The 288358-nt window shown below is 38.6% G+C and overlaps 10 protein-coding genes across 10 annotated transcripts; 3 read left to right on the top strand and 7 right to left on the bottom strand.

The window, feature by feature from the left end:
• Positions 1-233: 233 nt before the first annotated feature.
• On the bottom strand, positions 234-13845 carry malt1 (MALT paracaspase 1). Its single transcript, XM_053325898.1, is given in 17 exon segments — positions 234-855; positions 1145-1270; positions 1377-1534; positions 2963-3106; positions 3939-4066; positions 4162-4233; positions 4889-5066; positions 5160-5363; positions 7299-7343; positions 7450-7470; positions 8321-8430; positions 8474-8574; positions 8741-8922; positions 9190-9337; positions 11767-11888; positions 13031-13197; positions 13628-13845. Coding segments are annotated over 17 exon segments (2550 nt in total). The 5' UTR covers positions 13777-13845; the 3' UTR covers positions 234-360.
• Positions 13846-19354: 5509 nt separating this feature from the next.
• Positions 19355-28887, top strand: prlrb (prolactin receptor b). Its single transcript, XM_053325893.1, has 8 exons — positions 19355-19415; positions 22054-22186; positions 23977-24146; positions 24980-25146; positions 27016-27157; positions 27252-27348; positions 27437-27506; positions 28150-28887. Exons 1-8 carry the CDS (start codon positions 19355-19357, stop codon positions 28885-28887), a joined length of 1578 nt encoding a protein of 525 aa, XP_053181868.1.
• A 2591-nt stretch (positions 28888-31478) lies between these two features.
• LOC128365227 (selenocysteine insertion sequence-binding protein 2-like) lies at positions 31479-41650 on the bottom strand. Its single transcript, XM_053325888.1, has 18 exons — positions 41503-41650; positions 40043-40158; positions 39754-39928; positions 39585-39660; positions 38895-39109; positions 38699-38783; positions 38509-38603; positions 37145-37291; positions 36946-37008; positions 36652-36750; positions 36017-36146; positions 35707-35873; positions 35464-35614; positions 35168-35339; positions 34835-35055; positions 33879-34033; positions 33605-33788; positions 31479-33487 (listed from the first exon to the last, which is right to left on the bottom strand). Exons 1-18 carry the CDS (start codon positions 41509-41511, stop codon positions 33360-33362), a joined length of 2388 nt encoding a protein of 795 aa, XP_053181863.1. The 5' UTR covers positions 41512-41650; the 3' UTR covers positions 31479-33359.
• Positions 41651-42615: 965 nt separating this feature from the next.
• Positions 42616-50457, bottom strand: mfsd10 (major facilitator superfamily domain containing 10). Its single transcript, XM_053326074.1, has 13 exons — positions 50324-50457; positions 48895-49073; positions 47940-48036; positions 47691-47794; positions 47299-47457; positions 46956-47147; positions 46315-46417; positions 46107-46218; positions 45897-46005; positions 45562-45652; positions 44829-44876; positions 44621-44710; positions 42616-43252 (listed from the first exon to the last, which is right to left on the bottom strand). The coding sequence occupies exons 2-13, from the start codon at positions 49045-49047 to the stop codon at positions 43149-43151; spliced, it is 1362 nt and encodes a 453-aa protein (XP_053182049.1). The 5' UTR covers positions 49048-49073; positions 50324-50457; the 3' UTR covers positions 42616-43148.
• A 1081-nt stretch (positions 50458-51538) lies between these two features.
• On the bottom strand, positions 51539-64770 carry LOC128364872 (zinc finger protein 462-like). Its single transcript, XM_053325495.1, has 11 exons — positions 64656-64770; positions 62461-62531; positions 57565-62372; positions 56838-57469; positions 55966-56084; positions 55441-55575; positions 55078-55321; positions 54210-54352; positions 53902-54125; positions 52428-53682; positions 51539-52192 (listed from the first exon to the last, which is right to left on the bottom strand). The coding sequence occupies exons 2-11, from the start codon at positions 62468-62470 to the stop codon at positions 52050-52052; spliced, it is 7713 nt and encodes a 2570-aa protein (XP_053181470.1). The 5' UTR covers positions 62471-62531; positions 64656-64770; the 3' UTR covers positions 51539-52049.
• Positions 64771-67058: 2288 nt separating this feature from the next.
• Positions 67059-71491, top strand: coq2 (coenzyme Q2 4-hydroxybenzoate polyprenyltransferase). Its single transcript, XM_053326075.1, has 8 exons — positions 67059-67143; positions 67637-68020; positions 68820-68986; positions 69460-69581; positions 69963-70048; positions 70154-70287; positions 70838-71026; positions 71206-71491. The coding sequence occupies exons 2-8, from the start codon at positions 67696-67698 to the stop codon at positions 71359-71361; spliced, it is 1179 nt and encodes a 392-aa protein (XP_053182050.1). The 5' UTR covers positions 67059-67143; positions 67637-67695; the 3' UTR covers positions 71362-71491.
• Positions 71492-73034: 1543 nt separating this feature from the next.
• On the bottom strand, positions 73035-75118 carry mboat4 (membrane bound O-acyltransferase domain containing 4). Its single transcript, XM_053325496.1, has 3 exons — positions 75015-75118; positions 74475-74699; positions 73035-73989 (listed from the first exon to the last, which is right to left on the bottom strand). The coding sequence occupies exons 1-3, from the start codon at positions 75116-75118 to the stop codon at positions 73035-73037; spliced, it is 1284 nt and encodes a 427-aa protein (XP_053181471.1).
• Positions 75119-80205: 5087 nt separating this feature from the next.
• On the top strand, positions 80206-97280 carry gldc (glycine dehydrogenase (decarboxylating)). Its single transcript, XM_053326073.1, has 25 exons — positions 80206-80685; positions 80884-80962; positions 83750-83885; positions 84296-84460; positions 84867-84944; positions 85127-85274; positions 85765-85961; positions 86074-86170; positions 86346-86451; positions 86612-86751; positions 87397-87477; positions 87696-87793; positions 88232-88316; positions 88418-88459; positions 88581-88723; positions 89504-89579; positions 91403-91528; positions 92212-92361; positions 93663-93775; positions 93953-94091; positions 94785-94896; positions 95051-95146; positions 95272-95444; positions 95555-95635; positions 96278-97280. Exons 1-25 carry the CDS (start codon positions 80368-80370, stop codon positions 96413-96415), a joined length of 3117 nt encoding a protein of 1038 aa, XP_053182048.1. The 5' UTR covers positions 80206-80367; the 3' UTR covers positions 96416-97280.
• Positions 97281-99580: 2300 nt separating this feature from the next.
• Positions 99581-103652, bottom strand: zgc:114041 (uncharacterized protein LOC574425 homolog). Its single transcript, XM_053325497.1, has 4 exons — positions 103451-103652; positions 103223-103366; positions 101545-102327; positions 99581-99765 (listed from the first exon to the last, which is right to left on the bottom strand). The coding sequence occupies exons 1-4, from the start codon at positions 103650-103652 to the stop codon at positions 99581-99583; spliced, it is 1314 nt and encodes a 437-aa protein (XP_053181472.1).
• Positions 103653-107875: 4223 nt separating this feature from the next.
• jak2b (Janus kinase 2b) lies at positions 107876-132428 on the bottom strand. The gene is made up of 24 exons (XM_053326072.1): positions 131902-132428; positions 128943-129179; positions 128087-128210; positions 127862-127979; positions 124409-124554; positions 123242-123533; positions 122804-122923; positions 122400-122557; positions 121658-121769; positions 118827-119013; positions 117666-117790; positions 117394-117528; positions 116799-116886; positions 115512-115639; positions 115225-115363; positions 114111-114262; positions 113468-113618; positions 112837-112973; positions 111953-112142; positions 111445-111569; positions 111176-111348; positions 110778-110895; positions 109353-109466; positions 107876-108414 (listed from the first exon to the last, which is right to left on the bottom strand). Exons 2-24 carry the CDS (start codon positions 129172-129174, stop codon positions 108307-108309), a joined length of 3372 nt encoding a protein of 1123 aa, XP_053182047.1. The 5' UTR covers positions 129175-129179; positions 131902-132428; the 3' UTR covers positions 107876-108306.
• Positions 132429-288358: the final 155930 nt, after the last annotated feature.

The raw sequence follows: 288358 nt of genomic DNA on the forward strand, positions 1-288358 counted from the left end.
ATCTCCCAACAAGTTCACGAAGACTATAAAAGTTGCTTGAAGACACTCTGCTAACTTTTCTGTTTGGTAAGAATCTGAGAATCGTTGGTAAATTTTAAGAAATAAACAACAAATATGACAAATGTTGCAAATATGTCACTTTACTAAAAATCCACTTTTAAGTTTTTCTAAAAAATCTATATACAAAACTCTTTAAAATTTAAGTAAAAAGTCAGTTTACAGCTTATTAAGACATAATAATGCTTGTAACTTGAGGAAATAAGGTTTTAAAAGAATCATATGGTGTAACATAAAGAGCAGCAGGATTTAAGATACGACATGAGGGGACGTTTTAATGCTCAGTGACTCCCAGTAACCCATTCACTGGTGCTGAAACTGCAGACTGTTGATGAACACCGTCTGCAGCTCGTTGATGTCGTCACTGGCCTCGATGGGGATGCTGTGCCTGCTTGGCGAGGTCGAAAGCCCCGCGGGCGAGTCGTACATCGGCCCGTAACCGGACTGGCTGACGTTGTCGTAGTAGGACTCCCCGCAGCCTCCCACCGCACCCTGCAAACGCTCGTAGACCTCCAGGCAGTGGTGCTGCGGGGACAGGCGGTTGTAGTCCTGGTTCTGGTGTTGCCCGTAATGAATGTGGAGGTGGTGTTCGGGCCCCGGGCTGTGACAGGGGCTGTGGGACGGACTGTGGGGCATCATGCACGTCTGCAGGCAGCTGTTTCGCCTCATGGCTCGGTGCAGGTCGAGCCGGGCGATCAGAGGCTTGCCGATGCTGACGCTCTTGGTCCAGTGGACGGTGTCCTGGTCCTCCATGGCCGTGAAGGTTCCCTGAAGGCACACAGTGAAGACCAGCTCCTCCTGTGGCGGGCAGGAAGGAAGAAAAGGTTTAACGTAGGACAAGAGGAGGGATATATTAAAATAACTTTTGCCTCTAAAATATTGCTTTTTTTTCTCTTTAAAACTGAATTTTTACCAAATATATTCTATAAAAGACAAAAGATCACAGAAAATATGTCAAATATACACAAATAATAGGAGGAGAAGTTGCTGCTAACTTTGTTAATTTTCACATTATTACAAAATGTTCCTGAATAGGCTGAAAAGAAACTACAAGCCTCTGTTGTTTTATGTCAGTGTGAGTTTTTACCTTGAGCTTCTGCAGGGAGCTCAGCCTGGTGTAGAGGCAGTGCTGCGGCAGGCTGCTGGACAGAAGGTAGATCCCCGTCTCTTCTGGAGTCTCTCTGTTCATCTCTTTAGGATCTACATCCAGGTCCTGCAGGAGGAAGAGGAGGAGTAGAAGACATTAACACACACACACTCACTATCAAAATAACTCATGCTCTCTGATGACCCATTAATGTAGCGTTAATGACACTGACCAGTGAGAAGTCGGTAACGTGAGCCTGGCAGATCAACATGTCCGCAGGCTTCTTAACGATGTGCGTGTAAATGACGAGCACGTTGGAGAACTCTGCAGCGAAGCCCAACTTGATCTGAGCGCCGCAGTCAAAGTCGAGACACATACTCTCAGGAAGCTCTGAAATAACAAACAAATACAACTGATTTTTCGTCTAATCAGCATAAAACCAGATCACAGGATGAGGATAGATTGAATAACATTTATATAACATATGTAAAGTGTTTATTAATGTACGGTATCTGTCAGCTATGAAGACATTTTATATTACTACAACTGTGTTTTCCTATATTGTTATTCATTATTGTTGTTATTAAACAGCAGTGCCCACAGGAGGAGTTATAGTTGCTGATAAATACATTAATAATTGCATTATAGTGTTTTATAAATGATTTATTAAAGGGTAAAATGCTTATAAATGCTGGAAGTTCTATTAGCTGATTTTTTCTTAATAATGTTTATTATTGTTTTAATTAGTGTGACCATTAGTGTGAATGTAATCTGCTCTCAGGTCTGTCTTACAAAAACAGATTTTGAATCTCCTGAAAACATAAAGCTTTTTTACTTTTTCATATTTTTACATATAAATAAATGTCCATTATATTCTGGTTCTTGTAAAACAAGCTCACACAATGCTGATTAAACCACATACACACATTGATCACCACCAGATAAACCTCTCTGTATTTCACTGTATAACAGAGATGTTGACCAGACTAAAGCAGGCTTTCACAACACTGACTGGACAAATTTTATGGAGGTGTCAAGTGAATGATTATGTAATGTTCCTGCTCCTTTAATTTAATTTTATATAGATATGTATGTTGAACCCCTTTTCTAACCTCTCCTAGACTTACTGTACCTGTCGCTCCTTTTATTGCTCTTATGAACACACTTAATTTCTCCCTAACTGTATAAAGTTCATAAATCTTGTATGGATGGCAGAAGAAGATGATATTATTTGTTACATAAATGTAGGTATTGCAATTTGCTGTCCAAAAATGAAAAATGTAGAAGGAAAAAAAAACAACCCAAGAAGAATCTAGCAAAATTGAAACATGTCAGTCAAAAAAGAAATAGTAATATTAACACAAATATACTCTAATAGCTGGGTCAATATTTACCAAAGGTTTTAGGAGATTTATGGTCCTGTTAGAGGAATCATAACAAATCTACCAGAAGCGATGTTATCTTCCTGCCCTCCAGCAACATGTGGCTTTTTATTTCTGCTTCGTGAGCAAATATTTATGAGCTGACGGGAAAGGAAAAGGTGATAATGTCATCGGGTCTTTCGTGCTGCATAGTCAGTAACAACAGAGACCAACAACAGTGTGTTAATGCGTGTGTGTGTGTGTGTGTGTGTGTGTGTGACAGAGTGTGAAATGTCAGGGTGCTCCATGTGCTTACTCAACATTAACGACAGTCAACATTTGACTAAGCGTGCCTTCCTGAGCCGCAGTAAGCAAATGGGTTTTTTTTATAGTGTCGTGATAACGCACGCTAAACAAATTTCTAAAAATTATAATAAGCCTCATGATCAAAACTCACCGTGAGCTTTTGCCCACTGGCGGCTGTGAGCGTGATCTGCGTTGTCCCCGGGCATGATGGGGTCGGTCAGAGCTCTCTTCTCTGACAGACTGCTGCGGATCTCCAGAGCCTGCTTCCCCTTTGTAGCATCGAACTGACCCATGTCTGGAAGTAAAAGTTAAAATTCACATGTGAGCATTTCAACATCAGCCTGTCTTCACTCCAACAGCAAAATATCCACACGTCTACATGAAGTCAAACCAAAAACATCTGCAACACTGCAAACATTTTGGAGCCTCACACTGTATAAGAACAATTCATTTTATCAACCCTGAGCGAATGTTAAAGACAAATGTTAATTAAAGCTAATTTTCCTTCATTCATCCTACATTTAAAAAGAAACTCCACCAGCCCCACAAGTATGCAGATAAAATTTTGTTGACAGTAACCAGGTTACATTGAGGAACGTTAACATGCACTAAGAGGCAGACAGGATGGAGCTCGCAGTGCAAAAATCTCTCACTTTATTTAACAGTTAATAAATAAGAATAATGATCTCTTTGCATCCAGATGCGTCTCTGTTCTTCCCCTGTCTGCAGTTATTATTCTGCATGTGTGTACTGGTAAAAAGCCGATTAGAAACCTTTTTATGTGTATACGCGGCAGAGAAATCTACCCGGGGGAAATCAGGTTTCTTTAATCTTTTACCACAATCACACAAACCAGGTTTCTCATTTACTGAAAACATAACCTGAAACACTTACAGAGACTCTAAAACAATTTAAAATCTTTATTATTAATTATCTCCTCACTTGATTTATTACTTCAGTCAAAAGTTTCCTAATGAGTTTACGGTCTCACACTAAATGCTTTACTCTCTGATGTATTTCATTTTAAATTGAACTGAACTGAATTATCTCCTCTTAGCAAATTTGACATATATGATGCTTCTATATTTTCTATTTCTTTACATACTGTGTTCCCGTTCCTCTCTTACCTTCAGCGACTCGGTCCAGCACCACAGTGATCTTCTCTTCATCGAGAAGTCTCTTCTTCAAAAACGTGACAAACACACCGTTGGTGAAGCCGCTGGAGCTCAGCTCAAAAGCCTCAGCGTCTTGGCACCTTAAGTGTGACACAAAAAATTAAAACTTTTTATATTCTTGAGGGAAAAAAAAGATAAATTGAGTTTTAAATGACAGTTGATATTTCAAACTCACGTAGCGTATCCAAAGACGATGTTGGCTGTGACCCTCAAGACGATGTTTGAAGCACTGTCATCATGAATATTCCTGAAAAATGAATAAATCCATAAAACTCTTTAGATGCAAATTAAGGCAATAAGCAGCTAACGACTCTATGATGGAGAGAAAGTAAATTGTTGGCAACTCCTGCATTCTTAAGTACAAAGTTTTAGAGCATTGGGAGTTAAATTGTGTTAAAGTTCCTGTTGCAAAATGATTCCAGCTGCACTCACTCTAAAAACATCTTACATAGAAGGAGAACGTCACTATCCTTCCTCTTGTGCTTTTCTGTTAGATGATTATTGTTTTTTTGGTAGCCTTACACGTCCTACTCATGGTGATGATTAACAAATTTTGGCTTGTGACCCCTCGTTGCAGGTGTCAGAAGTCTATGAGTTAAGAGTTGTCATGTCTAAACGTCACAGATGATCATTTGAATAAATGTTTAGAACCTGGAAAGATAAAAATATCCACAAAAAAGGAAAGAAAGCAAATAAAAATGTATATTGCAAAGCTTAGTTTCTCTTCTTTGCTCTCCTGTTACTCATGTTGCGACCCTTCAGATCTATGTTGTGACCCCCGGATTGGGAGTCACTGATCTACAGTATTAAGAAAAGCCTTCTTTCACCGACATGTATTTTAAACCTTTCTAAATCAGTTATCAAATTTGACAAATGTTATTTTATTTGAATCTTATGTTCACCTCTTCCTGCACATGTCCAGCAGAAACACATTGAGGCCCGTCTCCTTCTCCTGCATCAGTTTAAGGATGCTCTGCACACACAAACAGTTGGCTGACCGGTACGGGTTTGGTGCATCCACCGGCACCATGAAACTGTTGCCGTAGTTCTCATATCCGTGACCAGCGTAGTACAGCAGACCTAAAAGAGGGAAGTTAGCGTTTCAATGAGCTTAATGTCAGTTTCAGTCACTATTACATAAAACACACATCATGTTTTAGAATCCAAACGCACCGTAGACGCCTTTGTGAAGCAGCAACAGGAACTCGTCCACCGCGTTCCTCATCTCGGACTCCGTGAGGTCCAGCAGAGAAACCACCTTGAAGTTGAGCTGCCGCAGGAGGTTGGTGAGGTCGTACACGTCGACCATGGGGGCTTTGAGCTGCGGGTGGTTCTTGTAGGACAGGTTGCCCATCAGCAGAGCCACTTTGTCAGTCGCTAGGACGGGATAGGAAATAAGGAGAAAGCCACAATATTAAATTCAACCCACACACGTAAATATTCATCAAGGCTTCATCTCTTGGGACTAAAAAGTGACCCAGGCATGAAAAAAAGCAATTAAGATGAACGACTGCAGCAAAATCTACCAATTCAAGTGAGGAATGACTTTAAAATAGTTTGACTTTATTAAATTAAAGTGATTCTAAGTATGTGTGCTGCTTACTTTTATGTTTCCAGAAATGTAGAGAACATATCAGAATGAAATAGAAAGGTCCACTAAAAAGCCACCCAGACACCACATTTATATATTTATTCATTTGTCTGTCTAATGTAGTGCTGCAACTAACAATCATTTTCATTATTGATTAATCTGTCGGTTATTTTCTCGATTCATTGATCAATTGTTTGGTGAAAATGTCGATCACTGTTTCCCAAAGGCCAAGATAATGTGTTCAGATGTCTTGTTTTGTCTTGACCAGCAGTCCACAATCCAAAGATTTTTAGTCATAGAGGATTAAAGTAGCCAGAAAATATTCAAATAAGAGAAACTGGAATCTGTGACTTTGGACATTTTCTTTTCAGAAATGACTCAAAATGATGAATCAACTATCAAAATCTTAATATTAATTTAATATTCAGCAACTAATCAATGAATCGTTCAGTTCAGTTCACAAGAAAAACTTGCTACCATTGAAAGAACAAGAGGTGGAAAAAAAGAACAGAGACATTACAAAACAAGACAGTTGCCCTCGACTCGGTCATATTAAAAGGGAAACTCCGCTGATATTACACATCGAGGTCTTTCTGAGTGTCGACTCTTTTGTGGCTACGCTATTAAATAAATAAATAAAGATTACAAGTTTGAAACTGAACAAAATTTGGCGGCGATGTGAAGCTGGATAGGAGTGAGGTTACCAGATCTCTGTGACCTTATCTCTGCTTCATTAGCTGCTACTAGGACGACATGCAAATCTGTGCAGTCGAGAGAACACGGCGGCGTTGCATTGTGGGTAACGTAGGCCGCAGGGTTTTGACCAGGAAGGAGGAATGTGTGGAATGAAAACAGACCTTTTTGTCTGTATAAACTCACTGTGAGTCCGACTGTGTTATAACAGTGCAGTGAAAGGGCAGAGTTCATTATTATACACACACACACACACAGACACACAGACACACACACACACACACACACACACACACACACACACACACACACACACACACACACACTACACTTTATATATTACAACAAAATCCCCCTCAAAGAACAACACTTTGAATTACTCATTTGCAAACTGTGATGCAGACATGAGTAATTCAGGTTGCAAGTCATTTTATGTATGTCATTAACCGCTGCTTGATATCATATCATACATCAGCCCATGAACCCACATCTGCAATGTTCTATCTTTGGTGACACTGTGTGAGAAAGATGTTGATTCAAAATCTATCTGTAAACACTGACTCTACAATGGAAGTGATGTGTAGCTTGGTATTCTGTGTATGTGTCCTGTGTGGCTTTTGCTTTGTACTGTTTGTTATTGTGCTGTTAAATGTTTAAATACTGACCCACTGAGAGGGACTGCAGATGAAACTAACTCTGGTACAGTACATCAAATGGTAACATGTATATTTAACACTGTACATAATGCAAATAAACATTAATAAACACATTGCTATAATCTAACTTGAACTATTTCTGGGGGGGTTTCTGTCTGACTGCATTATCCTGTAACGTGTAGCTACTGATATCATGTGTTTCACAGAAGCTACAAGTTTCACATCTCACATTTTGGTGTCAATGTTGAGGTAGGAACTGATCAGATCAGTGCAAAGATATTTGTAACATGAGACACGACGTAAGACAGGTTGAATCATTTGCTCACATAAAGACATGTGTTGTAAAAAAAAAAAAAAAAAAAAAAAACTCACCATAAAGTTGGTCTGGGATACTATTTAGGAAGAAATCACCAGAACCTAAAATTGAAATATCATAGCAAAAATGTCACAAAAGGGTCATAAAACAAATAAAATACATATTCAAAAATATCTATAAACACCTGCTAAGTAGAATTAAACTCACCTCCAATAGCGTAAACATCATCTAGGAATAAAAAATACAAACACGTCAGTATCACATCACCGGTTTACATACGTCAATGTTAGAAATATCTTCCAACTGATTAGTAGAAAGGGTGAAAGTCAGCCCTATGTTATTTTATTGTAGAATTTCATGCATTTAAAAGGATGAGGCTAGATTTATTCTAGATTTGTCTTATTGCAAATAATCTCCATTAAAACCCCCGAAACCAACAATGTGTTTGTCTCTTTTGCTTAGAACTTTCCAACTTCCCCAACCTGTCTGCGGCGCTTGATCATGAGACTATTTGTTCCTATTGAAAATGTCAATCTTTTAACACGTGTCAGGGAGGCACAGTTTAGTTACTTAGTTTAGACGCTGTAGTTTTAAGTAAATGTTACTCAAGCAGTGGGAAACAGAGTATTTACTGGGGAATATTTCAGCTGTGGATTAATACTGATATGATGCATCAGTGAGTTTTTAACAGCAGCAGGACAGTAAACTACAGTAGTTGTTGTTAATGGAAGTGAGGGAACATGTTCCCAGTGCAATGACCCAACTAGTGGGTGTGTTTTTAGTAGATCTATGGCACAGAGTAAATAGTTTGGGCTTATCAGGAGCAGTTCATTGTTGAGTTTGGTCTTTTAATGAGATTTATTGACAATGAGACAAATATAGAATCATTAAAAAAAAAAAGAAATCATGCACATGAGACCTGAAGATTAAACCCTGTTAGCCTTGTGCTGGTTAGTGTTCACATGATAATCTGATTTATGACCCATATGCAATGACAGGAGCAATTTTAAGGTTTGCATGCAGTTAATTGCTGTGAATTGCCTTTTAGTAAACCATGCACCCGTCCTTCCAACTCTACCTTCAGAGCACTCCATTGCCCCTGAAATCTGGACAGATATCTGTGGTGCTTTTAGTCAAGAACAGAGGCAAACAGTCACTTTGACATAATGGCAAGTTGAACTGATTTTACTGGACTGTAATGAGAGACCTTATCATTGTGATGAAGTGTGACATACCGATCAAAATGTTAACTTCGTTGGTCCACATCCTTTCAGTGCTGCTGCTGATCTCACAGCGATACCTGCCGTGATGATCCTGCATCACGTGAGGAATCTGAAATACACAAATTCTAGTAAGATGGCTTAATGATTACTTACTTAACGATTTAGTGCACTGCAAAGTTAAACTCTAATGTCTTGTAACCTATTAGCCGCCAGTTAAGCCCGCCTTGTAATGTTTGACAACTACAAACTTAAATCATCAAACAACCGCTCCGCACCGTGAATTTTCTCTTTGTGGCGTTGGGGATCGAGACTCCATTTTTGTGCCACTGGTAGCGAGGAATCGGTCGCCCCATGGCTCCGCACTCCAGCTGCAGGGTTTCCCCGACATGCAGCCGCTGGGACTGAGGCTGGATCACCACCTTCAGCCGACCCTCTAAGGAATGATGATAACTCTGGCCTGATGGTTTTTTAGAGAGGAGACATCATTCAAAGATTATCAACTTCATCTAGTTAAACATAAACAAGTTCAGGTTATCCTTGATGGAAAGAGAAGAAGAAGAAGAAATTCCCACAGGAGTCACTTATTCTAAAACATACACACGTCCTCTCCCCCAGTTTATGCAAGCACCTCTAAAATAAGTAAAATAACAAAAGTGATTCAAATGATAAGAGAAAAAAAATAACAAATGCACACAGATGACATATATGTGCTGGAGCAGCTCACCGTACGACGTGGCGACATTCAGGACGTCCACCTGAGCCCACTGACTGAATTCAAAGGTGTCTCCGCTGTTGACCCTGCAGATGTAAAAGCCAGCGTCCTTCGGATGGACTGGACTTATCACCAGGTCAGGGGAAAAGCTGTTCGGCACCTGGAGTTGGACACATTTGAAATAGATACTGAAAAGAAACAAAGCAAATCTGCACCTGCAAATCTATTTTTTATTTTCAGTAATGTATCACAAAAAAGGTTGACAGGGTTTCCAAGCATGATTGTCTCAAGGCTTTTCAGAGCTACCAAAAACATAATTCAGGGGAAAGTAATTAAAATAAATAATGTATCTATGTTAAAAGGTCAAATTTAAAGATACAGAATGCTAGTAAATAATGCACCATTCTGCAAAAATCCATAAAAGTCAAAGTCTGGTTTTAGGTAAATAAAAAGGAAAAGCATGTACAGTATATACACTCACCGAGCACTTTATTAGGAACACCTGTACAATATAATTCAATCCAATACAACGGCTCTGCCATAAATTACTAATTTTAAAACTCATATTTCTGCTGATATTCAGATATAAATTAAGTCATATATATTCACAAAGTACTGAAGGTTAAGTTTATTTTATATTTTGGCTCCTAAAACCGTTAAAAACGTAAAAGTTGATGCTGCAGGGTTGCTTCTGATTGGACACAGATATTATCTAGCAACCAATTTACATTTTACTAAAATGTTTAATAGTTAAGACATTCATTACATTTTAACAGTACAATCTAAAACCTCATTTAGTAATTCAACAGTTTGAAACCAGCAAGTAGACGCAATCTTGGTGATGGATTTACGAACAGCTGGTGTAAACCAGTCATTTCACACTGCAGTTAAATGCAGGAACACATAAAAGGAAACCTAAAAAATGTCATATTGATTTTTCTCTTACGTTTAGTTTATTTTAGGTCTCGCTCTTCAGTGCAGCAGCTGAATGTTTAAACCTGACTGACTTGTTTGCATACAGTGATTAGCTGTGAAACCAATATCCCTAATGTCAACAAAAATCTTGGGAAAAAGATCTGCCAGAGGAAGGCAGGTGAGGTTTATTATAGAGATGTAGGGTGATATCCACATGTTTTGGTATCACCCAATAAAGGCTTTAAAATTAAATATTGGCGTCGGCCCAAAATGAACATTACTGCTGATATGACAGGCCGATAAGATGATGCTGGTGGATGTTATCATGAAGTCAGGTATTTAAAAAGCAGTGAAATGAAGGCACTCAGAGGATTTTTACCCCTATATTGTTTACATGTGTAAACAGCTGGATGCATGTTTGGGGATGTAGGTGCAGGGAGAACACAAAAAGCTAATGTTTCTCCCTGCTGGTCCTGCATAATGTAGCTTTGAATTTGGTCCCTCTGACTGATATATTAATATATTTGACATTATTAGAGTAAACTACGTCTATTTCTGTTTTTCAGTTGGCTTTAAGTGAACATTTTTAAATCCAGGATAAAAGCGTTTCTCTTTTCATGTGCTTATGATTGAGCTCTTTTAAAGCACTTTAAATTTGAATCTTTCATTTGGACTATGTATGTATGTATTTTATCCTCTATTTTAGTCTAGCTTTTTATTTTCTCTTTCTTTTTCTGTACTTTTTAAAATTATAACTGGGTTCTTTTTTTAAATGTTATGTTTTAATGTTTACAATTTCTACTATAATTTTTTTATGCCTCCAATTTTTACTGTTAAATGTTTTTTTTTAATATAAAGCACATCTAGTTGCCCCTGGATATGACATGCGCTATATAAATAAAGTTAAATGTCTTTAACTTCTGTACAGTTGTGCAACACTTACTTTCACGTGTTCTCTTTATTGCTGTGTTTTGCAACTTGTAAAGTAGGTCAAATGTGCCCGTATTTTCTCACAGACAGGGATCGTCCAACTCTGTTAAGGAAGAGCTGTGAAACTGACAGTTTTGTTTGAAGATTTTACATAAAAATAAATACCATATCTTTTACCTGTAACCTAAATTTAAGTATTTTTATTTATTTATTTAGCCCAATGAATGTGTAAGCTACATTTTGAAAAGCACTGTATTCTATGTCTGCATGTATGAGTGGGACATCACAATAAGAGCAGGCATAATAATATATTATGATAATATGTTCCAATACAGATCAGTCTTGATTTTTTCTGCAATTAGGTGGAAAAAAATATGTTCCATCGGCATGAGCATCTGAAATCAGCCAAAATTACTTAGATAATATCAGCATTTTGGATGTCAGTAAAAATCCAATATCATGCATGTTTTTGATCTTGAACCAAGCTACTTTTAATAGACAAATATGTAGAACAGAGCCAGGAAAACATAAAACGAGAACTCAAAAAGCTACACTATTATAGTTCTTAGAAGGGGTCATCATGAGGCATCTGGGCCAAGGATATTGAGTAGGGCTGATAAATACAATTTCAGCCCAAACTGGTAATTTAACTGCAGTTTGTTTGACCTGTTTTACTTGTAAAAAAAATCCCTTCTCCTGTGCCAAGTGACACTGTCTGAGTTTCATACAAAGATCGTAGCTCACCTCATCCTTTGTCTTGAACCACTGGTACTGTATTGGAGATTTTCCCACGGCATGGCAGCTGAGGCGCAGATTGTGGCCAGATATAAGAGCCACTGACTGGGGCTGGATGAGGATCTGCAAGGCTGAACATTCAGGAGACTTTCAGCTTGAATTCACACTTAGTCCAACATTGTTCCTCAGAATTTATGCTGTTTATATCCGGGCTGCAGCTAATGTATATGTATGCATATAGAAATATGACGCCACTACAAGAACTCCTTCTATGTGTAAGGACATTGCAGCAACGGACAATTATGATTTATATATATATATATATATATATATATATATATATATATACACACATACATATATGCATATATACATACACACATACATATATGCATATATACATATACTAGGGCTGTGCAATTAATCGAAAAATAATCGAAACCAACATTTAGAAACTCTAATCAATTAAACTAGACATTAACCACAGTGTCACACATTAAAACATCATTATTTTCACTCCCTAAAGATACTCATGTGTGAGGGCAGCAGTGTAAAATACAAAACAAAAGAAACTGTGAAAATACATCATTGCTCATCAAGGGTGGAGATAATCGTTCATCGTAATCGAGGTTAAAAGTTTAATTAATTGTGATTTTGATTTTTGCCATAATCATCCAACCCTAATATATACATATGTATATATATTTAATTCACCGGGATCTGAGAACTGTATTTCGTCCTTTCATGTACCTACATGGCTGGATGACAAATACATCCTTCAATCCTTGAATTTGGAAGCTGAAACCAGCAAATGTTTCACATTTTCCATTGTAACGTAAAACAAATGTCCTAATATGTTATATTCATTAATCAAAATAGCTGCCAATTCATTTTCTATTGATCATCTTGACTAATTGTTGCAGCTGTAGATTATATTCATGTGTCAAAGACAAATATTTTCTACGTAAAGCTGACATTTAATGCTACAAATAACACCCATTCAAGTAGGTTTAAAAGGGATTTTAGTACCTAAAAAGTGTTAAAATGCAGTTTCAGTAGTATACCATCACACAGAGAACACAATTCTGGAGCAAACACACACTAATTATATATTTCCTCTTGAAGCCTACAGGAAATGACAAGCTTATATAGTATGACAATGAGTGTAGACTGTCCTGATAATGTCACGCAAAGTGTTGAAGTGAGTCATAAACTCCCTTATATTATTATGTTTGACAACATGATAACAGGCTTGGGGGCACTTTCACTGTACCTGATTGTTTGAGGCACTGCAGGGCCTCTGAGTTACCCAGAGTTTGGAGGTAGTCATACAGGTGGCCTGTGGTGCAGCCTCGATCTCCCATCAGCCTCAGCAGCATGCGGCTCGGGCTGCCCTCCAGCTCCAGCACCCTGAGAGAGCACATCTCCATGTCGTCTGAGCTGCAGGACACATTGACAGCAAGACATATTTCAAATATGAGAATGTTTTATTCTTTTAGTGTGTTGAATGAATTTGACATACAGTACAATGCTGTAATACACTTATATAGGCCTACAACACATAAAGAAAAAGACAGATAAGCACAAGTTTGGACACACCTTCTCATTCAAATAAAGGGAAGGTGTGTCCTAAATTTCCACTGCTATTGTAGTTATTATATTTTTTTTCTTACCTACTTGATTTAAGTGATACTAAGATTATCTAGATCAAATCACAGCTGAATACTGCATACTGTCACATGAATATCACATTCATATTGCAGTGAATACAACACAACATAAAACTATAGAGACGCTATAAGTTTGTTTGAAGCACAACATTTTTGTGATTTGTGTACAGCTTATATTAAATCACTTCAGCCTACTGTACCTGACTTTGAACCGCCTGTCATTGGAGACTATCTCTCCAAATTTTCGCCATCCTTTACTTTCGGATTTGTCCAACACCTCACAGAGTTTCTTTACGACCGGCTCCTTCAACAAGCTGATCTTCAAGGACCGGTCCAGACAGTCCGACATTGCAGCCAAAGAGAGAGGTAGAAAACGTTTATCATCAAACGTGTTTCTTTCCCCGTTTAGTTCAAGACAAAAAAGATTCTACTTCCTGGAAGAAATGTTAAGCGCGATACCACACACCTACTGTGCTGTCTTGGTTTTGGTTTCCCCCCCCGCGCAGTTGAGTTGGAGGCTGTTTCTACCAAAGATCGTCTATGCATCAAGATGACTCACTGCAGGTTTACATTTTCTGAGTAGTGTTATGTTTGTGAACTGGCTATAGGATTCCACGCATTGCCACATTGATCTGAGAATAAATAATCATACATTTTATTTGAAGGCGCCTCTCTTGGGCACTCGAGGACACCGTACAATTAATAAACAAAACAGTAAATAAGAAACAAAACAGATAAAAGATAGTGTAGTACAGACGAAACGGAGTAAGGTGAGGTTGTGCAGTTCATGTTAAGGTGCGTATGCAAGTCTGAATTAGTGACTTTTAGACATGATTTGAAGAGAAGGAGCGAGTCCATGTTCCCATGGTGACGAGACGGGCGGCAGGGACAGAGAGGCGGATGGAGGAGGCAGATCTGCGTCCTCTCTTCCGTTGCAATGGAGATCACAAACAGCAGGTAGAGAGTCATCCAGGGTCCGCGGAATCCCCACAAAAACAATAAAATAAAATGTCAAAAACAAAACAACGTTAAAACACGGATGGAGAAGTTGTGGGGGAAAACGGCACTCTCAAAATTCCTTGACATCGATAACAAATGTACCTTTTGTAAAACTGAACCTGAAAGTGTAACTCACTTTCATGGTTGCTCATATAGCAGTACATTTTTGAAAGAACTTGAGAGCTATATATTGTGCAAAACAACACATAAAATAAACATTGAAGGGAAGAGAACATTATTATTTATTTCGAATTCAAAGAATGAAAATGATGTACTATTGTCAATCTATTTTATTAGGAAAACTTCACATCCATAAATGTAATTTTATTAGTTGATTATTATTTTAAGTCTCTTCAGTTAATTACAAATAATAAATGTATATCAATGATGGATATCCATTCAGAGGTTTTCAACCAATAACTGTCACAAATACAATTTTCATTTTATATGGAAGATTATGAAGTCTGTCACACCAGGGTTTTGTTTTTGTTTTTTCTGCTTTTTCTTTCCTTTGTCTCTCATGTATTACTGTTAATGACCCTTGTGTTATATGCTTTCACATGACTGTAGACCATGTTGTTGCTATTGCACAAACTGTGAACTGGAATGACAGATCTTTTGTTTGTACATTGCAAACTTGCAATAAAGTTTTAGATATAATAATAATAATAATATTAATAATAATATATATATATATATATATATATATATATATATATATATATATATATATTTTTTAAAGGGAAAAAAAGCACCAGCGTCCTCTCCCCTCTTCCATTGCCACAGAGATCTCAAAACACTGCAGGTAATTAAACTGTCAGAGTCCACACAAAAACAATATAATTGCCAAAAAAAAAGGCTGTTGGCAAGCGACAATAGTAAAGTTGACATTTTATACTATTGTAAACTGTAAAAAAACAAAAAACAAAAAAAAAACAATCCCTAGCTCGAAAAGATAATCTATTGTTTCAGTGGTATGCCGCTGCTGACCTACTGTCATGTGTCAACTTTTGACAGCTTGCCCATCCTGTTGCACTGACAGCTACCTGTTTTTACTTTCCCTTATAATGTTACTGGAGGCAATAGTTTTCCCAGGATGGCGAAGTCATGACCCGCCCAACTCTGTCTCTCTGGTTTACCGTGATACTTTTACCCTAATCCTGACCAATCTCACTCCTCATTGCCTAAACCTAACCAGAGCGTTAGACAGAACCATAGACTGTATAAAAGAAACAGAACATCTATCTATCTAGCTGCTCTTTTACAGAGTGCCACTTTACTCTGTTCTATCGCTCTGAACCTAACCAATGAAGGCAACCTGTACCAGCCAATCAAAGCAGAGTAGGGCGCCATCCTGGGGAAAAAAATGGGCTTACCTGAAAAAAGAGTTGTCTAATCTTTTGTGGTAATTGCATCGGCTAGCTTGGTACAGTTAGCACGGCGAGCGTTAACGATTATCTACCAGACCCGATTAAACAACTCTGACAAAATCTACACAGCCAAACCTTGAAAAAAACCTAGTTAAACAGTTTTACGTATATTTTATTACTTTGCTGTAACTACCGACTGTGTCAATTTAAATTATGCAATAAACAACTGCTTGACCGTTAGCCGTTATTGCTAGCTAGCTGTCAGTAAATAGCATCGTAAAATATCTTGTTTTGCGTCCAAAATCTTTCAAACAATTATCAATATAGTTTTGTCAATCGATAAATGCTTGCAGCTCTAATTTGTTTGTTTGTATAAAAAATAGTTTAAGTGTATTTTATTGCTCTTTGGTAACTAACTTAGCTGCTATGTTAATTTAAATAAGCAAACTAAATTACCTGACCGTTAGCAGTCAATGCTAGCTAACTGTCAGAAAAAAAGTCATAAATCATGAAAAATGTCAATGGCGATGTCTTCAAATGTCTTGTTTTGTCTGATAAACAGTACGGAATCTTTAAACATTTTTTTTAAAGCATAACCAAGTAACCAGTATCCAACTTCGCTACTGTGTTAATTTAAATATGTAATAAACAACTGGCTGACGTGAAAGCTAGTTAGCTAACGTTAAATACACTGATGGTCGTCTCCATCTTTTCTTCTTTTGTTTTGCTTATAGCAGATGGGGAGCGATATTTTGTTGGTAGTATGCCAAACGTGGTAGTGGTAGTCTGAAAATACTTAGGAGTCACTCAGTCCACGCTGTAAGGAAGATGGACTCATGCCTCAGGGAACCATCTTGCGCCGCCTGTGATCTCTGGCTCGAAGCTCAGGTGTGTGCAGGTCCTGACGTCATCACTCCCCTCCCCTTTCATTCCACAAATACACACCATACCTGAGTTGTCAGACACATCGCTTGCAGGGTGGGAGAAGGTCGGATGTGAACTGGATAAGTTTGAGGAAGAGGACAACTTTCTCCCTCTCTCAGTGTTTGTTTCAACATCAGTTTAAATGTAGATCACGTACAAAGTCGCGAAGGTCCACACCTGTCCTTAATTGATGAGCTAGGTAAGTAAACACCATATATACATATATATATATATATATACTTTTCTGTGTCATATAAAATTATTTCACTGTCATTACAGCTGTTGGTATAAATATATCTAAACTCATATATGTTTAGGTTTTTGTATTGTAGCTTTTTTTTTTTTAACTTTATTAACTGGTTATGTGCACTGGCAGGTATGTGAACAGGGAGCAGCCACAACTTGAAAACCTAGTTGTACAATGAAATGCAGTCCAGTGGAATAATATGCATTGAGCAGATTTCCTATCCTTGTTTTACTTACTTACGAAGAAGAAGAATCAGTTTTATTCGCCAAGTAGCAATTATATTATAATTTAATTAAATTCTGGTCCAGATATCATAAAACAAGCATATCAGTGTAAGAAAGAGAGACCTATTCTGTGTAGTAGGGTAAATTATGTATTTGAATATTGACATGATAAAAACAGCAAAAAACTCAATATAATAACTTACCATTTAATGTTCAGTTTCTATTAAAAAGATGTGTTTATCTGGGGTTTTGGCTAATTTAGCTTGGCTCTATGATTGGATTAGGTTTAAGTTAAAGATTTTTCCATTATTTTGTCCAGCGTTACAGAAACTCCGTATCGAATCACAGTAACTTTTTAAAATCATATAAATTATTCAAACTGAATCATGTACACAGGAAATGGCAGTTTAAAGCCTTTTATAGGATGAGGATCTTTCCTTATACACGTATAGAGTATAGACTGTGCTAGCCCAAGCTATATCGTAGTATATTAAAAGGTATGACATGAAGTAATACCAAAATAATGATGTACAGCAGTTTTCAGCATGAATTTTACTCATAATTATTGTACATTTTTTTCTATTTTCGAACAAATCATTTTTTTGATATAGGCAGGATTTTTGATTTAGGTTGTTTTTCACAAGTTTTGTGCCTACTGTAGATTTTCCTGCACACCTGGAAGTGGAGGGCAAATGTTATTCAGTTAGTTGCAATCTGAAACCTCACTGCTAGATATCACTAAATCTTGCACACTGGTCCTTTAAATATTTTAAATAAAAGTTTATTCATCTTCAGCCATTTAAATATGTTAATTAGTGGATTAGTCACAGTGGCTGTAACCTTTAAGTTTGCACTCTCGATAACTGTTGCTTTTGTTGGACGATATATCATCTCAGAAATAATCACGATAAACAATATTATTGTCATTTGAAGATCATTTTATACCACTGATATAATGATAATATATTAGTATACTAATGTAAAGGGGGCTGTGGGTGGGATTGGAGAGTGAGACTGCCATTATGGGCTGGGACAGTTATTTACCTTTAATTCTTCTGCAGTCTCTACTCAGGATGTGCACAGTGAAGAATGGAGGCAAATACTTGCTTAGCCAACATGACATAAATAGCCTCTTAGCTGCTGAGGTAAAAAAAAAAGATCAAGGTCATGTCCATGTATCATCCGATAAGTCGATATATAGACATGATTAGATTATTGTACGATAATTATTGTGACAGGCCCACTGCAGAGAAATAATATTATAGTACATATATGATACTGTTCCCTCAGCTAATGAGCTAATTAGTCTCACCATAAAGCTTTAGGTATTTTTGGCACCTAGTTCTGCTTGTCTTATGTTCAGAATTATATAATAAGCCTCGTTCAGATCTTGCTTGGTTTAGACGATCCTGTTAAAACTTGTAGGAGCTTTGGTTACTGCACCAAAAAAAAAACAAGGAGAGAAAAAAAAAATAGTTGAGAGGTGCAACCTGTTGTATTGTGTAAATAAGTCTGGCTGTCAGTGAAGGAAGTTTTCTCACAGCTCCTCTGATGAGTAATTGCATTTTAAAGAACAAGGAAAGGAAGAAAAGCTGTTTCGGAGCCTGCCCCAGCAAGTAGAAATATACTCCGAGCCAATCAGGAAGCAGTCTGGAAATTTCCAAAGAAGCAGAAAAGTAAAAAGAATAGGAGTTGTTTTAGAGATTTAATATAATATCACCAGGATATAGCCTTCATCTTTTCACAGGTGTCTGGTTAATTCTTGTAAATCCAGTTTCGTGTTGAAATCCAGTGTAACCCTTCACCTTTTAATCTGTCTGTATTAATTTATAGAGCTTCCCATTTTGGCATTGCGGTTACTTTTCTCTAATAAGAACAAATAAAAAAGGCTCATGTGATGCTTTGGTTTAAATCCTAACATCCACATTAAGTCTCACACATATATTTCATCAGCACATGAGGACTGCTCATGTTCTGTACTGCGTGTGTCGGCTACAGCGTGTACAATTATCGGCCGTGTTCGTGTTTTCCCTTCGTAGCGCCTTGTTTTAGGTAAAGACAAGGTGCACAGCTATGGGTGTATGTCGCGTCATTAACCACAAACTTGTGATGTCACTTCCTTTTATTTTTTTCAGGGCAACTAGGGTGACAGTTTGGGCCAGGATGACGAAGTATGTTGGTCTGGCGCTGCTCTCGTTGCTGTTTGCAGCTGCAGAGTGCAACAGTAAGTTAAAAGGCTTGAATGATGTTATCTGTGGGTAACAATAACATCCTGTTTAAAGGTTTACTCAGAATGCAAAAATATATAATCATACTAATAATAATAACTTCAACATCAGCATCTCTTCTCACAAATAATGAATGAATGAATCAATTAATCAGTTAAATCTTTATTATTGTGTCATACAAAACAAGTGTACACCCCGGCCTGCAGGGGCTCACAAGACACCACAAATTCAAACAAGCCAGGACCAGAGTACAGCGTTTACACTGTCAAACAGCAGAGAGAGAAAATAAAGAAATAATTAGGCATCTCTTACCTTCAGGTCTTCAGACCGTAACTGACTGGTACCGAAGTTTTAATTTACTGACAAACGTTTACTGTCAAAATAAATACTAATTAAATAAACAATCTGGCCTAAGTCTGAAGTTATCAGACTTAAACACATCAAAATTAAACAGCCATCTCACTTTTTGCTAATCTGAACATATGCACTATAGTTCAGGGTTTTTGTTGAGTGATTTCATTAAATCAATAACTCTCTTAAGTCATCATAATTTATACAGTCCAAAGAAAATGGGCCTTAATGTCTTAGTTATGATGCAGATCTCACTGTCAGTAATTATTATTGGAGCTACTCTCTACTGAGGAAATATAGAGCTCATCTTTATGTGATGACATTGTCTTGTAACTTGTATCCATACCAAAAAAAACCTGAAGCGTAAAAATGACTATTTGCCTTTTTTTTGGGTGGACTATTTTTAGTTTAGAGCTGCAACTTCCTGAAACCTCCGCTGGTTGCTGGGCAACTGGTCATGATAGTCCTTTTAAGTGGTGACCAGTGACGCTTCACAGCACTAAAAGCAGGTGAGATGTGATACTGGTGGCGTCCCATAGCTGACAGACAGGAATTATATGAGAAGTTGATACTCTGGTTGTCTAAAGTCTTTGACAAAGAGCGAATAAGCACATTTCTCAATATTCAAAGAAAACAAGATAAAAATAATTAATAGTGCAGACGAAGAAATTTTAGGGGCATTTGGACACACCTAATCATTCAAACGTTTGTCTTTATTTTCTTTTTAACATTTTCTGCATTGTAGAAAAATACTGAGGATGTCAAAACTATAAAATAACACACCAGGAATTATGTATTGAGCAAAAAAAAAGTCAAAATATCTTTTATATTTTAGATTCTTTGAAATAAGTCACTTTCTGCTTTGATGACAGCTTTTCACACTCTTGATATTTTTTACTCAGTCGGCTACTTCAGATCTTCCAACACTCTTTTCCCAGACATGCTGAGAACTCACCGGCTGCTTTTTTTCTTAAGATTTTGAACAATCACATCTCTTTACGTCATGTGATTGTTGAGAAAGGTCATCTGATGCAGCACCTTCATCACTCTCCTTCTTGGTCACATAGTCCTCGAACTGCCTGGAGGTGTCTGTCACTGTCCTGTTGAGAAACTAATGATAGTCCAACTAAGAGCAAACCAGATGGGATGGCGTGTCGCTGCAGGCTGACATGCTGATTAAGTCTGAGTAAAACACCAACGGTGTCACCAGCAAAGCGTCACACCTCCTCCTCCTCCTTCACGCTCCATGGTGGGAAACACATATGCAGATACCATCAGTTCACCGTCTCTGACTCAGCGGCTGGAACCAAAAGTCTCAACTTTTCACTGATTCCCGTCAGTCTACTGTCATGGTTTCTTTGCAGCAATTCAACCGTGTGGAGATCTGATTCAGGCAGTCTCCCCTGAACACTTGATGTTGAAGAGGTTGATGATGACCTCTGCAGCAGAAGCGGTCTCGGGTCTTCCTCTCCCGAGAGCCAGTTTCATCATTTCATCATGGCGTTTGATGGTTTTTGCAACGGCACTTGAAGAAACTTTGAGAGTTTCCCTTAAAATTTCCCTTAAAATTTCCCTTTATATCTTAGTTCAGTTCAGTTCAGAGCATTATTGATTTATTTAATTTTATTTGCAGTGACAGTATAAAAAACAACCAACACAACAATAATAAATAAACAGTGACATAGAACATCATTGCAGCATACAGCACAACCAAACCTGATAAGAAACAATCAGGATCAGAGTTAAAAGTAGTAAAAGTATAAAAGAGTTAATTTCATTGATTGTACGTGGAACAAAGGAAAATTTATACCTACTTGTTCGTGCTCTAGGTAGCTTAAAGTAATGATGGCTCGTTGCTGTATACCAACATTACCTCGGCACAAGGCAGCAGATGGTCCACCAATTAACTTCTGAAAGCCATGACGATGAAGCTGGTTGAGAGAATGCGAAGAGTCTGCGAACCTGTTATCAAACTGTGACAACTTTGAAGAATTAAATATATTTTGGTTTGTTCAGCACTTTTTTCTGCTTACTACATGATTTCATATGTGCTATTATATAGTTTTAATGTCTGGTACTGTGTATCTCAAAACCTGGACAAATAAACTGTCTGCATGATGAAGTAGGTGAGGAAATGATTTGAATGGAATTTGGATTAAGCAGCGATTTAACGTCATTTAAATCATAATCTAATTGTGCCACAGTTTTTTATTGTATAAGTGTGTAGTTAGCGTATCAGTGCTAAATTTGGAGCTGATGTTTGTTTGTCACATGTGTTGCCAGGCAAGTCTCCACCAGGGAAACCAGTCCTGCTCGACTGCACGTCCCCTGAGAAGGAGACGTTCACCTGCTGGTGGGAGCCGGGCTCCGACGGAGGACTGCCAACCACACATCGCCTCTACTACGAGAGAGAAAAGTCAGTCCTATCATGAATTATTGTTTACTTTTATCTGCAGTAGTATTTATTGTTTTATATTGCCTTTATTTTAGAGATCACAGTAGACATACACACATGGATTGGGGGGGGGGGGGGGCGATGAAGTGATTTGTGATGTGTTTTATCATCCAGTCTGAGAGCATGTAAAGCTGTTGCTAAGCTGTCAGTGTGAAGTCTTCGACAGGAGAGTGGAAAACTACCAGCTCCCTTGTTCACGCACTTGTGCTCAGTCAGCTGAGCACAAATCTTTGTTGCTGTGCAGTTAACCTGCGGACTTGAAATGCTTCACCTGCATGACCCTCACCTGCCCTGACCTAAAGGCAGAATGCCAGTACTGCTACTGCTGCTAGTGTAGGAGCTTAGCCTGAGAGCTCATATTCAGTAACTTTCATGTTAATAAATTTAACGTGTTGTGGTTGAAAACTATGCTTGCGGCATTACTTTTGTCATGTCAAGTCTATTTGAGTTACACATCGCAAATCAAATTTGACAAAGGGAGATTTTAAAGCTCTACAATTTACGACACCCTCAGACCTTCAGTTCAGATGAGTAAAGACACCACCCCCTAAAAAAAAAGAATAACACTGAAGACCATTTTCACAAAATTTCAGCACAAATCAAAGATTAGAGAAAAAGTCCAAAAATTGAAAACAGATTTTTTTTTTTATCAGAATTTTTTTTTTTTCTTCTTTCCCCTCCCATTAATCATCTCATGACCCCTCAGATTTACCTGCTGACCTTTTGGAGTGACCCAACCCCTAGGTTGGGAACCACTGGACTAAACTAGCTAACTGTATATAAAGTAGTGTAAACTAGCTCCACCTCCAGCAGCTTCAACAGTAACATGCTGCTCTAACACTGATGCTTCACTGTTAATAATCTAATGATGTCATATATTAATATTAGGACTGTGGATTAAAATATTTATTTGCGATTAATCGCACATTTTTAATTAATTTTTTAAGTGTTTTAAAAGGATATTTTTCACGTTTTTAATTGACATGGGAGTGGACACATATTCTTGTTTTATTCAAATATATGTTTATTATTATTGAAACAATCCAGAACAATGAAATACTGCATGCTCCAAACATCTGCTGTTAGTTGTGATATCAGTCAGGAACCAGTTATATTCACTCATCCGTTCACACACACAGTCTCTCTCTCTCTCTCTTCCTCGTTCACACACACACACACACACGCTCGCTCATGTGTGTGTGCTCTCTCTCTCACACACACACACACACACACACGCTCATACACACACCTTTGGCGAGTGGAAGGACATTTCTCTGTATCACTTCATCACTTTCTTATTTCCAAACTACAGGCCGGGACAAGGGTCAAACAGAACATGCACGCATTAATCACACATTTAAAAAATTAACCCTGTTAAAATTAATTTGGGTTAATGCCCTAATAATAGTATATCAGTCAGAGGGACCAAACAACTACTTTTACTGTAATACTTTGACTACATCAAGCTCATAATATTTATGTACTTTTACTAGGAAAGATTTTTCATGCAGGATTTTTTACTGTTTTATTGGTACTTTTACTTAAGATCTGAGATCTTTCCCCTTAAGTTCATAAAATCTGTCAGAAAATATGATTTGTTTTCTTCTTTCTTTCCTCTGTCAGTGGAGCATAGTACTTGTTTATGTAGTGCTTACATGTATTTACTGCCCACAGCACAGTTACACAAGGCTGGCTTTGTTGTATATTTAGCATATCCTCGTCAGTAAAGGTCTTGTTTTGTCTGAGTTTAGATTGGAGGGAACACACGAGTGTCCAGACTACCGCTCAGCAGGGAGGAACTCCTGTTACTTCAACAAGAACCACACCTCCATCTGGGTCTACTACTACCTGAGCGTGGTAGCTTCCAACGCCCTCGGCAACACCACTTCAGACATCTTACAGATAGATGTGGTGGAAATAGGTAAGCTGTTATTCCCAAAGAAAGAAGATTTATTGACATAGATATGCCCCTGCCAACCTGTAAAAGTTGTACAAAAAAACCCCCAAAATTTAAACATTAACATGAATCCGTCCGTATTTAAAAAAGACAAGGAAGGAAATTATGAAAACCAAAATGCAGACGACAAACAGGGTTGGGAAGGTTACTCTGGAAATGTAATAGGTTATACACCAAACAAAAAGTAACCTTCTGCATATTAAAAATGTCTAAACTGTTTTGAAGAATATGTAGAATATAAATGCAGGAGGTTTGGCTCTGCACAGTCATACTCTTTTTAATTAAATGACAACAAATCTCTCTTTGATTAATGGTCATTTTAATTATTTTATTATATTATTAAGAACAGTTTAATCTACTTAGGTCAACAGTGCTTTTGTGTCAGACCGGGAACGACACACTTTGAACTATTGACTGCTACTGGATCTGTGTATTCATCAGACGTTTGCACAGCACAGCCTTCAGTGAGCTCAGTAAGGAAGGGAAAAGTAAGAAAAGTAAGAGAAAAAAAAAGTGAGAGACAGACGCGAGACACGAGACGCGAGACGCAGACACAAACCCGAACAGAATGAGGGGGAACTGGTTTGTGGCTGGTGTGAAAACTTGTGCACGGTCTTGGATCACATTTCACATCTTATTTTTGGTAACACAGGCAATGGCACGTGTGACACCTCTGCTTATAGTGCATCTGAAGCAGAGCTACATTAGATTTGTGCCTAGAGATCTAAACACTTAAATATTAGAACATTTATTGGTCAAATTTGAAGTATTTTCTATGTTTTTGTGGACTCTTTCAGTGAAGCCCAACCCTCCTCGTAATATTACACTGCTGGTAGAAGAGAGAGAGGAAAGTCTGAATCTCCATGTGAGATGGGAGCGTCCCCACAAAACAGACACCCGGTCCGGCTGGGTCACCCCCGAATATCAACTAAGAGTCGAACAAGAAAACACAGACAAGTGGAAGGTGAGTGTTAAATTGTATAAAAAAAAACAACAACTGAGATGCACATGGGGTGAAATACATTTTACAGCTTCCTGGGTTCCTGCTATCATCGTGTCATCGTCATTGTTGTACTACAGGACAAAACAGTGTCTTTAAAGGTACAATCTGTAATTTGCATTTAAACAAAATTTGTAGTAAAAATAGAAAAGTTTGAGCTCTTCAAACCTGAATATTTTCTGACTTGCTCTATAAACTCTATAAAGAAAACATGTAATATCTCCTGGACAAACTGACTATTAAGAGTGTGTTATGTTTCAAATTATTTGAGAAAAATACTATTAAGATAACCCATTTACATTATTACAGCAGAAAAGTGGATAGTGAATATAGAAGAGCATCAATAAAAAAAGAATAAAGAACAATAAGTAATGATTAAAAAGCAATAAAAACTGTGGTAGTAAAATATATAATTAAATAATCAGAACATTACGTACAAGAGTAATATTGGTGTTGAGTGATAATAATATTGTTATTGCAGAGATTTAAAGTGAAAAAAGAAAGAAAAAAAAGTATATTACACAGTTGAATACCTGAACTACTGATATTGCACAGTAATGAACATTAAAAAGTGCAGTTAGTTCAATTGCATTCATCCTTAGTATGTTTACATTAGTCGTGTGTATATAAGCGACACTATCATAAGACTGTATCGCGAGTCATAAACAGCGGAAAAAATCCTGTAAGTGTTCCTTTCATGGTTTGCATTGTGAAGGGTGAAGCAGACCAAACGTACCGGAAAAACCAGATTACTGTAAATTACCCTCATCATACAGCAACACCTCATGTTACTTAACAAGGCGCTTTCATAACTCTTAAGGTTAAATTAATAATGCATAATGCATCTTTGTATTAGAAGTCATTAAAGAAACACATCATGAATCGAGGACTGCATGTGTTCAATTTAATTAAACGCAATATCTAGATAAAAATATAACCTGTATATTCATTAAGGGATTTAAGAAGTTACATTTCTGTGTTCCTGTAGCAAGCTGGACATTTCTACTAGAGGATCACAGGGTGCTATCTGATCTATAATGAGAAGGGATGGCCCCCCCCCCCCCTCAAAACCTGGTTCTTATTTGAAATAGTTTTTTTCTGTTTTGATGTAACTCAGGGCCTCTCCTCTACTCTCCTACACACACACACACACACACACACACACACACACACACACACACAGGAGACAGAGAGCAGAGGGGCCGCAATGGAAACAATGAATCAGGTGAAATATAATGTTTTACTTGGGTTGACGACAACTACTAACGACTAACAATTAGTTACTGAAAGTGCAACAAAACGTCCAGGAGTAAAAAGCCAATAAAGTCCTAAAATATAGAAAATATACTACGCAAAAGCCAACGAGAGCTCCTCTGTCCTGCTTTTTATTCGGTTTGGGGACATTGACACTTTTTTTTTTTTAACTCAACAGTTATTTCTCTCCTCGAGACCTTTACTCATCTTTTAAAATCTAATCTAAAATATATAATCATCATAATATAACATAAATCTAGATATTGTGCTATTCTGATTTTTTAAATTTTCTCCAAGCATCTCAAGGTTGAAAGATTCAAGATTAGAAACAATTTAATCATATTTTTATTTATTATTATAACTAGAATTAACAAGCTTTACCCTGCAATGTATGACCCATGACCCATAAACCAGAGTTTATAGACACTAATAGAGACTGATACAACACAGTGAATCAACGCTCTGTAATTTATTCACACACATCTGACACATCAGTTCATATAAGACCAATGCATTTTCAACTTGATGTTTAACCAAAGTTCAATCTTCACTTAAATAAAAGGCTGTTTTTTTTCCTAGGAGTACGAGGCAGGTAGACAAACCCACTTCACACTGTACAGCGTGAATCCCGGGGTGGTGTACGTGGTCCAGGTGCGCTGTAGACTAGACCACGGCTCCTGGAGCGAGTGGAGCAACACCACCTTGGTGAAAATCCCCAACAGTAAGTCTCATAAGTTCTTTGTTCCTTCTTTGGCTTTTCAGCAACGTGTTACATCTACTAATAAATATATATATATATGTATATTTTAATTTAGATCTTCAGAAAGAGAGACCATTTTGGATTTTGGTCTCTGCTGTGTCTTCAGTTCCATTTCTAGCAGCAATATCTATCTTGGTCATGAAGAGGAAACAGTATGTCTTCTACAAAAAAAAGATAACCACTCCTATAATGTTAAGATGATAAAGATAATGAGATTTATGACTTTCTTTTGTTCCTCAGTGTGAAGCAGTGTCTTCTGCCCCCTGTTCCTGGTCCAAAGATAAGAGGAGTTGATGTTCAACTTCTAAAGGTACAACTGAGTCATGTTGTGTTTTCAGCTCATCCAAAAACCTGTTTTAGCTCTGATAACAATAGTGATGTTATAATACCAGCCTGGCACGATCACCTGAGAATAAACCTTAAGATAATAGTCTTGGACAGTAAAATAGTTGGTTCACCTCAAACCTCTTTGAACCAGCTGTTCACTGAGAGGACGAGGAAGAAAGTGAGGAGCATTGTAAAATAAAAAGAACACAATTATAATAAAAATGAAACAAAGTACAGAAAAATAGAATGAGAGAAAGAAAATAAAAAGCTAGACTAAATTAGAGCATAAAATATGAGAGTGCAGCATAAAGTAATGATTTGCATTAAAATTATTAAAAGGAAATACATTGCAAAAGGAAAGATTAAAAAGTGCTTTTTAAACTGGATTTAGAAATCTTTGACCTTTGGCAACCGATTAATATTTTAAACACCTCCAAATGATCAATATGCACACCGGAAGTGATATATATATTTATGTATTTTAAGAATGATTTTATGGATTCTATGGTTGGTCTATGGTCATTACTGTATACTGTATGTCTGTTATTGGTGAGCCAAAGACAATTTTCCACCATGATGGACAATAGTAAAGTTTTATTCTATTCTATTCTAATTCATCCTTCCAGAGCGGACGATCTGAAGACATCGTCAACGCCCTGATCACCAACCAGAGCTTTCCTCCTCTGGTGGCCTGGAAGGACCAGATGGAGGACTACCTGATCGTGTCTGAAAAGGATGACAGTCTCCAGTCTCAAAAAAGGAAGAGAAGCTTTATAATTCCTGCTGGATTCCACCTCGACTGTAAGGAGTCAACGCCCGGCCTGAATGAGTGGGAGAAAGCGAGCGAAAGGAAGGATGAAATGGATAACTTCATAAACAGTAACAAGTCTCTGCGTGGGGAGAGATTATCTAACGTGGAGCCTGCTCAGAAACATCAGAGTATAAACACAGAGGGAACAGATCAGAGTCCGTCCGTCGCAAACAGCAGCTACGTGGACATTCAGAGATCTGCAGACTACGTACAGGAGGTGGACTACAGCCGAGTGAAACAGGTGAAAGATAAGATCATTCTCATCTTTGACAAAGACAACGTCCCGCTCGACAGCTGTGGCGTTCAGGGACAAGAGGAGGAGGTGCTGGACGACTACAGCAGAGTGAAGGAGGTGATGGGTGACAGCGTGGTTCTCCTCCAGAAACAGAGCGACTCACTTCTTGACTCGTCCTGTAGAGAAAAGGGTAACCACTACACACTCTGCACCAATCAGAAGCCAGGAAATACTCATGTGACTGGACTGGAAAGAGTGGGAGTTTGCACGGAGATCATCGACAGCGGATATGTGGATACAATCCCGCGCCTCCTTTAATGTCAAATTTTAGTGTTAGATGCTTTGTTCAACACAGGAAAGACTTGTGATTTAATGATGCATGAGTCCATCTCTCACTATAGGTTGTGGCTCTCTGGGACATTAATCTTTAAAAAACATCACTACTAAATGATTTCCTTATTAACGCTCCTGTTTATTCTGGGCTACTGTACAAACATGGCAGGCTCTGTGGAAGAGGAAAATAGAAGTGTAAAACCTGTGGTAATAGGCTGGAGTTGGCTTGAAAAAGGTCTAACACAGAATTGGGGGATATTTTTTTTGCATGGTCGATGTGAAGACAGCAGTAGGGTTAAAAGAGACTCCTAGAACAGCTGAGTGTTGTAGTTTAATATTTAAATATGACTTCAAACAGCAGTACATGGTGTGATTGTCGGGCAGTATTTACAGCGGCAGGACTGTGTGCGTGTGGATTTAACTTTTAATAAATATATTTTCTTATATTCTGTAAAAACACTGAAAGACGAACTTAGGTATCGTTGGTTTTGTTCTCTTCGTGGGATTTTCACTGCAAATAGCAACATGGAATATCACTTTAGTTTTTTTTACTGTCGGCTGAGGTAAGTTCAGGCCTTTCTGGTTTATGTGGGATGTACACACAAGTAACAAAAACTCACACTACAACAGAAGATCTGTGACACTACACAATGTGGTGACAAAGTTTGATGTATGCAAACAAATAAATCTGTCCACAAAATGATTCTTTAAATTTGATTTACTTAAATTAAGGATGGAATTAAAAGAAATGGATGACACACAAACATGTTTGTTGTCTAAACAAAAAAAACAGTGTATTTGTTGGTTTTTGTGTGTGAGATCAATTTAAAATGCAACATATTTTATTCAACATGAGTTTCATCACTAAATGTTACACAGGATGGAAAATGTTACACCTTCTTGAACAAATATCAGTAATTATCTCATATCTAATGATCTCATCATTTTTATAGAAACAAAGATGATAGACGAAGTATTCAAATGTGTTTGTTCTATTTTGTCCTTATTTTTGTCTTTGTTGACTCAGGTTATGGATGTCTGTGTCATTGAGTTAAAAACATGCATCTTTTGGACTTTGTGAACTTTGGTGTAAAATGACCGTTTGTGATATAATGAAAATATTTCCCAAAGATACTTAAATCAGATCAAAGTTTGATCATTTACTGTTGTGTTGATCATTTTAAAGGATAGTTATATTATCAGAAATTACAACTCTTAAAAAAAAAATTCTTGACATTTGTTCCAACAGATCTGAGGGTTTATATTTTATATTCGGTTGTGTGGCTGTTCCTCTTCAGCCTGTGATACTGGTAGGTCTGGATATCGGTACTTGGTACTTTTAAACTTTTAAAAGGTATCAACCAACATAAATACCAAGTAGTATCAAATCGTCTCCTGTCAAATGATACCTGCAATCGGCCCTTTTTGCACCCAGAGCTAGAAAATATGACTGTTTGTACAGACATGCTTACAGCCAATCAATGCAACCATCATAATGCAATATGTGATTGCCCCACTGCCACCACAGCTACAACCCGTCTGTGGTGGTGAAGTCAAGGTGAATTTGAATAGGCATGTTAGCAGTTCAGTAGCCAAGATGCCACCTAAACGCTCTAAAGCAGTGGTCTCCAACCCTGCTCCTGGAGAGCTACTGCCCTGCATGTTTATCTCCTCACTCTAGGGATACTTCTCATTATGAATGAAAGCGATAATAAGCACTGAGCTCGTTATCAAGCAGCTGAAGCTCGTCAAGGGGTTTGATAATGAGTTAATTATTAGAATCAGGTGTGTTAGAGAGGGGAGATACCTAAAACATGCATGGCAGTAGCAGAATTAGAGACCACTGCTCTAAAGTATGGTTACACTACTATACGCACATTACACCAGATCAAAGCAAGTGCACACAATGTGTAATGGGTATCAAATGAAGTACTCAATTGGTATCGGTGTCTCTTTAAAAGTAGGGGAGAACAGGGTTGGTTGTCACATTCATCAGATCTTGGTCCCTAGAGGGCGCTGTTAAAAGTTTTGGCACTGAAAGTTTCAGAATTTAGGTGAGATGTTACTTCAGAGGTCATTCAGGTATGACCACTAAAAAGTATGGAGAGTGATAGTTGGGTAGGTTTTTTTTTTCCTAGCTAAAACATGTGGTTGTTAGCTTTGCTAGTAGCAAAAATTCCCAGTTGATATTTGTCATATCAGTGGATATCAAAGTTTTTAATCACATTGCATTTGTGTTTCGTGAATGGAACAACGATACGGGACATCAACAACGTGAAGCAACAGATCACTGATGCCATTGCCACCATTGAAGAGGCTATGCTACAGCTAACATGGCAAGAAATCGAGTACCGTCTTGATGTGCTTCATGCAACTAATGGTACCCATATAGAGGTGTATTAAATGATTACATTTCCACAGATTTGTCTATTAATTTGCTTTTGTAATAAATTTGTTAAATTGTAAGGAGACTTTATGGACACCCTGTACACTAATTCGCTTTGTCACCGCTGCCCACTTTATCGTAGTTTTAAGTCTTTGTGCTCACCAGCTGTAGCTTTATATTTCACTGACAGAAAAGTACATTTTAAAAAAGAGCTGATTTTTACTTTATTTTGCTTTAAGATTCATATAAACCACAGGACCTTTTTTATCACAGGTTAATTGAGTCATCAAAGCAGGAAACACACAAGTGAAACTATTAACAACGATGATGACTCAGTTCCATTTAAATGCCACAACATCCGCATCCTGGAATGACACAACCACAGCCGCAATTAACATTACCAAGTAGTTCCACTTTTATAATCTTCTTCTCTGTAAAATTGTACCAAGACATGATTTGACTTCTGATGACTTCAGATTAACAAAGAAATGTTTATCAGCATGTATACCTTTAAGATTTGTAACATTTCCTTTGTACGTCAGAAATATTACACCTCCACCTCTCCATCACCTCCACCCCCAAACACATATTACGACGTAATATTCATATTAGCAGCTCTACTTGGAAAAGATCACTTTCATTCATAACGAGAAGTATCCTCATTTATTGCTTTATTTTTTTTAAAGTGTGATTGTCAACTTTGCTTGTAATATTACTGTAATCTGTTTCTGCTTGTTTCTTATCTTTGTGTCAGAAAACAGAGAAAACCAGGTCAGGTTAGCAGCCGGTAACATTAAACATTAATTTGCTTTTTTCTTCTCTAGACCTACACACTGTGTTTGTAGGACTTTGGTGGTGAAGCACACATGGAAAAATTAGCTTCTATAAGTTAGTGCAATCAGGATTTTTTTTTTGTCATGAATTGTCATATTTTGTGCTGATAAAGAGCATAGATTCACATTTCTAAACTCTAAACTGGACCTCTGGGGTTTGATCCCGGCGGTGATTTAACAGTCAAATTAAAGTCAGAGACATTTTGAGCTCGTACTCAGAAGGTTGATTATCATCTTCTGTAAAACTTTTAGAAAAAAAAAGAGAACATACAGATAAAATACATTCACAATTTAAATCAATGTTAAGGCTACTAGATAAGGGAGAAAAGAACAAGTGCTTTTGTTAATATCAGAATAGATTCAAAGCAGAAAACTGAAATTCAGCACTGAGAGAGACTTAAGTAAAACATGATCTAGTACAAATTTCCGCCCTGCTTTCACAACCAGAAGCAGGTGTTAATGTGCATTATTTAACTTTTCATTTCAGTTTTCTCATATTTATTTCTAAAAATCACAAACTTGAATAGATTTCCTTTTAATTTATAAAGGGTGAAACATAACCATCATTTCACAAGCTCAAAATCATAGTGGCCCTTATTTTTTGCCCAACATCCATCAGTTCAAGTTTCATTGTTGAACGTCATCCCTCGTCTTTCTCAGTATTTCCTATAATTTCTCAAATACCTGAAAAAAAGAGAAGAAAACACAAAACAGGCTGGAGAAATCTATAGTGGTTTACAGCGTGTCAAATCCTCACAGATCCTCTCTAACTCCTGCATATCCAGTTGATACTCTGTGAACATTCAGTACCGCCCAGACGTCCTACAGGCAGGTTCACAGACATCCTGATTGAAAATTCATATTGCGGGATCTCTTCAAGTGGCTGGTTTGGTCCTTTTAAGTCAATGGTAAAACGTTCCAGTTTATTAACTATCATCACACTCTCCGCTCAATCATCTGAAACACAAAAATATAGCTTTCCAAAGAAAATCTGCAGAGCAAAAATTAAGGAAATCGTGATTCATTGAACAACTTAGCAACAATATTCATATTTTTTTTAACATTCAACAAATTATCCGACCAAATCCTGGCCACCCTTTGATTTGAAAACCATCTCAGCAGAGAGACCTCGTAAACGCTCTGGTCCTGCATGTGGGATCTGGTCCGTCGTAGTTTCTTCTAAGCTGGTGATTAGCGTGAGTGGATTCATTGAGGCACAAAAAAAGAAGTCGCCACTGTCAACTCTTCTCGTCTTCATCAGTGTTTTCGTAACATTCACTGTCCAAGTGCATGGCGCTCAGCTGCTTCTCAAAGTTCAAAAACGTGTGGTTGCAGTCCTTCTCCAACATCTTCTTCCATATTTTTACTGGAAGAGGAAATAAAGAAAAAAATACAGATGTTTGATTCAAATTTCACTTTCAAATTGTTCACTCAGTTTCACCTCGTCAGTCCAGTTCACAGGGTGATGAGGACTTTAACTTACTGTATTCTGGTTCCTCCGGCTGTGCGGTGTCGGGATCGGGCTGCTCAGCGAGACTCGGGTCGTTTATCTCAGCCTTTTCTGCCTGCTCGTCTTCTGATTGGTTGGTCTGCTCCAGGCTCAACACCATCACCTCGTAGGCTTTCCTGGCCTCAGACGACAACTCGATCATCTTATGATAAAAGTCCTGCGAGGAGGAAGGATAAAAAAATGTCAGCCTTTGTGAAATACTAAAGTTATGTTCTACTGATACGAACAAAGTAGACATAAATCTGACCTGTGCTCCGTCATAGTTGAAGATGCCCACCAGGCTGACGGGCACCGCCTTATTGACGCAGCGACCCAAAGCTTTCCGTGAGAGGGCGAAGACGAACGGCACCCCCTGTTCACGGCAAGTGTCTATGATGTTGTGAAGAGCCTCGTCCAGGCCTCCTGCGAAACACGAAACACTTTTAAGGACTTCAGCATCATGTTTTTTAATGCATTGTGTGTTCCAGCTAGTACATAAAGCTACCAAGTATGTTCAGACTGGGTCCACATTAGGTCGGCTAATCTAAAACCTTTTATCCACACTAAGACTATCACACCCACAGTGAAGAAATGTTGCCTCATGTTTTAATTTTGGTAACGGAAATGGAGCTTTTCAAAAATGATTATATCAGAGGAAGCATCAGAAGGTTCATGTGAAGGACTGTTTCAGTGTGAACGGGGATCTTTACGAGAACAGCGTACTGAAAATGCCTCGTGTGAAAACGAGGTGTGACCACATTTGCTTTTCCAGCACAACTGAAACTGAAATATTCACTTGACAAAACTTGTATTGGCATCAATTTGATGAATCATTTCAGTCGTTTTTTTAAGTAAACACAGATAACAGACTAAATGACGAAGAATTTAACCAGATTTAATCAGATTTAACCAGTCTAGCGTAGATAAAATCTCTTTAATGTACTTAGTAATAAATACATAAACAAATAAGAATAAGAATAAAAGCTGTTGTTGCTTGATTTGAAACTTTGAAAAAACAAAACAAAAAAAAAAACACAAAAACATTTGAACCAAAGTTTGCTCACATGCAGATTTGGCCAATTAACCACCTAATAAGTAAAATATGAGAAGAGATTTTCACTCTCCAAATAAAAAAAAAATGGTGGACATATCCAAGTCTCCATAAAATGTATCCCTGAAACAGACTCAAAGGTGAAACTATAACCTTTCACAGGGACTCCGTACCTTTGGACTGGATGCGTTCACAGTTGGGTGAGATGATGACGCACTTGACCTTCCTGAGTTTGAGGTGCTTCAGGACCTCTCGCAGGCCCATCACAAGCCGCCTCTTCATACGAGCCTTCATAGGGTCCTTCTGGTAGAGGCGGTCCTGGAAACGAACCAGCTCCTTAAGCAGAGTCGTCACACACTCATCCACGTCTTTGCTCAGCATCTGACTGCAATACCTGAATGTACAATGATGGATATTTAAATTTTTTTTTAAAAAGGTGAAAAAACCTGTGACATTACATGTTTTTCTATTTCTCATCCGAACACAAAGCCACAAAAGAATCTTACTCTCTGAACTTTCTGCTGTGGATTTTGGGTCGGTCTGTGGAGCACGGCACAACTGCGGTGGTTTGTTCCTCCACGGTCTCGTCTGTGTTGGACTCTCCGTCACCTTCTCTCTCAGTCTGGTCTGTGTCATTTAATTCTGGCTGATTATCATCGACAGGACTGACATCCTCATCTAAGGTCACAGAAGCACAAAATACAGATCAAATATTAGTCAATATTAAAATGTTTTCTTCAGTATTTATAGTTGCTGATTACTTTAAATAACATTTTCTATCATTTTACACACTTGCTCTGACCTGTGAGATTGGCGTCACACTGCTCTTCTTCTATGGCATCATTGGTGAGTTTGGACTCTTCTTCAGGCAGCAGGCCTCTTTCCTCAGGCAGCAGGCCTCTTTCCTCGAGCAATCGTCTCTGTTTCCTCTCTTCCCTTTCTTTCAAAATGACCTGAAGATCAGGCAGAAATCAACTAATGACAAACCTGTACTGCTGAAATAAAATATATCTATATTTGTTCCAGAGTGAGTAAGTGGACTTACCTTCTTGAGAGCAGTAGGTTTTTTGGCTTTGGGCACTTCTCTCTGCTTGCCTTTCTTCACCAAAGGGCTGGTGGAGTCCAGGGGATTGTGTGCAATTTTATCCTGCTGTCGAAGTGGTTTCTTCTGGACTGATGGTTGCTTATGGATGACGGGCAGTCCTCCACCAACTATAAACGAAACAGCTAAGGATTTATTCTGGACCTGGCTTTGATACTCTGCACTAACAGCAGATGTGGATCAGTAAAAATATTACTTATTAATACAAAGTAGGCTAATGTTCAGTATGTTCGAGATGCTGAATGTCACCGACCTGAGATGACTTGCTTGACGTCCTGCTTGGCTTTCTGAGATTGTTGCTTCTTTTCAAGGACGGCCAACATGTTTCCGATGTCCAGCTGAACGGGAACTTTGCTCTTCTTCCCAGAGACCTTCTCACCTTTCTAGAAAGCAGGTGACCAAGAAAAAGGGTACATAACTGAGGCAATATCACTACAATGTTAAATGATTCAACATCATATCATCTTACATGACTGAAGTATTTTTAACTTGGAGTTGAGGTTGATCTTATTTGAGTACACCTGTGTACACCTTCCAATTAAATCTAATGGTGTAAACAAGTTTATAAAAGAACCTGTGAGCACCATAACTTCCTCAGTTTAGGCCTGAGCCGTGTCTAATGCAACATGGCTCCACATGATGAGGAAGTGTGTGAACAAGTAAGAAACCAGACTGTGAGACTTCATAAAGATGGGAAAGGGTAGATAAGGGTAAGATCATCAGTAGGCGACAGAACAGAAGACAAAACACAGTTGCAGCAGTGGTTAGGAGGTACAGGAGGACCCACACCAACAATAAAAGAAGGTGCAGTGGGCCTCCTCGAAAAATGACGGCACATACATCTCCAGGATAATATCAGGAGTCTGAATTTAAGAGAAAAATACAAACCTGTCCTTTCTTAGCCGTGTCTGTGGAAGGTTTTGCTGCTGGTGTCTTTTCCTTGTTCTGATCAGCAAATTGATGCTGAACACTTTCTCTTTGGTTTTCCTGAAAAAAACAAAACATAATAGATTTTGCAGATAACTCACTAAATTATTTTAGTGACATCTTATGGACACCAAAGGCTGAAATTTGTATTTTTCTACACCTGTAAGATCCATGTTAGCAAAAATTCAAAACAATAAAAAGGATAATTTACATGTTAAAACATCTGGAAGAATACAATGAGTCGTTTTTGTGTACCTCATTGCATAGTTTTGTGGTCCCAGTAAAAGCAAGAGTCAAGCCTGGAAACTCCTCTTCATCCTAGACAAGATGATAATAAAAGACATGTTCCACCTAGCAGCTTTTTTTGATAAATATAAACTTCATTAAAAAAAAAACATGTATAAAACTGGATTTAGCCTTTAGCTTGAATGATAATACAGTAAGTCTTATTTACCTCAAACTTTGGAGGCTCCTGATAAACTGCTGGCTCCTCTGACTCAACTTCCACATCTTCACCAGCACCTTTAGCTTTCTTTTTCTTTTTCTTACGTTTCTTCTTTCCTGAGGCTCCCTCTTCCTGTTGTGCAGTCACATCCTCAGTCTGACAGAACATAAAACAGACAGAATAATTCAAGTTTTGACTGACAGCTGCGTTTTATTGCCCAGTTTTAACAGACTGAACCGCCACACATTGAAATAATCAGCAATTGATGTTCACTTTGATGTTCATTTACCAAATACAATAAAGAACATAGTACATGATTTAAAGCCTGTTCATTACCCTGGTTTTGCCCTGATGACTGTCTGCCTTCACTGTGCACAGTTTTTACAAAAAAGGCAGCTCACCATTAGCAGATGTCATAGTTCTCTTGATGTGTGCTCATGTTTAAGTCTACATTTGGGTATTAGACCAGTGCAGGTGTCACAATTAATAAAGAAACAACAAGGATGACTGAATGTAATAAAGTTGTTTTCCACACTCCTTACTTGACAAGTCTGGTTGTACCTGTGCTTTACTAATTAATGTATGTTCAATCTGCAAAGTCACAGTAAATGTTTCATACAGACACTGATGTTAATAAGAGCTCTTCATTCAACCCACACAGCTCTAGGTCAAAGAAAAAATGCTGTGTTAGGTAGTTTTAGGTACTGCTCTTGCCTGTAACCTTTTTGGCAGACTTGCTTAAGGCAGCAGGAAGAGAGTGTGTTAGGTAACTTCTCAATTTGCAGGGTGGATTTTCTTCTTAAGAATGCAGTCTGTTTGGAGAATGTTTACACCTGGCTGAGATCTGATTTCACCTCCACCTCTGGTCTGGTTGATCCAGTCGCATTCCAGTGAAAGTACAAGCTGAGTGCATCTGAACCTTGAAATAACACGTGCCTGTCTATCAAGATGCAGTTTGTATGTTATTTTAGGGTGGATATTTGCTCAGTGTTTATATTTTCAGCAATATAAAATCAACAAATTGATAGCAAATTAGCATTTCAGTGCATTGGATGGCAGATATTTGGTAGGTTTTGTTTACATTTTTGTTTGGCTGATTCAAATAAACTCCCATCTTGCTTTAGTTAGAACATTTTTTCTGGTATCTCTTACTGCTGGGAAAGATGACAGCTTGCATAAAAAAGTATAGATTTCACCTTTGAGATTGTTAATGAAGGAAAGCAAAGTGTGTCTGTATCCAACACTGAAAATAATATGCAGTTGTTAAATCTGTAATGTTGAGTCTTTCCAGATACAATTTTTTAATTCTAAAAAAGTTTCTAGTTTAACTAAAAGCTGAGCTGTTATCTACAAAATCACACTTATCTGCTAACCTGCATGTGGTTGCTGCCGTTTGTCCTCTCCGTAGCGACAGGTTTCTTCGGAGGCTGAGAGGCGACATTGGCCCAAGAAGTCACCACAGGCTGACCTTTTCACATAAAAATTCACGTTGTCAATGTATAAAATAGTATTTGCGTTGTCTTACAGTCAGTGAAAAACTGATATTAGTCATTTTCACTCTACCTGGTGGGACAGCAGAGGAGTCTGGCTTAGCATCAGTGGCACTTTGTTGGGGGTCAGGCTTTGTTGGAGATGCTTTCCTATCAGTCTATTCGACAAAAAATTACAGTAACACCAAATTCATGAGTTAAAATCTTTGTTAGTGAGCATTCACCTCAAACAAAATAAAATATCTCATGTGATTATTCTGTAAGCTCACCTTCCAGGGAGATGCCGGTTTTTGAGTTTGAGGGCTCACAGATGGAGGATTTGGCCCCCAGCACTCTTTCTGAACAAGTGGAGGGCCTGCTCTACCCAGTGGGACACCAGCTAACTCTGGGAAATCTGCCATCTTTACCTCAAATGGGGCCAAGTCAGTCTGTGCTGGTTTTGACCTCCCTGCAGAGTTCGGGGCAGATCTGGCACCTCTAAAACCTGCTAATCAATGACATGTTAACGTCAGTGCACAAGTATTTACTAAGGGAAGTCAAATTAAAGGACGGGTTCACAATTTTTCCAGTCTATCTTAAAACAACAGTAAGGCACCCATATGAACAGTGAAAGAAGTTTTCCACACTGTAATCATTCCTGTTCATACCGACCATTAGAAGATCATTAGAAGGTATTTTCAGTATAAATGATCCACAGTGTGCACTTCAAAGTTGAGTTAAAGCATATATGAGGCTTCAGCAGTCTGAGTTAGTCGTATCAAGTGGATGTCTGCCACATGTACAGTCTTTCTAGCATCAAATTCCCTCTTTGTGTTTCCCTGTTGAGCTGTGGTGGAAGTATAGTAACATAAAGAGGGACTTTGACACTAAAAGTTTATTCATTTCAAAGTCAGACTCAGGTGCCAGGGATCATTCAAGAAAAATAACTCTCCATTTAGTTGCCATGTATTTTTTAATACCTCTTTTCTGTGCATCCATTGAGCTCTTGCCCATTATTCTGCCTTGAGCTGGAGAGTCGTTGTTGTTTTTTGATGTCTGTGGAGATGGATGGAAATCAGTCGCATTAGTTTCAGGTAGACAGTTTGTTTTGTCTAGTTGCCTTTCTTTAAAAAAAAACATGAAACCAACTTTTGTTTGTGGATCCCGTATGGACCTGTCTCTCTGTTGGAAATCATCAGTGGCGTCTCTGGCAGCACGACGGCTGCTGCTGTAGCCGTGACTCCTTGGCACATCGCCACCTTTTCCTGCTGCCACTCCATTGATATTTGATGGATTCTGCTTTGAGCTCAGACCTGACCGATTCCTTGTGTAAAGTTGAGAAATCGACGCAAATAAGAGGCTGTATAATTGAAACTTGTGAAGTGATTTGAGTGCTTTGATGAAGATAAAATAGATTAATTGTGAATATCTTCCTTACCCTCTTGAACTCCGGTCTGTCCCATATGGATTTGGTAATATCAGAGGCGATGATGAGGCCGTGCGAGGCTCAGCAGGCTCATCCCTCTGTCTCCTCTGGTGTTTCTGGTCAAAAGACTGAACAACAAGGCAGCAAGTTTACTTATTAATTATATTATTTCAACCACAGGGCAATTCAAAGTGTTTTACAATAAACAGGGTTCCCACACATCTGTACCATTGAAATTGAAAACTTTTCCATAACCATTTCCATGACTTAATTGAAGTAGTTTAACAAAGGTGAACCCATTAGTGACTATAGGGCACAGTAACGGGTTTTTACCTGCCCTCATCCCAAATCTGGACATCATGGCCAGAGCAGCCAACTCTTCAGAAAACACGGGAGTGAGATTTGAAGGGGGTTTTCAAGAAAGTTTGGCTTACATGGTCATGACCATATGTCAAAGACATTTTTATTCAATTTGTACTTTAAATAAAGAAACATGGCTATGTACAGCATTGAGACATTTGGAAGGTGGGTGGGACAGTCAAATGAGAGGGGGCTCTGGTGGTCCTTTAACAGAGTAGATGTCATTTCATGTATTCTGTTACACTTTGACTTTTCACTAAATATTGAGTGCATTTTGCAATTACATCCCAGAGCAAGTGTTTGGCTCCAGATCACAAATCATAAAGATATTAAAAAGCTAAATATAGAAGTTGATGATTACAGTATATTCATATTAAATGCATGTACTGCTTTTTGACATGTTTAAAGTGTGTGGGAATGGTCAAGTTCATGCAACCTGTCTTATAGTCCTTATATTCCAGGCCTGAAAACAGATTTCTAATTTCATAACTTTTCCAGGAATTTCATGACCGTGGGAACCCTGAATAAAGAAAACTGCATAAAAAGCAAAAGAAAGACAAGGCAATATTTTTTTAAAGACACTTAAATAGAATCAAAGAGTGACAATGAAGATTAGAAAATAAACTAAAACCAGAATAAGACAGCAGACTATTGACCGTCTGCTGTCAAATGACCTTTGACTCTTATTGATCCTCATCTCAGACATGTGTCACCCATAGACTGTATGGTGTCACCACAACAACCTGTTTAATATTATATCTGATCACTTTTATTCATAATTAACACAAAAAACACACCAAATTTAATCAGCTCGACGCCTGATTCAAGTAAAAACTGACGATCCGATTATTAAAGTTGAAATTAAAACTATTAAACTACATAATATTTAACTTTTTGGGGTAAATTAAACTCGTCGAAACTCAACGGTGACGTCCAACACACTGTCACGTTTAACGTTCAAAGCGGTTTTTAACGGTAAACACGGGTTTTAACGTTTATAACCCTTAAAAGCCGTTATAAGTGAGCTATGTCAGAGCTAGCATTAGCACTGCTAGCTAGTTAGCTTAAAAAATAAAGCCCCGATACGTTGTGTGGTTTTTTGTTTGAACTACCTTCTCCATGTTGAGGTTGTTCCTATTTGCAGTCACATCCCCGCAGGTTGACTCGGGTCTGCTGTGTGGTTGTTGTCATATCGCCTGTTACAGTAGAGCAACGTTTATGGATGCTAACAACAACAACGTGTCAGGCTATAAGAGAGACCTGTTTGATAGCAGCTCGGCTACTTGATTGGAACAGCTGATGTTTACATTGTGGAGCAGAGAGGAGAGGTTACAGCGACATCTGCTGGGTTTACAGTGAAAGTGTATGACATTTACAAACAGTGGAAGAAGTACTCATCCTTTATTCAAGTAAAAGTACCAATATAGTCATGTAGAAATACTACCCCATTACTAGTAAAAGTCCTGCATGAAACTCCTACTTAAATAAGAGTGTTAGCTGCAAAATGTAGCTAAAGTATAACAATAAAAGCACATTAGTATTATGAACTTGATGTAGTTAAAGTATTACAGTAAAAGTAGTGGTTTGGTCCCTCTGACTGATATTATTATATATGACATCAATAGATTATTAATAGTGAAGCATCAGTGTTAGAGCAGCATGTTACTGTTGGAGGCTGGAGGTGGAGCACACTACGCTACTTCATATACAGTTAGCTAGTTTAGTCCAGTCGTTTTCAAAGGCTGATCATATAAATCGGAGGGGTCATAAGATGATTAATGGGTGAAGAAAGAAGAAAAAACATAGCCTTTTCTCTAATCTTTGATTTTTGCTGAGCTATTGGATCATTTGAACATTTATTGAAATAAAACCATGTGAGAAGTTAACAAAGAAAATTATTTGTAAAGCTTTGCAATCCAAGTAAAAGTAAAAAATGGATTACCAGCTAAACATAGGTATCAATAGTAAAAGTCAGTCATTATGCATAACAGTCGATTCAAGGTGTAATAATACAATTTTATCTATAAATATGCATTATATTTTAAAAATGTATCATATATTTGTATGTAAATTATTTACCTGCAAATAAAGTGATAACATTCAGATAAATGTAGATGAGTAAAAAGTACAATATTCTGCCTCTGAGATGCAGTGAGGTCAAAGTATACAGCAGCATAAAAAGGAAATACCCAAATAAAGTACAAATACCTCAAAGCTTATTGAAAAGGTTATTGACTTTTTTATTTATTCATTTGAATGACAAGAAAATAGAATAACATTTTTGAAAAAAGAGCTAAATAAAACTACTTTGCTAAAATATAAAATCAGTGATAAAATACTGCGGTACAAAGTAATTATTATATTTCACAAGCTGAATGCTGTATATTTCAAAGGAATGTCATTCGTAATTCACCCTAACCCATGCGTACCATAGTGTTCATGCGTCTAAATGTGCACATGAAAGACATTATGCCTCCTACAAATCTCCATTTTTTTGGCACGTGGATCTTTTCCTTCCTTATCTTGTTTCATGAGATGATCCTCAGCACACAGCGTAAAAAAAACACACACATCTTTTCATTATTTCTGTTTGTGATAAAGTCATAATTCAGTGCTTGTTCTCCCAGCAGCTGTAAACATCATAACATTCAACGAAGCAGTAAAAAAAACATCAGATCGTCTCTGCAATCAGAGTCTCTCTTGTGGAGTAAAAAAACATTAACAGAGCTGTCTGAAGCCTCTCTTGTCTTCGTGTCGCTCACTCCTCCTTCAGTCTTCTAGCTGTGCTCAGTAAAACCAGAGGTACGATGAAGGAGGCTGACGTGAGGAGGAAACAGGTCTGTGCTCCAGCTATCCAGTAAACTGTAAAGCAAACAACAAGGGTTAAAATGACCTCACTGCCAAGAAGTTCAAAAGCAAACATATTATTCTATGAAATATATCACCACACTTAATCTCCAGGGGCGTAACTACTATATTAATATACCACATCTCAAGCATTGATTCTGTCTTCAGTATACATGAGGCAGCTAAAATTAAACATTTTGTTAATACTCACTCTGCAATATCCATATGAATCATGCAATACCTGCAGAATGTGAATGTGGTATGTGTGGTATGTGTTTTTATTTATTTATTTATTTTTTTTGTTTTTCCTTTTAGAATCAATTATTTATTATTATGGTTTTTCTTGCACTTTTAAGGACTGCATTTCAATTTCATTGTACTTTTACAATGACAATACAGACATTCTATTCTATTCCACTATTAAGATGACTCAATGAGACAAATCATTTGCTCCATGGTGTCACATGACATCTCACTTGATGTCATTGTTGCCTTCTCTCCACTGGCTCCCTGTTCATTTTGGAATTGATTTTAAGCTTTTACTCATCACTTTTAAAGCATGTCTGGGTCTAGTTCCAAGCTACATAGCAGAAATGTTGACCCCGTCTAAACAAGCCCGGGGTCGTAGATTCCAAAGTTGAGGCTGAAATCTAAAGGTAACTGCGCTATCACCATCAGGTTCCCTCAGCTTGGAACAACCTGCCTGAGGAAATAAGGTTTGCAGGATGGGTAACTTCTTTTAAATCACTTCTTAATTTCTGCAGGCTAGCTTTTATGTGATTATGTTTATTGTTAGTGTCTTTATATTTCCTTTTTATTTTCCTTTTTTCCTTACTGTATTTCATTGTCTTCTACTTTCATCTTGTTAATGTCGGCTTTGTTACTGCTCCCTGTGTTGTATGTCTTTGTAAACCGTTTTAAAATGTGCCATATATATAAAGTTGTTGTCATTATCATTATTATAATAAAGTTATTATCCATCCATAAGCCTATAATTTATTGAGTCATGCCTCTATGTTACATTTCTAAATTAAGCATATTTAAATATAAATAAATGGACAATATGAAGTTCAAAGATCTGCAGATGTGCCCATGTGGAATTTTGGTTTATCATAAATATGAGTATAGCTGCATAGCAAAATCCACACAGAAGAAAGACAGCAAGTTACAAAGAAGCTATGGCGTACAAACAAAAAAAGCAGGTTTCAGAAGAGAAAACTGAAAGAAGCAGTTGGTGCCAGACCACATCTTGCATTGGGGCTCATTACGCCATTGATGATTCATCTACTAATTCATGTAATTGTTTGTAACTCATGTCTGTCTGCTACTGATTCATAACCTGTCAAGAACATGTGTCCTTTCACTACCATCTGTCTTTCTTACCAGAGGACGACACAACTGGACCCAGTGCTCTGGCCAGGGCGCCTAAACTACGCAGGATCCCCATCACTGTGCCTTTCTGATTGGCTGAGCCTGTAGGAATATATATTTATATACACAGTGAATAAACAGTAGCAGAGTGTTAGACAGTTATAGCAGAGTCAAAATGGTTTGTGAGTTTCTGTGAATGAGAAACAACAAAGAGGCTCACCGTGGTCAGAGACGAGCGTCGACAGGCATGGGACGACTAATGCAGCAGCTGTGAAGAGAGCAGAAATATAAAATATAAACACAGAACGCATTTCATTCAACACAAATAAATACATAAATCCATTACATATAGATATATTTGATGTAGTCAGTATATTTTTTTATTCATGCATCAACTACATACAAGCTGTGAGTCACATTTGATGTCATGTGTTGTGTTTTTATTTATTCTTAAATTATTCCATTCATATTTCAAGATGTTCTGCTGCAGTGATGAATTATCTCTCATTATTATACCTTATCACATAGTCACATTGTCATATACCTACTGTATATTGAATATTAAAATATGACCGATATGCAGTTTGTGAATGTTCGAGTTTTGCCTCTTGTGTATTTTTGTAGTCAGTAGTCCAGGGCCTACCAGTTTTTAGTAATCCATATTCTTTATATATGTTTGTAATCTATCTAACATTGTGATTCTGTTCTTTCTGCCTACTCTGTCTGTACTGGAAGTGAGATTCCTCCTCTGTTGCTCTTCCTGAGATTTCCTGTCTGAACCGAGGGTCTAATAGAGGATGTTGCATGCTGTATAGATTGTAAAGTCTTTAAAGATATATTTGTGATTTGGGGCTACATAAATAACATTGACCTAGTTTAAGCACTTACTCTTTGAATGTGCACGGCTCAGCAGTGTTTATCAGTCAGACAGAGTGAACCTAAACATGACTCACCAAAAGAGTAAAGCGCTAGGCCAGTGTAGAGCATTGTTATATTCCACGATAGCCCGATGAGAATAAAAGCTGGGATCAGAGTTATGATCGCCTAAAAATGAGAAACACATTTCAATAACAGGGTTTCTTCAAAGTGCAGCTAATTAAATAATTTCCATAGTTCAATTTAAAACATTTCTTTTGAGGAAACTTAATTCAGTGCTTTTTAGAAATTTTCTGTACCTGCAGATTTCATGAATAAAGAAAACATTTGTGCAGTGGTGCATCACATCTCCTAAGCAAAGACTATTCTCTATATAGAGTCTGTTTGTCATATAAACAGAGGGCAATCCTACCATACGAACAGCTTTGATGTGCTGCCCAGGTTTGATTCTGCGAGCGTATCCTCCCTGAATCAAAGCCATGATGACACCAATGAAGAAGAACATCTTTCCCTGCTGCATACTGTTCAGAGAGAAAAGGATGCTTGTAAAACTAAGAATGCTGCTGTTCAAGTGCTTCATATCTAACCGTCACAGTACACACCTTTATCTCTGAGTTCATACCTTGTAAAGTGGAACCGCTGATGAGTCAGAAAACTCAGTGTGAACTCCAGACCGGAGAACAGGAAGAGGTAGCAGAAATACACCAGACCCAACACCTGAAGCTTTTGCATTCCTGTAAAGACATTCCCACTTTCCTGTTAGTGTGCCAAAGTGCATTCTTGCATCACAAATGGGTCAAGTGGGTGTAAACCTCTGACGGTAAACTCACTTTCTTTGGAAGGTGGATCTTCTGTTCTGGTGACAGCTGAAAAATGGAACAAAGCTAACGGGTTCAGGAGGTCCCTGGAGTCCCCGAACCCTGAAGACGAGGCCTAAAATTAAACACACACACACAAAAAAAAAACCTGTACTTGTCTGACAGAAAAATGCTGCTGCCAATTAAATGATTTAAGCAACCAACTTGTCTTTAGTGGTGCTTGGTTATTATCTAACCATTCATTACTGGCTTAGCCGATAATGGCCCACAGAGGTGTGAAGGAACCACTTATGTTGCCTAATTAGATCCTTTTTAAAGACTCTGTGTGCATGTACGGAGTGTGTTTGACTGACAGCTTCCTCTTTCCTATGTTAGTGCAGCTATATTCGTTAGAGCAGGAAAAGTTACGCAAATAGCAGCATGGGTGCCAAATTCAGCCCTCATGCAAAAATGTTTGGTGGAAAGCCAAATATATAAACAGCACAAGTATGATATTATTTCCTGTTAGTCTAAAATATTAAAGTATGTTGATGTCTTGTATACCAACTGAAATACAATAAATATTAGTTTGCACATGAGTATGTACAGTATGTAACCAGTCTGTGGCGTGATTCAGTGTGACATTTGGCTGTGCAGATGATTCCATATCTGACCTTGATGCCCTTTGAGAGTGTTTCTGGCAGCATGAGCCAAATAAAGAGCAGATCAGCGACACTGAAGGCCAAGGCAAGCAGAGCTGGAGTTTGGTAGAAGACGTTTCCTGTCGTTTTGGAGCTGATGGCAAAGTAGGCGCCCATCAGAGGTCCGATAGTGAAGCCCACAGAGAAGGCGATGCCGATCATGGCCTGGTCACAATGAAATGATCACATTTCAAACATTTAGCTTTAGCTCGTATCAAGTGGCATTAGTTGGCTAATCAGCAAAACTGTGACAGAGTAATCGTCGATTATGACATTTTATCTTGATGATACACTTTTCCTCATGGTCCGTTCTTACCATTCCTCGGTTCCGTGCTTTTGGGCAAGGCAGGTCGGCCATGATGGCAGTGCAGAGGCTGACGTTGCCCTTACAAATGCCCCCAATTACTCGAAACAATAGGAACATGCTGAAACTCCGGGAAACGGCCCAGACAGCATAGGAGGACATCAGCCCTAACTGGAACACAAGGCACCCAATTAGACCCAAATGAATGAGCGATAATGGCGATGCTGCACAGGTTTCTTACAAGAATGGAAGACGAACCGTGCCAAGCGAATGACTCGATGATTCATAATAATAATGATATCAATACACTGCTGCTTTTCTCTGTGAGGCTTTAAAAATGAAATAAAACAGCAGTTATATAATAAAGTTAGTCACTAAACAGACAGAGTTGGTGTGGTACTCACAGTGGTAAGAAGGAGTAGGGGTCGTCTGCCGTAGTGGTCTGACAGGGCCCCAGTTACAGGGGACGACAGGAACTGCAGCAGAGAAAACAGGGACCCGATCAGACCTGAAAGTCAAATTAAGAAGCACGAAAATGAAAACTGATGACCTGAAATGAACTTCTGCATCAATGAAATTCTATTAATTGATCATAACGTAATGTAAAAAGAGCTTCATATCAGCTGTATCGAGTATGAAATGAATCCAGGCACCTCCGAACAGGACGCTGTTGTACTTCTTCTCCATGGGGATGCCGACAACCTCCCTGAACCAGTCCACGACGCTCTGCAGAGACTGATACACGACATCCTGCCGGGCATGAACACATAGAAAATACAACGTCACCATATGAACAGCAGTGAAGAGGTCACTTCAGGGTGAGTCAGCGAGTAGACTCTCACAGCAGCAAAGACTCTCTAATCACTCATGAGTCAGTGATGGTTTTCATGGGTTCGCACAAAGCCGCCTTTGTTCAGAGGAGCATCACATCAAATGCTGCAAAACGTCAGTACGGTATGTCCCATTCAAATTCCTCTTTTCACCCTTTTTGTTTTGTAATATCAGTTTCTACTGTTGGTGGCTATAAACACTGGATCAACTATGATAACTTTTATTAGAAGATTATTTTAAGTGTCCGCTGGATGATATGATTGGCATTGAGTGCTCTGCTTTGGTTGTTTTATTTTATTTGACCTTTTCTACTATGAATATATTGTTTTTATTGTTGCTATATCCTTCTTGGCAGACTTGTTTGTTATTTATATGCTGTTATTTGACTTTTTTTGACTTTTTTTAATAATTTCTATCACTTTATTTCACTCTTGCCAGATGTATCTGCTAGTTATTTGCTTTGTTTGACATTTTACTGGTTTTTTTTATCATATGTTGTACATCCTTTTTAATTTCTATGAAAGTGAACTCAGGGCATTGCTGTAAAGGAGATTAATGCTCAGTCAGTTTTCCCTGAATAAAAAAAATGTCATATATCTAAATAACAAACTGGCCCTTCATATTTAATACCCATATATCTTCCAAACCAGTCTGATCATTTGAATTTGACAATCAAATGTGTGTCCATATCTGCTGACAGTGAATTATTAGGCAACATGGTACAGTTTTAATGGTGAAATAGAAAGTTATGAGAAGCAGTTATTCAGTTGAACTAACCCCTGTTTGTGCATAGTGGTCCAAAATTGAAGGCAGGAGAGGCAGAATCAGTGTAAATCCCAGCAGGTCCAGCAGCAGGATGATAAACACAATATTGATGACCTTTGAAGAGAACACGCCTCCATCTTCTGCAGATTTGTTTACGGCTGCCATTCCTACGACTGGATGCGATGTCTCTTCTGTTCATGGGTAAAAAACACGGGTAGTAATTATTAGGAAAAGCAGACGTGACTATAAAAGAAATGTAGTTTGTTAAAATTACAATCCATTATGTGTTGAAACCAAGCAGCATTTTTTTTCTTTTTGTTTTTACAGGTTTATTATTTCCTCATTTCCTCGTAAGTTTCCTGGAAAGAGCTGTGTCACTGGTGTTACAGTTTGAATTGATTTTTTTTTTTAGTTCCTTGAAAGAGCTGCTCCATTGAAACCATTTACAACTGCAAATGTTATTCTCCGTGTATACTGAATTGGATGCTTAATACGCATCTATCTGACCTCGAAGGACTCTCGAGGTTAAATCTGAATTAAATGGAAGTGCATCAATTTAACACTGGCTTAATCTTCCCTATAATTAATATCACATTAATTGATTACAGTTACAGGAAATTTCGGGGCATTTAACATAAACTGTCAACAATAGCAATAAATAAGTGATCTGTGGATTCATGAATAGATCTTAGTCTGGGCTGCAACTATCAATTATCATTATTATTATTATTATTATTGACTAATCAGCTGTTTATGTTCTCAATTAATTAGATCTAAAAAACATCACAACTTCTTAAAAATCAATGTGTTAACTTATTTTCCCTGCATCAAAGCTACAAAATTTAAAACTTTCTCAGCTTTTAAAGACAAACATCAAATACCAACAATTGCATGAAAATGGGCTTAAATCAGTTATTTCTATATGTTATCAGTCAGTCAACTAATTGTTTCAGCTCTTATCTCAGTATACAAACATGAACAGTGTGTGTAGTTGCTCAGTATGTGATGTGTGATGCCACCCTGTGAAAGTTATGGATGACTTTTATTAATGAAAGCATTCACCATTATCTCACATATGCACAAAAATAATAGTTTACAATAGCACGTGCATTGCCAGTATAGTTGCAATTAATCATAGTGTCGATTTTCTACATCTTACAGTAAGAAACCAGAAAAGAAAGGAGGAAATAAAGGAGGGAGGAGGAATGAGGAAACAATTCCTGTAAATACTCAGGTCAAAGTTTTTACACAGTGTCAGTAAACTCCTCACTGAATGCATTTAGGTGCAAACGTTTTGTAAATGAGACTAATTACAAATCTTTTACTCTTAATAAAACCCACACTTCCTACAGTACTATCCTCCTTAGATCTGACCAGCAGTTCAATCAGCATCACTGCCTCCTCTTGGATATTTCTAACCATGAACACAGATTTTACTTACATGATATCCGTACAATCATGAATCACAAGTTGATATCAAAGCGACAGCAGCAGCGGCTCTGACTCCTCTGTCTTATCGGTCCATTATTATGAGTCCACACCAGGAAGCGGAGTCCTTTTACATTTGGATGACTAAAATGTGTCGTAACTCACAGACGAGTGCTGCGTTCAGGTGATCTTAATAAGCTCGTATTTCTGTGCTTCTGCCGCTCCTCTCAGTGACCTGTATGTGCAGAGTGGTACATTTACTCAAGTACAAATTTGAGCTTTTGAACTTTACTTGAGTATTTACATTTGATGCTACTTTCTATTTTCTACTCAACTGTATTTATCTGACAGCTTTAGTTACTTTTCGTCGACGTCTTTACAAAAAGCTGTGTGTCGTCAGGCTCACATTTCAGATGTCTATGAGTTGTTAACAGCTCCACCAAATACAGATTTTCCCCGCTAAACTTCTCTGATGGTTTCATTTCAATAAATGTTCAAATGATCCAATATTTCACCAAAAATCAAAGATTAGAGAAATCAAAAATGTCCTCTCCCGTTAATCATCTCATGACCCCTCAGATTTACCTGCTGACACTTTGGAGGGGCCCGACCCTTAGGTTGGGAACTACTAGCCTAAAGAAAGTAGCGTAAACTAGCTCCACCTCCAGCAGCTACAATAGTAACATGCTGCTCTAACACTGATGCTTCACTAATGATGTCATATATAATAATATATTAGTCAGAGGGACCAAACCAACCTACTTTTACTGTAATACTTTAACTACATCAAGCTCATAATACTAATGTTCTTTCACTGTAATACTTTTACTACATCAAGCTCATAATACTTACTTCAGTAGGATTTTAATGCAGGATCTTTAGTTATGATGGAGTATTTTTACATTACTGTTTTGGTACTCTGAATACTTCTTCCACCACTGTCTAATTCATATGTTTCAGTAACATAGCTTTACATACACAACGATTTTATCACTCCAGAAAGGCAGACATGAGAGCTCAAAATCAACTTTAAAGAAAAAAAAACTTTTTCAGCGCTGATGCCTGCACATATAGCTGTTTTATTCATAAGCAACTATTAATAATAATGTAATTATTACAATATAATAGTAATGCTACCGTTTGTTGGGTATATGGTTGCCTGCAATTTCAAAGACAGTATACTACATATCCAAACAGTAAAATGAGGACAAAATTCAGCAAATGAAACACAATTTCAGTTTATTCAAAATAAAAATGGAATGATGTATTTAAAAAGAAAAAAAAAGTTAATAAATGGATCCTGTCTTTTAAATAGAATATCAAACTAAAAACCGCTATTATAGCTTTCTGCTCAACAGCAATGCACACACAACTCGTATTCAAAAGCACACCCAGCAGCACTTGAAGGCAACACAAGTATTTCTACAGTCACTGCTGCTAATGAGGTCGGTCCAGTTCTTGGTATGAACAGGATGATTAAAAAAAAAAGTTTATATGCAACAATATTTCACAGTGTTAAGACATTCGAATCAACAGAACCGTAAAATATGAAAAACATTCAATTGGAAAATTCTTAAAATCTACAAAAACATGAAAATTTCATTTATCAATAGTTGGTTGAAAAATACATAGTACAGTTAAGAAAATCGAGGACAGCCTTTGAAAACAAAATCTGGCTTTCCACGCAGATATAGACGATGGAAGCGGCTTCTAATAACCGTCACGTAAAAGGAAAACCGCTACAGTCCGTGTCGCAGGATGTGACGCTCCAGTTCACAGCTGTTCGTGAGGTTTCGTCCACAAAACTCACAAGTAAACAGTTTTTTCTCAGTAACGGCTGAGTGTCGGACTTCAGCTGCTCCGTCCACAGCTGTGACTGCACCTGAAGGACAAGAACAATGAAAGTTATGTCATGAGCTATTTTCTTAAGCCTAACTAGGGCTTCAAATCACAATTACGATCATCAAGTGCTGTCTACTAAGTATTTGTAATGTCCAAACTGAGCAAATATTCATAGCATAAAATGTGAAGTGACCATCGTTGTACATAGAAACTATATTGCGTGTTGCTCTTTCACTAGTTATTTAAAATTCACTGTGATCAGTTCAGTTTTTCACCTTCGGATACACATGGGTCGTCAGCTTCCTTCATCCGGCTTCCCTCCGCATGTCCCCAATCCTTCAATCGACTCTTGTTGGTTTCAGTGATCACCTTGTCTCCTCTGTCCTGCCTCTTCTCCAAACGACCACCTTCTTCTTCCTCTTTGCAGCGTGTGAGAGGTTCCTCGTTTAGAGGTTCTTTCTCAAGTACAGGCATTGCTCCATAATCGAGCTTCTCACAGTTTGTCTGATTGTGCACGTGTTCTTCTTTACAGTGTGAAACCTTATCTACTCGTTTCTTACGGCTCATCTTAACTTGTGCACTGTTGGGTGTCAGACTTAGCAAATGTCTCTCAGCTGTGAAACACTCTTGATTCTTCTTGGGAGTTACCGCAGTTGTGTCTTCAGGTTGTTTTTTTGGGTGTTGGGCCAAAGTGATGTTGTCCTCTTCATTGAGTAAAATGATCTTACTAAAAACATTTTCTACAACTTCATTTTCAATGTCCTGCTCGATCTTAACCAGTCTATCATAACCGGCCTTCCTGGGTGTTCGGTGGATGCTGCCATCGTCGTCGAGCAGTAGAATATGACGCAGTATGTCGTCCTCGACCTTCGCCTCAATGTTCGACGTTCTATCCTGAAACGCCTTCATTTGGAGCTTGCGTGCCTGTGCTTTTCCAGCTATTCTCCCCTCTGCTGCCTCTTCCCTTTTTTGCATTGCCATTTTTCTGCTGTCTACACTTCCTCCGAGCTGTTTTTCACTCATCTGCCTCTCTTTCTCTGGATAACTGCAATCCACAAAATGCACATCTGCACCGTTATCTTCTGCCACTTTTGGTTCTGCTCTTTTTTCGACCCCTTGTCTTTTTGCAGCGTCAGGCGAGCTCATCTCATTCTGTGTTCGTTCCTGTGGGTCCTGCCCGTGCTTCTCTGGGACAGCAGCATTTGGGTTTGCAATGTTTTTACACTGAAGGATAAATGCAGAGTGCCTGGTGAGACTTCCTGCATTTGCTTTTCTGCTGCCCTGCCTTTGTGGTATCTGTAGTTTCATGCTCTCCCTTAGGAAATTTACTGCAGGGTTCTTGGCACGTGTGTCATCTGAAACTTCATTACAGTCCATAACTAACTCCTCTGTTTCTACATATTCAACCTCATTGTTTTTCTCCAAGTTAGACACAGGTTCTTCCTCCTCCTCTTCTTCTGGCGCCCTACCACCTCTTGCCTCTAGTTGATCAAGGCTGACCTGACCCACAAGCGCATGATTCCTCACAACCTGCACAAAAGAAAAAGAAATCTATATATATAAAATTGCAATAACTTACAGGGCATTCCATGTGCACCACATCATACTCTCTAAACGTCTTAAGCATCAATGGAGAACTATTTTTATATGAGAAATAGTCACATCAGCTACTGACGATGTGCTTGTATCATTCCTTCTGACACAAAGGAATTCCAGCAGTGCACAGAGGGGTTGATTAGAAATACTCACCTGGTGCTTATCACACAGGTGCGCTTCCAAGTTGCATAGCTGAGAGCAGTCAAAGTAGCACAGCCGGCACTTGTAAGGTTTGATGTCATCGTGCCTCTTCATGTGCAAATGCAGGTTTTCAGCACTGGCGCTTGTAAAAGTGCACTTGTGACATCGGAAGACAATGCCTTGAAGGTAGCGTGACAGCTTCGGGCGACGCACCTCAATTGGCACAACGCGCTCCTCTGAAAGCATAAGAGAAAAAAAGACTGAATATAACGTGACAAATAACAGGTGGGGCACTGAATCCTGTCCAGAGCCCAACTCACCACGATGCAAGATGATGTGGTCGATCATGTTGTTCTTGTTCTTGGTCTGGTAGAGGCAGAAAGGGCAGCGAAGGTCTTTCTGATGAGTGGGCCCAGACTCGAAGGTAGAATGACCCGTCTCAATGTGCATCTCCAGATTTTTCCTAATGAAGAGAAGAAGAACAAGTGAGGGAGAAGTATGACGCTTGCAAAATGTGACTTACTAATGTGAGAAACAAAGAATTCAGTTTGGTATCTGAAAAATGTGTACACATGAGCTCCATATGTATTCAACCCATGGCTGCATTCCAATAAGGATCAATTACTGAACAAAATTGGTATGAAGAAACTGCAACAATTTAAAAAAATCAATTAATCATTTCAGTAATTTTTTTGAACAAATGTGTAATTTTCAATTTTCAGTTACATTTAAGCACAAGTTAGCATTTAGGACATACAAAGACTCAATTTCTGCTACAAATAAACTTCCCAAGTTGCCCACAACACTGTAAAATATTCTTTAGAAATATTCTTTATTACATCAAAAAGGGTACAATGTTTCAAGATTGGCCTGAAAAGGTTAGCTCGAATTGTTGTACTCTTTTTGGTATGAACTAAAGAAAACATTTTCTACAGTGTAGCGAGTCTTTGAGAAACAGTAATTACAATAATTTTTTAGGCTGTCCCGAGAACAATGTGCATGTATTTTACCGATTTACACTGGTGACTTTTCAGTGTGCCATTTTTGGGCATGCCCTGTCCCCTGAATATAATTTAAGGTATAGTACTTATGACAGCACATTTATGTTGTTGGTTTTTGGCAACACACTCAATACATACTAATAAATACCAGTGAAAGTACCAAATTACCTCAGTGGTTGTGACTTACCTCAAACCAGTGAAGAAGTTGCAGTCTTTACACCTGAGCATCTTCTTTCCATGTCGATTTAGGAGGTGTCGTCGTATACTGGACGAATGTTCAGTGGTAAAATTGCAGAACTCGCAGTGAAGTAGACCGTTCACAGGCAACTTGGGGTCTTGTACTTTCGCTTTAGATGAGGGCCCAGCCTCTGCCATCAAGCTGAAGTGGTTCAACTGCCGCTGCACCTCTGGGGGCTCCAAGTACATTGATCCTGTCAAAGTACAACAATACATCTTCTCTCAATATGGCTGTTAATGCAAAAAAGTGCATATTACAGGTTTTGGCATTTCTATATAATATGAGTTATAAAACATGAGAGGGATGACTTGCTTTGACCAATTTCCAGTTCTTCATCAGGTTCAGGCAAATTGTTCAGTTCCTCTGATGAATTAGGGGGCTCTTTCTCAGCCATCTGAGTGTTCTCCGTATCTTGGTTGTCAGTCTCAGCAGGATTCATGATGATATCTGTGCATGTGGAAACAGTACATACATGGAACGAGACAGAGATAAACTTCACATGAAATATCTAGATGCAAGTGCTGAGGAACCTGTGCAGGTTTCCGTTCAGATTTCTCAGGATTCTTCCAGTCTAGTTGCTATAATGGTCATAACTGGCCTTTTAAGTGCTATTAAATGTGTCTGCAATAGCCCATTTTGAAATCAACACTGTGTTAGACGCTGGTAAGAAACCATCACGATCAGAACCAGCTTGGAGAGACAACACCAGAGAACAGCTTTCATGCATACTGCTAACCTGTAACAGCTTGTTTTAAAAACATTGTGTATCTCAAGATTACCAAGAAACCACTTCCAACAGCCGTGTTGTGTAGTTTTACATAAGATGCAGATGCTCACCTTGATGGCTTTTGATAAAATGATTCTTCCACAGGGCCATGACAGTCGTCTTATAGGGACAGATGCTACACCGGAAAGGCCTCCGCGTCCCAGACTTGAACACGACGTATTTGTCAATACTGCTGAAATTTAAAAAAACAGTCACATGTGATGTCAGATAGCTTAACAACCAAATTCATAGTTGGGGTTCTGGATATAAAGGACATCAGATATGCGTGATGTATTTTTCACTTAATACATTAAAAATATAGTATTCAGCAAAGTATGAATAGTTCTTTATTAATTACACTGTGATAGTATTAAAAGATAGTTTCATATTTCTTATATCTGTCCTAAAACAATACTCATGTACATTACTTGCTGTTATGATTCTAACTGACCTTCATGTCCTAATGGTGCTTCTAGCATAAGTTGTACAGTTGGGCTTTAGCAGTCTGCTTTACTCAAATCATACGTGTTTGATTTTTAATTCCCTTTAGTTAGTATCTCTCCACTGCAGCTCAACAAGGAGACAGAACAATGACATTTTTTGCTAAAAAGAAAGTACTGTCTTGACTTTTCTAACTGGTCGAATTAACTGCAGATAAACTTTGGAATATGTCTTTTTACAGAAGGACTGTGGATTTTTCTCCTCTCATCACTTACATTAGAGGTGAATTAGGAAGGGATCTTGTAATGTTCAGTATGAACAGGAGAACTGATCACAAATAATAAAACCGGTTTCAATGTCCATATGGGCACCTGACTGTTGTTTTAAGACCAACTCTGGTGTTGAAATGCTACTACATGCTGACCGGTCTTGTATAAAACCTTCTTCCCCATAGGCCCTAATTCCACAATGCTTATCACCAAAGTTTCAAAGTTCCTCTTACGTGTGCTTTAAGGCTGAGGTAGGCAGGTTGTCCAGTTTCTTGATGGCCGCCACAGCTGCATGGCTGCGTTCATGGCAACGCAAACCTTTCAGTGACATGAATGTCAGAGCACACTGTTTGCAAGTATGTTTGTCTTCTCTTGATTCTGGCTCTGGCTCCTGCACATCAGCTGGTTTTGAAGGTGATGACAATGGACTTGTTGGCAAAGTGACATTGCTTTGGTCCGGCTCCTCCACATCAGCTGGTTTTGAAGGTGATGACAATGGACTTGTCGGCAAAGTCACATTGCTTTGGTCCGGCTCCTCCACATCAGCTGGTTTTGAAGGTGATGACAATGGACTTGTCGGCAAAGTCACATTGCTTTGGTCTGGCTCCTCCACATCAGCTGGTTTTGAAGGTGATGACAATGGACTTGTCTGCAAAGTCACATTGCTTTGGTCTGGCTCCTCCACATCAGCTGGTTTTGAAGGTGATGACAATGGACTTGTCGGCAAAGTCACATTGCTTTGGTCTGGCTCCTCCACATCAGCTGGTTTTGAAGGTGATGACAATGGACTTGTCGGCAAAGTCACATTGCTTTGGTCTGGCTTCTCCACAGTTTCTAACGCGGGCAGTTCATCTTGCTCACAGAGCTGAAAACGAAACACAGCAATGTTAAATACATTTTAAATGGAAAATGTAGACCAAGGATGTAGTGCAAATGAACATATTTGCAGAGTAAACTTACCTCAGTGGACTTGGCCTCTGGTGTCATCGTATCAACAAGTGATGCCTCTGTCCTTGCAGCCATTTCCTCTGCAGCATTTTCCATTGTTTTCTTCCTCTTGTGGTAATCCATGTGCAAACACAGATTTTTAATTCCATTCAACCGTTTCTTGCAGTGGCAACATTTGTAAACCCATTTATATTTTTTTGATAGTGGGTATAACACAATGAAGTCCAATTTGCAATCTGAGCTGTGAGAGGTACTATAGTGGGTACTAAGCATCTCTAATGAGTAAAATACTAAGTTGGGACACTTTTTACATTTAATTTGTCCACTTTCCTCAGAATCTGGTTCAGCTTCAGGCAGGTAATTGATCTTTGTTCCTAGTTTATTATACTTCACAAGCCGCCTGCTTGTGGCAAGTGCATCAAGCTTGTGAATCACTTTGTAGTGTCTCCACAGGTACCTTCGCCTTGCTCCTGAATAGGCACACATGTCACACTTAAATTTTTCTTGCACTGATGGTGGTGGTTGTGGCATGTTGCCTTTGGCGTTGTGTTTGTGGGAGCCCTCCTTTCCATGGTCCCTTTCTAAATGGATTTTCAGCTTCTTCAATGATGCATGAATTTGTGGACATATTTTACACATATACCCTCTTTCATTACTGCTTTTTCCCAGCTTACAACCAACCATGTTGGTTACAAGTATTTCAATTGTTTTCAGATCATCTGCCCTGGCTACGAGGGCTGGGTGGCCCATTTGGCAGTGAGTGAGAATGCCATGGTGGCTAGCATTCACATAGGGACACTTTGGACACTTGAAGACATTTTTTTTGTTTTTTTCTGTCGCTGTGCTGGATTGAGATGCATCTGAAGTATTTTCTGCCATGTGGTTTGAAGGATGATCTGCAGATGTAGTTGCTGACTTCTTGAGGACATTGTGGTATACTGGTGCATAGTATTTGTGGAAGGCATCTTTTCCATGTATCCTAGTATAATGATATCCAAGACACCTAGTCTGTGAAAAGGATTTGGAACAGATTACGCATTTGTATGCACAATCCTGAGCCGATGAAGCAGGTGTATTGTTGTGGTAAGTGTGCATATGCCGACGGAGCGCAACTTTTGTGGTGCATTTATAAAAGCAGACCTGACAACTGATCACTGCATGCGTTTTCTTCTTAAAAGAGAAACCTTGCTTTACTGATCCCTGAGTCCTGTGGGTCTTAGATTGCTGTGCTGGTTTGAGAGCTGTTTCGGGTGTGTTTGGCACACTTTGATTATGGTCTTCCTCACAGTGCTTGCTCAGCTCCTCTAGCGTTGAATGGATTTGTGGGCAGGTTTTACACATGTACCCAATATATCTCAACATGCCATCAGGATCTGTTCCTTTCGAACAGCCCTTCTGAAGGTTCAAATGTTCTTCCTCGACATGAAGACTGTCTGCTCTGGATTCAAGGGTAGGATGCTCCTTCAGACAGTGACAGAAAACTTCTTCACAATTGGTATTCACGTAGCTACAATGTGGACATTTAAAGATATGCACATTTGTCTGGACTTGTAGTTGCTCTTCTTGCAGTTCTTCTTCAGTTACATTTTGTCTGTGCTCTACTCCAAGGTGAGTTTTGAGACTATGATCGGCATGAAACTGCGCTGGGCAGTGAGGGCATTTCAGCTCTGTGGAAGATTCTGTTGCTTCTTGAGGTGAATCAAGTGAGTTGTCAAATTCAAGAGGCACTTGGTAGGATTCAAATGACCCAGATATTTCACTGTGGTCTTCCATCTTCTTTTTTGCACTTGGCTTCTTTCTGTTGATGACATCCAAGACTGAGCCATCTTCTTTCACAGACCAAGGATGAACAGAACGGTAGTGGTCTGTGATACCTGACACTGAGCGTCCTTTAAATGAACATGCTCTGCATGGATATATTTCTGTTTCATTTTCTCCAGATCTTAGAGGAGTGGATGTTCCAGGACCGACATTTGACCTAGCAGTTATGAGGTCAACACATGGTCTACGACCTGGGTGTTTGTCCTGGTAGTGCTTATCCAATATTGTTGCTTTTTTGTGGGAAAAAACACAGTATTCACAGTGATACCCTGACTGTAAATTTCCTTGTTTAAAATGTGACCCGTGCATCTTCCGCGTATGTCGCCTCAAAAGATACACATGTTGAGTGATGTATGCGCATCTAGGACACTGAAGGGTCTTCTGTGCTTGTGAGGCTTTCTTTGAGGACGACACTGACACTGAAGAGGATTTGCCAGGCCCCTTTGTTTTTTTCTTTTTATTTCTCTTTTCCTTAACGGGTGTTTGATCGACTTCTTGGTTTGCAGTTGCTTTCAGAGGCAATTTCTTTGTCTGTTCAAGAACCATAGAAGTATGCAGACGGATTTCTTTAGCATTTGACACAAATCCACAATGCGTTTTGGAGTAATGATGCACTATACGGCTCATAGAACTTTGCCGATAGTTGCAAAAGTGGCAGAAAAACATATGTTCATCGCCTTCATTCAAAAGGGGAAGAGGTAGACCAGTAGAAATAGAGGACTCCTTTGCTTGAGATTTGGATTTTTTAATTTCATCACGAATCAAAGCTGTATACTCAATAACAGATTCAGTGCTAAACTTACAGCTTGTGTGCAATTTGGATTGATGGGTTGTTACTCCTTTTAATGATGGATTTCCATAGTTGCACTTTTGGCAGTAAAACAAGTCCTCTGCACGTGCAAAAGCATGACACTTTGTCACTGAAGTAGATAGTGATGCACTTGCTGTGGCTTTAGCTTCACTTTGAAGTTTTTTCTTCCGAACCTCAGCGCTATGCTTTACGATCTCTTGAATACCTACTTGTGTGTGTAAAGAATGTTTTGCATTGTGATGACAAACAACACTTTTTATTTTGGTACTTGAATAACTGCAAAACTGGCAGTAAAACACTGCATTTGGTGAAGTGGGGGATACATGCTCCATTTCAGTAGACATTTTACTGTCTCGTTTCGCAGGCGTTCTGTCCCCTGCAGATTCCACTTTCTTGGTTTTGGGAGACTCTGAATGAGTCTTTGAAGTTTCTGGCAAGTGCTTAAGATTTATCTGAGCAACTGAAATCTTCTGTTGTGGCATCTTAGCTTTTTCTTTTGTTTCCTGAATCTGAGAATCTGAGATTTTCTTTTGTGGTGTAGATTTGTCTGTTATTATCACAGACTTTTGAGGCTCTGACATCTTTTCAGGGATCGTCTGTGATGTGACAAGAGAAGATTGTTTGATTTTGTCAATTGTGATCGCTTCTTCTGGATGGCTTTTTTGGTAGTGGACATGCATAACAACAACTGACTTATGACTGAACTTGCATTTGTTGCATTGAAACAAGACTACATCTGCTCCTTTGGACGTAGCATGTTGCGATGAGGGTGCATTTTTGACTTCCTCGCATGGTACTGGGGCGCTCTCAGTAGAAATCCTTTCTGAACTGGAAGTCTTTTCACATGCATTCAACTGAGATGACCCCTCCTGGCTTGTGGTTGCCAAATATTTGGAGTACATCAATGCATTATTCACTTCATGTGTTGGGTGCTTTTCCTTGTAATGTCTTCTCAAGGACTTCAATGCATTAATGGTAAAGGAACACAGAAAACATTTGAAAACCAAATGGAGTTCACGTAGTTGCATCTTGAATACATTTGGGGCCTCGGGATGATTTTTTGTGTAGTGTTTCTTAAGGCTAGCTACACTTACAAACTCAATTGGACAGTGCAGGCAACGGAAGGTAGCACTCTGATTAATCGGATCCTGAATGTAGTCAGATGTATATCTTACGTAAGGGTGGTCACTCTGATAATGGGTAGACACACCTTGGATGCCCACATCACTGTAGTCACAGTGCTTGCAAGAGTAAACTTTTGGGCTTTCCATGTCTCCATTAACAAGATTAATACTGGTTTCTTCCTCATCCTCACTAACTTCAAATGAAAACTCTGCACTGCTTAATAAGTCTTGCTTGCCTTCCCTTGCCACCTTTACTTTTTTGGCTGGGGAACTTATTAAGCTTTCATTACATGTCCTTTTGCCGGCATTGTTAAAAACTGCTTCTTTGATGTGTCCCTTAGGCGTTGGTGGTGTAAGGTCAGCATTTAGAAGGTAGTCATTTAGCAAGAACTGCTGAGACACTGCGGAGAGATCAATCATGGGCTTTGCAGAGACTTTAAAAACCCCACTGCTCTTTTGGCCGGAGCTTAAAGGGGATTCTTGCAAAATTAGCATATCTCTGGTGCCATCTAGAAGTGTTGGGTTATCAGTTGACCCCACTGCGGATAGTCCATTTGATCCAGATGCCTTAAAGTACTTTGTGATGGTCTGAATTGGCTTCTTATATGTTTTCAGGTCCTTTGATGAGTTGGGTGTGCATTTAGTTTTTGAGGTAGACATAGCTGATGATGAAATCTCTTTTGCCCCTGGAACTTTCTGGTTTGCAGAAATGATAGATGTCGTCTTTTCTTTCACATTCTGATTGTCTGATTCTTTGTGACACGTTTCATGTGTTTTAAAATCGTCCCAAGAACAAGCTTTAAAATCACAGTGCTGGCATTCAAAAGTACTTCTTGTTCTGTCACTGTTTTTGTCATTGCTGGCTTTGTTACTCCCAGTTAAACCAGCGTCTCTGAGAGAAGCATCCACAGAGTAGTCATGCACATTGTTGAGATGTTCAAAAAGGAAGACCTTGGATTTGAAGCTGAGTGGACAGCGACTACAATGAAAAGACTTCACTGTGGAATCTTGAGGGACAGGTTCATTGTGCATCATATGACCAGGAGTGGTGGAGTGCACTGAATCTGAGGAGGGCAAGTAACAGAATTTAGTTAACTTAATGTGCATAGAAACAACACATAAAATTGTCAGAAAACTCATTGTAGTAAGTACCTTCTTGCATCTTGCATTCCTCTCTTTCCCCAGAGCATTACATACTGTATATAATCATAGCAGTGACACACCTGTAGAAGATAGAAAATACATACATTACTGAACTGTTAAAGTTACAAAAGCAGAGCCACAGATTTGCTTACTTTGTTATAACTCTTCACGTTAAATGCAGTTTCATATAGATAATGAAACGAAGAGAAGTACTGCTCTTCTCAAGTATTAAAGGAAACACAACTGAGCATAGGCATTTTACATTCAAAGCAAACTACTCTGCACTATATCAACCTTGTTACCATGTTGGATGGTAATGGTAATATCAACCACTTGTCTTTATTTCATTATGATGCTGTGTTTTCTGTCATTGTCTTAAAGTCACACATGTTGTTAGTGCATGTTTCTATAATAAAGAGGTGAAACTTAAAATAAAAAATATGCAAGGTATGCTCCTCAATCTGCCACAATATCTAGAAACAGAGATGTAGTCTGTTTAAAAGTGATCAGTTTTATTAATAGCCTCAGCGCCATCTACCAAAGCACCATCAAAAGCATTCTGACCTACAGTTTCACTTCCTGGTTTAAGAACTGCAAGGCCTACGAGCAACGGCAGCTAAACAAGACCTGCAGGGTCACATGTGCCTCTCTCCCCTTCCTGATCAAGGTCTATCTGGAGCAATGCATTTGCAGAGCTACCTCCATCATTAAAGACCCACACCACCCTTCTTAAGGCCGGTTTTCCCTCCTGCCGAGTCAACTGGAAATAGGTACAGGAGCATCTGCTGCAGATGTAGCACACTACAGTCTTAAACAAACTGACAACAGTACTTAAGTCTATTACTTGCACTGAGTGGAGCTAAAGAGAAACAATATCTTGTTCTTGAACAACACAACAATAAAAACATTAAACCCCACTGACACTCACTGGTAGGGCTGGGCGATAAGGACAAAATTAACGGCATTTTAGACCAAATACCTCAATATCGATATTGCAACAATATTGTAGAGATGACTGCAGATGATTTCACAAAGTATTTTCATATGAAATTTTTGAAAAATAATCATCAGTAATGTGGACATAATGACAAAGTGGGTAAAAAGGTACATAACAGAAGAGCTAGAACAGTCTGGTAAGTTCAGAAAATGATATACTTAACTATAATGGAGCCTTTTAAAACGGGAAAAGACAACTCTACTGACATGTCACGATATCCAAAATCTAAGAAGATATTGATATAATATCGATATATTGCCCAGCCCTACTCACTGGCCTCTTTATCAAGTACATCTGTGCAATCTCATTTTAATCCAATACAACAGATCTGCTTTATAAATTCTGCATTTACGGAGCTCATACATTTTCAGTTTTTGTAGACATTGTCAGAAAGGTGATAATTCTGCTTTATGTTTATTGCTGAGGTCATAGTGGGTGATGGTGGTGTAATAGGTGGGTAGATAGGAAACTTTACTGATCCCACTAGAGGGAGCATTCAAAATTGACACAACAGTATTCTTAAGTGATAAAAAATAAAATAAAATACTATATACAACAATCTCTAAATACTATATAAAATGAAAAATATATACAAAACATTAGAGGGAGTTGGAAATACTGGGAGCTGTGGTGTTGTACAGTCTGATGGGTGCATTATCTTGAAAGGTGGATTGTCCACACCATTAACATACATGAGGGGTGCAAAATATTAGGAACATCAGTCACAATAATGCATCCCAGTACACCACCACCACTTAGTACCACCTCAGTAATAAACATAGAGCATAATTATCACTTTTTTAAAAATAATGTTAACCAAAAAATAGCTTGCACAGATGTACCTAATGAAGTAACCAGTGAGTGTTATAGTCTAAATGTTTCACATCGGTGTCGGATTGTAAGTGTAATACCATTAAATGTCCAGTAGGTGTCGCCATTTACTCTCTAACACATGCACCGAAACAGTGAACCATTTTATTACCATTACTTGTTTTTATATTGCTTCAGAAAGCATTGTTTTGCTTCAGATTAACAATACCAACATCTATGTGAATATTAATCAAGAGGGGATAAAAACACATCTATCTAACAGTAACTTGACTGTTTAATGTTACAGGTAAAACCGATGCGACGTTTTTTTCCAACAACAACAACAAGAACAAAAAACCTCATTAAAATGCTCAGTGCGTAAACGGTGCGTACTCACAGAAGCAGAGAAACACTGGACGATGCTTTTAAAAGGTGATATTTTGAGTCGCTGGTGTTAATAAAGTGAAGAAACTGCACATTTCCGCCATCTTTCCCGCGAGTAGAAACTTTCTGTGATCGATAGAAGAAGAAGTGCAGGCGGAGGAGGAGGAAGTAGGCTTCTTCTTCTGCTTCTGCTTCTCCCAGCTCATTATGTTGATTTATTACCTACTGGACTGGAGTGTGAAGCAGTCATATGGCAGTGAAAAAGACTATATTGCCTCTATTATTCTTAGGCGGCTTATTTAATTTGTGTATTAGTAGTATAAAATTAAAATAAGCTTCCAAATAAACGTGTCGCTTCTCTATAGCGCCCCCTGTTGACAGTATCGGTACTGTGTTAGCTATATGTGACTTTCTATTCAGACTTTGAGTTTATGAAATGTCATCAGTCTTATCATCATCTCTACAGATAGTATTGATATATAGCCAGCCCTATATATCAAAAACAGAAGGTGTTTACACCAAATCGTGAAATGGTCGGGCAAACTGATTGGAGAGTCTCAGCTTTATCCAGAATCCCTGTACAGCAGACAAATACAGAGGATAGCTGTCTCTATTTTAAAATATAACTCCCAACCTCTTAATGGTGAGTTTCAGCTGCTCCCTGCTTGTAAAACCAAACGATACAAAGACAGCTTTGTACCAGCAGCCATCGGTGCTATTAACAAGTGAAAGAAACTGCAAAACTTAACATTACTTATTTATTCATGTTTTGTATTGTTTCTTTTATCTTGCTTTTATTAATGGCACACTGGGGACAGTAGGGACATGCCCCCCCACACACACTTTCAAATTAATTTATTATTATTATTATTTTATTTTTCAGCTGCACAGCTGCACAGCATTTCCTGTGTGTGTGTAAAAAAACACACAGGAAATGGGATTCAAATTGAAAACATTTTTTTTTATATCAGAGGAACCCCCAGACCCTTTGTTTTGTGCATCCACCCTCCCAGCTAATAAATAATAAAAAAGAAGAAACACATAAAAAAACAATATAAAAACACATAACACATAAAAACAGTGTAAAACCACCCACTCACTAGTCCACTTAACAATATTGCACACAGTCCTTAAAGTGCATATCCAGTGTAAGACAGAGGTGCATGTGTTATGTGAGTCGCTGCCTGGCAGTATTTAATGCAACAACGGCTGTAGGATGAAAAACTGTGTTTTAGTCTGTTAGTGTGTGTTTTGATGACCCTGTATGCCTGATGGGAGCAGTTCAAGCAGATTGTGTCCGGGGAGTGATGAGTCCTGTGAGATGGCTAGAGGATATAGAGAGACATAAATAAAAACATCAACAAAAAATGTCTCAATTTACAATGACACATTGCTCTTTTTGAAAATTTAGCAGCAGATTAGTTTAACTTCAACTTCAACCACTTTATTTATATAGCACTTTAAACACAACACAGTATCAAAGTGCTTCACACAGAAGAAAAACACAATTAAAAAAAAATTATAATCATAAATTTAGGACATGCTCTTTGGTGTGTTTCAGTTAGCATCATTTTTTAGTAGGCAAAATATGACATTAGAAGAGACCTGGGATGGTTGAATTTGTTTTTAATTTTTAAAAAAAACATAGTGCATTCAAAACGTTATGCAAACTAGTGACATATGTCTGCTATTAAATGGTGTAGCTGTTCTCTCTGCAACAAAAACAGGAAATGTATGGTTTAGTCTCAGACACAAGGAGTGAAATGTTACAATTAGCCTCATAGACTGGGTTAGTTGTAACATACCTGGGCTGAAATGTAACATTATCAAATAAGGATTTTGACAAAAACATAAAGTATTAAATATTTTTATTCAACACATAAATTACTTTATAATATTGTTGGTGTGTGTCTCTGTGTGTTACACCTTAATTTGAACATAATAATAAAACTGAACAAAACAGTTCAACAATTCAACATTATATACATAAAGTCAAATCTTCTTAACATATCTGGCAATATCTGACTAGCTTCAAGTAGTGTATTTGCATTTTCAAAAATTGGTCTATTTATATATTTGCTTCTGTGATATAAGGATTGTTTAGGGGCTTCTTTTAAAGGAGGGTTATATGAATATTAAGTGTCAATAAATTACTTTCATGTTGTATATTATTAGTTCATGTTCACACTTTTTTTATTGGACGTTTAAATATGCAGAGGCGAAGCAAAGTATATCCAAACCCCTTAAATACTTTGACTACAATATATATATTTTTGTGTTTTCATAAAAACAACCAAAGATTTCGGACCATTACTATGAATAAATCTGACCTGTATGGGTTTGTCATTGGTTCCGGGTGAGGACTTTGTTTCCCCCGGATCATTTCCGGGCGGACCACAACACGGAAGTAACACAGCAGGCAATGACCGTCATTCATATTCACATGTTTATAGTGGGAGCTCCTCTTAAAATTTAATTTTTTCTCTACTGTAACCTACAGTGTAAGTTTGTTTCATCGATATATCACATTATACTCTGTTCTAGACGACATTGATTTATTTGAAAGAGTTAAGCCAGGTTTAGCTGTAGAGCACAGATTATATTATTATTATGTAGACCTCAGTGTTAAGTGATTTACTGTGACTCTGATATTAGTATGTGCCATTTTTTAGTATGACTTTATCTGATTACAAGTGAACTAACCTTTCCCTGCCACAGCTGATATAACCAGAGACACTGGTAAAATCGTTAAAGTTGTTGCTACACAAACAAACACCTAAAAAAAAGAAAGGTCTCTGACACATGAACATCTCTGTCTTTGTGCTTCTGATCCGCTGTGAGCACAAAAGGAAAATGCCTGTCATAGCAAATCAGTTCTTCTCTGTGAAAAAAGCCATTGGATAACAATTGTGTGTGTGTGTGTGTGTGTGTGTGTGTGTGTGTGTGTGTGTGTGTGTGTGTGTGTGTGTGTGTGTGTGTGTGTGTTCTGTTCAGGGGTGACATTTTTTCTCTAAGGAATAAAGACAATGTTCACCTGACCTCAGAGAGACATCATGCTCACAGCCAAGCTGACCGGCCAGCTGACTCTGAACGCCCTCAGAAGGACCCACCATGGCGCCTGTCACCCCTGCATTTACACCCTATCAAACTACAACCTTCACAAAGAAAGGCAAAGGACGAGAGATGGTCTCCTCTCAGACTCCAGCGTGTTGAGACGAGGGTTTTACAGCCAGAGTGCGATCCGTCCTTCAGTCAGACTACGTGAACCACAGCATTATGGAAGAAGACCGTTCAGTTTATCAGCTGCTACGATTGTGAATGCAGCCCCATCACCTGTCCAGCCGTACCTCCGGTTGATGAGGCTGGACAAACCTATTGGTGTGTACCTATTGTATGTTTTAAAGTATGTTTAAGTGTATGTTTGTTTAATGACACACAATAGGGAAAATGTCCATCACAACCTCCCAGAGCTCTAGGTGACGTCCAAGACATTATGTTAAAAAACAACAACAATATATGTCCAAGAAAAGAAAATGATCTCATTTGATAGGCTGGAACTGGAGACTTCTTGGCTTTTTTTCAGAATGTTTGCTTCAAACTTGACTGAAACAATAATTGATTATCAAAAAAGAAAGATTGGTTTTAACATATAAAAATTATTGTTCTAAATTATTTTAATAATTATATTTAATGAAATCAATATTGGGATTGGTTCAGCATTATTTTTTACTTCATGTTTTGATAATATCTGCAAATGTTTAAATCTCTTTCAGCGTAATTATCACAATTTTGTCACAAACAACACTGCAAAAATATAATAGGGTATTAAAAATACCTACTTAAAATAGGGAGTATGAAAATATCAACTTGATTTTCAGCTGAATTTAAAGAGGACTTTTCCAAAAAGTGCATGTTGCAGGTGGTATTGTCTATTCAAGATATTTATTTCAGCCTCAAAAGACATTAATGCATCCAAACTTTCATAATTTTGTCTAAACTTAACTAATATTGTGGTCTGGGAAACCTTGAAAAAAAAGTCTCAAATACATAAAAATATAAACATCCTCTCTAAGATCTAATTTGAGTAAGGTAACACTTTAATTATTGACCCTGAAAAAAAAATCTAAAAGTCCAATCTGTTTTTTATGATGAGTTAAGGTGTGTTCGTGTTTCATAGGCACGTGGCTGTTGTACCTGCCGTGTACATGGAGCATCGCTCTGGCTTCCGACCCCGGATGCCTCCCACATCTGGGCATGCTCACCCTGTTTGGTGCGGGTGCTCTGCTGATGAGAGGAGCGGGCTGCACCATCAACGACATGTGGGATAAAGACTTTGACAAGAAGGTATTTATATGTTCTTGTTCTATTCTGTGCACACAACATCTACTGCATGTCTGTCCGTCCTGGAAGAGGGACTTTCCCTCTGAGCCTTCTTCCATTTTTTCCCCATCAAAGTTTTTTTTAGAGAATTTTTCCTTACTCTAGTCAAGGGTTTAAGAATAGAGGATGTTTTATTGCTTTACAGATTATAAAACCCCCTGAGGCAAATTTGTGACATGGGCTATACAAATGAAATTGACTTTAGCTGAGAGTAATACGTGTTTTATAATGCAAATTGACCCACTAAGGTCCCATATAGCATGCTTAGTTCCTCCCTGATCATGATCTGAAATGTTCTAACACCAGTAAGATGCTGTTAATAGTAGCTGTGTCTGTGTCAATAACAGCATCCTTATTGCTATATTACAGCAAGAATGGCACATTCCTAATATAATTTCAGCATCGACTGATTTAAAGTGATGATGTTTCTTGTGCAGGTTGCCAGGACGGCCACTCGACCTATTGCATCAGGGGAGATTTCTCGGATGCAGGCACTAGTCTTCCTGGGAGGGCAGCTCTCTCTTGCACTCGGAGTTCTCCTTTGTCTCAACTATTACAGGTACCCCAGTGGTCTTCGTGTGTTCATTAAATCTGTGTATAGTGATATCTTCAGCTTCAATTAGTTTATCTGCAAAAAGGAAAAAAAAACACAGCACAGAAGATGGAATACATAAATCAGGAGTATCGGTCATTAAGGCTCCATTTCTTGTACTGTTCTTTATTAAAATGGGTAACTGCTGCTGTGTTTTGGGGTTAAATTCGCCTTGAGACCAGCCATAGCAAAGAATTAGTGGTAATAATGGCAACGGAACAAACACTGATGGCCGGTGTGTGTTAATGTACAAATCCAAATAATGTATGTTAGATTGCAGTCATAAGAGTTTCCTATGTAGAAAGTTGTTTATATATTTAATGATTTGACACTTTTTGCTCTTTACAGCATAGCTCTGGGTGCTGCCTCATTATCTCTTGTCGTCACCTACCCGCTGATGAAGAGGATCACATACTGGCCACAGTTTGTGCTAGGTGTTGTACATACTGAATAAGATCACACTGCAGTATTCTGCGTAAATTTAACAATCCTTCCCATTAGCTGAGCTAAACTTCAGTCACGTGTTTTCATCTGTTTAGGCCTCACTTTCAACTGGGGAGCGCTGCTCGGCTGGTCTGCTGTCAAGGGCTGCTGTGATTGGTCCGTGTGTCTCCCGCTGTATTTCTCAGGAGTGATGTGGACATTAATATATGACACAATATATGCACATCAGGTGAAGTAGGAGGTTTTCTATGTTCTCTACAGCTCTTAATGTTTCCTATCAAAGTCTTATTCAACATGAATCATGTGAGAATGTTTTACCTCAAATTTATTGAAGGAATAGTTAAATTTTTGAAAGATGCAAACCTCACGCAGACCTTTAGTAAATCAGGCCCATAATATTATTTCCACTGAAAAAGCCAAATACCATCAGGTGTTGTTATACAATGGAAATGAGTAAAAAATATGCTGATGTAATGTCTTGCCATATTGTCCATCACTACTGCTGCATCATGTTAGCTTTGGTCGAACTGTGGATTACCTGTTTGCACTGAGCAATGGACTGATGGGGAAAAGGATAGGTGACCAACAATGAAACTAAATGACACCTGAGTAGCCTACATATTAAATGTAGAACTGAAATTTCAAACTATTGTTTTGACTTGATTGTAGCAGAGCACTTCTGTTTCATTACTTTCAGTCATTCTGGAGTAGAAAATAAGCTTAATTCATCACTGAGTATGTATTAAACCTGTTTCCCTCTGACCCTATTTGATAAATAGGATAAAGAAGACGACGTCAAAGTAGGAGTGAAGTCTACTGCGCTGAGGCTCCAGGAGCAAACCAAGCCTTGGCTGAGTGGCTTCACGGTGGCCATGATGTCAGGTCTGGTTGCAGCTGGGGTCAATGCTGAACAGACGCTCCCTTACTACGCTGTACTGTCCACGGTGGCCATTCATCTAACACATCAGGTGAGGAACACAGTGGTAACTATTATAGTACATATAAAGGACTTATAAGGTTTCTTCCCACAGTGAAATAATTGCCAATTGCATAAAGTGGAGATTTAAATCAGTAACCAGTCTTCTTGGTTATTTTATATTTATATTTATTATATTTTTATTTATGTATTTACTCTCCTCTTTTGTAGATTTACACACTGGACATTAACAAACCAGAGGACTGCTGGAAGAAGTTTGTGTCAAACAGAAACCTTGGACTGTTGTTATTTTTAGGCATTGTCGCTGGCAATTTGTGGAAGGAAAGAAGAGAGACTTTACTGCAAAATGAGGAATCACAAAGATGAGGAAGTGAGATAAAAAGTATATATTTATATCCTCTACAGTTCATCACGTTCTACATTTTTTACCATTAATAAAGCACTATATACATGAACACAAAAATGTAATGTGAGCTGTATGATTTTAACCCATAAAATAAAGTAGCTGGATAGATTTATTTGCTCATATCTTAATTTAATCATAATATACAATTCATTTTCAACTGGATATTGATGACATTCAATCATTAAGTAACATATATAAAATATAGTACCTACTAAATATAATTAACTTAGATATTCAGGTACCTGTACCAAAAAATGCAGTTTTAATCGCTTGTTTAACTCAATTTAATGTTAATGCTTGTTATTTGCTTTTCTACCACTAGGGGGCAGAGAGATCTCAAAATGGTCAATATGATAAGGAGGAATGATTACAGCAAGGAAATCCTGTTTCATTGTTCATATGGGTGCCTAACTATTATTTTAAGACTTGATTGTGAACCCCTCCTTTAATTTATTACTGCTATAATTTGGGGAATCATACTTTAGGGGCTTCTGACAATCATAAGTCCAGTATTTTCTGGCCTTTTTAGTCCACTGACTACTGAGAAAAATATCTTGGTGTCTCGCTTGAATGTTTTTAGGTGTCGCTGGTTTACATAAGATCTGGGCAGTGTGTACTTTTCCTGTTTGAGCTTATTTGCTGCTGCCAGTTAGTTTTATATGTGGGATTGGTGAGAGTAGTCATGCTCAACCATGCAACCAAAATAAAGTACTATATACGTGAGCACAAAAATGTAATGTGAGCTGTATGATTTTAACCCATAAAATAAAGTAGCTGGATAGATTTCTTTGCTCATATCTTAATTTAATCATAATTTACAATTCATTTTCAACTGGATATTGATGACATTCAATCATTAAATAAAAAATATAAAATATAGTACCTACTAAATATAATTAACTTAGATATTCAGGTACCTGTATGACTTTAGACTTCTGATGGCTACACAAAAAATGTAGTTTTAATCGCTTGTTTAACTTAATTTAATGTTAATGCTTGTTAATTGCTTTTCTACCACTAGAGAGCAGAAAGATCTCAAAATGATCAATATGATAAGGAGGAATGATTACATCAAGGAAATCCTGTTTCATTGTTCATGTGGGTGCCTAACTATTATTTTAAGACTTGATTGTGAACCCCTCCTTTAATTTATTACTGCTATAACTTGGGGAATCATACTTTAGGGGCTTCTGACAATCATAAGTCCAGTATTTTCTGGCCTTTTTAGTCCACCGACTATTGAGAAAAATATCTTGGTGTCTCGCTTGAATGTGTTTAGGAGTCACATCAGATCTTGGCAGTGTGTACTTTTCCTGTTTGAGCTTGTCTGCTGCTGGCAGTTAGTTTCATATGTGGGATTGGTGAGAGTAGTCATGCTCAACCATGCAACCAAAACAATGTGCCACAAAGAGCGTTGAGTCGGGCCAGTTTTCTCAGTGTAAAAATGTTGCTTAATACAGGTTTCATTTACAAGCCTACTGAAGATGATGCTAGCCGAAAGAAATGCAAAATTAAATAATAGGTGGCTGAAAAATAGAGCCAAACCCTCTTCTTCAACTACTCCACACAAATGATAATCTGAATACATTTATCCAGTCTGTGTAGTCAAGAATACATATTTGATGTGACTAACCTAAACTGTGCTGGCTTTTAAGAAAATAAAGAGCACAATTATATTACAAAGTGGAAACAGACCCACGTATGTTACAGACAGAAGTCTCAAACCGGACATATCTCTTAATTCTACTGCTATAACCACACAAGTAACAATCATTTGAGTGTTTATCCAGCTTAAACAGATGTACAGCAGTTGTTTCCATTTTGATGAAAGTTTTGGGAACATGTATCTGTGTATATAATAGTCTGCTTTGACTGTTGCTGCCCAGGTCAGAAACCCCACAAAGTGACCCAAGTGCAAACCATGCCACCACAGTGAAAAACCAAAAGTCATGAATAACTGGAAATGTTTGCAGCGTATATAAACCAAACGACGCAGCCACAAAGCTGTCGTACTGTTCCATCGACGGGCAAAATCAGACATATGGATTGAAGCCTCGATGGCCCAGAAGTCTCCATCACATATCCCGCTCCAGTTTGGGGTGTCACTCTTGACATTTTCACAAAATCCAAGCCCAGCTGTGTTATTGAGGCATTCACTGATCCTCCAGTGGGTGTAATACTCTATCCTCAAAGCAAGTCCCACACCCCAAACCCATAGCAGGCCATAAAGAGCAGTAGAGCTGGAGGAATCATAAGCATTACGTTTCAAAAAATAAACGAGACAATATCTTACCCACCCTAGCAATAACACCTGAATCAACTTAAAGGAGACTACACCCAGTGGATTGGGTGGAGGGTTTAACCTGATACCCTCCATTAGGGACACAAATTGACTGTAGGAGCACAAAGGGCCACCAAGCAGGGTGGTGAAATTAAGGGTGTAACTGATTAGAGGCAGAAAAATGACATTCATCTTATTTAGGGTGGAAGCATTTAAGAGAAATACAACTTTTTTCTCCTGGATGTCCATGGATACTGAGGTGATCCTCTGGGTGAGAAGCATCAAAGAGGACACAGCCAAAAACAACCTGCAAGTATGAGAGGTGTTAATTTGATTATATAGAGCATGATTCATTTTGGTCAGAAGGAGGAAAAAAGCAGAGGGTCAAAGTTCAACTGAGCCTTAGCTTAAAGGTTAATGACAATTTTTAAATCAATGTGGAAGTCTTAAAGGTGCTCAAAATCATTTAAAGCTTAAAATCTACTAACTAAGTAGATCTGCTGATGAGAACCGTGTGATGTGGTTGAAAGACAGTAATGTTGTTTTTCTAGTATTTAGAAGATTTCAAAGGTGAGTAATCCAGAGTAGAGCATCACGCTGGATTTATACTCTTTAACTGTATTAGTCAGGCATATTAACCTAGAGTAAACAATTGCTGTCTGTGGAATCGGTTTCCCACTTTTCATCTTAAATGCATAAATTATGACTCAAGTCGGCCAAGCTCACCATTCATAACTGATGTTTGATGCTCTGCCAAAGTGTGAAGATGATGATATATATACAGATTAGTACCTGATGTCGACAGGCTCGTGCAGGTAGTATTCCCTGTACTGTATAAGCAGGTGCCAGAAGGTTTGCCACGACATCTGAACACCAAACACCCAGATGTGGATACAGTTGGGATCCACGGAGAGAACAAGCAGAATAAAGACAAAGGCGGAGGTGAAGAGAAACGCACTATAGACGCCCATGGTGAGAATAGCCAGGACACATCCTACGATAGAAACACACAGGTACCTGCGGATATAATACATAGATTAGATCATAATTCAGAGAAATTTAAACTATAAGTGGATTAATTCTAAAAACAAATTATACAATCATACAAAACACTAATTTAGTAGTTTCTATATGTTTGTGTTGGACAAATTATTTCATACTTGACTTCACATTTCAATTCAACTAAACTTTTAATTAATAAATGTTTACTGCAACCATGTAAGCATTGTATATGTTTAGAGTCATCTGCACAAATAATTATATGACACTCTGGTCTGATATGAAGTATAATGCAGTATATAATACAGTCAATGAGTTTGTAATTATACATACCTGTACGTCAAGGACAGATATCCCCGTTTAGAAAGAAAATAAAACAAAAATGCAAATGGAAGTGAAAGACATTGGTACATTAAAAACTGATGTTGTTCCCACATCCAGTCGATCAGACTCATATCTGAGAGTGTGAGTGAACATCACAGACGAACCAACAAAGCCGCTGATGGGAGACATCTGAGCTTTTTCGTGGAGATTGTCGTATTAAAGAGGTGAAATGTTTGTTTTACCTAGACTGAGTGTTTGTGTCGTTCCATCTGTGACTCGCATTAAAGTCATTTCTTTTGTTTACCGCTATCAGTGCTGTGTAAAATAGGCGAGCCTTATGTCAGTCCATATTTCAGCAACTGTAGCAACCAACAACCAACATTTGTTCAGATCAAAAAGCTATACAGACGATAACTCAGATAGTCTTTAACTCCAGTTGGGGATTGTTTTTTAGAGGGAATTGATTCTTTGCTTTTACATTAATGTGATTGTTGATGTTTGATTTTTGTAAATGTTCATATCAGAGCTGCATTACACTGTGCAGCATAGATACATTTTTATTTAATTTAAAAAAGGTAACACTGATTTAAATTAAACTTATAGGCCTGACTGGTTAGTCTGATGTTGTCCTTTTTGTGTTTTAGACCTTTTCTTTCATTTTGACAAAGAGGGCATATTATAAAAAAACGGCGTAGCTTCCCAAATTACAAGCCCACAGCAGTGGTTTATTTGTTTGACAGTTTGCAAAGTAAAATTCAGTTCAAACAAAGCCAGAGATAGAAAGGTTAAAGATAAACAGGGAGGTCAAGCAGCAGGCATTTAAAAACTCATTGAAGCTGTGCACTTAACATCGACATCATGGTGCTTTGATTTGTGACATATTTGTACCTTAACAACAACAACAACAATACCAAACTCATGAAATCTGTTAAAACGTACTGTCATTTCTAATAGTTACAATATATATGTATGTACTTCATACTAAAATATAAATACAATGTAGTCAAATTGAGAAGTGACGCAAATCTAATGAGCTTTTTCCACCAAATCACAAAAAACTCAATATCTCACCGTCCTTTTAACTCAAGGTCATATTTGTGTCTACAAACAGGTTTATCACTGCTGGCTTTTTACTGACAGACACAATTTAGGATAAATCTATTCAAATAGTGTCAGCTAGTCTAAGCCAAAGCAACCAGACTACAAAAACTACAATGACATTGGGACTAAAAGCTACTTTTGACCACATGAGAAACCTTTGAGTATCTTTTGTAAGTTGATTTCAGTATTAAATCAGTCTGCAGATAAATGTTTCTCCTACTGAGCTTTACTTTCACTTTAATATCAACATCTATTTTTGGTTAATTGGATGTTATCCTTCTTAGTAATGTTCTTTATCCAGTCAGTAAACAGTCAGTATGAGACTATTATTGTAATTGAATTGCTGTAGGATGTTTTGAGCTGCTCATGAAGAGGAAATGTCAAAGGTGAGCAGATCTGACCTGTTAGGCAATGTGTTTGTACCAAGAGGCACCAAAAGCCACAAAGCTTCAAAACAAAGAACAACTTATAGATTTGTTAATATTTAATACTTAGTAAATGACAAAATTTGGCATAAAAATACTACTTGTGCATATTTTCTGCAGTAGTGACACGTATTGTGAAATATTCTGAGGAAATAAATGAGTCAACCTAAACTGAATGCCCTCAAGGTATGTCACACAATTATTCATGGTTTATAATTCTTACTCTCACTTCATTCATTTCACCGAGTATAAACATGCTTGGTTCCTGTCCTAAATTCTTAAAGGCTTACTGACTCATGTTTGAAGGTAGTTGCAAACAGTTGATTGAGGCAGTGAAAGCCACAACCAAGCTCCCAGAAAGATAACGCATTTCACTGGAGCTCCTTTGGCAGCTGGCAATTCTGAGTGGGGAACAGGTGGCGGCACAATAATGTTTCTATTTTGCTGGTTGGTTGAGCATTTAGTATTTGTTACAGTAACAGTAATAGTAGCAGGAGTCCTGTGAGAAATTATGTGTATTCTGTCCACAGTCATTCAGCGTCACTGAAAAGTAGTGAAATAACTTCCAAGTTTCATTTTATCCTATGTTATTTTATAACAAAGTTGGATTCATAACCAGAGTTGATGTGCGGAATGATTAATAGCAGTATGATAGATGTAGCACCGCTGTAGTGATCATTTATGTTTCATGCACACATACAGTATGTAAATGGCTTGAAACATCACAACAGTATGGTTAAGTTTTAGTTTTGGGTGTCACGGGTTCATGAGTTTATGTTTAATGCCTCAAGTCAATATACAGACGGGTGACAAATTAAAGGAAAAATCTGAATAAATGAGTGGAGAAACCTAACGACTGCAGATGTTTCCACACAGTTGCACTGAATGGTACAAATAAACAAGTAACTTCCAAAAATGCTCTGTTGCAAGTATAAATATGCTGAGCACACCCAGTTGATTCAGATTTTGTATCGAGGCACCAAGAGGAAAAGGTTTAAATGACTTTGATTGACGTTGGGGGACGGATGGCAGGAGGCTGATGTTTCAAAAGGAACAGTGACTAAAGTGATGTCTGTATATAGATCTATGGGAAAGATGTCAGTAAATAGAGTGTGAAAACGATGTGAATCATATGCTATGGCCTTCTCAGTCACCAGATCTCAACCCAGTTAAACACCTATAGGATATTTAGGACTGACGTGTTAGTTAGCGCTCTCCACCACCATCATCAAAACACCAAATGAGGGAATATCTTTAGGAAGAATGGTGTTCATCCGTCTAGTAGAGTTAAGAGACTCATAGAATCACAGTAGAGGCATACTGAAGCTGTTTTGATTGCATATGGTGGCCCAAAACTTTACTAAGACACTTTATGTTGTTTTTTCCTTTCATTTGTACCCCAGCGTTAGCTTTTATTACTTGTTTGGACACATTTCTGTGTCTGTTCTCACACTGACCTCGACATCTGCGTAACTTCACTCATTTACTGTATGAAATTAAATATGTTTGGTCAGTGTTTGTCTGGTTTTTGCCACTTTTTACAGAGTATGTTTCTGCTCTAACTGCTGTGACAAAGAAATATCATCTAATATATTACCCTCATAATAATTACAAGAAAAGATTGCTAGACACTGGATAAGAACTTGATGGTTTAACTGGTTTGATGCTTTGATGCTGACTAACGCCATACAGTGTGATCTAGATCAGCAGGAGGCTGTTTGATCACAACACTATATATAGTTTCCTACCTCTATAAACTCCACCTTCTGAATAATTGATCAGTCAGGAAAAAACAGCCTTTGGCCCATGAACTATACCTGACTTTTAACCTTTAACCTAAGAAAACCTAACCTTTAACCTAAGAAAAACATGTGTTTGAATGTCACAGGATGCCACAGGACAAAGGCAGAACAGATATCACATAACCATATTGAATTATTAGATGTCAAACATTACTTAATGTCACATTATCAGTGTCTTGGCTTAATTCAATCAGCCTTTGGTGACTGAATGTAACACAGAGAGTAACAAGCACAGAGCAATTCAGTCTTGACCTGGTTTCTCAAGTGACCTGGTAAGCTGCTTTTTGGAAAACAGAAAAAACAAAACCCGGTCTCAGACAAATGCTGTAACTGTTATTGTAGGCCTCATCTAAGTTTGAGATTATCAGGTGAGAAGAAATTGTGAGTGTGTTCCTCTTCCCTGCACAAATGTCATATATTGTGTTGGAAATCTGCAAAACAGAAACGCAAATAGCTCTTCATTTTCCTACTGCAAGAGAAAATATGTGTTTCCTTAAAGCAGGCCACATTGTAATAGTTTAATTTAATAAGATCGACTGTGCTGGCAGGTTTCTGTTACTATATGCACACTGTAATGTTAAATACACAGTCCGTCAGTGCAGCTGCATTCGTGTTTCCCTCTGTAGATGCTCAGTGTTTGGACATTTGCTCCCATGAACTGTGTTGATCCTAAATGCATCTTGGAACCTGCATCCAGTGCTGCCTGATCAATATCAGATCAAGTTTGCCCTCATGTAGACGAATTCTGCAAGGCACAGCTTGCCTTTGAAATCAACATCTGCAGGTGGTGGTTTGCAGAAGCTCTTTCAGCCCTTTATGTGCATTTTGAAAGAATCCATCATAAATCAATGCTTTGAAACTTTAAAATGGAGATGCATAATGGTGATAACAGTTAAAAACAAGTTTACTCACACTTACATGACTCACCAGGGTGTCATTACTTTAACCTTAGGATTGCATTATAACAATTTCAACATGTTTATTTAGCTGGTTCATTACTATTTTGCAGCCTTGCACTCTAGTTATCCTTCATCCTACTGACTGGGGTACCTGCAGACCCTGTAGCATATGTTTTGTCATATCTCACAGGTTTTTATTATATATTTAAGTGTTACTGGAGCTTTACTTTCTTTTTCTGAACAGTGACTTCAACCAGCTGCTGACTGAATCTGAGTGAGTTTATAACAATTATGATTAGGAGTGAAACTTATGAAGGCATTTCGGTTAAGGGAGTGTTACATGGTGAAATGTAATTTAAAAATGAATGTAATATGTTTTAGTTTTAGTTTTTTAGTTGATAATTTGCTAATGCCTTACTTAGTATCTTATTTCTATGTTCACTATATTTGGAAAATAGTTGATAAGGACCAAAATAATTCACTAATACTAATAATGTCTGCAGCAGTTATGTTTATTTCCCAGCTGGTTGTCCTTATATGTTATATATGTTGGATATGTTAGGATGAGTGTTAATGAAACTACAGCAGGCAATACCTATCACTTCATTGGGTGTATATAGGTGAATGAGCCTCGGGAAGTCATAAAAACTACTGTGCCACTTTATCTCCCTTCTTCTCCTTCATCTGTCACCATATCTCTGTGAGTGTTAGTGCTCAGGTCGGACTTTGAAACTGAGCCTTGCTCCTTGAATTAACTCTGGAGGGATACCTCTCTCTTTTGTGTGCCTCCCCTCCTCTCCTCTCCCCTCTTCATCCAAGTTCTCGGTGGTGGTCGGTAGGTGGGCACGTGAGAAAGTTAAGCAGCTGTTTGACCGGGGCTCGTCACTGCGTCACGCGCTGTCTCCGCCCTGATTGGCTCGCGCTTGTGCAACCATGCAGTTGTATAAAACTCTGCAGTTTTGAAGGAGTTGGCAGAGAGTCACCTGCAGGGATCGCATCCGTCTCAGTTGGGGGGGAAAAACTCTGCTGAGCGAGAGAGGGGAGGAAAAGAAGGACAAGAAGAAGAGCTTGCATCGTTTTTTTTTTGTTGCGGATTTATTTCGATAAAGTGATTTTTTAATTTATTTTTTTAGAGATGCAGAGTTGCGCCAAGTCGTGGGGGATCTTCCTAGCCAAGTCGGTGAGTCCCGGCGCACCATGCAGGCATCTGAGTGACAAGAGCCGCGTGGTTTGGAAACTTCAGCAGTGCAGGATCCGAAACAGCGGTGCATCTGCATCCCTGTCCCCAGCAGCAGCAGCAGCAGTCCGGGGTCTCCGGACGTCTGCAGCCGCCTCCTCCTCCTCTTCCAGACAGATCGAGAGGATACTGCCCCGGCACGATGACTTCGCGGAGAGGCACATCGGTCCAGGTGAGAGGGAGAAGAGAGAAATGCTGGATGTGCTGGGACTCGAGGTAAGATTCATGCACCAAAACAAAAAATTGTAATACTGTAACTGTAATAATTTGGGCGCTAAAACAGCTCAGGCGTGAGAAAATATTTGTGTAGCATATTTATATCTCATCTAATATTCATATGCATGTTGTGCATGCTTTAATAATAATACTAATAATAGTAATAACCTAATCCTTTTTGTCTTCTCCCCCCTTCAGTCGATCGACCAGTTGATCGAAGACACAGTGCCATCATCCATCCGTATGCAGCGGAGTATGAAAATGGATGATCCAGTGTGTAAGTTTTGCTCTATTACTCTAATAACCTCTTTCTCTATCTCTCTCTTTTTTTCTTTTTACATCCTTCCACTTAAAAAAGCTGCATGATCAACCAAAGATGCAATTGTGCCAACTTCGATATAAAATGGTAAATCAAATCACTACCACTCGTCTTCAGCTCTCTCTCTTTTCTCTTTCTCTTTCTCCCCCCCCCCCCCACATTAAACGGGGCGTCAAATGAAGCCAAGTGAGTGGCTGAAATGTAGGTTGCAACCTCTATTGTTGGTCGCTCTCCGCTGTTAAGTCTTCCTTTGAACATATTTGGAGTTGTTTTTGCGAAACTCGGCGAGCGGCACCAATCTCCTGTTGGGAAGCCTGATGCTCATAGGATGGCAACTGGAGTGTAAAGTTAAAGCCTTGAGCTCCGGTCCCAAGTCCAGTTCAATCTGGTTACAGCGTTCACATTACATCACAGCCGAGGGGCTTCCTAATAAGGTGACTTGGGTATGTTTTTCATGGCATTTGCCTGGATGTTCTTTCCCTCTTTTTTTTTTTTTTTTTCTCTCTCTCTCCCATCCAATGCGTGTATATGTCAGTCCTCCCGAATTGTTTCCCCTATTATTATTATTATTATTATTATTATTATTATTATTATTATTATTATGAGACAGTCTTATCAGAGGTGATTTCCAGCAAACAGCAGAAGAGATTAAGCTGTGACTGAAGTAAAATTGGCTCTAGTAGAAGATATAAAACAGCTGCTTTTTTGTCTAATGTAAGCCCCCCCTTTTTTCAGAGCTGAAAAAAATGAGGATGAATTATGTGTGTAGATTTTCTGCTTTGTTGAACTGCAGGCTATTTTTATGCTTTTTCTATTTTGAGTGAGCAAAGGTGCAACATAGGGGGAACAAAAACCCAATATAATAACATCAGCCTATAATAATGCATGCACAGTCACATGTAAGTGATCAAATTGATGCTTAGTTAACAGCCAACTATTACACTTAGTGAAGTATTTTTACCACTCTTAGCTATGAATCATTAATTTGTGCAGCAGTATGGTCATATTGTCTCATTACCCTGAAAGCAAGTATGATGATATTGAATCATCACCCAACCTTCCAAAATAGGCTTTCTTACATGGTTATCTTTAATGCACAGTGTGCTGAGACACGTTCAGTATGTGATTATGCCCCCTGAATGAATACTAACGTGACCATATTGCAGAGTCTTTATTGACCTTTTTAAAAGCATACATTTGTGTCATTCAGCAGTAATTGTTCACTTGAGAGAGTCGGCTTTATCTTTGGGAAGATCTTGTAGGAAATACACATTCAGGAGGGGATTATTGTCAAGTTAAAGAAGTTATTAATCCTCAGGTGATGTGACTTTTCTGAAATTCACCTAGCCGGATCCGCCTTCCTCTGAGTCTGTCAGGTTTCATAATGCAACAAGCCATGCTGAAGGAACAAACTGGAGGCCGTGCTGGTTTTTCTGCTTGTTCAGCTCTGGAGGGCTTCAGTTTGCAAAGCCAGCAAGGGATTCTCTCTCCCAACAATAGACCTCCTGGATGCTTCTGAATCAGGCTTTTTTTTGCTGCTCTGTAGAACTCTGGGACCATGGGAAAGCAGTCCTCCCTCACTGAAACAAACTCACACGCACACATGCACATGCACATACACAGAGATACAAACAAACATAATACCACGTTTTTTTATTTTTTTTGTACTGAATTTCGCCGATTCACCACCTCCTCCCACCGGACCGTTTTCTTCACCCCCCCTTGCCCCCGTCACAGGAGCTGTAAATATCCACTTGTACACTGGGTATGGGCAAACGGTCCCTCTCCCCACCTTTCTTTTCTGAAAACAGGAGTAGTTGGGACTCTCGGTTTGAGACGGGCGGCATTGTCCATTCCTTGGAGTTGCTAGGCAGCCAGGAAGGCCAGAGGAATCTCAGAGGCTGGTTGTGTTTTGGCCGTGCTCCCTTACAGCAGTGGGGAATGAGGCTAAATAACAGCCGTCGAGAAAGAACCCAACACGGGGGTCGTCCTCCTCCCTGATCGCTTGTGACACGGACAGAAATATAAATATACGTATCTAAATCATTTTAAGACTAATGTGGAGTGCGTGGCAGCTCTAAATGATCGCATGCCTCTCCGATTAGAGTTACAATGCCACTGCAGGTCCTCACATGAGTGACGAGATGCTGCTCATCAGAACTTTTGGCATTTCTTGTTCTGCCATCACTGATTGTTTTATATACCAGTGGGACAGGAATGTCAACTTTTTTAAAAGTGTTGCCGTAACAAGGTTGAAGGGGTCGATAAATTGCATTGTGGTGTATATATTTGTTGTGATTCAGTGCATTTTATGGAAGTTCACATTGAAACAAAAATCATGCAACTTAATTTCTGCCATCAATCAATCCTGTTAATTGATTGTCAACATAGCCCTGATATGTCACTTTCAACTAGTGACATTACAACATTATCTTGTCTCGTGTGTTTGTATTTATATCTATATCAGTCTGTAGCCCAATAAAGTAGAAACTGAAAAGACTAAATCATAATTTTTTTTTTTTTTTTTTAAAAACAACAAACATAACATATTTGTTTTCAATTTATAAGCAATTAGCTGCTCAGTTATACAGGGATTTTGCTACTACAACCTTTCTTGGTAGCTCATGGTGGCTAATGGAAGCTATTGTTAGCAAAGTTTTAGCATTTACCAATAATATTATTAGTAAGTAGTAGTAGTAATCACAAAGTGGCCATTCTTACATCTTTGTTTTGAATATTTTACAGGTGAGAATGAGGTGCTGGAGACTCTGCAGAAGATCGCTTCAGAGAACAAAGTATGGCGGTCCTATATCGGCATGGGCTACTACAGCTGTTCTGTACCACCGCCCATCCAACGTAATCTCCTGGAGAATGCAGGCTGGTGAGTGTCCTCAGCTCACCTTCCTTAGAAGAAACTGTATGGGAATTAGAGGGTGCTGTGAGCTTTTAATGATGTTTATTCATAGGGTTTGGTTACTCATTTGAAGCTTAATTGGAGTGGTGCAGAGTAATGTGCCCTTTATAGGAAGTCTTGTGACTTCAGGTTACCGAATCTTCACTCATGTGAAATCATGTGTGTCTATTCAGCCTTCTGCTGGACAAGATTTTCTTTCACTCAAATCCAAATCAACCATGCTAACTCATGTTGTCTCCAAAATTCTTGTGTTGGGGGAGACCTACAATGCAACCAACTGTCCCGTGTCGGTCCCTTGAATGGCCACCAACTCTGTGCTATTGTCCTCGCGTCCACATTTGCTCTGTTGATTCATTGTGTGTATTTCCCGCCCTCAGGGTGACTCAGTACACCCCCTACCAGCCAGAGGTCTCTCAGGGTCGCTTGGAGTCTCTCCTCAACTACCAGACCATGATCTGTGACATCACTGGCCTGCCTGTGGCCAACGCCTCCCTGCTGGACGAGGGGACGGCTGCTGCTGAGGCCATGCAGCTCTGCCACAGGTATTTGCACACTGACCTATTGTACAAACACAAGCATTAGAGAGCAATCTTTGCTCTCCGGATTGTGTCATCATGAAGAAAAGATAATTGCTCCTACATTTTAGGATGAGTAATGTCTTGCCTACAAGAAGGAACTTTAAATACGTGTGTGTGTGTGTGTGTGTGTGTGTGTATGTGTTGTGTATAGCGACTTTTAGTGGATGCAGCAGGGGAGAAGCTTCAGTTTCTGTGCGGCCAATTATACTAGTGACCAGTAACATTTAGAGTGTGGGTCCCTTTTTTTGTAGATGTAGCAAAACGTCCCTGCAATGCTTGACGTAAAGTGTTAATTGTAATTTTTGGCTTGGTATACTGTGTTTTGTCCACATTTTTCATTCTCACAGCTATTTGTGTTTACTTCTCACAGACAGAACAAAAGAAGAACCTTCTACATTGACCCACGTTGCCACCCTCAGACCATTGCTGTGGTGCAGACCAGAGCCAAGTATGTATTATAATCGCGCGTCAATGTGTGATCTCTCTCTAAATACAAAAGAGGATTTGCTGAAGCAGATTTAAAGCTACCAAAACCTAGTAAATAGTTTTCTCTCATGTACTCTTAGTACTATGTTAGGCCATTATATGTCCATAGATCAAGAACATCTCCCTTTGACTGTTATGTTGCAGCTATATCGGGGTAAAGACATTGCTGAAGCTGCCTCATGAGATGGACTTCAGCGGGAAGGACGTGAGCGGTGTGCTCTTCCAGTATCCAGACACTGATGGCAGGGTGAAAGACTTTACCGCCCTTGTAGACCGCGCACATAAGGGAGGGGTAAGAGAAGTTTGCCCTAAAAAAAAAAAAGTCAAATTGAGACAAAAACTTTGCAAGTTGGTGGTTAAAAATGGCAAGCAACATTAACTTATTTAAATAATGTAAAGAATGTATTTAATGTGATAGTAATACACTGCAAATAGCACACTTATTTTATTATTTTGTTATGATATTATTGAAATGTGATGAGAAAAGTGCAAGTGCTTTCTTCTTTCACTGCAGTTGCTCTTTATTGGTTATATTTTGAATTTGATTCATCACCATCTGAGTGGAAGAGTGTCCATATCTGATATCCAAATTTAATCCTCAAGGTGTCTCAAGGAAGTGATTGCAGGCTCACTTTCATTTATATGCTGAAGACACAGCTGTATATTTTCATTAAATCTTCAAGTCAATCCTCAAAAAACACTACAGATTAGTCAGAGTGAGCAAAGAGGGTTCATTAACTCGATCATACCACAGTTCAGTTTACATTTCTTTCCGTGTCCAGGCCCTGGCTTGCTGTGCCACAGATCTGTTGGCTCTCTGTGTGATGCGCCCCCCTGGAGAATTTGGGGTTGATATTGCGTTGGGAAGTTCCCAAAGGTTTGGGGTTCCTCTCTGCTATGGCGGTCCCCACGCTGCCTTTTTTGCTGTCAAAGACAACCTGGTCCGAATGATGCCTGGCAGAATGGTTGGAGTCACCAGGTAAGACACAGTGCTTAGAATACCCCTGAGAGAAAAATGACAGATCTTTATGCTAAAAAGAGTAAGTCAGAAGTTTCCTTATGGAGCTCAAAAAGTTGTGTTTGCATTTCAGGGACGCAGCTGGTAAGGAAGTATATCGGCTTGCACTGCAGACCAGAGAGCAGCACATCCGCAGAGACAAAGCAACCAGCAACATCTGCACTGCTCAGGTATAACCAGGTTCACACTTCATTCATTTATATGTAGAAATCATGAAATGGGAAAGGTATACTGATTGTGTGTGATCCAAAATATACCCCAAAGGCCTCCATAATGACTTTTTTTCCCCAGCAGAACTTTGCATTATTTTAATTGTGTGTTTTGTGTCATTTAACCTCTGACTAGGCTCTGCTTGCAAACATGGCTGCTATGTACGCTCTGTATCACGGCCCCCAAGGTCTCAAACACATCGCTGAGAGGACGCACAATGCTGCTCTGATCCTCGCTGAAGGTAAATATTTGTTTTGACTTGAAATCGAGCACCATAGATACAGCATAAGGATAAATCCCTGAAAGTAGCCGATTTTAATTTGTAATCAGATCTCCTTGTCTTATTTGGTAGCTGAATGAATGAATGACTGAATAATCATTCACACCTCACTTTGTTTAAGGTCTGAAGAGAGCAGGACACAGACTGCACAGCGAAATGTTCTTCGACACTCTGAAAATCAACTGCAGTGTGGCGGCCAAAGACATCCTGGAGAGAGCTGTGCAGAGGCAGATAAACCTGAGAGTCTACACTGAGGGAGTGGTGAGAATCAGTCACATTCCTGAAATGCACTTCAGTGCTGGTTTAGTGAGCTTTTATTCACAAAAGTATACCTGTTAATCATGTCTGGAATCCAGAACAATTAATAACAAAAGAGGCATAATTAGCAAGCAGCATGTTAGCATTGTGGAGAGTAATTGATCTGAGAACATGAAACCTCATCACTTATTTACAGTATAATGAAACCAACAGAACATTTTGGCCGCTTAGGCACGTAGTCATTCACATTAGATCTTTAAGAACAGGAACGCCCAGTACAGAGACATTATAAGGGAATAAATGATGACAAATCACCAGCTAGTAAAGATTAAAAATAGTTTTGTCAATACATAAAGTTTAACTTGTAAGCCATACTATCTGCCAAATATTATCTTGATTAATCAATAATTAAAAAACAAGAACCAAAGAGACTTGGATGCTCCTCATTTCTCTAACAATCATACAGTTTATAGCATTTCTAGATAGATAAATTACAATCACCCAATTATACATACTGTATCTGTAAAGAAATTACAATACCTGACATTTATTTTATCTTTATAGTATTTTTGTCATGTTGTGTGATTGTTTTGTCTTTTTCATTTCTGCTTTTTGAATAAAACTTTATCTCTGCCTCTCTGTCGACAGCTAGGTATCTCTCTGGATGAGACTGTGACTGAAAGGGACTTAGATGATTTGCTGTGGGTCTTTGGATGTGAATCCTCAGCTGTAAGTTGATGGCTACATTTACTTTTAGCCCTCAGTTCATTCATTATGTCTCACATCGTTCTCCTTCATTATTCTATTCATTTTTCTAAAGTGTCATCATTTCAAGTTTTAAATTTCAGTTATTTCTTGATTTTGAGGTTGCTCAGTGTTTCTAAATGCTATTCTTTGGGTTGAAAGTAGAGCACCACCTGCTTTAATTTCAAATTATACATTTTCAGGAGCTGATCGCTGAAAAGATGGGCGAGCGGGTGAAAGGGATCATGGGAAGTCCATTCAAGAGGACCACCAAGTACCTCACACACCAGGTCTTCAACAGGTTGGTAGTTCTCATTTAAAGTTTTTTTTCTCTCCCTAGTATGGTGTTGATTTAAAAAAAACAACTAACAACCAACCCAAATATCCTCCTCTAACTGAAACTCCTCAAAGTGCTCAATTTATCTACTATGTTAGAAAAACATGTTGTCTTGATACACCATGTTTTAAGCAATTTAACTCATGCACCAGTTTTAGCAGCCAGCAGAGAGACATATTATCTTTATTAGTGCCACAATTGCAGTCTGATATCAGGACCGCTTATGTCTACGTCCTCACTTTGTCCTCGGACATTATCATTGAGATATACTTGGAAAGATGCATTGTCAGCATTTCTACTAATACAATTAATAAACATGCCAACGGTAACACACCAGATAAGTTTTATTAGAGCATTGTAAAGTTGAATCAAACACACTTCTTTGCTTATCTTTGTCTGCAGCTACCACTCTGAGACCAACATTGTGCGATACATGAAGCGTCTGGAGAACAAGGACATCTCCCTGGTGCACAGCATGATTCCACTGGTTAGTCCTACCTGAAGTCAAAAAGCATGTTGAGACAGCTAAACTTCCTATCACACCCAAATGGAGTAAATTTGGTGGTAAAATGTTGTTTTCTTCTTCAGGGCTCCTGCACCATGAAGCTAAATAGTTCTTCAGAGCTCATGGTGAGTCATTCAATAGATCTGACCCAAACTCAGATCTTTATAACAAATACAGACAGACATCTTAACTTCTTGCATGAAGTAGATTTGTAAAGTTGAGTTTTCTCTGCCCTCCCTTCTTCAGCCCATCACCTGGAGGGAGTTTGCTAACATCCACCCGTTCGTGCCCCTGGATCAGGCGGAGGGCTACCAGAAGCTCTTCAGACAGCTGGAGAAGGATCTATGTGAGGTGACGGGCTATGACAAGATCTCCTTCCAGCCAAACAGGTAAAACACAGAAAGCACAGAAGTTGCATGTACGAGTCCAAGCATCTAAATTCTGCCACACATCATGAAATGGTGTCACAGAAGTAAAGTCATGCTTAACTGTTAATTTCCCCTTTCACAAGCTGTTCCAAAGTAGCCTTGAAGCTGCAAAAAGTCACTATTAGACATTTAAGGCTTTAAATAATTGTCTAATTTTTAATCTCATGTGATTATCATTAATAATAAAGGCTTTCTATTCTGTTCTATTGGACATATTAAAAGGATTAGACTGGTATTGGAGCTGTGCTAGCTTTAAAAATCATCCAAATAATGGTGATACATGTAATTATTAATGATGCATTATTTACAAATGTATCACCATTCATTGGTCATTATGTATATTCTTGAGTAAGTAACAGAAGTAAAAGGTAGAAACAGGGAATCAAGGCCTTAGTTTAAGTATGAAACTAGCCATGCATTTAACTTCTGAGTCCAGGACTTTGTAGTTGGTTTTAGACTTTAGTCAGTATCCTTTAGTCAAGCAACTACATGATTTCAGTTTCCAATTGATAAAACACACACTCACCTCAGCCGTCTATCACCACTTATCAGCAGCTGAGGGTTTATGAATATCACACCATGCTACGTTGGCCCAGAGAGTTATCGTACAGGAAGCTTTTCCTCCCATCTTTCGCTCCCCTTTTGGTAATGTCTAAACACTGGTCTTTGAACTGTGCTGAGCTAATGATGCATGTGTGTGCGTGTGGTACATGACCATGGCGTATTTGCCTTGTCTTCCAGTGGCGCTCAGGGAGAATACGCTGGCCTGGCAGCCATTAAAGCCTACCTGAACTCAAAGGGAGAGAACGCCAGGAGTGTAAGTGTGCTGTTGTTGAGAGGGGAAAAAAATCTCATTCTGAAGTCAGTGTGGATTAATGTCATGTAGAAGTTAATAAGACTTAATGACACTTATATGCTTTCATCTGATCCTGTTAACCTACCCAAGCTGGTAACACTTTGTTTGAACTCCCCCTATTTAGCATTTATAAGCAGCATGTAAACAGTAAAACATGGTTCATAACACATTACACTGTATTTTTAAGCAGATATAAACATGAACCTGAAAATATTCGCATTTGAAAAGCTACAATCAGAATTTGGGCAAAAATAATGACTCAAAGTAATTCATAGATAGGCGATTATTTTTCTGTCACTCAACTAATCGTTGCAGGTTTAAAAATGTCCTCATATCCGCTTATAATAAATGACTAAATGTCTTTATATTTCTTACACATGCCTAATTGTTACCTTCAAGGATAACTGAGTGAATAAGCTGCTTTCTCCAAAGCTTTATTCACTTAGCCTCAGCAATGTTAGAGGAAATATGATTAAAGCTCTGATTATCTGCATTACAATCTGCATAAAGAGAAGATTAAGAGCCACAGCATGAGGATATATGAAGCCTCAGCTGCCTCACCTCTTTTTGCATTCTTTTACAAACCCCAATTGAAAATGAAACTTTAAGGCTTTCAAATAGATTAAAGTGACTAAAAGTGATAAGATGTACATTTGTGTTACTCTTAGTCCTGATAGTTATATGGGGCTCACATATGGATGATTTATTACCATTAGTTTGTCATTAGGCTTACATAAGCCATAGAGTCAACCTGAGTCCCTACTACAATGGTCAGGATTATTGTTCAGATTAACATGTTTCAGGCATCCTGGTTAGAAATGTCTTCAGTATCTTTGACTTGCTGATTGTCAGTAGCTCAAGGGCGAAACAAGATAAGAGGCTGCTGCAGATTAAAGACTGGCTGACTCAAGTATTTTTTCCTGGACTATAATTTGGCCTTTGTTTTTTAATGGCTCTCTCATAAGCACATCTTAGATAGTGGCCTGATCCCTTGAAACAGTCGAAGTCCAAACTGACAACAGTTTGAGCAAACAAAGGGGCTGAAAGCGCTCTGATCCCACCATAGGTTACCTGCTTCCAAGATTCCATATTTGGAGGTTTTAAGACACTGCCGAACCCGTCACACAAGTGACTTGCTGTTGTCAGTGTTTTCCCAGTCAGTCATTTGTCAGTGTTGCCCAACTCACAGGGCTAAGTGCCCCAGTTTCCTTGTGTGACTAAGTTGCAAAATGTCAGAAGTGTCCCTAATAAGGGATAAAATCAATTAGTGACCTGCAGGCAGGTTATACATTAGTGGCAATCGTGATCAAAATTCAGCCTCAAAGAGTTGCAGCATTTCCACACACTGACTAAGCACATACAGTATATTAACATATATTTATACAGAGCTATGATTTTTATTTTTATATTTTTAAAATAGCAGATTATGTGGTATTAACTACTGTGGTAAATGTTCCTATAGACTCAGGTTTATAATGTCTTTAGATGACTTTCCTTACATGCTCTTTTTAAACAATGCAGGATTGTTGGGGTTTCAAAATTCCTCAGGAAAAGTAATAAATAAAATATTGTGTTGCTTTCATCCTCAATTAGGCTTTTCTTTCTCTTTATAAATGCTGTTGTTCCTAAATGACCAGAAGTTCTTATCATAGCCTTAATGGAAGTATTTCTTTTCATGCGACTACATAATAGAATTAAAGTATCAGTATCACTTCTTGATAGTCTAGTTAACTGGTGTCCTGTGCATGTCTGTCCTGCTACATTCATATTTATCTCTACTGCAGGTCTGTTTGATCCCCAAGTCGGCCCACGGCACCAACCCAGCCAGCGCTCAGATGGCCGGCATGAAGGTGCAGGTGGTGGAGGTGGACAAAGATGGCAACATTGACATGGCACACCTCAAGGCCCTGGTAAGATTTAGGACAAGAGTTTACAGCAGGGATATACAGTATAGAAGAAATGACTTCTCTGGCAGATAAAGCAATGAGGGTCACCTGTCACATTTGCTAGTAACTGTTTAAAAGGAGTAAATGTATTACCTCTAATAGGATCAGTGTGTATGATTTATCGGCATCTTTTGGAAATGACCTGGCAGAAATTGAATGATATTTTTTTTTCTTTTGTGGGTTAGGGTTAGGTCTTTAATTAGTGTATCATCACATGAAAACAAGAAACGTAGCCCAGCCTTTCATGTTTTTTGCAAGTTTTGTGGCCACCGTACTCTCTCCTACATGCTTAGAAGTGTAGGTTGAAAAGAGGGGTATTCATTTGGTTGCAATCTGCAGCCTCACTGCTGCCACTAAATCCTACACTGGTCCTTTAAGTTTGATACGAGTTGTTGATTTGCTGATATCCAAAAGAGCGGTACAGTTTGAATTTGTCACTGATAAGGAATAAAAAACTTTAGGAAATGTCAAACTATATTTATTTTATTATAATATTCTTTGAAGGTTCTTGTAGGCCTTTTGATCATGAAAATTAAGAAGCTCATGAAAGGAAAAATCAACGACCGTTAGGTATAGATTAGAAGTTACAGGTCAAACTATTTATTATATTATTTAACTTCTAATAATTATGTTGCCCTTTCTTACAGGTGGACAAACATAAGGCGAATCTTGCAGCCATGATGATCACCTACCCCTCCACCTTTGGCGTGTTTGAGGAGCAAATCAGAGATGTGTGCCAACTTATTCACGAGAATGGCGGCCAGGTGTACCTGGACGGTGCCAATATGAACGCTCAGGTGAGCGCAACATGACATGACGACTAAGCATTTCTGCTTAGTCGTCATGTCGAAAAGAGACGAAAAGAGACTTAAAACGCAGTTCATGGCAAATAAAAATTTAATAACTTGTGAAACTTAAGGCTATTAGGATAAAGGTTTATGGGTGTTGGTAATCAGGCTGTAAATAGATAACCTTTGATCTTCGTAGTATGCATATTATCTTTTCACGCCAACACTCCCTCCACCAATCCCTGACAGACTTAAAGGCCCTGCCCCATCTGACCTTTAACATGCAAACTTCTTCTATTTTAAAAGTAGCAGCCATTCACAGGACTCTCAAATAGACCAAATTACGATCAATAATCAAGAAGCAACCTCAATATTGTGCCATTTTTACGTCTCAAATGTCAAGAAAAATGCAACGCTGCAGTGTTATCAGATTTTAACTGAAGAGTTTATGGACATTTATCACCTGTACTATACTTTGTGTTTTCATTCAAAATTTGACATACATAAATTACATTTTGTAATAATAGCAATGGATCAAATGACAGTGTGTTATGTCAGAGGCCTTACTCATTGTGATGAACCTACACAGAATAATCAGCGTCACTGCAGCTGCTCTCAGCTTTGTAGCGAGCTTCATCTCATGTTTTTCTGTCCGGCTGCACCTTTACTGTTTTGGTTCACTCACCACTCTCGGAGAGATGTTGTGGCTTCAGCAGGCAGCTGTTCTCTCTCAAAAAAAAAGCTCTAAAAGCCACTGTGCACTACCTGCTCAGCACCAAACAGCGGACAGGCACATTTGGCAACTTGCTGGCGAGCATAGCGGAGCCTTCAGAAGCTTATTTGATTGATACAGAGCTAAAGGAGAGTGAATATTAGACTTACATTCATGAGGTGGACAGAAACATTACCAAATTAATGATAATGTTGCTTCATAACTGCTGGATGCATAAATAAGCAGCTCACACGTTCAACATGTCAATTTAAAGAGGTGTTAGTGTAGACACTGCCCCCAAGTGGCCAAAAAAAATCAGTTAATGCAGGTTTAATAGAGCTAAACTTCCTTATACACTAAGCAATATCCCCCATCTGTCTTCAGTTAAATCAATAAAACAATTATTTACTTACTCTACACTGTAGACAAGCATTAGCCACACAACTGCAAATTTGAATTGAGACTAGTTTCTGTGTTATTTTTCAGTTTTACTTTCCTATTCAGTAATCCAAGTTATAAATGGGGAAAAGTGGTAAATATTCCAGGTGAATTTAGCCATATGGGAGTGTTCATTTTTCTTCTGCTTGCTGTCCTCTAGGTGGGTTTGTGTCGTCCTGGGGATTACGGCTCTGACGTGTCTCATCTCAACCTGCACAAGACATTCTGTATCCCTCATGGTGGAGGAGGACCCGGCATGGGACCGATCGGAGTGTAAGTCAGAGTATAGACTATAAAATCAGTGCCTCTAAACATTTACATCAGTTGTTTTGGATTTAAGCTCAGGTGCTAAATGTCCTGTAATCCTTAAAATTAAATAATGTCTCCAGGATTAGTTGAACTAGTTTAATTTGAGTATGTTCTCATGACATTAATCTGCTCTCACATCAGGAAAGCCCACCTTGCGCCCTTCCTGCCAAGCCACCCGGTGGTTGCCATGCAGTCCAACACCAGCAGCTCACTCGGCACCATCAGCGCCGCCCCCTGGGGCTCCAGTGCCATCCTGCCAATCTCCTGGGCTTACATCAAGGTCAGCACAGATCAACAGCCATACTCATATTTTGTTATTTTGACAAGACGGGACTGCACACTTTTGCAAAAGCACACGGACAGTGTAATGTGGAAAAACATTTCTCTAGACTTAATGAGTCAAAGGCAACTGGACTTAATGTTTTGACATGGTGGGACATTTTCCTCCTAAAGTCACCTTTGCCCATTGTGAATTTCATGTCAGTGTCACATGAGGTAATGTGTGAATTTTTGTGAAACCGCTTGTGAGGGAACGTGAGAGTGGCCTTGTAAGCAGCTAGTAAGTGTTTTATCTTCTGTTTCTCACAGAGGATTTGTATCTGAGGGATACTAAGTGCACATTTTGGACAAGTGTAAAAAAAAAATGCACCGTCTGGTTTTCATGTTTCTTTACTACTAGTCTTCAACACTAAAAGTAACAATCCAGTGGCAATCAAATATTTTTTTACATATTTTCTTGATAACTGAAAAAGTTCAAGAAGTGACCTCAATGGTATTGTCTGTATCCAAACAAGGATTTTAAAACATTCATTCACTTTATAGTGATACACATTTTTGAAAGGCATAAATAATCTTAATTTCCATTAATATACTACACTCATCTGTCAGTTTTGAAAGCCCAAATTTTGATTTAAACTTACTTTGTTGTGTAGAAATTGCTGCTTCACATCACTCCTGTGTTTTTGGTCTTTAGATGATGGGATCGAAGGGACTGTATCACGCTACAGAGGTGGCCATCCTCAATGCTAACTACATGGCCAAGAGGCTGGAAGATCACTACAAGGTCCTCTTCAGGGGCAGGAAAGGTGAGACACGAACATAATTTCTATCAGTGTATGTTAATGTATTGACACATATCTTGGGATGATGTCTGCAATCAATTTGCAAAGACTTAATGCTTCTAATCAGCTTATGTCAAATTTTAAATCTTGTACCTCATGTTATTGTTTGTCTGAACAGGTTTTGTTGCCCACGAGTTCATTCTGGACGTGAGGCCATTCAAGAAGACGGCAAATATTGAGGCTGTGGATGTGGCCAAGAGGCTGCAAGATTACGGTGGGCCGAACATTCGCATTTCTGCATAGCTGTAGTACAAATTATACTTTGTGTTCAGTAGAATTGACTGATTTATTTTAACTGAAAATAAAACACTGAAAATATGATTTGTATCTGTTTTCCAGGTTTCCACGCACCCACGATGTCGTGGCCCGTGGCTGGAACACTTATGATTGAGCCCACAGAGTCAGAGGATAAAGCTGAGATGGACCGATTCTGCGACGCCCTACTTGGTATCCGACAGGAGATCGCAGACATCGAGGCAGGACGGATGGACTCCCGCGTTAACCCGCTGAAGGTACGCTACTGGCTGTATTTGTCCATGTTTGCAACACATCATTTTTATCTCATACAAAGACTGGCATAAAGCTGTGAAGTACATCCTGACGTGTGTGTTGGTGTCTGCAGATGGCCCCTCACTCTCTGGCCTGCATCTCCTCGTCCACCTGGGACAGACCCTACTCCAGAGAGCATGCAGCTTTCCCCCTGGTGAGTGTACTCATCACTCTGACTTCAACATTACACTCTAACTGTTACATTGTGCTGATGGTGCATTAAAGAAATGTGTTGTCTGTATTGCCCTCTAGTGGCTTTAAGCACCAATTGCAACAACATTAAACATTTTTAATGCTGTTACACACAACCTGAGGGGACAAAAAGCACTACTTTTAGATCTCCCCACACTATTAATTTCACTTTTTACTGAAATTTTTTTTTTAAAAAAGTATCAAATTTAAGTTATTTTCCCAAAACATAGTCATTTTTAGCTAACATTACTCTAACTGGAGTAATTCTGTGTCAGGCTTTGGCTACACAAGTGTTAGTTTTCGATGTTTCTGTTGACAAGAAATTATTCAGTAGCAATTTTGGTGATTACACCACTGAAAAATATTTAAACTCAGCAAAACTAGAACAGTTCTACTATATTGTAATTCAGCTTAAGACTCATTCAGCAATTAAGAGATCACTTCTTTCACAGCATACTTTAAATTATAGTCTTTCCGAACACTTGATGAGTTTTACTGAACCCTGTTTTTAAACCCTTACACTAAAACACTGCTTGCATTTCATCATTTAGTCCATGTGACTGCTTTGTTCTCACATTTCCCCCCCCTCCACTCGTCTTTACAGCCCTTCATCAGGCCTGAGACCAAATTCTGGCCGACCATCTCCAGGATTGATGACATCTATGGAGACCAGCACCTCGTGTGCACCTGCCCGCCCATGGAGGTCTACGAGTCTCCGTATGAGGAGAGAGCCTCCTCATAGACGCTCTCTGTGGCCCAGTCCCAATGTCCGGCCTAAGCTTTAAGCGGCGAACCCTCACTGACTTTAAAAAACACCCGTCTGGCTCAAAGAAAATGTTAACTCTGCTGTGAAATCACGTTAGCTTGAGCAGAAGAATTTCTGTTGCGAGTAAAGTTTAAGTTTTTCAGATGCACTCTAATAAAATCCAGTGATTGTTTCTCACTTTCCTGATATGATAGCAATTTCAGATTTCCTTGGTCATCCATGTTTTAACGCTAGTGCCCTGTGAACTGTGGTTAATCTCCTGAAGCACTGCTGAAAGTGTGTCTAAACTTAAAAGGATCTTCAAGCACTTGCTGATTTCACAGGACAGCCCTGATCGAGCCCTCGCTGCCTCATATAAACAGATGAGTCTTTGAGGTGGACATTGGGAACGTGCCTCTGTTTGATCAAACCCTTTTCTCCAGGGTTTTTTTTCCTACTCGAACTCTTCCAATGGACCAAAGGTGCAACTTTTGCTTTTCCAATGTCGCAAAATAAGTGCACCCTTCGACACCAAGGCTGCTCCGTAACACAACTCTGAAACACTGTATTTTGAGCTGAGCACAGCTTTTTTTTTTTTTGACTTCCAACATCTATAAAAAAATACCCTTGGTGCCTCTATTCTGTTTTGTATAATAGCTGCCATTTGTTTCTCGAATACCTGACAAACATAGCAGTTAGTCTTCTAGTAGGCTTTTGTTAATATGCATCCATTGTATGAAAATGTTTTAATGTGTTGTGACATTTGTTGACTACATAGATAAGTCTTAATGTTAATTTTAAATGAAATATTTTCTAATCTAAAAATGTTGTCTGTAGAAAAAAAAATGTATTAAACATTTGTCTTTAAGTTGAGTTCATGTCATCTATCAATGTTAATGTTTGGGATTTTTAAGTTTTCATATTCAGGTAACACTGCCACCCAGTGGTGATTAGTCACTTTTCATTGTTTGATTCCCTTTTCTTCTAAATTTACATCTTTCCTTTCTAATGGCTTGAGCTGAAACAAGTCGTCTACAAAACTTTACTATTTGGATTGTAAATTTGTTTTTTAAAGCAAAAGTATTCAACATTTCCCAGATGGATAATTTGCTGGTTTGGGATTTTAACACAATAAGCGGTTTTGTCATTTAGGCTTCAGGAAATTTTGATTGACACTTTTCAGTGGCTTTTTTTTTCTAAATGCGGTTGCAGCTCTGCTTCAAAAGGCATAAAGTAGAGCTGCAAGAAACTTCATTATGAATGAATCTGTTGATAATTTACAGTACTAATCACTTGGGCCATAAAAATACTCAATTTCTTAAGTTTATATATTTATGTGCTTGTTTTGTCTGACAAATAGTCCAAAACCCAACAATTTTAAAGAAAATGGATACATTTCAGTCTGAAGTAGGATCCACTGCATTCTTGGCATTTTTAACCAAGAAAATAAAAACACTAAAAACAGCTGCAGATTAAATGTGTTGATAGACTAAGAGTTTAGATTTAGCCATGTGTCTGAAACTAATTGACAATTGTTTTACATAACTGTACTGTAACTCCTGAGCAATTTGTGCAGCACATACCACAGATTCCCAAATGACACTACAAAAATATCCCCTCTGGGGGATCAGTTTCAGGCTGAGGTGGGCAGTGGCCAGTGAGTTTCAGCAGCCTGTTTAAGACCAGTTTGGCTGTGAAGCAGTAAAGAAAAGCTACAAACTCGAAAAACCAGACGGAAACAAAAAAGACAAGGCAGTCAAATATTTAAAAATCAGTGCAGTAATATATTTTTCAAAATAAGTCAAACTGAATTTCACAAATAGTTAAAACTTTAATAGGCTATTTCTTGGTTGAAATGGCTTTAAGTAGAAAAAAGTTGTGCATGTGAAAAAGTTACCTGGATCAAGTCATCTTTGAGAGACCATTAAGCAAACTCATAATTAAAGTGACTAAGTAAGCAAAACCACATTCTTTATCTTCAGTTTCTTGCATAGAAATAACTGCTTTGATGGAAGATGGATATTTAATTGCATTGAAAACAACTTCACGAGTTGCTACCAACAAACAGTAACACAGATAGTCGACTCAAAGAAACCTGATATGTACAGTGGCAAAGTTGCTCCACTTAAATTACTACAGGCCTGACTCACATGTGCTGAACAGATCTGCTGCTACAAAAAGGAGTCATACTGCTAGTAAGAAAATAAAACTTTTGGTCATACGCTGAAATATTCTTCTCACTCTGCTTTTTACAGAATCCAAAGCAGAGCCTCACATCCAGCTGAAGATTGACATTCCTCACTGATTCATTTAGTAGTTAATAGCAGCAACACAGTTAACATACCAATTAGGCACCGGTGACTGTTGTCAGCTCTGCAGTAGCAGGATGGCATTTTTACCTGGAACCACTGCAGGGATCAGCCTCCCAAAATCAAAAACTTCTGCACATTTGGAGGCACAACCATAATAACTATGAGCCTCTTTTCTGCTTTATTTCACACAAATCTTTCTGTCGCTGCCATTTTTATTTGTTCAGATGCTGCAGTTCCCCAGAAAGTCTGGATCCAGCACAAAGTCACGAGCTTGCAACGTGAGCTGACTGCATTTTAAAATATTAATAGAGCTTTGACTAAATGACTGGGATTCTCTTTCCCTTTGTTCTAAAGAGCATCTTTCTCATCTAATCATCAAAACGTCTGAGTGTGCAAATCAGTAAAACCTCAATTTTCCTTACTTCTCTGCAGGCACATTTCATAACTCAAAATTATGGTTTAAAAATGTTTTTTAAAATAAAGAAACCATGATTTACTTTTGCATGCACTAACTGAACTTTGTAGCCATGTACACATGTTAAGGCTGCAAGTTAAAATTTACCCAGAAACAAAAAAACATCTGATGTGTACATGATAAACACTAAAAACCCAAAAGCACACCGGTGTGTTTCTTTGGTTTCCAATTAAAAAATACCTAAAAAAGGCTGCTGTGATACCAGCGCACAATGCTGTGATGGAAAAGGTATATAAAAACCTGTCTGCACTCGGTGACTTAAAGCTACATCACAAGTCAAATTGGGTCACATCATCCAGCTGCTGACGTGTTCACAAGCTAGTCAAGCCATCAAACTGGCTCCTCGCAGGTAACAATCCTTATGCAACAGTGTCCTCACTTGACTTTTCCTCCTTCCCACTCCTCCAGTTGGTTCATCGCCTGTTGACCTTCAGCCTTCACGTCTTTCCTCCTCTGAATCAGGCGGTCGACCAGGACGACGAACACCGCAGATGTAATAAGGCAGAGGCCTGAGAAGTAGAAGGCGACGCTGTAGTCATTCATCTCGTCCACCAGCCAGCCTGCGGAGGACGTGCAGAAGAAAAAGAAATGGGTCACCTCACCTCAGTGTACCAGCGCTGATAAATAAACAGATGTATCTTTTCCTTCAGGAGTGCATTAACCTGCTGTGTTGTGTCACCTTTACTGTGACTTAAACACATGATGAAGAACAAACTGTCTTTTCTGTCGTTCTTTGGAGCTGAACTATAAACAAGAGATTTTAGTCTTGTGTTGAAATCATTGTACTGACTAAATAAAAAAAGGTACAGGCTGCCTCGTCTTGCCTAGTGTTGCAAGTCATATTAAAAGAATGTGTGTGTTACTGTCATGCATGCCAAGTGTTTCTTTTAGGAATGAAACAAATGCAAAACAACCTATCTAAGGTGGCAACTAATGTTGATTTATATTGGTGGTCTAACTCACAAAACAGGAGACAGTATTTTCCTGATCAGCAATTTCCTAATAATTTGTTGGGATGTTTACAGGATGATGCCATAGCCAGGTCACAGTAGGTCAGCTGATAATACCAAAGTATGACATTTACCTACAAACAAGACACCATTTAGTTCATCAAATTACAGTTCTCAAACTATAAAACAATGATGAATTATTTACTTGGGTTTAAACAAAGCAGGTCTTTAAATGAAGCAGCCTCAGTTAGTACTTAATGACTATAAGTAGTATTCAGATAATGCAGACCCATAAAACAAAAAAAGGGAAAATTAATTATTAAACTGATGCACTGAGCAGTCTGACATAAGAAATATATCTTAAATATTAATGCACATATAAGTTCACTGACGTATTATAACTAGCTGTATTTGAAATGGTATTTTATCATGTAGTTCTAATTTTTCTCTTTTGCGTTCTTATTTTGTCCGTTTAAAAAGGACTGCTGTTATTTTCCACAGGCATCAATAAAATGTTATTTAATGAAATGAGAAGAGGGTTAATACATGTTTGAGTTAGGGTTACCTAACTAAAAGGAAACTCATATCAGCACCAATATTGAAACTTTTTAAAAAGAATGTCCTGAACCTCATGTGTGTGTTCATGTATCAGTTCTTCACTGAACACTGTTACGCCACATTTCTGGTCCCAGACTAAAAACAGAAGTATGTGACTGATAAGATTTTTGCATATTATGTTTAAAACTCATTCACCTGAGCCACATTTTTCCTACCTCAACATCTAAATTAAGGAATCGAGAACTGGTTCCAAAATGTCGGATCCATTGGAATCATACAGCTCGTTTTACTGACAGTTGCAAAATGCAAAACAGTGATGTCTAACTGATGCGTCTATGCTGCTGGAAAGAAAAACATGAGTCATGTTGGAGGGGAAGAAACAGTCCACAGTGTGGCTTCATTTCACCAAGACAGATGATAACAGTGCTCGTTGGAATATCTGATTATTTAGAAGTACGGGTAGAAACACAAGCTGAAACATCTTCAAACATGGGTTTAACTTCCAGGAATGTATGTGTACATGTGTCATGTATTTGACACTCTGTACACAAGAGAGTGTGTTTCCCCAGAACCATTTACAGTTATATAATAACAATAGCACCACTCGGGCAGGCTTGGCACATATTTTCTTTGACTAAAGAAAATCAGAATAAAAACAAATGCTATGCAGAGTGTTGTACCAGTTCTAAATCAAACAAAGGTTAAACAGTGAAGTGTTTGATAACCTGAGTCATATGCTCTGTTTCTGTGTTCAGATTCAGAGATAATAAAAACAGTTGGGTGGATTCTGAAAACCTGTTTAGGCATCTAATCTAAATACAGACTGCTCACCTGCAGCAGGTGGACCGATGAAGCCTCCGATGCTCCTGAAAAGCATAAAGAGCCCCAGTCCGCTGTCGAATGCCTCCAGCGTTACAATGTCCACGATGGAGGTGACGTGAATGGCCACCACGCAGCCAAACAGGAAGCCGTAGAGCGAGGAAAAGACCAGGATGCTCCAGTAGTTGTGGCCGATGGGCAGCAGCAGGAGCACAACCCCGAGCAGAGTGACCACCATGGTGAGCAGCTGCAGGTTCCTCAGCAGCCTCATGTTGGCTACCCAACCACAGATCAGCCTCCCCGCCAGGTCGGCAAACGCCAGAACAGACAGGATGGAGGCTGGCCAGTACTTATCTATCCCCAAGCTGTTGGCAAAGGGCACTAGAAAGAGGGGCGGGATGAAAAACCCTGCCGCCGCAAAGATGGCAAACAGGATGTAGAGTACAAGTTCAGGCTTTCTCAACAAGGAGAAGTGGAAGAGGGGTTTCCTTCTTGGCGGGAACACAGCAGCGTCTGCTTCTACACCTTCTTTGGTTTGCTGGATCGGGTTCTGGACCGTCTCCAGCGGCCTCATGAGAGCGCCGCAGACACACAGGTTGAGCTGAAGTCCTCCGATGATGAGTAAGGCGCCCTGCCAGCTGTAAGTCTCAATGAGCCACTGGAAGAAGGGGCCGAACATGATGGCGAAGACACACTCCCCCGAGCTGGCGATGGCGTAGGCGATGGGACGCCAGCGATCAAAGTAGTGGCTCACCATGCTGTTGGCGGGGATCCATGAGAAGGAAATACCCATACCTAGAAACAGAGGAGAGAAATCTGTTTACAATCTACAGCTTATTCATTTTGGGAAGACTGGGGTCCTCTGATAATGGTTCAATAAATAAAAGGATGGCTATAAAACACTAGAGGTGAAGCGACTGGGTGATTAATTACAACTGTTTGTATAATTGGTTAGTCGAAAAAAAGCCAAATATTTGCTAGTTTCAGTTTATCAGTTAATTAGTTGACTGGCAGAAACTTAATCTACACTAAAGAAATTGTTGTATATGATTTTTAAGTTATTTTTTAAAAAATATGGTCCATTAGGCTCTGGTAAATTATATATTATAATTAACGGGCCTTTTCCACTATATTCTGAAATTTCACTGAATATTAATTGAGAAACCCTCCCAGACGATGCAATGCTAAAAAAAAAGAAAAAAGAAAAATGTAGTTTCTTACACAATATGCATTAGAAAAGTTGAATTAGAAAGTATGGTCTCTTGTTTCATTAATTTGCGCATTTTTTTCTGATTTGTTTTGATGAACTTCAGTATTTATTTACTGGTTTCCATGAAAACAGCGATGGGCATCTGCACTCTATTCTGAACTTCACCTTTGTCGAAAACATACATTTGTGTGTGTGCATGTTATTCTTCCCTCCTCCTTACATCCAACCTGTTCCACTGTACACTTTGCAAAGTGGAACAGGTTTTTTTTACAGATTCATACTACAATGCAACATCACAGCAACTTCAGCTATCTGACTGTAAAAGTTAACAGATTTATAAATGTAAAGGCTTGAGGGTCAAAAATCATCCACCAGTGTCTGATGGTGGCAGATTTAACTTTTCATTCATCAGACTAAAACCAAACAGGGAGGTCAAACCAGCAGCAGTACATGGTGGGATTGAAGGTCTGAGTGCACTACCTTGCAGGATGCCCATGGTGAGGTAGAGCCAGGGCAGACTGAGGTCCAGAGATGCCAGCAACATCCCCGCGGAGGTCAGCAGGCCTCCGACTATGATCACCACTCGCTGAGAAGACTGTAAGGTCAGCGCACTGGCTGCTGGAGCTGAGGAGAAAATGAAAAGTAAACATCACAAAAAACACTTTGAATAAAAAGAAGAAGTCCAAGCTGAGCACGTCACATCTTTACCTCCAAGGTGAAACATGGCGATCGTTGTGGAAGTGACCCAGGAGGTGGTGCTTGTCCTGACCCCGAAGTGGGTCTGGATGTCCAAGAAGAAGAGGCCGAAGTTTTTGAGGACAGCAGCGGTGAGGCCCATGATGAAAAAGGCCGACATGACCACCACCCAGCCGTAACCCCCATCAGGGGGGACGGCTCTCCTCTGCTTCATCCTCAGAGCCTGTGAGATGCTCTCGTTTGCTGCCTGAACCGGACGGTTGTCATGCAATAAACTGCAGAACCAACAGAGCAGACAAAGCTCATGGAAATGAGTATGCAAACTGCACACTGAGGCAGAGCAGCTGAGCGGCACTTCATCATTTCAGAAGAGAAGTTATGCATTTTGTATGAATGTGTTTTAGAGCGACCATGCCATCTAACTCAAATTTAGGAAAAATATTTAGAGCTGCAACAATGAATCGATTAATTGAATGCTACACAGAAAATTAATCATCAACTATTTTGATAATCAATTAATCACTTAAGCTCAAGCTCAAATGATCTTTTTTCAGCCTCTCATATGTACATTTTCTGGTTTCTTTAGCCCTGTATGGTATTACTTAGGGCAAGACAAGACATTTGAGGTTGTGTATTTCAGACATGATTTTTCACCATGATCTGACATAAAGACCAAATAACTGTTGGTTGGTTGCAGCCTTAAACATATCAGAAACAATCCAATACAACATCACCAGCTTTTCAACACCTGGTCTATGACTAAACTAAAATAAAAACATTTAAAGAAGGACAGGTTCACAGTTGGTTAAGTCAACCAGGAGCCAAATTTAACATCGAAAATAGGTTTTGTTTTTCTTGCTGTAATCATTTCTCCTGCTCATACTGACCATTAGAAGATCCCTTCATAATGCACTTGCAGTGCAAGTGATGGAGGACAAAAGTCCACTGTCCCCCTCCTGTGACAAAGACGACTTTAAAAGTCTATTTGAATCTAATGTGAAGCTTCAGCCGTCCAAATGAGTCAAATAAAGCAGATATATTTTAATGTTAGTCTTTTTAGTGTCAAAGTTCCTCTTTTTGTCACTATACTTCCACCACTGGTCAACAGGGAAATACAAAGAGGGAATTTGATGCTAAACAGACTGTAAATGTGGCAGATATACACTTGATATGACTAACACAGACTGTTGAAGCCTCATATAAGCTTCACTTTAACTTTTAAATACATTAAATGCACAAATGACTGTGTGGACACACTGTAGATGTTGTCCCTCATCACTTATTTACAATGAAAGAGCATTTGAAGGGGATCTTTTAACAGCCAGTATGAACAGGAAACGGATTACAGCGAGTAAAGCCTCTTCCAGTGTTAATGTGAATACCTGACTGTTGTTTTAAGACAGACTTGGAAAAATTGTGCACCTATCCTTTAGGTGAGCAATTGAATTGACGTTTCTGTCACACACAAACAGCTGATCTGTAAATACGGCTTTTTATAAAACACACACACGTAGAAAAACAGCTCACAAAGTATTAAATGGACAAAAAAGGAAAACATTTAGTACATTCCTACTCACATTTAATCCGCTACAGTCCCAGTCCTGGCGTCTTTCTGCTACAAACACACTTCTCTCTGTTTGGTGAAACCGCAACTGCGCCCTCCAAACCATCTGTGCGCCTTTATTCACAACTTTAAGGTAACCGCATTAAAACCGCAGTAAAATGTTTGTCAGACATAATTTCGCCTTTTTCTTCACATCCATTAAATCAGCGTCGCAGCACACATGCACTCAGGTAGATTTAAAACAGGTGTGAGCAATTCCTCCTCCTTCTCGTCAACCTCCTTTGAGGACTTCAGCAGCGTGACGTGACGTGACGTCATGTGACGAGTTCACCGTTATGACGCCCGGTACGCAGGAGGCTGAGCCAGAGAGGGGATTCAAAATAAAATATAATATAAAAATGAGATATCAATTATATCTCATTTTTATTTTATTTGTATATTATCATATGATATAATAATATACAAATCATATTTTTATTATTATATGATATATTATTATATATCATATAATAATATGCAAATAAAATGAAAATAATATATAATATAACAATACAATATAATATAATATTTAGATATAATAATACAAAATAAAATATAATATAAAAATAAAATAAAATAATATAAGAATGAGATGTAGTAATATAAAAATAAAATATAATAATCAGTATTTAATTTTGATGAACATTACAGCTCTCTGAAATCTTGACATTTAGTTCCTGCTCCTGTTACAGCAGTTACATAACGAGGCCCAATTAGTACCATCTACACCGTCAGTACCTGCAGGGATTAAAATGTTCAAATGCTTTCCTGTTCACTGTACTGTAGATGATGGCTTCAGCTCCACAGATTTCTATCACATTAGAAGAAATCAAGTGATTGTTATAAATTTTAATGACACTAATGCTTTAAGTCTTTCTAGCAGCACAGATTTAAGGTCGGGCTCATCTTACTGGACAAACTTCCAGGAAGACGTAAAGACATTTATAGGCTGAGCAGACACTTAAGCAGGGTGGGTGCAAACCAAGTCAACTTCTTATGTAATGAATATTTGCAGATACAATGTTAACGTTAATTCTGAATAGATTATTAATGTGGTTTATGAGTTTCCCTTGAACTCAGCGTGCTCTAGAAAAGAAGCCTCAATGGCTGAACTATGTTAAATCCAATCTGTGTCAAAGATTGATGATATGAAACACTATAGAAATATATATTATATATTATTGTAGGATTACCTTTAATTATGGCTGCTGAATTAGAATCAGGTCGTGATCAGGTTGCGGTTGAGTCATCATTGATGTATATTAAAACACCAACAGGAAGATAGTGAATCTTACTCAGCTAAGTGAAACAGTCCAAGATGGTTCAAGATGTGTCCCAAATGTTATTTTTAACATTAGCACAATGCCACCACAACAAAAAATGTTTGCTCAGTGTGTAGATCATGCAGCTCCCAATGCAGGCAAATTTAACAGGATGTCACGAGTGACGTTTCAAGCTCAAAGCTCTTCTTCAGGCAGCTCCGTAAGCTCGAAACACATGTCTACCACACAATTTCTTTAACAAAAATAGTTTTGAATTAATTGAAAAACTTTCTCAATGTGAAAAACAAGATGGCTATTCACATTAAAACGTACATTTTCTCGCTGTGTGGATAAATGCTCTCTGGGAGAAAGGTGTTTGCTGTTTATATGATCTAATATTTCAGTGTTTCTGCAGCTGAAATGGATGCGTGAAGGTTTGATTGAGTTCATCAACTTTCTTTGAGCTATAAGACTTAAAAAAAAAGCTGCTGTTCCTGAACAACCTGAAAGAGGTTGTCATCAGCATACAGAGAGAGAAAGAACCAAGCCCACAGATGTATTTGTCATCATAAACACATAAGAAAATTTACCATTATAATAAGAAAAGTCTTTCATAGTAAGGGAATACATTTTCCCCTTACAAGAAATATTTTATTCTAGTTTACACAAAGATATTTTCTCATTATAAAAAGCAAAATGTAGAGACATATTTTTTTTACTAAATGATCATTTATGTTAGGCCGGTTGATAAATGTCACTCGAAAGAGATGATGCATTTTGACAGAAATAAAAGTCACTTAACATTATCCTTTCATGATGCACCTAGAGAAATTTGTTATGTTGCAGACACTCGTTGCCATGGAGACTGAAGTTTTCACTGAACCTCATTGTTGATATTTTGGTCTGTAATTTTAGATAACTTGTAACGTCCTTGTTTAACTACTCCTGGCCAGAAAGATATGATGTGATTAAACAAGTCTGCTGGAGCATAGCATCTGTTACCATGGAGATGACTGAAACTTTTTGCCTTTTGTTGTGTAACTCATGTTAAGTGAGACTTATCAAAAGTGTCGAGTAATCTGCCATAAATCAACCTTTAGTTTGGCAGTTCTGCTGTGCTGTAATCTTATTTTAATATTAAACCTCTCGGCTGGTTGCAGCGCAGCACTTTCCATAACACATCAAAGTAAGGACGAGCTCTAGAGAGCGATGAAGAGATGATCTGTTGAATTAAACTGTTCTTTAATTTTCACACCACCTCTCACAATGAAAACATAAAACAATTAACAGATTTTTTTTAAATCACCTTTGCATGTAATTCATTAACAATGACATCGTGCTGGCAGTTCAAATATAGTATTTACCATATCTTCATTTTATAAAATTATAAAATTTTTCTGGAAATATATACACAAATATACTGTAGGTATATACACACATACATAGAAAACACTATTAGTCCATTTCTCTTCAGGAGAGGGGAAAAGGGGATGGCAAGAGCTAGCCCTGCTAGCTGTTTTTGTATGGACAACACACGCACACACACGCACACACACACACACTTACTCTCACTCTCTCTCTCCCACACACACACACACTCACACACTCAGACCTTGTTTGACACAAGCGTCTCTAGCTTTAGACCTGGCAATAGAATACTCACAGTCTCTATAAATTTTGAAACTCTTCTGTAGAAAGCTTCCAAAATTTCGACCGAATACATTTTATCTTTTTCACCAGTAAGACGAATCCAAGCCACCATTTTCTGCTTCCGGCCTCTAAGTCACTCCACTGTAGAGATTAGAGGTCGAGTGCCTTGCCCAAAGGCACCCTGGCAGTCGTTTTTGAGCTGGTCTTAGTTTTGAACGAACCACTCTTCCAGTCACTAGTTTCTTTGCCTTAACCCCGGCACTCTTGGCCTTTGTCACTTTGCCACAAACAGGGAAACAAAGTTAAGAGCGTGTCGGCTGTAGAGGAGCATGGCACTTCAGGTGATTCTCTGTTTAATACTCTTTACTGTCCCTGAACAGATCGATGCGCAAGGCCAGCTCCTTGAAAGAAGGACGCAAGCCGGGGTCACTGTCCCAGCACTCCTCCATGATCTCGTGGATCTGAGAGACAAAGCAGGGAGACAATCATTTCAGCACAGAGATAAAAATAATTCACTCATTACATATTATTGCACATCACTGATTATTGTAACACCACCTCCTTAACAACAACAAAAATCTAAAATGAAATAAAATAGGGATTACTGAGATGAGCAAACTGCAAAAATCATTACAAGTCAGTCACTCATGATGAAGGCTGAATGTTCATGTTTGCCAAACAGGTTGAAGTACAGTTATTTTACACCAAAGGAGCAAAAAAGACAATAATATGAATAATAAATATGAATCATTTCTTAGTCCTGCTTTCTCTAAATGGATAGAACATGAAGGTCTACATCAGGAAGAATAAAACACTTAATGTTGCAGTTGACAAATGTATAACAATGTGTCTTTTCATTCTTATTTCTTTCTGGGCTACTTTGACAAAGACAATACAGACAAACATTGTTATGTTATGAATGTAAGGCTCATTTCTAACTTGGTTAGTCTTTTAAATTCAGATTAAAACAACTAAAGAAATGGATAAAAAGACTTAAGAGTCTGCAGGTATGTTAGCAGCTCTGTGAGGCTGTACTTAAGCACAATGGTGCCTTGTGCTAAACATCAGTTTGCTAACATGTTAATTCATTTAACGGTAATGTTTACAGCTGTTGTCTTAGTTTAGCAGGTTCGCATACTAACATGCTAATTAGTACTTAATGTAAAAGTACAGCTGTGGCTGATGTGCATGTTATTAGTTAGTATTAAGACATAAACCAAAGAACTGGTCAAGATTTTGGTCAAAAGATGTTTGTTCTGATAAGGCTCCTCAAATTACACGTGTATGCACTGATGTATGCAGTAGATGTGTGTATGAGTTTACACTACATGTGTAACAGTGTGTAAGTGTACATGTCTGTGACAGCTTCCATATAACAAACAGTAGTACATGTTCCTACCTCTGTGGGACACCCCACAGGTTGAGGCAGCCTGCTGCCTGATTTGAGGAGCTCAATGAGATGGTAGACGATCAACTGTCCCTGCTTATCGTTCCCCATCATGGACATGAAAACCTGAAAATGACAGACAGGATTTAAAAGGTGGGTATCACATTCACATAGAACAACAAAATCCTTGGAGATTTTTCAGATTTCAGAGTACTGGCATCCTGACTACTTGAGCCATAATTCTGTTGTGACAATAACAAAATAAACAGAGAAATGTTTTTCATGTCAACATATCAAACTATGGTATGACTTCAATAAGTGAGTCACTGGCTCTTTTTGCAAACATGCATTAAACACTATAGTACTGGTTTAGGTGGGTCCTTGAGACCGGTAAGGTCTGCAATGTACAACAGTAGAACCTGTTATGTGTGAGGAAGTATTCAGCAAAGTAAGCAGCGGCATCATTGTTGTACACACCTTAAGATATGATCGTTGAAGCAGAGGCAGTAAAAAAACAAAACAAAAAACAACTTTTCCCCTCGAGCGGCTGACTGCTGTCAAGGTTTGTTTACTCCTTTACAGAATGACTGAACTACTGATGTCAGATAGATGAACTGTCTGTTCCTTCAGGTCAAGTTACAGACAGGTGACAAATTAAAAGGAATAACTGAGAGGACAGAGTGAGAGGATGTTTCTGTAAAGATCCTGCCTCCAGAAACGGGGCTTATGTCCGTGGTTTGGAACTATTTCCAGGTGTGTCCAAAGGATAATAAATTTGCAATTTGCAATGACGTGCATAATAAATATGGCAGTGGCATATTGGCACTTTTTCCATAACTTAAGTTGAAGTTGTTCTCTTATTTTGCACAGACAGTGTTTACATTTATGTATGCATCCAGTGGGGCATCACAATACAATTGGGTATAATGTGTTAATTCCACAATAGGAGATATGTTATGTTGTTACCTAACACTTTTGGTGTAAAAAGCCTGCATATATCGGTATCGGAAATTAAGAGTTGGACAATATTGGAATATCGGATATCGGCAGAAAAGCCAATATTGAGCTTCCCTAATGGAAACCATTCCTCCAAAAGATATTCCCTTCATTTGGTGTTTTGATGATGATGGTGGAGAGAGCTCTCTAACACATTGGTCCATCAGTTTTAAAAGGATTATAAAACAGAGGTGCCACTTCCATAAATTTGTTGCTCAAAAGTCGTTTCACAAAACTAAACTACAGTCTCAAAAGAAAAAGGGATAGTATGAGGACAAAGTAATGATAAAATAATCCATGATGGCAAACAGAACAACAAATGTGTTTAACTTTGTTTGTTTTTTGTTGCAACAATTCAAATGACAGAAACCCCTGAGGCACTACACACTTAGTCCCTAAAGCAGAACACAAATAGTAGGTTGAGTGTGTTTTATCACTTACTGCAGGAGGGCTGCAGTTCTTGTCGCTGTGGGTGAGGAGTTCATAAAGCACCACTCCAAAGCTCCAGACATCTGACGCCACAGAGAACTTGCTCTCAGTCAGAGACTCGGGGGCATACCTACAAAAACAGCACATTTTGAGACTGACTGTTCCAGTTCTGCTGGACAAGATGACTTAAATACACCTCACAGGAATTATTACTGTTACTTAAGTATGATTTAGGGTTAGCTGCAACAGAGTAACATTAAAACACTGCAAAATGTTGGTCCTGAGAAAAACTAAAATATGCTTTAATATTAGCAGTTGGTGCAGCATCATGACGAATAAACTACTTTTGCTACAGACAGAACAAACTATCACAGAGTGGTAAAAATAGACAATATAGGACAGTTTCTGACCAGAATATGGGGCTCTCTCCAGGCTCTTTGACCATGTAGTACTCTTTGTCCTGAGGCAGAACTTTGGTGAGGCCAAAATCCCCGATCTTCACCCTCTGCTCACTCTCCACAAGGATGTTTCGTGTCGCCAGGTCTCTGTGGATATACCGTTTACTTGACAGGTACTCCATACCCTGTGCAAATAAACAAACAAACAAGTGTTGCGTTAGTAACTCTGGTGGTCAGTAGCTCCGGAGAACGTGTGGCAGAAACTGGACACACTAAAGTACCTTGCAGATCTGAGAAGTGTAATGCATCAGCTTCTTGTGGTCGATCCTGTCCTTGTTTTTCATGAGGTAATCTCGCAGACTTCCGAACGGCAGATATTCCATGATGAGACGGAGATTACGTCGTCCTGAGACAAACAAACAAACAAAAAAAAATCACAGTGCTGAATTTACAGATTTGATTGATTGATTAGACAACTCACAAGTACATTATCTTCATTCATCGATAGTAAGGGTGATGCTCAGTCAAGTGATACTAAAATGATTTTGTTTGATGTAGTTGGTTTATAGTCACATATGAACAGATACTATGATGCAAATTTATGTGGATGCTCACCAACACACAACATATCTTTAATACCACAGTAATATATGGTGCAAAGGTACTTATTATATATATTTAAGTATACATGGTGAGATTTATTAACTCACATCTTTTGAAAACATGATCATCAGGTCATACTTCAGCAGTGTAATAAGAGTGAAGCCATAAATTACTGATGAACTGTACCTGCACTGTAGCACACGCCTTTGTACTTGACGATGTTCTCATGCTGGAGAGATTTCAGGATCTCGATCTCTCGCTCAAAGTCTCGTATGTGCTCCGCGGTGCTGTGCTGGAGTTTCTTCACAGCCACGACCTCCCCCGTGTTGTCCTGAAGTGGGTCATACCGACACATCTCCACACTGCCAAAGTTTCCCTGAAACAGAAAAACAACTTGAGTCAGACGTCTTTTTTTCCCTCCTAGTTTAATTGATGTTACTCCGTCTGCAAATGATTAAAAAGACTGAAGGCCAAAGGAACAATTACTAAGATCTAGATATAATACACATAATGCCTCTCATATGATGATTATGAACTCAACTGAAACCACATTTGCCGTCCAGATGTAATAAATACAGCAGGGCAGTTTACTTTTTTTGCCTGACTAAGAGCCTAAAATGTTACAATATTTAAGCTACCATCATATACGACAAGAAAAACAGCTAAGTGTAACATTTAGCCTGCCACCAGAGCCATTTTTGCTACTAATATAATGAGTCACTTGTCAAAAAAATTATTCATCAATTTTCTGTCACTCAACTAATGAATTAATGGTTGTAGCTTTAATTCAGAGTATTTCAGATAAAAAGCCTTTATGCATTTGGCAGGGTAGCACCGCATGGAAAATAAAAGACTGAAAATAAAAGACTGATAAAGCATTATTTTCTAGTAATCATAAAGCCCCTTAGACAAGCGTGAAAGTCACAAATCTCCTGAAGACACAGTGTGTACTTTGTTTGGCAAACACAAATTAACTGCCAGAGGAGGAGGAGGAGGAGGAGGGGTCCCAAGTCTTATCTTATCAACACTGACTTCCACTTACAAAGCTCACATGTCACACTTCCTCGTACCTTGCCCAGCTGCTGTAAGAATATGAGGTGTCTCTCTTCAAACTGAGCCGGCTCCTGGCTCTCAAAGCCGCCGCTCGTCCAACCGGAGCCCACTGTCCTGTTTGGTAGGATGTCACTGTCCACAATCAACTCGTAGTCTGGGGACACAAAGACAAAAATCATGTATATAAGTCAAAAAATAAGGTAAATCAACATCTATTGAGATAATTTAAGTCACTTCCGTGGTTGTTTCTGCATTTTCTGACTAGCTACAATGGACTTTCCATCACTGGTCTCTCTGCTTCTGTGTAAATTAGGCTTGGACCAATTTCTGTAGTAATTACATAGAGATTCAATTCATTTTCTCCTCTAACGTCCAGTAAGAAACCCTCCAGAAATGATCACTATCCCTTCTTTACTCCTCATCTCATTGCCATTAGGAGCTCATTCTGACCTAATTAAGTCAGAAGCAGGGACTCTCTTTTCACCGACATGCTTCTGCAGACACTATGATGAACATTTGTGGACATTTGGGGTACGTGTATGTGTGTGAGGACATTTGAGATTCCACACTGGTGTGACCTAGATTTCCTGTTGTGACACTAATAGAAGCAGTTTGGCCGCCTGGTTCGGTCAAGTGCATTCACCCCACCTGGTGTGAAGAGGCTGTGGAGGTCACGGATAACAGCGCGAAATGTGGGCCTGAATGTGGGCTCGTAGTCCATGCAGCTGATAATCAGATTGGCCAGCTCGGTCCACTTTGGTGCAGGAAGCTGGTGGTGGTCCTCGTAGAACAGGCTTTTCTGTAAAACACAATCGAGGGTAAAGAGCAGCTGTGTTGATGAAGAACAGACAAAGATAAATGAAATAGTTTTTTGGGGGAACAGGGATCAAAACTAAGCTTTCTTTCTGATTTTCCATCTGTGCAAAAGGTCACATTTTGGATTTTATGATACAGAGTAAAAAAGAGAAAAGGATGAGAACCATAAAGTTATACACGCTATGCAATGATAAAGTATTTCAGCTACATGTCTAACATCTCACTGCAATGTTTTCATCAACCTGCTGCTGATGCCAAACAGAGAACCGAGTTTCACACTTTATTTCTTTTTAATACTAATAGAAAATATACTGACTTGCTCATGCATGTAACCTTGATTTATCAGTTGGCCAACGTCTGTTATGATAATGAGAGTAACAGGAAGTAGTAAAGTGAACAAGGCCCTAGTTCACATCTCGTTCAACTGTCAAAATAATATCGCAAGTAGAATTACAAATTTATAGCTTTTGTTTACCTTTGAGTTGTCCAGTGTTGCTAAAGGTCTTTCCCCACCGCTGCAGATCTCCCATAACGTGGTGCCAAAGCTCCACTTGTCTCCAGCCAGGCTCAGGTTGACAGAGTCCTCGATGCACTCAGGGGGCACCCAGGGGATTCTCTCGATTAAGACTGATCACAAACAAAAACATTTAACCAGCTGCAGTTAGAGTCATTTTCTAATTTAAAATTAAAAGGATTTTAGCTGATGAATGAAAACTTTGCACTTTATTCAAGAAGGCAAAAAAAAAAGGAATTTGCATGACAAAACCTTTGTTCCTCCTTTATTAAAATATAGTGCTTGTCTTACAACTTAATTTACCAGCAAAATAAGTATTTGTCCTGTAAATGAGCATTAAACTAAATTAAGTGATCCAATGCAGGGTGTACTATCTCAATCACAGCCTTGTTAAATGGCTCCATGATGCCCCCTTCTGATAGAATAAGTGTATTACAATACAGTAGTTAAAGGACAGAGTCACAGTTTCTCCATGTCTGTTGTAAAACAACAGTCAGCTGCTCAAATGAACATTGAAAAAGGTTTTTCTTGCTGTAATCATTCCCTCTATTTGTACGGAGCATTAGAAGATCCCTTCATAATGCACTTAGAATATAAGTAATGGGGGCCAAAATCCACAAGCCTCCTCCTGTGCAAAAATATATTCAAAGGTTTTTCTGAAACCAATATAAAGCTTCAGTCATGGAAATGAGTCAAATAAAACAGATATCTTTCAACATTACAGTCCTTTTAGTGTTAAAGTCTTTTTTGTTATTATACTTCTACCGCAGCTCAACAGGGAAACACAAAGAGGGAATTTGATGCTAAAAAGACTGTAAATGTGGCAGATATCCTCTTAATATAACGATAACACACAAAATGACTTATTGGACACACTGTGGATTTTGGTCTCCATCACTTACAGTAAAAGCACACTGAAATGGGATGTTTTAATAGCCAGTATCAACAGGAGGAATGATTACAACAAAACAGTAAAACCTCTTTCAGAGTTCATTTGGACTCCTGACTGTTGTTTTAAGACAAACTTGTAAAACTGTGAACCTATCTTTTAGGCAGAGGATGGATATCAACTTACTATCTTTTGGCAGGACAGTGATGCTGATGCCAGGGTCACTCAGCTTAATGAAAGGAGGGTTCCCGGTTCTCCGGTCCTCCTCTCTGATCAGGAGGATGTTTTTAGCACAAACATTCCCGTGGACAAGATGCTTTTCCTCCTACGGGTTAAGAAATAAGAGTGTCAAGCAGCAACACTGAGAGAACGATCAGACAATCTTTTTTTTTCTTTATCATAAATTGTGTATCAGCATTTATGGGAACAATGCAATTTATTAACTTTTGCAATAGCTTTACTCATATCCTTACCAGAAAGTTCATGGCCCAGGCCAGCTGCTTCGCCACCTCCAGCTTCCACAGGATGTTTACTGAGTTCTTGTTTTTCTTCAAGTACGTATCCAAAGAGCCAAACTTCACATACTCCTGCACCATGATGTCTGAAAGAAAGCAGGTCCCATTATTTTGTGATCAATGGTATATTTTAAAAATAAAGAGATACAAAACGAAACAATCAACCAACCTCAGTAAGATCAATTTCACGTAATTTTACATAATTTAATAACCTTTATGAGTGACTTGCAAAAAGAGAGAGTAGGAATTATGTGACTTTTTGAAGAACACATGACAAATATAGTCCATTTTGAGATAGTGTGACATTTGTATAGTTGTACATCATATAAAATTCAGGAAAACTATTTATTTACTCATTTGTTTTGTCCATCTGCCCTCAACAAACCTGTTGATTTGATCAGGTTACAGATTTGTGGCAGTAACCAAAGAGAGATGTGTTTTCTGTCACTGCTTATGTACTGCTGCTTTTTCTGTCTTTTCATTTTGGAGAGAAAAATGTTGTAGCGTGCTTGTTTCATCACATTTAAAATGGTATATCACTGTCATCGGCAGCCTCTTTTCCAACCGTAAATATCACTTCTGCAGCAATCTGGTTAAATAATATCCTAGAATGTACACTGGAATCACCAAAAAAAAGAAATTAATACATCTATTTTATATTTGTTCAGTGAAGTGCTAAATAAATAAAGATGATGAAAATTGCTTTGTCAGATTTTTTTGTTTTGGGATGTTTAATAAGAGTGATTTTCTTCTTTTAAAATAACTCTAGTAATTTCCAGTTCATGAATGCTAATTCTGAGCAGTACAGACATGTGCAGGGCAGCATAGACAGATGCCTGCAGCACAGACGTCTTGTGAGGTGAAGAGATAGATGGGCAGGTATAAGAGTTTCTGGGGCAGGGTATTGTAATCCTCCTAAGAATAGCCCACCATGGCTCTGAGCCTCAGGGTAATGGAAGCTGGTTAAGATTATCGTCAAGCATGGGAGACTCTTGACATCATTAGGACATAATGACATAAGTTCATAATGTTAATCAAATGCATGTACTGCATGTGTGCTGACTGTGCGTGTCAGATCCCTCTCTATCCGTTTCACTGTAAGGACAAATGAGGACATATGCTGATGCCCTGACAGATTGAGACTGTGTGTGTGTGTGTGTGTGTGTGTGTGTGTGTGTGTGTGTGTGTGTGTGTGTGTGTGTGTGTGTGTGTGTGTGCATGTCTCTCTCTCTAAGACTGACTTACTTTCTTCTCCGCAGACACACACGCCATAGTTAAGGACCAGGTGCTTATTGGACAACTGGCTCATCATGCTGGCTGCTTCGAAGAAAGACTGCAGGACAGAAACAGAGATAGAAGACCACAATATTTATTTGTAAATAACAGTAATTATTATTTCTATTATTCATTGTTTTGTCTATAAAATGTCAAAAATAGTGAAAAATTCATATTATTATTTCCCAGACCATAAAGTGACTACTTCAAATTCCTTGATTTATTTGATCAACAGTCCAAAACCCAAAGATATTCAGGTTATGAAAATTTACTTAAATGATAAATCGATTATTATAAGTATTTTCCGGTTAAATTTCCTATCTAACAGCTTATCGATTAATAGACTAATCTTCCACCAAAAAAAGAACAGGGTAGAATAAATTGCAGCTGCCCAAATTCACCAGCTCAGTTATTTTTCCAATACATGCTCTGTAAGTAAATATGGAAAGCTGTTCATAATTTAAAAAAAACACAACTCTGGCAGCTTGTGTGTCATGATGAAGACAACGCAGCTTTAACCTTCATTAGCTTACTGCTTATGTTTTTTAGCTTTAAAGCTACAAACCTCAGAATAGTTCCTGTGGGCCTGGTCCAGGACTTTCATGACAACTTCAGTTTGGTGTACATGTCCGTAGTCTCCCAGCTCTTTGCGGACCCCTTTGAAGATCTTGGTAAACGTCCCTTGACCTAGACTCTCCATCTGAAAGGAAGACCATTATTGTAAGTTTAATTCATTTGCTGCAAAACAGTTATGCAGAACGTAAACCACATTAACTGAACTGTTGGATAGAGGAGGAAGTACAAACACATGACGCCCATGAACATGCAAAAACGTACAAATTCCAGATCTTCTTTCTTGATCTTGTGAAACACCATTTGGCTGATGTTGTGTCGATGTAGTGAAGGCGATATAGGCACGTCTGAGCCCTTGTTGCTCCTGCACACCAGGAGGCAGGACTTTTCTGTCAATGGGGAAAAAAAAGAAAATAATTCAAGAAGGTGAAAATTATAGTTTCACAAAATGAACTGTGATCAAAGCTAAAAACCAACTGACATGGAAACTTGAGAAATGATGAGTCAGATGGAAGAGTACATAACATTGTGTAATTACATTTCTTTGTCACCGGTTTCTGGGGTACACAACGTCATTAAAATCTGTAACTCTGATCAGTTCTGGTTTAATTTCCACAGTACAACGACTGAGACACCTCTGAGTCATTCTGGTTGTTGGTGTGCGCTCTCTGTACATCACAATTAAGAAAATGAATGCTCTGCCTCCCTATTTGTGACCAGCCAGATAACAAGCTAATGAGCATCAAATTAAGGTGCATTAGATCAGGGTTAACTTGTGCAGGGGGCAGCTGATTCCTTATTTGAGAACAAACTTTCCTAGCAGGAGCCAAATGCTGTTTTTGTATTCGGCACAATCTGAAAAACAATACAGTAAGCATCACGGACACCAGTCTGATCTGCCTAGCTTCAATGCTGTGTTGGAGAGTCTGATACATAGATTTGGAAGAGAAGCCCAGTCTGTGAACTAGTAACCTGCGTGCTTACAAATCACTGGATAAATAGGGATTAAAGGGATGTTTCCCTCCTAGGATATCGAACACATTCCATTCATCACTTCAACAATGCACATAGTAAACCGCACTAAGTCCCATCCTCAACTCCTTTTCTGATACACTCCTTCTAGCGCTGTTGTTTCATCTTTTATGTGTTTGCATCTTAACATGGCATCTCTGGCAAGCTTCTCTAATTTTAAAACATCTAACCTACTTAACTACTTACTATATTATCATTATAAAACATCTAACCTACTTAACTACTTACTATATTATCATTATAAAACATCTAACCTACTTACCTACCTACTATATTTTCATTAATCTTGACGTAATGGTTGGATTTTCACAGTGGCACACACATAGTCTTTGTTAATGTCATCTAATCTCATAAAATTATACACTGGATAAATGCAGATTTTGTTAGTTTTACCTTTGGATTTAGGTGGACAGCACTTGCTGAATTGGAAAATGACGCTGTCAGAGCGCACCGTTTCCTTTTGGTAGCAGCTGAGTAGTTCCTGCAGGCTGCTGAAGTTTCTTTTGGTTCCACTGAGGTTAAACTCCCCGTTGGCGGACCGTGTTATCTGACAGTGTTTGTACTCTACAGCATCATACACCTGGCAGACACACAGAGGAGGGCAGATAGTGGTATAGTTAGTTAGTTATAGTTTAAGCTTCAGTCATGGTACAAATGATGATACAACAACAGAAAAAGTCTGATTCAGAGTGTGACAAAAGTCCAGGTGGTGTCAACTCTACAATGAAAAGACTCAAACTCAAGACTTGCAAAATGCATTAACTTACAGCACGTAACCTTTTATAATACAGGTTGCTACTGAACATGTAGGACTTGACTGTATTCAAAGCAGCATAGTAGTATTAGTATAGTATAGTATTTCAGACAGTCATGTACTGAAATGTGAATGCTTGGTTAAGTCCAACAGCTAAACTCAAAGCCTGTGTTGGCGTCTGCTTACATTTAAACGTACACTAGTTCTGCTCAAGTACCCTTAAACTCTCTCCTCCTTTCACTGACCTTCCCACTAATCCCACTATTGTTTACATACTATTCACATCTGCTAGTTACTGTAGCTTAGCAGTTAGCGACGGCGCACCTCGTGCTCTCCTACTTGTATCTTAAGCTTAGCTGTTAATTCAATGTTTTAATACAAGAGAGGACTCCTATGCTAACTTTATCCCCTCCCTAATTGATCATTTTGTAATAATGCCACAGGTCCATTACGAATGACACTTGACTTTATTGCCCCTCTAAAAAATAAAGATAATATATCAAAAGTGGTTTGCTCCATGGTATAACTCCCGACCCTGCAAATTAATGTGCAAATTGCAAAAACTTGAAAAAATATGTTGTTCCATCTAACTGAAAGAATTTCGTTTAATCTGGCAAGTTAGTCTTAAATAATATCAGAAGACCCTCTGTAATGATAGAGCTGCTGATTACTCATCATTAATGAAGGAAAATGGTAGGTTATTTTTCAGCCCTCTCTGCCAGGCTGACAAAGAATAACGGCCCATGTATTCCTACAGCTCTCAGTCATAATGACTCCATGAGCGTCTTTAATGATAAAGTTCTAACTATTGGAGACAAAATTCATCACCTCCTGCCCTCAAAAGACACCGATGTATCCTTAGAAATAGCCATAGAATATATATTTCGACTTCGAACTTCCCAAACTAACCTCAAAGATTTCTTAATTAAAACCATCAACCTGTGTCTCAGACCTCATCCCAACCAGGCTGCTTAAGGAAGTCTTATCCTCAGTCAACACTTCTCTACTACATATGATCAATCTGTCTTTATGCACCACAGTTCTTTAAGCAGCTGTAATCAAACCTCTTCTTAAAAAGCATTCTCTTCATTCAGGAATTTCAGCCAACTATGTTGCTTATCTAATCTTCCCTTTCTCTCCCAAGATCCTTGAGAAAGCACTCACCAATCAGTTGTGTGACTTCCTACATAACAATAGTTTATCTAAGGATTTCCAGGCAGGATTTTTGAGTGCACCATATCACAGAGACAACACTGGTGAAAATGACCTCTTAACTGCATCAGACAGAAGGACTTGGTTCACCACTTGTCTTGTTCGTGCTGCATTTGACACCCCAGACAATCATCCTATTACAGAGATTGGAACATTTAATTGGCATTAAAGCAATCCCACTAACCCGGTTCAATCCCTATTTATCAGATTGATTTCAGTTTGTAAAAGTTAATAATGGATCCTACATGCACACAAAAGACGGATTTCCAAAAGGTTCTGTGCTTGGACCAATACTATTCACTGTATGCTTCCTTTTGGTAATGTTACTTCTATGCTGGATTGTTGAAATTCCTTATTGTCAAGCTGCCACAACAAGTCTCAGCAGTCAAATTCTCCAGCTAGTCCAGAATGCAGCTGCATGTGTACTGAAACAAACTAGAAAAAGATATCATAAATATGAACTTCCTTCTCCTCACCTTCTTAGTACTATACTACCCCACTTGTTCTTCCCATAAGAGGGGAGTCTTTCCTTGTCATTGCTGCAAAGTGCTTACTCAAGGTGGAAATGTTTGGTCTCTAATTTAAAGAGTACGGTCTAGACCTGCTCTGTATGAAAAATGCCCTGAGATAACTTTGATTTGGTGCTATATAAATAAAACCGACTTATTTTAGTTTATACTGCTTTGACAGGGATTTTATAATCTGTACACTATTACAATGCTATAACGTACATGCTACAAGGTATACTACCACACGTGTTGTTAAATTTGAGGCTACCTAAGGCGGCTGTCTTCTGACACACTGCTATTGTATACAGATTTTTTTATCAGATATTTCCTCATTTTAATTTTTGTAACAGCACTATGAATAATAATAATCACTGATGAATCAGAGAAGCTTAGTGTGTGTGAAATGTGTGCAAACATTTTTCCAGTGATATTTCCAGTGTTTTGTTAACATGTGTATGCTCAGCTGCAGCGCTCAGGATGAATAAGGTTCTTGGAATTAATCCCTGTTCTACTTGATAGTGTTGTTGAAGGGACAGACATTCCTACAAAGCTCGCCTTCATGATCCTGAAGGTCCTCAGACCCACACACTAAATTAATGTAGCCATTAGAGATGAGTACTTACTCATGTGTTGCTTGTGTTGCTATATTTAACATTTTACACCTGTATTATTATTATTATTATTTTTATTTTCTCTTTTCTTTTTCTCCTGACAATCAAATAACTTAACCACGGGTGAGCGTTACCTACCTCAACAGGGAAAGTCAGAAAATACTTGTTGAAGTCCTTCGGGCTACATCTCAAAATGTACAACCCGCGCTTGTTTCCACACTTATGGAGTCGACTGGTTCCAAACTCCATTCTGCAACAACAAACATGCAGCACAAAACAAATGAATGCTGAGAGTTATAGCCGATGTGTCAGAAGAGAAATGCAGCATTACTTTCTGTTGTAAACCCCATCCTGACCTGTCCCGAGGAATGCTTGTGAATTTTGGCAGCAGTTCAGAAATATGTAAATAATATATATCAAATTCTTCCTGTAGAGCATTAAATAGTGGCAATTTTCATCGCTACCAACACTGAGGTGATTGGTGCAGTTCAGCTGTTAACACGGAAAACTGCAAATTTGATCACTGTGCAAAGGAGGTGTGACCGTTATTTAGTCAGCTTTTAGAGAGTTGCAAAACTTCTGAGGAATCATCTGTTAGCCTGTCACTAAAGTTAGGAGGTGGAATAACTACAAATTAGGAAAACAAACTGTTTCTAGATCATAGTTTAGGACATGGGCTGCATTCAAATTAATTCTGCAATCTATGCAACGGGAGCATCTGCAAAAAGTTTCAACGTGACAACATTGATCTGATCGACAAATTAAGACATTACAGCCGATCTCACAAATTGCATAAAATGCTAAATATCGGCCGATCCAGTATAGCCGATCAGATCGGCGTAAAGCCTAATGCTTTGGTCAAATAAAAATCTGCACTTACGAGACAGGCCCATGGCAATGGGAAGCAATGGCCTCCACAAGCCTGGGAGGTGCCACTTCTTTACAAAGGTAGTGATGTGCGTCTGTAGTAAGTCGGTAGTAGCCGTCAATGAGGGACACGAAGGAGAGAGCTTCAGACAGTCTGGGAAACTCCAGTTCCTGAAATGTATGTAAAAACCACAACAGAATAAATCAGTTGCACTTTAATGTAGACAAGCACTTACGAATCATTTCTTACAGCTGTTAAGTTTTTCTGCTTTGACAGCAACTCTAGTAAATCAGAAACTGAAAGGAGCAGGTCAGTTTTGCAATACATCCAGACACTGTGGTCAAGAAAGTTGCTTATTTGCTTTTTTACAACAACAGAATAAAGACATTCAAACAGATGTTCAAAAGGGAAATTACCAGATTCTTCCCATCTTGCTTATTGATGGTGACCACCCGGGTCTCTGCAGCACCCTCCTTGCTGGCTTGTTTGATGCTGATGTCAGTGACATCAGGAAAGTCACACAAGGTCTGCAGCTCCTGGCCAGACAACATAATTAAAAGATAAGACTTGTATATTCATCACAATTCCCCAAAGTAGACCAATACCAACAAACAATTCAAACAAGTCATCTGTGCAGAAAGATGTGTCTCCATGTCACAGAACTCAAATGTCATCCGAAAATAAGAACAAACAAATGCAAACAAAAAAGGTTGAAAAATACTGAATAAATGTCTGGTTTTCTTTTGAAGCTTTTGTCATGTTAATTTTGATCATTTTAGGGTGACATGTGTCCAACAGGAAAATATATCACAACAAAAAAGCATCGGACGAGGAATGGCTCTAACTGTACCAACCTGATCAGAATCCTTCAATTTCTCACGACACCACTGGATGCCGGTGTCTGCTGCCACCAGGATGATGAGCTGTCCGCTTGATGGTTCCTTGACCTGGAACGTCTCTGTGTAGAAGGCCTTCTCCAGTGACTCCATGCTAATGAGGTACTTGAGCTTGAGGTCGCGAGCTGTGGTGCGGCACTGACTGAACTGCTGGATGAAGCGCTTGAAACGGAAGCGGATACGCTTACGTGTCAAGAAGTTGCAATCCTGGATCTGAGCTCTCATGTCCTTTGGCAAAAAGGACTTGTAGCTGGAGGTAAGCAAGAGGAAAAAAATATGTATCAGCATAAAGGCTATTGTCTTAATGTATTCTGTATCTCTGATATGAACTTTCAACACTGGGTTACTAATTAAGGCTGGGTCTCAAACCACAATATTCTTCAGGTTCATACAGTAGTGGTATGTGAAGGGGAAGACCATGTACACAACTGCAGTGAAGGTCAGAAACATATGAGCTCTGCAGGACATCAGGGAGCATCAGTGGCATTTACTCCTGGGTCAGGTTAATCTATGTACTTGGCTCACAACGAGGAATTAAATGAAGGGCTGTGGGACGGTAGAGCCGGTGTTACCGTTGAAAGGGCTCGTCTCTGCACGCCTTAGGGCTTCTTTTTACAGTCTGGTAAATTGTACAGTTGGGTTTCAGAAGGTCTGGTGTAAAGACAGGACTGTTTACTGTGTGCTGTGGAGGAGGAGGGTCTCTTTATATGTATATGTATCAGATGTCTTGATGTCTTGTTTTGTATTTTTGTTGTAAATGGGTATGCAGGTCCTCTTAGAAGGAATGCTGCGGTACAGGGCTGCGGCTGTGTTTGAGCACGTGTTTGAAGCGTGATTAGTGGATGGTGTAAGGGTTGTCTGTGAGGTGTGATTGTTTTTTTTTGTTAAACAGGTCTTCTAAATGAGTAGGAGCTGATTGTGGTGTTATTTTTAAGTGCCTTTGTTTTTATCACAGTCTAAGTCACATTTACTTCTTCTTTGATCAGATATTTCAGCAAAAGCTATTACAGCTGTTTTACTAGACCCTGATGTGTTTGAGAAGATCGTTGTGTTTGTAGAGTAGACGTTCCTTTTCTGATGAGTGTGACAACCAAAGACAACAAGGATAACACTGAAGACTGGTACCTTATAGTGTGGTATATGTCCAGTGGTGACATCTGTCTCTCTTTGGCTGTTCTTGTCATATCGAGGACGGCCATACCGAGGCACTCTTCCTGCGTTTCGTGGGAGTTGGGGATCTTTACTGAGCCATTGACAAAGTCATTCCTCCACTGCAGAAAAGGAGGAAAGTAGCACAGCATGTGTTACTATGGCAGCTTGAACCACAAGATCATATTTCCAATAACATTGTTGTTCAGACCCTGGAACGGACAAAACAACTGCACTCATAAAAGTGTTTTTCAAGTCTCTTTCAGGCATGCACGTCTGTGTTCAATATGCAATGGCAATCATTTGAATCTGAACCCAGTAACATTTCATTAGAGCTGCAACGATTAGTCAAATAATTGATTAATCAATCAAAAGGAAATTAATCTGCAAACATTTTGATTACCGTTTTAAGCTCCCCCCCACTCAAAAGCACCACACAATTGATAGTTTTAAGTTCTCAAATGTGAGAACTCATTACCTTTTTAGCTCTTACAGTGCAGAGAATTGAATATTTTGGGGTTTTCTGATGTTTCAATGACAAATGGATAAATCAAGAAAACAATCAGCAGCTTAGTGGGTAATGAATATAATCATTATGAATGCAGCCCTACATGTTATGAAGCTTGTGAAAGCAAAGGGGTTTACATAAAGAAGAAATAGTAATCTTTCTCTAAAAGTCCACTGTCAGGAGCGTAATGTTACATCTAATAAATGAAGACACTGATAACTGAGAGCTGGTACAAGCATCCCTTGCACTTACAATGGTTTAGTAATAAAATAAAGTTGGAAAATTCATCACTGACGCAGCCTGTGAGAGGACAGAGTACAATCTCCTTCCTTCACATTAAAGATATTTATGTCTTAATTGCAATAAACCATCACTTTAATAGCTAGATAATGGCAGCAGTGTTGCGTATGTCATGTGTAAAAAGCACTTCAGTCTGCTTCCATGCAAATTTTAGTATGGGTCGTCTTTGTTGTGAATGCAAAACAGGTGATGGGGTGAATTTAAAAATACTACACAAATGTATAATTTGCTCATTAGTTCCTCATTCTGTTCCCTTTCAAAACACCTGGGTTATCTCTGACTGTTATTTGTTTTTTGTTATTTATGACTACTGATCACAGCCAACTACTTCTTTGTCATTTCCGTGGCCACAAAAGAAAAATAACTACTGGGGGGACTTGCTGTCAATCACCGGAACAAACCCTGTTTTGATTTTCACGTGCAGGTCCGTGTAGCAGAACGACAGCTCACCACACCTGAACAGTGAACAAGCTTCCAGTGGGTTTGTCTGTCAGTAACTCTTGTTTTGATTGTAATACGTGAGTGTGAGCTCTAAACAGACTAACTACAAAGTGATGGTGGCTATTCTTATTTATTTATTTTTGGTCCAAATCAAACTGACTACAGGTATGAACATCTTAGATGAGAACCACTGAGAGATGGGAACATTGCATTATTTATCTACATCCTCTTAAAAACAAAAGCTGATATGCTGCAATTCAAATCAACAAAAAGAGGAATTTAATCTAATTACAAGAAATCCTATCATCCATCCTTGTCCTTAAAAAAACTAAACTTTTAGATGTGTTTTGTGGTCGTACAGTATTAACATTCATCTGGTGAATGCCAGTGAATGAGACACACTTCCCTTTGCAAGTCAAAACAGCCTCCTTTTATCATCAACACAGAAGCACAGCTCTAGATTACACTGTGAGGAATTTAATGTATCCTTCACAAAGCAAAAACACAACATCTGTCCGGAGTAAAAGCAAGCATGTGTAATGGTTCAGTGGTTGCAAACACACACTGTGTTGTCGTATCCTCAAATGACCCACACAAGCGATGCATCCCTTCTCCCCTTTTAGGCTTTTCCCAAACCACCAGGGCAGATTTCCACAGGCATAAATCCACATAATCCTTTAGTTCACAGAGAGTTCAGCACTAGTCATATTACTGGCTTGAGTTACCTGGATTTATCTATAACATACACCCTCCTGTCTACTGCAGTGTGGTTTATACACATCAACTCTTGACTCAGGGCATGCAGGGCTCTGATGACACATCTGAAAAACGATGCTTTTCTCAAGCTGATATTTTATTTATCCGTGCTGTGTGAAAGGAATAAAAAACTAAACTGTGATAACAATTCTGCTTTCTTCTGAGCAAAACACATTAAAACACTTAAAAGCAGACATATTTCAATCTAAAACCTACATTTGCTCTCTTGGCTATGGTGTGGAAGTTGTGGAACTGTAGCATCTGAGGCTAGATTATCCTGCTGGGTAGCAGTGAGGCAAACATGTACAGTGGATCCTTACTTATCCTTCCTGCGCCTCCATAATAATCAGCAACATATTTAACAGTATTTTTGAATGACACGGTTCTGAAAGTGACAAGAACCTCAAAACTACTTTTAGACAGAGGGCCCCTCTACATGGCAGCGCTTCAAGGCAAGATAACAGTGCAGGGCCTCTTTTAAGATCCTTATCATTTGTGCAAACACTGTGCATATGGTGGCGGTGGACTTTATTGTTTCAGACAAGGACGGGGACTTTACAGCAAACAATGACACTTTTGGACGATAGCTCCGTGCTGAGCTTGGTATGATCTGTCAAACGTTAATTCACACATACACACACGCACACGCACACGCACACACACACACACACACGCACACACACACACACACACACACACAGACACACACAGAGGTGCTGATTTGTGCAGGCAAGCTGCAAAATTGCTCCCAAAGACAGTTCACTCTAACATGATGAGAGCTATAACTGCAGTCACACAGTACAGTTGGTAGTGCCATTAGCTCACATGTGCAGTGCTCTTTGTTTACAGCATGGACCAAACAGTCTGCCAAACATCAGGGCTGTGAGTAGTGATTATTTTAATTGATTAACCTTAATTAATGTCAGAGAAATAGTAAAAAGTGTTTATTTTAATATAAAAATAATCACTTTGCAATCAAATAGTGACAAAGTATTTAATCATCAAATTTTAGAGGCAGAAACCAGCTAATTTTTGGCATTTTTGTGAGCACTAAAATGATGATTAATGAAATTATTAACTAATTGATAAGCTAACTAACTATGGCAGCTCTACCAAAACATACAAGCAAAAAAAGCAAATAATAAGTAGCAGTTTAATAGTTTGTGATCTCTCTCACCTTTATCAGCGTCCCTGCAATTCTTTCAATAAATCTAAAATGTGAAATGTGACCTAAGCAGCAACCTTACAAACTGATACCACTCCAAGGATATGAGCTGCTTGTTTTCTGGTGTCTAATCTACAACACATGTACAAACAACTACGAAATGCTATTGAATATCATCCTGAAGTGACCTCCATATAAAAACACAAATTTCTAACTACAGTGTTTAATAAAGAGGGTGGTTGTGTGATGAGGTACTTGCCTGAAAGAAGAGGTATGACATTACAAAGTCATCAAGGACAGGACTTTCTGATCCTTTGGCGACTCCGTATCGATAAGCCCGGGATGCTCCACCGCTGTACCAGCCAGGAAAATAATACCTGCAGTAAACAGTAGAAACACAAAGTGCAGTGAGGTTATTTAATGTTCTCCTGCCTGTGAAAGATATGTGAGAAGCAACTCAAAGAGCAAAGATAATGTGTGCTACCTTATTCTGAAAAACACATCATCTGAGGCTGACTCGTCGAGCTGGAAGATGTGATTGGGTGAAAACCACAAGCGGTCTCGCTCTCTGAAGAGACCGAAAAGGCTGCAGTACAGAGGTGATATACCTACAGCAGGCAAAGAGTGAGAAACCACAGAATGAAACATGTTCTTCAAAGTTTAGTTTAGCTAGATTGAATCAAAACAATCATCTTAATCTGTATAAATTAAGTTGACAAACAGGTTACAGGTCATCTTAAAAAAAAAACTTATATTTAAAAGTGATTTTTTTGGGGAAATTTCTCCGCTGTGGGACTAATAAAGGAATATCTTAATTTATAGTAATGACAGTAGGACTGGGTTAATTTAGAGGCAGCACATAATAGATTATGCCTCGGGGCACAAATTAGAAAATTATAAGTTTCTAGTGTCAACAGAGGTGAAAAAAGGTCAATAAAGATTGTTTAAAATGTCAGTTGTGTTTGGTTTATCATCAAACACATGACATGCGACTCCAACAACATGCAGGTGAGTCTGGGCCTTCCCCTCTCCGCGGGCCGGCTCAGCGTATTACTTCACCATATTCTTTAATTTTTAAATAGATAAATAAATGAATCATGAACCAAAGCAAAGTTACTAAAGTTTTGCAAAGTAAAGAAAGTCCGGCCAGACAGACTGTAAACAAAGGATGGATGATTGATGACTGAACAATGTTTTTCTGCTGACTTCTGATCGGTTTTCACTGTGGCCTCTTGATAACCTTATCTTGGGACCTATGGCCTGAGTTGATTCATGAGCAAAACACATGAATGGGGGGGGGGGGGGGTTTCATGAAGGCCTGCAGAGATCCAATTACTCACTGCACGCCTTGGCTGCATCTATACACAGCTCCTCTGCCACATAATCCCCAGGTGGGTAGCTGAGAAAGCTGCAGTCGGCCGCTCCCTGGCTGCTGTGATAGAGATGAAGCCTCAGAACAGCAGCGACTGGTCTTGTGTCTGGAGATTCCCGATGGGCGGTCCCGTTTTGGTGCACCGCGGGGCATGAGTCAGTCACAGTGTCCATGGCTGGCAGGGAGGCCATCAACAGCATGCAACCTTCAAATCAAGTTAAATGCAAAAAAACGGAAAAGAAGAAAGAATGAATGATGATTTTCTTTTGTCACTGAAGTGTGATGAGTTTGGCGTCAGGATCAAGCGAGGCTACATGGACTCAACTGTTGCATAAACTGTCAGCTGCAGTACAGAGGAGCCATTGTCTGGAAAAAGGTTATAAAATCTGTAAATCGAATTCAAAAATAGGGCTCCTCTTATCAAATACATTCAGAGAAGAGTCGCTATAAATGGAACATTGAGATTATTAAACCGTGTCATTTTCTTATACAAGTGAGTGTTGATCAACTTTCACACAATCTGAGATATAAACATTTTAAACTCAGCAGAAGAACTCATTCTCTCTCCGTCCCAAATACAGCATTATATCAAACTGAGAGATGATCAGTTTACGGAGATACGTCAGCTACCTAACTGCCCACCTTTTTGGTTCCTGATTTGTACCAAACAGCAGCACTTAAAACTGAAATTTGGTTTGCAATGAATAACAAAACTTTCTAATGTATTGAAGCAATAAAAAGCTTTACAAATGGCTGAAATTAGCTCTGTTTGGGTGATTAGAGGTCCACAAAAATATTCACTTCCCTTCTTAATCTATTATAAACGAAAACTGTGCATATAAATAGGCTTTTTTTAGGGGCCATCTAATGAAAAAAGTTGGGGGAAAATGAGGAAAAATTCATATTTCTAACAATTCTGTGAGAAGGTTACTGAAAACTACAAAATTCCAAAAGTGCTAATTATGAAGAAATTTAAAATAACTATCCCCTCATAAAATAAATAAGTGCAAGTAAGACACTAGTGAGGCACTAAAGGAATAAAGGTGGAGGTTGGAGGTGAATGTATAAAAATGGATGCCTTCATCAGCTGCAGTTTAGAGAGGCAAAAAAAACACTACAAGTAAAAAGTAAACAAACCAAAAACTCTACAGATCTCATCTAGTGTTTCTCTGGTTGCGAAATTAGAAGAAAATCTGTAGCCCAGATGTGTGAAGCTCTTGCTATAACAGCTGCAAAAGATATCACAGCTACATATTGATTAGTAGGCGAGATGAATACTTGTATCATTATTTACGCAATGTTTCTGAAAATGTCTAAACATTAAAAAATTGAAAATGATTATTTTCGTTGTTGAAATAATAAAAATAAACCTCATATTTAGGATACTGAGAACAGCAAAAGTTCTGTATTTTTTTGTTTAATGTAATTATTAATCAGTCTATTTATCAATGTGTTGTTCAATGTTGGTCAGTGACAGTGGTGGAAGAAGTACTCAGATCTTTTACTAATGTACAGTGATGTAAAAATACTCCATAACAAGTAAAAGTCCTGCATGAAAAATCCTATCTTGTAAAAGTACACTATTAGCAGCAAAATGTAGTTAAAGTATTACAGTAAAGTAGTGGTTTGGTCCCTCTGACTGATATTATTATTATATATGACATCATTAGATTATTAATAGTGAAGCATCAGTTAGCTAGTTTAGTCCAGTGGTCCTGAGATGATTAATCTTTGATTTGTGTAAATATTGGGTCATTTGAACATCTATTGAAATTAAACCATGTGAGAAGTTTAGAGAGGGGGGGGGGGGTCACTATTCACTATTTACTGGAGCTGTTAACAACTCATAACTGAGATGTGACCCTGACTACACACTGCTTTTTGTAAAGACGAAGATGTTGGAAAAATCACTGGTTTCATCTTTAACAATGTGTTGTATTTTAAAAGCGTATCTATTGTGTCAAATCTTCATCTGAAAAGTAACTAAAGCTGTCAAATAAATGTAGTGGAGTAGAAAGTACAATATTTCCCTCTGAAATGTAGAGGAATGGAAGTATAAAGTAGCATGATCTGAGTACATCAGAATTGCACTCAAGTACTTGTATTTAGTTACTTTCCACCACTGGTCAGTGAGCAGATAATCACTTTAATTTCACAATCAACATGCAGTTTAATTAAATGCCCTTTCCCGAGGGAAGTGAGAAAGAGGATATGGTGACTATAACATAAGTGGTTTTAGCACATTTCAGTAACTTCTGCAAAACACTGACCAGAGATTCCTGGCAACATGATCTGGTGCTGTCACGGAGGCGGTATAATAATGGTTCCTCATGAGCATGGAGCTCCAAAATTTCAGCCTATATTTCAGACTTATATGCGCTTAAAATAGGTATAAAACTGCACAGTGTTATATTTGGACATGGAACAAATCTATCTGCAAATAAAATGCCCAAACTAAATATTATATTTTCTGGAAGCTGTTTATTATTATGTTGTTATGGCAGATCCAGTCCTACATCATAATTATAGTAATGATATAATTTGTGCTGCACTTTTCATTCGCAGTTTAAAAACATATATATAAAAAAATAAAGAAGATGGAAACATGCAAAAATAAAGAGATTTTTTGAGCCTGTTTAAAAAGGTTTGCATGGTTTTCATTAATACATGGTCAGACTGGACATATATTGAGTCAAATATCACAAACTTGGCTGCAGAGCAAACTCACCAAGGCCGTGATCTTACTTACCGTGCTGCCATTAAACTCAACACACACCCACCCATACAACTTAAAGCTGACTTACAATCTAAACAACATTAATGAATCACGGCGTGAGCAACTAACACTAAATGGCATGCGTTTTATACAAAATAATAATAAACTCGATGAAGCTGTCAACGCATTATTAATGAGTGCTAACACTTACTAGGGTTGATGAGCCAGTGGTGCGGCCAGCAGCTAGCTCCCTGCTAGCTCCCAGCTAGCCTCCTGCTAGCTTCTTAGGCCGGCGCTGCAGCCAGGACGAGCGGCTCTGACAGCGACAGACGGCTGCTTCGGTTCTTCGATATCAGCACTAAAAAAACAGCTTTCCTTATTAATGACTGCGTATTTATGGCTCACCGGGGCTTATTCTTATTTCCATGTCGCACTCGTGTGGTTTATCTGCTGCATAAGTTACCCCTGGTGAGCCCAGCGTTGCCCATCTCACTCCGGAGGAACTTTAGCCGTCTATCTTGTCAATCTTGTAACTTAAGCTAATGCTAGCTATGCTAACGCTACTACAACCACAACAACCACAACGACCACGTCTCGCCCGGTTTTATAACTTGGTCCGATTAACAAGGGGGGATCATCTGCAGGCAAATCATCTTGTCGTGCCCCGAAAACTGTGCCCACGACTGCCACGAACGAGAGTCACATTATTGACAACTTGTCCATTGCACAGCTTCAGCTCAGGCGAGGTGGCTAACAGCAGCGCAGCCTGAAGTCAGTCAACAAACCAGCCTCTCCCACCATACTAATGCTGCCTTCAGGGGCCGTCGGAAATGTCACAATCACCCGCCACAAAACCCCAGAAGAAAAATAACAGGACGTCTAAATGACAATAAACTAATTAAAATATTTAATTAAATAACCAACACAATTGTGTGTTTTCTGTTTGTAACTGATTATTTTATACCATCAACCATCACACTGCACTGCACAACACCACAGCTCCCAGAGTATCTCCCACTTAAAAAAGACTGATGCTGTTCTTACTATGTAAATGAACGGAACGTCTGCATTTGCACATTTATATATCGTCACCTTCTTAAAATAATGGCCTTCTTAAAAGTCATTTTTTGATGAAAATTTGTTTTTTGGCCTAAATCAGCTCTTCCTGATGCTGCCCACCTCTGGTAAAATTAAAAAAAAAACAACCAAAAACTTAAAAATATGACTTAGGCCATTATTGTAAGAGGGTGACAATATTGATTTATTTACACAGAGCTTATTTACTGTATATAGTGTTTTATTTTATTTATTTTATTACTTTCACACTTACTGCTACTTTCATTCCACTATAACGTTGTGTCAATTTGAATGTCTACCAAGGGGGATCAATACAGATACATCTTATCTTATCTTATCTTACATTTTTCTTTTATATTCAGTATGTACTGTTATTATTGCATGAAGGACTACAACATCAGTTCCTAACCCTTTTGGCCTCTAAAAGAAAATAGTCATGTTTGTGACCAGTGCAACCAAATAATGACTTTTCCCCCGTCTTTTATTTGAGGTAAAGTTATTCAGTAATTTATAGGAAAGGGGCAAAAGATTAGAGAAAAATCTGACAAACATAAAATATGAATTTGGTGCAGCAGAAATATGTTTTTCATTAAGGGGGTCCTGACCCCCAGGTTGGGAACCAGTGGACTACAACACACAAATAGTTGATAGGCATAATAAAATGGTTATTTATATGGCTGCCATTCCTCACCACATACTGTATATATAAATCAATTAAACCTGAAAGTGTGTCCAATGACAAATTTCATACATTGGCATGTGCATGTAAAATGACACAGTATCACACATTCATAAATATATTATAATAATATTGTAAGTTACACTAGAGTGTCTTGTTCAATTTAGAGATATGAAACTTACTATTACCTGCCACTGTACAATTTGTGTTATTTATGTCAGATAATTTATTATCCAACTTAGAGTCTGTGAAGTTTGAGTTTAACTGGAGGCCCATGAACGCAGCATTTTTGCATCAATCAGTCTTTTTCATGTCAGTAAACAAACCAACAAACTAACCCACATCCACCCACCTACCGAAACTACACCCAACCACTTGTGGCAGAGATTACAGCACAGTTGTAGGGACAAAAGTTCATGAACACTTTCAAAGTCACATGCAATCTAGGCCAACAGCCTTGGAACAAATGCTTAAATTGAAAGGCTATTGATAAATTATTGCTGAGCATTTAACAGGCCGATGAAAAGACATGATGAAAACATTTTCAAGCTGTAAATTTCTGTGTTTATACTTAACCACTTAACACACGCCCCTGTTTTTTATGCTGTTAGCCTAAACGACATGCCCAAGTTGTGAGCAGCACAGATCCCACATAGTTTGAGACTCAGAGATGTGTCTGGTATCATTGGAAAGGAAACACTCTCAGGATTCTTGTAAAAGTGCCTGTGTGATTCTGTGACTTACTGACAAAGAGTGGCAGAGGTTACAATGATGGGGTTGTTTACTCGCCCATAGGTTTGCCTTTACAATGACATGTGTACAGACATTCAGGGACCTTTCAGCAGGATATAGACACAATGAGGCCACAGCCACATGTCTTGGCTTCATGCAGTCCAAATTTGGAGTCAAAAGACCAAAAGATGAATTTTTCAGAATTATTTTTCAACAGATATGTCCATGCGTTTTCCTCAGGTCCTTTTTGGAGACTCCAAATGGACACTTGGTTACCAAAGCTGTATAACCGAAATCAAACACCTAACTTCACATCCCCTTTGCCTACAATCAAAATCTTGGTCTCTAATGAAAGCTGACGCCATATTATTATTATTATTATTACATATAACCATATTTTTTTTTGTTTGGCCATATCTATCTATCTATCTATCTATCTATCTATCTATCTATCTATCTATCTATCTATCTGTTTATTTTGGTATAAGTCATATGTTAAGTCGAAGAAGAACCAACCGTGTACCAAAATGCCGAGTGCGTAATGATATATGGTTCAACCTTCTTATATACAGTCTATGGGTTCAACTCTTTTACGCACCGGGCGCACGCCGGTTACGCTTGGAGTTTGTTTATGGACAGCCAAACCTAATAGCTTAGTGTCATACACCGTTGGAAACCTCTGACTATTGGCTAAAAGGTTATCAACTTCATTTCACCGAATATTTCCATAGGCTAGAACAGCAGTCAATCAAAGCCATGTCGTCATTGTTGTCGGTCACATGTCCTCATTGGCTTTGGAGACATGTACTGCCTAATCCTAAACACCGATTGGCTTGTGTGTGGTGTCGTCAGAAGCAGAAGAGGCTCACGGTCGTAAACATCTAGTCACGTGTACTCTGAGATGGACGTGCAGGTCAGGAAATGACGTAAACGGACCGTATTGGTTATTTGTGTTATTACGTTAAGTGTTGGACTAAATACATGGACATATTGAGGAAAGTATTCCGGTTTTATGGAAACGGATTTCATATTTCACAAGAATGGATATTTGGCGAGCTGTACAGAAAGTCCTGAGTCATAAGATGATCGTTGTGGATAAAGGGAAGACTTTGAAGGTATGTAGCATTATAGCTGTTAGCTTACTTTAGCTGAGTGGCTAGCCGAGCTAATCGCTAATACTATTACGGCTGTGAGCAACCATATAAGTCGTGAGTGGTCTTGAATGAATCAGGACAATCTAAGCTTTCCAACGATGTACGGCATGAATATATATGTTTAAGGGTTGGTGTTTAAAACATCCAGAAGAACTTGTGGCTACCTCCTAAAATCCGTCCCGTCCCGTAGACGGAACAGCGTGCGTTAAGTGGTTAAAGTTAAAACCTGAAGAGTTCGGTTTAGAACCTGCTCTATGTGTAAAGTGCCTTGAGATAACTTTGTGGTGATTTGGCGCTATACAAATAAAGATTGATTGATTGATTCTTCTAGTCCAGCAAATAAGTGGTGCCACTCTGGAACCAGTTTTTCTGGCCCGGAGACAGTTATGGGTCTGTGTGAATAGGAAAACCAGTTCCAAATTAAGCACTGACCCCGAACCAGCACTGGAGCTGCTTTGTTGTGAAAGGGGTATCAGTGAAGCAAGGTTGCACAGCTTTTGAGAGAGGAGTATGATGGGACTCTGTTACACCTTCATGGCACTTTTCCAGATACCGCTGCTACCCAAAAAACAGTCTGGTGCTCTCACTACTTTCCAAATGAAAGGCCTGGGAGGAATAATTGGAGGCATAATCATTAAGGACACCAAACATTTTCTGAACCTTGCAGTTTACAAAATGAGTGTAACCCTAACCCTAACCCTAATCCTCTTCAACATGATCTGTAAACTCAGAGAGGTATGAGAATAAAAAACGTATTTAGCTACATATGTTTTCTGCAGCCCTATTCGTAAGAGGGGCATCCACTGTTTTTTTTATTTTGGCGACAAGAGCATTTCAGTTATATGCTGTGGTGCTCTGGGATTGTTTCCCCATGATTTTGTAACCTGGCTTTAGGGATTTGCTTCCGTTCAGCCACACAAGCATTAGTGAGGTCGAACACTGATGTTTGTGAGAAGGCCTGGTTTGTAGTTCATCCCAAAGGTGTTGGACGGGGTTGAGGTCAGGCTTTTGAGCAGGCCAGTCAAGTTTCTTCCACACTAAACTATGAAAAGCATTACTTTAAGGACCTCACTTCTCACTTTGTACATGGGGATAATCGTTCTGCAGAACATGAAATGGCCTTCCCCAAACTTTTGCTAGCATGGATGTTTTATAAGACCTGGATAAATTCCAAAAAGGTGCCTATTCGCTTGAATGGAAATTGTTCACTGAAGCCATTAACCAAGAAAAAAAAAAGCTCCCAGGATTTCTCCCTCAAATATGCGTCTAGCTATTTCTCTCATTAGTGTTTCTGAATTTAGAAGTGCTTTTTTTTTATCCATAAGCTGTGAGACTGCTTCCCCTGACAATGTTTTGTTCAGTATGTATGAATTCATGGATGGTTGAGAAACAAATAAACTTCAATTTCCGGCATGTACAAATTTTTTCTAGGCTTTGGGAAAGTTTTACAAATATACAATCTTTATCGACAAAAAGTTAATCACACAAAGAGTAATCATTTACCTTGTTTGCTGTCAGAGGAGTCCTGCCAAAGCTTTTCAAGGTGTCTCATGAGAAGAAGCTTTTTGGGTCACAGTTTGGAGTACTGCAAGATACAGCGAAGGTACATTTTTGGCCTTTAAAACTTACTCAAAAAATACAAGGGAAAATGTAATAATCATGATCACAACCAGTAGATGTAGACAACAGCTGACACAATGGTCATAAGTAGACATTGCTTTGTATAGGGGGTCACAAGCCTAAAAGGATGAGAACATCTGGTCTAAAATATCACAATTTTCCTAGATAGACAGATGGATGGATAGATGGATGGATGGATAGAAAGATAGATGCAAGGTGCACATTTATATCCCTCGGTGAAACTCATGGGCAAGCACACCTGACACACACACACACACACACACACACACACACACTTGGATGAATAAAGGCATTATGAGAGTCCTGAGGCATTCAGGTGACACTTGTCCTTGTTGCTGCTAAGGCACAGACACACTGGAACACACACTCTTACAAAATAGCTTAGAAACAAGGATGTCCTCAGGTGTTTGGGTGACAGCACTTATGCATGCACACACACACACACACTCACTCATACACACACACACGCTCATACAGGAACAGGAGAGTCTCTTCTGCTCCAACACTTATCCCTCCAGTGGATCTAAAACAGCATCACAGCCGGGTTGCCCTCGGCAGAGAGATAGGGGAGATGGAGGGAGAGGACGAGACAATAAGAAAACGGGAGGGGAGGCGGGGGAAGGTGGAAATGAAAGTATGGGAGGGTAATAGAGGAAGAAGGACAAGTGGAGGAACCGAGACAAAGGGCAGCATGCGAAAACAAGGGTGGAGTGGTGGAAAAAAGGGAAGTTATGAACAGAGGAAGGAGGGAGTTTTCATTACTCATCTTAGAATTTTTTTGCATTCATTGTTGATGATTATTTTCATTATTCTTCAAACTGTCTTACTCCAATAACAAGACCCACTAACTCTAAAGCTTATTTTGTTACAATCTAAAAGAAAGACAGCATGGGTTGCTGTCTTAAACTGCAGTTTAGAGATCTATTTCTGTGTATCCTTTACCCTTACTAAGCAAATCCAGCTGCACTTGACTTAATACTACTACTATTAGTACTACTACTACTACTACTACTATTAGTACTACTACTACTACTACTATTACTAATACTGCTACTACCACCACTACTACTACTGCTACTACTGCTACTACTGCTGCTGCTCCTACTACTACCACTACTACTACTGCTACTACTGCTGCTGCTCCTACTACTACCACTACTACTACTGCTACTACTGCTGCTGCTCCTACTACTACCACTACTACTACTGCTACTACTTCTACTACTACTACTACTTCTACTACTACTACTGCTACTACTACCACTTAGACTACTACTACTACTACAACTATAACTACTATTACAACAACTACTACTACTACTACTACTACTACTATTACTACTGCTACTACTACCACTAAGACTACTACTACTACTACAACTATAACTACTATTACAACAACTACTACTACTACTACTACTACTACTACTATTCTAAAGAATGCCTTTGTCTTAGGCATAGTTCAACATTTGGGGAATTACACTTAATCGCTTTCTTGCCAAGAGTTGAGGAGCTGGAGTTTGCACGTGATTAGCTTAGCTTAGCATTGCATAGACTGGCAACAGGGAAAAAGCTAACTACATGTAACCCCTGTTTAACTATGTGTGATCATATCATATCATTATATTTTGTTGATACTAGTGCAATAAGCTGCTTTTACTAGGTGATCTCTTTAAGATGTATAAAGATATTTACTAACAAAAAAGTCAAATCCTGATGACATAATCTAATATCACCTTGACAAAAATAAACCTTCCTATGATCCTGAATCTTTAAAGTCACCATGTGAAGGTGATAGAAGAGTAACTGCCACCTATAAGATTTGCCACTAGGTGGAGCTACATGTATGCAGCTGGCGCACAGAGACTGAGAAGGAAGGAGGGTATAAAGAAAAAAACAATATACGGAGGAGGGAAGAGAAGAATGAGAGAAGGAGAGAGTGGTGATGCGACAGAAAAACAGAAAGAACAGAGGTAAAAATGTTCTTTTGCTCCCTGGTGATTTCAACAGAGTCTCTAAAGGCTTCCCATGCCTGAAACTCACCACCTGCGCCTCTCTCTCTCTCCCAGCCAAACATGCACACACACACACACGCACACGCACACAGACACACACACACACACACACATACACACACACACACACACACACACACACACACACACAGAGTGCCATTTGTGCCATTTTCTTCTCCAAGTCCTTTAAATATCGTTGGGGACTTGCGAACAGCATCAAGCTTTCGTAACAGACAAAAGGTTCTTTACATAAAAATGGAGCCATCAGAAACTGGGGATGGAGAAGTCTTATTCCCACATCCTGTCAGCCTGTCAATATATAGCATAATATTATTGTCTAAATGATCTAATCACACATAATAGTATCTTTATTTGTCTTGTGTGGTTTGTTTTCCTACTCTCCAGATTTTTATTGTAGTGTTTCTACTACTCTTTACTCCTTGTTGTCTCCTTTAGGAAATTACATTCTGTTGGTTGGGAAAAGTTTGTGACAACGAGTTTAATCCTGCATACTAATGTGAACATTAATTGGATGAAAATAGACCCCAGTTGCACACATTAACATACAGAACATTATCATTTAGATACAGAAAGAAAGCAGACTAGACTTTTCTCTGGTATATTTTTTCATAAGCACTTCATTTATTTTAATCCCACTATTGCATTTTACTTTTCACTGTGAAAAAAAGTAAATTTACATACAATTTGTAGTAAAATTTCACATACTTTTTTTTTATACACATTTCACACTTTTGAAGGATATTGTTGATTGTGTGTACATTTATGGTAAATGGATGCTTTTAGATTTTTTTCTACTATCAAATTCTGTATAAATATTTTAAATCAGGTCGGTACTCATTATTCTACAGTGTGACTAGACTTTTTTCTATAAAGTTTTTGGTCAAAATACAACAAGAAATTCATTTGACATTCAAATTTCATGTTAAATAATCACAAGGCTTTCCATTGTCATTTTATTTATGGCCAGGATGATAAAACATGAATGTACTTTACTTTTACTTACGTTGTGTTAGTAAAAGTACTTTTACTAAATGTATATTACAAGTTAATTCTTTAATGCCACAAAAATGATGGATCTTGTTGTTTTTTTTTTAAATCAAGATGGTGATTCTAGAAAATTACTGTATTTTTCAAGTTTTGGTAGCAATAGAAATACACTGACATTCAATTTTTACTTTTAGATTCAATGATGATACAACTGACAAGTCTTTCTTTTAATAACAATGTGAAATGATGGCGATTCTACAGCATTGCTGGTTACCATCATTCTATTTTAAATTAATTGCTCTTTTCCTACTAAAGAAATCTTCACTTTTTTCCTTGTGTGCCTCAGTATTTTTTTGCTGACTTTTTCTCTGCATGAAAACTTGGCCTGGGTCAGACTCTGTTGCTGTAAAGTCTACTGAGTCACCGTTTGTGATATTGGCTCATAAAAGGAAATTTGATTTTACATGACCAGGCAGAAAAAGTTGATATGGAGTTGTTATAAATAAGTCAGGAGCAGAAACTGTTTTATTGCCACTTATCACAGCACTAAAAATGTTCTGCCTTATACCTTTACTGTACTTTGTGTTGTTTTATTCACTACTATTTATGCACTATTATTAGTAAAAACCTTCATGAACTATCATCCAATCCAAAATAGCAAAGTGATCTAGAGATGACAGTTGTGGTAGTGCGACCACCTGTATTTAGTTATTATCGTCATCAGGTCAACCCAGAGATGACTTTGCTGTAAGTCCCCAGGAGCAGTGCTGGGCAGTGTGAATATTTTAGCACACAGTCAGAACAACAGGTCATAAAGAAAAAGCTGTCTGCTCCATTTCAAGAAAGAAACAAAGAAAGAAAAAGTGCAAGCAGTCAGCCAGATGAACCCACAGAAAGACTCCAAAGATCACTTTGTATTGGAAATGTATTATTGATGAGAGAGAGAGAAAATTGCAACACACACAGATCTGCTTTATTTTATCCATGATAATGTCAATGACAGCTTAGAATAGATTTGGATATAATCTCATCTTCTAAATCTCCCTGTCTCTCTCTCACACACACTAAACATAATGCCCTTCATTGACATAATACATTCACCAGCCTCTATCCCTGACCTTAACCATTAAGAATACGTGCTTAAACCTATAACCAATTCTAACTTTAACCCTGAAACCAACTTTTAACCCATAAAGTGATAAACAACTGAGGATTGATGGAAATATCCTCAGTTTCTGAAAAATGTCCTCACACTCAGGATCTAAAATTCATATCGGTCCTCACAAAGATAGAAACACACACATAGATACATACGATACCCAATACCTGAACCGACTCAATTGGGCCGAGCTGGGAGGCACAATTATGAGAAGCTGCCTTCTTGACCTTCTATCTGCCAACCAATCAAATTGAATGATGATTATCATATGAACGATAAGCTCCTTAAAGCACTTTTTCTTCTCCTTCAACTTTCCCTTTTTCCCTCTGACTGTTTGTCTTTTTCATTTCCTTACTCCTCATATCTGTCTTTTTGTACCTGTATCTGAGTCTCTCTTTCTCTCTTACTTTTCCTCATATCTCTCTTACCTTTCCTCATCTCTCTCTTCCTCCCTCACCTGCTCTTTTCTCCCTTCCTCTCTGGAAAAGAGCTCCTAAACTTTTACCATATCTTGGACTTCATTTAAATGTCATGTTGTCATAGTAGATCTTAACCATCACAGTCCTGCAAGAGCTGCATTTGAACTGAAAGCATGTCTTATGTCTTTAATTTTGCATCAGAATTATGTACCATAAAAAGATTAAAGTTACAGATTGCTGAATTGTGCGAAAATACATGATCCACTATACGTTTAGTCTCATCGCCAGGGATGTATCTACCCCTCGTCATGGTCATGTCACGAGTTTTGGCACTTGTGATTGTTTTACAGTTAAATAAGAGAGTGTATTCATACTAACAGCTCTGTGCGGCTCTACAGGGGTGTTTTAGGTGAAATGCTAACATCAGCATGTTATAATGCCACTGCTGAAATGCTGGTTTAGCAGGTATAATGTTTACCATGTTCATCTTAGTACAACTCCATCTCCTGATAGGTATTTGTTTATAAACCAAAGATTTGACCTAATGATGGTGTTACATGCAATATTAGGGGATCACCAAAGTCATTATAATTCATCTTGAGGAAAAAATGACTGCACCATATTTCATGACAATTTATCGAGTAGTTGGGGATACATATACAAGCGTGACCCTCATGGTGGCGCTGGATCCAAAGTCAGGAGGTCACAAAGGTCATTAGGATTCAGCATGTTCAGCATGTTCATAACATACACCGCACAAACAAATGCAAAACACTGAATCTTGAAACTAAACTGACTGTACTGAATCATTGCTGTTACTGACCGAATGAGTAGTTCTCAGCAATAGAGCTAACCTTGTTCTTATGTCCTTGTTAAAAGCTTAGTAAAAGCCTGCAAACCCCACAGAAACATTTGCAATGTGATAACTGTCACTAACCAGTGGTTGCTGATGTATTAGCCTACAAAGCTTCAGGTCTACTTTTGGACTGAACTGATGGAAACAACTTGAACTCACAACATACTATTGAAATGAAAACTCAGCTGTGAACAGTGCACACAAGTGCATTTTAATGGAGGTGATGACTTAGAAAAACAAACTACATGGACAGCGACTACAAACCTTTAAACTGAACTGAGCAAAATTACTCTTTACACCTCTAACATGAAGATTTTTTCCTATTCCTAGTAGAGATATTCAATTGAAGACTTGCATAAAAAAAAGATTTTCTATTTGTTGTCCAGTCAGTATTCTCTGAAAAGGGTCTTGCAGGACCTCAGAGTTAAGACCTCAGTCTTTCTGAAATCCTGCATAAAGTCTTGCTTGTCTCTGCATTTCATCATCTTATATTTTGTATAGTACACCACTGTTTATTAAAATGGCACAAGCTTTCTAACTTCAGTTGCACTCAACAGTGTGTTTTAAAACCAACAACTTGTCAGGCATGAACATGTTGTGCAAACATTTGAAACTTGAATATAATAAAGCTTCATAAGCAATGATTGTATTGGTTCGAAGCATTTCTCAAAGCCAAAGCTACTTTTTTCAAAGCAACTTTTTGCAAAAACAATATTCAACCAGACGGTTAATTTCACACACAAAATGCAATATAAACTCTCCAAACAAAGAAGATCTGTCCCAGAGTTGAATGTGTTCACCAGAGCAGTAATTACTGCCATCTGCTAAGGGGAGTACTTGGTCAAGCATTACATACAGATACAGAAGTTTAAATACAGTTATGCAGATTCTTTGTGTAAGAGAGTTTTGGTGTATGTGTTGATAAAAAATATGTATATATTCTGATTTGAATTGTGTACAAGAGCACAGCAATGCATGTTTTCCAGTGTTCTTTATATAGGCACAAAGACAATTGATAAATTATAAAAATATGGAAAGAAAGAGTAACATCAGACATCAGAGGAAGGTATAAAAGGAAAGTGGAGGGTGAGCTGAATAAAGAGTACAGAAAAGAGATAAGTCTGATGCTGAATTGGCAGAAGAGTTAAACAAATTCTACTCTAGGTTTGATATCTACGATTTCAATAATGAGCTTTCTAATTTTAGAAATGGGCCTGCTGGCTGTAAGATTCAAATGGGCGAGGTGGCTGTGTGCATATCTTTTGGTCGTATTAAAGAGAAGAAAAAACTGCGGTCCTGTTGGCATAATGGGAAAGATATTGAAGTGTTGTGTCTGGCACCTGTGTTGTTTTTTTCATATTTTTTCCAGTCATCCTTCGAACAACAGAAAGCCCCGAGCATGTTGAAGGGATCTATTGTGGTTCTAATGGCAAAGGTTAAGTCTCCTAAGGCATGAGTGATTATCGCCCTGTCACCCTTACGTCCCTTGTTATGAAAACATTTGAACATATTGTCAAATCTGATATAACACACACAGTGGATGACATGTTGCAGTTTGCCTGCAGGGCTAGGAGGCGAGTTGAGTGGTTAAATCTTGTACTGAGGCACCTGGAGGAAAATAAGAACCATGTGTGTTTGCTTTTTATTTACTTTTTTTCTGCTTTTAATTGTATTCAGCCACATGTCCTTGCACAGAGGCTCTTATCTAAATTTAATATGGATTTCAGCACAGTATGTTGGCTCACTGACTTCTCAAAGAACAGATATCACAGGGTCTGGGTTAATCCCGTCCAGTAAACTCTCATCTTCCACTGGATCCCCTCAGGGCTGTGTGCTTTCATCACTTTTATTTGTCTTATATACAAATGAGTGTCAAAAAACCATGTATCAAGATTTGTCCTTAAGTATGCCGATGACTCACTCTGAGGAAGTGAGTCTTCTGCAGGGTGTGGAGCAAGACCATGGCCCAGCCCTTGATAAATTTGTTAAATGGTGAGACCAGTCTTTCCTCCAAATAAATGTGGCTAAGACCAAAGAAATGTTTATTGATTTTTGGAGAAGGCCCCTTCCCCCTAGCCCTGCACTGTGTGTGATTAAGGGTGAGCCAGTGGCAGCAGTGCAGCAATATAAGTACTTGGGCACTGTCTTAGACCAGAAGCTTAAATTTGATGCAAAAACAGATGCTATATATAAAAAAGATAAATGGAGACTAAAATTACAATACTGTAACACTATGCAAAATGCAATTTATATCAAAATACAATCATTCATAATATAATTCACGAATAATACATGACGTGAACTTCCCTCAACTCTCTGAAATGGGCATACTGAGACTGAAGTCTCACAAAAGAAATGATGTGCGTGTGTTCCTTGACAGCACAACGAATACGGTAAAAGGTATTTGTCATCTGGAAAGATCTTCATGTTTTGTCCGGCCTGTGCATCTAAGAAGAGGCACCTCAGCGTGAAAGATCATGTTTATGCCACTTCATTAGCTTTCAATGAAGCAAAATGCAAAAATAGTCTGAAAGAGCCAACACACAACAGAGCAGTCTGTGTGAAAGATGTGATTTCTGGCCCGAGGGGGGAGAGAGAGAGAGAGAGAGAAAGAGATAGAGAGAGAGATTGTGTGTGTGTGTGTGTGTGTGCGTGCGTGTGTGTGTACGCTATGTATTCATAATTCATCACAATGTGGTTACAAATATCTAATTTCACAGTCACTTTGCAGGACAAAGATTGGTCAACACAAGGTCAATCATTTGTTTTATGGTTAAGGTCAAATTACATAATGTGCAAATTTCCAGATCTAAATGTTCAATGTGGGGCTCTACTTGAATATCTTTGCATGAGTCACAGTTCAAAAACACCCTATACTGGCACTTTAAATGCAGCCCCTCACTTCAGCCTCTGTCTGAAACAGGCCGTTTTAGCTCCTGTCTCTTTAAAGCCCCCCTCCTGTTGAGCCCACCCTTTTCTGATTGGCCAGCTCTTGGAGACTGCCCCTTAGGAGACCTCTGCTGTCTCCAGATGCTATGACGTCAACAAACCATAAAACAAACTATAGTTTTAGGATTTCACTACTTTCTCTTGTTCTTTACTCAAAAAGTAATCTTGTCAAATACATCTGTACATATTCCAGCGTCGGTATCGCATTTCTACATACATTAACTTTTGGAACTCTTACCATGTTTAGCATATATATCTGATGTCATAACAGAAAAGCACACACTGTATAAATGTGTGTTTTGCCTTTAGTAGTACATGTTTGAGTATGTGTGTGTACTTGTATTAATCTTGTGGGAATTCACCTCAGAGGTCTCTACAAGGTAAACCATATCATTTTATGATTATGGCTTGGTTTTTGTTGAGGGATTACAGTTCAGCACATAAAAATGACAGTTAAGGTTTTTAAAATTGAACTTTTTCTAACTGAGAAGCTACATGAAAGACATTGATATGAAGGCAGAGTTCCTAGATTAAGTGTATCTTTTGATGGACTAAAACATGAGGAAACATTTGTCCAGAAGGAGGTCCAAACAGCTGCAGCAGATTCTTCGTTCCAGCTGTTTTGCTTCCAAGTCCAGGCTGCACACAATGAACATTTACTTAGACTCTGGGGAGTTTTTAAAGCTTTTTCTTTAAAAACAACTATATTATATATTGAGTAAATAATCAATGGATGAAAAGATATGGATTAATCAATAATCAAAGCATGCTAGTTGTAATACTAAACATAAGGAATATGTCATTTGATTTTGATTATCATGGTATTGAATATTATTAGTCATTTATTTGTGCCCTCACACTCCAGTGTTGACACAAAGTCTTGCAGGAACATACTTTTTGTAGTATTCTATATTAAAGATTTACACTAACTACTTAGTTTTGAAAGCAGTGTCAGTATAACATTATTTAGTACTGAACTGCCAGGAAGTCTCCATTTCTTATTCTTAATAATGATAGTGGCCTTTATGCTAAAGTGAGCTCCAGCTTGTAAAACCTTCAAGGGACACTTAAACATTCCTTTAATTGCCAAACTGGCCACTGGAGATTGTTTCAGTTCAGTTAAAAAAATGCTTTGACATTTACAACAGACACCTCAGAGCGATGGTGAACAGCGGCACAGCAGATTGATTATACTTACTGCATGAGTGAAAGCAAAGGTCCACAGAGCCACATCCGTAAATATTCACAGTCATTTAAGTAATAAACAACTACAGAGGAAACAGTAAAAGGGAGCCTGAGGTGATAGAGAGTGAGAAGAGCTCTGGGAGAAAGACAGTTTGAATGAAATGGATGAGAAGCTGTGATAGAGGTTGGAGTAAGTGACATCATATCACATATTCAATTTGACGAAATCCCTGTGGTTGTGTTTAAGGTTGTCCGTCTTTTATTCATAGAATTTGAAGGAGGGAAAACAGAGGGATGAGTTGGCTGGTTATTCTTGTCCATACGCCTGTCATTTACATGTTCACACCTACACCACCCACCCCCACTAAGTCTGTGTCTCATTTGTCCTCTCCGCTCACACATTTTTTTGTGTTAGTGATTTTCCATGCGGACTATGTGTGTGAGTGTATGCGTGCTGTTTGTGTGGCCGTGTGCGTGTATATCTGGCTTGGACAACTAATTCTCTCTGCCAGAAAATGTCCTGCAGCAAGAATTTGGAGTTGAGAAAGTGTCCACCACTCTGTCGATATGTGACATGGTGCCAAAACGGGCACGCAGCCACTTTCGATTAGCTAAGTCAGACACCGTCCAATCACAGCTCCAGCAGCAACCAGAAACTGATTGAGAGTGCTGAGAAAAACCCCATATTGCCAAAAACAAGTTTGAGATACTGCAAAAAACAAAACAAAAACTAAACCAAAAAACAATAAGAAAACTATAATTTGGTGCTGCTCACCATTCCAGCAAAACGCCATACGCGCTTTCGTTCATTGTCGGCCAACAGCTAGTGAGCATTATTAAATTTAAGCAGACTGTCAACAAGTCTCTACAAACCAAACATTAAAAGGAATATTTTAGTGGTTCTGAATGTTTTAGCCCATTACCATTAGTTCATTACCATTAGTACTTCTTTACATTATTCCACTGTTTTATTCCACTGACATCTCTTTATCGTTTTGTTGTGCGTCCACTGCAGTTGCTGCATGATTAGGGACCATTTTCTAAAATTGATTGTGAATCCAACTTCTGAGAATTTTACATTCAGTTGCTGAAAAAGTATCGGATTGACCTGTTATGTTACCAGAAAAAATCTAATCCAGCAGTCAAGCATCGAGCAAGCATGACGACACAAGAAGGACAATGTAAAAGATTTCAGTTTGTCTGTTGAATCTTAAATGTGAGATTTCAGAGCTCTAATAAAGAAATCACAACAAGATATGATAAAACATCAAACTCGGAGGGGCGGGGGGTGGGGGTGGGGGTGGGGGGGGGCATCTTGAACAGACAGAAACAAACAAATGATATTTAGGATTTTATTGCCACAAACAAAATCAATATCAGACCTTCAGCATTGGTATGGGACACTACCTGGACCCAAGTATATACAGAATATAGTTTGGATTCATGGTCAGGTCTTGGTTTCAAGGAATCTACTGGACCTGTGACAACCTCTAGTGATGGATTAACCTTCTAATGCAACGATTAGTCAATTAACTGATTAGTCAATTGACAGAATTAATCGCAAACTGTTTCTGATAATCTTTTTATCATTTTGAGTCATTTTTAAGAAAAAAATGGCATAGCTTCTTAGTTGTGAATATTTTGTGCTTTCTTTAGTCATGAGTGACAATAAACTGAATATCTTAGGGTTGATGAGTGTACTAAAGGACAAAGAAAGATAATTGGAGGATGTCACAATGGATTTTGGTAAAGTAATCAATTTTATAGACTGAACAACTCATCAATTAATTGAGAAAGTCATCGGCAGAATAATTGATAATGGAAATAATAATGTGTTGCAGCCCTACAACTTTATTTCCAAGTTTCAGGGCTATGCAACTTTTGACACTATAACAGGAGGTTGTCATCATGTACTGTACTGAGATGAATGGAAACCAATGGAAATCTAAAGGGAAGGAAATTTATTTTTAAGTGTATGTTTGGAGATTGGTTCAAGCAGTGCTATAATTTGTAGGTGATGCAGAACCATGTAAAGGGTTGTTGAGACCTTGATTGTCAGGGTTTCTGCAACATGAATGTCTCTCTCACATGTTTTTCATGACTTTCTCACATTCTTTTGTCTTGCTTCTGCTCTCTACATGTCTTGCTGTATCAGCTAATAAAAGATCAAGCATTTTTTCATTCCCTTTACTTCCACTTATCACTTTTCCATCCTCCCAACCACCCTCGCCTCCCCCTTCCCTCTCAGCTCTCTCCCTCACTCTCAGCTCTCTTTCTGCCAGTACTTTGGTGCCTCCCTCTCCCTCTCAGCGTCCTTTTCTCCATTCCTTTCCATCATACTGCCAGTATTTAGGGGCCTGGTTAACAAGCCATTTAAGCCCCATCTTCTCTGCTCCCTAATCACGCATGCAATATTCATACATGGCTGTCACTCATGCAGACACATTAAGGCTGTCATTCCCTCTCTACGGTTCTCTTCCCACTCCTTTTTCTGCTCTCCCACCCTCATCTCGTCATCTTCGCCACTCTCCTTCCTCCTCTCCTCCCCACTCTCATCTCTCTGTCTCCCGCTTCCATTTTCTCCTACTTCCTCTCTGCCATCCTTCCCTCTCACCCATTCAATCTCCACCTCTGTTCCCATCTGCATACATAGAAAGAGCGAGACGTCTTCAAATCTTTTCATGTGATCAACCCAGAGGGATTGCAGTGAAAATGGTTTAGCTTTTCACAGACATTATATGTGCAGGATCTGCTTATTAATAATAATTTGCAGTAATTCAGCTATGATGAGACACTCTAATAACAAACATGCATCTCATATTCAAGTATGAACCCCAAGGACATGCTTGGTGTTTTAGGTAATTATGAAAGTCTGTATGCTTGACTGCATGCAGAACCTATTGTTGATGTAACCACCAACAAATCAAATCGTGAAATGTGGACTTAAGAACAACAATTGCCAATGCTGCCATTTTGAGATAAATCTTCAAACAAAGTGGCATGTTTGGTCAAAATATCTATCTATGTATTTACTGTACACCACAAAAGTATGTAAACATTATAGCCATATAGGACTGTTGAATATCTCTTTCCAAAGCCACAGGTATTAATATGCTATAACAGCCTCCATGGTTGCTTTCCAAAAGATTTTGGAAGCTGGCTATAAAGATTTGCTTCCATTCATCACCCAGAGCTTTGGTGAGGTTTTAATGTTGGTCGATAAGGCCTGCCTTCCAATTACTGCTCCCGATCATCCTGAAAGGTGTTGAATGGGGTCAAACTGAGGGCTCTGTGCAGGCGTGTTCAAGTTCTTCCATACCAAACTATTTCTTTATAGACCTCACTTTGTGCACAGGGGTATTATCACATTAAAGGGGGCCTCCCCAAGCACACTATGATCTAAAATATCATTATATGCTGCAGCATTAAAACGTCTCCTCATTTGAACTAAGGGATCTAACCCTAACCCCAACCCTAACCCTAACCCTTGCCCTTTGCATTCAGACAATCATCTGTCAAAAAAACAGAGGTGTCCATAAGACTGACAAACAGTGAAGTGTGATTCACGGCAATGTGCTTAACACCAGCCTAGTCTACGTTTAGCGTTGTATGCGGTGATCCTAGGCTCAGCCATGGAAACACATTTCATAAATCTCCAGATGAACAGTTTTTGTGTGCTTCCTGAGACAGATTAGAATTTGGTAGTCTAAGCTATAACACATTAGCCAGCTGGGAACATGCTAGCACTATTCAGTCCCAACAACTTCTTTCTATTCCAATCCTGAATTCTCCATCTCAAAAAACATTTCAAAGAATTAGAAAATTACTTTCTGCCACAAATCTGGAAACTTTAATCCATGCCTTCATTACTAGGACTATTGTAAATCCCTGCTCTCTGGCATTAGTAAAAATCTCTCTCCCGCCTCCAATTCATTCAAAACTCTGCTGCAGGATTATAACTAGGATGAGGAAACTATCACACTTTGCCAATCCTGGGTTCCCTGTTGCTCTTCAAATCAATTTTTAATTTTATTGATAACAAAGTTCAGAAAGGGCTCATCCCAAGTTATATGTTAGACCTCTTATTGCCTTATATCCCTTCCTGCTCCCTGAGACCCTCGGAAACATCTTTTCTTGTTGTTTAAAGGTCCAGATTTAGACACAGAGCTAAAAGAGCCTTTGTAGTTAGGACTCCTAGACATTGGAAGGACCTGTCTGAGGAAATCAGGGTTGCAAAATCTGTTTTCGCCTTTTAATTTACTTTTGAAAACCTGTGAAAAAAGTGCTCTCAATTATTATTATTAGTATTATTGTTATTATTATTATTAGAAGTACTATTTTGTACATCATTGCATTCAATTAATTGGTTATTTTAGGGGGAAAATGGTTAAGTGAGTAAGCATGTTAGCTCAGTTGCTACCTGAAGCAGTTTATACTCACAGACAGAGGTTGAAAGTGAATGATTCATCAAAGCTAATACACTATAACAGCTTGGCTCTCTCAAAGGTCAGCACTGTCAAGATGGCTTGTTATTGGTCAATGGTGCAAGATTTCAGGTGAAAGTTCACCAAAGTAGAACTCTATATGAAGAATGTGGACTAATTTAGTTACATCTATACTGTATATCGTGAAGGAGAATTTTCCCTATAACTGAGTTGAAGTTTTAAGCTATAAAACTGAAAATTGCTGCTGTTTTGCAGTTTATTTATCATGCACGGATACATTGAGCTGCTACTGTTCTGTTGTTGTAGATCCAGGCTCACTTAAATTGGTTAAAATTTCTCATTAATAGCAATATGCAGACAACAGTGTGAACTAATAAGTCTCTCTATTTCTCCCTCCCACATTCACTCTGCACTTCTTGCTCTGTTAACGCCATGCCGCTAATCAGCATGAGTATGGATGGGTATCCAAATGCAATCACAGACAATTATACTCCATGCTGTGTTTGCACGCATTTGTGTGTGCATGTGTACATTTTAGCCCATTAGGAAGTGACGCACTGATTAGCTGTCAACCCTCATGCTGCCCGACTGCCAGTCACACAGACAACAAACAAAAAGCAACTCCCCCTGACTAGGACACACACACTCAGACACACACAAATGTGCTTTCCTCCCATTATGCACTCAGGATACTCATCAGAGGAATGGCCACAACAGCAGGAAAAAACTGCAGCTAAATTCTGTTGAATAAAATAACTGGAAGCGTGCTGGGGGGGTATGTTTTAGATGAACACAACTCATTAACAGAATACAGGCACAATTTCTAAATTTCAGGGTAACTTTTGGAGCCTTTTGCAGCTTTACCTTTGTTTTTGTATACTTATAACCTTTATGTGCAGCTGTGGTCATCTATTACAGTATTATTCCTGTCTACAAACTGTCTAGTCTGGTCCATTCTCCAACATGCTGACCCAGTTGTGAGACATGCATGCCTACAATCTGCCACACTTTTTTACTGTTATTTATATGTTATTATGGTGATTCTGCTACATCAGGGTGCAGTGCAGAGTTATTGTGAGTGGAAAGTTTGAAAAAAAAAGAGGATGCCAGTATTTTCTAAGTTGGTATGTGGTCTCAAAAAGGCGATAAGTATGATTTGTGTTGCCACAAAGCACAAAATGATCATTTTAAAATACTGCATATCTGTGGGTGTTTGTTGTTGATTCGCTCCAGTGAACCAACACCATGTACTTGCTGAGATTTCTGGATTTCATAATTCACTTTCCTGCCTTTCCAGCACTGTAAAAACTCCCTGCCCACTGGCATTTCCAGAGCACGCTATCCTGCCATAATGCAGACACAGACACACATACACACAGACACACACACACACACACACACACACACACACACACACACACACACACACACACACTTTTTCACTCTGCACTATTAAACTAACTTACTTGTTTCCATTGTAAGTATACTGTTTATTTTATATACTTATTATGTATATACTATTCATTTTATTACTCAGTTATAGTCATTGATTATATAACAGTGTAGATTTAGAATGTAGAAGCATCTAAAATCCTTTTCATCATGACCACCTGGGGATGCCAAAGTCAAAAAAATGTTTCGATTTTAAAATTCTACATGCAGCAGCTTTCATGCTTTTAAATAGCATAAGCCTTGAAAATCTAATTGGTCAAAAAGAAAAAATCCCCCCAAAAACCCTGTTAATGCAGGTTTAAAGGTTACCCTCTGTCTGCAGGCTTCCAAACACAGCAAATGTCAGTTGCATGGAAATGTATGTACTTAATGTATTCACAAATTAAAGTACATCGGGTGATTAGGAGCAGTCCCTGAACAGACTGAGACATCTTTTTTCACTAACACACTAATTCAGCTGTCAAGAAACACAAAACATTAGCATTCATTTATTTGTCTAAAGTGATGTGCAAATGAGTCACAATCCAAACTACAATAGATCGTTGAGAATCCTTTCAACATGGAGTGCCTCAACACTCAGTCTCACAAAGCTGCAGGTGTATGAGGTAACACATAGGTGCAAATGCCATATTGAAATATGAATTTACACTCTAATATGAAGTTAAGCCACATTACTAAATGAACAATTGAATCCACAATACACTGAGTGACACATCTGTACCACATTCAATAACTGCTAAATAATCACTGGAGATGTGATGCATGAACATTTATTGTTTAGTTAATAAAGCAGCTTTGTCAGTCTCCCGCAGGTCTTAGCAAATGGTCCATAATAAAGTTTTTAGCTTTCTTGAAGGAATCATTGTACCCAAGAAGGTGCTGCTTTTATTTCCTCTTAGTGGACGTCTTGTTTAGCAATGAAGCTCCGTGTTTCTAAAGTGGTACACATGTCGTACATTGTGATAATGAGTCTTTGCGAGCTCATCGAGCAGCTGTTGAGAGTAATTAGTATTTAATCTTGGAGCGGAGAGTGCTGTGAATATTCACACTTTGATCAACGCAACCAGCCCATCTTCTCCTGTCCTCTCATTTCATTTTCTCCTCTCTTCATTTATTCGTCGCCTCCTCCTCTCTTTGCCTCTTCCACTTGTTTGCACTCCCGAAGGAAAAGGAGCCGTTTGCATCTTAATGGAAGAGAAATTCCCTTCATTTCCATTCCTCTCCTTCTTGCTCTGTTTGTCTCTCAGGGATGATGATTGCTTTATTACATTAATGTACAATCAGCATGATAATATATTTACACAGCAAAGGCCAAAATGTGCCATAACTGCTGCCATGTGGAGACCTGCAGTCTCCAAAAACACAGCTTTTCAGCAACTTATAAAAAGAAGTAAAAGTTGTTTTTCTCACAAACACACCTCTGACACATTTTTTTCTTTTAGCAGTGAATCATCAGTGGTTTGTTGTGATCTCTGGGTTAAGAAACACGTACGTGCACATACTACAGAGAAACTGTGGCAGCAATCACTTAGAATGGAAAACAACAGCAACAACAGTAGTTTTCTAGAAACTGTAAGGAGACAAAAGGCTGCCAAGCAGATACAAGTGATGTTCTTTCACCTACCACGTATTCAACACAGTTTTGGACCATACACAGACAAGCTGTAAACAGAGGTTAAATCAAGATAGACTGAAGCTGCTGAGCTCAAGATAAAGAAGCTAAATAGATATAATGGTTTGGTGTTAGAGACAAAAAAGATCCAACAGCTATTTGTGCCACAATGCTAATCAGTCAACACGGGCTGGTATCCAAAGGCAATCACTGACAATTATAGTCTGCGCCATGGGTGTTTATGTTCATATGAGTTGGTGTGTGGTGCAAGTGAGTGCATGTGTGTCTTTGATTAGCCAGTGTCTTGCTGATTAGTCATCAATCCTCATGGTGCCAAACTGACTGTCAGTCAGACAACAAACAGAAAACAACAACCACACATCCTTCATTGACGTGCGTGTGTGTGTGTGTGTGTGTGTGTGTGTGTTTGTGTGCATACATTTGCTTTCATATATAGCACATTTATCCTTGTGTGCTCTACATACTGTGCTCTATTTTGTGTTTTTTGTGTGTGCTGCTGTGCATGTTAAAGTGCACATTTTACTCTTGGCTGTGAGTGCTGCAATTGCATGTATTCACACCTGTACTGTGAATAATTGTGGTTTCTGTTGTGCTCCATGTCATTTAGCACACAGTTAAAATGACAGAGAGAGTGAGAGGGCTGATGGAGAGAAGAAGCAGAGGGATACATGAGATGAAAAGCTAGGGGGTTGTGTGAGCAATGGCTTGTCCCCCTTAATTTTGTGTACCCTCAATAATGCTGATTAGTATTTGTGCTGCTGTTGTTTCCAGTTGCTTGTTGATTACTTGTGTCATTAATTAATGTGCAAATATTGCGTTGCAGTTTAAAATGTAGTTGCAAATGAAGTCTTAAAAAAGTTTTTGATATTGGTATTCTCAAGTGGTCTCAAAAACAGTAAACTTTTGTTCAATAAAGGCATAAATAGTTCATGTACTACTTGGTAGATGAGAGGTTTTCTGGATTGAGTAATCAGAGAAGTTAACATGTAAGAATTCCTACTTCTCAGCTCAGCCAGACGCAGTATTTGTGTGACGTTATCTTATAACATGTCGGAAAATGCTTTGAAATACATATCATGTGGAATGGAAAGTAGCAATCAATCAGCTTGACATGGTGATTTCCATTTGCACTTCAAATGTTGTGGTTAAGCTGTGTTTGTATAGCACTATAGAAAGAGAGTGAATGATCAAATTAGCTTGTTCTGTAATATCCAACTGCTTTTCATACTCCTTCATATTATTTCCTTTCAGTATGCTGATGTTTTAAATTACACAACACTATAGTATTTTTTGGAAATTTTCCAGAAGAGGACTGCAGGACGCACAATTCAGTGGACATGTGCTACATATCATCGACCTTCATCACCATCATTCCAGTCTTGCATCTACAAATCTTATTTTCTTTGCTTGTGGGTGGGCTATCTTATTTATATTGGCAAGAATGTTTAATATAACACTCAGGAGTTTGTCTCGCTATATGTATCAGTGATGCTTAGATTTGAATAGGTTAGCCGAAACAGTATTAGGCTACTTTGTTTTTTTGTTGTTGTTGTTTAATCTTGGTTAATCTTAGACTAGCAGGAAACCATAGGACTTTTGGAACATCGCCTAGAGATAGTTGGTGAGTTCTATTTTGTTTGTGTCGACTTTTAATGAAGTGTGTTTGACAATGAGTTAACGGAATTAAGCTAGTTCGGGTAAAGATCCTCAAGGCTTATAGGGTTGTATTTTTTCGATTAAAACGGAAAAATACTGTAAAATCATTTTACGGATGAATATCGTAAAAATACGGTATATTGCTGGCATCTCTGCTGCCAGCTCTTTACTGTTATTTTACAGGAAAATTATTTACAGTGTATATATGTATATATTATACATATAAACCATATAGATTTACTACTACAATCGGCATCTGTTAGCATAAAGGAGCTGAGATTTGAGCTGGAAGCAAAGAAAATACAGTTTTTGAACTGCTTATGTTAAAATTCAATTAAAGAAATGTTACAGTTATGTAGATCGCTGTCTGTGTCTTTGTGTCTCTACATTCATTTGTCTGGTTTCTCTGTCTGTTCCTTTTTCTCTCTGCAGCCCCTGCCTGTTGCCTCATCCTCTTTGTTGTATGACAGTTCAGAAGCCAACCGTGACAATGCTGAATTTTTAATTGTCATGGGAGGTGACCCATTGATTTCACCAGTGACAGCGCTGGTGCCTATGATGTATCTGCCACTGCACAAAGAATGAAGCGACAGGCAGGTAAGGCAGATAGGCAAGCAATCAGTAAGAGAGATCCAAATAATACACAGAATATGATACAGACAGACTGGTGAAAAATTAATCAGCCAAGTGATAATAGGCAGTGGAAAAGTGTGGAGCAAAAGCAGACAGACAAGTAGCCAAAAATATGATGTCACAGAATGGATAATCCAGTGTTTCCTGACTTTGTTTGGCGATCAAAGCTTTGTTTACGCTGCTTCTGTACAACCTAGCAAATGAAGGAAACAGGAAATAAAGAAAAAACAAAGAAGAAATAGGAGATTCGGTCAGAAGAGAGAGAAAAAAGAGAATGATAAGAAACAGAAATAATGTTATTCACTGGTGATGTTCATTAGTTTGAGTTTGAGTTTGCGGTGTGTGTGTGTGTGTGTGTGTGTGTGTGGTGGAACGAAGCAGAACTGATGCAGTCTTATAATTACCCAAAGTGCTTTGAAGGGTTATGGGAAGCGGCAACATGAAGTGACATGAACTGTGAGCCATGCGACTCACACATGTGACATAAAGCAATGCTCTGCTTGCTGATTTCAAAGTGTGACTTCCAGCTTTTTTTTTTCTTTTTTAAAAGCTGAAGAGCTGTTAATAGGCTGCTTTACATAGAAACTTAAAAAAAAAAGATTTTTAACTAAATTGTGGCAGTGATCTTCTCTACTCCTGGCTGTCCATATTAAAAAGAAAAAAAAAATAATATGACATATGATAGGATAACATTTGATCTAATAATATTCATCCTGGTAACAGAAATTCATTATTTACTATCATTCATATACAGTAGAAACATAAAACAGCATTAGAGACGGTATCAAAAATAAGAATAATGACTGAACCATTGTCACAAATAATGTAAAGGATAATTTATGAGGACAAAATTGAGTGGGGCAGTGACACATTTTTCATGGTTTTGTCTCCCTACTGCAGAAAAAGTGTTTATGCACATCCAAACTGAAACAGGCAGGTCGGAAGTAAAAAAACCCCAAAGACATAGCTCGCACACTGCAGGGCACCAATGTCTACTAAGAATTGATTGTATGAAGGTGACATTTCAAAGCTATTTCTTGTTTTTTTAAACTATATTTTGTTAATGTCAGTAAATTTGATTAAAAGATCAGAACCAATAGTGTCCGTCTGTCTCCGTCCTTACTCTGTCTGTGACTTTCAGCACCAGCTTATCTGTTCCTACTGAAGATGTTAATCTTTAATAATCTTTAACTATAGTATGGGATGACGCATTAGTGTCCACTGTGGTGGCTGAAGTGTAACTATGCCATCAAAATCCTTTCATACATAAGACAACAGCTTTTGAATAGCTGTCTACTGCAGTGACTACTTTGCCTAAAAGGGTTAAGTACAAAATAAGGTCTGTGGTTGGCAAACGCACCAAAATGTTTATCTAAATTGTGAACTAATGCATTTCCTCTCTATGTTCAGTTCCAATAAGTTGTTTTCTCACCAAGTGAATGACAGTGTCGGCCATTTCTTCTGCCAAGTGACAACTTACTAGCAGAGTGAAAAATGGTTGTTCTCTTTCTCAGAAGCAAAGGCATTGTAACATTATTCTTGAGCCAAGAAACCTCCAACAGAGAGGATCAAAGTGGATGGGTGGGTGTATAAGGTCTCTGACTTGATACTGGAGACCTACTACCAGTATATATTGGTTTCTTTTAACAGTGAAAATGATTGTTCCTTAACTTTAACATAAAGTTTAAGTTAAACTTTGAGGTAACCATGGAGATAGCAAACCAGAAAATGTGTGAACAGCAAGTTTTTTTCTTCCTAAATATTGAAATACAAAAATCAACTGGAGAGGAGCTCATGTCCAGACTGGTCTACAAAAGACTACAAATTGTTGGACTACTTGGGAGTCATTGGTCTTCAGTCTCATGTACTTAGATGAATGGAGGCAAATCCAATGTGTTTTTAAGTCAAACATATAACATGCTACTTTTAGGTATACTAAAAACTTCCTCCTCTTCTCTCCATCTTTTGTTTAATGTATTTTGTTGTTATTGTCTTATTTTTTGCACAATCCCCTCTTTCAATCCCATGATACTGAGTCGGTGGAGCGAGGTGTCTGTCAGACACTCACACACACACACAAACACATACGCACACATGCGCACACACACACACACACACACACACACACATACAGAGTTAAGCTCTCTCTCTCCTCGCTCTGATTGTCAATGAAGGCGCTTCGTGACGGTACATATTTCTTAGTTCTCAGAAAAGCAACATCAGGTGCTTCATTTCACCGTTAGACTTAAAGCAGGTTGCACTGCAGGGAAAATTCCACCTTAATAACAAATAGGATTTTTAGTCAATAATATAAGAAATGGAACAGTCAGCTAAATCTGATCTTTCATTTCTGTTTACTCATCCTCAGCTTGATATGGATTTATCATAAAAAGTGAAAACCTCAAAGCAAAAAAAAAGAGTTGTTATCAGCACATTGAATTTCCTAAATTGCTGTAGAGTTGTAGATCTTTATTATGTATCTAAGAACCTCTAGGACGTCTAAAACATGTTGACTTTAAGTAGAGGTTCAAAGTGCATTCTTGGAAACAGCAGTGGACAAAGCAAACTCACCTCAAGGTCTCTTTAAGGTGAGGTTTATTATGTTTTATTTGACAATTTATTATGTCTTCAAGGTAAAGAATAAACTTTGAACCTCAATTAAAATCTTTATTTTTTTATTTTTTTTTAATCTGTGGAGATTGTTTGTTGAGTGCATTGTTACCTCTAAAAAAGCAAAGATATGAGTGTGAAAGATCATATTTGACCTTGGAAATTACTCAGCTGTCAACAACTAATACATAATGTGAGATGCAGAGTTTTTCACTTTATGTGACCTCAGTCTGATCCAACCCAACCTCCTTGAAATTACATTTATGTACTAATAATAGTTTTGCTTTATAAGTTTTGGAGGAAACATAATGGCTGCCTGTAAATATTTTTATTTAAAATGTTATTTCAGTGAATGTAGTGCTTCATTCCTATACCACACTGAAGCTGAAGGTCAGGGTCAATGGTAGAAATACTAAGTAGAGAGCTGTGTTAGCATCCTACATGGGGCGGATGTTTTACGCAACAAATACACTTTGTTTAAAGTTAGGAAAAGGGCTGAGGTTCCAATTTACTATTTTACCAAACCCTGGAAGAAACCTTAAATGATCTGGCTGGAAATGTTCAATATTTTTCTTACTGTCAGCAAACCACATCAACAATGAACTGACGCTACTACTCCAAAGCCTGGTATATCTATATCCTCTCTGCTGTAGACCTCCATTGTTGTCCAAAAACTACTACAAGCACTGGGTATTTTTGTTGTTTTGGCTGATCACATGAGATTTACTGACAATAAGACAAATATTTACAGTTACATTTTGTAACTAAAAAAAATGTAAATGCAAAAAAATGTTTGCTTGATCAAACACAGCCCAAAAATAAACATACACTGAAATACTTATATAATACTAATATGATGATAATAATAATAATAATAATAACTGTATAATATAACTGTATTTATATAGCATCTTTCATACATAAAATCTTAATACAGCTCAAAGTGCTTTGAGTGATTTGAAGCAATAAAACAAGAACAAACACGTACAGCAGGTTAAAATCAACAGCATAGATTAAGAAAAACATTAAAACAAATAAGAAGAGATAAATGTTAAAATAGTTCTTTTAAAAAAATGTCCACAGAGGTTGCCTGTTTGATATACAGGGTTAGGGCGTTCCATAGTTTTGGTGCATAAATCATGAAGGCAGCTCCACCACTTTGTTTGAACCCATGAACCCATGTGGGGAATAGACCTCAGGGGGATATTCATGGTCACACACACCTGGAAACGGCAAAACACTGTAAGGTTTTCAAACTATTTTTGACATGGAATGCACATCAGCACACACACACCCTCTGGTAGCACTGCGGCTCACCAGTGCATGCTGAATCAGACCTCAGGCAGCTGAAGACCCTCACAAACAATAGTTGGAGGGTGTTATAAACAAAGCTGAGCCCTTTTCTCGCCTTTCTGCCTCTGTTTCCTCTGGGCGGATCTACTGTCCCTTCCTGTTCTCCTCCGTCTCTTTTTCTTTTTCTTACTGTCTCTCCTCTCCTTTCATTTCCTCTCCTCTCATCATCTGACCTCGCATTGTCTCTCTTCGTAGCCCCCCCCTCTACATCCCATGGCTCTCCTGTTGCATTTTGGATCCATCTGTTTGGAAGAAAAGTAATAATGGCATAACTATATAACAACGTGAGGAATCAGGCAGAAACACACTGCAGGGTTTAAACTGGACTCAGGTGTAAAGCCCAACTACCTTGGCTTCAGGTTTTATCTATCATAACAAACAAACAAGCAAATAAACTGAGGGGTATATTAGGTATTTGTATTTTAAATCTTATAGGAAAGGTATGAAAGCCTGACATCAGGGAAACTTCATTTGAGCCTTTTTTCCTGCTTCGTGAATGTTGTTTAGAGATTTTCTGCCCTACTTCTCCTTGATGAGATGCAAGGAAGTTTTTAAAAGAAGGCCAGATGAAGTTGTTTTCAACCTTGAGTTATTCTGGAAGTCAGTACATGTTCACTGTCAATGCATTGTTTCTAATCAGGTCACAGCTCCTCCCCTGTCCGCTAATACAACAGGATATTCGGATGCATATAATGGCCCGGCCTCATTTTCACCTTGGTATAAAAATCGATTCTATTTCAGCTTCACTTGTAGAACAATGGGAATTTTTTACATGTTGGCAGCAGTAGTTGTATGGTATATTACTGCTGAGAAGAAATAAAAAATGTCTTTTAACCCTTTTAGACAATATCCCCCGCCACATTGTGCACCTATTTAATAAATGCCAAAAAACAACAACCCCCCCACCCCCCTTTTGGTAGTCTTAGGTTAGAGTCTAACCCTCTTATATCAAAATCCAATTATGTTTTCTTCCTGTAAAACAAAATATGAAATGTGTCTACATAGGCTGGAGCCAATCACTAATTTCATGACATCCATCAATTAGTCTTCAACAGCACAAAGCTACTGTAGCATTGTCACTTTTCAACAATAAATTCTAATTCCTCCCAACACTATGTCCCGCCTGTCTATCCTCTTTCAATCAGAAATATGTCACGATGCTGTTTAATCTGGACCATAAAATGTATGTATATAAATATGGACGTCATGACATCTTGCCAAAAGTGAAGCCAAAAGATCCTGATCACCCCATGGCAGGCTGCAGTAAGTCATAAGTCCCACCCCCTCCCTGTTAGCAGATGACACATTAGCCAAATAAAAAAATCAAAGCACAAATTCAATATATTCTTGCCAAAGATGGTTTCTGTCATTGCTCATTTTTCTGATGTTTGACGAAAGGGGGTGTGGCCAACTACCGCTATCAACAGGACGGCTTGGGAGGCATGTCCACTGGGCTGTCATCCTGCTGCAAGGCTCCAAATGACGTCACACAAGACAGATGGCAGCTCCTGGAGCAGGGATAATTTAGCTTCACTTCAGCATAGCTACAGGGAGTGAACACACATTGTCCATATTTATATACAGTCAATGGTGTGGACTTTAAAGGCATTACACTCTGACTGGGGATTTCTACCGGGTCCGTCACCGGCGCGGAACGGCTGCGCCACGGTTTAGCTCCGTCCTCTGCCTGGCGTCAACTCACACCAGGAGCGTTACAGCAGCGGAGTGGAGCATGCTCTGGGAGAGAAATCTGCCTTTTAAAATGAAGTTGCACTGTTAATACAGTAATTACAGCAGCCTAATCAAATCCAAATGAGAGCCTTTAGTCTACCGTAATTACTGTAGTAGAAGCACAACTAAATGGCCCAATTTTGTTAACTTGCTCAAATTTAGTTGATTTGGTAATTTTCTTTGATTTTTGTGCTTATATCATGTGTCAGTGGGCTAAGTAGCTAGATGGAGTCTTTATCTGTCTGTTTTATTCGTGTGTGTTACTGAAATACGATCGGGAGGCTGCACGGGTTGTTTTATTTTTGAAAGACGGAAGTTTTATTTTGCCGATTCTGTGTCTGACTTCCTGTCTGGTGCAATCTGCTCTGTTGAGCTTGACGTGATTTAGAAACTGGTCAAAAATAGAAATGCTGCAGATTGATAGCGCTGTGGCCCGAAGAGCTACTGCTGGGACGCTGCTGAGACGCTGCTGAGATGCTCCCGGTGAAAACACTCTCATTGATTATAGTGGCACCTATCAGTTCCTGACGGACCCGGTGGAAATTGGGCTTGAGGTTGCTGGATGTGGCCCCAATGTATAGACCACTTTCAGTCACAGTCACACAAATTGGCACACCTGGAAACTGCCCAGTACAACCACAGTTTGAGTTGGGCTATTATGGCTTTGCTCAACACCACCTCAGTGGTGGTAATGAGGGGACAACCACTGCTTTTCCACTGCTGTGATTTATCCTGCTGGCCTGGAAACTGTACCAGCAACCTTCAAAAGCCTGCTTGTCTGCTCTTGAGGCCACCACTGCCCCTATTGATACAGTATAGCCCCATATTGCTTGTTTTTCTCTGTCGGCTATATCTATTCATCGTACAAAACCCAACCCTCAATTTGGGTGATAAAAACTCCCCAACAACAGGTGCCCAAGGCCTTTATAAAAGTAGTTGTGTATACTCATTCAGTTCACCCCCCTAAATCTTTCCAGGATTACATAAGACCCCCTTCTGCTCACCAGCCTGCTGTGTTACCAGGGTTTTCAACGGAATACCAGAGACCCAAATACACTGTAAGAGTGGCATGTCATGTACCTTCCTGTACAGAATCATTTACTTTCTTTTTTCCATTGAAATCCTATCCTTTTGCTACAAAATGTATGGACAGCGGGTCCTGGATACTTCTATATCACTGGGAGCTTAATTTATGAAAGTATCTGATGATTACCACAAACTTCTCCAGAGGATAGCAGTACTGGAGACGAAAATTCAGCGACTCGAAGTCAACGTGGAGGTAAATGCTCGTTCAGAACGCTGCAGCTCAAGTTTTAACCAGAACAAAGAGATCAGAGCACATTACTCCAGTTCTAAAGTCTTTACACTGGCTCCCAGTCAGCTATAGAATAGATTTTAAAGTTCTGCTACTGGTCTACAAATCACTGAATGGTTTAGGTCCAGAATACATGAATGACATGTTAGTAGAATATAAACCCAGTAGAGCTCTGAGATCTACTGACTCAGGTCAGATAGTTGAGCCCAGAGTTCAAACTAAACATGGTGAAGCTGGAGGATTCTATGACATTATGCTTTAAGGTGGACTAGTTTTGTGACATAGACTGTAAAAAACAGTGGATGTATAGCCACTGCGACGTCACCCTTTGGTTTGTGGATTACTTTTTTGATGCCCAAAGTTTGCATTTTGACCGTCGCCATCTTAGATTTTTGGACCAAATTTGGACGACTAGTTGGTAGCTGCTGTGTTTGTTAGCATGTTGCATTTAAAGTCTATGGTTAATTTTGATAATCCTAATGCTAATTTTTGCTAGTGAAAAACAGGCTTCAAACCCTGAAAAAAAAATGTTGACATCCTAAACAACTTCACTTGCTACACCTGCACAAGAGAGGGTTTAAAGTCTGTGTAAAGTAAGAATAAATATGTTTTCTGAGTTTGACATACCACAGAAAAGTGTGTTGTTAACCACCCTGCCAAATTTGAATGATTAAAAAAATCGCTAAATATATGAAATTAGGCTTCAAAGTTGTGTAAAACTCAGTCTCTTTCTCCGCTTCCAAACGCCGTGGGCGTGCCCACTGAAACCCCGCCCCCTACCAAGTGTCACCTGTCAATCAAAGTCACCACCTCGACCCAAAACATGGACACTACTTTGGAGAGCTTTCTGCTGCTAACTCAGGTACTAGCTCGGCGGCTAGCTCAGCGGCTAACTCAGCTAACTGGCTAACTGTAGACTGTAGTAGTAGTAGTATGTGCTGAATGTAATACCTCTACAGCAGCAGGGGCGTGTTTATGCTAATCACCGCTGCGTTAAGTAACGCAGATTTTCAGACCCACCCACTAAATCCTGAACACAGAAATCTTGAAACACAGTGTGTGAAGCCTTGCTCCACAATTCAAATCTAAATGGTTGAAATGCTTTTTACAACTTTTTTAGAAATACATTTATGATCTATTTAATGTGTTTAGAGTTGAAGTATTCAGTTTTGGTTATTACTTTATGTGTGAGAGGTATTGATTCATGTCTGTGGGCATTGTGGAGCCTGTATTTTGTGTTGCTGTTGAATTTTATTTCAAGGTGTTTCTGATCTTTTCATGTGCTCCAACTGACATAAATGTGGTGCGCAAAATCAGAAAGTTTAGAAGAAATTGAAAAGAAGAAGGTAAGATAAAAGTGTATAGGTTGAAAGAAAAAGAAAAAAAGGAGCAATCAATCAAATAATTCAGTTTGATATTTACTTGCTGAATTATTTTCTGCAGAATAAAGAAGTAAAATGGACAGTATAGTTTGATAGTTTGTCTTGCTACATTCCTGCAGAGAGATGTTGCTTTTTGTCATTTTCCAAGCATTTTATTCCAGTGATGGAAGAAAACACAATATACAAAAGGAGGAGAAAGAATACAGAAAAGTTGAACTGAGAAACTAATTTCACCAAGAAAATAGAGGCAGCACAGAAAAATCTATTATGGTTACCTTTTCCTCACAGTGACGAACAGATATTTTCCCCCTCGTTTCAGCTGTGATGGAGAAATGGACAGCTTGTGTTGTGTGACTCACAAAAAGCCCCATTACAATTAAACACACTGTGTGTGTGTGTGTGTGTGTGTGTGTGTGTGTCTGTGTGTACGCATGTGTGTGTGTGTGTGTTCGTGCTGAGCAGGTACAGCTGGTGATTTCAGTTGGGAAATCAAAACGGTGCTGAGCAGGACCTGATCTGAGAGCATTGACCCACAGACACACACACACAAACTCACACACATACACACCTCATGCCACCGTTGATTGTAATAGCCTTCCAAGACACATTGGACATTTACCAGCTTCTATTACTATGGGCTGCGATTGTACAACATCGCCTTTTTAACAAAAAGTAGTGCCTGATGGAAAGATGGCTACAAAAGATAAAATGTATAATATAGGTGTATATGTAGGCTTAAATTTCTTCTGATTATTTAATATTAATTGATGCTTTTCTGCATGTGTGTGTGCCAGGCTCTAATGAATTAATGTAGTGTAGAGTGTGTACAGGTATATGTGGCTTCATTTCTTGTACCTAAATCATACATGATTGATTCCTTACATCTAATGTGTGTGTGGAGTGCAGACTTGAATAAGTTGAATGTGCACAGAGCGGATAAAAAAAGCATTTTTTTTTATTATTCTGGAAATCTTTCAACTGCATTGTTCCTCCAAGGTCTCATAAATGCTCTTATACCTGATAACTCATGATGATCTTTGACATAATGCAGTTACAAAACACTGACGGGTGTTTAGGCTGAATGCCAAAGTGAATTGCAATTGCAACACAATTGCAAGACAGAGACAAACTGTCTCAAAGAAATGATGTTTACTTCTGTTCATGTTTCAAGAAAAGATGTAATTCAGTAAGCAAACGTTTCCTGCTAAATGCATTTGGTATTACAATTGCGTTGGAGACAGACCTGTACTAACCCACCAGAAAGCCTGGGGAAGCCTTCATTCAGTTTATTCCATTCAGGACTAACTGGTTGGTTTGGCAAGTGTACGTCTGGTTAACTGCCCTGCGTCTGTTAAATTGCACATGCATTAACATGCACACTAAAATGCTGTAACATGCATGTGTGTCTGCTGCAGCTACCTAAACAAAGAACAGAGAAGCTTGGATAAAAACACATACAGAGGTAGTGTGGATTATTTCTCTGATCCGGTCACCATCACTTCAATATGTCTTTATGTGGCAAATAGTTGTTTGCTGACATCCAGTGAAGCTGAATGTCATTTATTGCACCTTTAAAATAAATCTAGTCTGGTCTAGGATTAGGGACAAATCTTAACCCTAAAACCAAATCTTAACCCTCATGTGGCCCTTTAAAGAACTGAAGACAGAACAAAATGTCCTGACTTTTGTCAGAAAATATTCTCTCAAGGTATTACACCTGCACTGGTCCTCACAAAGACAGAAGTACAAGGTGCACACACACCACCTGCCTGCCTGTTCACACACCAAACCACTACTGCAACACACACACACACACACACACACACACACACACACACACACACACACACACACACACACACACACACACACACACACACACACACACACACACACACACACACAGAACAGAATGTGCATGTCACTGTGAATGAAAATCGATAGAGCAAGTTTAGTGTAATTGAATGATTGTGTGTGTGTGTATGTGTGTCTGTGTATGGGCTTGTATAGTGAATAGATAGAGGTAATTGAATGTTAGAGAGGCTGTGCGTCCGTCCGTGTGTGTGTGTGTATGTGTGTGTGTGTGTGTGCGTATGAGCTTTTATAGTGAAGAGATAAGAGGTAATCTGTATAAGTGCTGCTACACTCCAAAACCTTTTAAAGCCTTGTCTGTGTGAGATTTACCTAAGTGTGTGTGTGTGTGTGTGTGTGTGTGTGTGTGTGTGTGTGTGTGCGTGCATCTAAAAGAGTGAGTCTACCTTCAACACCACTGAGATGCCATTTTAAACAAGCTCGACATCAGCAACCAAAATCAGCAGGAGACAAGACAAACACACGTACATAAATTAGACAGCAGTGTTGAAAATGGGAGGTCACACCTTCATTTCTGCACTTTAAAAACCAAAAAACCAAAAAACCAAAAAAAAGAAATGCCATGTTTGTGAAGGGCAGACTTCTGATTTTCGTACATGGAATGTTGTTGAACATTTTATTTAATTAAATAAAAACACAAACATAAAAAAATGATGCTTTCACATATGTGTTGCATACTAATGCAACTGTCCGTATGGGGGGGGGGGGGGGGGATTGGTTGCAATCTGCAACATCACCACTAGATGCCACTAAATCCTGCACATTGGTCCTTTAAATGATCTGAATGTATTTGTACTGAAATTTAAATTTATTTTGATGATGACTTGGCAAACACTTATCTTTTGTTGTTGGTGACAGTAGCTATAAGGAAGTCCCTTAAAGGACAGCTGATTACCTCTAGATGCTGGCTCAAAAACATCCAGTGGACTCCTATTCAGAAACCCTGGACTTCTTTCAAGAAATACCAAGTCAATCATTTTGTTCAACGAGTCAATATGGTCTCAATTGCAAAATTCAGGCCCTCTAAATAAGCTGGTGTCCTTTTTTGGAACTGATTGTTTCATTTATAAGACTGGAAGAATTATAGTAGCTTTAATGTCTGCCACTGGGCTCATTTACAGCTGTGATTGACAGTTGGCTCACCTGCTGCTCTCCCTGCCTTCAGGACTTGCAGAGTTGGACTATAGTCACAATATTTCAGTAAGTAAAATGCTACTTCTTTACAGTACCTACCCTGTTGGCAAAATATAGCTAAGGCAGCTAACATTAGCCAAAGTGTTCACCACCCTGGGTTCCCAGCTAGTGTTCCCCAAACTGCTTCGTGCTGGCTCCAAACAGAAAAGATGGCGCTCATTGAAAGCTGTAACTCTGGGCTTTTTACCATTTTCTTCCCTTTGTTGCTTTTTGAGAAGGACATTTCTTAGTCTGATAATCACTTTTAATAAACCAAACAATGTCCGTAAATCACTTTTTCCACCCAAAGCTTTACACAGGACAGCGCAGCACAGAAGAAATTGCCCGTTTCTTCTTTTGCACAGGACATTTACTCCCATCAGCTCTGGTTAATTTTTCATCGTTGTTATTAACATTAACATGTTAATGGTGTTTACTCCAAAGTCTCTTTGGTAGATGATGTTTTGAGCTTTAATTGATGAGTTGGGTGCAATTTTTTGTGGTTTTTTGCTTGTTTTGACACATGTGACTGCACAGAATTTTTTTTCTGTGGCACAATGAACTGTACATATGAATTTTGAATCCTGAGAATAGGCACACAAAAAAAATCTCCAGACATCACAAACACATCATTAGAGTCATGATTTATCTTTCCAGTGTAAACAGATCAATGGTATAAACAGATCAATGCTTGATATATACCCACCCTTAATGTTTAGTTGTGGTAATTGTCTGGTATTGCAGTGGATCCGTATTTTTGAAAGCAACGTTTCCTGTTATGAACTCTTCTCTGGTGTCTGCAGAGATAAATCAAATGGACAAACTTTTAATGTGTTTTGACTTTGGAAACCGAATGATTTAATCCGTTTTCTCTTCACTCGTGTATGTTTTCAGATAAACAGAAATCAAGTATGTGTTTGTTGCTTTTGTTCTGTCAGTTGAACTAAATGTTGCTGTGGTTATTTTCTCTCTTTCCCGTTTTTGGCTGCATATTTATGTGTAGGCTCCAACCTGTTCACCAAGCTCTCTCTCTCTCTCTCTCTCTCTCTCTCATTCTCTCTGTGTGTGATACAGGTCACAGACTGTCAACAATGGAGAGAGATGAGTTCCACATGAACGGTTCACCACCTCTGCTGCCTCTGTCTCTCTTTTCTCACCCTTTCTCACCCCATCCAGCCATTTTTGTCTCTCGTTCTCTCTCGGCAACTCATCCCCCTCTCACTCAGCGTTGGTGTTTTTCCTCCATCTCGTCCTCTCTGTCTCTGTCTCTGTTTTCTGTTTTTCTGTTTGGGCCCATATCCTTCTCGTTCTTATTTCCTCTATCCACTTAACCTTTCGCTCTTTTCTTTCTCCTCATCTGTTGACACACTCTCTCTCTCTCTCTCTCTTTCTCTCTCTCTCTCCGTATCTTACACCTTTCAATCTGGTTTTCTTCATGTCCTTTTTTCTCCAATTTTCTCCTATCCCATTAACAGGAGGAGGCAGAGCCGTCAGTATTCGCTGAGGAGGATTGGGTCGTTTAACATCTGTAGAAAACTCCTGCTGATGTTTTACCAGTTGGTTGTTGCCAGTGTTGTCCTCTAGGCTGTGGTGTGCTGAGGAGGCAGCAGTAAGAAAAGGGATGCTATGTGGTTGGACAGGCTGGTGAGGAGAGCTGGCTCTGTGGTTGGCACAGAGCTTGTTTCCCCTATGTCAGCTGCAGAGAGATGAACCCTAAATAAACTGTTTTCCATTATGGACAATGCCCAATATCCTTTGCACTGCACATTCACTAAGCCGAGGAGTACGTTCAGTGGCAGACTGCTGTCTCAGTTCCGCTTAACAGACAAACTGAGAAAGTATTTTGTCCCTGAGGCCATATGCCTATTAAACTCCTCCCAGTGATGGTGGGGTGAAATTGAAAATGACTAATTAACTATTAGACGTGATGCTGCCTCTCTGTTGCTACCCACAGTCACCCGCTGCTGGACTGTCAGTGACTGGCTATATATTAGTTTATATATTTGCTTTTTAGATTATTCACAGTTATTATTATTCTTGCACTGTAAATAATCTTCTATCTATTCATCTATTTTCAGCTCTCATGTTCTTCTTTTTCTTGGTATATTTCTTATCTTCCTAAGGCTCTTGATATATTTTCTTTTTACCAACACCTAGACACAAACAAGTGATGTAACCTGATAGGTGTTGTTTATATTCGTGTATTTTTTTTGCCTGTAGAATTGAAAGATGTATCTATTAGGGGCAGATCAAAGCCAAGTCATCCTTAGATGACACCAAGACATCTTCTTTTAAAACTTAATATTTCAAAAAGAACTGTATACAGTATGGTGTAGTTAATAAGCTTTGCTAATAATTTGGCCCAGTGGCCAACTGTGCAATTGCCAAAATTTGACCGGCAAAACAAGCTAAACTAATAATTTTTGCATTATTTTCTTCACCATAAATGTGTTACTTGAACATTTCCTGTAGTCACGTGCACGGATGTAACATTTAGGACCAAAGAGATGGGGTCAGCGAGAGAAACACTACTACTACTATATATAAGATTGCCAGAGAAACCCCAAACTTTCCATCATTACTGCTGTTGCCCGTACTTCACATCCTGGTGTTGTACCCCAATATATTTATACTGAATTGCATCTTGTGGATGTGTAACATTATTTTCTGAGGACGCACACAACCGATGCCCCAAATGAACACAGGATACACAGAGGTGCCCATCCTGCAAATGCATATTTAAAAACTGTATCAGTGCTGTCAACAGATAAAAGCCCTGTAAAATTACAGCTCCCTCAATGAAGTCACTCTGTGGAGACATTGGTGGTGTCCAAACAGAGGACAAACAAAGAATAACTTTTGTTAGAACACAATGCACCGTCATCCAGCAAGGAACAGGTTCGGCCGGTCAAGTACATTCCTAGAAGATTCTTTGTAAACGCGAAGGTAAACCATATTTTTACTCTTTGTGATAAAACATTATTACTGCCACCTTTTTTGCCACAATTTTCCAGAGTTGTATGTTAAGTGAGTGTTTTGGTGTTTGATAAGTCTTCTAACACATAGTTGTACAGAAAGCAACATGTTTCCACCAATGAGCCTTGCATTTTTGTAATGCAGGGCTGGTTTTCAGTCTGAACACTTACTATCTCTGGTGCTTTTTTTGTTTATGCCTCACCTCTTCCTTTCCCAGTTCCACACCTCTACCACCACTTCCACCTCTACACTACAGTGTTTGTATATTTGTTCGTTTTGCTCTGCCGCTCCCTCTCTATCCGCTAATCTCTAGTCTAAATAAGACGGGCATGCACAGTGCACACACTTACACACTCACACACACACACACACACACACACACACACACACACACACACACACACACACACACACACACACACACACACACACTCTTTTTACACACCTAGAAACACACACACATGCAGGGAAGCGTGATGTACAAACGCACATAGAAGCGAGTTAGACCCAAGAGCGCAGAAGACAGTAAGTCAAGTATACAAATAATTGCAGAAAATAAGGATACACATTCACTCACAAACACACACACACACACACACACACACAAACAAACACAAACACAGACACACACACGCACACACACACACACACACACACACACGGTTACACAGTTTCTTCTGCAAAATGCCTCCTGCACCTCTCAGGTAAGTTTTGACACTTCTGGATTTTGGCCACTTGAGGGTAGTAGAAGGCTTTGGCTCAGCGATATATTGACCCGCACATATGCACTCACGCATACACATACATGTGTGTTAACACTGAACACGCGCTGGAGTGATACTGGGAGGTGACGATATTATAAAGTCAAGTCCCTGAGCAGTGGCTCTCACTCACTGTGTGACCAATCACAAGCCTTTTACATGCTCAGGTTACTGTAAATGTATATGAAAGGCCCTGGCATTGTTTGGGAGTGAAATTTAGTCTCTGAGTCAGTGTGTGTGTTTTTTAATTTAGCTCAGTAGTCTCTCAACTCTGAGTGGAGGGAGGCTGGCCTAACAGAGGCCTTCCATAACCAAAACAGGTCAATTTTTTATAGATTATTTCACGGTACTGGGGTTTACTTTTCAAAAGCATACAGCAGAGGGTGACAGCACTGAGAATGGTGGGAAACATGCAGGAGGTGGTGAGTGCTGGTTCTCAACCTCATGACACTGACAGTATGCACACACACACACACACACACACTTTTAAATCTTGATCAAGACAGAAAGCTCCATTCCTTCCCTGCCGCTTGATCCTACAGCAAACACAGCAGAAACCAGAGTGCTTGATTTACTTTAATCTCACCAGTAATGTGTCTGCGTTGGCGGCTGTTCCAGTCTGCTGCAGTAAGTCAAGTGCCCCTGAACTAGTTCAAATATTTGGAGTTGAAGTGACATTGTTAACACAAACAGATTTTGGCTTTGGAGAGAGAAAAAGGGGAAGGGAACACCCTTTCCTAACATAAATCAGCCAGCCGGGTACTAGATCGTTCTTTGGTGGGATGAATGTCGTTCAGTAAAGTATTCAATCACACATGTACATTTCTTCATTGACAACATTGTGAGCACATCTTTTAATCCTCCTTTCAAACCACCAACCACTGCTCTGATTCAGTCCCAGGCCAGTCTGTGATTTGCAATTCCAGAAAAGCCACACATAAGTGCATCTGATTTTATTATTCATCATGGCTGCAATCTTTTAGCATCCAATCAGAAAACACATCACAGCGGTTCCTGTTTTAATAATTGCCTTGCTTCGACAATAAAACAAACACCACAACGCTGCATACAGAATCAGTGTAAATTCCAACTGGTCAGCAGGGACCTGCTACACAGCAAAAATGAGAAATTGTAATGAAACTACAGTAATAAGCATCTATAGCATGTGATTCTGCTGATATTTGTTTTTTTAAAAGCTCATCCAAAGATATGTTTTATTAGCTTATAGGATACTGTATGTAACCAGCACATGCACATGCAGGTTTGCAATGACATACTTTATCTTACAGTAATTTCAGTTTTTGCACTATTTATACAATTTAATCATTTACTGTCTAAATATTCAATGATTACTCAGCAGCATTTTGAACATTAGCCTGGCCCCTTTTAGGTTGCAACTTGTGATTAATTATCAATTGAAATTGTGTGAATGTCTGACACCCAAATATATCACATTTAGTATGATTTAAGACAAAGAAAAACAGGAAATCCTAACATTGGAGAATCTGCTTATTAACTGACTTTAATAATCATTTTTCTGCTGGTTGTTTTTGAGCTTTAAGGCATAGTCAACCTGTTAAACTCTAAAGCTGCTTTGATCAATTATTTTATATTATGCAACAATGTATAACATGACTGTGTATAATGAGACAGGTGTCATTTTTTCAGCATCATTCAACCCATTGTTTTGGTTGTATAGCATGTAGCCTGACAGTTTTGGTTCTTGCTGCTCCCAATTTCACTGAAGAAACTCTAATAACTCTACTGATCGCTATCTGACCAACACCGAATACCAAAGTTAGCGACTACCTAGTGAACACAGTGAAACATTTAGTAGTTGGTGGTGTAAATATTGGATTTACAAATGGATGCTGATGGTGCTACACGTCTGCATGCCAGATATTAAAAATAGGCAGCTGTTGGTTAGCATGTTCACCCGAACAACTACACTACAAGGTGAGGTATGTCAAATTTAGTAAGAAATGCTAAAAAAAAAACTTAAAAAATCCCCTGGCCCTTCAACTCAGAAGCTTCTGTTAAATGCAAATAACTTCCATCATAATATCAGATAGTTTTGACACTTAACACTCCTCTTAAAACCCAGCTGTTCAGACAGGCTGTTAATCCTTGATGGGTTGAATGTAGTGCCTTTCACAGTTTCACAGTACTTTACATTTAAATATTGACAAAATATATATAACACATATATTTCACTTCAAGTTGTGAGATAATCAATATTCATAGCTTTTGCCTGCCTTTGTTAAAGAAAAACACACAAAGCGGCCTTTGTTGCCAGTGTGCAGATTCTTTCTTTCTTTCTTTTTCCATCTATCCTGTCTTCCATTACTATGTGTATTTCCTCTCTCCATGGGGTGTGTGTGTGTGTGTGTGTGTGTGTGTGTGTGTGTGTGTGTGCATACTAAGTCTGCCTTGTGCTGAAGTGCTAATGGACAAAGGTGTGATTAACACCACACCACATGGTCTGATAGTGCTAGCCACACTGCTAACCGCTCTACTCTGCTCTGTGTATGTGTGTGTGTGTGCATGGAGAGTGTGACAACGTGTGTGTGTGTCTGTGTGTCTGTGTGTTACCCAAGCTGTCACCCAGCCTCCAGACATCTCTCAGTAAAAGCAGACTCAGATGAGAAAAGTCCTTGACCTGGAACGCTTCATTCATCCCTAAACTTGTTAAGGTAAAGATCAAGAAGCAGTTTCACAGCGTCATCAAAATAATACTACTGCCCTATAGTTTTTAATGCACAGTTTGATTTTGATAGACTGTATAAATATAATACATATATATTTATTAAGTGACCCCCCACTTTACCCTCCTTCCACATTCTTCTTAAGTTGCGAATCACTGTATAATCACTGTATGTCCTCGAATACTTCTATTTTGCAACATTTACAGTAAAATGACATAGGAGGTTTTCTGTGAATCACAATTTGTCAACAGCTGTGAGTGTGGTCCCAAAGCTTTAGGTCCTGAATAGTTTGAGCTGAGCCCTGCCTATTTCTGGCTCTCAAAAGTGATATTTCAATCTAAGTAGAACTTAATGTGGAACGACAGGGGGAAGGAGAGAAAAATGGTGCAGCACATAACAAGATGCATACAGGCCATGGTTGTATTACAGGCAGTACAGTTACTGCTAAACTGCTCACTGTAACCCACAGTGAGCAGAGTTTCCAGTGTTTCATGCTTTCTTCTACATTTCAGCACAGAGATTGGTTGATAATGAAAACTGCAGAGAGCACAAAAGCCTCAAATTGCGTGTCTTTAATTAGCAGAGATGTGCACACACACACACACATACACACACACACAGACACACACACACACAGAGCTCTCAGCAATCACGAATCACCTTCCATGTATTTTGCTTCTTTTCTCTCTCTAGTATTTCTCAGAATAGGCTGCCTCTATTAATGTAAGTCAGGCGGATCTGAAACGTATTAGATTAATGTCTGAATTATACATTAATGTCGTTCAGGTGTCACTGAATATAATCTGGGATGCTGCAGAAACGTTAGCACTGATATTCTGTTTGTTGCCCTCAGTTATGAGTCCAATTCTTTACTTTAACTTTTTTTAATACCCACACTATCACGCAGCAGCCGAAATGACGAGTGCATTTATATTAAGCACGTGGCACAGCAGTGGCAACTTCGTTAACACCGGTCAGGATTTGACAGTTATGTTGTATTTGTAATTAAGCTGCATCAGAGCTATCAGGATATTTTTATTTTAAATATCTAAAAAACACAAGCTGAGAAGAAGAGAACTGCATATGATTAATTTTTGTCTGTGTTTGTAGATGAAACATTTGACTAACTTCTCACCTAGATAATTCTATTTTTTCCTTCACAATAATTAACTGATCAAAATCTTTTCATTGACTTACATAGCTGGGTTCATGGCTTCCCATTCTCTTAGCTGCATTAAGTACTTTATTTGGCCACTTGGAGGTTGCTGAAACACACATTATCACCTTTCAAGTTAGTATGGCGAACTTGACAGTGAACAGTGACCTATTTATACACCCAGTAGACACCCAGTAACATCAGCAGTTACCGTAAAAACTGGTGTATAAGACACACCTTTGATCACAGTTTTTTCATTCAAAATTGGGGTTTTTCCACCAGTAAAATGCAAAGAAAAGTTGGATCTGGATTTGGTTATAGGTCTGTAAAGGACACTAAGAGCAATAACTATAAGAATTTGTTAGTTAGTTAGTTTATTTCGAACATGATTAAATAGGGAAACAAAACAAATAGGCAGTGGTTTATGGCAAAATATCAATTATGTAGTGTTGTAAGTTAACACGTTCTTTTAAAAGGTTTAATGGAAACTCATCGCCTAACCCGAAACTGGTCTGAGTTAATATACCGGTCCAGTTCAGTTAAGCAAATTATTTGATTATATTTCTAATATGTATTAATAAAATAGACTGCGGCCGGGCCTACACACCGGTGCAACTTATCTACTGGTTTTTACAGTATGTAGTTTTGTTTCCTGCCACCTGATGATGTAAGTCCAACATTCACCTTTTGTTTAAGTTGTGTTTTGCTCTCCGCCAACTCCAGTAGGAAATATCTGGATCTTTATTTGCTAAATGCTCCATTTGTATATCTCTAACTTTATCTGCCACTTGTTGCTGGACAGGTAGCATGGAGGTATTTAAAGATGTTTTGCTGTAAAGAGTTGCCTGCTGTGTGAAAAAAACATGGATGAGAGAGAAAACCTCACATTTGTGGGTTGTAAAACCAAAACAATGAGCTGCAAGGGACACCTTTTACACACATAGTCATTTGATCTGTTGATTAAAAACATTGATTACAGCAGGTTTAGATTTCCATCTGTGTCCTGCTGCGCTGCGTGAAACCATGATCAGAGCTCATGATGGATGTGAGTGCTTTTTTGCACCACAGGAAGGTTGTAGAGCAATTTCCATCGTCTGTACTGAAAGCAGGTGAAGTTTCTACGTCTCACATACAGTACGATACCCTGACCTGCCTCCACTTTAAACAGGCTCTCTTTCTGTTTTCCTTAATGAAGTTTTTATCATTTCCATGGGCACATATATTAAACCACCGGCTATGTTACTCGAGAGTAACTAGATGGATTTACGCTGATGATTACACTGCACCAGAATACATTTTAAAAGTTACCTCCCAAACCCAGATCACATCAATCTAAAACGCCCAAGGCTCCAAACTCATTAAGCTCTGGGAAAGTTCTCTCATCGAAGCAGAAAGACATGCGGAGAAGACATAAAACAGTCGGGTAAACACAACTTTGAATCTCTCTCGCTGCATAACTAACTGTCAGTTGCTCTCCATCATCATAATTGCTTACTAATTCACCGAATTTTTACCCCCACTCCCTGTAGCAATGTGCAACTCGCGAGTGATTAGTTCATTTGCAACTAATCTCTTTCGCGAATGGGATCATTAGGAGTATTGTGAGTGATGTCATGTTATCTGAGGACCACTAGATGCCGGGATGGTGTGAATTGCTGCGCGAATATGTACATTAAGTTGCTTTAGATGACTAAGATTACTGAAGAGTCAATGATTTGTTTGTCTCAAATGTATAGGTTTGCGCTGATCCAATCACGTGTTAAGTAACTGGACTTCTTCTTCTATTATTGTGTTTTTTTGTTAGGTCTATTGAGTCATTTTGTAAAAAAGAGGAATTGATTTCTACATCACTATTTTTTAAATTAACTTTTCTAACTGTGATAATATAAAAGGAAAAGAAAAAAAGTCTGGAGTCTGTCCACCAATCATAGAGCTAATGTCCCGCGTCCTGGCAACTGGGATCCAATCAGAGAGCACAATCAGTCAGTCACTGAGCTGCAACACTTTGGTGACAGGTAGGAAAAACATGTGCACATTTTGACACACTCATACACATAAATATACACTAATCAACACTACCAGTAGAATCTGAGCTTCAGATGGTATGAAAGCAGCCACAGTTGATATACAGTTATCATTAAACTAGCACTACCTAAATTTCTCATCCTGAATTCAATTACACATTGCATCCCAAATGTGTGATCTATTCACATTAACATAAATTGAAGTCCAAGTTTGTTTTTCGTTGAGTCTACGTTGGAGATTTCTTGCCAAGTCCAGTGATGGTTTGGTGCAAAACAGAATTATTGATATAATTTAGAATGGTGTCCATATTTCACATCCTGGTGAGTAAGCTGGCATTTCAGTAATGAGATAAAAAATTAATTTATTTGATTTATTTTCAAGTTGTGTGAAGCATTCAGTTTCAAGATGAGTTCTCTGAAAAAGTTAGAATGAAGTCTGAGTTGAACTTGTAAGACAATTAGTGAAGTTGCTTGTAGGTGGGAAGGGATGATCCGCACCTTCAGTTAGGGTCTACTTCTTCAGAGGAAACTTATCATGAACATTTATGTGTTTTGTTTAAGAGATGCTTTTATCGTTAATCAAAGTTTAAAAAGATCTGTTTGCATTGATGCAGCAAATTGACCTGACACACCAATGAACCATCTAAGAAGTTGAAGCTGTTTGGAAAAGGGCTGGCACTTTAAAAAAAAACTACTGGTGATTGGATAAACCATCTGTCAATCACCTGCTGGATTAGTGATGCTGATTGAACACAAGAGCACCACTTGAAGCCTGACATGAGGTAACCGGCAAATTCAGTGGCTATCATGAGAAAGAGATCTATCCAGTGTAGTCTAGTAGAACAAAAATAATATGAATATGACACAAAAGGGATCATTTGAGAGGTTGATGTTTTTCTTATGATGACAGTATTGACAATCTAGTTCTCAGCCTCCGAAATCACATGTTTGGTTGGGATTATGATTGCTTGTCCTTGTCATTTGTTTCTAGTTTACTTTTTCTTCTCCATTGGGCATCTAAGTCATTAAAAGAAGCGGTGTGAGTCACGGACATTTTCACACAGTGCTATGCTTGATTTGAAAACTACAAATTTGATTTGTTTGCAGTATGCTGCCAGCCTTGCTGTTTTATGATGCCATTTCTCTCTCTGTCTTTCACTCTTTCTCATATTTTGCTCTCTCCCACACAATGAGCTTAAGTGATTCTAGCATGGTTTTAATTCTTTAGCTGGACCATGAGGCTTATAAAGACTGATTCATAACTACAGGCTGGCAGTTTGTTGTTTGCCTCATATCTTTTGATGGGAAATCTATACCGCATTACAAATGAGTCAACAGTAAATAAACTAACTTTACCATCCTGTACAAACACACAACTACAGGCTGTTTTTCTTTTGGCTTGAATGTTTAGTTGGCCAGCATGCCAACCTACTGTAGCAAAAATAGAAAGTAATAAATCAAAATTGTTTTCAGCTTAGATGATCTTCATTCATTAGCATGAGTAAATCCCAGAGTCTAAAGATGTAAAGTCTCATGTTTAGCTGCATGCTGTCCCCCTGTTAAAGAGCTGCAACAAATCAAAGTTTGATTTGTCTTGAAAATTCAAATTTTGAATTTTCAACCTTTTGAATTTCTGGACAGCAATGGACCCTATTGGTCATGAGCTAACAGTGCTTATCTTAAAGCCTGGTCACACCACTAACTTAAACCATGAAATAAAAAAATCAATACATTTAAGCTTTTTTGTCATGATGAGTGGATTTGCACACTTGACATTTGACAGACAGACTTGCACCAATGACGAACAGCATTTTGACAAAGATGTCCATTGGTGCAATGAGTAGTTGAGTGTAACGTGGATAAAACTTTCATAACTTATTAAGTGTGTTGCACCACATTTATTGAGCCTAATCTGTCAGACATTTGAAGAGAGTTATGAGACAAGAGCCGATGGTAGGAAATATGTTTGTTGAATAAACTATAAGGGGAAAATTGTCCAGTTAGTAACCAAACTAACAAGCTAGCTATCCCTTTGAAGAAAATGCTGGGGGGGGGGGGGTAAACAGAACAGTACGACGAAAAAAGACAGAAACTTGGAAAGTTATAATGACTGACTAGCTCAAGCAACATTGCTAGTCTGTTAGCATTAGCTTGCCAGCTACTGTACCCAGCTCGTCTTAATCAAATGTTTACAGCCATATCATTTAAAATAACATTATTTCTTCCAAAAATGAAAACATTCCTGATTAATGGCAGACAAAAGCAGGATACGTTTATAAAAGGAGGGATTTAGCATGTCTGAAAAATAGAGAGGAAAAATCCTGCAATGAGAAATAGTCTGTATATGCAGTATGAGTTACATGTATAATACTGTAAAATGATGGTCCTGGAGACGAGGAGAGAGAAAGAAAGAGGAGATAAGATGCTATCAAAATGCATGAGACTTCCAGACGGATGCTGCCCTGCAATCTGACAGTCACACAGAAATTGCAGCAATCACACACTTCAGCAAGGGAGACGAAAGTGTGTTTGTTGTGTACGCGTAACAGTTTGTGAATGAGAGTTTGTACGTGTGTATATGTGTGTATCCTTATCCGAGCTGGAAGCTTGTTCCCATTCAGTGGTTTGTCATTATGTCAACACATAACAGTACATGCATATCTAAATCAATGCTGAAGTCATGACACTGATTTAACATCTGCTGCTTCACCTCCTCCTCCTTCCCCTCACACAGAAATAGTATCACATCTTTTCTCTCTCTGACACACATGCACACACATAAAGGTGCTACACGTTTTATAAACTGCAACCCAGGGTATCATGCTGCATTTTTTATGGCATTGTTTTTTAAGCGTTTTGTCCATTTCGAAAGCTTCATCTTAGATTCTAATCCAGGATGTCATGAATGCAAGATTTGTGCTTTAGATAAGATCATTTTTGTTTATTTTAGTAACATTTAAACTCCAAAGTCATTCACACTGAGGCATGAAAAATTCTCAAGTCAAACAAGTGTTTTCTTCCTGTGAAGGAAGTCACATTATCTGTACATGATTCTTACAACATTTCTGAACTACTTGAGATACAGTCGTGGTTTCTCTTTGCATCTACAGGTGTGTGCAGAGAAAACGTTTATATATATTCACCCTAAACAGCCAAAACACCAACTGTGAGCTATAGAGATGCCACTTCTTGGTGTTATTTCCCTCCTGTATATTTATGAAATAAACTGTACACTAAGCTACAGCTATAAGCTATAAGCTCAAGTTGCATCTTATTTGTGTCTTCACATTAACTTTTTATGTAATGGCACCGCATTGAAAACTTGTTTTGTGTGCTGTCAACACACAGGAAGAGAAAAGTTCATCTATGAGAAACCTGATGAATACATACAATATCTTAAATCCCTTGTACTGTATGCACCAGTTAAGACCATGTTTGTGGGTCTTGAATGAGACCTATTGTGTCAATATCCAATTTCTGCAGATATTCTGGTGATAGAGAATCACATTTGGCCTATTTTGTTTGTCATGGTGCCAAAATGACACTAACTGGGGTCAGTTATGCAGGAATCAGTGGACAAATATTCACATTTATATTATAATACAATGGCAATGTTTGTTTGCATCAGCCCTACAGTTACTACATAAAAAGCATTCATGCTGGAAGGACAACAGATCTATAAGGAAGAACAACCTCTTCCTTATAGAGCTGATTTGAAAAGAAATGTATGTATACAGTACATGCATACATGTATGTATGTATGTATGTATGTATTTGTGATTTCTTGAAGCTACTGTAAAACAGCCTCTCACATCAATTTGTGCTGTGAAAGAAACTGTCATTCCCCTTCGTGAAATGATACATACAGTAAACAAGTCTTAGACAGGACTGCACAGATTGGTGTGTGTGTGTGTGTGTGTGTGTGTGTGTGTGTGTGTGTGTGTGTGTGTGTGTGTGTGTGTGTGTGTGTGTGTGTGTGTGTGTGTGTGTGTGTGTGTGTGTGTGTGTATCTGCTGGTCATACACACCCATCAGGCAGACAGAACAGAATGAAATGCTGTTGAAAGCCCATAACCAAGACGGACACCCTAGGACTGCTGGCTATTCCTGAAACACACACACCAGTGCGCGCGCGCGCACACACACACACACACACACACACACACACACACACACACACACACACACACACACACACACACACACACACACACACACACACACACACACACAGAGTTTATATTTGCCACTCTCCCAGAGAGAGGGAGGACACGAACAGAGGGGGAGAATATAAAGGACTATTATTCTAAAAACTTGCTTCCCTCGTCTCTCCAGTCCTCCCCTCTGTTTACCCTTCTCACCGTTTCCTCCCTCTTTCCTCACCCATTCATTTACTTACTGTACCCCACTCTTCTCTCCCTCTCCCCTGTGCACTGTGATGTGATTTATATATCAAACTGTTTGTCAATTAGAGTTAACTTTATTGTTCACAAGCAAGGTTGAAAAATAGTTTGAAAAGATGCACGGCGTGTATTTCACTACTGACTGACAGAAGAAGAGGCGAGAACTCATAAAAGGAACCATGGACTCATAAAAGGAGCCACTTTAAAATTAACAGACATTTTATTAACTTTCAAGGGCAGTTTTGCCCTAAAAACCAATTAATTACAACCCTGGTGAGTGCCTGTATGTGTGTTTCCCATTTAGCCATTTAGATAAAAGGCGGGGTGATTTTGGATGCCTTTAATGGGACATTGGAAGAAAAGATAATAAGCTTTTCTGAGCTTGATCTGAGCTTTGAGACTCAAGACTTGAACTTCAAATCAGAAGCAGCAGATCAATCAGGAAAAGGACAAAGAGATGACTGACGTTGGAAATTCTGATCCATTTAAACCACCAGATTATGTCGAGCTGCGTGTTGAGAAGGGGCAATAAAACAAACAGAGTACTTATTTTATGGAGAGGATTAGAAAAAAAATAGTGAGGAAGCCAAAAAAAAGAAAAGTCCTTCAAATTAAATGCAATCACCACAACTACACACTTTTCCCCAGAATCCAGACTGTGTACACTGCCACAGTAAGGATGAAAGGATGAGCTGATACCCTATGTTTCTTTAAAGGTGACATATCTTGCTTTTTGTGATTTCCTGTTATTTTCAAGTTCCAAAAGCTCTGAACAGCTTACTTGCAAATGTATCTCTGTTTACACAAACCCACAAACGGCTGTCCTTTGGTAGTCTTTGTTGCTAAGGTTGTTCTATGTGTGTTTGCATTGTCCACTCGCATATTTCTGATCAGAATTGGACCAGAAGTTTCCAATTGCCAAAGAATGAAATCTTACCACTACTGTTTGTTTATGTAGCCTTCTGAGGGGCCTGGAAAAGAAAACTGGGAAAGAGTTGTATACGCACAACACAATACAATACGAGTCCTCAAAATGAAGTGTTTAACTTAGTGCTTGATTTCACATTACTGTAATTGCTTGGCATGTGCATGTGTTATATGTATGATGCTGCAACACTGGACGTGTGAACGTGTAAACAGATTTCTGTGGGTACATGTTCTCTATGTTGGTGTGTATTTCAGTTGATGAGTGTGCATTTATAATTAGTCTTGATGTGTATGTGTATGTTTACAACTAGTTAATTAAGAAAATGCTCAGCGTCTGACTCAGCTGCATCTCAAGCGCCTCATCACTCCCAGAGTCGAAGGCAAAGACAGGAGGAGGCGGCATGAAGAGATTATAATATGTTTCTCTTTTATTTCTACTACATTCCTAACTTCCTCTGTTGTCTCTTTTTGTTTTATTTTTTGCCTTACTTTCTGTCAGATTAACTGTAATCATTTTTTCCTCCTTCTTTCTCTTGCTTTCAGTCTAAAACGGCCACTTCTCAAACTCTAGCAGGCACTTCTCAGCCTTTCCAAATTCCATTTCCCCTGCAGGCACATGTTGAAACCCTCACATCTATTTAGATGCACATTTAATGACAATTTCCTCAAACACTTGAGAATTCTCCATCTTACTCGAATGCAGATTTGTCTAAACTGTATTTCAAAGTGAAACAACGCTCCCTGCTGTGCCTGGTAATTACACTCTGGTGACTTGGCAGCAGCACAGCCACACAGTGATGACTGCCTTGTTTAAATTACAGCTTATATAAAATTATTTCACTATCGTTGCAGAACAAATGTGAAAAGATATTCCAAGGGAAAAAACTAAATGAACAGAAAAAATCAATAGCCTGGGGACACACAAAACAAAACATCACAACACCAGGTAGTACCTATAATATGCAAACAGACAGTAATCACTACTCCTCCAGTATCCCCACAGACAATTGTATACAATTACACAATAAACAGCAATAACTGCTCAGCCACTTTCTTGCCAAGTGTTTGATAAGAAGACTGATAACACTGTCATGTCCTGTGGGAAAAGAAGGTGAGGCCAGCAGTGTTTGGCTTAGCATGAAGACCGGAAACAGCTAGCCTGGCTGTGTGGAAACAAAATCCACTTACCAGCGCCTCTAAAGCTGACGTACTAATATGTACTAACTTGCTTGTTTAAACTTTCTTGTCACTAGGAGATTGCCAGGCAACTAGCGGAAACTCCAGGAGTCACAGCACAGGACCAAAAATAGCCCCACTAATAATCCCCTATAAAACCAGAAACAAAAATTTTAGTTTCAACATCTCAAGCAAGAGATACAGTGTTAATTAGAGAGCTTTAGAGCTGCTGTTAGGCAGATTTTGTTGCCGTTTGACAAATCCAGACTAGTTGTTTCCAGTCTTTGTACTAAATTGAGCTTACTTGCTGCTGGTTCCAGATTTATATTGAATGGACATATATTAGAATGAAATCGATTATCTAAATTTGCACGAAATCAAATAAATGCCTTCAACTGTCAGAACAGAAACTTTATATAAAGCACCATATTAGTGGCACTCGAATACAAGTCTGAGGGGTCCACTTAAAAAATGTCCACCTCATCAAATTTCCAGTTGAGCTGCTTTACATGATGGTATTACATGGAAAGTGGCACCTTTTGTTGTGTAACCAAGTCCTTAAACTTGAGCACTAAGCACTTGGATCCTCCTACTGAGTACATACGTGCTATACAATAGGGTTGTGACGCAGTTTGTGTTCACTTTTTTCCTACATTACATAAAATACAATAAAACTGCTGAAAAGTGTTCATTGAAGCAAAAAGGCCACTCTTAAAATAAAGCACATTGTGGGTTAGGGTATTACTTTCTGACATTTTCTTATCTAATAATAACTATTTATTTATTTTTCAAACGTTTTTTTTCTTCATAATTTTAGGTGGCAACAGATTTCTTAAAATGGATAAATGGATATGTGGTATTTTGGAATAAAACCCTTACTGTGACACCTGCAAAAAAAGGTTTTAACTATCCAAAGTCTGACTCCTCTTTTAAAATAGAAGTGGTGTGTGTGTATGTGTGTGTATGTGTGTACTCACATTGTTGAGAGTAGCTGCAGCCAGTTGGAAAGGATGGTTGGATAAAAGTGATGAGGCCTTTTGTATAAAATCTACTACTGCAAAGTACAACAGAAGCAGCATCTCATTCTGTCCTCACTGCATTTAGATTGCCTAATTTGCACATGAAATGAAGTAGCATCTTATCCCTGTGTAAGTACTTTGTATGTTGCACCGATAAGTGACTTTTTTATTTCACCATGTTGAACTGTTACTTACTGATTATTGTACGGCTTGTAATGTGTAAGTAAGTGTTTTATTGTGGACTTTGTTAGTGTGGTTTTGATTTTATTGAAAGGTATGCATAAAATATAAATGTAAAATGTCCCTATTAGGCCAAAACTTTTTGACTAGACAAGACAAAAATGAACCACCTTATTCAACTCTTGCCATCCGATGGTACCTACAGTGTTAAAGGCATTACAGTATATCAACAAGGATTCATAACTAGAACAATAACTGATTTTCAAACAACTGAGTCAAACAAATGAGCAACAACCAATCAGAAAGCGCCATTACTTTCCACCCTCCCGCTACATCTTCCTATTCGTCCTGAACACTGACCTTCTTTCCCTGTGTCTCTATGGTAACCAATCAAGCAGGCAACCCGGCTCCCACACTTCTTCAAAAGCTGCGGTCTTTTGACAGTAATTGGCAGCATATGTATGTAAATGTTAGCATTTTACATTAAGACCTAACTTAATGAGCAAAAGGAGAGGAGATGGTACATCTTAAAAGCCCTGCTGGGTGAACCACTGTTGCCGGTAATTGAACCAGTGACCTTTCTAAGAGTCTAAGAGATCTTATGGGGGTTGCTCTGTTGAAGCCTGGTGACTCGGGGCTGAAGGCCGGTTAGACTTCGCAGCGACCAGAGCAAAATCAATATAGGGCTCAGGCAGTGGGTCAGTTGACATGGGCTGCTCTGAAGGCCACCTGAGGGGCTTTAAAAATCACTGAGGGGGCTAGAGCATGAAAGTGACACTGAATCAATACTGGCAGGTTGACCATCTTCACCTTCTCTTTTGTGATAGGGTTAGTATTGAGATATCATGATGCAAAGATATGGAACAATAACCACCATACAATTAAAGACCCCCGAAAACCTTTGATAGATTGTTTGGTTATTGAGTTTTTTAATGTTACACTTGATGAATAATACCAAAATAGATTTTCTTCATTTTACTGGTACTTTAATTTTGTTCTTACTTTCCTTAAAAAATTTGTTCATTTTTAACACATTTTACACTGAGGGTGGTGCAATTGGGTACAAATTATAAGGAAAAAAAGTGTAGCTGAATGACTTACAGAAGGAGCAGAGTCTTCACCCCTCTGGTGATTTGCAGGCGAGGATTACTTCTATTAGGGCAGCCCTTGAAGCAATCTTAAGTAAAATACAGAAAAATCACTTGTGTATGGTGAACATCGTCTCTATGAGTTTGGGAACAAACTGAACAGCTATTTGGCTAACCTTATGCGACAAAAAGCTGACAGTTAAACTATATTCTGTGTGACAGATGTTTCTGGTAGGAAACTATACAGCAATAAAGACGTCAACTGTGCTTTCAAGTCATTTTATGAGAAGCTGTATAAATCAGAAAAAAACTGTATTGAGTGACCAAGATAAAGAAGACTTCCTGAACAATCTTAAATTTAAGCTGAACAAAAAAGAGATGCTCAACAGACCAGTGAACTATAAAGAAGTAATCTCAGCTATCACTGAAATACAAATTAACAAGGCCCCCGGAGCAGATGGTCTCACCTCTGTATTTTATAAAAAATTCAAAGACTTCCTTGCTACTCCACTATTGAAAATGTTATCTCATTCTTTTAACATCGGTTCACTGCCAGAGACTATCACAGATGCCAATATATCATTAATATTGAAAGAGAACAAGCCACCTGAGGGGTCCTCATCTTAAAGGCCAATATCTTTATTGAAAGTAGATAAAAAACTTACAACCAAAATTTTGTCTGGATGATTGGAGACCGTGCTTCCAAGTGTCATATCTACTGATCGGACTGACTTCATCTTAGGCCGTAATTCTTCAAACAGTGTTCGAAGCCTGCTCAATATTATTCAGAATGGGACAAATATAAAGCAAAAGTTATTCCACTTGATGCTGAGAAAGCTTTTGATAGAATAGAATGGCAATATCTTTTAGAAGCCTTAACTAAATTCAATCTTGGCCCTCATTTTGTAAATTGGATATCCAAATGTGTGTGTGTGTGTGAATGTCCAAATGTTTCTGTCCTGACAAATAGTACACAATCCCCTGCATCCCATGATTATTTGTGCTTGTATGTGAGCCCCTGGCATCAGGAGGGATGCTCTAGTGGCTAGTGGATCAAGAAATCACTAAAAATCATCTATGTGGATGATATATTTCTGTATGTGTGTAACCCCAAAACATCAATCACCAGAGTCATTAATACATTTGGAGATCCAACTATAAAATGTATTAATCAAAATTAGAAGCTATGCCTGTTAACTTTAAGGGGCGCTGCATTTACTCGTGTTTCCCCCATTTGATGGACTGCTGATGGATTCAACTATCTTGGGATTTATATAACGCCATCACTTTCAGACCTGTATTTTATTTTGTTGCTTCAGTATATTAAAACAGGCTCAGCATGTGGTTGTCTCCTGTTGTCTTTATTAGGAATAGTTCATTTAATCAGTATGAATATCTTACCACACTTCCTTTATGCATTTCAGATGATCTTAAAATACAGTCCAAGAAATCTCTGACTGAAATACTACTTCTTTTATTTGGAAAGGTAGAAGGGCAAGAATGAGTCTATTGCGTCTCTAGCTACCCTTAATACAATTAAGGTGGGCTGGGGTTCCCAAATATTTGAATGTACCATATTGCATATTTGTCGCTATGTTTGGGAATGGATTAGATAGGACCTGTACTCTTTGTGGTAATAATAATAATAATAATAATCTGCAACCTCATTTTGTGTTAGTTATTACTTTTTACTCTGTTATTCTTAAGGACCTTTGTGACCAGCAGTAGTATTTCTTTTGTAACCCCCATCTGAATGTTCTGTAGTTTATTGGTTAATAAAACAAACAAACAAACAAACAAACTGCTGAGAACACAATGTCACCACATCTAATTTGGCCACAAAGCACAATTTTAAGTTATAGAATAACACAAAATTCTTGTATTTCGAAAAACTACCAACCAACATTTAGCCAACTAATTACCAGACCATTAATAGTATATTTGATGCTTTGATGCACTCTTGGTTGCACGTTTGCTTGGATGCTGCACCATCCAAGCTAACGTGCAACCAAGAGTGGAATAGCATCCAAGCAAACGTGCAACCAAGAGTGGAATAATGACCTAATCTGTATGATATACAGGTAAAATACAACCAACCTGAAGACTGCCAGCTGTGTTTCAATTCCAATTTAGTATACTGTATGCCCTTTCGAACTTTATTGCAGTGCACTGGGAGCTGTAAGGTAAACAAAACCAGAAAACCAGTCACCTGTAACAGTAAACACCAGAGATTTCTATACAGTGTGAAGGCGCAAGCATGAGGGGAGGAAAAAAGAAATTAATATTATTTCACTTCCTCAACATCAAAACAGCAAGAGAGCAGAAACACAAATCAACAAAAATCCTCTCCAAACAAAATTTATTTGCATAAAATAAATAAATAAAATCTCTCAGTGGCTTATAAAAACAAAATAGGAAAATACTGACCTGCAGAATGTGCAAATTACACATGCTGCCATCTAATTCATCCCACAGACCCCTCTGTGTATTTCTCTGCATGTGCTCTCTGTGTGTGCATGACTACCACAGTGTGATTAGATTAAGGATCTCACACACACTCTCACACACTCACACACACATAGATTTCCGATGTAATACCCGCTGTGCTGTTTATATTAACAAAAGGAGAAAAAAGAAGACAGAATTGTCCGCAAACACCCAAACTACCATCATATGTGTGTGTTCACGTACTCACACACTTCTCAACACACTTGCATGTCAACGCTTTTCTCTGCAATTCGCTGCATGTCACCATCAACCAATGAGGTTTATCGCTGTAATTCAAGTGTCGCACACACACACACACACATACACTCACACCTCTCCCCCTGCTTGACTTTCTCTCTCAGTGTGACAGTATTAGCAGTCAGGACACCTGCAGCTAATGTTATGAGCAGTCCAGACCAACTCGTATACAACTCAACATACCTGTGAGAGGAGGCAGCCTCTTAAGCCCTCTCACCAACAGAGAGCCTCATATCCAAGGTACTCATGACCTGGCCTCTTTGTGGTACTTAAAATGATGAGGGGAAAGATGAAAAAGGTCGATAGAAACTGGAAAGAAAGGCTGTTACTTCCATTATAATGCAAAATCAGAGTGTTCAGAGTGTTTTTAAGGCATTGCTTAGAACATAATCTGGGGATGAAAGATGTACTTGTGTTAAATATTCAGATTTTGCACAATTCTTTATGGTCCATCTAAAGGACACATGATTAAAAAACACAAATTCTCAGTGCTTTATAGCAACAGACACAAATATTGGTAGATCAGAACACACAGGAAATCAATACTTTGTATTATTTATTTCTCGTGCTCTTATTAATTGCCAGACTCGAATTTCTATATGTATGGTGTATAATGTGGGGAAGTAAAGTTACAAGTCATGCTTTCAACAGAGCACACTAGCTGCTAAACAGAGGGAGAAAAGTGCTATTTGAAATTGCTGGTCAGGTTTAATTTATTTTCTACAAACACATCTGTTATAAGTATATCTGTTACTCAAGATGGTGATTGAACTGTTTTGACTCATGTTTCACTGTGTGGATTAGATTGGGGCTTGAGCAAATAACTGCATCATGGGTGTCCAGTTATACTGTCTGGTTAGTAGTTATTCCATCTGTGTCTTTATCTTAAGTGTCTACTCTATATACACTTTTATGTCCTTAAATGAGAAGGGACTTTACTACAAAATGTACAGCACTAACACATTCACAGCCTCTGATTAATTCCATCACAGTCACACAGTATGTGTAAAGATTGTAAATAACTTGTCAAACTTACATCATACACCAAGGACAAAGGAAATACATTCATCAATCTAACATGAAATGAACTGATCTCCCATATGCTCTCATAAAGACACTGTCAAATATTTCTGGTTAAAATTCAATTGCATTCAGAATGGGAAATAAACAAACATCAGCTGTATGTGGAACATGAAAATAGATGTGAAGGCCAGTGTCTAATAAAAAATAATATATATATATATTTTTAAGTCCTGTGTAAAGCGAAGTGTGTCCTCTCTGATGATCACAAAAGAAAGTATCAGACCATGAAATTCAGTGAAATGTGCAGAACGAGTCTGTAAATGTGAATTTTACAATAAGGCGTCTTTCAGAATTGCTGTTTTAATTTTTCTAAACACAACATAAACACAGATGGTCCAAAATCAGAGGGGGAAAATATCTCGGGATGGTTCATCACTTTAATAATAGTCCTTCTCTGCATTACTTTCCAGTAATCATTTCGTCGCAGCAGATGCCAGGTTTCTCACATGATAAATATTTCACGTTGGAATGAAACCCTGCAGTTCTTCAAGTTTGATTTTGTTTTTGTAGAGGTTCAAACCACTGATGATTTGTAGTTTAAATCTGCTTTTCTAATGTTTTAGGCAACTTGACAGATTCATTTATACCCAAACAGGGGAGGGTAATGTACTTCATAACTTGGCTATACCTCATAGTTTCCATCTCATTACCCTTCTTAATGGCATAGACTTACATTCATTTCCTGGAGACTTACTCTAACCCAACCATAACTACTACTTTCCTAAACCTAACCTTAACCACACACTCAAAAATCAGCACTTTACCAATTGGGGACACTTTACAAAAAAATTTGAATTACCTTAAAAAAAAAAATCCTTAAAATTACATCTCCTACTTTTCCCTCACTGAAAAATCCTGAATCTATGAATATATAAATATCTCAAAGGTTTAACGGCTGGACACAAATGTTCCCTCCCCACTAAAAAGTCTATTTTAAGTGTATGTGCACTGGAGGCTTCAAGTTTCCACATTACACTTGTAAGTTGTTTACTGGTCCAAGACTGGTTCCAAACCAGTGGTGATAACAAATTTAACTCACAAACTTTCCACTTTCAGCAGATGAATGTGAAAACAGACTTCTAGTGTCAAACCCTGCGCATACATCATTCCACACAGCGAAGCTCAAACATTCAACTGAAGGAACAAGAAAAACACATTTTTGACCGGAGGGAGATTTTTAAAGCCAGGAGACGTGGACCCCCCCCCCCCCCCCCCCCTCTTGTTCAAGATTAATTCTCAGCCAAAATAGCTTTCAGGTATTTTTACCATAAAACTTTTATTTAAACAGGGTGGTGTCTTGAAATCAAAATGTTTTCTCAAGGAGGTTCTGGACAAAGTGACTGCACAGTTGTGTTACATGCTCCAGCACAAGATCATTTCTACAGAAAGAAGGAAAGAACCAAATAAACAGACACATTAAAAAACTAAAACAATTTACGAACAAATTAATACAAATTGTAATAAACTGACCTGAAAAAGTGTTTTGGCATTTGGTGGCCACTACCAAATCTGTAGTATTTGTATGCAGAGGAAAAGCTGCCAGGCAAATTTAACTCAAGAAGAGTTTCATTTCAGCACCACGGACAGAGACAACAAGACAACCAGGCAGAGCTTGGCTGTTCAGCACCAAGGCCAGCTCCCACATGCAGGGACACATTACTCACCATGATCATGATCTTTTGGGGACATTACATAGACTTTAATTCATTTCCATAACCTCTATCAGCCTAACCCAACCTTTTAACCTTAACCTTAACCATAACCAGAGACCCAGAAATCTGTTTTCCCCCCAATTGTGGTCACAGGTTTTGTCCCCAACTGGACTACCCGCCTCCAATTTACTTTTTCTTAGTCTGAAATTTGTCCAAAAAAGTAGTCTAAGAGCACATCCACACACACATCCACATCTACACACACACAAACACACCTGAGCATTCAGTGTTCAGCTTTAATCCTCAGGTCCAGAAAGCTTGCCAAAAAAAGAGTCAGAGCTCACACGTCTCCTCTAAGCTCAACCTTAAAATCCTTTCTCTTTTCACTTTTCCCCCCATCCCTGTTGTTTTCAGAAGTTATCGTGTTTGATAGAGGTGGGATACTTAAGAAGGAGACAACACCTAAAGTAGGGAAAAGAACAGTTTGAAAAAACTTCTCAATAAAAGATAACTTAGGAGTAAAATCTTTCTACTTCATGGTTGGGCAGTTTAAATTTTGGCTGTGAGTAATATTATTTTAGTCATATAATAAAGCACACACACAAAAAAGCTAATTTTAGGAGTTAATAGATCTTAGTGCTCTTTGTGGGGCATGAGCTAATAGTGTCTTTGACTTCTTGTAATTTCATTTGTGAATAAAATTTTAATTTTAATTTCTTTCCTTAGGTTTTGCCTAACATGAGAGTCGATCCTCAACACAGACTCTACTCCCACAGATTTCTTTGACAAATAACTGAGTTATTTAAAAGAACAAAAAAGAGGATTGTTTGATAAAATCATTTCATGTATGAAAAACAGTATTTCATAGACTGTAATAACACCATTTTTGCAAATATTTCAGTTCAGGGAACTGGAACTTTTTGGGATTTGATTTTTAAAGAAAAAAAAGGTTAGATCCCTGTTGGTGTCCTTTGGCTTATCTGGTACAGTACAGTTATAACACTGGTTTTAAACAGATATACCACAAAACTCTCCATATATCCTCTCTTTGTAGTTCTTTACATATACTTTATTTTCTTAACTACCTACAGTCCTCTGAATAATTCTTACAATCTGTTCTTTTCTGCCGTTTCCTCTCTCCATCTGCTCTGGTCTGTCATTTATGAACATATCGATGCCATCTGGTGGACACTCCTATCCAAAGTGATTCATGGCACTGTAGCACAACAGCATTCAGTGTTAGCATGGGTGAGCCCAGCAGGAGTTAAAATCCTAATCCCATCCCAGCTACATTGTTTTCTCATTGCTTTACTTGTTGATGTTTACTGATTATTACTGTCAATATCCAGTCTATCCATCAGTCTGTGGAGAAAAATACTGTGCACATTCTCACCTACAGTACATTTCTCACAAATCCGTTATTAAGGACTTTATTGTTCTGGGAGTTCAATATTCCACATAATATTTCACAAACACAAGCAGGAACTTCATTAAAAAGCTCTCCCAGGATTTTTCCTTCCATCTACTTTACATCACAATTATTTATGAAACTATGTGTGCAATACTACCCAGGCTTAAATACTGTAATGCTGCATAAACACAGCATTAATCTCTGTATTATATACTTTAATAATCTTCAGTTATAAGGAGTGAGTTTCACCAGCTATATATAATCCAGTGCTAGGTGTGCAAGTAAAGTCCATCCTGAGTTCTTAGTAAGTATTAATTAGTTTTAAAGTACTAATTCAACAAATTGGATTGTATAATTCAAACTTTCTTATATACTTGTCCACTTCCAGTCATTTCTTACTAGCACTCTTTCTCACTGCACCTGGTCAGCTACTCCAGAGTTTTTACCACAGCTCTTTTGAGTTACTGTCCTATAGTGCTTGATTGTTTTGCCTTATTTGTAATTTAGATAACGGCATCTGGCATCTGCTAAATGACAAAATGTAAACGTAAAACTTAATAAATGTGGCTTCCAGCTCTACAAATCCTTTAAACGTACTGCAGTGTAGCAGAAACTCATGGAGCTGTAGCCATTATTAAAGTCATTTTTTTTCACTGCACGCTTGCTGAGCTACTGCCACAAGTTGCCTTCATCCACAAAATAAATAATGAAGAAGAATCATTTGTTCTTTTTAGCAGCCAGACCATTCAAGAGATAATTTGTTGGTTTAATCTCTCTTGCAGTTTTTCAATGTAGCACTGGTGCGTATGATTCAAGGGAGACCTTTCTTTAGCAATCATGTCGGATAGATATGATAAATTCAGCAAGGTGGACTTAAATGGTTGCCGCAGCACAATTGAGCATCAGTTAAGTTATCTCACATGTCTGCGAGACGAGTATGTTCTTCACAGAAGTACGGCGTTTCTTATTACTTTCTGTCAGAGCAAGGACACAGAGCTGCTTCGGCAGAATGGGAGCCGTGCAGAAATAAACATCAGATAAATCAGTCATCTCGCAGGTCTGTCTACAAGTCCAGCAAGTTTTAATGAATTAACTTTTTTTAATTGGGCTGTGTTTTGACAATCTCAGATCCCTTCCAAGCCGTTGCAGTTTTTACCCTTTCTCGTTGCTCTGGCACACTGATGGCCTTGCATACTTCTGAAAAGCAACTTAATCAGCCCACTCAGTTAAATTTTATACAGACGTTTTAATTAGCGCTGTTTTTCTTAATCTGTATGCCTTTTGACAAAGTCATGAGAGAGATCGAGCAAGATAAAGAGAGTAGCTGATGATTTGGTCCTGCCCTCCACTTCCACTTCCTCCTTGCCTCGCATGTGTTTCGATGAGTCATCATGTGACTGTGCCAGATTTTAATCAGCTCTCTGCACCTGCTGCTGGTTTCTACAATATTACTCTGACAAACACCAAAGATAATCAAGGTTGAAAGGTAGACATTGGCTCACTTGGCCCAAAATAACAATAACAGTGCATGTCCCATGGTGCATTTGTGGTGAAGACATGTCGTCCAAATTAATTATCAGTTATTTGAATGAGTGATAACAGCTCTCTGGCTCTCTATCAATCAGCTACGTTTACCTTTAGTCAAAGGTGCTCCACTATTTGTACAATGATCCCAAAAATTCTGCAAGTGATGCTACTTTATACTTCTAATCAACTACTTTTAAGTAGGAAAAAATGTACTATTTACTACACACTGTCTGACAGCAGAAGTAACTTGCTACTTTTCAGATTAACATTTTACAGAAATAAATATATGATAATATTCAAGCTGTGCAAGATTAAAGCAGCTGGTGGGGCCTCTTGTCACATTTTGAGTTGTCTCTGAGGTGTTAGCAGTTTTACCAAAGAATTATTTCACCTCTAAACTTCTCAGATTCAATTAGTTCAGTAACTGTTGGAGGCTTGAACAGGTACATTTTTCCACATTTCACATAATTCTGTCCAACAAAACTAATAAAAGAGCGCTTCTTCCACCTATAGTGAATTGTACTGTATTTATTCATATGTTGGTGTAAGAAAATGGAGGAATGCTGTTCTTTATTTTTCATGCATGTAGAAGCTTTATTTTTTTATTTATGTAACAGATTTCAAGTTGATCATTTATATTAATAATTTGGCTGGAATTTATGGTACAGCATGGAGGAAAAGCTCAATTCAACAGTGTCTGTGACACCAAATATAGATCATAGATATCAGCATCACATTCGTCACATGACTGTCACAACAGACAATATTCATAGATTACCACAAGACTGAACTCACAGACAATATTTACAAGATTGACACATTAAGTGCAGGTCTCTGTCAGGGTTAGTGTGAAGAGTTCAGGGTCCTTATTGCACTGGGGAAAAATGTTTTTAAAATGGGATGATTTGGTGAGCAGGGTGAGAGGGGTCAGAGATAATTTTTGCTCTTCTGATCGTGCATTGATCGTGATATGTTGATTCAACTGATTAAAGGGCGAGTGCCAATAATCTTGGAGGATTTATTGACTGTGCTTTCTTTCTTTCTTTTGAATTTTTTACAGCTGTCTTAAAAAAAAAGTCTTTGCAGGGTTTTATTTTGGTTATGTGGTCTATATTGATGTTGGATTTGAGAGTGTTGCTGATGTGTACATGAAGAAATTTGAGTCAGGGATAATTATGGGATCTCTAGAGATGTGAATGCAAGTTTTTGGGGAGAGGGCTGCGCCTGTGTTTTTGTTATTTAAATGTGTTGAGCTGGAGGTTGTTATCAACGCACCAGGTGACTGTTTTGGGCTACCGGCTCACAGTTTTTGTTGTTGTCAATTATGATCCAAGTGCTGGTTGATATTTATGTGCAGACGGCATAGAGACTGAGCTGTGCTAGGTGAGAGATCGTAAGCCTGGTGGGGAGCCTATGGTGAAAGTCAGAGGTCAAGATGAAAGGTTATTCATCTTAACCCCTTGTTGCTTTCTCCACAGGAAGCTAGCATATACAGGGATCAATATTCGTGTCCAGCACTTTACTGAAGAGATTGTCCAGGTTTATTGAATTGGCGGCCGAGCTAAAGTCAATGAATAGGATACAGTCGTAGGTGCTGGGTGACTTTGAGTATTGTAGTTTATGGTGGAGGGCTAGGTTAACAGCAACATCAACACACCTGCTGACTCGGTAAGCAAACTGGTCAGTATCCATCAGAGGGGTAGTGTAGGATTTCAAAGAGGAGCGGATGATGCACTCCAACGCCTTCATTTCCACAGATGATGAATTTGAACTGGTCTGAAGTCGTTGAGGCAGGAGATCTTGGTTGATTTTGGCACAGGGATTATGATTATTAGTCTTTGAAGCACTGTGATACAAAAGTTTGGGCACATTTTTCCATTTACTAGTCCAGACTTTTGACATGTGCATGTACAATTTAGAGGGATACAGTATTTTCATTGATGTGTCATGGTTGGATGTCTGGCAGTATACACAATGGTTTACTGTATCACAAAATTAGTGCTGCAATTACCAGTTATTTTCATTATTGATTCATCTTCTGAGTTATGTTCTTGTTTAATCATGTCTATAAAAGATCACAAAATATCTGTATTTCCCAGAGTCAAAGTTGATGTCTTCAGATATCTTTGCTTGTTTGACCAAAAGCCTCAAATCCAACACTAATCCAGGGGATTAGGTTAGGAGAAGTAAGCACTAAATCTTTATTTGAGACTTACTTGTATCTTTATAGGATTGTATTGTAACTCTGTGATATATTATATATATGATTCATCATGCACAGTAAAGGAGGAGTCTTGCACTTTTTGACACTTTCAGACACTTTGTGACTTTGATTCTTGAAGAGTGTGACAATAAAAGACAACATGACAGGACTGTGAATCTACAATTTGACACCCTATTTTCTTCCTTCCTTCATTTAAAAAAAATAATTGCCACAGAGAGCAAAAATACTGCTCGAGGTTTTTCTGCTTTTTTCTTATGTTGTACTTAATTATTGAGCATTGAACGGCACGGATGATATCATGTGAACATTTTTGCATTTTCTATTAACCATAACTTAAACAATTTGAGTATGATTAAACTTTTGGTCAGAACCTTTTTTTGAGGACTTTGACAATTTTGTGTGACTGAGTTATTACATCTCTCCACAGGTTAATGCACAGGATGGCACATTTGAATGAGGTCAGTGTAAAGTGGAACCAAACCAAGTAATGAGCAAGAGCAATCAGAGTGAGTGAGCTGTGAACATTTTTTAAATAGTTTCTCTTTTTTTTTTTTTTTTTGATGATGAGCAGGTCTTATCACAGGCAGCAAGTCATTTTTAATTCAACATCCAGCACAAAGAAAAACCTTCGCCAAATGGGGGAACAACTCTCACTCGGACCGAGAGCAGAGCGGTAATTGGAAAGCTTAATTGGGGAGATGGCATCTTGTTAATTGAATTAGCAGCAAGAGAAAAAAGGAAACTGCCAATTCAGGACAATGTCATAGAGTGACATTGAAAGATTGAAAAAGAGAGAAAGCAAAAGAAAGAGGCGGGGGGGGGGGGGGGGGGGCGTGAGAGGAGCTGACAGATAAACGGTAAAGAAGAAAAGAGATGTAGACAGGCAAGTGTCAACAGCAGCTGAAGAGGAGGAGAAGAGATGGACAAGAGTACTCTTCAATGAGGAAATGACTTATTTAAGAGGAGAGGAGAGCACATGTGAATGGAAATTGAGACTAAAGGAAGAGGGATGTGAAATAATAGGATGTACTGGCTGCAAATATTCGTGTAAAAAAGATCATGTCAGAATGATTTAGCTCTGTGTAGCATGCACACACACACACACACACACACACACACACACACACACACACACACACACACACACACACAGGTAGAGAAACACACACTCACACGCACACGGGCACACAATACACTTGGTGGGGCTGAGCATCTCAAGGGGAGAAACCCAAGGGAGAAAAGCTCATGGCTGATTACTGTTACAGCTAAGTGAACTGTGTCCTATTTCAGAGACATCACTGTCACAATGTGTGTGTGTGTGTGTGTGTGTGTGTGTGTGTGTGTGTGTGTGTGTGTGACTGTGCGTATATAAGTTAGTGTAACAGAAGAAAATAATACATATCTTTTTCTTTCATAAGCTCTGTGACTGGCTCTTGTCTCCATATGTGTGTGCTGAATGGCCTCATCGATCTGCCATAAAACTATAGATTTCATCTCCAAAAGAGGCAGCTCAGGATTAAAGTGAATAGAAAACACAAAGCACACACAAACATGTTTTCTACTTATAAAGAGAGGAAAAGAAAAAATGGAAAGAGCGTGTAAGAGAGTTTTGACATTAAAATAATGTCTTTGTGCCTTCAGGTTTGAGCTGAAAAGCCATTTTCAGCTGTCATTATTGGGCCTAATTTTCAGGTACATGACTAAAACAGCTCAGTGCTGAGGGCTGAGTGGCTTTTTCATAACAACAATGCATCAAATAACAATGTGTAATGTAAGAGGTGTTGCTCATGATGAACCTACAAAGAATTATCAACCAACCTATTTTTACTTTTACAACCAATGGTTATTTTCACTATGTGATTTAGATTCTCAATTAATTGATTGGGTTGATAAAATGACACAAAATAGTGAAAAAATACTAGACACATCAACTCACACAATGCGTTTTGTCAGGTCAGCTTTCAAAGAAACCAAAAATCAACTAATTGTTTCAGCTCTACTTATAGCCAGAGAGGGCAGTAAAATACTGCTGCTCAGCCTGTGATTAGCCTTACACAAAGAGGCTGTGCTTTAACCTCAACAGCCTCTTAAACATGCCATTTCCAACATTGTTTACACATAACTGATCATCATTCACTCTGAAAATCACATTCCACTAAAATACAAATAAAATCTATATTTATGATGCTATCTGTGTGTGTGTTTGTCCAACTGAAGTACACACACCCTTATAAAATTGCAGGTTTTTGGAAATGTTAGGACAGAGATAACAACAACACAAAAATGCAAATGTAACCTTGTTTCATCTTTAATGTGATCTTCCAACAAACAAAAATCCAGAGAAAACAATGAATAGTTAATTATTTGGAATATTTTCATTTAACCCCCTCAAAAAAACTACAACACCCTGACTGAAGTCTGCACACCCTTTCATAATGGGGCCTCCACCTGTGTTAAAAGATAACAGTCACATTCAGAATCATGCCTGTAGGTAAATAGCATTCATCCAAAGCTGTCTTCAAAGAAAGTGATCTTGATTAAAACCAGATTAAAGTCAGCTGTTGGATGAATGCTTTCAAGGATTTGCTCGAATGTTTGGTTTTGCATCCTACTGGGAGAGCCATAGTCTGCAGAGAGTCACCAAAGACACTTTGAGTTCTAATTGTTGAAAATTACCAATGAGGCATTGGATGTACCATGGATCACTGTCAAAACCATCATCAATGAGAAAATGTGGCACCACAGGCACATTGCAATAATCAGGACGACCCTCCAAAGTTGAGAGGACGAGGAGAAAACTTATCAGGGAGGCTACCAAGAGGCCAACACTGACAGTGAAAGAACTACTCACTCCTGTACTGTATGTGCCTACAGTACCATCTTCCGTATTCTGCACATCTGGATTATGAAGTAGGGTGGCATGACAGAAAGCCTTTCTTACAAAATAGAATATCTAATATCTATTCAGTCAACCCAAACCATGTGGGAAAAGGTGTTATGATGTGACGAGACAAAGGTTGAACTTTTCTCATCATCTAAGGAACACACCGACTGTGAAGCATGGTGGTGGTAACATCATTCCTCGGGGCTACTTCTCTGCAGCTGGGTCAGGGGCTATGGTCAAGATAGACAGGATAATAAAGATCTCAAAATATTGAGATATTTTGGCACAAAACCTGCCGGCCTTTGTCAGGAAGCTGAAGATAGTGAGGAATTTCACATTCTAACATGACTATGAACCAAAGCACACATCCAAGTTGACCAAGCCATGGATTCAGAAAAATAAAATCAGTCTAGGAATGGCCCAGTCAGAGCCAAGACCTCAATCCCGTCGACAACATGTGGAATGACCTACAGTACAGAGAGCTGATGAGTTCAGCTCATGCATTTTTTATTTTTTTTTGCACTTCATTGATTGATTTTAGTCCCATCTATTCATTCCTTTATCTATTCATTTCTTAAGTTTTATTACCTATTTTCTACAGATGCTGTGCTCTCTCTTTGTTCTTGTAACAATGACAAATAAAGTACTTTGAACTTTGACCTCCCTGTATTTAATAACACTTATTCACAAAGAGTTGCTACTGTAATAAAGACAAAAGGTGCTTCCACAAAGTATGACCTGTGCAGGGTGTTCAGACTTATGAATTCAGGTGTTATTTAAAATGTTCCTGACATTTAAAGGACCAGTGTTTAGTGGCATCTAGCAAAGAGGTTACAGTTTGCATCCAAATGAATAATGAATACCCCTCGCCTCCCTCTCACCTTCCAAGTGTGTATGAGAACCTACAGTGGCCACAACAAAACAAAAAAGGCCCTCTCTAGAGCTAGTGTTTGATCTGTCTGTTCCCAGCTTCTGTAAAAGCATGGTGGGCTTCGTGGAAGAAGACATTCTGAGAAAATGCAATGATTCATATTTTCAGATGATTGTACACTGATTAAAACATATTTGTGAATATATTATTCAATTCCTGCCAAGTCTGTTCTGCTAGATGTCACTAAATCTTACACATTTCACCTTTAACCTTCCTGTCGTCCTCCCAGGTCAAATTGAACCCGTCTGTTTTGACTCTTCCTTCCTTCCTTCCTTCCTTCCTCTGTCCTTCTTTCCTTCCTTCCTCCCTTCCTCTGTCCTTCTTTTCTTCCTTCCTCCTTTCCTTCCTTCTTCCTCCCTCCCTCCTTCCTTTCTCCCTCTCTTCCTTCCTTCTTCCCCCCTCCTTCCTCCCTTCTTCCCTCCCTCCCTTCCTTCCTTCCTTCCTTCCTCCCTCCCTGCCTCCCTCCCTTCCTTCTTCCTCCCTGCCTCCCTCCCTCCTTCCTTCCTTCCTTCCTCCTTTCCTTCCTTCTTCCTCCCTTCCTTCCTTCCTTTCCTTCCTTCTTCCTCCCTTCCTTCCTTCCTCCTTCTTTGACTCGAAGGCAGCAGGAGGGTTAAATAGTTTTTTTTTTCTCTGGACTTTAGTTTGTTGGAACATTAAAGTTTGAAAAATTTAACATTTAAGTTGTTATTATCTCTGTTTTTACACTTCAAAAACCTGCAATTTCATACAGTGTGCAGACTTTTTTATATCCACTCTATGTGTGAAAGTAAGTCGATTACACTCTCTTAAAACTTTCACTTTAGTTTTTTTATGTTCTTTTGTATCTTTGAAAGGATTTAAACCCCGCATGAGTTGAATGATTATATGTGTACGCTGCACTTGGACTCGGTTTTTCCTTATAAAAGAAAAAGAATGGCCCTTTCTGCACAATCATTTGAGAAAGAAAAGACAGATTTCATTTAGTCGTTTTATTCTCTGTTTCACTTCATCCTTATCTAAATTATATTCATCTCTCTTTGTCTGATGGAATCTTCACTTTTTTATTGACCTGCGTTTAACTAGCAAGGCCGGTCGTTTTGAAATAATGACGGAGCAAAAGGAAGTTGAAAGACAAAAGATTTACAAGGCCGCGCCAAATATTAATAAAATGACAAAAGGCCACTTCATTCAAAAGGTTTTGAATTCCAATTCAATAAGACAGACGGGAAAAGCATCTTAGATACTGCAGCTAGTGGATTCTTGTCACATTATTAACTTACTTTAATACACTTTCTTTTTACTATTGGTGTGCTCTTAGTCTTCCCTGAACCCCATTTTCAGATATACGATTCTTATTGATTTTTATATATTCAATTTGAACTAATTTCTTATTACTTGTTCTTATTTGTTTGCTCAATTCAAGGTAGTTTTACATGTTTAATTAAAATCTTTGTCGACAAATCAACAACTAACAAAACATTTTTATCAATTAATTGGCAGCAAGTTAAGAAAAAGGAATACATTCTTTTGTAGAAAATGTCTTAAGATGGTGTTTGAAGCTTTTTTCTCCCTCATTTTTTACTTTTTCCAAAATGAACCCAAAGGAAATTCTACACATGACCGACTGCATGATTCTCATAACAGATGATTAAAAAATGCATCTCCAGCGTGTACCTTAGATATATTTGCTTTTTTCATATTGTTATTCTTCTTGTTTCCCCTCTCATCTCTTACTCTTCACTCCTATATCCTTTGACTCCTCCATTTCTGTCCTCGTCCTTTATCTATCCTTACTTGCCCCCCCCTCCTTTTCTATTCCTCCCTCGTCTTTTCCTCCTATCCTGCTTTCCTCTCCTTTCCTCTCCTTTCCTGTCCCCACATCCCACCAGCTTTCTTTTGTTCCTGTCTGTCAAAAGCGTGCTTCAATAACAGGAGGCTGCTGCGTAACAGTGGCCATTATGCAAATCTAACTTTTATTCAATGTATCAGAAATGCTTTTTTCGTCAGGGTCAGAATAAATCTCCATTTCGTGGTATTTATAAGAAAGGGATACCACACAAGTAAACATAATAATTGTTAAAAATGCACTTACATAAGTGTGACATTTGATAAAAACTACATTTTATTGGTTTTATTCTACCATCATACAGAATGTTAATATATTCAGAAGTGTTCAAACTTTCTTTTTACTAGCTTTGACATTTGCTGATTTTCTTGGGAAAAACCATCTATAACACAGGAGGTGATGCATTTATGTTTCAGAAACTCTGCTTGCTCATATACTCATATTTAGATTTGTAAAAAATGTATATACGTTTATATTATACATAACTGGGCAGACCATCTGTTTCTGTTGTTTATTTTGTTTTGAGGGAGGGGGCAGGTAAAATAAGATGTTCTTCTTCCTGCTCCTTTTCGGTCATGGAATATGATTCAGATGAGAGTTGTGTTTTTTTTTCTTTGTTGTTTGTCCATGATCGGAATAAATAAATAAATAAATAAATGAATAACACATTTGCTGCTTTAACAATAGTCTGTTTGAAAGAAATACAATATTAAGTCTTAAAATGATCACTCTTTGCCTCGAGAACACAATCATCTCTGCTTTATCTTCCCATGATTGCGACATTTAAATACCACCTGATGACGTTTCTCTTCCCGTTGTAGTCACAAATTGACTCTCTTTTGGCCTGTTTTGTCCAGGTCCAAGTATCAGCAGAAAGACTTTTGCTGAAATATTGTTTTTGTATTCCTCAGTAACCAGTCATACAGTTTTAAATGGTGTTTAAAACTGTAGTTTGATGGTGGTTGATGGATGAAACAGGAGAGTTTTTAAGTGAGCCCGTTCTTTCCTTGATGTTTCTCTGATTAGCTTGTAACATTTCTGGCAGGCTAAACACCAAATTCTGACATCCTAAAATCAACCACCCCACCCCCACGTGACTTGATGACATGTAGGCAATCTACATCCTGCCTTTTCATCCAGACCCACTGTTGCTGTTGCCTCTGAAGCAGGAGTTTCTTTCTCTAGACAGCTGTGTAATTTTTTTTGTGCTCAAATGCCTCATCCACTAAGTCTTCCCTGTTATGGTGTAGACCAGAGCACAAGGTCAAGACCTAGAGTGGTAACAGCAATCTCAGGAGGGAATGTGAATCTTGGTGAATTGGTGGTAATTCGTTTGACAAAACTGTTTCCCACAATAACAGAAAAACCTTGTCGTGATGCTTAAAAGAAACCAAAGTCATATGTTTTCTTGACCCAATCACCCAACCTACATTCAGACATTTTGCAATGGTGCTAAAAAATCAAGTCACTATTTTTTTTCTCTATTTTTTCTTATCAGTATTGTCTCTATTTGTCCTTTAAAGATTTGGTCATATATTCATATCTCTGCCTTGATACAAAGACATTACATTCAAGTTGGGTTAGTTTGTTTACAGGCAATGCTTATTTGAATTATTTAAGCACTAAATGTATACATATATATATATATATCTTGCACTAAGTTGGGGGGGAGAGGTCAGAGCAAAACATATTTGTTGTTGCAACTTAGTCATACATAAATGTAATGTTTAAGGGAGAGAGACATTTACAAATATGCAAATATTGTAGAAGAGATTGGCACTGAAATTAAAGTGTTGTCTGAACATAATTCAGGATTTTGTAGAATCATCCAATATCGATTTTCTCATCTGGCAAAAGGATTGCATATTTAGGATGATGTATTTAATGTAATACCAGTTTTCTCTTTGGCATATTTGTAGCGGTTGTAGCAGTTCAGCAAGATCTTCTCTATCTGCCATTGTCATTGGTGGTGGTCACAACTTTAGACTCACTCAAAAAGTTATTCTGATGACATCTTTTACGTATTGTTGAGAACTTCTTTTTAATTTAGTGCAGTTTTTACTTGTATTAATAAGACTTCAATCAGTGCGTCATGTTCCATTTGTTTGATTTGACACCAGTCACCACATTCACCCGCTAAACAAAGAGGATTAACACGTAAATAATTAGCAGATTAGACTAGGTTGTAAAGCACATAATTGATTGGATTTTTATTAAATTAGCAGTTGACTAGCAGTTTTTCCACTTTTTTATATTTAATAGTTTATAGTTTGGACTATTGAAATTATTAAATGTGCTGGTTTTGAAGATATAGTGTTTTTAACCACTAAATAATTCAAACCTTCATTTTAAGAAGAAACAGGAGTAAATGAAGTGCACAGTGACATAAATATGTGTGTAGATAGACAGTGGCTGTTCTTGATTTTCTTTCTTTTTTCTTCTTTTGTGGGTGAGGTGGGGAAATTGGAAATTATGCTAAAAGGAAGAAAAAAAAGTAGACTAGAGAGGAGGACAGGAAAAGGAGAAGGAAAAGAGAGTCAAGGGAGAGAAGTGAGAGAGGAGAGTTATGATGTTTGCTCTATGAAATGCTCCAAAGCAATCAACTGAAGCAAATTAATGCCTCTTACTCTGGAGAGAGAGAAAGAGAGAGAGAGAAAGAGAGGATATAAAGATAAAACAGTGAGACAAAACATAAGAGAGTGGAAATGAGAGGAAGAAGAATCCCCTGTTTTCTATCTGCTGAAGACGGCATGGCTGACACCGATGTGCACATTTCCTATCAATCACTCTGGACTTTGTTTCTCCTTTTCACCTTCTGCTCAGATCCATCCCTCTTTTTCCCTCTCCTTTTGTCCTACTTTCATTTCCCTTTTTTACTCCTCTCCTTCTACTGTATGTGTCTTCCCGTTTCATTCATCCTGTTTTATTTTCTTATTATCTCTCATCCCCCACTTCACCTTTGATTCTCTCCTGTCTTCTCCTCTCCACTTGCTTCTCTCCTTCTCTTCATGAATTCTGATCCTGTCTTTTCTTCCTCTCTTCCAAACCCTCCGGTCCCGTCCATGAGGTTTGTGTTCATGCATGTCCGTTACTTTATGTGTGTCAACAGAGACGGATATATTTAGGAAATCAGAATATCAATAAACACCTCTCTCTCTCTCTCTCTCTCTCTCTCTCTCCCCCTCTCTCACACACACACACACACACACACACTTGCTGCTTTCCTAAGGCACTGGGTGGTTTTTGGAGGGGTCGTTCAGGAGCGCTCTGTGTAACGTTCCACTATGTAGTGCCACAGGTTGCTAAACAAGGGGTTGAAAAATGGGCCGGTTCCGCAAGTGGGCGAGAATTGATCACCTGAACACCTCTTTTATCTTCTCTTCTCCTCTCCATTCTCACGCTTTCATTTTTCTCTCTCTGTCTTTCCTATCCTCATTGTGTGGATTCTCTTTTTACATTCTGCACCTTCTCTCCATCTCTTTTACTTTATTATAACTGGTATCTATTTGCACTTTCTGTCTTTAATTTCTGTGTTTTTCCTCCGCAACTTTGCGCTTTTCACTCCAAATTCCTACGCTTCTCCTCCTCTCCTTTACTCTTACTTTTCTCTCCATCTCATTTACCTCTTCGAATCGTCTCACCCACATCCTGTATTCTCCCTCCTTGTGCAATTTCATGTTTCTTTTTCGAATCACCTCTAATACCCTCTTTATTACCTTCTCTTCTCTCTTCTCTTCTTTTCTCCTCCCCTCTCCTTCAATCTTTCACGTTTCCTCTTTACCTGGTCTTGACAGCAATAGAAGCTGTCCAATAAAACAGGCATAAAAACGCAATCCCTGACTCAGTTTACACACACGCACACACACACACACACACACACACACACACACACACACACACACACACACACACAAGCACACACACATATACACAGCCACATAAATCAGATATAAAAAGCCAATCCCTGTCTGCAGTCAATTTCCATAAAGATACAAGGGGGATGCTCCGGAGAGGGATGAGATGGGATTGAATGTATGTAATGAGTAATGTACAATGTGTGTGTATGTGTGTAAATATGTTTCTGTTTACTTACATTGTACATGCGCTGACTGTGTATTACCTTGCACCTTTTTTCTTGTGTGTATGTGTATGTGTGTGTGTGTGTGTGTGTGTGTCTTTATCAGCTCCCAGGTGGTGTAGACACGGTGTGAATGCTAGTGGCTGTCGCTATGCTAATGATCCCTGTTTACATCACACATCACACCACAGGCTTCGTCACATTATCCCCATGGGACACGTGCACACACACACAAATGCATGCCCACAAACACACACACACACACACACACACACACACACACACACACAACCATTCTCCATCACCACCCACCCACCCACCCAACAACCTGCACACACATATATGCATAGGTAACTAGTCTGTCACAAACACAAATAGGCTAATTTGAGCACACGCAGACCCCCAAACACACACACACACACACACACACACACACAAGTACACTCACACACATACACAAGTACACTCACACACATACAAGTACACTCACACACATACAAGTACAGACACACACACACACACACACACACACACACACACACACACACACACACACACAGACTGAAGATGCCTCTCCTAATGAGGCAGACGTGTTTGCTGTGCTGTCACAAACCAGAGAGTTTGATCAGTTTCTAACTCTGGAATTAGGCCTCTTCAGTGTGTGTATGTATGTGTGTATGTGTGTGTATGTGTGTATGTGTGTGTGTATTACTGCCACTGCATATTGAAGTGCGCGCACAGAAAAATCTATTCTTCCCACAGATGTGCAGCAGAGTACGTGTAAAGGACAAAGTGTGTGACAGTGTGTATGTGTGTGTGTGTGCACATGTGGTACGGGTGTGGCACAAACAAATATGCTACACAGTTATTGCATCTGTCATCCAGTCATTATGTGTTAATTTGTGTGGGCCACTGGTGGTGACTTTTTATAGTAACATCTGCTTTCCTGATGGCCATATTGGACGTTCACAATGGTTTGCTGTAACATAATAAGATGCTAACTGCATTTCTGACTCGAAATCAGTGTGAAATAATGATTATGTTAAAAAACATTAAGCAATTTAACACTAATAAACCCTACATTAGGTCGTTAGTCACTGAGTAGTAACTGCGACCAACCATAGTAGTCCAGTAGTAGTAGTCCAGCCAAGATTAAAGGTCTTTTAACCATTTAACAACACAACTTTGTACTCAGTTTGGCTAAAAAGGCAAAGTTAAGAATGAGATAGTTATTTAACAACTCTTAGAGCTTTATGGCTTCATAGGCTGGTGGTGAATATATTGTCAGTCATCAAAAAAGTTGGGTGAGCCTATTACTAGGCCCCCGCAGAGGGTATCAGGCTGTGTCGTCATAAATCTACTGGGCCTTATGACAGCTGACACCATTCTTTAGCCCTGACCTAACTTATCTTTCAGCTGCCTTTAAATCCTACTCTCACCCAAGCAAAGAGGAGATACTCGGCAGCTTGACCTGGCAAGATCGCTACTCTGTATCTGCAGAGGCTAAACTGCTGTTGATGATCCAGCTAGCTTGATGGACAGAGTCATTATCATGGCATGACCAGCGCAGCTGTCCAAAAACCATCACTGTATGATAAAAGCTGTTATTAACTACTCACAGATGAGCAGAAAATGTTCTTTTCTGTGACGTCAGCAGCAAACAAAACCAGTTAATGTGACTTACTATTGACATAATCACACACACATAACCACATATCTGTACCTGTACTGTAGGTATTTATTCAACGTATTTTCACTTTCACAAGGACACACGTACGATGTAAAGAGGATGAAAACCATAGCAACACACACACCTATACTTACCTGTCTCTCTGTCTTGCTCTCTCACAAACACACATACTCACACACACAACACGTCAATGAGGACAGTGTGACCTGTGTGAGCTAAGACCAACACACCACTTTCCTGTAATAACTGGTGCTACATCTAATCCTATTTCCATTAGGCGTGTACTCCAGAGGGGTGTGTGTGTGTGTTTTTATGTGCGCAGTTTTAAAAAAAAAATCATGTGTGCCTATGTGTGTGTGTGTGTGTGTGTGTGTGTGTGTGTGAGGACTGAGATAGAGTCCATATGAGCGTGCACGCTTTAGGGTAAGTTGGCTGGAGAAAGTTTATGTGTGTGCATGTGAATGTGTCACATCCTTAATTCTGTTTCTGTGCTGTTGAGTGCTGAATCAGCGAAGCCCTGATAGACCAGCTCAGCCCTGGCCAGTACTTCAATTGGGAAATCACAGAGTACACACATACACACACTCGCACGCATACACACACACACACGCACACACACACACGCTCATGCACATATGCCTGCATGCTGAGTCATACATAAGGACATACACGACTGCACACTTAGGCAGAAAATAAAGCTGAAAGCATGTAAGTCCTGTATACAATCAAATGGAATACTGCAGCACGCATACTGTATACAAGTCTGTATACCCAAGTCAAGCTTTAAATCTAGTCCCTATACATACTCTGCTAATAAGAATCAAGATTAGAACTTTGCATCTTAAATTTGCAATTTAAATTCCCTGCAGCATTTCTTTATAGTGTGGCTGAAGCAATGACAGGTCTAGGGTACTCAAGTACTCCGGGACAGAAAATGCTTATATTGTCAAGGGAAGGAGGCACTTTTGTAGACCTGCGGTTATTTAAAATGCTTGTCGTGCCACTGCTTTGCAAACCAAAGAGCTCAAACCACGTGAGCTCTGGAAATGATAGAAGTGGTGTGTGAAGTATGGCTTGTGCAGATATAAACAGGACATCATTAGCAGCACTGACAGATTTAAGTTTCATGAAAGTTTTATGAATTCTAAAATCTGCTCTTGTCCTTGATATTCAGTCTGTGAAAGTCTGTATCAAGGGAGAGGGGGCTGAGAGAAGTGTTTCTCCGTGGTGATGATGTGGAGAAGACTTTTGGAGCATATTTATTCTGCTGCTGCAGCTCATCAGTGGTTTTAATTGAAAGAGGGAAGTACAGTTGCATTATGTCACAAAACATATCACAAACAGCATTGAAATTCATTACATGCAGTTTATACTGCAGATATATAGTACAAGCACATCCTGGAAGTCAAATTATTGCCAATTAGTAACACCTGGTTGAAGTTCACTGTCACTAAAATGAGTCAAAATACTTCTGAATCTTTTTTCGGAATGAATAATCTGATAAAGTTAAATATAATAACTGAGACCTGCAGTTTTTGCAGAAAATAGGTCTTAGAAAACTTTTAGAGAGACAACAACTGAGTCAGCAATTAACTGCCAGCTTTGTCTTTTTCGTGTTGAACACTTCAAATCACAGATTCTGAATAAAGACGCATATAGCGAACTGTGACATCACCCACTGGTTTGCATTGGAGCTAGTTTGAAGCCAGTTTATAGTTGGCAAGTGTGGGCTCTGGAAACATGCCCTTGGACTGAATCCAACACTTGCTTACTAGGAACACCACATTTGGGCTAATGTCTACTTTATCTAAATTGTGCTGAGAGGACAGGTATCACAGTCAAGTAACATTAAATATATCAAAATGTTGTACGCATAATCCAGCTCAGCACCAGTCTGGAGAGAGTTGTAGATGTACAAACTGTCAATTAATGCCCACACAGCCGACATCAAAGATACTGTAAGCCTTCAAATCTCATTAATAGAGTAATCATTTCTTGAATGACCACCAGCACACTTAAAGGGCCTGAATTTCATTACTCATTGAAAAAAGTTTTACTTAATATTTTAAATTGACTTAAAATATTAAATGGCAGAGGTTACAAACTGCCAATTTAACACAAATGCACCGTGACCACTGTTGTTGACGACTCCAAAGATGTATTGCAGAAGTATTTGTTAAATGTTATACTAAAACACGTTAATAGCATTACAGTGAGTAGCTTTTCCACACACACACACACACACACACACACACACACGCATCCACACATCCACACACACAGCTCTTCATTTCTTTTCTTCTCTCTACAGGAGTGATGTTGGTGAGGTCCAGTCATCCAATTATCCAATCAATGTGTTCACTGGTGTTTCACCTCTTCACCTCACTCACTCACCTTCACAGTCCATTTGCCTCACATGCCTTTCATATCCTATCGCCTTCCCACTCCCACTCCCCCTCGTCTCATCAGTATACTCCTTTGTAGTATCAAGTACAACACTGTCTCTGTAATGCGCCCGCTTTTCTCATTTCACTTCACCTTTACACATGTTCCTCTCCTCACAGCTTTTAAAAGAAAATAAGAAACTAATGAATATAATGTTTACTGCATGTCATCACACCTGTACTTCCAACTGTCTTCCTTCTAATACTGAAATGGATGCAGTAGGCTTTAGTACATACTGTAGGAGTATAACAAAGTTGGCATACTGTAATTGCATAGATAAGTGTCATAAATGACCTTTCTGCAAGGAATTACTTCTTGTTTATTAAACAGTGGGAACTTCTTATTAAACTGTAACATAAAACTGACTGTAACTGCAGTGGCCTCAGGGCATCTTTCATTTCAAGAAGACTTTACTGGAAAATAGTACCACTACACATGAGTACATTTTACAGAGGAACTTGACCAAATGGACAGGAAAAAGGAGGGATGTGCAAAACATTCACCCTAATGTCTGTTTTTCTCATGTCTCACCATTAATTGATAATTAGTATTTCTACCTTTTAATATCTTGGCTTACAGGATATTCTGCCTGCCCTGTGACACTGAAAATCAATCACCGTTCTCTAAGCAAAAACATATTTTGATGTGAGCTAAATGACTGCATTAGTGCAGAGCCCAGTTTTTACCACAGTAGCTTTAACTGTGCTCAAATGCACATCAACAGGCTTATTATTGCTTATTAAATGAGTACAAACACCTTACATCTGATTACCACTCAGTCATTCTCATCATTGCTCTCATTTGCTGTGTCACTACTGCATCTGATGCATCGTGTTTGATTAGACTTAATGCATGAATAGATGGAAAGAGGGAGGGAGGGAGGGGTTCCTTTTAGATCTGTCAGCCGATTATATGCCGATATTGGCCAATCACAGATATATTGGTATCTTTATGTTGTCTGATAGGTGCCAATATCATTGTATAGAATAGCATTTATTGTTAAACTGTATAATATCAGGCCTCAATTGTATAGATCTGTCACAATTGATAATCACATTTGAGGTACCATTGCAAAAAAATGTGCGTTCATGTATATATTCTGTATATAATTTTTTACTCCCTAAAATTAGTATCGGCATTGGCCCCAGAAATTCAATATCGGTCAAGCCCTGCTTCCTATGGTTGTCAATAGGGTTGCATGTGTTTGTGTGGACAGAGTTGATTAATGAGTAAAGGTAAAGTGAAGTAAATACTCTTGATGAAGGTCCAGTGGGGCCAAAACATTAGTATGATCAATAAATTGTGATTCTGAGCAAGAGCAGGCTGTGCAATCATCTCTTCTCAAGACTGAAGTGATACTTTCCAACACACCTGCAGCTGACATAATTGGATGTGCAAATATCTCCTTTGAAAAAATGATGAGGAGGTAAAATAATAGTTTGTGTAAGAAATATTGTCTGTACTTGATACTTGATGCTTGATAGCCACAAAAGTCTGACTAAATTCTGAACTATGTGCAGAAACTGGAAGCAAATATATATAAATATATTGTGGGAACATGGTTTTGAGATGAGCCTTCACCATGTGCACCCTGGCTTTCTGCTTTACTTAATTAAAGGCAGCCTGACATTCATGAGTGTTGGCTCTTTCGTGTTTGAGTGGATGGATGGGTCATGCCTGCAGTCACAAAATAATTGGTAACTTTTGGTGTAATTACAAACAAGGAGTGCAAAGGTTACCATCAAAGCTGGGAGATAATATTTGTGAGAGGAAAAGAGGAACATTTAAAAAAAGGAAAGACCAGGAGAGAAGCAGAGGACTTGTTAATTATGGCAAAAGCTTAATAATTATTGATGGGGGGTTTTTGAGTGAAAAACATGAATCCAAGATGGAAAATGAACATGTTGTGAGTAAAGCCTGAGGGTCACTTTGCCAATTGAGAACCAGGGGACAAGCTAAACTATCCATAGTCGCAGTAGGACATGTGAAGAGTTGGATCATGATCTGGAAGTGTGGTGGAGAGCAGATGCTGAGATCTGATAGGGAAGCGTGGGGATCCTGCGGGATTCCTCTTTGATAGGAGGAATATATATATATACATTTTGTTGTTGTTTACTCATGGGGCATTGACAGGATAAGTCAGGCAGAAACCTTAAAGGGGACATATGCACATTTCCAGGTTTATATTTTTATTCTCTGGGCATGCATGATGATCTGATGTCATCTTGTCAGTTATGTATAAAGAAACTCACCAATGAAGTGTTCAGGGCAGGGTGATTATGGTGCTGTCAGGCTGTCATGGCGAAGGAAAGACAGTTTGGTTGTGATAAATATACAAAAATGTGACAAAACTATATTCATATAGTGATGCAGGACAGAAATTAAACTGGACACAAAAATAAAAAGGTGTCAAATGATACAGGACAGAATGAGACAGAAACCAGCTGATGGTGTAAAGCATCATGGCAGGATGAGAAACTGGACAAGACACAGAGCAGAAAAAAAGATTTGAACCACTGAGATCTGGGGGTGACTGACAACAGGGAAAGCTTCAAGGAATAGCATCAACGTGAAGTGTCGTGGCCACTATTGAAATTGTAGGTCACTTAATACAACATTACCAATATAGCACATACAAAGGCTGTAAAACAACAAAGAAAGTTTAATTCACTAATTAAAATTAGAAATACAGTACTTTCCATGCCATTTCTGTGATGGCTGGAAATGTGCATGTGTGCCATTAAATACATATGAGCCTGGTTGGCTACATTCACTACAATGAATAAAAGGCTCAATCCAGCTCTCTTGAAGACCCCACAAACACATGGACAATATCCACCCACACACAGGTGCTTTCACTTATTTGATTAATTCGATCTATTTTAAAAACAGTGTAAGCATATGAAAAATGTGCTTGACTGATATAATTCTCTATTACTGCACCTGTTAAGTTAGGACAAATACTGACCTTAAGTAATTCCCAGGATAGCTGTATTCATCTTCAAACTGTTAGTCTATAGATACAATTTGTATCTTTTCAACATTTCCGGTCACCTGATCAGACAGGATTCTTATAAAGTAAGTTTCAAGGTTGACATTTAATAACTTATATGACCTTTACTGAATCATATTAATTGTCAAATGTATAAGTTCAGTACTCAGTATTTCAGTCTTTTAACATAGCAGCGGATGGATTCATTGAGACCATGCTCCTTGTTAAATTTCAAGTCTGTGGTATTATAACTGTAAAAGTGTGTCCAACTGTAAATAAGAGAGGGGAAGACAGGAAAAAAGACAAAAAGCAATGCCAATGAATGCAAAGACACATCTTAAAACAAATCATAAGCATCTATAAAATGTTCTAGGTGTGTGTGTGTGTGTGTGTGTGTGTGTGTGTGTTGTGTGTGTGCACGTGTGCAAGAGGGAAATAAACCATTACTGAAGCATAGCTCTAGTTCAGGCAGCATTTTATTACAGCTACTTTCAATGTGCTTCACAACCACTGGCTCATTCACAGCTGTGTTGTTACTCTACTGATTATACTGAAGCCAACACTGTTTGCAGTCACAGCTTCCTCCATTACCCCAGCCCCCTCCTTATGTGGTATTTTTCGTATTGTTGATTTAACTATGTTTATCTCAGCAGTATCCTTGTTGCTGCAAAACACTTTTGAGAGCTCCCTGAAAGAGCGTAGCCTTTTCCGTCAAATATAGCCTAACTGGATAATCATGTGCTACAAATGGACAATACTTTGACGTAAGTGTCTCTGACTGCATCTGTTAATTATTGTGTGTGTGTGTGTGTGTGTGTGTGTGTGTGTGTGTGTGTGTGTGTGTGTGTGTTTTTTTGTTCTCCTTTACCTGAGGGGAAAACAAGCATCAACCACCAATTGTCAGGTTTGTCCATGTGATGTGTGATTGCATCCTTATTCGGATTCCTGCAAGAAAGTGTTATATGTAGAAAATATAGTAGCAAGTCCTTTTAATGTTAGTGTGTATATGTGTGTGTGCATGTTTGTGCGTGCAAGAGGAAGCATCTTATACAATTTGTGTGCACCTATTATATGGTGCGTGCACGTGAGTGTGGGTGTCTTCAGCCTTAATTTGATGTCTAAATAAGTGGTTCCTGCCCTGAGGGGGTTTTCCGGCAATATATCACCAGTTCAACAATGGAAGTGCAGTTGTCCCTGGGGACCAGCTGCTTGCCCACTCATGCATGGCCTTGTGGGAAATACGGACCTATCGAAGAATGCACAGATACTAAATGATGCGTGCACACATACAGTATATACGTAGGATACACTCTCTGATATGTGCTCACATAGAACCTGCAACCTGCTCATTTATTTCTCCTTTTATTCCTTCATGTGTTCACTCTCTCTTTTTTGTACTCTTATTCTCTCATCCGTCTCTTTGCTACACTTGCCTCTTCCCAAGGTGAGATGTCTGTCAATAGGTTTAGGTAAATTGGTTTATAGTGAAGTGTTCAAAAAAAGCACATAGGGGAAATTGAGAAGACCTTGGAGAGATACACTTAAGGAGGAGAGGTGAGATGGAGAGAAAGACACAGACAGACCAAGAGAGGAAAAGTCAGACAGAGGAAAGAAGGATGAAAAACAGAAAGTGACGGACCACAGAGCTCATTCTGGACAAAGACTTCTGCCCTCATTGTGGGTCCAACAGTGACCACATGACTAAAAAAAACAAGCTAAACACATTTCCAGTACAGGTTCAAGACAGAGCTGAAGAGAGAATTTACCGGAGGCAACTGTGAACTAAACCATTACTGAATAAAACAACAAAGTCAATAGCATATAAAAATATAATTAAATGCATAATGATTAGAGATCAGACACTCCAAACAGCAGCTAGATCAAAACAAGCTATATTGTACAGTTTCACCAGGGAAAGATCAAAATGCCCCACAGCAAGTACAACACAGTAATTAATGAGGTAAACATACACATAGAGTCAACAAGACTAAAAGTAAAGTAGAGAACAATGAGCTAAATATTAATCTCATAGTCATGGTGACACATTAGCTGAAACATTGCTCTCTGCTTACAAACGAACACATTGTATTGCATTTTTGAAAATAAGAAACTGTAAAAGATTACAGTTGTATGATACTTCTCCTGTTAGTCATAACACAAATTGATGATGATTATGTATCCAAAATCTCAACATATTCAGTATAGAGTAAACTTTTGAGTGTTAAATAGGGAGTAGTGTACTGTATGAGTAAATGAGAGAGTGATTTCATACAGTCATTGATTCCAGTTAGCCAGAATGCTACATTAACGTCACATTTGCCTCAGATAGCTAACGTAATAGCTACATTAGCAGTAAAATGGTTACAAAAAAACTAAATTAAAAAACTAAAAACAAAACTAAATTCATATAAAAGATATTGCATTTCCGGCATTTGTACTGACAATGCTCCAAAAACGATTTTGGAGAGTAGATAAGACTTGCTTGTCAGTATTTGCTTGGTCACAGATTTAACAAAAGCTTGAGTGTAATAATGTCTGTTAAACTGCTGTGCCATTGGGGGTCATTACCAGCAATAATGTTCAAATGAAACACCCTACTGGTGAATTATTAGATAAGTTTTTCAATATTGTATCATCTTTAGCTTCCACCTGCTGTTACCAGTGCATGTTGGACATTCTACATTTCATGTCTATCCAAGCCGAAGAACTCCAGCTATGAGTCACCCATAACCATGTCTATGGGGAAATTTAATGGGATCCCTCTACATCAAAATGATACTACATGGAGTTCTTATGTGTATTTCTGTATTTCCATTTTCTGTAAATGATACCCTCAATTACTTAACATAGAAACACAGGACTCTCCTGGGTAATGTAAAAATCAAAGAGGCCCAGTTTGAATTATTTCACCTTCTTGTCAGTGATAACAGATTTTGTCTGGGATTTTGGCATAGCAGACAGCTAAGAATACTACAATACCCAGGAGCCTCTGCTGCCTGTTTTAATAGAGAAGAGAGTGGCATATTAAAGCTATATTCCAAATATTGTGTTGTATATACTTTACATTACGAGCTGGTTTACATGGATTGATTCAATAACAACAAAAATATGTAATCTCTATGACTTCACTGAGGATGCTAGTGATAGATAATGAGTAAATGCAATCTGTAGCATTTACAGTTTACACCACTGAATCCAGTTTATTTTATTATGTATATTTTCATTCAATATTACATTAAACATTAGATTCATAATGTTGTTCATTATCACAAGAAATGTAATTTGACCTTTTGCTTGGTCTAATAGTAATAGAGCTCTACATGGTGGGAACCAAACAAATAAAAAACACATCCCTGCTGGCACTGTATGAAATGTGTTACCCCTGCATGGATTTAACTACGTTTCAAAAGCATCTACACTTTCAACCACTGAACTCATCACATCCCAGCATCCCATAAAGACTTAAATAAACTGGGATGTGTTCCATTTAATTCTAAAACTCCTCCTCATCACTGCTTACACAAAGTAATTAACTTTCATATTAATTAATATTTCTTGCAGATTCAAGATGATGTACATTATATACATTAAATAGCTCCAAATAAATGGAAAAGCAATTTAAAGTAAAGTTTGGTGGAGCATATTTGGTAAACATTTTACAGTGCCACATACACTTGTAATCAGTCATTGTTAGCAGAGGTCAGGCTCTCTGTCTTAATTGCCTGTGTGACTAAGATGTCATTTTCTCACTCTCGCTGTCTTTCTCCATCTCTGCCTTTGTCTCAGTTGCTAAACTCTTAGACAATCAGCTCAATTCACCTTCCAAAACAAATCTTCCCCTTGCCTTCCAATCAATTAGCACACTAGGAAATCAATTAAGCCCACTGCTAAATGAGCTATTAATAGAAAGCTGACAAACAATAAGCCACCATATATCATGACGAGAGCTGATGTTTTTAATTAGTGCGACATTTAACATCTGAAATTACGGAGACAGTAATGAAGAGATATGACTGCAAAGTAGCTCGGTCCATTGTTGAGCTACTTGGAGATGTCACTGAAGTGTATATTTTAGTGTGTGTGTGTGTGTGTGTGTGTGTGTATGTGTATGTGACTGTGTGATTAAGACATATGTTACAGCTATACCAGTTAGAATATATATCCTATTATTGTTCTACAATAGCATTAAAACCTATAAAATAGACCAATTTGTTAGTTGTTTAGAACAATTTCATTGATTCTGTTGTTTTCAGGTCTTTTTTAAACTGGAGCAGTTATGTAATCAGAGGAAATAAGACTTTTACTGCATACTTGCTATACGTCTACAAATAGGCTGTTAAAGAAATGTTGGCTTCTTTCAGTCATTGTATTTGATTTAAAGTTACTAGGTATAATCCTGTTGGGCCAGTTTGATTAATTAAAAGAAAAGGCAAGGTGAATATCTTTTCTCACTTCTTAGCACATTGCATTGTATTTGCATTGCTAAATGCATTGATTGCTCAAAACAAGTGCTATAGTCGATATCAATTTGTTTTAGGATATGGGAATTAGCCTAAACCCCATGAACACTATTTTTTTTTCATGGAGACCGATTAAGTAAATGTCGAATAAGAGATTATATTTAGTTCAGAAACTAAAGGAATAGAGGCAAACCAGGACATTACATCAGGACTTTGATTCTCTATGTGACACTACAAAAGAGTTGTAATGGCCATAGGCTACTGTATATACATTTTGGTCAAGGTGAAGTTGCCTGTAAACAACATTGTGCAGCATTAATGTTGTTGTGTTGCAGTGAGTGAGTGATTGAGAGAGGGAGAGACAGGTACAGGCAGAAAAAAAGCGAAGACACAGAGATGGCGGTGATAGTGGTGTAAATATGTCAGTGTAGCCAGGATGCAGGGGAGTTGACCTTGGTCATAGTTTAAGACCTGTCTTTTATCTGGCTAGCTAGCAGCTCTGAGAACCATTTGTCTGCACATTGCAATGTCTTCCTCTCTCTTTCCCCTCCTTTCTTATTGTGTCTCTTTCCTCCTTTTTGTCTCCTTGGTCCTCCTTTTATCTTTCTAATTCACTTTCCTTCACTTTTATCACTGACTTCAAAATTCAATTCAAATCCTTGCTATCAATATTAAAGCATGCGGGGTCAAGCTACCTCTTACATTACAGTTACTACAGCCCAGGGCTTGTTAGTTATACCTCAGTTCAGACATAAAATCAGAGGTGCTTCTCTTTATGCTTTTGAAGTTGTTGCTCGCAGACACTGAAACTCACTCTTATTGAAAATTATCTCTGTGGATACTTTTAGAAAAGCAGGTCAAGACCCACCTGTTCAGATTTGCCTTTGTATATTTTATTTTTTTAAGTATTATGCTTAATATGTTTTTGGGTTGTAGTTTTAATTCCTTCCTTGTCTTACAACTTTTACCTTCTTGTTTATAATTGTAAGCACTTTGTGATATTTGCAATTTGAGACTATTTTTTTATTTAATCATTCATTCATTTATAATAAATGAACCCTTGTAGAATTTATCAGTGCATGTGACCGTAACCCTGCCAGAGAAACCTAACTGCTTTTAATTCATTCTATTTATTAGCTGACTACTGACATAAAACAGTGTAGTTTGTTCTAAAACCTGACTGAAATTCCTCCAGGATGTTGTTCTTTTCATGTAAAGACTGGAAGGTTGGATATTGGCCTATAACTGGTCGGTGCAATACCATCTACAGTAGGTTAGGTTTCATTTGTAATGGTTTACCAACAGCTGTATTTATGGAGATGTACTTATAATGATCAGGATATGACTTAAAACAGGGGGTCGATACCATAGACTGTATATAATGGACGTAACAGCCGTGACGTCACCCATTGGTTTGTGGACTGCTGCTTTGAGGCCAATAGTATTGGATCTGAGCAGTGCCATCTTGAAAATTTGAGGTGCATGTTGCAAAAAAAAGAATAAAGATCCGACTTATATGGGCATCTGGTGGAGCAAGAGGATAACGCAGGGGAGGTTGCGAGGGCTGGATCTCGAGGAAATTTCATGCCTACCTACCACAGTCTACACGGGCAACCTGGTGATGCTAACCAAGTTAGCTGTTACGACTACCTATAACCACAAAACTCTAGAGAAAACTGTTCACGGCTATTTCCATACAGTCTATCTGTCCGCCAGTCAATCATGACGTAGCCACACCCTAATGCATACCCTGCTTTATCATCAAATATAAAATCAGGGAGGCCAAAATTTCACAAATGAACATCATACTGCATTGAAGAAGGCTTTAAACTAGCGATTGAGACCATAAACACATTTTGAAAACGTTTACTGAGGTTAGAAATCAAGTGAGAAGTTATGTGAATTATCCATTGACTTGTATAGAGACGGAAGTCCTTTTGAACACCTGGTGGCCTTTTGATAGAATGCAGTTCTAAGTTACAGTACTTCCGCGTTGGCCTCTTTGCAGAGGACCGGAGCTCCCCGTCCGGTCAATACATAAGGTGGACGAGTTAGATTCAGACAGTCTGGCAATGCTCGGTTAATGTAATATATGTGCATTTTCCCATGGTTACATCATTTTTACAGGAGATCCTCTGATCCTATAATTGAAGCTGGGGGACATGTGGAGGGGGGGGGGGGGGGCAGTCTGTGTGAAGGAAAGGACAGTGAACTATATAGTATGTATGTGTCCACTTTTCAGCAGAGAGTGAATAACATTAAGTGCACCAAACTCCATTGCAACAAAAAATAACATACTGATAATTGGTGATGGTTTGCTTGTTAAGTTGTACTTTAAGATACATGTTTTTTCCAGTAGTTTGGCACAAGCATTGTTAGCTCAGAGGCTGTTCAGCTGAGTTGTGCTTGTCATAACAGAGAATACAGCTAATTTATATACCTGGCCTTTCTTAATCATTCAAATTTAGGTGGGTGTTTAATTACATTTTTTTCTGTGGTGTGACAAACTCAGAACACATATTTATTATTTCTTTACAAGGACAAAATCAAATTAACCATGTTTTTATTGTCAAGTCTAGAGTGTTACCATGATAATAAATATCTTCATTTACATATTGGGTGAGTTCAACCTGTCCACTAAATCCACAAGTTTCATAGCTTTGTTTAAATTAATATTCAGGTCTCCATTCAGAAGTAATGTCTAGTGATACTAAGTGGGAGCTGAGAATTCCTGTAGAAATAGCGATCAATATTTTAGTGACCAATATAAGGCACTGTATATATATTTTACAGGTCAATGTCATTACACACACACTGTGTAGAGAAAATGGCTGTAATCCCTTCTCCTTCCCTGTTTTGTGTGACTGACTGATAAAAGGTATAGTTTGGAGGACAAGCCTCTATCAGTTTTGCTACACCAGTAGTGCTGTTTAGCCAAAAAAAAATACGATACACATTATCCTGGTGGGGATGTGGGGAGAAGGGTGTCTGATTGTGTGCACAGTCCTTTGCACTTATTCCCATATTCTTGTTTGGGTATGGCATCCCAAGGGTATGACACAGGTTGGCACTGAGTAGTCTTAGTATTTGGGTGAACCCCATCAAGTTAAAATGACCTTTACAGCCCCTGCCCCCCCCCCCAAAAAAAAACACTGAAATTGTCAATAAACTTCATGCCATTGGGTGAAGGATGCCAATGTCAGCCATGTATTTAGTCCATCGAGTCTGTTAAAAGATTTTATTCCTTTCCTTAAAATTGGAATTGGTCCAGAATTGAGTACATCCAGGGATTTATAGTCACTCAGTTTTTCCAGTAACAGGGGAAATCTTTTTTCAGGATTTCAACTGGTTTCTTTTGCAAAATGTCAAAAGACCCAGTGTAGATAATAACCTTCATATTACTTGGACGTGTACCCAGAATCACTGGAAACAGTCTCGCAAGCCCCTTGACAGATGTGTCATACATGGTTAGATTTGCTAAAAAGTCTCCAATCAGAAAATTGTTTGGCTCAGTTGGGGAGTTAGCAAAGTTTCTTCTGGCCCTTGGATTACCTTTCCTGTGTTCAACATGGCTAGCGATGGTTCTTCTGGCCCTGGCAGTGATTTTGGGGCTATTACTTGGGTTTTGATTAGCTTTAGTCCTAGAGGTGTGATTAGCTTCCCTGGGTTCAACATAGTTAGTATTATCACACAATTAATTTCCAGTCAGTGGATCATACTTGCTGTGTAATGAGAATACAGGTGGTGGAGTGAACGTTTGTGCTCTCCTATTTGATTTCCTGCTGGATTTGCTGCTGTGACAGTTAACCGTAGTCTGACTCTGGCTTAATCTGCTTCACAAGACCTTTAAAAACTTTCCAAAGCAGATGTAAAAAGTTACTGTATGTTAAACAAAGTGACAACCAATATGAAGTCCAACTACATGAATTTAACCTGGCCTCACAGAAACTATTTTTGAGGGGTTATGTACCTTTACTTGGTCATCTCTTATAGCTGAAAAGCGTGCACAAAGACCATGAATGCAAACTACTTAACTCAGACAACTGGAGTGCTCTGGATCAGCTGATGTGTCAGCTAAGCTTCAATATTACTATCAGCAGCTGAGCTGTCTATTTAAAATGCTGCCGTTCCTTCCTGGTTTCCCCTTGGGGGTTGCATTGATCTCTCCCAACTCTTGCTTTTCGCTGTCTTTAAAGTAGCCTTCACAGGCAGTGATATGAAACTGAGCGTTCGTGCCAAAATAAAATCTATATTTACATGTATTCTCATTAAAAAAGTTGCTTTTCAATTACTGACTGACTGGATTTTTAATCCACTCTGCCCCCATGAGCACTGGCCTGAGATACATCATGATATAAAGTATTATTTAGGTGACGCAGTTGAAGCAGCAGGGAAGCCAACACATGTCCTGGACTGACTGAGAAGAGAGCTTCCTTCCTTTCTACCTTGATAACGATTCTGGGATCTTTGCTGATAATTAAGTCGAATGCATAATAATAGTTGACCTAGTGGGGCTAGTTAGTGTCTGAAATTATAGCTATCAAGCATTTCAGTATAGGCCCTAGTCATCTCATTGTGGATTTCTGCCTGGTTTCCTTCCAAAGTGAATATGCCCAAAATTCTATCTGGGGGGAATTCAACTGTAAATGAGTTTGTCTTTGTATGTGTTGGACACCTGTCCAGGGTGTTTCTTCACCTTCACTTAATGCATGCAGGGGCTGTTGATTCTCACTGAGAGTGATGAGAATGAATGGATGAATGGATGTCTACCCAACACCATCAATAATAAAAATAATACTAAATAATAATACTAAAAACAACAGAAGTCTCAGCTTTGAATTATACATCTGTCATTTGTTGATGTTCTTGTCAAATCAATTAAGACTGTAATAAAAACACAGATGTAATGCAGCGTGAATACTTGTAAGAGTTAAATTATTTAAAAAAAAAAGCAAAGAGATATTAGCTGTTTAAGGAAACAGTAAATACCAGGTGTGCCAGTTGATTGCTCAGTTGCTGATGATTAAGCTGATAATGTCACAGGCTTAAACTAAATAGAGTTGTGTAGCAGGAAGAGTATTTTGGACCCACTTTCCTGTATTTTCTCCATAGAGAAGATTAGGTGACTCATAGCTGGAGCAGTTCTTGAATCATCAGAACGACATATTAACAGCTGGGTTAGAAATTGCCTCCATGTCAGGAAGACATGCGGGGGTTGGGGATAGGGGGGGTATATCTGGTTCTATTTCTCAGGAATTAAATTGTTGAAACTAGTGGCCATAAACATTGAAGATATTGTTAAAATCAATTTTACAAGTACATTTTTGCAGCTTGCCTCATGCTGTGCTGCATATGATAATGTATAGGGCAATTTGTAACATGCACTATCTACTGATTGTGTTACTTTTCATTGCTGCACTGAAGTTTGTGTAATGTTGTAAATGTCAGAGTTGTTTTTCATCTCACATCTTTCACTCCAACAGCAGCGCTTTGGCTATAAAATGAACATGAAGTAGAGCTTGAAGAGGGATTGAATCTGTTTCCAAATCCTTCATCCAGGTTGTGTGCTTAACTATGCACGTTTGTCTTTGTGAGTGCTTGTGTTCAGGAGCATCTGAACATTGATGTGCTTGTGCATATGTGTGTATGCATGGGTGTGTGTGAGATCATATATACAGTGCCAGTCAAACGTTTGCACACAATTCACTCTCCAATTCACTTGAATAAGAGAGTGTGTCCACACTTCTGCCTGGTGCTTTAGTATCTGCATTTGTCCATGTATCTATGTGTGTATGTGTGTAGGCTACATGTGTGACTATATTGTGTGTGGGCTTGTATGTGCACATTTGTGTGTTCAGGCGTACCGTGCATGTGTGTGAGTGTCAGAGAAGGGCTACGATTAATGCCTTGCTGTCACAGGGCCCCAGATGATGAAGTAGTCAAACCCCAGGAAGATGAAAGAAAAAAAAAAGTCAACGTAAGAGAGAGAAAAATAGTAGACAGATGAAAAAGAGCACAGAGAATATATTTATTTGTTTCACAGAAAAATCTGTTTTCCACATGAAAGATATCTTACTCTCACCTTATTGATCAGATGAATAGTAAACAAAGAATGAATCTTTTTGCCCAAGAGTCTTTTTTAGGCCTTTAGGTAATGCTTATTAACAATTAGTACAACATTAGGGTAGTACCAGGATGACCAAGATGGCAAGTGAATAAAATAAATAAAGAAATAAATTGAAAAGCAGCAGTTAAAGTGTCTTGTGATGAAAAATATTCATGTGAGTGTTACGAAAATACTGATTCAGATTAAATATGCCTTGTTGAGTTTTTTTTTACAATGAGTGCTATTTACCATAACTCTTTGTGTAGATCCTTGAATTCTAGTAAATGTGCTGACTGGATTTTCTTCCTCATAAAACATTTGGAAAAATACAATTTTAAAGTATTTTGCATTATTACTGGCTTACAGTCTTCTTCTTTCCTGTCATTGTTGACACATTGCTGTGCTTCTTGGTGCATTACTGTCACTGGCTGATCAGTGGATTGGTGCGAAACCGCCATTGCATGTCACATGTGCAGGTGTGCATACTTATGCGTCCGCATGATTGTGTAGAAGACAAACAAAAGGGACACCACTTACAAAAAAATCTGCTCTATAGCGCTACTGGAGATCCATCACTGCACAGAGTACAGTACCTTTAAGATATGCATGGTTTCAATGTTCTCATGAGTCTTGGGGATATGAGAAATTTTCCAGAGTATATGTAGCAGTATGTTACGAAACTTTGGCACAGTCAGGTAAAAGGGTAGTTATAACTATACAAGACCATGATGCGTGTTATGGCTCTCCCAGATTTGACAAGTGAGTGAATAAACAATCATCTGATGGACTTAGATAAATATACCACATAACCGTGTCCTTGAGAAGCACTCTGTGGCTGACCACAAATGTACCTAACCACAACTGGTGAACTTTAAACAGCTGAGTTGAGTTTCAGTGCTCTGCTAGTAACAGGGTGTGATGTAAAAGTATTTAGTTGTATGAAAAGGTGAGCAAGTAAGTGACAGAGAAACTGATTGCAACTCTGAGGTGTGACAGAGGCTGTCTTAAGGTCCAGCTCACTGCTGGATAATGAGAGAGAAAGTGTGAGCGCCTATGTGCACCCCTGTGTGTGTGTGTGTGTGTGTGGGAGAGAGTAAAGAGGATTCCACAGTTACAGGAAGCGTATCATCAGTACAGCTGGTGAACCTCTGGGTTGTCGGCGGAAACTCCAATCAGACCAGCTGAAGCCATCCCACTTCCTGATGCGAGTCCAGATTAAAACCCCCAGGAGTGACCTCAGCTGTCATTGACATGCACACACACACGTTCACACACACATGCACGCAGGCATGCATGCGCCTAGATATGCTCATACATACACAGACAGCATGTACCATACATGAACACACAAACAACAATGAACTCCACAATCCACAATCATATCCATGCACACGCTGTGAGGCTAATTAAAATCACACACACACATAAACGCACACGCACACACACACCCACACCCACACACAGTTTATATTGAGACAGTCATACTGAATACATATAACACGTGCAATATACATGCAGGTGCAAAAATGTATGTGCAGCCAAAAGGTACACATTACTTACACAAACCACTGGACTAATTAATCTATACACACATGTGAATAAGGACATGCAGATTTGGGCACGAGACAGACCACACACACACACACACACACACACACACACACACACACACACACACACACACACACACACACTCCAAGGTGTTAATTAAACATTGTGACAGGTGATGTCACTTTCCGGTGCCAACTCTGACAGAATACCCATCCTAATACCCACTGTGTCAACCAGCTGCCACGTCTCTCACTCTCTCTCACACACACAGACACACACACACAGACACACAAATTCTCTTCTAAATTCTCCAAAAAATCAAACGAAGTCTTCTACTTTTTGTAACAAGAAGCACTCAAAATTATAAGCACTAAAATTATAATTGCATTTTCAATGTAATGTTCATAATAAGATGTAATTTTGTTTTTAAAAACATTTTTTCTTTTTTTCACAGCCAGAACTGAGCAAATAATGTATAAATAATGTCTGGGTGAAAAAAAACTAAGAAGAAAAAATCCTCATTTTATGTTGTGTAATGTTGAAATATCTGCATGCTGGGTGTAATACATGTTTTCTTTTCAGGCATTTACTGTAAATTGTATTCATACCATGTAGCATTTTATCCAGACAATCAGTGCAACAATAAATATGTGTATATGATGTCATTCATGACCATTAAATAAGAATTAGTTATGTAAAAAGTACAGGCAAATAAGATTTTTTATCAATTATCAGAATTTTCAGATACCACACTATATATTCAACTCATTATATGAAAAGAATTAAGCAGTGGTGGTTGTTAGTAGTAGTAAAGTTTCACAAGTTTACATAGCAGCAAACACAACTGCTAAGAAGACAACCGACTTACAGAGCTGTTTCTCAGCAACCTCAAAACACGCACAGCATATATGAGCACCCCCAAAACAGGTGAAATGAATGATTGCCATGGTAATGATTGTCTGGACTTCCATCTGGTGATAGCTGTTACAGCTGGTGCAGACAGCGAAGAGTACCACAGACAGCTTCCCTGCTGTTGACAGCTACAAAATCAGGACCATGGACAACTCGGTGCTCAGGTTGGTGTAGTCCTGGCACAGGGTTTAAGTAGTTACAAATTCAACTGATAGAATATTCTGTCTGTTTTCTGTCAAATATAATGTCAATGTGTTTCGAGAGAGAAGGTATTTCGGGAAATATTATAAATGCTCCTTTTTGTCTTAACTGTCAGGAGGGGCATGTCGGTGTCTGTGTTGGATTGACTGCAGATAGAGGGCTGAGATACCCTGGGACTAGCAGAGAGGAGAGAGACGGAGTAAACAAAATTGTACTCCATGAGCAATGGGCAGACATTGTTTTGTTGTTTGTAGTGATATTGAAGAGTAAGGACCACACTGGCATCTAACTGGGATGGGGTGACATCTGCAGGTATGTTTACATGCTGTTTAATGAGCAGCTAATTAGCTATCTAGCCTGCAAACTGATATTAGCAGTGCACCTTTCCTGGTGAATGTTTGTTTGGTGGCTCTTTCAACAAGCTACAGTGCAAAACAAAATGTGTTCATACTTTTTTGTTAGGTAAGGACACTTTAGCAGGAGAGGTGATGTGGGGTGTTAGTCAGATTTTGAGGCTTTTAAGTTGGGTATCAGGATGCTACCAGGCTCAGTGTGACCTCTGAGGGAAGCCAAAAAGTAGAAAATATAAATGTAGGTGAACACGACATATGTATATTGTAGATTTAAACACATTCTTTCCCATTGTGTTTGGACATGATCAGCCTAAAATTTTTGACCAGCTGTTTTGCACTACATTGTAGCTGTAGAAAGAAACGCTCACATGAACTGGCTGTAGTGATGCACATGTGATGCACATGTTGGAGGTTGTCTTTCAACACATCTGTTGAGGAATATAAATGATGTACCTGGATACCTGGTCTCGCACTACACACATGCACGCACAAATTACCTAGGAATCTTGGCTACATCTCGGAATCAGTTCATTTTATATGGCACACATGCTCCTGCTTGTATATTCCTGGAAGTTTGCTCAGTTTCTAATATGTGTTTGTGTGTGTGTATTTATACATGTCCACATGTGCGTGCTACTCTCCATGTCTATAAAGCCCACAGATATAGCTGTCAGCTTGCTGTGTTGATTCAGGCTCAAGGCCAAATGCTCCAATATCCTCCCTGACTTGCTGTCTCAATCTATCTACATTTTTCCATCTGTCTCCTTCTTCTCTCATCATCCCTATCTCACCGCATCTGTCTCTCGATCTTCTCGGTCTGGCTATATGCGCATCTGGTCATCTGTCAGTTTGTCCGGGTGTTTGTGTTTTGTCACAGCTAATTCCTCCACAGTGAATTTAATGAGAAAATCCCTCATAGAGGATAGTTTTGTTTTTACAAAGAGAGATGTTGGGGGGGGGGGGGGGGGGGGGGGTACACTTGCAGATACTCCTGCGCTTTTGATTATTTTCAAAAATTGCCAGAGAACAGGTGTAGTATATTTGCATTGTAAATCTAGTTAAGAGGCTAATAGTGATAGTAACTTCAGAGCAGTGAAAGAAGAAAAAGGATACAGAGCAGTAACAAATAGTTTCTGTTACTTAACTTTAGGCTTTTTTTATGATGCTTTCTTCTTCACATAATTATTGACTATCAGTGGAAAATGGAATGACTGACTACTGATGTTGTATTCCTTTGCCATCAATAGGTGCTCTGCTACTATCACACCATGATTTCACAGTTATTGATGATAACAAGACAAATACACCTCCAAACAATTCAATGAGAAATACAAGGTGCCTCACTAACAGCTGTTTTCAGAGTGGACAGGACTTCAAATTAATGTCATGCCCCATTTGAACTGAAGAGGTAGACAAGTGGTCAACTGAGATGGGAAGTGTTTTACCTCTAAGTTTTCCCCTGGCATTGATGCTGATTCATTGTTGAGTCAGCATCAAGTCAGCATCAGCATCAAAATGACATGAAACACATTCGGCCCTTTTCGAGCCATGCCAGAATAAAAAGATGAAATGTATGATATAAATTACTCTCTGCGGAAAGGTTTGTCAGACGATATTATGAGCAGTCTCAGGCCTCAGACTTCTCACCTATGCAGCTTTAGATCTTTAATATAAATCTCCTGCGGCACTCTACAGTGAACTCTGGAGCACTGATCAGTGAAAAGACCAGAGAATGGACTTACTGATGGGCTATGAAATGCTGTGACCGCAGTTATGGTATCTAAAATGCTTGCACCTTTGGACTCTGAGGTGACAGGACTGGTGCACTGAAGGCTTGGTAGGCTGAACAACAGGTGGGTGTTGTGAGACTGGGGAAAGGCAAGAGCTCATGAATCTGGATGGACTGCACGGGTTAGGGTCTCACACAGGTAGAAGACCAGCTGGCAGAACAACAGGTAAACTTTTAGCCGGTGGCGGTCAGGGGAGATGGAGGCAAAGGGCAGGCTGAAGGGGAAACAGGTGCTTGACTATAGCTTAAGGGGAAATAAAAGAAAATGATTAGTGGTATGTAGGGAGATCTAGTGACCAGCAAGAGCAAGATATTTAAGAATGAAGACTAAGCAAAGTTTTATGATAAACAGTGAGCCTACATGTAGAAATAGAAATGGCTTAAGAGGAAAGAGACATGAGTGTATTGTTTAAACTGACTTTGATGAGTGTAAACTGCTTTATGAGGTGACTGAAAAGGTGCTATATAAGTGTGGTACATTTACTATTTTAGATTTCTGAAACCAGGGCTGATTTGATTTAAGTGTCTATGGAGCACAGCTAGTTTTCTGGTCATATGAAAAGCTGTTTCAGTCACATGTATACATATCCAAGAAATCTCCATAAAAAATCTGATCCTCTGGGGAAACTGGTTTTCTAAATGACACAGAAGAAATCAGCCTACTGCAGAAAGCAGGTAACCATGTTATTTAAGTACATGCGGATGGACTACCTCAAACTGATGATGACAGTTTTGTGTGATATGGTATTTATAATGTTTGTAAGTAGCTATTTCTTTTTTTCTGTGGGTGAGGGATCTGAAAATGTGAGTTGGTTAACCTGCACTCTTGATTATGAGAGGATAGAGGACACATTGGTTTGTGGTCTTCACCCCCGCTTGTAAAAACCTGACTCCCTTGCCCACAGCTTGCTTATCGACTTTTAGCTCAGCCTTTAATACCTTCAAGTGGCACCAGAGGATCAGGAAACCTCACCATCTCAGTCTCTCCTCATCTAACTCAGTGCTTAGCTTTTCTTCTAAGTTGTGTGTGACACGCTCCATATAGACTATATACTCTTCTCTAGTGCCTCTGCCTTCTTCCATTCAGGCCTGGATTAACACAGTATGGCACCCTAGGGTGACCACACTTGAAATGCCCACCTCCTCCCACTTTACATGTGAAAAAGCGTCCAGGATCAACTCACATACTACAGACAAATGTAATACAACCATAAAACATGGCAAAATGACAACCATTACAACAGTTGGAAAGAAAATCATAGAGCAGCTACTTTTAAAGTGTTGTCTTAGTCTTCCTATTCATATCCTAATTAATAGGAATACTAATTAATAAAAGCTAAATCAAGTGCTGTATAAGCCCCCCAGTATAACATTGGCTGGTGCCAAATTTTTTTTACGTGTGTTATTGCCTCTTGTGTCTTTTTCATTATCTCAACATTTTTTCTGCGGTCTCACCTTGCCCTCGTCTTTGCGTCCTCTCTGTCTGTGTCTGTCCCTTACAGCTTTCCAATTTTACTCCGTCTCTTTCCACTCGCTGTGTAAATCCACTCCCAGTAACAACTCCCCACATCTGGCCCTCTTGTTTTGTCACTATGGATATTTGTTCTAGATTAACCTCTCTCCTCCTCCCCACTCTTTGGCTTTTTCACTCAACTCTCCCTTTTCTTTTTGTTCCCTTTGCATCTTCATCTCTCTTCTCCCTTTCCTCCAATTTTTGCCCATTTGCTTTCCCTCCACCATCTCTACTCTCTCTCCCCTGGAGAGTTGTGACATCAGTTTAACTGGCATCACAGCGTCTAGTCCAATGAAATATAAATGTCTGTCTCTCTCTTGCTCATTCTCTACCTCAATTTCACTCCCATTTGCACAGAAAAAGAGAAGGACTCTGATGAGCTACCAACCGCCAGCCAATTCCCGGGGATGACACGCATGTTTGTGCCGCACAGATTGCCGTTTGCTTTTCATCTAAGGGAGAGATTGAGCTCTTGACCCTCCCTACACCTCCTCTTCTGTTTTTTCCCTTTTCTCAACATCTTCTTTCGTCCTCTATTTGCCCCCAACTTCTACAGATGGAAGCTACAGAGAAAAAGGAAAGTATTTTTTTTTAACGTTGTTTCCTCACCACTGACTTAAAAAAACAAAAAACAAAACACTTTATTTCTCCATTTTTTCCCTCCTTTCTTCCCCAGGTCATGTGTTCAATATGTTGTCCACACATTTGAGGGAACCTAATATTGGTTACAGGCATTGTGTCCCAGAATGTAGGCCAGCGTGTTTGTAAGTTGAAAAAGTAATAAATAGCAATGTTTTGTTGGTAGTGAAAGTTTGTGAAGTATGAACACATTTTCTACAAAATCCTCCTTGAAAAAAACTTCTCAAATACTAAATGTTGTCTAAACACACAGCCATACAATAACTTTGCCTAAATACAATATAGTCTAAAACTACTGAAATTGTGAAGAACATACTTGACATTCATTTCAGTAGTGGACAATGGCAAGTGCAACTAATGATTGATTCATTTACAGATTAATATGTTGATTTTAAAATTTTAAAATTAATTACTTAATTAATTAATTGATCAAAACATTTTGTATGTTTTGTATAAAAATATAAAATGTCAGAAAATAGTTAAAAATGCAGATTTTTTAATTTTGTAGAGTTCATGCTGACGTCTTCAGAAGTCTTGGTTTATCTGATCAATAGTCCAAAATCCAAAGATATTAAGTTTACTCTCATATGACACAGAAAAACCTAAAATCCTGACATTTAAGAAGCTGCAAATATTCCAAATTTGTGCTTAAAAATTACTAAAACAGCTATTCAATTATTATTACAACATTTCCTGCTGATTATTGATTAATAGACTAATGGACAGTTGATAATGCAATGCTATGAACATATATCAGCAACCAACTCTATACTTGTATACGCCATCACCAGCGTTAAAATGAAATCGCAACCCACTGGGCTGATTTCTTTCCATCTATAAAGAAGGTGAGATGTTACGTTGTTATATGTGTTCTCCTCTGTCATAGATCAAAATATTTCAGAATTTGTCTAATCACGGCTGGTGTCACATTTCAATCTGTGTGAGAAGCAAATAAAATTTTTAAAAAAAGTTTAATAATCTAAATAATCTAATATATATCTTCTGAGTGAGAAAACCAAAAAAAAAAAAAGGAAGTTAATGTAAATAGGAGACATTTGTTTCAGTGAAGCTGTTTACACTGTGAGTGCCAACGTTATAATACTGCAAAATATTGTAGATGTATGATCGATCTAACTGCATAACACATTTTAAGAGCATTTCTGAGTCTGCTTTATGATCCATCAGACATTATTACAGAGCAGTTCAATCTTTCAAGCAAAGGGTTTTTTTAATGAGAAAGCAAGAAAGAGGAAGTGACTTTTTGTTGACAAGGATGTGTTTCCTAATGGTCAATAAAGGGCAGACATTAAATGAATGACTTACATTTATCTGGCAGACGCTCTTGTTCCAGCAACTTACATTTTTACACCCACATACACACACAAAGGAATGTATTTGGTGCTTCGAGACAAGAAAATCAGGGGGTCAAAACCACCAACCCTTCAATTAATTGACAGCGCTCTCAACCACATGAGCTACATGAAGCATCTGCTGAATGAATGAATGAAGCATTATAACAGTATATGTGATGGAAGTGCTAACCGATGAACAATCTGTCGGAGGTTTTTATCTGTACTGTATATGCTGGTGTGTATCTCCTAGGTGTGCTTATGTTGATGTGTATCTGTAGCCGTTCCTGTGTCTTTGTGCGTTTGCTGTGCGTGGTAATTAAAGTGGTGTGTGCCAACCCAGTGACGATGTAATACCACTCTAATCATCCTCTGCTCCCCCATCTGTGTGCCCAACATGACTCTCTCTCTCTCTCTTAAACACACACACACACACACACACACACACACACACACACACACACACACACACACACACACACACACACACACACACACACACACACACACACACACACACAGAACCAAGACTCATATCTTTTGTACATTACAATTCTCACTTGAGAAAGACAGACACAGAGTACCAGTCAATTAGAGAGAAAGAGACATAGTGGAGATACAGACAGTCAATTACAGGAGATAGAGAGATGTATACATCTACAGGACTGATTCTGAGTAGATTTTGGTGGCTTTGTTACGTACGACAACTTATAATGTTTACCTCCATATTTCCTCACCTGAATCTTCTCTTTTAATACTTTTATTCAAAGAGCACTTTTCAAGATACTCAAAGATGCTTTCCACAAATACACAAGAGGCATAAGATAGCACAGGTTAAAGCAATCATTACAAACTGCTCTAAAAAGGTGAAGTTTGCATAACACCAACTTTTAGAGGAAGAACTGGAAGAAGGAGAGCTATGCAACCTTACTTATACTTGGCTACTCAGACCAAAACCAGTTCTGAGTTAAAACAATGTGGGGGGGCTGTGTTGGTAATAATCCAGGAAGTTGAGTTGGAGCTTCAGATTAATGCATTTAAAGGCTTTTGAGGCACCAAAACACTGCAGAGCCACTTAATACTCACAGGATTTCACAATTCTTGAAAATGATCATGGCTGAAACAATTTATCTTTTGTCCTGACGAGTACAAGCTGCACACGGCACCCTGGTGGATGATGCAAAATTTGATCCAGGTTCAACTTTTTGGATGGGGGCAGACCTGCTGGACTGCCCCCATTTAAATGAATGAGAGGGCTGCATACTTTGACGCTGAGCTAATGTCGATGTGAATGATGCTTTAGACAGACACACAGGTACATTAGAATAATTTTAAACCAACAGACTGAGACCTGTTGGATGCATTAGGGATCATGGGTATGGATGGGCAATCAGAGTATACAAAGTTTATAATATTTGAGGGGGACCAATTGCAGATTTATTATTTGGTTGGTTGGTGACTGTTTATTGTAATGACTGTTTTAGGTGTTTAATCAATAAGAAGAGGTTTGAAAATGTACTCACTTCCTTTGTGACGGTTCACTAACTATCACTAGGTGACAGATGTCATTGCTACCCCTGATTTTTATCTTTACACGTGGGTCATGATGGACAGGCTGATAGACAGACAGATTAGACTATGGATTTATTGCACTGTTGCACTAAAAACAATTGTAGACTGACAACTGATTGGTTGGTATAGAGTTGACATCAAAACTTTATTTTTTGGCTGTCAGGTGGCACCATATGGAAAATGGTTTAAATCTCAAAACTGACAGGGGCAGATTTTTGCACAAAATGTGATGACATGATCTCAAAGGGTGATAAAAGTGAGTGTTTTATCATCATCTTCATCCAAGTCTTTGTCAGTCAATGGAACCCTTTTTTGAGGCTACGATGCTTCTTATGTCGGCATAGAGAGAAATAGGGGTGCTGATAGCCCACTAGCACCATGTAGAGAAGTCTTGGGGAAATGATTTCTTGCAGAATATGAATAATATCAAAAGTATGTTCCGTTTTTCAAAAATGTCCCAGTAAAGTTATTTTTCCTTCATGCAAGTCATATTTTATTTGAAAAGAAGCAATGGTAAGACAAAAAGTCAAGTTTTAAAAATTAACTCCATCTTTTTTATCTCCAGCCTCTCCTGTCCTCTTATACCTTCCTTCTGCTCCTCCTGCCTCTCCTCATATCTACTACTTGAAAATTGGATGGTCTAATTTCTAGCTGCCCACTCTTGACTGCTGTGTCCAATAGGCTGAACACCACACTGTCAGCCTGTGGGACACAGCCTGTCAATCGTATGTAACATTTAAAAGTGAGAAAGCTTAATTTCCAGCCCTGGAGGCAGGCATGCTTGGTTCTCCCTGAGGTCAGAAGGATGTAAAATAACTTGTTTAATCATCTGGGCTGATGGGTGTGGGCCACAGCTTTGATTCCTCCAAGGGAAAGAAGGGAAGGGAAGGAAAGCAAATAAAGATATTGGGAGTATAGGTAGGGACTTCATTATTATTTTTGATAATTAATAATTATTATTTTTCGTGTACAGACACTCCAGCTGCTACTAATTATTGAGCCGATAAGCGATTATTAGTTAAGATGCTACTGTAGCAGCAGTGTTGGAAAGTGATGAAGGAAGACCAATTTAGTACTTTACCCTGTGTAATTTGATATTATCTTTTTTCCACAGAAGTTGAGCAATATATTCTACATTAAGTTGATTAAAATAATTGCTTTCACACAGTGTGGAAAAATGTCAACATAGTGAAAATGTTATTAAGACACGCACAAAAATACTACTTTTATTCCAAAGGTAATGTCAAGCTGACTACATTAGTCATGACAATCTGAATAGTTACAGTATGCGCACCTATAACACACTTTACGGGGCTGATTCTACACACTGACCTGTGCTCCCTCTCTGTGCTTGTTGACGAGGTATCCTCTCGCGTTGCCAGAGGTAAAGCCACAGTGGTCGACCCAGCGGTGTGTGGATTCTGCTATGCCCAGTCTGTCCCTTGCATGTAGCTGCGTAGCTAACGCTAACTCGCCAGCTGTCTGCAGATATCGGGCTGATATGTTTATGCTCAATCTGTGCCAATACTGATTAAAAACTGGATGTCTGCTCTTTGTTGAAGTATATAATTGAGTGTATAGCTGTATGAGATGACCTGTATTTTTAAATATGCATAACAATTACATCTTTGCAAGTGGTGAAGGTCTTAAAATATGAAGTTTAAATTGTAAATCGTCCCCAAGCTTCCAGTAATATCTACATTGAACTTTTTGGGTATATTACACAGTTTCAATGTAGGGTGGGAAATTAACTTTTTAAAATGAGAACATCTACCAACCACTGACATGTTAAAATTCACCAGCTACTCAGGAGTAAATCATTATTTTGTGCCAGCCACTTTCATATTTTACTAGCACTTTGCTGGTAGCTGGTTCTCATATCTGCATAATGCCAATCAATCATCTCCCTACATCCTTTTGTGTCTCTACTTTCTGGCCTCCATTTTTCCTCTCCACTACTTCTCTTTTACACTTTCCACAGCATTTTCTTTTCATTCACCTGTTCCTCCTCCTCTCCCTCCCCTCCTCCCGGTCTCTTGATCAGCTTGGGGAAGTAGTAGAACTCATTTAAGACTCTAATTCACAATTACATGGACAGGGGCTTAAGTTGACCCTGTAGACACACATAAGCACACACATACCAGCTAAGCTTCCTCTTTCTCTCCATCCCTTTCTGAATTTCACACACACACAGACACACCTGCCTGGCTTCTGCTCCCCTGTGTGATTTTTATAGTGAAAGGTTAATTTGAGTGTAAGGCGCCCAAGGCGATGACTGGGAACAAGGGAATGAGGAGGGAGAGAGAGAGGGAAGAGTGCTAATTTAGTTCAGGAAAAGCTCCCACTTTAAGAAAGAAGGAGAGAGAGACAGTGAAAGAGAGGAGAGGGAGACTTGAGCACTCAGAAACGATATTTAATTAGCCTTGGATGACTAGCTGACTTGCTAGAAAAAGGCCACTCTCCCTGCGGTCTTGTGTCTTGTCAAGTACCCTGTTAGTGAAACCTACACTGAGACAGATGGAGGGAAAGGAGGGAAGAGGAGACGGAGAAAGAGCAACAGATGGAGAGAGGGATACTGAGTGACAGAGACAAAATTATGGAAACAAATTGACAAAGAAAGGAAAGATGGATAGGAGGCTGTTAGTATGTTGGACACATTTTCCCAACAAACAGGGGAACCAAATATCAAAATCAGCAAGTGCATATACCCACATCTGGGCAGGGGCATTTACCAAACACCTACCTAAACATAGCCAGCAGTATGTATTATGCCCCAGTGTTTCATGTAATATGTTGTTTTGCACATGGGACACTCAAGTCTTTAAGGTGTTGCCTCCTCCACTTGTAGTATTTTTGAGTCAAATAAGACTAAAAACTAAAGAATCTATCATAATCAAACTGGACCTCTTGACTTATATTTTATGGTCTCATATGGACTAAAGGTGACATGCCCTTACACACCACAACTACACAGTGGCTCATAATGCTACAGAGAGAGACAGAATTTTACAACCCTGGAAAACGATCACAAATCCAATAATTGAAACAATAAAAGTACAGTGTTCAGGTAATGTACCAGGAATGTGCACTTTCACAGATTCATTTTGTGTTGTTTTATTGTGTCGCAGCAAAAGTTGAGCCAGGTCAGGAAATGACTGTGTTGTTTTTGCTGGAGGCCTCTGTGTCGACACTCTGCTCTACCGGTGCAGTAGTCCCATTTAAGTGAGGTTGCAATGAATGGTTATTTCCATCACTGATGATCAGCTGATTATTTTCTCAGTTAATTTTTTTTTTAATCTAACCAGCACTCCAGTCCCCAAAGATATTCAGATAATATTATATATGACAAAAGACAGCAGAATATTTTCATATTTGGGAGGTTGGAACCAGTAAATAATTGGTATTTTTAGAGTATAATGATGAATCAGTTATCAAAATGAATGCCAATTAATTTTTCCGTGGACTGACTAATCAATTAACTGAATAATTGTTTCAGTTCTACATTTGAATGGGTTAGGGTTAGGGTTTTTCATGCAGTGCTTTTGTCTGTCTGACAACCTTGAGGACTTTACTATAGTTCAAACACTAGAAGCTGTCTAATCATACACAGATGCAACTACAAATATGACATGAATACACCACATTATGATGGTGATGAACTCCTGCAGTTGTTCAAAGCTTCTCAGCCCACTGTTGCCTCCAAAGGATGCTGAGATTTCAACTTCTTTTAACAAGCTTGTCGGTGGAAGCTACGATATGCTCACCTACCAAGACATCACCACAACACTGACTGTGAGCTGTGACTCATTTAACAGGAGAAGAAAAAAAGTTCAGTCAATTTCCTGCGAGTGAGTCAATTCTGCCTTCAGAGTTGACTTTTGAGATCTTGAGGGCAAAAGTCCACAGATGACTCATAACTTTATCCATATCATATAATGTCCCTTCTATTCATGCCGGAAGTGATTTGTCAGCACAGGTATCAGTTTTTCCACACAAAGATTATCCAATAAACTAAAACTCTTAATAAATTGTACAACAGCTGGAAAGCGTACCATCAAGTAAGAAATCCAGAGCATATCCAAGGAGCTTTACACACTACACCAAAGGAAACACATACTTCACATCTCTTTTAATCTTTTTTCTATTAAGTAGCAATTTTCTAATTTCCTACTTTCCCTCGTCTAGTTAAAGCTGCTGAGAAACTACAAGAGATTTTTGACATTCAGATAAAAAAAAAAATGGAATCATATACACAATCTCAGATCTAACAGCTTTGTAAGTCTCTCCGCTGTAAACACAATGACAATTTCCTCCTCAGTCCTAAAATGTTTCTGATGTAAAGCCCTTTTTTTCTCTCTCTCATTCTGGAGAAGTCTCCACTCCTGAGATACCTGAGTATGTCATTCACACACGTTACAGGAGGTGTTAAGGAAGCTGCAGGTGGCTGGTGATAAATCGAAAGCATGTTTGATACGAAAGAGGTGGCTGTTCAATCAAGTTATGTAGAGTAAGATTTAATCTCTAAACTCATTCCTCTAGATATTAGTTATATATGCCAGGAGTTCCAACTCAGTCAAACTCAGACAAAGATCTGCATTTAAAAAATCTGGTACGAAAACAGTCTGATAATCATTTTCAGTATTGGTCTTATCATTTTCTCAGCTACACTTTACAATAGGGTGCACACGTTTGAGTTGTCATCATTAAACAAATGAGAAATGAATGAGGAACTAACTGCTAGTAGTTAAAAGAGTGGTTACTTCTACAGTCTGATCTTGAGGGCACAGATGATAGGTATGTAGTTTGTTTATATGACATACCAGTAAGTGCATTTTTATCCAATTCAGTGTGGACCAAAACCTCTGACGTTACTGTTAAGACACAGAGTTAGGATTCAGATACATATGAACAATTAAATACATATTAGTGCATTAACACAATATCTAATCAAGTTATTTCTCAATCATTAACTAACCATTAGCTACTATATCAAATATTTTACACTTGCCTTTTTAATACTTTACTAGAAGTTAGCTCCTCATTACTTTCCATGGCTGATGGTTTACTTCACCTTTGACTGTTTGAGTTCTGATGGAGAATAAAATTACCCTTGTCATGCACTAACATTGTAAACATTGTAAACCACCACCTTGCCTAAGGATAGACTCAAGAACCGCCAGTGAGAGTGTAGACTCTTGTTTAAACTCTGTAATCATATAAACAGCATGAGTAGTCAGATAACATACATTTTCCTCCCGTTGGCAGCCATGCTGAAGTTACACCATTTCACTGATTGAATTCATATGCTGTATTATACCTCAAATATATTTGGTGTGATGGAATTGGAGCAGTCCAAGCTCCCATTTCTGTACTTTTGCACAGTAATTATAGTGAGCTCTTATCACATGCAAATAATCCATTAATATTGCAGGTGTCCTCTGCTAACAATTACTTATACACTATGATAACAAACGTTCCCATCCAAGAAGTGCATTTCTCTTCCTGTTACTCTCTCTATCTGCCCTGCAGCCACGCCCTCCTTCACTCTGTCTACCTTGATAAATTGCTGCTGGTTGGGGATGCACATCCACAGGGAAATGATAAATATCCATAGAGAATGGATTCACTATCTTCAAACACCCGTCTAAAAGACAGCTCTCACCCCTGAGGAAATACTTCAACTCTATTTCTCACTTTTTCTTTCATTGTATCTTATTCCCTCTCTTTAAAAACCTTTAAAACATGTCTTTTTCTCCATCTCTGTCTACACACATTTCTTACATTCAACACCTACAGGAAATACTTCAGTGCTCTTTCTTCATCTCTCTCCCTCACTCTTGGTCCTAAAAGCCAATTTGGAGGTCTTGACATCCAGACTATCATGGATCCCTGGAGTTAAGCCAGTGAAATACACGCTAACCTAAGGCAAAAAATGTTTCTAGAGATGTTACTTTGAAGAATATGAATCTGTTCTGTGTCCATGTACAGATTCCCTACACTGGATTTACTGTACAAAGACCTTCAAACAAACTTAATCTGGCTATAATTTGATACAGATTCAATCAGTTACTGACACTTGAAGCTGCACTAATAAATAATTTATATAAATACAGTAGCATAATGATGAACCCAGAGATAATTAACACTCAAATATTCTTCTTCTGTTGAGCTCTTTGAAGCATTTGGGTATCTTTTAGCTCTTCTGTTTCAGTTTAACAGCCTGCAATTTTACAGTTTTGATTCATTGAATCTCATTTACCTCATTTTCAGCCCCAGCAGGCAGTTGTTGTCAGTGAAAAGCTGTGATAACCTCATTCTGTGCTGCATGTTCAGCACCAAATGGTAGACAGACAAAGTAAACAGTTAGCTGGTGAAGACAGCAAAGCATTTAGTGGCTAAAGAGCCAAATATTTCTTTTAGGAGTTGGTGGAAATTGAAACAGAGCTTAAAGCAGATCTTATATTGGTCAGTGGTAGAGGAAGTATTGCGATCCTTTACTTCAGTAAAAGAACCAATTCAAAAATGTAAAAATAGTCCTGCATGAAAAAACTCTCGTTTTGGCTCTCTGCCTATTATATATGACTAGATTATTAATACTGAAGCGTCAGTGTGCAAGCAGCAAATTACTGTTGTAGCTGCTGGAGGTGGAACTAGTTTCAACTACTTTATATACAGTTAGCAAGGTTAGTCTAGTGGTTCTCAACCTAGGGGTCGGGCTCATCCAAAGGGTCACCAGATAAATGGAGAAGACAAATCTGTTTTTCAGTTTTTGGGCTTTTTCTCAAATCTTTGACTTTTGGTGAAATTTTCGATAATTTTAACATTTATTGAAATGAAACCATGTGAAAAGTTTAAAGGGAAAAATCTATATTTGGTCAAGCTGTTAAGAACTCATACACATCTGAAATGTGACCCTGACTACACACTGCTTTTGGTAAGACGTCAAAAGACAAAGAGGTTGGAAACTACTGGTTTCATCTTTAACAATGTGTTGTATTTTAAGAGCTTGTTATATTATCCATTGTATCAAATCTTCATCTGAAAAGTAACTCAAGCTGTCAAATAAATGTAGTGGAGTAGAAAGTACAATATTTCCCCCCGGGGATGTATTGGAGAGGAAGTATAAAATAGCATAAAGTAGAAATACTCAATTGAAGTAAAAATACCTCAAAATTGTACAACTGTACTTAGTTACTCTCAACCTGTGACATTTGCAAGCTGGCCAAAAACCTCTACTCTAATTAAATGCTAATGGAAGCACAGTATTAGGCAACAGTTTTTGAACATGTTCACTTCAACTTCATATGGTGATAATAAATAACTGTTATGTTTACAGCTTTTTTCCAAGTGGCCATCAAAATCATCTTACTTGTAACATGTTCATAGATTATTCATGCAGTATTAAGTGTGCTTTTCAAACTACATGTCAACAGCCCACTTCTCCAACTTAAGGTCATGCAGACCCACACAGGTGTTTTCACTTCTTCTTATTAAAGTTGGATGGAGAAACACCTCCACCTGTGCACAGTGCTGAATAGGGGGCCAATCAGGCAAATTAGATGAAAACACTTGTGGAGGCAAACCATGTAGTGCTTGTAATAACTGCAATTAATGTGCTTGGAACATATATAATTTACAATTGAACTAGATAGCAGCCTTTCAAGCTGCACTGGCATCAAACTGTGGGCTATGAAACATCTTCATATTCATTATATGTTGGTATGTTACTTCAGCACTGTATTTCTATGTAGCGTGATATGATTTACAGACAACTTGACGAGACAAACTTGAGCTTTTTTGTCCTTTGAGTCTGAATCCAAATGCAATGTGCCATGGTAATACGTTATGACTAATTTCATGGAGATTTACACACACATAAACACACAAAGTCAACACTGGCAGGTCAGATTTTGCAAACAGGCTTGGAGAGTTGTGAAAACATCACTTTGTTTTCCATCTCAGCAAAAATATTCTATAGACTTCATTATTGTTTATTCATCATACTCAAATCTAAAATGACTAAATGACTAATGGAGCAAATATTGCACTGCAACAGATCTAAAACACTCATTGGATTGTGTGAAAAAGAGAGATTCCTGTCTGAGCCAGCTTTGGGCAGATATCCATGTAAAACTGTCAAATATTTGAACCACGTTGTGAGTTTTTGATTCAGCCCCACGGGTATTTACTAGGAGCTACTACATGAAATATTAGTCTAAACAAGAAATCCCTCATTGTTTCGGGGATTGTGTCAGTCCGTAATGGAATACTTGAAGCATTTCATTCCAAACACTGTAAATCCATTTGGGGAAATGTTTTTTTGGGGAGTCCAACATGAAAACAATTCAACCAGTCATTTCAAAAACAATCAGCAGCTATTTTCAAACCACAGGGCTTAAAATGTCTCCTACTTTTAATAATAAATAATACTATGGATTGTTTTAGGCAGTCATTTCATTTTTTGCCTTTCTTTTTTCCTCTATTTCCAAAAGAAAGCAGCTCCACACACACGACCCTGCCATGACCAGCATGGCTGGCTGACAGGGGTTTCCAATCTTCTAAGGTAAATAGTCACCATGTGTAGACAAGAGGAAATCAGTGTATGATGTGCACACACACACACACACACACACACACACACACACACACACACACACACACACACACACACACACACACACACACACACACACACACACACACCTGTATGTAAAGGCACATTCATGAATACACACACATACAAGCACACCTTAATATTTGTATAAGCATATACAAACATGCTTATACAAATGTATTACAGGCTGTAAAATATATATGACTCCACCATCTGACGCATGTTCAGAGTAGGGGCAGCCGAGTTTCACCAGTGTGACTGACCACCATGAAAGCACAGAGAAGAGAGGCAGCATCAACACATATGCTTGACAACACTTCTGCTCCTCACATGTGTGTGATAAGGTTTGGGTGAAACAATCCCCCTGGGAGGGCCACCAAAACGAGGAGGTCCTTCATATCATCATTCAGCGTAGAGGGTGTTGCACCTTGGCAGCAACACACCATGTAGCCTCCTGTCTGCCAAACCAAAAGTGCCACCTGTTATCCTGAAAGCGCAAAATTTAATTTATCAACATCACTTGAATATACTGAAGATCTGACTACTTCATGATAAACATGCAGCTAAGCATTTAAACCATCCAGTCATTTCAAGTATGATAACTGTGGTGCTCATGTTGTGCATGATTTACAAAACATGTAATTTCCTTGGATTAAAGAAGACACAAAATAAACCATGGAATTATTTTATGTGTTCATTTTTTACATTTGTTCTTTTAGAAACAAAAGTAGGCTTTAACCATGAGTCTTGTCCAAAGGAGGAAACAGATTAATGTTATCATAAAGTCACGGAGGTTGAGGTGGGTGAATGAGTCAGTAAAACGTCAAGATTCTGACATATAAATCGCTGTTTGCTTTTCGTCCTCTAACGACAGTCAGTGTCGATCTAGCTACGACTGCAATACCTAGCCTTAAACAAAGAAGTTGCTAAAATTAACCATAGAATCAAATAGAATCTTATAAAACCTAACCTAATCTAATATAATACAATTTTATATAATCTAATCTAACCACCATCTTTCTTGACTTTACCCAGGTCCTTTTAAAGAACCAGTGTGTAGGATTTAGTGCCATCTAGAGGTGAGATTGCAGACTGAATGTCCCCCAAAAGCCCTTCTCTAGAGCCAGTGTTGGGTTTGTATTCTGGGCTACTATATAAACATGGTGGAGCAACATGGTGGCCTCTGTGGAAGAAGATCTGCTCCCTATGTGGGTATGAATACTAAATAAACCATACTGTTCCATTTCTGCCAATAAATCCCCATAACTTTCACACACTGGTCCTTTCATGCCTAAAACTAGGCAGTTAGGGTTATTATTTTACCTTCTGTTGTGACAATCATTAAGGTTAACAGTGCAGCTACTTCATACTGTGTGTTGAAGCCTATGTCAGGCCAGCTTTAACATTTTTGTCCATGACCCTGTGTTTGCATTAACACTCTCACTGTACCAGCAAAATGGCAGCATTTCTTTCACACAGCTGTTGTCTGTCTGAAAACAGTCTTATTATCCAGATTGTGACATATATGACACATACATATTGTTGTTATTTGGCATTAAAAGAATGACAATGAGGTTAAAACACAGCTTTATTGAGTCCATTTTGGAGTTGCTTTCATTTGGAGCCCTGACAGGCTGGTTTTTCTTCACACATATTCCCCATTAAAAATCTCTTTGTCAACAGAAGTTAGTCACCCTAAATGTTGTTTGCCTTTGTTACTCGAAGGAGTAATAGGGTTGCCAAAGTCGTGTACTTTAACAATATAAAACTGTCACTGCTTTATAATTCTACCAGATGGAATTTATGGACTTGGAAGCGGAAGAAACCTCTAGTGAAAATAAACCTGAAGGTTTCATCTCTTCTGGCCTGCGTCAGAGTTTCATAACTTGAAAGCTATTATGGCAGAGACACAGCTGTAGTTTGCAATTCAAGTGCAGCTCAAAGTGTGTTAATATTAAAAATTATACCAATAAAACACTTGTAAATTGAATCAAATCAACATTGCAGAGTCTGTGAAGCAATGTTTCAGAGAGGACAGATGAGTAGATCTAAGAAGGAGTAAATATCTCCTGACCGGGGGGAAACCAAAATGAAGAGAAATACAGAGGGAAAAGATTGAGAAATAGAAAGAAAGATACAGACAGAAAGACAGACAAAAATAATCTGTCTAGGCGTCGCCCTAAATGGCAGGCAGCAGTCAAGTAATTATATTTGAGCAGCCAACTGATTTCTCTTTGTGGAAGTGCGTGTACTTTCTCTTGTGTGTGTGAATGTGTGTTCACCAGTGTGTTTCTCATCTCATCTCTGTGAAGATATGAATATTAATGACCCTATTAGCAGACACAGATGCCAGACAGTGCTTTGGTTGGAGTAACATGGGGTTATATCGAAAGCAAGTGAAATAATGTGAAATATTGTCTTTGTGTGGGAGCAAGAGAGAGCTGATTCAAACTGTTTTTCTATCTGCTGGAGTCATCGCAGAGGTCACATCGGTGAGGTGGAGCTTATTATACATTCCTATCAAGTTGTGATCATTTAAATTTGAGTATGTCAATCCAAGTGAGACAGCTTAATCGAAACACCATTAGAAAGTAATTTTAGTTCAGATCCAAACTTTATAAAGCTTAGAAGCAGCGAGGAGCTATTGCAGAAGTTTTTTCTGCTGATCTATTGGTGCACTTTAGTGTGATCCCAAAGAGGGAATTTTGCTGAGTAATCATGTTTTTCTTTCTTCACGGCAGGAAATGGTTTGGCAACAAGAGGATTGAGACAGGCTGGAGTGTTAATAATCAGATAATTTGTTTCTTGTATAATAGAGACAATAAGGCTATCTGTCATATAAAGATAGTTGCTGAAGTAAAAACTCACTCAGAAAAAAAAAGCACAAATAGCAAAATAATTAACAATATTAATGAATAATTATTTAATTTAGGCTTACCCTGACAGTATTTCAATTGGTTAACACATGGACTCATACATTATTTAACTGGTTTGATAACAAAACAACAAAAATAAAATATGTATATAGATCTATTATACAAAACTGCTTTTTATTTGATGTACATAACATTGACACAATTTTCAGTTTGAAGTTTATTAGTGTACTATAATGTAAAAAGCTGCAAATACTGTAAGATAATATCACTCAGAAATATCTTAATTAATCTAGATTACTCTGAAATTATGTGTGGACACACATACGTACAGCTCAGTACACATTCTAATGTAATTCATTGATATGACTACTCTACCTTCATCCAAGTCAAATCTCAACCATAACAACATGTCTAAATATGACCCCGAACACTGGATCCAATTATAAAATGGACACAGGAAAATCTTTTGCGTATTAATCTATACATTTCTACACAATAGGACAATGGCGTACTAGTATCAATAGTGAGACACTGCTATGTATTACCATGAACAGATATTTTACATATTTACAGCTTATTAAAAACAACCTTTTGAACTACTGTTTAAAATGCACTTAAAAACTGCTTATGCAATGTTTTTTGAGATCGCCCCCATTCAATCTTATTTGATTTCTTCTTTTTAATATCTTCAATGTAGTCCTACTTACATTTTAATCACTTTCCTTTTGCATGCTTTCCAACTTTAATGTTCTCTCAGAGTTCTTCTCTATAAAACACTTTGTGACCTTTTAAGATTTTCAATCTGTTTTACAACAAATTAGGGTTAGGGTTACATACATTAATCAAGACAGACATGCAGTCTCAGTCTGTTTGGGGAAGATCTTTATTTTCATTATTTAAGAGCTTAAATTTTGTCAGGGAAGATCTTTAATTTGGTTTAAATTCACTCTTGAACAAGTCAGAAACCGGCTATAATAAAATGAAGATGAATGATCCACTGACTCAGAGTATTCTCCTGTTTTCCAGTTTTCCACATGACCAACAGGAGCCCATACAAATATTTATGCAGTCAGACAATCCTCCTGTATGTAGCATATGTGAACTCTGCAACAAACAGACTGTAATGCTCAAAACCACCTTGCGATCCCCTACTGCAAGCCCATACACCTCCTACAGTGTCAGGGTAAACGCTGCATGCTTTCCGCCTCCCAGCAGAGCGAACAACCATCCCCTGTGGTGGGATCAAGGTGTGTCTCATGTCTGTTCAATGCAGTGACCCCATGATTCGCCCCTTCAAATACACATCAGCGACATTCAAGTTTTACACAGCATCCTTGGAGGCTCCCTGAAACTCCCTGACCACCCAGATGGCTTGACCCTCCTCAGAGCAGCCTGGCCGCTAACCTTCACTGACACTGCATGCAGCGCTCTACCAACTGTGGGCTTATCAGAATCCCAAAAGCTTGTACTGCCTCACTGCCGCAGTGCCGTTTATCGACCGAGCCAGGTATCATGGTGAGAACGCAATCCACAGCCTGCCGAGCCAAAAGACACGACCTTGTGCTGATCTCTGCTTCCAGTCCTGCAGTTTTCGAGCCCTGATTCCTGCCAGGTCACAGACAGTGGTGACCCCTACCTCCTTCAGCCTGCACTGCAAACTGGCTGAGTGAAACAACTCAACAGTAATGAGCTGTAGTTCAGAGACAACTGTGGTTGTTTGATAGTTTGGAAAGGTTTGTAAAATATCTGTTTATTATTACAATAGTGGGATTCACTGTGGGTGATGCTCTTTCAAGGACAACGTAATGAATAACTGTAGAAAAAATAAAATTAGCAGCACCACCACCACGAGAAATCACTACTCAAGAAAAAAAAAGGTCACAAGCTTGGTGCCAGAGAACATATCCCCCTACTTTAATTGTGTCTTTATTATATAAAATCTATATACCTAAAAATATATGCTTTAAGGACAGTGGTCTGCTCCTTTTTAATAGCGAGACAGCAATACAGTATGCAGCACTTCTCTAACCCTAACCCTAATTTTAGATCTATGCCATTATTTTACACTGCACTACTCATAAATCAAAGTGGTCCAGTAGTTTGACTATAGGAGCTAACAAGGTTATCAGCAGGCATAGTACACACACACACACACACACACACACACACACACACACACACACACACACACACACACCACAAGCTCTTCTTATAGAGAAACTGTCTTTCTATTAACTCTGTGATAACTATGTAAAAGGAAACTGCTTGTGAAAACTAGTTATTATTTACCATATACTTTATAGACACTCAGCCTGTTAGCATGCACTGAACTGTTTTTTGTGAGCTATTTTTCAGTAAACTGATTTGAACAAGAATCACATATATTCATATCTTATATGCCTGCTTTTTCTTATTGTCAACAAATCTCATGTGCAGAGCCAAACCAAGAATGATCTCATCCTACTTAAAAGTATTGTGTGTGATATATCATATTCCTTCTCTGCCATAAACATCAATTTTTGTCCGAAAACTATGAGTCATATGGTAATGTTAGCCTGTGTAGAAAAAGCTCCTAAGACTATATAACAGTGATCATGTTTTTATTGTGTGCTACATTACAAAAGTCTCAAAGCACAACAAGCTAGCGAAGGTTCAAACAGAGTTCCTCTTCAGTGGCATCCGTCGTAAAAGGAGCTTCTGTCCTCTGACTGAAAATGTTCATTATTGGTCAGGACTGCACATTTGATTTGTTGACAATAACAATTACGGAAAAAACACAAGAATGAAAAGTTGCAAATGGAAAAGTAATAGACAGTGCCAGTCAAAAGTTTGGTTGCACTTTCTCATTCTAGTCAAAATACATACACAGCTGACCATTTTATGTATTAAATATCTGTTTACTGTACATAATGTAATACTGCTTTCCTAACTTTATATGCGTGTGTTTAGCTGTTTTGACAAAGTAATGATGAAGAATGGGCAGATAAATCATTAGCACATTTTTGTAAACCTGACTCCCCAATTTGCACAGACTCTTGCTGTGTTACTTTTTATATTTCACCTCATTAGTTGTTATCAATAAACATGTAAAAACAACTTGAAAGAGCTCATTCTGTGCTCAAGCTCAATTCTCTCTCTCTCTGTTCATGCAGACACACACACACACACACACACAGTTGTGTTTTTCCATTACTTCAGAGGACTTTACATTGACTTACATTCATTTCCTGGAGACGTATGTTAAACTTAACCATAGCCGCCACATGTTTAATGCTAACTTTTATGTAATCCTAAACTTATCTTAACTGTAAACCAAGTCTTCATTCTAAAATGTATGATTTACATTTAGTGGGCTTGCTGTGTATCCCCATAAAGCAGGTGAGTCCCCACAAGATGAATGTGTAAACAGATTTACGTCCCCACAACGTGAGGAATACCAACACAATGCACACACATGCACTCACACACAGAGAAATATCTGCCTCATCTACTCCACTAATAATTATGGTTTCCCTCAGGTGAGACTGCCTTACTCTGTCCAAGCTCTGCCTTACTGGGGGATAACAAACTTTCTCAAGTTTAGTTTATTTTCAGAATGTAATTTAGGTGTTATTGCTTTTTCCTTTGTGAAAGAAAGAAGGGTAATTGAAAAGGTGAAATTGAAATAGGAACTGATATCCAGACAATTTGTGTATCAATATTTCAGTAGTTTAGTAACTGTTGGATCAAGCCTTACTATATCTGCATGTTCAAATGACAAACTGAAAAAACACCTACAAAGAACACCAATATTTTCAGGTGAGATGCAGAAAACCCAAGAGCTTATTAAACTCCTGGCTTTAGTAGAACTACACAAATAAATATGTCCAAACGTGGGCTCAGTGGGACAAGGTGAGTACAAAGAGTCAAAATTCACTTTACTGTTTTTGCTACAGAAACTTGCTAGACCCTTCTAATGATTCTGTTTGTCTTCACATACCCACAGAAAAACACATTGTGCAAACATGGGTCAAATTTGACCCGTTTGGCAGCTGTAAAAACACCCCAAACAGCTTTTACTTTGAAATTTGATGCCTTTTCCCTAAGTGACCCAAAATGCACAAAAATGAAGATATTTCAAAATGTTAAACTTTTGTATAGGTGCTTCAAATTTTTGTCCATTGATGCTGTTCAGGGTGAAAATTTGACCCGTATCTATTGACACTGCTTGTTGTTAAATGATTCTTAGACCGGGTCAAAACTGACCCAGAAGATACTGCAAGGGTGTAGATTATGAACAGTATGTAAGGGTTAAAACTATATATATATATATATATATACATATATATATTTATTTATTCTTTTTCACTATAGGAGGGTTTAAAAGAAGCTGTTTCAGCAACAGCTGGAATTTACACATTACTGAAAAGTCAATATTGTCAGGGAAAATATCTTCAAATGCTTGAATGATTTTCGGATGGAAAATACTGCCAAGACAGTGATGCCTTCCAAAACAATACTGTTGTCCATTCGGCGTCATGCGGTGCCAGTATGGCATTGTAGTTACCTAGCTGACAGCATTTCTGGCTAATCAGTGTGAGACCAAATATCAAACTAAGTTTAAATGAGTGTTTACCTGCCAAGATGACAGATTTACAAAAATGATTAGGTTCATGTTTCTACAGAAAGTCATAATAATATTCTGCAAAAACAAGTCCAAACAAATGATAGACTGAAATAATTAACATGGGCAAAGCAAAAGAATTAGGAATGAGAGACAGTTTTTTAAAAAGATATCACATCAAAAACAAAAAGACAAATAAAAATGTTGTGCTCAGGCTTCATTAACTTTTTAAATCAGTTGTTACAAAACTAGGCCAGCTATTACTATATGCAGGGGTTTCTGGGATCACTTAAGCTGTTTTCTAAAGAAAACACAGAGCTGACACCATCACAATGTGAGCCAGAGCTGATTGGCTGATCTGATCTCAAATCACAATATGTTCTGCATGCATTTACATCTCACTCTTACATGTGTTCCAGATCCAGATCCAGCTTGTGTGTTAATGCCAGATGCAAATAGGATAGGAGATTTTGGGAGCTCTAAGCAGTAAACCAATGCTTAACATGTTCCAAAAATGCAATTTTGACTACTCATCACATTTCAACCAAAAATAAATTTAGCTCAATAATTCCTGCTGTTACTCATGTATATTCTCTCCATTATTCAACAGAAGAGCATAAAATATAACCTTTGCCATACTTCAAACATCATGAGTGCAAAGTTAACCTTGCCCTTTCACACACTCCTTTACCAGTTCCTCTCTCACCTGTCAGTGTTCATGTAGCATATCTCATGTTGCTTTCAAATCATAATCCTGCAGTGCAATTTACAATGGAGGCAATGATTAGGTGGTATAACCTTCAGCTGAGAGACCTGGGTTCAGGCCACTGTGACAGCAGGTATATGTCCTTTTGAAGTATCCTTGAGGGCGACAGTGAATCCTCAGCAGCAGATGGAATTTTTTTTTTTTTTTTTTTTTTTTGCACCTTGACCTTTCTATGGCGGGAAAACCAAAAGATCAGGAGACCACGACCACAATATTTAGTTACATCTACTGTCAACTTACTGATTGTGTTACTAAAAGATGGACTTTGGTGGGCAGGGGCTGTATAGTTCAGAGATGACAGATCTGGGCTTGTGACTGAAAGGTTGGTGAGAAGGCGTGAATGTAATAACTGTGTGAAAGTGTGGGTTTCTTTCTCTAGTGCTGCTGAGAAAAAGAGTAGAGATGCTCAGCCAACCTTCTCCATTTGAAAGAGAATTAAATGAAAATGTAGAAATGAGTAGGAGGGCCATTTCAGTCAACATAATTGTTTCTCTGATTCTACACTGAAACAGAAACGTCTGAAAGAAGGCATATATTTACTGGGTTGGCAGTTTTGCAATCATAATGGGAAGGTGTAAGTTCAGGACTAATGGTATGTCTGTATTAATTACCCTGTCTGAGAAACACTAGCCCGTGCACCCCCAACCCTTTCTTCCCTCCTGCACTATTGATTGCTTTGTTGATGTTGCATGTTAAAGCCAGTGCGCTGGGAAAATGAGGTATTAGAAGCTTTTCTTTCATCACGTGTTAGCTTCTAATTACTGAGAACACATAAGCTTATTAAAGTCTTTGGAGGACTACAATACAGATAAATCCTGGTCTGTTTGATGATGCAAGGATAGAGCTGTAACACACATATTACACACATGCCCAAACACTACTTTTATTAGTGGGTTCATGCCAAAAGGCCCACACAAACTCAGAGAAATTCAAAACAGGTTGAAATATTGCAAAAATATTTTTAAGCTTGGTTGAGGTGGAAACATTGGTGTATTAATTAAAAAGGGAAAAAAAGGAAACTGACAAATTAATTATGATGTGACTTAAATGTCAATCAAGCTCCCACTTGAGGAAGACATATGCTTTTAGTTTTTTTCTGTTACTTATGCTGTTACAGTCTTGGATGTCTATGTTAAACAGGATGATTCCAAAACTTGAGGTGAACATCATGTAAAAATTGCTCCCTGGGAGTTAAAAGTCAGAGCTTCAGCCTGCTTCAATTTCAATGTTATCTCAGCTTACTCCTCATGATTGTGCACGGATAACCACAAATGTCTATCTGTAACTTTTGTTGTTGGTGGTTGCAGTCTGTTCATGTGGTCCAAATCATGCAAAGATCGTCAAGCTCCACAATATTAATATCCATCCATCCATCCATCCATCCTCTTCCGCTTATCCGGGGTCGGGTCGCGGGGGCAGCAGCCTAAGCAGGGAAGCCCAGACTTCCCTCTCCCCAGCCACTTCGTCCAGCTCTTCCCGGGGGATCCCGAGGCGTTCCCAGGCCAGCCGAGAGACATAGTCTCTCCAGCATGTCCTGGGTCTTCCTCGGGGTCTCCTACCGGTGGGACGTGCCCTGAACACCTCACCAGGGAGGCGTCCGGGAGGCATCCTGATTAGATGCCCGAGCCACAGAAATGTGTATAATATATCTCCTTCAATGAAGAGATGAAAAATAATGGCAGATGAAACCTCAGGCATGTATGGACTCAAACAATACAGTTTCATACTACCATCATATTTTTACACATGGTATTCCATTGTTTGAAGTTTGATTGCAGCTCTTTTAATTACACTGAACTCTCTTCTTATTCTGCAATGTTTTAATGGCACTGGGATGGAGAATTAGCACCATCGACTGTTTCATTTGATGAGCCCAACTTATCAGTATAATGGATATCTGCATGAATTAGCATTTTCTTTTGTCGATTTTCTGGAAATCTGCTTAAAATTACACCTGGAAACTTGGCTTCACACACACACACACACACACACACACACACTTTAGTCTTCTTGCTGCTCACATAACAGCTCAGCAGAGAGTGCAGCCGAGCTTACTGTACAGTTCATTGAATCTGAACCACATTGAACATTTCATTCACTGGACTTTTTGTGTTGGTCCAAATTAAACCATAGCTTGTAACACAAACACAAAAGTAAAGGAATACACAATAAGCTGCTCTGTTTGAGGCTTTTACAACATGTTGTCCTGGTTCCCTTTATTCTCTCCTTTATTTTGTCTTTGTGTGACCACGTGTAACTGATTTTCACCACTGCTCAATGAACAGCTCTGCCTATTTTTGTATCGGCACATGTGATTACAGAGTCAACACACCTACAACGTTCCAACCAATCACTTCTTTAATTTATTTTGTGTCTGTATCTGTAGCCCTAAAAGAAGGATAACATAACTATGAAAATATACAAATTTATTTACAATATTTTCTCAAAAACTCACAAGAAAATGCATACACGGAAACGATTGACAGCTCTTATATACTAATAAGGGGAAATCACAGTCTTCCTGCATGTGAATAATGACTCAGTCCAATTAGCACATTTAAACATTTTTCTTTTCTTTTTGCCTCACACTGCAGGGTAGAACAAACAACTCTTTGACTTTGTTTTTGTCCTTTAGAATTGTAGCTAACAGTGGCTTTATTTGACTGTGATGGCGTCCAACAGGAAAGCAGAAGCCCAGTTGTTGTTTTTGGAGAGAGGCTGTAATTACCTGTGGGCTTCTCTCTCACTTGATTAAGGAGGAAAAACTAATCCTGGAGAGCTGAGACTGAAACACACACCAGCAAAGATGCAAAACGTGCATACGAACGAGCGAGCGCACACTTCCGCTTGAGAGTTGGAGGTGGCAAAAATAGAGATGGAGAAAAGAAAAAGGGAGGCAGAGAAAGGAAAATAAGATGAGAGACAGAGAAAGAATAGAAGCTGAAATGAAGATGCAAAGAAAGAAAGAGAGAGAGAGGGAGAGGAGAGAGAGAGAGAGAGAGAGAGAGAGAGAGAGAGAGAGAGAGAGAGAGAGAGAGAGAGAGAGAGAGAGAGAGAGAGAGAGAGAGAGAGAGAGAGAGAGAGAGAGAGAGAGAGAGAGAGAGAGCGAGCAGTAGACGGGTAATATAATCCTGTGGAGGAAACAGTTAGACGGAGGGGGAAATGAGCTTTTACAAAGGCAACTTTATCAAAGGATAAATTGGAAAAGTAGAAAAAGGTATACTTCACAGTTATCGAATGAACGCCCACAGCTGTGGAGGAATTTAGAAACTGATTATGAGATACAGAACTGGTTGTCACTGGCACCAGTTTTAGATTAACATCTTAGCGAATAATCTTTGATTGTAAATTGTGTGTGAGGTTTATGGGTAACTGTCGCTGTTGCTTAGTAACACAAAGAAATGGGCTTCTATTTTAAGTTGTAGTTGCAAAACTGTTATTTACCAAAATTCACTTTATGGAATAAGGGGAATAAAGTGAAGGGGTAGAATTTACATACATTTTCTCAAGGTTCAAGTTAATTGTAGGAAAATACTGCAAGAAAATGTGACATTACTGAAGAGGTGACACACTACATTTTGTGAGAGTTGTTATAAAAGGAAATGGTAATGCTTCATCGAATAAGTTCTATACCTTTGCATTATACTGTAGACTGTCTGTTTCAGTGTGGGAGGGATTCTGCCTGGTAGAGACATGCATGTTGGTCTGTGGGCACAGTCTCGTTTTACCCCCTAAGGTCACATACAGACCAAATCAGGTTATGCCTGGTGCCTCTGCAGGGTTATGTAGAGTTGCGAGGCAACACTGTGTCACTACACGGCCCATTTGTGTGATGACATGTTGTTAACTTTAACCCTCCTAATCCAGAAGGTGGCGATAATGTACCCAGAGGCAGTTTTCCAACCGCCATCAAAAAATTAAGGAGGAGAAGAAGAAGGAGGAAAAAGAACTTTAACTTCTGGCGCAGTCCTTTTACTTGATGAGTCTATGAACTCAAACGCATAGACACAAACCAAAGGAAGCTTCTTACAATTGCTTTTTTGCAGCATAGAGAAAAATAGAAATAAATAAAAAATAGACTGCAAGCCAGACACAGATATCAAATAATTAAGACAATCTTTTCTAAAGATAATAAAAATAAAAAAAGACTGAAAAGGATTTCAAACTTACCGAAATAGGGATTAATTTAATGGTGGGCAAGTAACTATTAAATCAACTAATTGATGCAGCCCATCTCTCCAAGTATGTAAAATAAACTAAAATATTCATAGTAGTCTAAATCTCAATAAATCCTGCAGCATGAGTGAACCTACACTCTGCATGCTTTATTACCCTTTAATACTTACACACAACGTGGTCTTTTGACTAACTCAGACTGCTGAAGCCTCATTTAAGCTTCAGATGAGCTTTAGATCATTTTTCCACAAAATGTCTGTGTGGACACATTATGGATTTTGGCCTCCATCGCTTACACTGGAAATGCATTTGAAGAGGACCCTGTAATAGGGATCACAGGGATCCCTGGCAGGACCATGTAGACGCTCCAGTACATTCAGACCAGCGCTGCCAGGATCCTGATGAGAGTGCGAAAATACAAACATATAACACCATTTCTGTTTAATTGCCCCATCTTCTTTAGGATCGACTACAAAGTCCTGCTTCTCACATACAAATCCATCAATGGACATGCGCCTCCCTATACCTACAGGCCTGATCACACCACAGACCTCCACCCACACCCCCAGATCTGCCAGCAGCTTGCTCCTGCGGGCCCCCAAGTACTAAGCTCTGCACCATGGGGGATCGAGCCTTCTGCTCTGCTGCACCAGGCTTGTGAAACAGCTTTCCGAACCATCTGAGGGCAGCACAGACCTCAGACTCCTAAACATCTTACTATTCATAACCGTATTTTTAAAATCTTAACTCTAACTGCTATTTTCTTTATGTTGTTTATCACTTTCACTATGAATGCAAAGTGTGGTATGAATCAAATGTGTTATTATTCTTTATTATTGAGTATTGTATTGCCAACTACTTTGGTAATTTTGTTTATTTTCTAACAATGATACAGAGTGACTTTGAATTTGTGCGAATGAGAGAGAGAGGAGATGAGGTGTAAACACATCTAGCTGACAGCTGAAGCTTCCCTGACTTCTTTTTTTTTCTCTTTCTCCTCTCTAATTGCAAACACATTTATTCCAGCTTTGTAGCCAGCTCATTCACAGCTGCGCCTAGATAGCAGCAGGCAGTTTCAGACGCTAATTCTTTATTCCCAAAATTGAGAAACATACTTATCAATGCAAATGAAATAAGTGTCAAAAAAGGAGGAGGAAGAGGAGGAGGAGGAGGAGGAGGCGTAGCAGTGAGATGAATACCAAAAAAAAGTGAAGAAATCATCAGTGTTCAGGCTACTGCTGCTTCATTGTGTCAGGGATAGAGACAAGGAAACAGGAATCATGGAAAGTGACCATTTCTGTCACTTAATTTAGTTAATTTTAGTTTTGTACCAGAGAGTATTTACAGTGTGACAGCAGGAGTGAGAAGGTAATCCAGTTAGTTGAGAGACAGTCTTGCCGCAGCTCTCTTCTACTCACAGATGGGCTCTTTTCTGATTGGCTGGGTGCTGACCAGGCTAAAAGCTTTTGAAGTAGAGGTGAAGAGCAATTAGAGCCACTGTCACAAAAACAACACACACACACACACATACACACACACACACACACACACACACACACACACACACACACACACGCAGCCTACCTCTCTCTCATACACTCTCGAGCCACATAAACACCCTCTTTTCTTTTTCACACTCCACTATATTTGTGTGCAACATATGACACAATTACCAGCAAACAAAGCACATATTAAACACTAAAACAGTTTTCTTTTACTTATACACACCACTTCATCCCTCCCTCCCTCCCTCCCTCCCTCTGGTTCCAATTCCTTTCTTCTCTCTGTCATCATTGCTGTACCCTACATTGAATGTTTAAATTGATTTTTCACAGGTTACATGAGTCATTTTTCACACATACACAAACACACACACACACACACACACACACACAATTGAATAAAAATGCCTCGTGAAGTTACATAGCTTGCTATTTCTAAATAACCCAGTTTTCTTGGGTTCTTCTTGAAAAGCTGGAGTACACTCAACGCATCATTTGTCACTCATATTTTTTAAGTACAGTATATGAGTACCACAAACACAACAGCAGGAGACCAGGATGTGTTGAAGTATTCAAAACAAAGGTCAGGAATACACATAGGCAGAAAAGTGGAAACAGAAATAGATTTTGGCTGTGGACATTACACTTGAGTGACCTGACTGCTGGGGAACAGACAAAGTGAACGATTGAACGAATCTATTGAATAGTGGGCCAGAAGGTGAATTAAAAGGAAGCGGAGAAAGAGATGAGGTATGACAGAAATTGCTGCAAAACTCAGCGACTAAGAAAGTGAGGAGCTGTGGTGTCCCCAGGGGTTTCATACTATGACATATTAAATTCATCCACAACATAATACATTTAAGAAATGTGAATGTCAATTGATTGGATTTTCCCTTGAACATCCAAGATTTCCAGCATCTTATTACATATATATTATATTATATATTATATATTATAAATGAGTGGATGCTATCAAAGGTTTTCAAATTAAAAATCACAAGTGAATTCTTTTGGCCCTTATATGATCAAAACAAACCTCAGAGAGGTTACAATTTCTAGAGATAGAATTTCTAAGTCCGATCTAAAATATTTTATTTTCATGTAAGATGAAGTCATTCTTATCCTTCAAGAAGCTTCAAAATGTTGCTGCTGTAACTTTTTGTACACCTGTCAAAATCAAAAATAGATGACTGTACTTCAGTAAGCACAAAGTGCTGCAGCCAAATGTTTCTGTCGGTCCAGCATATGTTGGAAATATGTTTAGCTTTAACACTGGCCCAATTTGCATTTTAGATTTTCTTTCAAGATTGCATTTTACCACTTTTAAAACATATGTGGACCTTGCCCCTGAACATACTGCATGTCTGACCTTTAAATCCTTTATGAGCCCAGGTGAAGTGTGGATTCCTCAGGCAGAGTCTGATGGAGATTAAGGAAGGCCTCAATGCTATGTGTTATTGCATTAATATTATTGTCTTTTATCTTATTTTATTATTACATTTTGGTAAATCACTTTGTAATGAATGGTTTGAAAGTTGTTATACAAATAAATGTAAATGTGTAAATTGAAATTTAACAACCTAAACCAGTGACATTGTCTATAGTCTCATGTCTCTCATTATTCATACATACCCCATAAATACTGAGGTGTTAAGGGTGACACCCTGATATCGTAGGCCAATTCAATATGTTTAAGTTGACACCACAGTCAATCCAAGGCTAATAAATATTGATTTTATAAATATTGATCTACGTGATGCAAGTGGCCTGATCGAAATTAAAAAAGGTGGGTCAGAGGTAAAACAGACTTTATGGTTGGGATGGGTTACCATATTTACAAGTCTCTAACTGGCAAAGAGGCTCTCAGGATGTGATATGATAATTACAGCGTCATAAACATACATACTGTTTATTCACGCAAAAGTACATTGAATAATTGTACAGATATTCTGAGTGCTGAGTAAACGATTTCAGACGCAGCGGCTGACTCAAATCTTTGGGATCGGACATAAAGAATGCTTTAAAACCACTTTAGGTTGATATGAGAGGTCAGTGACAAATGTCTCAAGTTTTGTTTTCTCAACTTGCAAATCAATTTCCCTGATGATGGATGTCTAGCATGGTAACCAGCCTTCTTAATCGCCTGTAGACAAAAAAAATATGAGTCAGGTAATTTCCTGAGCGTCACTATGCATCGTTCTTGATGGATACAAAACTGACTCGTAAGTCATGATAAATGAGCCCAAAGCTGCACAACAACAGGAAATAGTGATTTTGTATTACAAGTGATGGCTGAAAGGAAAAAGAGAAGACACCAGTACGTGTTTAATTAAATTGTCCTCTGATTAATCAGGTGCATTAAAAATATATCACACTTACGACTTAGATTTTTATGAATATCTTGCATTGTTTTAAAAGACAGACTGCTCTCCATTCCCTGTATAGCAAGAGGAAAATTTGTGCGATGAATGCTAAAATGATGGATGATAGGCAGTGATGATATATGATTGAGCATGACTGCTTTTATCAGATCAACATCGTTTTTATTCCAGTCATGAAAACGGCATCTCTTGACAGTTTATTGCTCCATTTTACAATTTACATACTTTTCCCACATGAGCTCAAGCACGACTAAAGTCACCTGCTGTGATTTGAAAGTGGCCAAAATAAATTGAATTTGATTAAAAGCAACATGAAATTCCTAAAGAGACATAAAACAACACCTGATTCTGTGTTTAAAAAAAAAACAACAACCCAAAAAACTTTTCAAATGGGTGAAAAAGCACCAAAAATCAATTTATCCTGCCACATCAATGCTACACACACCATATGTCACTCATTCTTGTACAAACAATTGCACCACCCTGTCACAATACACATTCATACCTCTTTTTCTTTTCTACCCCTCTGTCTCTCTTTCTCTCTCTCTCTCTCACACACACACACACACACACACACACCTTTATTCCTTCTACTGTAGGGGACATTTATTCTGATTATGTTGAGCCCTGGAGATCGAAGAATGTAGTAATCAGAAAACTGGCCAGGCATCTATCACTGCAGCAACCAATCAAACAGCCCGGTCCACCAGCCACAAATGGGAAAAATTACACACAGAAATGATTCCCACCGGTGCGTGTGTGTGTGTGCTTTTTGTACTTCCATCCTTGTGGGGACATATTACTGAGACGGGAGAAGTGACTTAAGTTGGATTTTGTTGTCGCTTCAACACACAGGAGAAATAAGAGGGGGGTTGGGTTAGTATGAGGGTTAGATTAAGGTTGGGGAAAGTAATTCATGTACTGTGGGGATAAAGGGTTAGAGAATTAATGTTAGTCACAGATCGGTCCTCACAAATAAGAGTTGTGAGTGTGTGTGAGTGTATGTGTGTGTGTGTGTGTGTGTTTGTGTCTATCTGGGGAGAGTGAGGCTATTTGTTTTAGCTGATGATAAAGGCGGCAGTGTATTTGGAGAGACAGAGAGAGGGGAATTATGAGAAAGTGTGTGAAGTGGGTTTGGTACCGGCATTGTAGGGACCCTAAAGACCAGCCAGACTGGATGTGACAAACACACACACACAGAGACACACAGACACACACGCACACACACACACACACACACACACACACACACACACACACACACACACACACACACACACACTTTTGGCAGACAATCACACATACTTTCAAGTACACTTCTCCTTTCGCATTCACTGACACATACACACATAATGCATCACAGTCTAGAAAGCCACAATTAAAGCATGTCTACAGACTTATACATGCACACACACACAGACACACAGACACACACACACTTGCAAGCACATGGACTGGGCTGTCATTAAGGGTCTGCTATTCCCAGTTGGCAAACACAGATGAACATGATGGAGAGCATGAAATAGGAGACAGAAAGGGAGAGGAGAGACAAAAAAGTGAGGCATAAAGGAAGACAGATGAAAGGACAGAAGTGAGATACTGAAGGAAAAGACAGACAGAGGATATAGGAAGTTTCCCTTAGATACCTCTACTTTATTCTGGCTAGTGGATATAGAGAAGGTAGTTGGATATCAAGGTTCATTTCCCCAATATTCCTGTGTTTTGGAAGTGATTGATTATGGCAAACATGAAGCCTTAATGTATCAGTCAATATTTTTACATTAACAATGCGTCAAATGATAATGTGTAATGTGAAAAGGATGTGCTTGTAGTGAAAAACACAATCTGCTGACTCTGCAGTCGACAGTATTTTTGCATATTGTTTTGCTTTTATGGCTGCGTCTCTACTGATGTCTGTCAACATTGTTATATTCATTGGGAAGCATCAAATGGCAGACAGACAGTTAGAAACTACACAGTGGAGCTTTTAACTGGAGTTGGTGGAGTACAAAAGCAGAGCTAAAAAGGAGTGTATATCAGATGTCAAGTGGTCAGAAACATGAGTGCAGATTTCATAACATATTTGCCCTAACAAGTTAAGGAGAAAGATGCCAAACTCATCACCTTAAAAACCTTATTGTCAAGTCTCTGTGTTTTTATTTGGTGGGTCTAAAGTAAATTGTATTTTGACTGAGCTTGTGTGCAACCACCTTGACCTTTGACCTTTTACTGCAGGGTTTAGGATTAGAGTTAGGGGTTATGGTTTATTATTACAAGAAGCATATAAACTGCAAATACAGTAATGTAAATCATAAGAAAAGGGCTTCTACTTTTATGTCGACATGTTTAAAGATGTTTACTTTTGGCTTGTTTGAAGTGGTATTTGACATTTTGAAATGAATCACATCTTTCATTTTTATAACCAAATTATAATTAGTGTTTTTTGTATTGACTGAGAGTTATTATTTGACCTCAGTAGTATTCAGCAACCACAAAGAAATTGAGAAGATCCATTTTATATTTTTGTCAAGATATTTTTTCAGGTCAAGGACACTTCTGAGGCAGTTTTGAATTCAATCCATCTACATTTGTATAGAAAAACTCTGACGTTCTTCACTAAAAGCATCTCTCAGTTACATCATTAACACACAACCCACTGCTAAAGATATACATTGTGGCATTACTTTGTGAGCAAGGAAAACATCTGTACATGCTTTTTAAATGTGACATTACACGCTTGTCACACTTTGCGAGACAATGAGCTGAAATGAGCTCACATATGGAGGTTATGCGATGAATCTTGTCTTGTAGAAGTTGCCTTTATAACCTGTATAGTGACAGCTGTATGCAGGCAGTAAACACACACAAACATGCTCGTGCACACACTCACAGTAGATGTTTTCAGCTGAAGCCGATGACAAGGCAGCAAGTTTTTGAATAAGGATGTCAGAGGGAGATCAGTGTGTGTGGCTGCGATTTTAGCTTGATAATTAATGTGTATGTGTAATTTGTGTCAGAGTGCATTTAAGCATAGTGTACTGTGTGTTTTGGTGCCTGTTTGTGCCTGTCTATGAATGTCATTTTGTGTGTGTGTGTGTGTGTGTAGGTGTGTTTGTGTGTAGGTGTGTGTGATGCATATGTAATGCTTTCCTCCATCTGTTCTTCCTTCCTGTTTTAGATCCCAGTTATGTTTTCCTACTGTGATCCTGCTGTTGTTAGCTGTGCATCTAAGGAGCAAGACTCCCACGGTGTGTGTGCGTGCGTGCATGTGTGTGTGTGTGTGTCTGTGTGTACAGAGGGATTCCTTCCTAACTCCTACACTCAAACACACACCTTATTCCTTCCTGGCTCCCTGGGTTTACAAAGCTTCATTAAGCTGCCCCCCACAAAACACACACACACACACACACACACACACCCCGGCACATGTTATAGCATCTGGTCCCAGTCTGCAACGTCAATAATTTCCTGTCATTTGTGTGTGTGTGTGTATGCGTAAGTCACATGCACATGCACACACACACACACACACACACACACACACACACACACACACAGACACACACACACACACACACACACACACACACACACACACACACACACACACATACACACACACACACACACACACACACACACACACACGCACACACACAGTAAATCAAAATCCAAGGCTATCATCACAGCTGGAAACATCCTCAGTGCTCTTTTTTCCTTCCAGGTAATGGACAGTTGCAGGAAAACAGCCTGTTTACCGGTGTAATCACTGCAAGCAATAATAATGCTTCACGTGTTTGCTAAAATAAAAAATGGCATTTTGAAAGTAAACATAAAAACAGACCATGGATGACACAAAGGTCACAGGGGGGTTAATGTCGAAAAGGTCAGTCTTCAGCTTAAACAAGTTTTTGACAAGAATTTGTGCTGCAAATAAATATATTTATATTGGAATATGATGTTAATACTGGTGATTTTTAGGGCTGCAACTAAACACTATTGTGATAGTCGAAGTGATTATTCGACTAATTGGATAATGAATCACTGCAACAACACAGTGTTATTTCAGGGTTTTCCCTGGAAGTTTTTGAGACAAATGTGGCAAAAATTGGAGAACGTGTGATAGTGAGCAGTACAGTTTGAGTGCCCAGTCGTGTCTCCAGCAGTGGAGAGCAGCCTCTCTGGTGCACCGTTAGCTCCGGGAAAGACATCACTGAGCAGGCTCAGGGTTGCTGAGGTGAGACAGACTGAGCACAGAGTTATTTTCTTCATCTCAAAGTTGGTTTAAATGGTTTAATGCTACAGTGTGTGTTGGTCAGTCGGTGTTGTTTGTCAATGCTGAAGTTCACCGCTCCGTAAACATTAGCCTCTGAGTGATGGCGTAGGAAGTTCACAATACAGGTTACATTCGCCTCGCAAAGATAATTATTTAGTCATTTAATCAAAAACTTTTTGCAACTGCATGCCTTTCTTGAAAACGAACTACAAAATAACTTGTGTGTACAACAATGTTTTTGTATGAAACCAAGCTTAAAATTAGCTTGTCTGTGTCTGTTTGGATTTCAGTTCTTTGGCCCCTCCTTCATTGTGACGTAATGGGCAAGACTCTGAAGTCTATTTCACATAACATCTGCTGAATCAACCATAAAGAATAAAACACTGGCTAACAGTTTCCTCAGTTTGTGCCTCCCACACATAGTTGCTCAAAGCTTTAGTAAGATGAATAAGCAACAGACGTTTGACATGAATAAGAGATTTATTCCATTTATTCCTAGCAGTAAGCACAACACATGGGCCCATCGATAAGATTCAAGATTCAAGATTTACCAGTAGTTAATCGTCATGTTATTGTGTACTTGCATACACAAAAAAACTAAATGCTGTTCCTCCCAGCCCAAAGCAGTGCGACAACCACATAAAGGATAAAGACTTATATCTAAAAATTCCCTTACAAAATGATAAAATCCTCCCACCAGCTTAAAGAATGAAAGTTAGCAGCACAGTGCATTTAGAGACAAATTGCATGTCTCAGTTTGATGTTGACAGCTCCTGCATGCAAAACTTGAACGTAAAATACAACATTACTTCCTTCAGTGGCTTTCTACCACTTTAACTGTCAATAACAACTAAGTATTAGAAAAGGTTACACATTAGGGGATTTCTGGATTATGGAGTCTCTAAAACTTTGACAAAGTTATGTCTTTCTGCCACTTGGAGCTAATTCTGTCGTCTGTCTCTGCCTGCCTGCAACTTTTACTGGGCTAAATCATCCAGCGCTTCTCCTTTCTTTCGTATTCACTACTGTCTTCCTTGCTTGTTTTTTCCCCGCTGCCAGTCTTTTTGTACTGTTCATAAAATTGGTCCAGATTGCTTCATGTATTTTTACCGGCAAGAGAGAGCTGGTGTATTGGCATTTGTGTATATTAGCTAGCAGGCTACCATATAAATTTGTATTGATGATATGGCAGCCCCTATGGGAGAAGGCGAATGAGAGCCAATCCTGGAGCCTATTGACTGGTGTGGAATTGCTTTTGTAATATTGTTTGGGAAGACAGACGACTATGAGGGAAAGAAAAGAAGAAAAAAAAAGGAAAAACAGAGCCTTGGTGTGATTTTTTTTTTTTGTTTCTTTTATTGTAGCTTTCTGGGGAAAAGCGCATAGAGGGCTGAGGGGATGTGAAATAACAGGAAGAGAGGTGAAATGAGAGAACAGAATCAATAAAAGGAGGGAAAGGTGAATGTAAATATATGAGAAACAGAAAAGCAAGAAAGTGGAAAGCGAGTAAAAAAAATCAAATAATAAAACAAGTGAAAGAAGAGTGAAAGACAATATCGGCTGTAGGAGAGGGTGATGTTAATAATATCTGAGAAAAATACAATGTAATGGTTATATTATGTTGATGATGGGTCTTGCATGATTGCGCGTTGGAGAACTGATTTTGGAGCAGGACACCTACTGTTTATGTGAGCGTGTTGGTGTGTTTACCATTTCAGTGAGCAGTTGCAACACCCTGTAGGATTACTGTTGTTATTCTCTCCTTCATAGGAAGATGGTAAATATTGTAATATCAGCAATTTCTGTGTTACATGCCAACCAGTGGATGTCAGAGTGACAGAAAGAGCATTGCTGAAAAATTGCTGTGATACTGATCTTAAGTGTACGGAGTATGTGCCAGACATGTTTGATCCACATTAAATGTCAATGTGATTATACAATTCACTCTTTCTACTGTGGATTACATTGAATCAGTCATGTTGAGCTGCCAGAAATTTTTCAGTGCCACAGCAATCTGTGGTGTATAATACTGCTGCTTTATCCCAGTGAGTTCAATGCAGTGAAATGGCTGTTATACAGACTTAAAATTTAGGAAAAAGAGAATAATGGTATTAGACTAGGACTCTCTATTTGGAGTCTACATGTACTTGTTATTAGAGGTGAAAAATCAAGCTTTAAAATGCCTTCAGTAGCTAGTTAATATATAAAGAAGATTTAGGGTAGAGTGCCCTTTAAAGGGGACATAACATGCTTTCTATGAGTTTCTGTCATTTAATGTTAAATGTCTGTTCAACATAGTTCAAGTTCCAAAAAGTTGAGGTTCATGCCTTTGAGTCAAAAATCAGAGTTTCAGCCTGCTCTTAATGCTTCGCTTGCAAAGTCATCTCTACTTGTCATTGAACTGACATCAGATAGTTTGTGCAGGCCCACCCATTCTGTAGCCTTTGTTGCTGCCGTGTTCAACGTGGTTTTATTGTAAAGTACTCTCCAATTGTATCTCTTCAGGCCTCAAGAAAGTACGAAAATGAAACAATCTGGGGAGGGAAAACCCGTCTTTGGTTGGACTACAAATAGCTTGTAGACAAGCTGTGGCAAGGGGTCGTCTGCATTACTTCATTTTCAAGGATCACAAAGCAAAAAGGCTGGAGTGTAGAGAGAGCTAGGAAGGTTATGTGACATGAAAATGGTGAAGCTTAAATTTGTTTAATATTGACAATATAAACTATTATAACAAACCACTGGTCTGAAACATTTTGTAAGTTAAGTTACTCTTGTTCAACACAGACTCAATAGTATTCGCAAAAAACATCATATTAGAGTTGTTCCTGATAACATTTTAACATTATAGCTATGTAATCAGTAAATAAACGAATGTAATTTAAACGAATCAGATATTAGATCACAAAACTCTAATCTTAAAATGCCATAAGGAAAAATTCTGATGCTTTCAAATACAGCAAATACAACTTTTTTTTTATTACATTTGAAACTGGCTCATTTATCATCATGAATCCCAAAATCATGAACATGTGCTAATTGGATCACACTTACCCTTTGATTCATTCATTTAGCGTTTAACAAATCCATCAAATACCTATTTGTTAAGTTTATTATGATGCTAATCAGAGATGCCAATCATTCCCCAGCTTACTGTAGTACCTAATTTCTTTGTTTGTCTCCACAGCCTCCAGTCAAAGTTTTATTACATCTCCTCTTGTTCTCGATTCTTTCTCTTCTCTGTTTCATATTCCTGCTTTTCTGCGTTTGATGTCTGTACTTTCATTTTTTCCCCTGATTTACATGAAGGTAAATGTAATAAGGACACCTTACAGCCCTTTTGCAATTTACAATTTAATTCAGCAGATGCTTTTATCCAAAGCTTTTGGGCCCGTTAGTCTCAGGAACAACAGTATAAGCTGCAGGAAGTAAAAGTCAGGAATTAACATGAAGTTAAAGTTCCTTTACTGCATGTGTTTGTGCTTCCATGACACCTAAACAGTTATGATGATTTGGCTAAATACACCAATGACGTGTTAAATGACGATTACTTTATTCATAATGGAATTTTCGTAAGCGACACAAGAAAACATGCTTATTCTTTCTTTACCAGTAACTGTTATTTCACTGCAAAGCTTGAATGGATGTTGGAAAGCAGACAAAGGTCACCACTATGGTCTAAATCTGTCTGTCAAAAGTGTTTTCTGTATTTAGTATGCCACAATAATCATCATCACTATTTCTTGTTCGATAACTGTCGAAAAATAAACTTTTCTTTTTACACTTGTTGGGACAATGTCTACATTCACGTTAGGCGGTACCAATCCCATGTCCCAATATTAATATTAGAAATAACAGGTGCATGCTTGGAGTCTAAATGAATGCAGTACACAATTTGTAGCCCTGTAATCATGAGTTGTGTTTTTTATCAGTCAGTTGTGTGCAGTGCTGCCAACTCCACCCTGATAGTTCCCAGGTCATTGGAAAGTCCAAAAATTGTACCAAAGTTCCCCCTTGCAAGAACAGAACATTTTTTTCTGTCTGAAACAGACACATCATATGAGCCTAATTCACAGTAAGAGACGACCACATTTTTCGAAACTAGGAAGCCTTTTTAAATGTAATGCCTGCATGTGTGTTTGTGAGTCAGTTAGAAGGAGAGATATCTCAGTTTTCACCAAAAAGCTTGCATGTGTGTGTTGAAGCACTGTTACTTAGCTAACAAGCTGTGTTTAAGGCTCCCAAGTGGATTTCTAAATCCTTCTGAGACATTTCTCCCCTCTCATTAGCGATTATTGATTGAGTCCTGTATAACTACAGCGTTAGATACAAGCTCACATACAGTATGTTCACATACTGGGTTTGTATATGTCGATGACACTGTATATGTTCACTTTGGGTTTATGTGCATGACAGAGAGCTACTCTCTCAGTTTTGTGTCTGAGTCATGACAAACATGCTCATTCACTCTCACTCTCCTACAGTCACACAGTCAGTACTCAAAGATGTACTTGAAAGCCTGTCGGAGGAGGCATGATGACGCTTCTCCAAAATGACGGATGAATCTGACTTTTCACTCACAGTGAGTCTGACATGCAATTCAGAACCGTTCTGAGGACATTTACCACTTTATTCTCATTCCAGGAATCCAGAGTGACCGAGATTGAGTGGGCAGGTACTCAGTCAGTCAGTATTAATATGAAATAGACAGTGCAGTCAGTTTAAAATAGAGAGAGTTGAAATACTAGGTGATGACAGCACTGACAACTGGCCAATCAGCACTTTATGTCTGGATATCAGCAGTTGCAGAGGTGATATTTATGACGGATCACACCAATGAACCAACAACAAGACATGGTACTTTCAGATATTTCTGAACTGTTAACTACATGCATAACCACACTGTTTACATTGTAATACTGACCTAAACACTGTAGTGTTTACGATGGTTGCAGGTAAATAAGGTATATGTTTATAGATAGGTAGGTGTACAGTATATAGAATAGACCATTTTTCTAAATTTTGAAGCTTAGATGAGATGTATAATTGACTATTGTCAGCATGAAATTATAATGACTTCCCCAGATATGGAAAGAAAATAGAAAATTACCTTCAAGTTTGGTAAATCACAATGCGCGTGCTGAATAACATATTTGCATTTTCTCCTCCCTGTATTTTGCACACTGGGGTTAAAACGCCTCATATTACATATTCATTATGGCAAACTTACTAAATGGACAGCGCGCACTATCTTGCACAGTTGAAGGACGCAAACCTCAGCGCGCTGCGTTAGTAGATCAGCTTGCACATCTTTATGCGGGTGATGTCAAGTTTGCACACGTTTTTACACACGCAGACCTTTAGTATATCAGGCCCATAGTCATCCTATTGCCATCTTACTCTCACACACATACCTAATCACACAGGAGATGACTTGGTTCCTGCAGTTGCACCCCTCGAGGGACCCAAGCAGGATAGTGCACAACATAAATTATTAAATATTCCCTGCCATTGTCTCTGTTTGCCCATTTTTCTTTGTCCCCTAGAAGACACACACACACACACACACACACACACACACACACACACACACACACACACACACACACACACACACACACACACACACACACACACACACACACACACACACACACACACACACACACACAGAAAAAAAGGGATTTAAAACAAATTTCTACACTTTCTCCCCTCTTGGATTAATAAACAGCCCACTGCACTAGTCTACATTAGTTAGATTGAGGGTGCTATGAAAGCCAAGAATGCATCAACAAGAGTAGGCTATATAATTGGGCAGGAAATCAAGGCATCAAGGCAGGAAATGCCGCATGACTAACCTAAAAACCTCTTAATGGGAATCACGACAAAATTTCAGAGTGACTAAAGCACAGAGCATCCCTGTAACCATAGTAACTCACTATAAGAAGGATAGACAGAAGAGCCGTTGACTGAGATTACTCTGAGCAGCACGCATGGGAATCAATTACAATATATTAGACTTGTGTACATTTCCTGCTCTCCCCCTGATGGTCTGAGTAACTTGCTGCTGCACTGTGCTGCTGTCTAGTCTGTCTGTGCGCTGTCAGTGTTGTCTTGCAATATTAGCAGTTATGAATTTTCTTTTGCAGCATGAAAAAAATGTGGTGTGATGGTGTGTGAAAATTGCGTAACTCTTGTGGTCAATATGGAAGCCCTATTAATAGCCACGTTACACTTAAAAGAGCTGACTGATTTCTCTTCTTCACAAACATCCCATCTCCACAGTGGAATCCTGTCCAATCAGCGAGCTAATGTTAGGTGGGGGGAGTGGCAAAATTAGCTAACAGTGACTCGCAAATAGCTTTGCCATTTTGCCAACAGTACAATCCTGCTTTTAGCCAATTTAAAGTTTGGCTGGTGTCAGTGGGCTAAGCTGTTATATTCAACATACACTTGCCTTAACTATCTTTTCCTGTATTTGATTTTCAGCCAGTGATCGCAGTTAAGATATATTATATGTGTGTCACCTTTATAAACTGTCAGACTCACGTGTGGATTAACCAACTGTGATTGACAGTCAGTGACGGGTTCAACTGAACTAATGTGGGGACTCTATGTTTATTCTTAAAAAGACAAAAAGTGGGGTAGCAAAACATTAACTTTGTTGTCTCTAATTAAATAATGGGGATGCATTTGCTCCACTTGCTCCATTGCTCAAGCGCCTATGCACACACACACACACACACACACACACACACACACACACACAGACACACACAGAGGTGTAAAAAGCTCAGTGTTCCACTGCTGCAGAAAAGCCAGAGCTATTGTTATTGTCGCCGTTCTTGTTGGAGATTGCACTGTCAGCGGAAAATGCGACTGCTTTCTACATGCTCTGTGTATACGACAGAGGCAGGGAGGGAAAGGAAGGGAAGCTGTGTGCATCAATGTGTGTGTGTGCAGTGGCCTTGCTCTGTCTCAGCCCTGTCATGTGGATTCATAACCCAATCCCACACAAGAACGTTGCAGAAAAGGCTTCACTGGAAGAAAAAAAATCACTCTATGCTATGCCACAAAATACTCCGAAAAATGTTTACACACTCCAAAAGATATTTATGAGAAAACAAGGACAGCCACGGTACACCCTCCTACCTACTGCAATAATACTGCAAAGTTTTTGGGGGAAATTAAAGATAACGAGTGAGATTAAAACCAAATAGAATCACAATGAAACTAAATCAAAATCTTTAATGTTTAGTGTTTATTAAAGCAGACTTGATTTCTATTAATAATTCCTCCAAGCGAGAGTACACGCAAAGTGACAGGAAAATGAAAGAGAACTGGTCAAGTACAGCGGTTGGAAGGTAGAAAGTAATGATAGAGCAAATATAAAGAGAGACAACTGCAAGAAAAAAATAGAAAGTTTGAATGTGAGGGAAATGGAGAAAGCAATAACAAGGTTGGGAAAAAGAGCTAAAGGGTTGTAATCTGCCATTAATTTGGCTTGCGCTAAACCACAAGGGGATGCTGGGAAATCAATGCAGGCTGATTGCTACTGTTATAGAACTGAAGAAAACAGAAACCAACTTGGGTTCTTTGTTTTTTTGTTTTGTTTTTCTGGTCTTGTATCTGCAGCTATTTCTCTGCCTCTCTCTTCTTGTCACCCACAAACCTGCTCTGGTAGCGTGTTCAGTTTATTGGGGGAATATTAGACAAACACAGCTGAACTCACAAAGTAGAGAGCAATGTTGGAGTTGTCACAGTGAGACTGATTGCAAAGTGTGTGATTGAGTGTGTGGAGGTATGAGTGTGTCTGTGTGTATGTGAGTTAGAGTGGGAAACAAAACATGTCTGCCCTCTGTTAGTATGCATGTGCACATAAACACACTCTCCAAGCCACACATGATGCATTTTGGCACTTAACCAGCACTTCTTATCAAGACTGAAGTACAAAAACATGATGATTGGTTAAAAAAAAACCCCAGTAATGTAGGCAGTTGCCTTGAGCACCAACTAGCGATGAGTGACACAGTACACACTGAGGCAAATACGTTTTTATGCTAGACTCACATCTTCTCAAATTGATTTGGATATGCACAAAATATTTGGCAGTGCATGTTTACATGAGCTCGCCTCAAGCGCCCACAGTGTCACGGCCGACATTAAACTTACAAACGCGTACAAGCTAAAAATGCCGGCATTATGTCAGCATGCAATCCAGTGATGCATAAGTGCAAATGGAAGTAGGAAAGTTGGAACTTGTCGACTTGTCAGCAGATTGAGAACAAATAATGAAGGATGGAGGAAGAAGCATGTTTAAAAGAAGGATCCAGAAAAACAAAAAAACACTGTAAAAGTTCTCTTTTAATGCAATAATTCTTCTATCCTGTGTTAGTATGGCAACTTCACCAACTGTCCTTGGCTAAGTCGGGAACTGAGGCCAAGCAGAGAAGTACTGTTTCACTGACCTTTTCTGTTATAAATGTGTTTTGCATTTTGGTTGCCACCCTATCACCTAACAAAAGCATCTCAATTTCTACAATAAATGTGCAAAGCGACTGTTATGGTTAAGGTCATGGAAAGGTCGTTGTTCGTAAATAAACTTTGGTCCAAGTGCTGTTAAGCTTAGGCTTAGTTGGGGTCAGGGAACATATGAATATGTGACCTTCTTACTTTCTGTATGTTTCTAACTACATTAAAACACTAATTAGACTAACTTATGAGTGACGTTTTGTTATTTATCCAGAGGGATTTCTTGTGTTCTACCTGTGGCTTTTTGATGCTCCTTGTTTACATTAATATATGTCTATATCTTACGTGGATAAACTCAGGTCAGTGAACGTAACAGATTTCTGACTTGCAAATGTTTATTGACAACATAGACATGCATATACATTATACTTTTTTATTTTATTTTATGTGGTGTATTGTCTCTGCAAGGCATACACTTGGAGGGGATCATGCATTTGGTTGTGTGTGGATCTGTTCGCAGCTAATCTTGCACACTACAGGACAGAGGTGGAAAGTAACGAATTACATTTACTCACGTTACTGTAATTGAGTAGCTTTTTTGTGTATTTGTACTTTTTTAAGTAGTTTTAAAAATATGTACTTTTACTTTTACTTAAGTATGTTTTGTGTGAAGTATTGTACTTCGCTACATTTTAAATCACATCCGTTACTGAGTAAAAAATGTTGGCCGCATGTTTTTTAAAGCAAAGAGTATCGTACAGAATCATTAACCAGCATAATACAATGACTTAACATTCATGCAGCCTGTTACACCTGGCAGCTAGCTCTCATAGCGACATATAAACTCTAACACAACACAACAAACTAAAAGAAATGTCCGTTAGACGTTGTGCTGTCATCTGTCTCACTCTTCGTGTAGGACGAGGCATTGAGCATGATGCGTTCACATGTAAAGGACAGCGTCGGAAATGAGAGAATTTAGCGAAAGCTGCACAGGGGCACAGCCTTTTAAACATGGGTGCTTAAAAGTTTGGTCTTCTTTGGGTCATTTAAAGAAAAGTTATTGCTCTTGTGACTTTGACCCGTAGTGATTCATAGATATGTAGTATGACTGTTGGTTTACAACAGGGTGATTGTAGGACTAGGATCAGAGCTTTAGAGGGGCTCAGCTCCTAATGAGAATTTGACATTCAATGCCCTGCAAGTGTTTTAAAAACCCCCAATAATCATTCATTGTTTCCCACACAATATTTAGAGACTATGGAGGGTTTATCATTTATTTTTAGGGGTGCTAAGATCAAATTTAGGGGTGTTAGAAAATCAAAAAAAAAAAAGTCTAAAATCGCTCCGAGTTTACAGAATCCACAATTATGCCACCTTCAATTTAATGGTTGTGTTATTTGAAAATGTTTTATGGGATGGTCTTCACTAAAATGACACATATCTCCATAAATGTTTTAAATGTTGTGTGTCGACATATTTTGTCATTGAAGCTGAATTTGTAAATGTATACCTTTATCTTTAATTAAAACAACTAGTTAGAGATTTATGAGCCATCACTTTGTCCTACAGCCGCCCCCCCACCCACCCACCCCCGTTATAAAAGTAACTAAGTAACTTTTACTCAAAGTATTTTTTTAACAAGCTACTTTTTACTTTTACTTGAGTATATTTTTAGACCAGTACTTTTACTTGTACTCAAGTAAAATTTCTTCAAAGTAGTGGTACTTTTACTTGAGTCAAATATTTCAGTACTCTTTCCACCTCTGCTACAGGATTACTAAAACCAGCATTTTATATATATATTTGTGTAGATTTATGACTGTATGCTCAAGGATCTTTCATGGTTGCGGTGATTCACAATTTTTGAAAAACCTATTTTATAACGCCATTGACAGCTCGGGCAAGCAAGTGATCAACAACTGCTTCAGTTTGGAGTCATTGATCATGCATTGTTACCACGTTAGATCAATCTGTACCAAATTTTGGTAACCCCAGAGCACTGGTGTTGTGAATTCAAATACATTTTCATCAGATTCCTTATCCATTGTTTATTTCAGCAATCCAAGGCTGACTTTTTGCAGGCCACATTTTAGCTATCATCATATCATGTAAATACCCATTTCTGTTATCTTTGCTGCCATCTTTGCTACTACTGTGTGCACTCTTGTAGTTTAGAAATGTTATTACCACAGTAGGATCTGAGATGTGGTCTGTACAGTAGGGTACTGCAGTAAATTAAAAACTACCCAAAAAATTAAAAGTAAAAAAAAGTAAAAATTATTGTACTGTAATGAATGCAGAGGATACATTGGTGAAAATAAAATTGACTTTGCCACTTATGTGTCCATAAACTAGCTTTATGGCAAATGACAAAGAAATCAGACATTTAATACATAAAATTTTGTAGAATATTACTTCAACTGAAACTTTTAATCCATATTCAACCACATAATTATAAAAGCATATCATGTCACAACTGCACACAGAGCAAAAGTTGATTCATTTTTTTAATCCAGATATTCCTTCTGGGGTTGGAGCAGCAGTTCACCCAGTGTGCATTTAAAAAAAAAGTGGAACTTCTACAGCTTCATCTTGAAAGTTGCTGCAATAACAGAGCAGCAGGAGCCGGCACTGTGATCGAAGACGGATATCACAGGGATGTTTTCACAGTTTTCATCAGGATACGCCTCACATGGGGTTAGCTGAGGCAGCTGGAGAAATTAGACCCAAACACATCCATCATATTTACATATATTCATAGATAGTTTTTGGTGTGCATGTCTCACTCAGTCATCCACAACACCGCTCCCTGTCTCCATGCTCTCCGTCTTCCTTCTTTTTCTCCATTCCCTCCTTGCTCACCCTTCCCTTCTCTCACACACATACACAAATACATACACATACACAAACACAGCCACCCCCACTCCTCTTCGCCCCTATCATTAATTCAGAGCAGTAGGTATAGCTGGCTAGCAAGCTATAATATAAGCAGATGAGATTGAGAGAGGGCCAGCTTCCTCTAACAAAGAGTCAAAAGGACAAAGCTCGGCCATTGTGAGTCAGGGCCATAATGAAAGCATTAAGATAACTGTTCAATATTTATGAAAGTGTGCTGGTCTTAGGCCATACACACACACACACACACACACACACACACACACACACACACACACACACACACACACAACACACACACACAGAAAGAGAGAGACGGAGAGAGAGAAAGGTGGCAGCAGTCTGGGGCCATTCATTATATGAATTGATTTAGTTGAGTTCTCCCTGGTGGTCCCTCTCTGATACCAAGCTTCATCATCATGTGTGTGTGTCTGTGTGTGTACATCCTCACACCAAACAATTTGAGTGAAAACATGTGTGTATTGTGTGAAAGTTTTGTCTGTGTTTATGTGTAGTAATAATCTTGATGGAGAAGAAGAGAAAGTTTGGAGTGTATACTTGGTGTGTGCATGTGTGTGTGCATGAATGGTGGATAAAGAGGGGATTTTGAACTTGTAAGCATACATGTGCATTCAAGTGATACATTATTGTGTATCGTTTATAGTGTGTCACTGATAGGAGATACACAGGTGCACAACCCTAACCCATATTAAAGTGTAACTTTTTAGAGTACATTTACTGCCAAGAAAAGGCAAAAAGGCAATATGTGTGTGAAATGGTTTGTAATGGACACAAAACAAGCAGGGAAATGTGTATCTATGTTTTGGTTTTACAGAAAGGAAAAGAAGAGCATCATATATACAGACTTGCCAACGTGTAACCATTTTGTCTAGCAAACACACATTTTGACATCAAAGTATGCTGGTAATGGATAAATAGCCTACAGCCAAACCAATCAAGAATTTAAGATGGCATGATTGTTTCTTCTCCTACCATTAATAATAATAAAAAAAGATCAACAATTGTCTAATTTATACACTGCCTTTTAATGTCAGTCATATCAAACTACTTGGACTTCAGGAAGCCTCCCAAATTGGTAAAGCCCAAGTATTCATATTTCCACTCCCATGCTCTCATATAGATCATTAGATCAGCTTGTTTGGGAGATTACATTGACTGGAAAGACCTATTTTTACCTGAACAAAATGAGCTATAACACTCACAGGTTTGATATAACCCAGGAATGTTTGTAATTCAATAGCGCTAACGTTAGCTAACGGCGTAGCTAATAGGTTGTTGCTAACTTCAGTGTACATAATGTGTGGCTGTCTTTTTAACCACTGAACTGCTTACACAGGGGTTTTCATTATCTGCTGCCCCTGGTTACATGTACACAAGAGAAGTAACCTGGCTGGCTTTTCACAGAGGACACTTTGAAGTGAAGCGAGGAAAAAAAGGGAGAGTCACCATGAGATACTGAATGAGAGAACTGAGGTTGTGTGTGTGTGTGTGTGTGTGTGTGTGTGTGGTCTATAACTAAGCTTACTGCAGGAATATTTCAAGGAAAGGAAACAAAACCCTTTGCAAATTAAATTCACAATATGTAATGTAATCATGCACAACAGCAGTGTTTCACATCTGATGCATCTAGGTTGCCAAAGTGATACTTGTCTAGGGTTAACAGGTCTAGGCTAGCAAAACAATAGGTTTATGGAAAAGTACTTATACACGTTTGTTTTACTTTAAAGCTACAAATTGTTCCAATATAGACTTCAGTGTATTGCAGATTTACAGTTTGTTTCATTATCATATAAAAAAGGAAATGAGATCAATCTTTTTGACTAGATTTAATAAGCAAAACTTATTAACTAATTATAATAATAATTTGAATATGTGGAAAATCCTATTTTGCTGACACACACTAATCAGCAAAGCCAGAAGTGCCTCCCCCTTGAGTATTAGGATTTTCTGCTCTATTAATGAAGATAAATTTAAATCTTTTTGATTGGTTCACTAGCTCTTGTAATATTAGTTACTGTCTCAGGCGTAAGCCTGGAGGGGATTGACTATTTGGTTATGTGTGTGTATGTGTATGTGTATGCTTATGTCAACAGCTAATCTTACATATTACTGGACTCAACAGACTAATATTTTATGTATACATTTATGACTGTACACTGAAGGATCTCTTACAGTTGTGGTTGAAAAACCTTTTTTATAAATCCATTGACTGCTGACCCCTCACTCACCTCAACAGGCCTGTAGGGGCTGCAAGTGATCAACAACTGCTTCAGTTTGGACTCTTGTTTCCGCCTGGGACAGCATCACGTGAGATCAATCTGTGTCAAATTTCGGAAACTTGAAAGCAGATTGTGATGTGAATTTTAACAAATGTTGATGAGATTCAGTATGAGCCTACTCCGGAACTTAAACTTTTGTGTTCTCTGCAGTCCTTGCCATTTCATGATATGCATTACAACATAACGAGAGGCAGTATGTTTCTAATATTTCTATATTCACTATTACATGTATTATAGTTTCATTCTTTCATTCATATGTTGTCCTTTAATAATAAAAAAAAAAAGATAACATTCAGTCATTTGCTGTCACGGCTGTACCTTTATGCAGAATCATTTTGTAGAGTGTGCACAAAATTCTTCCTTTAAGCATCATAAACAAAAGTATACATGCTGAGTCTTTTCATAGATAATACATCCTATATTCCTTACTGTATATTTCTGTTATCTGTCTTTGCTGCAGTTTTTAACTTTCTCTCCTCCCCACTAAGTGCCAATCATCAAGCTGTCAGTCAGATGGAGTTTGCATGTTGACGAAGCCTCAGGAGTCATTTTAGGATTTATGGTTTACAGATGCAAATGTACAGGTTTCATCCTGACTAATTTATCCTCTCCTCACTCTATTTCCTCCTCCCTGATCTCCCTTTCTCTCCCTTACTTTGTATATTTTCAACTGAGTTTCTCCTCTCTCTACCACTTCCTCTTTACTTCTTTCTTAGCTATTGTCTTCCTCTTTTTGCTTCAATTCCAGCCTCTGTCCTTTTTTTAGTCTCATCTCTCTCTTCCAAACTGTCTCTCTCAGGCTGTCAGGCCTGCAGCTCCCTCATCCATCTATGTATTTTTATTATTTTTATTTATTTTTACAGCCATATCTGTTAAAGTACCTTCTGACTCTATTTCAGTTTCACAAAGCCATAGCGATTTACAACCCCATTCTCGCTGAGGCGGGGAAGTGGATGGTGGGATGCGATTGGGGGTGGGGCTGGGTGTATGAGTGGCTGTTTGAGATGAGCCATCACTGACCAGATTTACAAGTCTCCATCAGACAATTTCCCCTCCATCCAACCTTTGAAGGGTTCAAGGTTCAATTCCATTGGGAGCCTGTTTAGTAGGAGAGCACATCCTCTTGCTTAAAAAAAGAAAAAAAAAGCAATGGCATTTTACACACAGAGCAATAGCCGTGTATGTTTAGGCAGCTGCCAGCAGCAAGGCAGTGAGATTTACGTGTTGGTGCTTGAAGGAGCGAGAGCTTTCGATCCCTGTAGAGTAATATTTTATTGTGTCAGGGATACAACAAGATAGGGTGCTCCATTCCCTTCAAGGAAAAAAGAAAAAGCCTGACACTAGAGTTTTGGACAGGGAAGAATGGAAAGCGAGAGAAAAACAGGGAAAGATGAACAGAGCATGAGTGAGCATTGTACAGCTTTCAGAGAGCTTAGAATAGAAAGCCGGAGGCCCATAGAGGCATCAATCAACCCAATGATCAATGAATTGATTAGTAAATCAGACACCATACAGTAAGTCAAGGCTGAGGCTCCATTAGGGAAGAGCTATGTCATCATTACAGACCAGAATCCAGGCTTTGGGTAAAAACCTGCTATCCATTTTCACAAAGGCCTTACAGAGAGGGTCAATAACACAAGAAGTGGGACAGTGAGTTCAAGTTAAGTCTTTTTTCGGGTGTGGACACATCTACTTTGTGAGATGGATTTTATGTCAAAAGTTGCACATTAGGCAAAACGAGCTACAGCTGCTGGAGCAGTAATGACACCATGTTAATATCATTTACTCTTTATTTTACTGAGTCTAAACTGCATTTCACAATACAAGTAGTCACCTTAGATGCTCCACTGTTTACTGAACTGCAACTATACTTTTTTTTTCTGTTTCCACGTAATATACCTTTATCACCACAACAAACAGAAATCTCCTGACATTCTTCCAGAAGCAATAATTCTCTATTATGTCACTTGCAAGGTAAACATGTGAATTTGCAGTGCTGCAGTACATTATACACAATACAAGACCTTGTACTTGGTCTGTGCTCTTTCTACTATCTGACTGGCCAGTGCACCACTTTGCTAGATGTTGGACTGCCCTGTAGCAAAACGAGTGGTTTTATAATCCCATAAGTCTCGTAGGATTTGGCTTTAAAATCCCATAATCGGCAGACATTCTTTGAGTGGGAGCAGGAGGTAAACAGTTCACTGGGGTCATCAGGTGGGGACCGTCTTCTCTTTGTGGTTCCCATGCAGGAACAGAACTTCAGGAAGATCACTCAAGTTCAGGTTTCTTCTGTAAATGATTCAGTCCTGTTTATACTGTAAATCATAACCTGCAGTGGGGGTAGGAATAAAAGGTTTAGTGGGGTCAGGGGGACACCCTCCTTCCTTGGTGTTTCGTTGATAGGCTCACAAAACCTCCAGAGGCTCGACAGTGACACCTGGCATCCCATATGCACCCACGTTCTGGCTGATGGTCATTTTATTGCCCAGTTCTTGCCATGGCCAGTTGCTGCTTTGCTTGGCGGCCTCTGCCAGTGATTTGATACCCTGATGGAGGGCCTGTCCTCGGACTCCCATGCCTTTCAGCAGCCTGGTGGTTGACATGGCCACAAATCCCCTTCAGCTGACCTTCACAGGGAGCACCTGCATTCTTCAGGTCGTTTCTGCTACAGCTGCTAAATCAGAGCACTTCGGAGTTTTGCATTCGCATGCTTCACCAACTGTATCCTCCCGTGGCACAATCCAGTGTTTCCCATTAATTATATAGACTGTGGCGGCCCGCCGTAGTGTAATTTGTGCTGCCACAGTCTCACAGTGAGCTGAACACATCTGTACACTCTCCAAAACGTTACGTTGTTTTAGGGCTGAGCGGTATATTGACTTTATAAGACATATCGACGTATTTTCAAACGAGATATGGGACGAGACGTTATTTTCTTTTGTGCGGATTATATTGTCAAATTGCTGAATGAAGTTGTGACAACTTTCCACTGTCTTTGTCACACACGGAGGACTTGGCTCCGCCCCGCTGAGACAGAGGAGAGGAGCAGCTAACGTTAGCATCTGCTGCTGCTTGCTGTCACTTCTTGTTGCGATGCTCTCCTCTGCTCTCAGAGAGCCTGTTCAATGCGGGAATACTACTACTTTATTCCACCTTGCTGTTTTGTATAAAAGGTCTGGACACTGAATAGCGGACAGAGTTGCTCTGTCAGTAAGCGGCTACAGGACGCTGTTATTAGCAGCTGTGGTCGAGCGAGCTAGAAAGTGAATGAAGTGACGAAGCGGTGACACTAAGAAAATCATTAAATCAGATCAATAAAACGTTATTTTCTGATTGTTTCACAGCGGTTACGTTCAACAGTACAAATGAACTTCCCCACACACTCAAACCTCAGCTCCACCTCAAACCTCTGAATCTGAAACACAGTAGCAGCACTATGCTGCTTTGCTTGGTTCACTTTAAAAAGGCTTCATGAGAGATCCTTTATTTCCATTTGTAAAATAAATCAACTCTGATCCTGATCCACTTAGGATCATCCTAAGTCATCTGGAAGTTGAGTTTTTTATTGATTAGCAGACAGTTGAGTTATTTGAAGGAACACAATATAGTAAAAGGTGAAACAGTATTTTATATATTCATAAGTAATTAACTTGTTGAACTTAGATAATCACTTCTGCTTTCTTTGTTTAACAGTGGAAATATGGGCATTGGTCTTCTTTGATTGTTTGATTGGAACATTTATTAACTGGTAAAATGTCTTTCTTGTGCATTGTGGGTGTGTCATCACCATTCATATCAGTAGTACAACTAGTAGTTAAATTAATAGAGCACACAAAAAAATCTAGATATAACCTCTTTATATTGCTCTCAGAGTGCACCAGAATGATGTATTTGACTTAAAAAAACTCACCACCAAATCCTCTCAAAATTCTGTGGGAAACTCTGCAATCAGTTATATGATGGCCTGAGACTGGTTTCAATCATTTCCGGTGGGAAGGTGAGCTTCTGGTCTAACCTTTATCTTCCAATTCCAAGTTGTATTCAGTAGCCTTTTCCTGCAGTTAACTTCCTTGGTAACTTTCCTGTTGGTACAAAGGCCATGGTGTTTAGGAAGCCAGAGATTGGGGGAAAGGGGTCTCTTTTGTCAGTCTTCCTTTCTTCCAGTACTAGTGCCAGTTGCTGAGGGATATGGTTGTGCCTCCAGGTGTAACGTCCTTGGGTGAGGCTGGTCTTGCAGCCGGTGAGCATGCGCCATAGGGTTACTGGTATTTGGCAAAGGGGACATGATGGGTCTTTCCCAAGCCACTGGTCCAGGTTCTTGGGACTGGGAAGAACATCATATTTGGCTTTGAGGGTGAATTCAAATCCATTTCCATTTCTCAATGATCCTTCCAGGCAAGCTTCTGGTGTTCAACGATTTCCCATCTTGCCCACTGGCCCTGTTTTGCCTGTAAGACTGCCTTTGCACACCATTCTGCCTCTTCCTGCTGCTGCATCTCTTTTATCACTAGTCCTCTTTTCTGGGCAGGTGTTGCTCTGTGCTGTGCCTACTTGTACCTAGCCCAAAGCCGCCTCTTCTATGCTGTGCTAATCCTATTGGTATGGTTGTTCCATCAATGTGGAGTCTTTGGTCTTTGAGCTCTCCTTTGATAATGAGTATGGTCCTGAACTTGCTGGCCTTAAACTTAATCTGTGCCAATGTTATATTGGAGTGAAATTTAGTTTAGTTTGTGTGATGTTTGTGGTCAGAGTGGTAATGTTATGTGCCATGTCCCCGAAAGTTATAGATGCAGATAAGTCGAACTGAAGGTGTTCTCCTAACACCCATTTGGATCTTCCGATGATCAGCTCAGTGGTAATGGTTAGTGTTTCCAGGGATTGCCAAGATGTGGTGAACTCTGATGTTATGAGAGAAAACTGCAGATACATAGAGATACCTCCACACATGTGAACAGTCATCATCCTTAACCTCATTAGGACACAGTTATGCAGCCCTGCAGGCATAAACATACACTCCCCTCACACAAAGACACAAATAATTGACCACACAAACACACACACACACACACACACACGCACACACACACACACACACACACGCCATTTACACCTGCCCACAAAAACACACACATACACTGTTCATTAATATACACGCACACCTTGACTTAACCCTGTTTTACACAGTATTATTGATTATTGTATTTGACAGGATGTAATGTTTAATGGAATGGGAATCTGCTGAGGCAGTTGTAGCAAGGCAGCTAATGGACTGCATGACATACACACAGACACACACACATTCTTGGAAACACACATAAAACTGTAAGAGACAGCTGCAGCTCCTGCAGCCAGACTATGGTTCCTAAGAGACTGCTTAGCTCAACAGTGGCCCTGTGATAATGTACCATTTAACTTTATACATAAAATCTGTGCAATATAATTTATATCTTTATAACCTGCACTGGTTTCAGTACAGCTACTCTCATGACGTTCTTAAGAAATACCACAGTACAGTCATTTAGGTGCCGTTGCCATGGTACACTGTAAGATAAATTATTTATACTGTTGTTCCGAGTTAATTCTTTTTTCCACAGTACTTGAAATTGACTTAACTGATTATTGTATGCATATGTCATTCCATATGACAAATTGCAATGAAAGCTTTTGGAGCCTGGAGTATCAGTTGCTGAACTGCTGCATGTTCAGATCACATACAATATGCAGCAGTCTACCATCTGGGCTCCATTTGCAAGAGTGGAAGATTATTACAAATATTTTTCTACCCAAAACATGTAATTTTGTCGATCCAAAGGCAGATTATTCATGCTGAAAACACTGAGCATCGCATAGCCCAACCATCTAATGAATATAACTGAACATGTATCATGTAGACAGGACAGAATTGGCACCTAATACACAGCCCTCCTTTTAGGAGACAAAAAACTAACAAGACATAGCACGCTACACTGATGATTGAACCCTCTGCTCTGCATCATCACCATTTTGGCATTCAAAGTCAATCTGAAATTAAACTTTACTGTTGGTTAGACATTTCTGTATATTTTTCAGCCCCTAGTGTTCTAGTGGCTTTAAGTTTGGTGAAGGATGCTAAATCTCGAACAGTTGATAGCAGACCTTATGTGAGCTTGAAAAAGAGAAAAATACACTTTTAATCAGTGTTAATAATGGGCTAATGACTGCATGCAGGCTGTCCATGGTTTTCGCCATTCCATTTCCATTTTTGCCTCTAAATGTCTGGTTGCTACCGTTGGCTTTAGTGGATACAAATAAAATGCTGCGGTCCTAATTGGTTTACACAGCATACATATATTTCTCAAAGTTGGAAACACACATATGACACGACCACATCCACCACATATTTTGGAATAAAAAGACAATCTTCAGCACAGTGAAACAACCATACATCTGCTGTGTGGCTCAGTGGTTATACAATATATGTGAGATGAATGTATTTATACAAAACATGCCAATTAGGCCCTGTAGACTGCTGATTTGTCTCCCTGAATTCCAACTGGTGTTTGTTGAGAAGAAGGTACAAAACATGTAATAAGTAAAGAATAAAGTAAAAGGAAAAATTGTAGTTAAGAATGCCATATGTATAACAGCATACTGTATACAATGCAGAGATTGCTTTGTTCCTGATACTTGATTTACTGCTGCAGTAGACTGAAAAAAATCCAGATTTTAAGGAAGATAAGTTTTAAGGAACAGGTAACTGCTCGGCTGATTACACCTGGCCTTGAACCATAGCAATTTTCATCTGTTGAGTGACGTTTATGAAATTATTGTGTGAAAGAAAAAAAAAGATAGAGCAGGATGAATGCATAAATGGTGACTTCTGTAATGGCTACCACTGAAATAGGATATAATTTATAATAGGCTGAAAAATATTCATTGTGTCAACTCTGCTCTCTCTTACCCAGGGCTTGAAATTAACTTTTTGATCTACTAGCCAAGTGGCTAGTAGATCAAAAAAGTTACTAGCCAACCAGATTTTTTACTAGCCAAAACCAAAACGTTGCTTTACTATTGTATTTGTATTTCATAGGGGTGTGACGATACACTCAGCTCACGAGACGAGACACGATATTGGGTTCACAAGATCAAGACAAGACTTTAACTATATTTTTAAGAAAACTTCAATGAGGAAATAAATGACTGTTCTTTTAGTTGAAATTCACAAAATGGAATTGAAATATTTTAACTAATCATCTTATAATGAATCACTTCAGTTCTACTTTCTAAATATATAATGATCATATGCAACATGCAGCACTGTAAAAGGTTTCCCCATATAGATATTTTATATATTGATAATTTTGATATTAATGGAAATAACAACCATAAATACCTAAGTTAGATACAATCACAAATACTAAAAAGTAAATTATAAAGAATAGAAACAATTCTAATATATAAATATAAATTAAATAAAGAATCTAATTCTCACAAATTATAACATAAAATAAAATAAATATAAAATAAATAAAACACAGAAATAAAAGTAAATTGCTCAAATCCTGTATCACATAAATACACAAGTAGAACAAAATATAAATTGTGTTATAATTTGTTAGTGTGACTCATTTTACTTTTGGCATCATTAGGCTTCCATACATGCGCTAGATTCCTCCGCTGCTCCTACCTCAGACTCTCAGTGTAGAGACCTGAGGTCAACCTGCTGCTGCTCCTCTCCTCATCTCATACTTCTGACTGAGATCTTCTCAACAGGTAGAAACTGCAACAAGCTTAATGATCCACATGTGACTTTATAAAAAGAAGACATGACGTGCGAATGAGCGATAGAAAGCCGATCGTCTTTTTTTTTTTTTTTTTTGGTGCGCCCCTTAATTATAGCTTTGCGAGACAATATTCATTTCAACTAGAAATATCGTCGCGTTTTCGTCTCGCGTGGGCCGTCTCGCGCGGCACGAGATCTCGTCTCACCCCTACTATTCAGTCTTCTAGCCAAGTGGCGAGACAGCCAAAAATCTGTCTCGCCACTTGAGGAATTTGGGTCGCAAATGGCGAGTGGCGAGTGCTAATTTCGAGCCCTGCTCTTACCTGAATTTCCCATCTATTTTCTCTGTCTTCTATTTAGTTGATCGGAAATTACACTGAAACAAGTTTTTGAAATGGATATAAAATATCATTTTCAGAATCGTGTTATAAGATTGGGAAGTATGCAAAATTGCAACAGCTCTATTTTAATGCTCCTGGTGTGAGTCTGAGGCAATGGCTATCGCCTCTTTTCCTTCATGAAATCCTTTGACTTTTCCTTATTTAGAGTTGTTAAGTTATGTGTAAAATTCTCTCATTTGTATAAAACAATTGCATTGAAAGTTAACTTAAACAAAATGCCTTCACGTATGTAGATACACAGACACAAAATAAAAAGTGCCGGTGCATGACAGGTTGTCAGCCTGCCAGGTTGAAAATTACATTTCTCACACCTTTCACAGCTGCAAAAGATTTAGACAAAGACGCTAAAAAAATTTGCTCCAAAAGAGGCTGAAACTGAAAATGTGTTATTTAGAGACAATGGCTGCCTCTTTTACACTTGTACATGATTTTACGTATATACTTTTTTGCCTCCTGAATGAAGCTGGATCAATCACACTACTTGGCGCTCAGTCCACATAACACATTGAGATTTTGAAAGCATGTCACGGCATCTGAAGGTGGTGATGCTGCTGGGTTTCAGACTGGTAGTTTTAAAGCGCTCGAAACGCAGGTTTCGTCAAACTTTGATATATTTATTTTCAAGCAGTTTCCAAACATAAATTCAGTTGATTCCATAATTTCTCAATATAACTCAAAACTTAACGACAATAATAAATACAGTAACATAAGATAAACACTGAGTGGAGAAAAAGTGTAGTCAAAATTGCATTTCACCACATTCACAGTCACCCGACACTGACACTGCTAGACTAACACCAGCTGGCATACTCAGGTGACTATGTGGGATTCAAGCCAAAACCATGCCTACCTGCTGCAGGTAATCAATATGTCTAAACAATTAATGTAACATTAATTCACTCTAATAATAACACAAATACATCTCAAAAACTACATGAGCATATTAAAGGAAAAGATGTTCAATGTTGTGCCAATGTTGTGCCTGACATGAACTGAACTAGTTCATTTTAAAAATTGTGAACTGGACTTTGAACTAGTCCATGTAGAAAGCGAACTTTCCCAACACTGAAGATGGCTATAACAAAGCATGTGCATCGGCTCCTCTGCAAGCCTTCGCTACCTATGCTTCTCGTGCAGGTTTGCATAGACGTACGTTGTATTTTTTCAGAAGCATAATTTGAGCATCTGCCCCCTTCAACAAGGCCAGTAGAACCATCCTGTATGTTTGCAGAGCAGGAAATATGTGTGTAGCAGGAAAACACATTGTGCTCATCCTGTGGAGACTAATAAATAAGCGGAGGGATCATATTTACAACCTTATCCATGGTTAGTGTCTGCTCTGCCCTACCTTGGCCAATTTTAGCAGCCTGGCCTCACCAAATGGTGTATGAATAACAAGCCAATTTCTTAAGTCAGTGTGTTATTCCAGAGATGCTTACTGGAGCTGTAGATTTAAATAGCACATAGAAATCTTATCAGTCATTAATAAATTGATGATTGTCCTTCATTAATGTTTCATAGAGCAGAGAGACTTAGTTTTTTTTTCTTTTAAAGTTTGACACTTTTTGTTTATAGAAGAAACATTCACAATCACACTATGCTATGATTTCATATGATCTAAAACAGGAGAACAAAACAGCCATTATTATTTATATTATTTTTTTGAAAGTGAAAGATGCAACAACGTCTTTGAATGATGGGTTTCATTATAACCATTAATCAGCACTGCTTGCAGAAGCCCACCTTTTCTGTCAATTGTCTGTACACAATCACTTCTTGATTGAGCCTATGAGTCATAACATAATAATAGTTTGCAAAATTTAAAACAAACAAAACATTGTTAAAAAAAAGAAAAAAACAAATATTACTTTGGTAGTCTTTTTTGTTGTGCATAATCTCCCTCTGTTTTACCCCCATTGTGACCATTAACTGTGGTGCTGCAGACTGATCAGGGCAATATTTGGACTCCTGTGCTGCTGTGTGGGGAACCTTTGCATGACTTATTGTCCTCTTCTTCTAATAATTTCTCTTCCATTTAGTGCCCCCCTCCCCCCTTTTTATTATCTTGGATTAACAGATCCTCCAAATCAATTAAATAGGTTCCCAATGTGTGAAATAAACACAAACTATTTTGAAATGTTTCCATTTTTATACATTCTGGGTCACAGTAATACATTTTGGGCTTACACAATGTAATTTGAGCTGTCTTTACTTCTTTGAAATGTCAAAATAGGTTAAATTGGACTTAAACAGTATTTAAGTTTTAAACATGTTTTATTGGTCAACCAACAATCTGTAAAACAAGGGTTCACCTCCTGACTGAAGCGAGCCACTGTTTCTCATAACTAGCTTACAGTGCTGGAGGCCTGAAAGATTGGGAGACTCAAGGAAGAAGAACTGATTAACAGTAACATAATGAGCGTGTTGTCGTGAACAGATATGGGGTTGTGTATCTGTTTGTGGCTGTGTAGGATTAATAATTGCAATATGACAATGGTGAAGCAATGTTAACTTTGTTTTAGTACCTTTCATACACTAAGGTTACATGTAAGGCTGCATTCACACCAAATCCAGTGATGCAACGCCTTCTGTGGAGGTGTTTATTTGTGCTTTACAATGTACCTGCTGTGAAACAATGACAACATGTTTTATTTCTCAGACTCACTACTCTCACTCTCTTCATTCAATCTCTAGCTCACTCGACCATCACTCTCATGCTCTCAGTTTGTGAACACTCTGTTTCTCTGTTTTGAGTCAGGGATAAGACCCTAATTTTGCCGGTCTTAGGATTCCTTTAAGAGTCCCTTCGGTCCTGCTCGCTCTGTGTTCGGTCTTCTCCTCCTGTCATCTGAAATCTCTCCCTCTTCTGTCCAATCTTCTCCTTATTTGTGTCTCCTCCCTAACTTGTTTCCATTCATTTTCTGAGCTCATCTGCAAATGTGACACACCAGCTACAGCTTCAAAACCAATGGAAACCACTATACATGTTAAAAAGATGTTTACTTTGAAGATGGTGTAATTTTGTTTTCTTATGTTTTCATTTTCCCTCCCGGTGCGTTCGACCTTCCTTCCCAAAGAGAGTATAAATTACGTTGTACACTGAACATGTGGGTTTGTCTCTTTCTTAAAAAAAAAAAGTTTTCTATCATATCATATCGTATATTAT

This window comes from Scomber japonicus, chromosome 9 (assembly GCF_027409825.1).
Source record: "Scomber japonicus isolate fScoJap1 chromosome 9, fScoJap1.pri, whole genome shotgun sequence".
NCBI lineage: Eukaryota > Metazoa > Chordata > Actinopteri > Scombriformes > Scombridae > Scomber > Scomber japonicus.

What these genes read in the sequence shown, in the direction of transcription:
- LOC128364872 (XM_053325495.1), bottom strand. An exon ending in TTTTATCAAAAGCCATCAAG is followed by an intron (nt 55,576 to 55,965) that starts GTGAGCATCTGC and finishes CCACATGCACAG; the next exon opens with ATATCATCATGAATCCTGCT. An exon ending in CGACCCATGTGTATCCGAAG is followed by an intron (nt 52,193 to 52,427) that starts GTGAAAAACTGA and finishes CTTGTCCTTCAG; the next exon opens with GTGCAGTCACAGCTGTGGAC.
- mfsd10 (XM_053326074.1), bottom strand. Translation starts at nt 49,047, where the DNA reads ATGGCAGCCGTAAACAAATCTGCAGAAGATGGAGGCGTGTTCTCTTCA. An exon ending in CACTCTCAAAGGGCATCAAG is followed by an intron (nt 46,418 to 46,955) that starts GTCAGATATGGA and finishes GTTTAATTTTAG; the next exon opens with GCCTCGTCTTCAGGGTTCGG. An exon ending in ACATCAAAGCTGTTCGTATG is followed by an intron (nt 45,653 to 45,896) that starts GTAGGATTGCCC and finishes TCTCATTTTTAG; the next exon opens with GCGATCATAACTCTGATCCC.
- prlrb (XM_053325893.1), top strand. Translation starts at nt 19,355, where the DNA reads ATGACGAAGTATGTTGGTCTGGCGCTGCTCTCGTTGCTGTTTGCAGCT. An exon ending in TGCAGCTGCAGAGTGCAACA is followed by an intron (nt 19,416 to 22,053) that starts GTAAGTTAAAAG and finishes ATGTGTTGCCAG; the next exon opens with GCAAGTCTCCACCAGGGAAA. An exon ending in TTGATGTTCAACTTCTAAAG is followed by an intron (nt 27,507 to 28,149) that starts GTACAACTGAGT and finishes TCATCCTTCCAG; the next exon opens with AGCGGACGATCTGAAGACAT.
- zgc:114041 (XM_053325497.1), bottom strand. Translation starts at nt 103,652, where the DNA reads ATGAAGCAGAGGAGAGCCGTCCCCCCTGATGGGGGTTACGGCTGGGTG. An exon ending in CGCCATGTTTCACCTTGGAG is followed by an intron (nt 103,367 to 103,450) that starts GTAAAGATGTGA and finishes TTTTCTCCTCAG; the next exon opens with CTCCAGCAGCCAGTGCGCTG. An exon ending in CATCGGTCCACCTGCTGCAG is followed by an intron (nt 99,766 to 101,544) that starts GTGAGCAGTCTG and finishes CGTCCTCCGCAG; the next exon opens with GCTGGCTGGTGGACGAGATG.
- mboat4 (XM_053325496.1), bottom strand. Translation starts at nt 75,118, where the DNA reads ATGTGGGAACAACATCAGTTTTTAATGTACCAATGTCTTTCACTTCCA. An exon ending in TATCTGTCCTTGACGTACAG is followed by an intron (nt 74,700 to 75,014) that starts GTATGTATAATT and finishes TTATATCCGCAG; the next exon opens with GTACCTGTGTGTTTCTATCG. An exon ending in CACGAGCCTGTCGACATCAG is followed by an intron (nt 73,990 to 74,474) that starts GTACTAATCTGT and finishes TCATACTTGCAG; the next exon opens with GTTGTTTTTGGCTGTGTCCT.
- jak2b (XM_053326072.1), bottom strand. Translation starts at nt 129,174, where the DNA reads ATGCTGTTGATGGCCTCCCTGCCAGCCATGGACACTGTGACTGACTCA. An exon ending in AATTGAAGGATTCTGATCAG is followed by an intron (nt 122,924 to 123,241) that starts GTTGGTACAGTT and finishes TTGTCTGGCCAG; the next exon opens with GAGCTGCAGACCTTGTGTGA. An exon ending in AGCAAGATGGGAAGAATCTG is followed by an intron (nt 122,558 to 122,803) that starts GTAATTTCCCTT and finishes CATACATTTCAG; the next exon opens with GAACTGGAGTTTCCCAGACT.
- gldc (XM_053326073.1), top strand. Translation starts at nt 80,368, where the DNA reads ATGCAGAGTTGCGCCAAGTCGTGGGGGATCTTCCTAGCCAAGTCGGTG. An exon ending in GCCATGCAGCTCTGCCACAG is followed by an intron (nt 84,461 to 84,866) that starts GTATTTGCACAC and finishes TACTTCTCACAG; the next exon opens with ACAGAACAAAAGAAGAACCT. An exon ending in TGCTCTGATCCTCGCTGAAG is followed by an intron (nt 86,452 to 86,611) that starts GTAAATATTTGT and finishes ACTTTGTTTAAG; the next exon opens with GTCTGAAGAGAGCAGGACAC.
- LOC128365227 (XM_053325888.1), bottom strand. An exon ending in ACGGCAGCAACCACATGCAG is followed by an intron (nt 37,292 to 38,508) that starts GTTAGCAGATAA and finishes ATGTTCTGTCAG; the next exon opens with ACTGAGGATGTGACTGCACA. An exon ending in AGGAGCCTCCAAAGTTTGAG is followed by an intron (nt 37,009 to 37,144) that starts GTAAATAAGACT and finishes CATCTTGTCTAG; the next exon opens with GATGAAGAGGAGTTTCCAGG.
- coq2 (XM_053326075.1), top strand. Translation starts at nt 67,696, where the DNA reads ATGCTCACAGCCAAGCTGACCGGCCAGCTGACTCTGAACGCCCTCAGA. An exon ending in CTTTGTCTCAACTATTACAG is followed by an intron (nt 69,582 to 69,962) that starts GTACCCCAGTGG and finishes TGCTCTTTACAG; the next exon opens with CATAGCTCTGGGTGCTGCCT. An exon ending in ACACAATATATGCACATCAG is followed by an intron (nt 70,288 to 70,837) that starts GTGAAGTAGGAG and finishes TTTGATAAATAG; the next exon opens with GATAAAGAAGACGACGTCAA.